This window comes from Nipponia nippon, unplaced genomic scaffold (assembly GCF_047370975.1).
Source record: "Nipponia nippon isolate SJK-2023a ecotype South Korea unplaced genomic scaffold, ASM4737097v1 scaffold_5, whole genome shotgun sequence".
Taxonomy (NCBI): domain Eukaryota; kingdom Metazoa; phylum Chordata; class Aves; order Pelecaniformes; family Threskiornithidae; genus Nipponia; species Nipponia nippon.
The window spans coordinates 73,852,920-74,123,671 of record NW_028262369.1 but is presented as its reverse complement, the minus strand read 5'-3'; the positions used below and the strand labels follow the sequence as shown (position 1 = coordinate 74,123,671).

General features: G+C 39.1%; 1 protein-coding gene and 1 long non-coding RNA gene across 7 annotated transcripts; both read right to left on the bottom strand.

Moving 5' to 3' along the window:
* Nucleotides 1-14,764: 14,764 nt before the first annotated feature.
* On the bottom strand, nt 14,765-48,516 carry CWC22 (CWC22 spliceosome associated protein). 5 transcript variants are annotated; one of them, XM_087733096.1, is made up of 20 exons: nt 48,378-48,516; nt 47,678-47,789; nt 45,175-45,242; nt 44,227-44,346; nt 43,846-44,103; nt 43,223-43,351; nt 40,765-40,933; nt 40,330-40,383; nt 39,267-39,402; nt 38,973-39,179; nt 38,790-38,852; nt 38,347-38,439; nt 36,984-37,065; nt 35,654-35,714; nt 22,696-22,773; nt 21,393-21,545; nt 20,334-20,461; nt 19,250-19,351; nt 18,961-19,157; nt 14,765-15,613 (listed from the first exon to the last, which is right to left on the bottom strand). In XM_087733096.1, exons 2-20 carry the CDS (start codon nt 47,702-47,704, stop codon nt 15,003-15,005), a joined length of 2,736 nt encoding a protein of 911 aa, XP_087589222.1. In that variant the 5' UTR covers nt 47,705-47,789; nt 48,378-48,516; the 3' UTR covers nt 14,765-15,002. The 5 variants fall into 5 exon arrangements, with proteins under 5 accessions (XP_087589222.1, XP_087589224.1, XP_087589223.1 ...); XM_087733098.1 differs by having other exon boundaries at nt 43,846-44,100; XM_087733097.1 differs by having other exon boundaries at nt 48,374-48,476.
* A 13,805-nt stretch (nt 48,517-62,321) lies between these two features.
* Nucleotides 62,322-254,196, bottom strand: LOC148052328 (uncharacterized). Of its 2 annotated transcripts, none has more exons than XR_015699007.1 (4): nt 254,112-254,196; nt 113,743-113,894; nt 111,646-111,836; nt 62,322-62,910 (listed from the first exon to the last, which is right to left on the bottom strand). It is a non-coding gene; the product is annotated as an uncharacterized LOC148052328 (long non-coding RNA). The 2 variants fall into 2 exon arrangements; XR_015699008.1 differs by lacking the exon at nt 62,322-62,910 and adding an exon at nt 87,551-87,676.
* Nucleotides 254,197-270,752: the final 16,556 nt, after the last annotated feature.

Sequence of the window (270,752 nt, the reverse complement as noted above, 5' to 3'; positions counted from 1 at the left end):
TCTTCGTATGGGTGTAGACATAGCTATTAGGTGCTTTATGCTGGTATTGCAGCATATTCCAGTATAGGAAGGCTATGGAAGTACATTATTATACCAGGATATATGTATATACATCAGCTCTACCGATATAAAGATCCACACTAGAAGTTTGTACCAGCATTACCTGTGTTATTGGACACTGTGTGCCATATTAACATTTCTGAAAATTTATAAGTATTTGACTACTGGTTTGTTGGTTTGTTTCTTCTCCCGCCAGCAAACAGACTGCATATCAAGACTTCTCTCTCATATTGAAAATTTTCCTTTTCCATACTAAGCCTTCTTTTTCTGTCAAAAGATAACTGTTTCAGAAAAATGCAGGACAAAACCCAAACCTAACTTAAATAGTTACATCCATACAAAATCTGAATGGAAACCAGGTCTAAGGATATTTAAAGGACAAGCTGCAGCTGTGCTTGTTTAATTTCAGCAGAAATGTGAGAAATTGCATCAATAGGGTGGATGTCTCTTAGACACACTGAATGAGTCATATGAAGCAGTCTACAGGGCACAGTAATTGGACACCTGCAAGAGCATGCTTGTGCCGTAAGAACAGCACAGAATGAGAAACAAAAGGTGACCAAGAACAAGATTTAGCTTATTCTGATTTCCTACTTTCATAGGTTTTTTATGCCTGCATACATATATTCACTTGAGTTCCAGCAAGTTACTTCTGCTTAACCAGTTGGAGGGATGGATATACTATGTGGACATACCATTTTTAAAACACACAGGGATTTCATGCATAGTGTCGAGACTGGATTATACTATTGGCTAAAGAGTAATATTGTGATTACTGAATTTTAGTTGGCAGATAATACAGTACAATAACTTTGGGAAACTTAAGATCTGTTCCTCATTTTAAAGATTAATTTCAATACGCAGCCTCGTAATTGTATTGTATATTTTAAAAAAAACCCAACACACTGTATAATTAACTAGCTGCTTATTAAACATACAACCCAACAGCCTTACAAAATTATACCCCTACAATTACTGTATTTGCCACTGAGTCCCACAACAATTTTTAAATAATGAATCTTTCCTTAGATTGTTTGTATGGATCCTGTACATGAAGATTTTAGGAGGAGAATAATTCTGATAGAATAGAAATTATATCAACACTTCAATTCTACATCTGATTTTCTCAGGGTTTATAACTCAGCTGAAAAAATAGTTGTTTTTTTTCCCCAGCAGATTTTCATTCATTCATTTACTTGCTCATTCTGTAGAAAAAAGACAGCAATAGATACAGCTTAATTATATACTAAACAGATCAAAAGCTGCCTCCATATGATTACGCAGTTCCAAAAAAAGAACAGTCACCAAAATAGGATCCACCAAACCAAATTACATCTGATGTAACCACAGAGAAGCAAATCAAAACCCATGTGCAAGGTAAAATCTGCGTTGCTGTGGGATCTGCCTTCTCTCTAAGAGGAGGCTTAGCATGTACAAAAAAAGCATAGCTTCAGCACTGTCAAAACAAAAAAGCAGAATGGGAAGCTCTCAGATCTCAGATCTCAGAAGCAAATTGCTTAGACTACAGTTGCAAAAAAAAGCTGCACCTAATCTTGTACTGGTGCATTTCTTACCACACTGAGCTCCTCGGAGAGCAATGACGTTGCTGGAGCAGAGGGAAGGTGATCTCTGTGAAACCCTTCCCATCACCGTGCCAGACACGGGGCTGAGGCACGCTTGTGGTCCGGGATCTCTGCAGGGCATGCAGGCCTGAGGTGCTGGTTTGTAACATGTGCCAGGCACCGTGCTTCCTCAGAACTAGTGAAAAATATATCACGATGTTTCTATTTCATGAAGCCTCTGTTGGCTGTAGAACAAATCTCTCTCCTGGGTGTTATGAGTACCAGTGACAGGCTGTAAGGAAATACAGCAGCGGTCCCAGGGATAATGGTAAGGCGCGGGGATCTCTGGGGGCTTTTCAAAGCCTATTATAGGTTTTGGAGAATGTGCAAATTTTGGTACCAGATTTACTGCCTGTGCCAGAAAGGGGAAACAAATTCCCCCTGAGCTCCTACCGTGTCCATTTGATGGAAGCTCCAAGGGGAACACTAATGAATGTTCTGCTTTCCACATGGGTAAGAGAATGCTTCAGTGCACAGATACACATTTATCTACAAACAAACAAATGCAGTTTATATATTAGGGAGGTTTTATCAAAGTTGGTCCACCCTGTAATGATGCTGAGAAATGACTTGAATGAAATCTGAATAACTTAAGGTAAATGAGCTATTAACCTATAGGATATTTCACCAAATGATTCATGTGCACTTACTCTTTCCCTCTTCCCTCTTACTTCACCGTAAAGGTGAAATGAATGAGTAAGTTGATCAGGACATCGGCAATCGTGGCTGCAGCAGTGTTCAGCAAAAATGAAAAACAACCTTCCTTACACTAAACAATCTAGATATATTAAAACAGTAGGATTTTTTTTTACATTTGCACAACGTGGGCAAATAGGAAAGAATCAAGCAAGACACTGGATAGTCTCACTTTCTTATAACAAGAAATCCCTATTGGAAACAGCCATAAAAATGAATGAATTAATTCTGGGATCAGACTGAGACGAAGACAAAGTGATGCTCTGCTCAGATCTACACCTACACAAAGTCCCTGTGTCTCACAATTTTTAGCTCATTAGGGACAACTTTTTATATTTCTTTTCCCAGTAGGCACAGGAGATTGGCTCTTTTGAAAATATGTGACAGTCTGGCAACTGCATGGCACAGACAGGCAGTTGACAGGCATATATGACATGATTGTCTCTACTGCCAGCCATCATCCCACAAAACTGTACAACCTCCACCGATTCCCTTTGGAGCTTAAAATCTTCACGACAGCAAACGTAGCAGGGAGACGGGCTCCCCCTAAGAGCCTGCATTCATTCTTTCTTCACAGTAGAACGAGGAATACTAGACGGGCAAGAAAAAAACCCTATTTTCTCAGGAGCTCTTTGCAGCTGCAGCTTGGTCGCTGCCTGTTGGCAGCACTTGTTGTGTGGGCTGGCAGGGCAGCGTCGTCCCTTCTGGCCAAAGGTCAGAGTCGTACCTCGCTCTCAGCTGATTAAAGCAATCGGAGTTTCTGTGTGAACCTTGCACCAGGTAGTCCCTCCTGATTGAATAATACAGGTCTTTAACAAAAAGTCTGCTCACCCACCCCACCCCCCACCCCCCGAATTTTGCTATGACAAAAAATATTTCAATCCTTTTTTCTCTGCCCTATCTACTTCTAAAAGTAAAACTGGTATCAACTGGGGGATCTCCTCCCCTCTCCTCTTGAAATCAGGCTGTATTTTGGGGGGTGGTGGTGGATATCTGTCTCTTGCAATGATGAACGTGTTTCCTGATTTCTACCCCAAATACACCAATGACATCTGAAAGTTACATATGCAGTATTTTGCTGTTTCATGTTGTAAACTACAGCCCTGTTTAAGACAAATCATTAAGATTAGGACCTAGAAATAGTATAAAGCAGGATGAGAGAATTTGCTTACAACTCTGTATGGAGAAGAGAGTGAGAAATCTGCAGAACAGACTGGGAAGACGCAGCCAGCCCTGGCTGTCCAGCTCTGGGCTCCTCTGGCAGCAACCGTGTGCATGAGGAGCACGTGGGTAACCTAAATAGAGCACGTTGTATGCAATGTTGTCTACAATAAGGGAGTTTATAGCCCAGGAGGTTGTCTCCTGTTCCTGTATGAGCTTGTATCAGTCAACTCGGGGGTTCCCGCATGCTCTCCTCAGGGCTGCATCAGGTAGGAGCCGAGGAGGACCCAGTGCCATGGACCACCGCTCCAGCACCAGGCTGTTTCTGGGTTGCATCGCCCTCCCTCCCAGCAGTCTGCTTCACTCAGCTGCCAGCCAGTCCCCTCGTCCTGCCATCGGTACAGCTGGCTGGAGGGCACGGAGAAGGGCCTGGTCAAGCACTTAGCAATACAGAAAGGCAGAGGGCAAGCAAAGGAGATGTGGCAGTGCTGTCCTCGGCCTTGCACTGAAGCCTTTTTGCATGTGACATTCTCCCTGTGCTGCGTGCCAGGCTGCTGCATCCCTGCATCTGGGGTAACACATGGCCTGACAGTGGGTTAATAAACCCAGAGGGACTGTGTTCACGCTTCCTCCTGCTTCTGTCACCTGCTGTAGCAAGTCAGGGACACAGCAGCTCTGTAATGTCTACTTGTGATTGAACTAAGCAGTTCAAGGGATTAAAATGGGCTTCAATAAGTAAAGTATTTTATTTCACTGCTTTTTTTGGTCCTTGGCATGAAACAAATTAAACTCTAGCTGTTCCTGAAGTAGTTTCAGAGAAAGCTGCTCAACCACCTGGAGCCACAACAAGGGAGAGGATTTTTCACACCCAGTCTCTTTATCTTATTCATTTAAATACCTTTCCCTTTAAAGACCTTTTTAAAATGTATTTGAACTTGAAGTCCTTGAATTATCCCCTTGGAAAGATTTTAATCTTTTCTTCAACCATTTAATCCTTTAATTCAAGTTGTCAGTTGTATAAATTGTATCAAAGGTCTTTAGGGGAATGATTGACCTCATTTTTAGTTATATGATAAATATTTGGTAAAAATTAAAAGTATTAACTTAGATGTAATTAAAATTATAGGAACTACCAAAAGATATAGGAGGGAACCTAGCTGGAATAATCTCATTCATCTGGACTTTCAAAAAGCCTTTAACGAGTCCTGCACAAGAGGCTATTAAAGAAACCAACTAGTTGTGAGGTAAGAGATCAGGGATTTGAAACATGGTGCTAGAATATAAAGCATACAAAGACATGGTCAATATCCTGTATAGGTTAACAGTGAAACAGTCCCAAACCCATGTTCTAGCACTGTGTAGGACTGCTGGCTATCATTCAGCTTACTTGGAACAAAAGTGATAGGAAGGTAAAGAACTTGAATTAGTTGAAAGGACAGCACAATGACAGCTGAAAGTCATTGTTGACAAGAACATGGTAATGGATATTGGAGGAAATCTTGTGAATTATTCATACAAGTTTGGTGTGCCACTTGTAGAAGAAAGATCAGAGCATCACTGTGAACAACTCAACCTCCCCGATCAACATTCTGTGCCTGTCAAAAAGCAAACACACAGACTGTTCCAAAGCATAAGGAAAAGCAAAAAAATAATATGGAAAATACAACGTCATTTTGAAAATTAGTGGTATGGTCCTGTCAACTGGGATGCTGTGTTTGACAGCCCCAGAGTACAGCATAGAATCACAGAGGACAGAGCGAGAGAGAAAGGAGAGGGAATAAAAATGATTATAGGCTGTGAAGGCTTTCCTTCTGAAGTGAAACTCTGAAGACGTGTTTACAGAAAAGATGAACAGAAAAGCACTTAGCCCTGGACATTGGCAATAATGAATATTATATGGAAGAGAAAATGAGCACTTCTTACTCTATCTCATAACAGGAGAGACATTCGGTGAAAATGAAAACAACACATTTAAAACAGATTACAGCTTTTTTCTTTTAATGTTGTAGACAATTCCATAATAATAGTCTGCAAGATTTGTGGCGTCTTCTTCTGAAACACTGACTGATAAGGAACTAAATATTTCACATGTAACTCAGAACAATCAGGTGGAGCAGAAAGCTTATTAAGAAAATAAAAGGGGCCTTCTGGAGATATGAGGTCCCCCCCCTTTAATTTCTTTTTATAAAAAGATTGTAATGGTCTTCACAGAAAAAGGAGAGACTGGAGTTATTAGGAACAAGGAAGAAGCTGGAGTTAAAGCTAACACTAGGGTTAAAGTGCAAATTAAACCTGTCATTCAAAATGAGAATTTCACAGACTGATGACAACTGCCATGCAACTAACCTTGAAACTCACTCTCTCTTGAGTGGAGTACGATATACAGATCATTAAAACAATTGGTCTTCACGCTATATTTTCTTTATAAACTACAGTGAAACTGCAATTATGGAAATAAAGCCTTCCTATAAATACCGTGAAACAAAGGAAGTTTTTGATTATATATGCACCCAAAATGAGGTAGACCTCGAGTCTTGGGTAGAAACCCTGAGCACTAAACCCAGTCATTGCTCCTTACCACATTGGTAACGACAGCCACGCAGCCCACAGGACGCGCCACCCATCTTCCCCCGGTGTGCTGAGGCAGGGCCTCATCTTGACACGCGTACTGTTCTAGCTAAGCTTGAACTTCAGTTACTCCTGGAAAGGAAAGTATAATTGCCTGTATATGAAACATCAGAATGTGACACCAACATATACACTAACAACGCTGGTATCTGTAATCCCACCTTTTGAAGTGCCTGTCATTAGGTACTATAAAAAAAAACAACAAACACATTTTTCCACTTTTGTGGCATTATATTACACCATATATCACCACAGAACCTCAGTTAGTGTACCACGTACAATTATTTTTTTCCCCGCCCGATTTCACAACATCAAGATATGAATATTTTGTACTGTTTAACAGGGTATAGATGAAAAATAATGTTTGGGGAGTTATTCAGGTAGTACAGTGATAAAGCTCATCACTCAGAGTATAAATAGCTGAAATTTATTCCAATGAACTATATTAATTCACACATACAACTAATCTTAAGCTCTTATGTACAAAGAGAATGGAAATAGAAGACTTTGTATGCGAGTGTATGTGTATATATGCGTGGAACACTGAAATACACTTTTCCAACATGTCTGCACCTCTGTAAATAGAGAGCTAAAAATGAAATGGGAGGAAAGAATTACTTTGCAAAATGAAACAAACAAACGGACTCCACGTGCATAGGGATGAATTTAGCCTGAGGTTCCACAAGGAGCATGGAGGCTGCGTCCTTCTCTGCCATGGGCATAGCAACGAACCCATCCTCACGGTTTCTCCTCAAGCCATAATCACATGAACATACTCAGCAAGAGTGGAGGAAATGATGGGCTGTGAAGCACTTGTGGATGACATCTCCAAGAATTCCCGTTTCAAACAGGTACAGTGATCAGAACAGGCTGATGCACCATCTCTCTTCTACAAAGAGGTATAACAAGGGGTTTTTTTTCTGTGCAGAAGAGAGGAAGGAACAAAGCTGCAAAGGGACTTTTTTTTTTCCAAATGCATATTTTCAGTTTCTCATTTCAATCACTGATCAAGGCAGTCACTTGGCTTCAATTTTTTTCTTAAGCACTTTTGTGTTCCACCTCTGGTGACTCATAACAAAGTGCATAGCACAAGAAGAAGGGGGCCCTGTGAATCTAATCAAAGAACGAGAGCCTACGGACCAGACATCCAACCTCAAGGCCTGAACAAAGGAAGCATATTCATTAGAAGTCTGTGCCCCATTCCAGGTAGTCATCACTTAAGTATTCCTTCCTCATAGGAAGCCACAAAGGCTGTCTGCACCCCTAGCATTATATGATCTCATGTATCAACTTTTCAATTGGCTATTTCAGCCCCTAAATTCACACAACTTTCTGTTCACCGTGGAAGTCCCCTGACACTTAAGTCTGTTAACACAGGTTAACAGACAGAGGAGATCCAGAGAAGGCCTCATGAAACTCTATCGACTACTTAAGCCTGCTTCTCAAGGTGTACATATACACACCAGATTTAAAAATGGCATCTCATGCCCCAAAAGGGAACAGAAAGAGGTGACCACCTCTTCCTTTTTGAGGGGCACATGGGAGGCGGGAAGGGAAGGGCAGTTGTGCATTTCCTTGAAGAAGTGTGTTTAGCACACCCAGCAGTGAGGGGTGATGGTAAGAGAGGGTGGATGGCATTCTCACCAAGACTGAAACAGCAAAATAAAGGGCTGCTGTCAGTCACCTAAGTGGGACCAATCAAGAATCGGTGTAATCTTTCTCCCTTCAGTGCCACTTGTCCACCTTATTTTTCCAGGGGAATTTTCAAGTTCTTTGACTATTCGGGCACTTCTCTTTATTACCAAATGAAAAATTGGGACACTTCACAATTTCACATGAGACATCCACCTATGACTGAGAACCAGGAAGAAGATGAAGGAGGAAAGCAGGAAAGTATTTGCAAAAGCTAACCTTGGTGGGATGAAGCTATTCCCTCTGGACTCTGCAGCCAAGAGAGCCTCTTTCAGGTCATTGCACACTGCAGAGGTTTTCTTCGCCTATGACCCACAAAGCAGCCACGGCAGGTTAGACTCACAGGGCTCAAGCCAGCCATTGTGAAAACCTCTGTGCGTATGAACAGCTGACCAGACCTACCATTTGCCTTGCTTGAAACATTACTGGAGCAACGATCACCAAAATGGACATCAATGTAACATGCCCAGCTCTGAACTTGCATGGTGAGGGATGACAGGGAGGGGACTATCGGATGCATCTTCCTCTTAATAGCATTGCCCAGGTATAGGGGATGGGTAAATTGGCTGACCAGTGGACACCTCTCTCCATGAGCTCCTGCATGAGCCTTTACAAAGGACTCAGGCTGATTACACGGGCTGCCAGTAAGAAGATACCAACTCTTAGCATTCCCTACAGGCACACACAAGGCTATGGGATCCAACCCTATGCTATATGTTGACCCCTCTTTACTTTTTTCTGCTGTTACTAGTACCACTACAGCTCCTCTGAGAGAATTCACAAGACCCTTCAACTGCCTCTTGATCTAAATTCAGAAACCTGTAAAACTCTATCAATGCTTCTTCCTAGCAAAGGTGGTGCAAAATGAAGGCAATCGGAATGAAACATTTACAAACATAAGACTGATCAACCTCATCAAATTTGCAATTGTCCTGTAACTCGCTATTCCAAGGTAAGGAGAAGGCAAGAAGCATGCTCCACGCTTGTTCTTTATGGTATGAGTGCGCGCACACTGCTCCTTTAGCCAAGCTATCCTTTAAAGATCATTTTTTGATGCATTATGCAAGTAATATGTAGTAAATTTTTGATGTGTATTTTTGGCATTATACTTTTCTAAATGGCTAACACTGCATGTGATAAAAAACAAAGTTCAGAAGTGCTAGGAAAAAAAATGGAAAAACTGTAAGTAGAGCAAGAGAAAATAAGGAAAAGCCTAATGAGAGTAAGAATACTGAGCAATGCAAATATGGTCAATACAGGAGCAGTATCTGTAACCAACCAGATGGAAGGTCTTCTTCCTCTCCCTTTTAAATCAATGGGCATCTCTCCAGTTAGCTTAAACTATTAGTCCAGAGCAAAAACGGATGCTGAAGATTTCCAGTCTCTATGAGATGGAGTGGGCTTATCCATGGGGACTTGAAAATGTAAGGAATCTTCTTAAAGTTAAACCAAATTTTAGGTAAGTTAGTGACAAAGGCATTTTTACACAGCTTTTTATTACACAAAAAGCCCAGAATCTGAAATTGCACAAGAGATTTCACAGCTGTGATGGAGGCATGAAGTACCTCCAAAAGCAATAGGTAAGCAACTGAAAAGAAGCAAGGGCCCCAGCAATTTTAAAGGGTGAACGCACATTTCAGTGAAGTAATTAAGGAGAAATGCCAGTCAACAAGCTAAAACCAATTAGCATTGCACCTACGCACCCGTGCCGGAACAGCTTTGACCTCACTGCCTTACCTGCCATGAGCACCCTGTCACTGAAGACGAACCCTCTTGTTTCTTGGAGCTTGGCATCCTCTCCCATGCCCTTGCTCTGTCCCCCACCCCCTTCTTTTAAGAAATGTTGCAGCTTATTTGCTCCCTCAGGAAAATTTTTGGTCCCCACTTTATTTTACAAAATAATGGGAAAAGATAACTCAAAATGGACATAGCTTAAAGAGAGTCAAAATGTGACAGTTTATTTTCTTAATGGACTTGTCTGTTTTATGGGTTAACAAACCATTTTCCCAACAACACTAAGGTTTTAAGTTGCACCCCTCCCTTCTTTTTTTTTTTTTGAAGTTAGAAGCAAATGCTTGATGATAGTCATGAGGAGTAGACAAGAAAAGAAAATCCCTGACTCGTCTCAGCCAAATTATAGACTTGCTTGAGGAAAGCATATAAAAAGCTGAACATCTCTGAAGTGACCTCAAGTCTTTCCAATGTATAAAGTAATATTTTGCTCATGCTGCTTTTAAACTAGAAATATGTTTTATGTAGAGTTTTAATTAAAATACCCCTTTATTCTGCATTTTGACTTCACAATTTCTTTAAAAAATATTGTGACTAATAAAAAAGCTTTTTAAAAAATCCTAACTTATATAATTGAAAATAAATTGAAGGACAAGCTTCCCTGCTCTTTGAATGTTATTAGAGAAACTGGAGTCAATTCTCTCTGCTAGCATAATAATAGACTCTTGCTTTTTTAGATTCTCCAAGAAAATTAGCCTTATGGTTCAGCACATTTCCTCAACAGTGGAAGATAATGCAAAGTAGTTTAAGAATAGTGAATGAAGATGAGCTAGTGTCTTCTTTTATATTCATAAAACTGTACAAATTTAATGACAGGGAGGCACTTAAATGGCTACTGGAGCTTGAATTGTCCACCCTAGCTCATGTGTTTTTTGGTGGCCGACATGTGCTAAGCTATTGTAGACTACAGCCTGCATTCAAAAGTTAAGAAGAGTTATGTTACTGGAGCCTTAAGTAAATTAAAGAACACCATACTCCTAGGTTAAAATCATGTACCATCTAAATCTCATTAGTACTAGTAATTTTCAAAATGGAATTTGATTTTCAATATGTACATGATCTGTTTGTAAAATTCATTCAACCTGAGCAACGCAAACAGAAAAATATTTTTGTAGTCAAGTTCTCATTCCCATGCAGAACCATGGAGATGAACTATCTAGAATTTGAAGACTGCAATACTGCTTAAATAGCAGCTAAAACGGCTTTAGAAATTGTGATCTGTTAATGACAATTTAACGTATCTTTAACAAAGAAAGTGAATAGTTTTGTCCCAAAATGTATCCAACTGCTCTCATGCTATGAGGTCATATTTTGATGATTTATGTAACAAGATGTCCTGAACAGTGGTAGTTTTTTTTTTCCCAAAAAAACATTCTTTAGACTTGAGAATATGAATAATCAAGCTTCACAGACCTTGCTCCAAATAAAATAATAGCTAGAGAACAGAATTACAGATCTTGCAAATACCACAAACACTTCAGTCAAGGCTTATTCCTACATAGACGGTGAATGCACCGGGTGAGTCAGCAGCTCCTCTCTACGCCACCTAATGCCACCACTGTCGGGAAACTCAAACTCAGCCAGGGAGCCCTAGCAAAAGGGATGCAGTCTCTCTGACTGTGTCTATGGACTTGGCTATTACAACCACTTTTGAAAAGTAAATTTCAAGCATACAAGATCAAAACAGATCATCACAAATGCCTCCCCAAACATCTTTTTGTTGGTGCCAGCCGAGACCCAGCTGAGGCTGTTCCCCGTGACAGGCGAAGGCGGTTAGTACGTACAGCCCTGCCTAACAGAACTCGTACCTGAGCGCCGACCAGCACGCGGGACTGTGGGAGCCAGCCCAAGAAGCTGACGACAGTTCTATGTTCAAACACACCGTGAAGAGCAAGGCCCAGATGCCCAACACCACATCGCTATGAACACCCTCACTCATAACACACTTTTAAGTCCAACGATAGAGGTTGCTAGTTACAGGTTACAGTTACAATAAACAGCACGCTTCTCTGACATAACATTTTCACTCTTCTGAGTCAAGAGCATTTGTGATTAAAACTTGCAGTTCAGTAAGACCAAAGCAGCTTAGTATTTATTTTATCTGAGAGGCAGCCAAGCCATTAACTGAACACGGCCCAGAGGTACCTACATTGGGTGACTTCTGACAGCAGAGGTCTATTAAACAAAGCCATAACCAGACCCAATTGCAAAAAGCTAAGGCTACGCTGTTTCAGTCACGCTTTTCAGTAACTAGGGTTAACAACTGAGCAAAATAGTGAAGAATGTCATAGAACCTCCACTTCTTGAAGTCTTTCAGTCAAAACCGCTATTCAACACACAACCTAGAGCTCCAGTATTCAGTATAGACCAGACGCGTGGGTCACTTCATGACTGTGCATGGTCTACAATGAGCTGTTACTGCTGAGGAAAGCAAGCCTGGGACCACTCAGCTCTACGGCAATTGAGAGGATGGACTGAAAACAAACCAACCCCCAAAGCTCTTATGTCACTGTCCAACTCCTGGAATACCCTCATTTTGAATACTGCATAGTATTTTGACTTCTTTCCCCTTATAAAGAATATAGTAAAATAAATAAATAAATAAAGGGCAGGAGGGCTGATCAGGGCCATAGGGCAGCCACACACAAGGAGAGATTACAGGCGAATTTTAACTGCTGGAAAAGAAATGGCAAAGAATATCCAGGTTTAGGTCTATGAAATCACACACAAGACGGCAAGCAGGAAACACCACCACACCGTTATTCAGAAAACATAGCAGAAAGCAGCAAATGAAAGTGATCAGGCAGAAGCTGTAAGAGAAACATACTTTTATACATATTGTAGAGTAAAACACTGGAAGTCCTGGCACAGGATGCTGCAGAGTTTCCCCCAAAATGAGTTAACGAATTAGGCCGCTTAATGGGCGAGGCCTTATTCAGAGATGCACACAGTGCCTCTGGCTCAGTAAGTCCTGAAGCAACAGCCTGCTAAAAACTGGGAATGCAGCCGGTGTTACTGACCGCTGCCAGCACTGGCTCTGGGCTGGAGACACTTCTGGGGTGCCCCAGCGCAGCCGTTCTTCAGAGCACGCCTCTGGCAACATGCACGCATGGGAAATACTGCTCGTTGCCTTACTGCTTTTAGCTAACACTAACCTGCTTATAGTAGTAATGGTAAAAATAACAGCTATTTTTAATATGTCATTTATTAAATATTTATTCATATTTCTGGAAAAAAAAAAAACCACAAAACCACCGAGAAATTGTAAATGCAGCTAAGACCCCAGCTCAAGTCCTAATCTCACCCTCTCCCTTTTTTCACCATCAAAGAGCACAATACGTTTATCAGCTAGTATGAAATAACACAAAAAACTGGAGATTTTTAAGCTGACATTTCCTGATCAGCATGTCTGAGATCAAATGCTTTATTTTTTAATAAATGTTTTATGTGTTTGCATTTATTGTTTTAATATATTTCCATTTATTAAAGATGTAATTAACAAGCTTTGTAACTTGAACAGAATATCTCAAAAGTTATGGGTTAATACAATTTATGCTATGAAACCCATAACATAGTAAGGGGAGTATTACTCTAGATAAATTAAGTAAGTTTGTACAAATAAACCGTTATGAAGCACAGATCATTTTCAATAATGTTTGTAGAGAGCTATCAAAGAAGCATAACAATTACCGGCAGGATTCTTTTCAGAAAGCATTCTTTCAAATTAAGTCTTCCTGGAATTAACACACACTGCCAAAATGCACAAAGCATTTTGAAAGTGAGAAGTGCATTGGACAAAAAACCACCACAGTTTAAACAACAGACATCTCATGATGCCACTAAAGCATTTTTAGCTCTGTGGTATAACAAGATAGAAACCTGATTTTTTTTTTTCCTCTGCAATATGAATTTATTTTCCATGCAAATGTGTTTGACTGAAAATGTTCTATTACATGAAAGTTTGCAGTACTAAATTCTGTTAAATACAGAAAAAAAAATTTAAAAATGTGACATTTTTCTTAGAAAAATGTTGTGACAAGATTTAGGCAAAACTGATCTATTTCCTTAGGAATTGTTCTATTTTCTGTTACAAAACAGCTCAAATATGTTTTCTCTGCTTTATGCAAGATAAAATATGATTTACACATGAAATGTGGAAGTTGTCATATGCCCAGCAATTGTGTTCATTTCACAAAGTAAAAAAAATGTAGTCTGATGGCATCAACAATTGCTTAATATACATCTATTCCCTCTGTCTCTCCTACTGACCATGACCACACTACTTCCTATTTCGCGTTGAAAGACTTTCAGAATTTTCCTTAGTTACTAATGAGATTTAGAGTCTTAACCAGATGATTTTGATTCATTACTCATACAATGAATGTTGAGCTAGTTGCTTCAAATGACTCCAGGTAGAACAATTTATAAAATAAACTGCTATGGCAACTTTTTTTTTTTTCTTTAACTTTGCTTCCAATAAACTCGAGCACTTCAAGCCACGTAGTTTAAAATGTCTACAAATATTTGAAACGCCTCTTATTTTGACTTCTTATTTTCTATATACTGGGAAAGATGTTCCTTAAACACCTCTTCTGTAGGGCTACAGTTGAAGTCTGACTTCAAAATTAAATTCATAGTTAAAAAAAAGAAAACAAACAACTTCTTTTCCCTGCCTCTAAGATCACAAGTGTAACTAGGCTCAGGATGTTACAATATTAAAAAACATTGTGAAAAGTAACAGAACAAGTTGACACACTTTCAAATGTGACATTTAAAACAGCAATATTCCTTTTCCAATTTTTAACTCTTGAAGAAAAAAAAAAAAAAAATCAACTGAAGTATTTCCTGAAAATTTGATCAACTTGCTTTCATGTTTGCAAAGCTGAAAGAATATACAGCTACAGAATGCCTGAAGTGCTTGTCCTGATGTTCGAAAATTTTTATAAAGCCTTCTCATGTAACATTCACATTGTAATCTGAAATTTTTACATTTATCACCCTAGCCTCAGTATCTGATTTTCAACTAACAAGCAAAGTTAAAAAGCAATGTTTTTTAGACTATAAAGTTACAATTACAAATACCTGAAACTAAGTGACAAAAACACCCATTTCGCTGAGATCTTAACAGTTTTATTCACAAAATAAACAGCTTCGTCTTTCCAAAGGAGGAAAGACTCAATGCAATAGTTATAAAAAAGTGGTACTGAAAATTTGAAAAAGTCTGATAAAATTTACAAATGCAAACTATCATTTTGTACAAAATCTTTTTTTTAAAGAAAGTTCAGTAATAGATTTTAAAATACAGTTTTAACAGCTCAGAAATGCACATTTATTTCAAACTCTGGCTAGGTATTATTTTCGTCTGTGTGGGGAATTCTCCCTTCGTCTGTCCGGGGAATTCTCCCTTCGTCTGTCCTCGTTCTTTCTGGATTCTCTGTACTGGTCAGAATAACGGTTGTACTTCTCTCTGTGCTTCTCTGAACCATTTCTGTATCGGTCTTCTTGTTCATCCTCTCTCGGACTTGAATTATTATGGCCTCTCTCTCTGGATTTTGATCTTTCTCTTTTTCTACTGCGATGTCCATTATCTTTGCTCCAGTGTCTGTAATCTTCATCATCAGACAAAGAAGCTCTTCTCTCTGCTTTCTTCGGTTTTGAATTACTGTGTTTATTTTCTAGATCCTTACTTCTTTCACGGTTCCTATCCCTTCCACTATGGTAACTGTCTCTGCCATTGGACTCATCTCTGTGATGATATTTTGATAAGTCATCTCTCCTGTGTGATTCTCTCAAATTTCGGTGATTTCTTTCTGATTTGCTCTCAGTATCACTTCTTTCCTCTCGCTGCCTCCTTCCCATTTTCTTTTCAAGTGATTTCCTTTTCCTTTCTTGTTTTTTCCTGGAAACTTTATCAGATGCTCTATTTTTCTTTTGCATTCTCTTTCTTTTGGCTTTAGGAACATCTGAAATTATAAGAAATGATGGGAATAAGGTTGCATTTTAGTTCATTATGCCTAACTTGTTAAACTACACAGAAAGTTCTAGAGAGTTATTTTTCTGTCAGAAAACTTTTGTGGGTACGTATCCGGACAAAAGTTTCACAATAATGAGCTTTGATTTTATTGCTCCCCCTGGCCCCCAATGGAGCGTTTCACGCAATGGGGGAAAAGTCCTCCATTCTTTAATCGAGCAGGTACTGATTCTTTTTAAATGTCTGTCTGCGTTACAGGCTTTTTATTTCACATAAAGAGAAATTCTCCATAAAAGTGTGAGCTGGCTATCTATTAAGCCCAAGCCTACGCTCCATTCTCCCTCTAAGCTTCAATATTTCTCAGTAACTCCACTGTTATTAACAAAAGAACCTCACATTAACAAAAAGCAAGGTCACAACACATCATCCCAAAACCTTAAGAGCGTACAAGTAAGAAATTAGGGAGTAGCCTTCTGCATTTCACCCCATTTACAATGCCTGTACAGGTACTAACAACATGATGCATCTCAAACCAAAAAGAAACTTCTTCCTCAACTTACAAAAAAACCCAAACGTGAACTTGTATGCAAAACATTACTAAGCAGTCATATCACTGTTAAAACAGAGAAACTCACTAAACGGGAATCTGACATAAGATCTGCAAATCTGTCGATCCAAGAATTTTTTGGTTATGTAAGATATGCTTTCATATTTGAAAAGATTTGAAATTCTGTGTACTGACAAAACTCCAACAACCTTGCTTCCCCCCTCCACCCCCAGTTAATTGCTTAAGAGGGAACAGCTCAAATTTGTACAGATGTGGCTGCCACTCACGAGTATCCATCAGCACGGCTTTTATCCCTTAGCTATCTGCAAGTGATGCCTGACTTTTGAGAACCTCCACCCATCATTATCCTCTTGCTGACTTGATACAAAAGGACCAGGTATAGGCTGTAAAGTCATGTATCAAAGCACTCTCACAAGTATTTTTTTTTTTCAGAAAGATCACCTTTCCCAGACCATCCAGTCTCTTTAAATCATTTACTTTTCCAATTACTTCCTTGAAAAGCTTATCAGTCAATGGAAATTAAAAACAGCAGACGGGGAAAAATCTCCAACACTATCCTGTGAGGAAACAGAGGCATGCTGAAATGGCTTTAGATAGTGGTACCGCAGCAACATAAAAGTGGCCCTCTCGCTCATTTTCAGGAGAAATAGTGGCAGGTTTGTCAACAATTTAAGATTAAAAATATTGTATTTCTAAATACACAGTAGTGCTCATATCTCAGTGGAAGAGGCCTTACTCTTCCTGTTCTTTATAAGGAACCTCTAGATTTCCCTCAACAGTATTGATCAGTAAACACTGAAGTTACAGCCATTTAGAATAACCATTAATTTACCTTATTGTATGAACTATAGCATCATCAGGTAACTGTTTCTAATCACTTTTTGAAAACACCAGCCATAAACTGATTTAATAGTACATCAAATATCTGAGTTCTACAGCAGCTGGCTAGCCTCATGTCTGAACTAAGGCTTCCTGGCATCCTGATAAAATGTGATGATGGATCACTTGAGATAGATTTTAATACATTAAGTTTTTTAAACAGTATTTTCCCTTTTAGTTTACATCCACCAGAATGCAGAAAAAGATCTGAGAAAGTAAATACAAAAGAAGAAGCTGCTTTGATAACAGACAGATTTTTATCCTCCGCTGATCCTGTTTTGGTTGGAATGACCTCTCCAGAGCAGTGCTGAGCTAGCTGGTGAAGTTCCACACACTAACTGTCAGTAAGACAGTAATCTCTAATTTAGCACTATGCTCAATTTCTAATCAGCAGTTTTTCTATTTTCTTTTATATACTGCACTGTTAAAATGCTGAAATACTGTAGCACATTCCTCTGAAAAATGCGTTTCAATTCTACCAAGTTATTTTAAAGATTTAAAGAGCTGCAAAGACAGGAAGACTTGGAGTTATAACCAGTAAGGGACCTCAACCATGTTTACCATTAAAGAATATAGTTATAGTTATTAGTGTTCTGGCCACTGTATTTAAGTACACAAGAACCAGAAAAAAAAAAAAGGGAAACCATGCTGCAAAGATATCAAAATCAAAGTTTTAATGAATGTGTTCCTGAACGGAGAAAGGACAAGTAGTAAAAGGGAAGGTCCTAAACTTACAAAAATAAAGTGTTCATACTAGCAGACTGCAGACTCAGTTGGTTTGTCACTAAGGACTTACCACTCTGGTTCCTATCAAGCAGCTCAGCAGAGCTGCAGCTGTCTATGCGGGAGCCATCTGGCTCTTTGCTGAACTAACGCCTCCTCTGACCCTGTTTAACTGTGCCCTCCTCTAGTGCTTTGTCGTCATAAATGCGATTAATGCAATGACAAATCAGACTTTGTACAGTAAGATTGCAATGGAGAACAAAAATGCATTTCCAAAACATGAGCAGTTCACACTGCTTTTATTTTATTAACGAACATTTTCATTTCAAAGGCACGTAATAAATCAAATTAACTTTGAATCAGCAAGCTTCTGTACTATAGAAAGTCATCCTGTGTTATCATCTGCTCATGTTATATACGATGGGGGAGACGGCACACACTAACTCATACTAGCATGTACTTTATATATTACGCAATGTTTATGACACTTCATGTCAAATAGAAGGTTCTACATTGGCAGGATGGTATAAGATGCTAAACACTAATTATAATGCATAAAACTACAAAATACTAAGTTGTCAGCAGAAGTTAATTCTTCCTTGGAGATTTCTCTACAGACAAGAACCTTCACTATATCACCACACAAACTCTTCCTGAGGAAGAAGAATTAGAAATGGAGACTCAGAAGGAGAATAATCCAGCTAGAACTAAACAATGTCATTTCTGACCCATGAAGAGGCACATACTTACAGGGAAGGACACAAGTAGTATTAAGCTCACCCAATCAAGCCAAGCAAGAAAGAGTTGTAGACATTAGTCTGTACAGTTCACCAGTAAGTGTCCCACAGAGATATTAACAGGGAATGACCCTAATTCCTCCATCCTCCACTAAACTGAAGTGATACTGTGCAACAGGTATCAACCTACAAAGCAATGTTCCTCAGATATTTAAGTCCTGAAAACTGGAACTCAGTTTTTCTAAATTCTAAAGTAAATTTCCATGAGCAATATTTAGTATTTTAAAACTTACAAGTTTAAAAAAATTTAATAGCTTTTAAAGCAGAGAAACTGACACTGTCCTCAAAACAAGTATACATGGAAATAGAAATGAATAGGTGTATAGAAGTAAATAAAAGACAAATAAATAGTTATAGCTAGTGTTTAGGTACCTGAGTCACTGCTGTTGCCACTGCTAGATGAGGAGTCACTGCTGCTGGATGACTCTGAGCTACTACTGCTGCTGTCAGAATCAGAATCTGAGGAAGAGTCTGTCTCTGAAGATGAAGAGGAATCTGACGACTCAACATCTTGTTTCTGTGTCATTATCATCTTTGGTGCATTTTTAAGATGCTCCCGTAATTCATCCCTAATTAAAAAAAAATATTTATTTTTTTTTTTTTTTACAGGGAAGAAGGGAGGGAAGAAAAGTAAAAATCAGATCAGAAAAGTGTTCCTCACGTTAGTCCTCCGAGGCCAATAGAAGTGAAGAAATTGATGGCAAAGCGAGTGTTTCTTGGGTTATCCCGAGGCAACAATCCCTCAAAGAAAGGCTGCAATGTTCTGATGAAAACAAACATCTAAATTAAATACCATGCCAGCTTAGCACTAATTCTCATTGACATTAATAAACTGAAAAAGAAACTGTATGGATCTCCATAGGACAGCAGAAGTTTTACCTTCATGCATTTTTCAACACTTTAATTGTTTATACCTGTGATGTATCTGATCAAAATGCTATTTAAAAACTTGCTCTTTTATGAAAACATAAGCTTCTTCACACACAGAAGAATTACATACATACTGTCAGATTATGACAACAAGAAATCCTGATTTTGTGAAGCCCTGAAGAGACCTGTGAAATTGCAGTAGCCTGTGATACCAAAAGGATAATACTTGTTGACCAAGAAGTTCAAAGATCTAGGTACCTATGCTGAAATCCCAAACAGGGCCCTAAGTATAGTTTCAAGTTTAAGTTTACATGAGCTAAAGCATCTACTGAATTCTTCATCATACACAGAAGAAATCCCAACTTACAGGAAATAGCTCAAGCAACTGAAAGGAACATTGCCAGAACGCAATGCGTTACATTACATACAGGCTTAAAAGAATGTGTTATTTACACTATACTTAAGGATAAGCACCTAATCCTAGGAAAACTACAATTAATAGTTATGTGGTTTTTTTCTAAGTTTTGTCAGAAAAAGAAGCTACAGGAACATTTATTACAGAGCTATATAGCTGACAAAACAAAAATAGACTTGACCTTGGAAAATTCTTATACAAGCTGAACTGTCATTGGGGAAAAAATATAAGATACATCTTGCAAATAGTCATGCACATACTCGAACCCAAATTGATGGTAACACACTCAGCTTAATGGGACTCTTTGCAATGACTAAACCTAAACATGAACTTATTCTTGAAGTACTGCAGCTACAGAACTGCAGTCTTAGTTGAACCTGAAAACGGAGTTCTTGTCTGTACGTTTTCAGATAAAGAAACTAATTAAATTTACAGTTTTGAAAATAAAATTTCAACTTACTCATCTTTTAATCTTGCATTTAGATTAGGAAGTCCCATATATTCACTGAGTTCCTGAAAGAATATTTTGACAAAAATTCTACTGGAAGATGTGGTAGTTTCTTCACTCAGTATTATACATTCAAGGACCTGAAAATATTTAGAAAAATATTTAGAAAAACACCCTTAAATTTAAACATACATTATTTCATTTATCTTAAAAACCTTTGTCCTCCTGAAATAACTAATAAAGACTGATTTTTTTTTTTTCCAAGAATGTAAACCTTGTAATTCCTAGTCAAGACTTTCTTGCTCAAAAATTCTTTTCTACCACCTGGGACCAGTTTCTGATCATATTTATACTAGTAGTTCTTTATGGATTTATTTTATCCAGGAAAGCTTGACAAAAGAAAATTAGGTGTGTGAACTTCTGCGTAGTTAAAGATTTGGGACTCAAGTTCTAAAGAGGTGAAATATTTGGACTGACTTGTGTGTGCCTGAAGAATGACAGACTAGGCTGTGAAACAGAATAAAACAGTAGGAAAAGAGAGGTAACCATGATAAAATAATATAACATTAAAAATGAAGAAATACATATCTCAGAATGCAAGATCACCTTTATTTATTTGGCACTTAAATCACGAAATGGCAGTATTTTTAAATTTCTTATAATTATATAAAACTTTTAATTCAATATATAAAGATAATTTTAAAAGGTTTCTTTAGGCTTGTTTTCTAGAGACTGTTCTGCTATTTACATTGCTGATTTAAAGTTTAAAATTCTAAAAAAGTACACTTTAATCAACCAATTCCATCTGGGCTCCACAAAATAACAGCTTAAATCAACTACTTAGGAATGAGGGAGGGAGGATGACGATGCACAGGGGGCAGAAAGAGGAGATGGAGCAACACAGAATTGTTCAACAGTGTCTGAGAGATACTTAAAATAATCATTTGCTACAAATGCAAGTAGTACCAAATCATAGAATAAATACTAAAACTAGTGTATTATATATTATTTCTGAATACTGGAGACTAATTATTGAAAAAGAAATCTAGGACAATAGCCTTTTTTACTTACACTCCAGGGAATTGAATCAGTGTACAGTAGATGAGCAAACATCTTGGCAACATTCCTCAGTTTGTTCGTTTCCAAACGATGAATGGTATCATATTGTTCTTTGAAAATAGCTTCAAAGGATTCCATATATTCTTTTTTTAACATGCAGAAACGCTGAGACAACATTGTGTAATTTAAACAACCAGATTAAACAAAATATTAAACATGCAAATAACCTACATGTAAGTGGCCTAATGGTGCAGATATTTACTGCAAGATTTTCCTTTTAAATAACACTTGGAGGAGAAGAAAATACCTTCAAATGGATACATTTTATTGCTTTCAGCAGTTTGTCAGAACAAGAAGCTCATCTGCATTGCAAATTAGTAATTATCAATTTTGAACTACAGCACATTATCCAACAATTTATTTTACTTCAGTACATCCAGTGTTTTCACCTGATATAACCCCATCAACTGTAACTTTTTTCATGATGTCATTGAGAGACTATTTAGAGAGGCAGCAGGGAACACAGAGGTAAGATTTTGGACATAAACATGCCAAAGAACATGGAAATTAACATTCATATTCTACTGAACATGTAGATTCATATGGCTAGTGCTTCGTAACTATCAGCATTAAGTATTTTCTCAAATACTGGATAAAACATACAAATGGGAAAAACCACTCGCTTTCAGCCTAACTTGCTCCCTTGAGAAGACGAATATTTTATCTTAACTAGTCAGACCTGTCAACATCCCTGTAGATGGGGAAAACTTAACTAAGAAATAACTGCAAGTAAATTAGCAATTAGTTACACAAAAACAAAGAGCCAGCTGTTAACTGAAAAACACACAAAAAACCCCACCCACAACCCCAGGACAGTAAGTATTCAGTCTTGTGCTCTAAAGAAAACCTACTAAGCAGCTTTAAACAAAGTGGTAAAAGACAGGAGCCCCCAAAATTAATCTTCAGCACTGTAAAAAAGGATATTTTTCTGGTAATTCATAATATTTTTACCTCTTTTTAGTACCATTCCTTTGCTACCGTTTTATTTTTCTACCATAATGAGAAGAGGGAGGCAAAAAAATCAACAATATAAAGAGAAAATGAATTCTCTCATTCTGCATTCACAGTGCTTACTACAATCAAAGTGTTAATTCAATCAACTAATACAACCAATCAACTAATGTAACCATTTTCAGAATGACAAAGAGACTATTAGTTTTACTTACCCATTAAAATTTAAGTTTGATACACAAAAAATAGAGTAAACCAATGAAATTATCTACCATAAAGTGTAAAATCTGAAAACAGAACTCACCCCTGCCAGTAACCCAAAGAACTTCTCATATGTTCTTTGCTGAGCACAGCAGTCCAGTATCATATTGCAGAGTTCTTTCTAGTTTAAGCAACAAAAAAAAAATTCTCCAGGTGAATTCACCATAGCAGCAAAAAACCATCATTACTAAGTACCAAAATATTGAAGAAAGCCTTACATGGATGTGAGCTTTGAAACAAGAGCATTTACATAAAACTTCATTAGCAACAACAGTATTTTCCCAATTTCTCATGTTTTAGAAATTACCTGGGGCATGAATATGAACTTTTGCCATTCAAATTTCCTCTTCGCTTAAGCTAGAATTTATGAGTTAACACACTGTACATCTCACTAAAAAACATCAAAACTAATTTACAAACTGACCTTACCACAGTGCAAAAAAGGAGATATGAGATAGAAAGGGAAAGTTTATTGTTTGGTTTGTTTTTTGGCTTTTGTTTTCGTTTTTTAAATAGCACCAATCCCTGCATTTATAGAAAATTCTTTGCAACTTCCAAATGTCAAAATGGCACATAGACAAGCCATTTGGAAACTCAATTACAACGTGCATGCTTAGCAGCATATTTCCAAAATCAGAAGTATCTGTCAATTTTGGTATATACTAATATTTTTAATTATTCAGCCATAATTTTCACCACAAGCTCTGCTTACAATAAACAAGCAGAAGGAAGTGTTTCACTGCAATTGCTTCACCAGAGACGCCTGAGGATGATGTTCAGAAAGACTAAACTCAGCCTGGGGAGGCTGATCTGCCTAGACTTCCTCTGTAACTAGGAGAATTATAGAGGAGGAACTTCTCTAAAAAAGCTGGTTTAGGCTCATGTTGTGAATTGCCCTCTAGAAGAGCATCTCTCCTTCTTGGCCAGGAAGGAGCAGAGGAAGCCTAGCTAGATTAGTTTCCCAAAACTTTTGTGCATTCCCCATCACCGGCAGCTTGCCTTCCATTTTTCCCCATCTCCATGGTGGACATGGACATAAGCACCAGCTACGGCAGTCCCACAGAAGATATTCTCCTTCCATTGATACCAACTATCTAGAACAGTCAGACCCAGTCATTTTGGAATACACGTTGTCTGCTCCCTTTCTCCTTGTTCCCCAATACCATCACCCCAAGATAATTATCAAATCACTCGCTGGCAGTTGCCACCTCCTATTCTTTCACACACCAAACCAAGAACCAGAAGGAAACACACACGGGTGGATTCTGCTTTCTACCTCGCCTCTAGGACCAGAGCCCTTCACTGGCTGAGAGCAGCAATCTTGGCAAGCAAGCATACACGAGTTTAAAAACAAACTTATTCCTCTGACCTACTACTATGTAAATTACAGACTGTAATACAGCTATGAACTGGTTTAGCGCACGTTTTGAAACATTAATTAAGGCAAGTGAGGCAAACACTTTATATAAATTAAGACCGTGAAATAAACGGCACTTAAACAGGACTGCAGTTTTTCCCATTAACTTTTTTTTTTTATTATTTTCTCCTAAGATCAACTTCATAGCATAAACCAATTTATGACATTCCCAAGTAGGTTTTCGGCTGTCAGTCATGTATCTTTCACGATTAGTTTAATTTCTCTTTAAACTAATAACAACACTCCCATAAAAAATTGGATAATTTCAAGCATTTTGTCCTCTTAATATCTTAAACCAGTTTCTTGTAACATATACCAGATTTCATACTCTCCCACTTGTGCCATTCTTCCAAGCACATATTCTGAAAAGAAACATTTTGCCCATCACAAAAACTCAAAATAAAGCACCAACCATGCTGAACAAGAAAAAAATACCCCCTCCAAATATCGAGGCAATAACGTACGAAACAACCTTATAGATTTGTTTAAAGGCATTCCTTTCAACGCTGTCACACTGTGTTAGTGTGATGTATTAAAATGCATATTAACTTTTTACATTATCCTGTTTTACAGTAATGCTGCAGTTAATCAGTTTTTAAACAATAAAAAGGGTAAAGTGCTGATGCCACTGCTAATAAAGTCAGCAAGACTTGAAAAACAAATTACTTTTCTTCCTCATCTTAAATGCAATTACAACATTGGTATCCCCTGTGGTTTACAGTGATTAAATATTTTAACATTTTAATTAAATATTACAATGATTTCTAGGAGGGTACCTTGAATAATCACACACATGAAAATAGATTTGCCCACAAAGACATTCTTGCTAGTGTTATCAAAACAACTTGAGGTTACGTCTAGAGTAACTGTCTTCCAGATTAAAAATTAACAAACTTTATTTAATTATTTTTTGAGAGATGTGACACGTTCACATAGCAATTTTAACTTCATTTATAGCTTTAAAGGTTACTTAACTCATTTCTTTACTCCCAATGATAACACTTCTGATGATGTTTATGGCAGGAAGACCCTCTGTTTTTTAGTCCCTCACTTACTTTAAAGAATGCAATGAATTTGTTTCCCAGTTTTACAGGCAATTCACACACCGTGCTGTTCAACAGTTTCCAGACAATGCTCAACAAGTGACTATTCAGCTTTGTTAATAAAGTATGTACAGCTATCCAATCATGAAGTAAAACGCTTTGAACGTATCTGACATCCCATACAGATGGTGAATGATCTTTTGTAAAGATCTTTAATTCATTGTTGTATCATGGAAAAAAATGGCACTTCCCAAAACCACTAAGAGAGAAAAGAAGGAGAAAGCTCCCCCTAAATACACTGCTTTTCTTACAGTTCACCCTAAACATTTCCTACTAGCTCTTACCCAAACAGGATAATGGTTTAGACAGACCCTGGCTCAACCTAACATGGCAAGTATAATGATACACTTAAAGATGCTAAAGGGTAAACTAGGAAACGACAGAAAAATCAGACTCGCTTTTTTCCCCAGCTTTACCATTTTAAAAAACAAGCACACCCTGCCCACTCTATATTCTCTCCGCTTCACACAAAGGCTATGTTCACTGCAGATAGCAGAGCTAAAGCAACTCAGCTTTCTCACTCCCTTCTGATCATGGGTTCCTTTTTACAGTTACTACATTTTTTTTTTCCATTTCTTCTTCCCTTATTTTTTGCTATTTCTGTTCTTTAACATTTGCATTCAGCTAAGACTGCAATTTCGGAGCTGCCCCACAGGTTGCCTCCAAGAGGAGGTCTCACTCTCCCCACCCTAGCTGGAAGCAATGTAATTTCCACCTCCTCTCCCTTGCCAGCCATGCAGCTCTGTTCCATCCATTGCATACATAAGCTGAAGCAATCATGAGATATCCCCACCCTGTCAGCTAATGTAGCTTCTTAAAACACAAAACTATCAATCCCAGCACTTGGTTTCTCAAATCATACAAGGAACTATAGAAACTGATTTGCTGGAAGCGAACCTGCTAAAGGACATCGTTTGGTTTAAATCAACGTGAAACTGGAATTATGTGAAATTAGTACCTTGCATTTTATACATTTGCACTGCTTTTACAGATGCTACATTTTTCCTTTTTCCTCTCAGCTGAAGTGTATTTTACTTCCACTTACTACCTTAAAGCTCTCTCTACTGCTGCATATTTTCATGTGTGTAACCATCACATGTGCCTATTTTTTCCAGCATCTCTCCTCTTTCTCTTCTTCATTTGTCAAATTACCACTTAGAGCTAGGGCTGGCAAAGCCATGGAAGGCGTTTCAGTAGCAGGCCTCTTGGCAAACTACATGCAGTGCTTTTGACAGCTATTATACTGTCTCCAGGTCTGTCCTGTGTTTGGTCAGGTAATGATCTTTCTCAACTTTTATTGTCCCTTTATTTACCATTTTTTACCTCACCTTGTTTTATGTTTAGAGCAATGTAAACTTAAAGCTGAATATGGTTATCAAAAATCTTGCACAAATCAGACCTACATGTTACACAGGAATCATTAACTGGATGTAAGGGTAGATACATTCTTAATCATGCTGCTACAAGTCTGCAACACACACACAAGTCTGGTGAAATAATAAATTAAAGCCTCACAGTATCTGCTTCCCTTCCACCTGAAGGCTACACATGCAAAACTTAATTTTAAGTGATGCCACTGAGGTAATCCCAGTGGTTAAATGCATATATACATACACATTTGGAAGATCAAAGTCTAGTCAGAATTCTAGCTAATGCCTGTTATCAGTAACCCACAAATGTAGCATACTTCTGTATGTCTTCTATACCTTCATTTTGTAGACATCAACATTTACCACAACATACACAGAAAGGGCAATGAGCTTCCCAAGTACATAATGAAACTGGCTATTTTTACCTCATTAGTATCTTCAATGTCATAAAGATACGCAATTATAGAAAACTATTTTATGCTTACTGGAAATATTTTAACATAAATATCACACGCCACATTTATAAAGCACATGCAGCTTATTTTCCAAAAAATACAATTCAGCTTTAAGCACTCAACGTAGTTGAAGATTACTCTTAGATTTTTAAAAAAAATTATTTTCTGGTAGAAAAGATCAGTAAGAACTGAGGAATTTAAACTTATTGGAAGTTATGAGCATATGCTTAAAATAATCTTATCTAACAGATATCATGTATTTAAAGAAGTACTTTTTAAAACTTGTGTTTCTGGGACTTCATCCCATATAGGTATGATTTAGAAGACCTCTTTTAATCCATTACCAATTATTTCAAGTGATATTTTGAATAATCCATCTATAAGTTTAGATGGTATCTCCTGTCAAAGCTTAGCCCCGTTGTGTGATCCACAAGCCTATTAAGAGTAACCCTTCAGGTCATTAAAGAAATCTCAGGTCAGCCAAAGCAACTAGTTCATTCACACCTACCGAACTATTTAGAAACTGTTTTCAATTTTAAATATGTAATCTACATTGTTAACTGGAAAAAATGAAAGAGGGTAAACTAGTTCCACTAATTTCTTTCCGAATTTTAACTCAATATCCAGATTCTGTACCTATATGTGCATTTCCTGATGTTCTGTATCATCGGGGATTACATTGATGTCAATGGCATTGTATGTTACCCAAATTAAAGGCACCGAAGAAGCAAGACCTTGTCTATCAAAATTTTATATCTTAACTATAGAGTGTTCAGAAGCAAGGGGTTTTTTTGTTGTTGTTGGGGTTTGTTTTGTTTTTGATGTTGTAGTCCTCTGAGGCTCCTACATGTGTGAAAACCAGGTCAAAAATACAATGTAATTTGTAAAAACATTGATCAGTGTAAAATGGCCAGCCAGTAACATAATATAAACAAGTACAGAAATCAACAGTTTGACTTGAAAAATGTCAAAGCCAGATTTCTAGTGGGAGTATGGACCCACCTCAAACTCAAGGCTACTAAGAACACTAATAATTCCTTCCTTCCTTTCTTTGACACCTTTTGAAGACTCCCGAGGAATAGGCCTCAGATTGCTTTTCAACTTGTGATCTACACATCTCTAGCATCAAATATATTATTTCTATTCTAAAGATATAATTCACAAGCCATATAAGTTAACCTATGTATCTTATGTACTGAATAAACACCCCATAAACTGATGGACTGTCAAAAGTATTCCCAGGATCATACAGGTCATAGATAGCCAAACAGTTTAAGAAACTATGCCCTGTAGGTAGGGCTTAGTTACTGCACCTTGGATTAAGAAACAGCTGTAAGCACACCCAGTCCTTTTCAGCACAAAGGAAATCAGGCTGAGGGCCAGCTTCTTTCTAAAGTTTTGAAATATATTATAAATATTCAGGTATCGATGTTTTTAAAGATTTAAGAATTTTTCAAAATGATATATTAATTACATATTATGGTTTATATAATATATAATAAATTCTTGATTTACTGTTATTTATCATACTAAAACATCTGGAAACTAAGGTAACTATTGCCTTGAGCCGGGCTGATGTTCAGATGAGCAGTTTGAGAATAAGATCATTCTGATTTTCATGGAACTTGCAGATTTAAGGCAATGTATTTGAAAAGGAGGACAGTTAAATTTAATGAAAAATCTGAACTAAATGCTATGATAGTCCAGGCTAAAATAGTATATGGTTCAGAAAATCAGATGTATCCATGTCATTAGACTTATACTTCCAGACATTAACGACAACAAAAGAAGCACGGAAATAAAGGAAGTTTATGCATTAACAGAATTCCAATTAAACATACTTTAAACCTCAATGTCAGAGTTACTGCTATGCACTTTTTTTTTTTTTAATTGATAAATTATGAAAATTCAGACTGATTCAGCATTTCAGGCCCACAAAAAGCTCTGCTTCAAAAGACGGGAAATCTACTTGATTGACGATCACCTTTCACAGGCAGTAGCAAGTCTGTGAACTAATCACAGTGCAGTTGTGAAACGTACCAGTTGCAATGCCCTACAATAACAAATGAAACCAATGAATCTAAGAAATCATCAACTTGATCAGAACATAATTATCAGCTTTAGACCATCCCACTCTATACCAGTTTCCTGGACTACATTCTCACTGAACGTCAAGTCAAAATAAGTACTTCTGTTATCTTCAAGACTTGATGCATAAATAGCACAAGAGAGACATTGACACCCCACCCCTCCAACTAGGACTGTTTTGAGCAAGTGTGACACCATCCTGTAAAAATGAAAATGTGTCAAATGCATGCATAATTCTTTCAAGAAGGCTGTACCTACAATAACTTTTTTCAAGTAAGAAAAAAAAAATATCCTGTGACCCATTACTTTTGTCTGGGATAACTGCACTGAGGGGCAGATATTCTCATAGAACAGGCTCTAATTTAATTTAGCAAGTTCCAGGTATTACTGTATACAAGTTTAGTTCTCATTACAACCAAAAAAAGGAATAAAAGCCTAAAAGCCAATCTGTTATAGGCACATTTTCCAAGAGCAAGAACAATATATGGTTGGTTGTTCTTTTAGCTGGTCATCCCGGCCCTGTCCCTTGAGGGAGACTGGGCAACGAGGTAAGACATTTCCCTTTCTGCTCTCAACTTGAATGATGCTAAGAACCTTTTAAAATTAAGTATTCTGTGGGCCATAGCATCTTTCAAAAAAAAAAAAAAAAAGAAGAAAATCCATATTCCTCACATATGTTTTCTTAAAGAAGGATCAATTCTCTAGCTAAGTAGTTGTCACTCCTGTCTAGATTTGTATTACTGTGAGGATCCTCAACCCTCTCAACTAAAACCACCAGAAACCGAAATGTACTCCTCCAAGAACAGAGAAAACAACAATCTGTTAGGGGAAAGCATAAAGTAAAAAGCCTATTTCGGATATTTTAGTTGGGCTTGTTTGTTTGCTTTCCTCATAGTTCAGAAGCTAGAACAACTGGTAATACCATACTCCTCTAACTACATTTTTAATTTATTTAAATTTTCTTCTTTGGTAATGCATGGGATTAACGCAGCTTTAACACAGAAAATAACAGTACTTTTTAAAAAAGAGAAATAGCATGCTCTGCCAAAACTGAACATATGCCCAAAGAAGCAACTGTAAGGCTTGTTTAGAACAGCTGCTCACAGGCTGTAATACAGACTACAACAAAGCTTTTCAACTTTTGATCTGCAGGCTTCAGTTGGGTCCAAATAACACCAAGAAAAGCAAGCCTCCTCCTATTAAATTTCCAGCAAAAAGGCAGAATTTCAACTATCTGAATTTCTTTTTTCCTTAAAAAAAAAAATCAAAAATATACACGAGAATTAAATTGAGTATTTGACATACTTAAATACTACCACCTAATGCAGAATAACAGAACTAAGATACCAAAGTGAGTCAAATCAACAAAAAAAAGCAATAAACCCCTTTGTCAAAGCTTGAGAATCCAGATGGAAGAGTACAAGGGAACAAGAGAGTCCCAATGCACAGGAGATGCATACAACTGTCTTCGTATCTGAGTTACAGTAACAACATTCACAGATCCGAAATAAGGGAAGCAGAGGCATGCTAGGTTAGCAAGAGTCCACTTGGAACCTACTCCTCAAGTGGGGATGGATGTCAGCACAAGACATGAGTAAAATTTAGAAGCTTTTCGTACCTGGAGAAGAATTCAGAAAAGAGGTTAGAAACAAGGGGGGGGGGGGGGGATAAAAAAAAAAAAAATCAGGAACAGGAAGACAGCAATACCATTTAATCTGCTGAAGTCATAAGAAACAGAGTGACAGGAAAAACAAAATCAACTTGCACAGGCTTTTAGTAATAAATTTAGAAAAAACTCTCCTAATAGAACTGAGAAAATTTACAGGGCTTTTTGTTTGTTTGCTGTTTTTAAGAAACACAGTGGTAGAACAAGAGAGGATCTACAAAACATCATGCACAGCAGGATCCTGAAAATCTGTAATATGGAAGACAGCATGAAAAAGGATCAGGAAAAAAAACTGTGACAAAAAAGTTTCGAAATGGCTTCCAGACATTTATATTAAACAGGCAATGTAAAATCAGAGAAGTAACACTTCTGCTCATTTAAGGTAACTATGACATGCCAAAAAAGGATACAGACAGAAGAAACGTGAAAGGTTACAAAAAAAAAAAAAAAAAAAAAGGACAAAGAGAAACCAGAGAGCATATTGCTTACATCTATCAGATTAATAAAATACAGAAAGAAAGAGATACATTTAGAAGATTTAATTTTTAGTGACTACAGAAGGACCCTTTGACAAAGAAGACAACATTGAACATGCTGGAGTCATCTAAAAAAGGATTAAAAAGGGCGAGAAACAGAACAAGTGTAATCAGGAAGACAGTTTAAAGACAAGGTCCAGGTACAAGAAGGAGACATCGTATTTCCAGAATCCTGGAGCAAAAATAAATGCATGAGAAAGAGTCAAGGAAAAAAAAGAAAAACTGGAAAGCTGGAAACAAAAACTGAACTTGTGAACCTGGAAAAGAAAGCTGTGGAAAGAAAAGGTGTTTTCTAGAGAAAGAAAAATAGGACACTGTAGTAGGCAAACTTTTCACCCAAAAAAGGGGTGTGGAAAAAAAATAAAGGATAAGAAGATGGAAATAAGTGAGTATTTTGAGGAAGGAGAATATGCATTTAATATAAATTAAGAATTAAGTGCATGTAAATCAGATAGGAAATGGAAGATGGATGTTTCTGTTTAACAGCATCATTCACTTCCAAAAAAGCAGCATTTCAGTTCATGGCAAAATGAAAAATATGTTCTTCTCAAGTCAGAACACAATTTTAAGATAGTAAATCAAAAAGAAAGAGTGCCGACATTCCCCTCACCACCCGGTACTAAACTGCAATGCCAAAAAGCAGTATTACGTTGTTCTATTCCGTAGATGATCCATTTGAACATTAATCCTCTTTCCATGAATCAGAGCTGTGCGACAGATCCATTACTGGTATTAAGGATACAAACATTTGTGTCACACAGCAGACGCGATAATTATCGCGTAACATGACGCGATAATCTGATAATTCAACCACTGATAAAAACTGCTAAATAATTCCTGAACTTAGCGCTGCTAAATGACACCAAAAATCTCTGTACATAAAGATTTCCGGAACAATTAACCAGCAAGAAAGTTGTTAAGACTATATTAGTCTCAAAACCTTCGTTCACGTCTTGTCTTTAGGTTTTGAACATTTTTATCAGTTTTTAGATTATATTTAATTGACAATTCACTACTCAAAACCTGTGGAAAAGTCTTAATGACAAAACTAAAGAAAGCTGATTTTATTAAGTAAAGCCTTCCAGAAGGAAAACATGAAGTTACTGTAAAATTAGACTTAATTTGAGCAAAAATTCTTCAACAAGGATTTTAAGTTTCACCTGATTTTTAAGGAATAGAAACTACATTAAATGATACTTCAGTCAAACACCCTAGTACCTGCTTCTCATGATAACCACCATTCATAGCAGGAGCTGGCATAGAGAATGAGCACTTACCTACAAGGTCTTCACTGTAAGAAACAACTAACCATGACATTATCACCTCTCCTACGCTTGATCCTAATTGAAATTTTCTTACAAGCATAAACAAACTTTGAAGATTCACCCAAGAGTTCAGCAAACATTCCAGGAATTTCTCAAGATTGGTTAAAGCTTTGAATCATAAGGTGCAAAGAAATTATAAAGACACATCATCCTGCAATACACGTTGCTGAAGCTTTCAGTAAAACAGAGCCAAAAAAAAGTGCTTTATGGCTAAAAAAATAATCCTATGATTTCTTCTGATAATGAAGGCAGTGGGAATCAATTCACTAAAGGCTTCAATCAGAAGATATTAACTTGAAAGAATAAAAGGTGATTTCCCTTGTTTAGAAACTGGCAGTTAATTCAACCAGAAATTCCTGCTGAGTGCATTCAGGTTTTTATCCAAATGGACAGACTCAAGCTTCATAAATCCTTGAATAATTTTATTGTCTGTATCTCATTGTTCTTTCTGCTCTCACACTGATCAGGAAGCCTCGTTTTTTTCTTTTTGCCCCCATAAACACTCCTTAGGAGCTGTAAGTCTATACAACGAGCAAGTCAAAGCTCTCACGTCTTTGATTAAGGTGAGGTGAAAAGTAATGATTATTAGGGTAAAAAAGAAATCAGCACAAAGAAGATGCCTTATGATAAGAAGACACAGTTTTACAGCAGTTTTGAACCTTGAACTGTAGTAATTCCTACAACTAGTACTGAATCATAGGTTGATACTAATTTATTTTTGTCTCTTTAGATATATACTTGCACACACACACAAATGCCAAAAATAACACTTCTGCATTTATTTTAAGAGCATCTCATTCATAGCAATTACAGCTGAATCATAACTACATCACCTCAGCTGCTTCTTTTTTTAATAGGCTGGTGTGCTAACCAAAATAAACTAAGTACCACAAACTGTAACATTCAAATAATTAAATTCTTATTCATCTGAATGTTTTTCAAAGAATGCTATAAATTTTAATATTAAAAACTGTGGTGCTTCATGAATTTTACACATTTCCCAAAGCACAAAGTGACAGGAAAGAATCTGCTGGAATGAGATGTTAAGTAATACTGTCTAGAGACTTGAGTAGACAGCTAGTGGGATATCATATTTTGTCTCCTCCAATCATTTGTTTTCTCAAGAGACATGAAAGTCAGTGGAAACATTTCAGAGATTATAGAGCTGCTGATCACAAAGCTACTGTACTCTAAATTAGTTAGCATTGTATTTAATTGATTCCCAGCAGTTCCATATATATTCAATTTACCCATACTTAATCTTAAGTCTCAAAACTAGACCTGGGAGTTGCTCTAAGAGCTTTCCTACAAAATTAGGAGTAACAATTTCTGTGTTTGCAGCACAGCAGGAAAAAAACAAACATGCCTGCACATTTATTTTTGCATATAGTAACATTCATATATTTTTAATTTGTGATTGATAGGGGAAATATGAAGTTTCTCGAAGCTAAGACAGAAATAAAGCCCTTCACAGGACTATGTAATATAAAAATATTCATATTCAGTAAATTAGCACCCCATAAACTATATGAAAGCTAACACCTTAAATTCATCTGCATATGTCTGGTTATTTTTATTTGTGGGAAGCAAAGGATTCATAGAAAGCAAAATAAAATAACCTGACAGCAAATATTAAGTCAAATCTCAAAAATACCAAATAAAACAGTGAAATAAAATCTACTTTTTTTTAATGCACCTAAGATTCTGACTAATGGGTTGGGCTTTGGGTGTGGGTTTTTTTTTTTTTTTGTTCCCCCATTAAATTTATTTTTCTGAGTAGATCTTGCCCACAGAATAGTTAGTAGTTGACAGAGACTGCAATGGTATTAAATACCAACAGTGGAGTAGTTACCTAACGAGCAGTGTTACACAAGTTTTATTTCCGTTGTATGATCTAGCATGTGTATTCTAGATTGTTTTCTCTATTCTTTATAGCTAAATTGATTTGCTGGAAAATAGGATTTTTTTTTCTCTTTAGAATTCTTCAGGTTATGCTTCACTGAGAATCATAATCCTATGCATGCTTAGTATTGCATTTCACACACAGAATTAAAGAACTAGATAAGAAAATACACAACAATCATCTGAATTCTTAGTTTACTTCCACGTAAATTGCTTGGTAACAAAATAGTACAAGAACTGAAAAAATAATAGGCCAACCAATTTCTGATTACTAGATTAAATGAAGTTTTTAAAGAACACCTAACTGTAGCCCAGATCTCCACTTACTAGTTACTATTACACTAATAAGGTTACTTCTACACACAGTTTCAAGTAAAACAGAATAGTGATAATTAAAGCCACAAGAAAGTTAACAGCTCTCTCAAGTGCAACTCTCATGATAATAGGTTACAGCTGACTGAAAAGCTGTTTATATAATTAGATGGGTATTTACATTCTAGCAGTATCTAGGATAAGTACTAGCTGAAGGACAGTTTCCTTTATGTGAAAACATACCAATTGAATTGATCTTACACACAGTGTCTGAAGACAAAACAGATTTTGTCTGATGATCTCCAAGATTACAACTAAGCAATCATACTTACAACTGCTTTAATTCAATACACTATTATTCAAAGAGGACTGTGAATGCAACAAAACAACACATTCTTTTAGCACTATGCTAAATTTCAAGCCCCACTGACAAAGTCTAAAGCTGCCTGCAAATATGATCTTCAACTCCGAGTTCTTTCAGAGACAGCTCTGAGAATCACTGCCATGCTACACTACTTTTGACATAGGATAATTGTTTCAGCAGTCCAACCAACAAACCTTTTCAAACAGGTTATAAGCAAGCATTTGAACTGCTTGACAGAAAGGCGCAACTGCATAAGACAAATGTCTTATGAAATACGTGTTAGCCTATTTGCTCTAAAGGTTGTAAGACTCATTTTAAGGAACAGCAGCTCTGAGGAATCACTCTCATTCATCTGCTTGCTATACAAACTAGGTCCCACGAAAAGAGTAAGGATTTTAGATACTACCATAGTACTACTACTTAATAATGTTAATAACAAAGAAGCAGCAGCAGCAAGGCTTACAGTCTGACTTTCAGGAAAGTCCATCTTCAGCAATTTGTGAGCACATTCTTCAAAGTCTAAGCTGCAATAATAGACAAAATACTTCTCATTATCTGTGCAAAATATGCTAAAAACATTTCAGAATTATATTGATTGTTGATGCTGAAACTTCAACTGTTTTGAAATAAAGTATCTCATTAACATTCAGAAAGCTGTTTGTTTTGTTGGTTTTTTTGTTGTGGTGGTTTTCTTCAATGAACATTTTGTATTTCATGAATTTATATCTGAAAATTTATCCAAACTCATTACATTTGCAGACAATCAAAACAAGATGACTCAGGTCATTATTACTATTACATCATCTTACAAAACTTAGCAAAACACAAACACGCGAGCTCATTTTGCACATCCTGAAGAACACCAAAATGCAAGCACTGTATACAAGTTCCAAAACCAGTATATACCACACTCTCCTCTTTGCACTCACGTTCTTGCATACTGAAAGCCTTTAGTTACCAGTAAGTGCCTCCCCCCACCCAAGTATAAGATGAACAAACTTAATTAGGGCAAGAAAGTATTGAACAGTAGCTTTGAGAAATATAAGAGCCTCTCATACATCTCAGTATGGTACTAATCCGTATGTCTAATGATCAATACCACAACTACATTATCTCACTCCTCATGCAGGTTCAGGCCTGCAGAATATTATGGGCCATGCCTACTTTTAACAATGGAATTGAGCAGCATGCAACAGATTAATCTCTCCTTTCACCCAGGTGACACAGGAGTTATAGCACCATGTTCTGATTACTTGTGCCACGTACTGCAAGGGGATTTCATTCTCAAGATGTACACAAACACAGTACACTTCAGGGTTGGTATCTGCATACTTGTTTTCCAAACAATGCAGATGGCAACAGGCCTAAAGAGTACCACGCTGCAGAACTCCTTACTCACAGAAGTGGAGAAACTCTACAGCATCTCTACTTCAAGCGTGTCACACTTTTTTCAGAAATTCTTAAGATGCTGTATAATCTGAAGATCACTGACTTGTGTTCACTCAGAAGATTTTGATTACAGTAATCCTCATGGAAAAGTCCCAGTGCACTACTCAAACATTTTGAAATGAAAAGGATTTATCTTAGAATGAGAATTTGGGTACCCATTTGTCAAAACAGTCTGCTTTATACAATTAGGTCAGGCTCCATAAAGAACACTTCCCTGTTTGTTTGTTTGTTTGTTTGTTTTTTTTTAACTGCACACTAAAATATTATTTAAAAAGAAAGAGAATACCAGTTCACCCATTTCAAAAGAACAGCACTCATAGGTGTACAAATTATATTATATTTACCTTGACTGAATAGCAAGATAAATTGTACGACGGAAGGAGACCAGATTGATTTCTGTTTTGTCATGGACAGTAACTTTCTGACCTGGGAAAGAGAAACATGGTTTTGTAAAGAGTAAAACATTAAGGGAGATATATGTAATCTCTTAGAACAGCTCTATTTACTGTTTACTAAGTCTGTAGCACACTATATAGTACTTTTCCTAGAAATATTTAGGACTGTTTAGCAGGTTTATGGGGGGTTTTTTATTTATTTATTTTTACAGAGAAGAAAAAAAAAAAAAAATCAGTATATGCCCCATCTGTAACTAACAGGTAAATATTTAGAGAGACAGTTTTAAGAGGATAACTCCCCTTTCAAAGACCTTTCACATAACTTAGCCACTGCAACCTCTGGGTTCAACATTTCTTGTCTATATTATTAGCAAGGTATTTTCTGCATAATTTAACTACACAATGCTTTGTGTAGTCTCCCTGATTTTAACAGGAAATTCTTTGTTTCTGTCATACGTAGGATCTACATTACAGCATTCAGCAAAGTTCTCTTTTGTCCTGGATCAAGTGTATAAAAATCTGTTCTGAACCACAACCATTCTGGGAACACCTTCATTCATACAGTATTCACTATTCCTTCATTCTTTTAAAGTTTGGTAATAGCATATATGATGAAAAGTTAAGTGAATTCTCATACTTTTCATCAGCCTGGAAGCTCTGCTCATCTGTGAAATACTCCAGCAAACTGGTGAGGAAATCCATTCCTGGTATTCTACAAGAACAGGACTTGGCTGGCTTTTCAATTACTCACACAGTCTGCACAAACATTTCAGTTACGCTTATCCATCAATTTTTTTCCTGGGAATCAAATACATTCTTTGAAAACGTGTAAACACTGACTGCTTCCACTAAAGATCAAGAAAGGGGGTTGAACTGAACTAAGAAGTGAGATATAGAGGATGTAAATACAGTTGTAAGAAAACCCATTCTGATCTTGAAAGTGACTTAAAAATATGATAGAGCACTAGAAAGTGTCCAGAAAGGTTGTCTTTGCTAGTTTTTAAGGAAGCATTTTCACATTTGTTGTTTTTAAATGTCTTATGTTTGCAAGGCTTTTCTCACAGGAAATGGATATGGTCAAGAAGAATCGGGCAAAGATGCTTTTCATTTTCTGCCTGCGCTGAATGCTTCCTTTTAGACCATTACTTTTATACTATTTGCTAGTAAACAGTTAGATCTGAGAATAATTCAAGGTGAAAACATCCCTTAACATTTGAACATTCTTAGTTTTGCAAAATGTGTACCAAGTTAAGTTTTTGTTTCCTGTTTCATTTACAACCAATCACTAGTAAGGTGCCAGTCATACACTTACCATCTTCATCCTCCTCTTCATCATCTTCATCTTCCTCGCTACTTCCAGCCTCTTGATCTGCTTCAGATTCACTGTCACCTTCATCAAGAATTTCTGAAAGAGCAGTATCCCAGATTAAAGGAATACAGACCACAGTAGTTTTATTACCAAAAAAAAAAAAACTTGATCCAACACTTAAGAGTGAAAGGGTGTCCCAGGTGGAGAATGTGGCAGAGCCAAAAAAATAGGTATGTCATAACCAAATGAAAACATAGCTAGGGAAAAAATACTGAAGAAAATAGCAGGAATACATTGGAAAGGTCTATGATGAACTGAAAGACAGTTATCTGGGACACAAATATCACCCACTGTTAAAGGCTGGTAACAACAGCTGGATAAGTAAACATCCTATAAGTAAGTGCATAAATATTTCATATAAAATGTGTATACACACAGCCCCCTACCTTTCTTCAGCGTTTTGTATTTCTCTTCATTTTCCATAAAGTTGGGATCCATCTTGAAAACATCTTTAGAATAAAAGAGAATCTTTATTTAAAATACAGAATTAAGAAAACAATGAATATTTAATCTTAAATTTGTTTTCACGGGGAATGCAGTCATAGAATTATGTTCCGTTTCTAACTTACTAAGAACATCCTCTGGGTTGTAGTCATCTTCTAATGGCAACATATGAGTAAACTGATCCTCCTCTTCCACTAGATCTAACCCTTCTGGAATGATTGGATGATCCTTGAAGCCATCCTTCCGTACAGCAAACATAACTTCTATCATATACTGAACGCGCATATCGATTTTAGATTCATGCAGAATGTGTCGAAGACGGTCAAAGATTGCTTTGGAAAAAGACAGAGATGTAAATATGAAAAGGATTTACTAATACAAACACCAAAAAGACAAATGTTCTGGCTAATTATACTTACCATTAATACCCCTAGGAGACACTTCTGTTAATTTGAGCCCACTTTCTTTAATAAATCCAATTGCTACTTCAATACTGTCATCAGTAGGCCTTTCAAGAAGCAAAGTGAGCATTTCCAAACATAAAACCTCATGAGCCTATGGAAATAATATCAGTAAAGAATTAGAATGTACAATGTCACACTATTATTACAGTGATTTACTTGACAGAGCAGTCCAGCCTTTGAGGATGCCACAGCACACTTGTTTATCACACACAGAAGGCAACAGTAGTGGGACAAAGCTAATTAAGAGAAAGAAAAAAATTTCAAATACAATTTTACCACCTGTATTTACACCAACTTTGTAGTGACTGTGACTATGCTATTGAAATGAATAAGCAAGCAATGAAAAACATTTTGCCGTTAAGAAAAAAAATAGAATGCGTTCCCAAGAAGCAAGTAAAACAGCACTTACATTACAGAAACTAGTTCTAACCGCATTGTGTCTATAATTAGGTCTTCCAGGATCATACATATAAGCAAATGGCACATCTCAGATTAGTTTCCTCTTTACAAAATGCCGTATATTCCCAATGCATTCCTGACAAATTGCTTCTTGCCATTATTTAGATTGGAATGTCCTGATTTCTAACACATAAAGCGGCATAGAGCTGGATACAAATTTGATTTAGATGCAACTGAGTCTAGTTCTGCCTACACAGATGTTTAAGCCAGATGACAGTGTTGCAAGAAAACTCTGTTTAAGATCCATGGGACAGAGCCTCAGAAGCAGCTTGCTTTGCATCAAGATTTGCCTGAATACTAGCCAAAACATATTTATGAAGTCTGGGGAAGCTCTGGATTATAAGTGCAATGGTAAGCAATAATAACTGCATAGGCAATTACCAATGTCTTTTCTAAAAAGGTCCTAACAATTTACAGCAGGCATTAAAAGGAAGCCTGAACTCAGATTTTCAGTAACCCTTAGAACAGGGAGAGCATCTTCACTTAGGCTACTGCTGTCTTAAAAGTAAAGAAATAGCCATATATCGTTTGGATTGAGTAGAAACATGAAGTAACATACCACATTCTGATTCATCAAATGTGCAACAAACTTCGAAGATGTTAGACAGAGTTGCTGCAAAAGAAATAAAATAGGAAATTTTAACACATCTTATATGGAAGAAAAAATTTACTTACTAAGATTTGTGCATCTCACAATCAAATTAAGTCATGCAACTAACTATGCTGGGATACCGATAGTTGTTCACAATTAGGACTGCACACTTTCAAAAAAAAAAACCCACAAAACCAAACGAACTATCACAGTACCAACCCAGAACAGGTTGTCAAGCTTTCATAATACTCTAATACTACTATACTTAATATATTAATGATAGGTCCTGACCCACAGGTCTTGGTTGTGTTCTTTGAAGCATGTAATTTGAACACACTTGATACGAGGTCAACACAGCAGAATTACAAGTTTCAGCATGTTGCTTCTTCACATTTTACGTACCTTATCATTTCTGCGATAACCTTTGCGAAAATTTAGTATCAACCTCTTGAGAATTAATTCACCAATATTTGGAAACTTTGAATTGATAATTGCCACAAGAGCTGCATAAACATGAGTAAAAATCGGAGAGGCACTCTGAGCTTGCAAAATGGATCTAGACAGCAATCCCCTGTAAAAATACATAAGTTTAAGATTTTTCTGGTAATAAAACATTTAATATTTTTATTCAGTACATATCACATAAAATAGTATTGTACAGTTGGAATAGTAGAAGATACCAGACAGTCATTTTCAAACCATTGTTTATCATGCCACAAATGGAGTTTTGCAAGATGTGTTACCCAAATGTGTCTGAGCCAAGAAATTCTTAAACTGATACCTTACCTTTCATTAAATATTGTTCCTATTAGAACTACATTTGAAAATGATAAGCATGTAAAAAGTCTTCATCTTGTATCCTGCAATTATCCCTTTTTAACCCCAACACAGGCTCTTCTTAGCTTTGAAATTTGTACGATTGTGCTCTTTTCCTCAGTTGAAAAAACAAAATCCTGTTTGTGTCTGAAAAAATATCTGCTCTGCAACTATTTATGAAAAACACAGAATTGTGTTCCAGTATAACGATAACTTAAACAAGCAAAACAAACTTCTAAGAAATAAAAATTATATTTACATAAAAGGTCCCTAACAAAGATCTACCCAGGAATAACAAAACTGAATGTTCAGTAAAACCAGAATGGGCAAAGTAATGCTTTTCAATGCTTTTCTCAAAAGAAACTGCATATTTCAACATAATAATTATGTTTTGGAACCGAGAACTGATTATAAAAGACTACTACTTAGAGCCTAAATGAATGCAAACACAGGGCTCAAGAGATAATAGTTCTTTTATTGTACTAATGGTCTCGCATTTATATCAAGACTAAAATCTGAAAAGAATCTGAGACTTTTTCCCCTCTCAGTTTTGCTTTTTCTAATGCTATAGCACAGAGAATTTGACTGTTGCTGTATTACTCCATTACAAATGGGTGAGAGGAAAAAAAAATAAAGCAGCCCTCCAAACATGAATCTTCAAAGTGCACACTGATATCCAACTCTATCTTCTCTGTGGTCTATTGAAATCTTCCAAAAAACCTCCTACACGGTACTAAATACAAACTGCATAAGGACCTTATTCCTACTTACTTTGGAGTTGACAAATGGAATAGAACCCATTTCATACTAGTGCACAGAAACAGAGTATTTAATCTTGAAACTATTACTTACTTCTCACTTACAAACTGAAACTGGTCTAGTTCAGATCCCATTTACCCTTTAGTTAGAAAACTCAGAAGAGCACTTTACAGCTAGGTAAAAGTTCATGTCATTACTTTTATATGCACCTTTGTGCAAATCTGGAAGTCAAAATTAACTGTAAGAAGGGCAATGGTGACATTTTCTGTCTACATTGTTATGAAATTTATAAGCTCCTAAGCCACACACAAAAACTTCCACAGAGAAGTGTATTCTAAAAACATTCAACAAGCTCATTTTTAAACTAGAACATTACTGCTTGTATGAAAATTAAGTTTCTGGGACATGAGATGCAGGCAAGTAAAAAGCAGTTCTACAACAGACTGCTCGAGACTTCATTATTACTTTTAACAGAAATCACATTTGGGAACTACTTGCTCACTCTCTAGATTTTACTAAATTCTCTTCTGTTGTTTTTATGCTATTTGCAGGATTCTGATCATCCCATCAGGTATGACATACATGAAAGTAACGCCTTCCTTAGCTATAACCTCCTCAAATAACAGTGATCAAGTTGTGACAGAAGTGTTACTATCTGTTTGAAACGTAACAGAATTATTTCTGGATATTTTCTTCAGAGGGGTTTTTTTCTGGTGGTGTTTAGTTTTGTTTGTTTAAACAGTAGCCAGTCTAAGAAACCATACTCCTTCAGACTAGCGTATTTAACCTCTATTGACATCAAAATTAAAGCAAGGAAAGTCATCACGCAGTACTTGCACAGTCACCACGACTTAGTGCTGAGTTCAAACAGCATAGTAATCTTTTCTCCTCAACACAACAATAAACAGTCCAGCCAGATAACTGTAGTAAAACTTGTTTTGCTAAATACTGGCTACAAATATTATTTATCCCACAGGAAAAAAACGCAGAATACAAAAGTAAACATACAGAGACACCTGTAAATTTCAAGTCATTCAAGTAAAATGTGTAGGTAAAACCTTTAAGAAAAGGAAACATATACTATCCGTTGCACTCTTATTCCTCCAAGCATACAATCACTTCCCCAAGTAGGGGACTACTCTGCATAGGACACTATAGCCTAAGGTTAATTTTAAAATCCGACTAGCATCCATACACTACACATAGCACACATAGTGATGTACACATCAACAGAATACATACCAGCAGAAAAGCAAAATAATTGTTTTAAAATACTAAGACTTACCTTCCCCGAACAATATTTTCCTGAAGGAGCTCATGAATGATATTTTCTATATTAGAAACGTTCACTTTATTGACAAGACCATTGATTGACTTCTTCAAGGCTTCCCAACTCATCCTCTGATATGCCAAGCTGTTACAAAGGTATCACAAATTATTAATGCATAAATTTGAGGTAGCACTGAGTGAATTTATATATATATATATATACACACACACAAAAATGTGAATGTAAGTTGTAGTAAGTAAAATAAGTATGAAAATATTCACTGCATAAATATGAAGACTAGTTCATAATTACACATTTACCTACTAGGAACTCACTGAACCAACATGATATACCAAAATGTAATTCTCTGCAGATATGGTATAACCCAGTATGTTCAGTTTTCTAAGATATTAAAAAAAAAATCCCTGGTTATGTGCTGTATCCCACTTTTCCATTTACAGTTTGCAGGAGAAGCAGGTACAGTCATAATCTGATTCTCTTACCTTTCTTCTGATAAAAATATATCTTCAAAAGAATGATCACAGCCCTCAAAATGTATCCCATTTTCATCAACATTCACTAAAACCTTTACTGTTTTGCTTTTCAGTAAAAATTCTAATACATTACTTTTGACTCACCTATTTTTATCAGTGATTTGCTCTTGCATCATCCTGAGCTTGGCAGGTGGAATATATGCACCACCTGTGCGAGTAAGGATTGGATCCACTTCTTCTTTCTTCTTCTTTGAAGTGGTCTCATCATGAGCAAGTGAGCTCTGGACTGTCGACCTCTCTGGACTCCTACGATCAGGTGATGAATATCTTCTCTGGTTCCTTCGATCAGATTCTCTCTCCTCCCATTTCTCATGGTGTCTCTCTCTCCCCCTTTCCATCCTTCTTAAAAAAAAAAAAAAAAGAACAAACAACAATAAAATACCCAAGGGTTCGTGAAAAGTTTTCACGTTTTATTCTTTAAAATGAGTGTTTTATTACTGATTAAAAAAAGAGCTTGATACTCACCTTCCTTCTGAAGTTCTGTCATCATAGTATTCCCTTCTTGAATATTCCTGATCATATCTGCTGTCATCAGAATATCTTCTCTTTCTGGGAGATGGAGACCTGTCACGCTCCATATCCCTACTGGCAACCCAAGACACAAAATTCTTAGTAGTAGGCTTAGAAAAGCAATGCTATTAATATCTACTTGCAATATAATGTTACCTATATACTAACTGTTCCACTTCTGCTACCTGAGTTTCAATGTACACATCATTCAAACAGAAGATGCCCCTTTTATCATAATTTGTTGTCAGTAAAAAAATAATCAAAAATCAAGAGAAGCGCTGTAAAAGGAAGCTCCTCCTAGAACTTAAAATTAAACACGAAATGGTAATAACATCAAATACCAAAGGCAAATTCAGCACCATGCATTTCTTGGAACATACACATTCATTTGTTTCATCTACTTTTACCTGTGTAGCATGAAACAGAATAGACGTTATGAGAAAAAAATGATATTGTGTTTAGTATAAGAGGTTTTATTCCAATTAAAATGTAAAAAGAAAAGTAAACTGGTAACAGCTCATCTCATGCCTTGGTAGATGGCACTTCAAATTATATTTCTCCACCTCCTGCTGGCATCAATAATCTTGCTCTAAAATGACAATGGTGGTATCAGGAATATGCGAGTCCAAGCAAAAAGCTGGCATCTAATTGCCATTTTCAAGTCCCATGACAATTTAACTGAAAGCTAAGGATTTTTTTAAAAGATTTAGTTTTAGTAACAAATCTATTTAATTACTGCTATATTGACGTTCAAGTATTTTATTAAACCTACACTTATTTTTCACTGCTCAGTTATGGTAATATATAAAAAGAAACAGAACCTGATTTTTTTTTTTTAATTATTTAACTCACTATGTGAGGTATATATACAGAATTGTAGGGTATAAAAATCAATCGCTCTACCTGTCCTCTGGAGACAAACTTCTTTGGCGAGAACTGTAGTTTTCCTTCCTTTCATAGCTGGAACCATGCTTTGAGAAAACAGAAAGAAAAATCAAGCTCCAAGATTATATGTTAATTACTATGAGCACATATATCTTGACATCAAAGCATTCCATGTCTTTCGTTCCCTACTTCTTCACAAGAAGTAAAGGTCATCAAATAAAGCTAATGGCAGTCAGTTATGACAAGGAGAGCTCATTCTAAATAACAAGAAGTTAAACAGCTGGACTCCCTGCTACAGGATCCTGCAGATGCCAAATGCCTACATGGGTTCAAGAGACTGGACAAACACTGAAGAAATATTCACATGAGTTACCAAAGAAATTATCTGGCTTGGGAAGCTGCAAATAGGGAGAGACTGGGAGAGTATGTGGGTGAGTACTTTTACGGTTGCCTCGTTCCTAAACTTTTGAAGGCATCTGCTATCGATTACTGCTGAAGACTAGAATAGATGGACCTTCGGTGTGCCTTTCCTGCTTCCTTCTTCCATACGCCATTTTACACTTCGTTACATCACATGCAATACCATTAATAGAATTCTACCACTTCTTATTTGAAGAGTGTCTTTCCTCTATCCTAAAGATCCCCTTTACTGCATAATTTTTCCTTACCTTCCTCCTTTTTACTAACCATGATTTATTTCCACGAGTCATTCCTAGCTTCATATAGTATAAACATCTACGTCACGCTGTTCCACTTGACAGATCCTGGAAGTAAATTTAGTTCTAGATTTTTGAAATATATGTTTGTAGTATTATTTAAGTGCTAAACACTTAAATGTGTTGTAAAGTGATAAACACAGCAAATATTGTGGTCTGAACCATGACACACAGAATTATGGCATCATACACAAAAATTGGAGTATGACAGCATCTACAGCACACATGGAAAGACATTGACCTCATAGAGATGTTTCAAAACTACTTTGGTACAGCTAAGAAGCAGTTTTTATGACTTCTATACTTTCATTGTAAGGGTCCTCTCTTCCCTTAAAATATTATCTATGATTTTACAGAACCGCAATCTTATGTTATCAGCCAGTGATCATGTATGCATCACTACAAAAGAACATCCCTCTGACAGTTTAATTCCAGAGTAACATTATCTTTGATGGCAAAGCTAGCACAAGAAATTCCTGTATTTTTACCATGGTTCTTCCCCTTTCAATACTCATTTGTGGGACTATACCATATAGCAGATCACTGAAATAATTCAAGGTTAAAAAAAGTCCTGAAGTTGTTGATTTTTTTTCCCCAAAATAAGATAATGCAAGACTGTATCCTAAGCTTCCAAGAAACTGGTAATAAAAATCTTTGAAAAACACAGACTAGTTACTGTATTTGAATAATATTTAGCAGATGGGAAGAGGTGGGTCTTTTTAGGATGACCCGTGCTCATGAGTTCTAGATCACCTGCCTTTGCCCAAGCAGACCCAAAAAGACAAGTGTTCACGGAAATAAAACAATGTTACAGACGCCTCTGTATTGGGCAGCTCTCATGTCTCCTTGCAAAAGGACCTATGTTTGCTGAAGAACTTGTCACCCTCAGCTCTTCATGAACAGGCTTTCTGCCACAAGTTAGTCTTCTTCCTTGTCCACTTTGATCAAAATTATTAACAGAAAGTGTCCAAACAGTATGCTTTTGCTAACTGGCTTATTTTGACAGACGAGGGAGCACTATGATAACCACCAGATTGGGAAGACATGAGAAGATATCAAACTATCCTTCAAGCATCCCTATTAAAAACTGCTTCAGTGAGAAAAGCTGGAACCAAAAGAGTGAAGAAGCCTACACAAGGTTGAACTCTAGAAACATAGCCAGAGAAATACCATAGAATTGGGACAGCATACCAGAAGAGTATTGCTCTGCTAACCTATCCCAAATTTAGTGTACTTCACAAATGTGACACTTCTAAACCATCATTTTAGGAGAGTAATTTTAAACCAAATTTTTTTTTCTTGCATTCCTAAAAATCATTCCCATTCATTCAGAAATGTAGCACACAGCTTTTAAAAGGGAAAGCTTTAATTTCCACAGTAAAAAATACAGTTGCCACATTAACTGCTACTTCCTGCCTCTTTATCTTTCATTTTAACATCACTGTTAACTTTTCAACGGTTCTTTTCTCCATTGCTCCACATGCTTAAGTTCTTTGTGGAGTCATCATTCATTCAGTCACTTTTCACCAATTACTTTATCATTATATGCTAATAATGTTCAGAACTTTCATTGTTAGGACAACAAGCATTAGAAACAACAGTAATTCCCTGACTTCATAGCAATCTTTCTCTTATAAACAGCTGCTGTCAATTATGGATATTGTTTGTTTTACATTCAGGAAGCTTTATTTAACACATCATCAATTGCAAACCTCATCACTAGTAATAAGGGAATAATCAAACGCCACAATTTATTTTTAAGAACACTTACATTTACCCCACAATTTAGATTTAAGAACACTTACATTTACTTGTGTCACCCTGCTCTTCATCTTGACTTCCTACTTTTTATTAAGTTCTGAGCACACAGCAATTAGACAATCCAAGGTGGACTTCAGCATATGAAAAACATTTCATCTGCAACAAACAGAAGGCAATCAAAAACTTTCTACTGCACACGGTGCAGGAACCTGCGCTTTTAATTTGTTCTTTAAAGCTATGCTTGCATAACTCCTTAAAACAAAATCAAACAAACAGCCCCCCCCCCCAACCTAGTCAGATCTCTTAAGGTTACACAGCAGCTGCCGTAGGAAATAAAGGCTGTAAAACGGCAGCTTGGAGTTCACCAGCACCACCGCCGCGGCCACCCGGCACAGCCAGCCGCCAGACCCGGCGGCCAGGCCGCGGCAGGGGATGCCGAGGCCCTGCTCACAGGCCCAGCCACAGGGCGCCCGGCCCCAGGGCGCCCGGCCCCGGCCGGCCACTGAGCTCTCCGCGGGGCTGCGTTACCGCCCGGCCCGCGTCCCCCCGCCCGCTGCTGAGCCGCGGCCTCAGAGGGGAGGCCGCGACCACCCCCAACCCGCGGGCGGGCCCGGCCGGCGAACGGCGCCCGGGGGCTCCCGCCGCTCCCGGGGGGAAGGCGGGAAGGGGGGCAGGGTGACCCGCCGCCCTGCCCGCGGGAGGGCTGTCACCAACCGCCCGCGGCCCACCGAGCTCCGCACCTACCGCCCGCCGCCGCGCACGGTCGGAAACAGCGTCACTTCCGGCGGAACGCGGCGCACAATGAGCGCGCTGAGCTCAGGCCCCGGTCAGCGTCAAAGTTCGGCGAGCGCACGTAAGCGGCTACAGCCCTGGGAGCAGCGCGGGGGAAGCGCGCGGTTCCGGCCGCCCGGGCACCGCTGCACGACGGGAAACGTAGTTCTGCGGCGGCGGCGCTCCCGGCGCCCATCTTGTGGGTCCGGCTGCCGCCTTGCCTGCTCCTTTCAGTTCAGCCTGCGCTTCTCTAGTGCTGGCTTCTTCCGAGGTGAAGGCATCTCAGAAAAAACAACCCCATTGCTACCAAATGTACAAGGTTCCTGTCAGAAATATCGGTAATAGCAAACAAGCACTCAACTCACTTCCGTTAGGGAAGAGGAGCTGTCCAAAGTCTTCCATCAGCTCTAAAACTGAGTGAATTTACCGAGTGAATTTAGTACACCTGCCCCTTGAATAACACCTGCAGCACACACTCCTGTCACTTACACATGAGCTGCTGGTTAAACCTTACTTGAAATATGTCCAGGACATACCTAATACATTACACCATGTTGAGAGGTACAATGCTGTCAGGATACCTGCTTATTAGGAGGGTTTTTTTGGCCTCTCAAAGTTGAAAGTAAATGACCACCACCGGTTCACGCTAACAGAGGACCTGTGGCTTATTATAGGCACAAATTTGTTTGCATTGTAGAAAGTAATTAAATGCATAGGGACGAAAAAAAAAAAAAGGAAAATGCTATGTAAGGTCTTAAAATGCTTACGGTTCATTTTCAGGTCTTCTGAGATAATGAAAATAAACTCTTAGAGGACGCAGCAGGTCAGGATCAGAAAGGCATTAACTCAGCCGAGAGCCAGATGGTTTCTGCAGGGACACCTGTAACCGAGCCGTGCGGTACCACGGCTGCGCTGCAGACCGCCAGCATCCACGTGCAAGTCCCTGCGCGTGCACAGGTAGCGGGACACACTATTTACTGAGGGGAAGAAGGTGGCAGCGAGGTGGGAGCAATGCTGGAAAACCGCTACTCACAATTTCCCCTTTCAAACAGAAGGGAGAAACACATCAACAGCAGAGTAATTTTGATGAGCCATAGTGTACAGTGTCCTTATGCTGACTCACAGCCAAAAGTATGGTGTTATCTGCTAATGCGTTCCTCCCACAGCTGACATTTGTTCAACTATGATATTCATAGACCAATCCACAAGATTGTTTCCCAGAAGCAGCAGGTATTTGCTGCTCGAAGGACCGGGGGGTGAAAGCATGTCATTTTACGTGTCTTATTCCTGTTCCCCCTTCCCCTCCTGTGAGAACTGCACCCTCAATCATGCGCTTTGGTCATGGCTGTGGAAAAACAGCTCCTTTACTTTCTTCCAACTAGGTAGCTGTCAAGAGGGAGGTGTCTTCCCCAGTCCTGCAGAGTCCTTGCCCTGTCTCAATCTCCTGGGGCAGCCCAGGTGGCCAGGTCTCGGGCCCAGAAACTGGGGGACTCCTGGTTATGCCTAGGGTTGTGTAGCCTTCCTCTGCCACATGTTTTGCAGCCGTGATGCACTGCCTTGTTCCTCCAGGTTGGTGAGCCAATCTGAATAAGTTTTTAGTGACCGCAGTCCTAAAACCTACAAAGCTCAGGTCCTCCTTAGCATTTTCTAAAGCAAGAACGGACCAAATAGCCAAACCGCTCACTTCAGGTGCAGAATGACTAAGAGAAGCATAAAGACTTAATCTCCTCTTTGTATTGTGATGCTGGCCAGTCTCACACGCCAGACAACAACAGTATGGGGAAACACTATGCATGGGGAAAAAAAGTAGAGATGCATTATCTCCTGAAACAATAGGAAAATGTTATGTTATGAAGATGTTGCAGAAAACCAGCTAATTCAATATACCACAAAGTATGGAATAAACAGTGAAATCAAAATGGTGAACTAAAGAAAGAAAAATGGAGATGTTTTATTATAAAAAACCACTAAATTTTGAAATTCATGACTCAAAGTTCTGTAAGAAAACTCATGTAAAGTAAAGTCCTATTCAGTGCTTATTTTTGAGGAAAATCCCTTCAATACAGAGTTATTGGAAATCTTCCATTGACTTATTCTATAATATTTATTGCTTAGGTTACAAATTTTAAGCTCCACACTTTTTTTGGAAAACATAGTTCTCAGTATCTTCTTGCTGCTTTCTAAAAATTATTTACTGTCAGGAATCCCAGAATTTTGTTCTTGTTCACAACAGCTCACGCTTACATGCAGTTGCTGGAATAGCTAACATTTTTAAAATGACCTTTCAGGACACTGATTTGCTTCCTTTATTATTCAGCAGCCTCATTCTTCTGTTAGCGCTTGATGTATACCCATGTGAGTCAGTTCTCATTGTGGGAATGACACAAGGCTTCTGCTTTTGGAGGATTAAGATGTTGATTAAAAAAAGGTAGTTGCTGAAAGGATGGGGATATTTGTTACTCTTAGTAACAAGGAAGCTTTAATTTGTACATGCTCTGAAAGATTTGTCATTGCTTAAACACATGCGTATAGAGCACTAGATGAGAGTATTAAAAATTTAGTTGTGCTTACATGTTTAACGCTTCACATTTTATTCATTCTCATCAATATGGAAATACAGCATTTGTTTTGTGAGAATTCTCTTGGGACAAGGCTATTTGTACTGAAACAAAATGTTTTTAAATCCCAGGGATGCAAACCACCTCCTCATTGCGCCCTGTGGATTGCTTTGCAAAATCAAGACTACAATATCCTCTGTATCCAATTCTTGCTTGAGGTGAAGTGTGGGGCTGGCGAATTTGCAGAGCTGGGGCCTAACAGCTGTGATCTTGTAAACAGCATGGGCTTAGCATGATGACTTTGACTGGGGCCTTATTGCTTAACTGCTTATGGATTTTTTTTAATTTTGATTATTTCGATATTTATTATGTTTGACTTGCGTATTTTCTAAGGGTAAAGGATAGGCTTAGTTATATACTTTGCAAGTGTTACCATAATTATGCTTCACTTTAAATAGGCCTTTATTCTACCACCAGGTTCTGTCATGCAGATGATTACCAGTGACATTAGGACATTACATCACATAACCAGATGTTCTGAAATGCTATAATTTAAAAGAACCGTTCCTCTCCACCATTTATGCTTACATTGAGTATATATTAGTAAATATGAGTCTGGGATTTTTTTGATTCAAATATAGGAAAATGTTTTAATCATGGTAACTTTCATGCAGTCATACTATATAGTTAAAATTCAGATCCAGCAGTTCATTCTGCAAAGGTAGATGGATGACATTAAGAGTCTATTGTCACCTGTGCTTCGTGAAGAAAAACTAGTTTTCATAAACACATCTAGTTTTCTTGGTTGGCTTACAAAATCTGTAAAGGAGAGAATAGATGAAGTACATAATCAAATAATTTTTTTGACAGATTATTATGAAACCACAATATTTGTTTTGATTCTGCTGTCATCTGTTCTTAGCATTCCTAAAACAATGCTGCCTCTCAGTTTTCTTTTGGACATGCACATCTCTGTTTTAGTAGGGTTACTAGTAGTAATGAGAGTCATATTAAAATGCAGATACATCTCCTGTTAGTATAAAAAGAGGGGAGTTTGACTCAAACTCATGTCTAGGAGGTTATTTACTACAGTTTTAGAGCCTACAATCCAAATTCCTGATCATTTCCAGAGATACTTTTTCCTGATTTGCAAAGCATATACTTTCCTGCAACATCAGTGCCCTTCATTTCCTCCCTCCTTCTTTACTTGTCACTCGCTTTCCCACTGCAGCACTTCATACTGCCTGCCTGCCCTTTGCTTTTTCTCTTGTAAACTTCCAATTAAGAACAGCTTCTGAGGAGCAGTTCTGGTTTCTGTTCTCTGAAGGTGTGATTCTTGGGGACACAGGGTGTTCGGCACTGCTTGTACTGCTTTCTGAGGAATGCTGCTTATTGCCTGCCATGAGAGATTGCAGGTCTTATGGAGGGAATTCCTAGATCCTAAACCTGCTCTTACGACAAGGAATGAAATGTGTGCCCCAACTCTACAAAGACTTCCAGTTTACCACTCGTGGAAGAACTTTACTCTCATATTGTACTTATCAGGTTATCTGGAGCTGGATTTTTTTTGTTGTTGTTTTGGGTTTTTTATTAGGTAGGTAAAAGACTAATTTTATTCTATTAGACTATATAATTTCAATAATAGAAACTGTTGATGAAGGAATAAATACATTTCTAAGATTACATGTGAGTTAGGGTCCTTCGTGGGTACTTCAGTGTCTAAGCTAACTTGAAAGGGCAATCACTTGGCTATGCACCTTGCCCCGAGAGCTCTTGAAGCATTCAGAGCCCATTTTTTCTTTCAGTGCTGAAACAACCAAACACTGTCAGCACTCCTTTCTCTTTAGGTCAGATGACTTGTAGTTTTTGTAGCTACTCTTTCATTTAACTGCTTCACGCAGGCAGAAGAAGGACACAAGACAAAGAATCTTGTGTACTTGTCTGGTTTTGTTCAAAGAGGAATCCAGCTTCCTGCTTTATAATGGCTTGTTTCTCATACTTGCTCAGGGAAACGACTTGCCTTTTCCCTTGCTTCTTCCCTAAATATTCTTAAGTTACGTATTCCTCTGATCCTTAATGATACCACATTCCTGGCTGTGGGAATGGAATAGCTTGTTTTCTCCTTGACCATATAATTTCCGTTCAGGACTCCTGAGTTGTTTTTCCAGTTTTGCCAATGACTTGCTGTGATACATCATTGGGCTAATTCCTAATCTTCCTTGCTATTCGGAGAACGCAGAAAACACAGCTTCCAGTGGTGAGCTGGGGGTTTTGAGATCTAGTTTATATTTGACCACAGCTTTTGTGGGTTTTTTCTTTTGTGGATGAAACTATATGAATGCAAAGCAATTAATATTTTTAGATTTTTTAAAAAAAATATTTTCTGGCAATGTTAATTTTGAAAACTATCAACTGAATTTAAGAAAACTTTCTCAAGGTTGGAAAATGCTACAAGTTTTTTTTTCTTTCTTTCATTGTCTGTGTTCTTAAATCAACTTATTTATTCTTTACTCAACATTATAGTACTTCTGTTTTGTCACATCATGTAACACAACTGTAACACTGCTTTCATTGCAACAAGGATTACAGGCTTAAATCCTCAGTGCTCAACAAAAAAATCCCAACATAGTGAGTAGGGGACATTCATGATTTGACAAAGACAGGCTAAGTCTGGTTAATCTGGTGCAGCAGTTTAAGACTTAGCCACCGTGATTTAAACTGTCTGCCCTGCTCTTCTGTCCAAGACTATGACCCCACAGAAGAGTGAGAGAAAGGGAGCATCAGCCCATGACTGAGATGACTGCGTATGCTATGCACCATTTTAACTCAAAACCACTTTGGTTTAAACTAAGATACCAGTCTTTGCTCTCAAGCACTTCAAGTGTTTAAAAAATGAGCACAAACCTGTTCTCAAGCTTTTCCAAAGGCCAGTAGTGCTATCGTAAAATTGTGCATCATACCCAATAAAAATTCTGCACTCCAGAGATAATAGCTATTTTTACTTACAAAGTCATAAAAGTCAACTCATTTATTTTGCAATACTAAGAAGAATAATCGATAAAGCAAGAAATCCCTAATCAAAATAAACACAGGGATAGGATATGTTAAGTAATAATAATTGGGAAAAGTACCTGAATTCTTTTCTGCTTATAACTAAGTTTTAGCTACAGAATTTAATTTCTTTGGCTTTCAAAATGATTTGCAACTGTGGCACTTACATAGGAGACTGAAACCAGCATGTATCTGGATAGTTATACAGATTCTGACAATATGAATTGTTAAATGCTTTCACTAGATATTCCGTGAACCCACTGCAAATACAACATCGCCTGCCCATGAACTCTCCATGGTTTCCCATTCTGCTGTGAAAGTAATCTTTTTCCTGACTCACACTGTGTAAACAGGTGTCATCAGATAAAAAGGCATATGGCATCAATGTGGCAGCAGCATCTCACGAGAAGGACATCCTGTGGCTGATGGCGAATGTACCATCACTCAGGCTGTCCCTCCAAACGCCCTGGGAGAGAGCAAACACGGACAGCTGAGCATTCCCCTCAGAGGGAGCCTGAGGACAGGGATGGGAAATAAGCAGTCTGCTTCGAGGTGCCTTCACCAGGAGACAACTGATTACCTCTGAGAAAAGAGTGTATGTTTTGGAAGCAGCTGAATAACATAGGGTGACATAAATTACACTCTTCAGTTTCTCTGCTTAAATGGGGAAAGCAGAGCAGGGGCTGGGAAGGTGGGATTCATTGAACAAGACAGCGAAAGGGCAGTTTAATACTGAAAAGAAGCAGTGAAGTGAGGTTTTCCCATTCTCTTTTCTTAAGTTAATGCTTTTACTATTGGATTATGGAGTGAAGCTCCCTTCTGCTCATTTCTTCTCTGGTCTGCTTTTCTTGCAGTGCCTTTTCTGCAGTGTGTCACCCTTACATTTTATTCCACATCAGGGTGAATGGAGAATACCTTCAGTTTTATAGTGGGTCTAGTCTTGTTGTTTGGTGATGTGCTTTAAGAGATGTAAGCTTTAATTCTATGTGGGTAAAAAGATATGCATGTCCAAAGCCCGCACTTCCCAAGAGAATGCTTTAAGGAGTAGGCAGCAGTGCAGGTTGAATACCTCAGACCAGCCTTTTTGAATCTACTACACTCATGATCCCAAACGTGCAGAGTCTGAAGTAGAGCCGTGACTCTGGTTTCTGACTTCTAAAGAGTAGAAGGAATTCAGGCGCATCTTCTTGCTTGGTGTGTCTTGCACAGCTTCTTGCTCAGCATGTGGGCCGCCTTCATTGCCTGGGAAGCGCTCAGCTCTCTGTGGTTGTGGTGGATGAAGCATCTAACTGTAGCAATCCTAATCATCCTGCAGGCGTCATGCAGGTAGTCTGTAAGTGTAAGAGATGGCTAGGATCTCTTCTCTCCATCTCAGTCTGAAGTAAATTCTTGCAATTGGAATGGAGCATGATTATGGATTCTGGGGAAAAAAAAAAAAACAACAAAAAAACCAAAGACAAAACCACACAAGAAATAAACAAGCAAAAAAAAGCCCCAAAGAAATGTATACTCAATCATCAGTCCTACATGTATGCACAAGTAACCCCAGTGACCTTTCAGAGCTGCCCCCACATGCAAAGAACAGGTCCCCAGGTAACAGCACCTTCACCCAGTGGAACCAGTCAGAGCACAGCAGGACTGTGTTCAACCCTGTACTGAAACTTGACCCTCCCAGTTCCAGTAAAATGCATAAAGACAACAGTAACTCATGACCATTATTAAACAAACACATACTGGAAGAAACTGCATGAGAGTGCTCTAACTAGAGCTCTTTGGAGATTACCTTCATGTGGGTTTATGTGTATTTCTGAGTTATCTCAGGGCATGTCTACTGCACAGTCCAAGTGGAGTGGAGATACACGAGCTAAGTTAACTCTAAATGAGCTAGTTCTGTTACCAGAAACTATATAGCCACACTAAATAGAAATCTGTGCTGTCTGATATGCCTTGTTTCATTAGGTTGACACAGTGCTATGGATGGGCTAGCAGGATCACATTGCTTCTGGTACCTGAATTAACTCATGTCAAGTAGCTTTATCTATATTTAGGACAGTGATAATCAACATAGAGTGCTTCTCCTTTTTTTAAGTGAGCACAATGATAGATCAGACCTTATAATACAATAACACCCAATTCATACAAAATTAAATCAACATGAGAAGTTCTGCCTTCAGATAAGGAAAATTTAAAATATAAATTTCTACATACTGAAAATGCTGAAAGCAGTGACAATTCAACTGAGACTAATAGCAATTAAACCAAACATAATTATAATCTTTGAAGCCTGCACAAAAGGAGAAAGGATAATGTGTCCAACAAATTCATATTCATCAGCTTAATGTTGTGCATGAATACTCCATTAGTAAGCCACAGGAAACATAGTTTTAGTTATGTTGTTTTCCCATGACAGTTTTTGTCATTGTGCTTGAAATGATACAAGTTAAAAATCATCCCCATGCTGCGCTCCCTGGACTGGCACCCCTCCTGGCATAAGCAGCTGTAGCTCCATCAACTCCCAGTCTTCTGCAAATGATCAGTAAAGGGTTGTATCTAGCTCAGTGAATGTACCTAATACTACTGGAAAAGCAACCATAGCTGCTCCAATACCTTATTCTGGTACCTGATTCTTTGCAGTTAATATTGCGTCATTAATTAATCACAGAATGATGGATTGGAGACTGGTTTCCCTGCCTGCTTTATTAGGAGTAGGGCATTTATACACAACTAATCCCCATTCCAGTTAATCAGTGTGACCTTTAGCATGCTGTAGAATTACAATTTTGTGCAAGGCTCAAACTGTATTTCCAGATAGCTGTTACAATGCACCAGCCATAGGATATTGCTCCACACCTCAGCTGACACAAGAAATGGCATCCTCTTGTGGTTTCAGGATGAGGTCAGTTAAGTGAGCTGAGCCTAGCCAGCAAAGGAGGTCTGAAACAACAAAACTGAACTTGTTCGGAAGCGGAGTGGGACATGGCCGTGCAATCCCTTCTGCTACTTTTGTTGTGGCAGCAGTAATCTCTGCTACGGGCTGTTAAGAAGCAACATGTGTGAGCGAGAGAGAAAGAAAGAAGGAAGCTCTTACATCACATATATACCGCTGTTTCAGAGGGATCTGCTATCTATGCTGTGAAGTTCCATCACTGTTACATTTTAATAAATGCTAGAAGATCATGGGTTTACCATATTAACTCATTTTAGTACCACAGATGGGTGAGATTTGTGACACTCCATCACAAATTTTATTTTTTCCGAGAAAACGCCAGCAGACTCCTAGCTTGTTTGGAAACCTCATCAAAGCAAAGCTATCCCCATGAGCTCAGTGGGTAGGGATGATCATATGTGGAATTTCCACACAATTTTCACTGTGTGAAAACACATCACATATGTTTACTATTATTTTTAATGACAGTCTCTCAGCTGCTTCTCATAGTAGTCAAAAATCTGCTCAGCTCCTGTTTAAAGCAGGTTCCTAGTCTGTATGCTAGGGTTTCCTTTCTTTTAATTTTGTGGCGATGCTGTTCTTTGACCAGCTTCTAGGACTGGAAACAATTCCTGTCCCTTCAGGCACTTTCTACTCTCAAAGTAATACATAGAGTAAGCATATTATTCAGAAAAGGAGGGCACAGCAAATGCAGATCAGCATAAAAACAATATCTTTTTTTTTTACTCTCAGGTTTTTCTCATTAATGTTGTTGATGTTTGTTTGTTTGCTTGAAGTCATTCCTATGTAGTGGTGTGGGTTGAAGCCAGAGGTAGTGCTGTAGGTACAGGTCACTCTGGTCTGCATGAACTGGTATTCTCCTGTCCTTAGTTTCACTTCGTAGTTATATGCTGCAGAAGAATGCTGGTTCTTTTCCACAGGGATGAGATTTCATCAACCCAAGGTGTTACTCTACAGCCAGACCCCTGAAGTTAGAATAAGTCTGTCTAAAATTTTGAGGCTATACCATGGATTGAACTGTGTCACCATTTGGCAGCCTTAGCTTATTTAGCAACTAAAATTTTTTTTTTTTTTTTTTTTTTTAGCAACTAAACCCCTTTCAATTCTGTTTTTGTTTCGTTGTCCTGATATTTTGTTTAGCCTCTATAAAGTATTTTTATATCTTCTGGCCTTTAAAGAAAAAAAAAAAATCTCCGCTGTTCTGCAGAGCTGGGACAGCAGAGCCCCCTCGTGGGGACACAACGTTCAGTGCCAGAAGGTGGGTTTGTGCCCAGAAACCGTGGGACAGGGTATGATGAATGCACTTTTATGCTGGCCTACCTGCATTAAACTTGTGTTTGTATAGCATAATGCGCTGGTTAGTGGTGTGGGAGGTTGCGTCCACATTCTTTGCTAAGTGTGCAAAGCTTATGTGATGTAATCCTTCTCTTACTGAAATCTTGATATATAATTTTTGCTCAAATTTTACTTTTTAAATAGAAAGGGAACATAACTGTAAAGATACCGGAAACAAGAATATTCCATCCATGCTGGAAATTCCACCTAAATTTTGTCCCGTATTAAGGACCAATGAATTAATCGTTACACGCTTCTAAAAATGTGGCTACATGGTTAGACCATTCTTCAACTTTGCTTTTCCAAGCTAGAAATGGAAAATATGCATTCTTCCCAACAGTTAAAACAAACAGTTTTAAAAAAAAATAGTCCCCTATTCCTTCTGTCACTTATCTGCAGTATTTTTATGATTGTTTCATTGTTTGGCAGAAGCAGCCACACAAGCCTTTAACTAAAGGACAAGTTAGCGTAACTATTTCTCTGCTACTGAACTGGCATTTGGAGGTTGTGTTCATCTTTCATCTCTTCGGCAATGCAGGGTGAAAAGTACTGTCTGACTGGAGCTAGTGACTGCTTGCAATGAATCTCATGTGAGATTAAAGCATAAATGCATCAGGGTAGATGGTATATCATAATGTACTGGAAAGGACCTGAATATATATAGTTTGCCTTTTGTTTAGTGGACCTGAAGTATTAAAAACCTGTGTATCCATTACTTCTTCTGAATTTCTTCAGTTTCTTGATAAATCTTATGGTCCTGATGTCATGACAGAACATCCAGATATTGGCAGGACATTGAGCACCCCTTGGAGCTCCTGGATCTTGCAGCATATCCAGCTATGTGAGTTCATCTCAACAGAGATTTAAAAACTTAGAAGGTTGTTTGAAAACATTTTCTTCAGAGTTTAAACACAGTAACAATGCTGGGAAGACCCACTGAAGTCTTTCATAAAGAACTTTGTTATATACAGAACAGTAACATAATTGAAAAAATAAAGGCAGGAGAGTATAGTAACAAGAAAAGTAACAATTAAATTCTAAACTTAAGCATATTTGTATTAAAATATATAATTCCTCTATAACAGCCAACTAGTGTTGCAGTAAGTATTAGCTTTTGTACAAAATGTGATGCCAAATATTCTTTTATTGGAAGTGATACATTTTAGTTATATTAAAGAGCAGCTCTTCACTATGAGAGATCAACATTTGTGTTCAGGGTGAAAGGGATCCAAGGATCTTCCCTGACTTGTGATTGTAGCTGGTCTAAATCCTCGCTGTCTCCTGTCTCTCATTTTAATCTTTTTAATCATAGTTCATATCATAGCAATTGTTCCTTAGTCCTACCCAGAAGACTCTGAGTTTTTTTCTGGATCAAAGCTTCTCCTGGTGGTGTGAAATGGAAGAGTTAGCAGTTCAATCTAGAAAAGAAGATATTTCAGTCAATAGAGATGCACTAAATAGATAAAAACAATGACTTTGGAGTGACAGTGACAGCATGTATGTAATACAATATGGTTTTAAACAAAATATAGAGTTTCTGTCATGTTTAAAAATGTACATATTTAAAAAACAATTTCATAGGAATTGGCAAAATGACATGTTCAAAATAACAAAAACGAATGCCAAAATGTTGATGCTCCTTTGATAGTTTTACCAGTTGTAGTGGGGTTTTGCACACTGTATATTCAACAGTAAGAGCTCTTGGCCTTTGTCCACTTCACCTGGAGACAGATCTAAGATCTGTTAACATTTTTTTCCCTTTAAATTACTATGGTATATTGTCTAAAATTTTACTGAGAGCAGTGTTATCCAGAAGTCACCATAGCAAGCATAGAAATGCGTTCATCATGTCATGAAATGCTACATTTGTTAATTATCTTAGTGCTATAGCAGACCTTCAAATTAATAGCTATTGCAAACTATAGGCAAACAGTAGGTTCCTGACTTAATTAACTGTGACTCTGTGTGATGTGATTTGTATCTCGGTGTTGCTTGTGCTAAAAATGGGCACTGGTTTTCCTATGGCATATGGCTGTATTTCTCCAAAGGGCTGTGATATAGCAACGTTAGGATCTAGAATACTTTACTGTTATTTGACGATTTAGTTATCGTTATGGCCTGCAGATCAGAAGATCTGCAAGCACCAGGGCACAGCTAATGGAGTAATGCCAAACTAATTGCATTATTGTTTTGATGAAGACCTCCTATAAATAACAAACAAAAAACTATTAATAGGAATACCAGAACAGATTTGCTGTATGGTCTAAATAGAAACAGACTGTATGATGACATGGGTGGGATCTTCTGAAGGGCAGAATCGCACTGCACTCAAGGAAGAGATTTCTTATTTTCCCCTGCAATGTTAAATTCTAATCGCAAGCACCGCCTCCTTCCTTCACCACTGTGGCCGTGCACAGTTCCTCTCAGCTACCCAGGGTAGGAAAATTCAGCTGCTCAGCTGCTACTATGGTTATACTTCTTTGCTGTTCTATTACTGGTGAAGGATCTACTTCATGAAACTTCTGGGGACACCAGGACTGCAGTTGAACACTGACAAAAAACTGTCTGCTTCCCAGGAGTCCTTCTGGGCTGATAGATTTCATCATTGCTGTGGGGAGGATCACGGAAAATGATGACACTGTTCTCTTTTGAAAGCACAAAGCAATCATGAAGAGTGCTCACAAAAAACCTGTCTGGATACAGGTGGCCCTCTCTATCAGTCACCTCTGCATCCCGCTTAACAGGAGGCGTTCCAGCATACCAACACATACTTCAATTTTTTCCAAATGTGTAAGATTTGAGATTTTTTTTTCAAAATATGCAGTTGTGAATGTCCCATCCTTTTTGATCATGGTGAAAATACTTCTACGTTTTCAGGCATAAAATGCAGCATGAAAGCATACACAAAAATAGTAATTTTCTTTAACATTTTGCTACAGAATATGTGGTAAAGTCCATATCAGAAAATGTCATGTATAATAAGTAACATGCAATTAACAAATAATTATATCAATATTTAGAGTCACACCCTGTTTTAATACCTGATGAATATTAATATTTTTTGGTTTTTAATGGGCTTTCTCCTCAAACGTTAAATTTGAAGTGAGGCAGTATACTCATCTTATGGTTGGTAACTGTACTTTCTATTTTGAGTTGAGTCCTTACGGTCTTTGCAAAGTACCAAATGTTCCTATTTCCTATGAGAAGGGTTTCCAAATAAGCCTTTGGCAATATTTCTGAACAAAGTGGGACCGCTGTAGAAATAAACTGGCTTTGCGTCTCAAATCTCCATGGGGCTTATGAGGCAAAATGACTTCAGCAGTGAAAGTAGGTTAAAGCAAGGACAGACAGCCTCCTCAATTAACAGAGCTGAAAATAAGCACAAATACTCATGCCATTCAGTACACTTAAGATTCAGTAGTCCTAAAAAAGAACACAGGTCAAAAAGAATAAAATTACTAAGATTTAAAAAAACATGTTCCTTAAGTCTTACTTGGACGAGGCGTCCTGCAGATCTACTATGACTCAGCTTTAAACTGGGTTTACTTTATAGATATAAATTAAAAAATCTCATTTGATATAATCTTAAAATTTGGAGGTAGTCTGTTTTTGAACATGAACGTTTCCTGAAAACCTGATTTGATTTTCTTTTTGGTGTGTATTCCTGCCAGTATGCATTAGTAAGTGTTGGAGGGTTTGGGTTTTTGTTGTGCTTTTACTAAGCATCAGATCATAGGTAATGTGCTTGTATAAGAATTAATAGGAGAAGGTGTCTCTTGTTAATCAATTCTATTTAGAATTTCTTCTTCAGGCACAGATTTTCTTGGAATTAAAATGTATTCCTATTTTTTCCCTACCTAATCAAATAGCTGTTGTTATTTTCTACCATACCAATTGTTAGCAACAATATGGATTTTTTCCCCACCTCCTACCTATAGCTATAATGAGCCGTTACTTCTGGAAATCCTTTTGCAAGTTCCCTAATATATTGTTCCATTGCTTCTCAGCTCCAGTTACGAATTACCTTGAATGTAGTTAACTCGGTTTTGACACTGAGGAGTTTTCATAGCTCCAAAAATTTAGTGATAATGCTTCTGTCACTTATGTCTCATTTTCTCTAGTATCACTGTGTATCATTGTGGGAAATTAAATTCTGAGAACAGAAGCATCTCGTTTTTCTCAGCTTTTCTTCCTTCTTTTTGTAATGGAACGGTGCCCCCAAGAGCTTTTATTTAGGAAGGGGCAGTTTAAGAAAATTAAGTCAAGTAACTATTGACCAGTATATTAATCTCTAAACATAAAAATTCTGCCAAGCATTGCAACGAGAGATGTTGATTTGAAGGACAGTCAAAAGACAGTTTATTTTGGTTTTCTGATTTTATGCCCAATAATATAAAGATAACTAAATGACTGAATTCTTCTAATATTTCCAGTATGGAGACCTCTGCCTGCATGGAGACATCTTTGCTGGCATTCTGAATGCAGGGAGGACGCACTGTCTGCCGAGGCTGCAGAGCATCGCTTCTTGGCGAGTTTCTTTATTGCTGGGCTGGTTTTGTCCTTTGCCGGTTGACATCAGGACAGCTGGCAGCAGTCCAGGAGGCAGCGGGAAGCACTGGTTGGTTGTTTGTGTGTGGATAAGCAGAGAAGAAAGATGGCATGAAGTGAAGAAGAACAAAGAGAGAGTAAACAAGGAACAGCTTTAGCTACAGCAGAGTCATAAAAATACAAATAACAAGCCTATTAGGCATTTTTCCTAAAATACATGAAATACACATGAAAATAATCATGACTAGCCTCTAAATCTTATAGAGGCAGATTTTTATAATAATCTGAAATGATACAATTTTTTAGCATTTTGAAGTGTTAAGAGTCATCACAACTTTTTCCAAGTAATACACAACAGTTGATTGACAGCATCATGAAAAACTGAGGAATCATCATCACAGCATCTAGTAAATTCATCATCCTCAAAGGAGGAATTTTTTAAACCAAAATTTGGAAATGAAAACATGACAGTTTATCTGTCAATGAGCATCTACATTCAGAGAAAGCATGAGGGAGAAGGGACGGGTAAGAGAGAGAAAGAGGGCTTGAAAACAGGAAAGGATGCCACTTGGGAAAAAAAATCCCTTCATTAATCTTTACATTCAGTGTAGAATTGAATTTAATGTATTATTAGCACCACAGAGCACAAGAAGAGTCATAAGCAAAAAAGAAAAGAAAAGGGTGGGGTTTGTAGACAATTAATCGCTGGCATCAGTCTGCAAACTAGTTTTTTAAGTGTATTTAATTATAATCCAAAGCTGTCTGCAGATTACCTACCATATACAGACAGGGAAATCTGGACTGCAGATCTTCCCAGAAAAGGTGATTCTCAGTCTAATCTGGCTGCTTGATAGTATATTAATGTAGTTATCTATGTATCCTCATTTTAGCTGGGATAGAGTTAATTTTCTTCTTAGTAGCTAGTATAATGCTGTGTTTTGGATTTAGGATGAGAATAATGTTGATAACACACTGATGTTTTGGTTGTTGCTGAGTACTGTTTATACTAGTCAAGGACTTTTCAGCTTCCCATGCTCTGCCAGGTGCACAAGGAGCTGGGAGGGAGCAGAGCCAGGACAGCTGACCCAGACTGGCCAAAGGGCTATTCCATACCGTATGACATCATGCTCAGTATATAAGCTGGGGGAAGAAGGAAGCGGGAGACGTTCGGAGCGATGGTGTTTGTCTTCCCAAGTACCGGTTAGATGTGATGGAGCCCTGCTTTCCTGGGGATGGCTGAACACCTGCCTGCCGATGGGAAATAATGAATGAATTCCTTGTTTTACTTTGCTTATGTGCGCGGCTTTTGCTTTACCTATTAAACTGTCTTTATCTCAGCCCATGAGTTTTTCTCACTTTTACTCTTCTGATTCTCTCCCCCATCCCACCGGGGGGGGGGCATGAGCGAGCGGCTGTGTGGGGCTTAGTTGCCCACTGGGGTTAAACCACGACACTATGGAAAAGTAGTCATTTTTACGGTTAAGTAAAAGGATGTACATCAGAGTGATGCTACAAATTTGTGCATGGGCACTAAACCTTTAGCTGTGATTAGCTTATGGAGAGAAAGGGACTGGGGATTGTGGCTGACAGGCTGAGGTTGTGTTTGTGAGAGGAACAGCCAGGAGAAGCGAGCATGGCCCTTCATTTCTCCGTAATGGTCAGTCTCCTCTTGGGGTAACAGACCTTACTGGAAAAGAAAGCAAGAAAAAGATGCCCATCAATGAGCTCCACACCAATAAAAACTATTTCAAAATAATTTAAAATGAAAGCTAAGAGCATCTGCCTTACACAGCAGTTACCCTATACAGCAGTAACAAATTAAAATTCCTGAAACGGAAAGGAAGAACTCCCTGTCCTGGCAGAGTTTCCCCGTCAGGCCCACATAGCACAGTCACTGACAGGTGAGCTTTGCAGCATGCTGTGATGTTTAGCAATACAGGCTATTTCACACCAAAACTGAGGAGCTAGCAGTGTGTAAGTGCAAGGCTATCAAAGTCACACGGTCACGCACTTCAGCTGATTTTCCACTGCCCAGCTGAGGCATCTTCTGGCTTCAGCAGGGTCCTCTGCCACCTGCTGAGCTGGTGACCCCCCGGCTTTGCTCACTCTCTCTTACTCACTGCTGGTTCAAGATAGCTGCCTCCTCCAAACCCAAAATTTGTTCCCTTCCAATATTTCTCACACCACCCTGGTGCCCTAATATTGTCTAACCTTGAAAAACATCTACCACAAACAGAATTTTGGGTAGTTCTATGTCTTCCTCTCCATCCCATTGCATGGGTTGGCCATAAGTTGACATTTAGAAATGAAACTAGAAAACATACAGATGCAAATAATTGCTTTAAATAATTTTCAATAACCTGTCACAGGAACAGCACAGGACTTCATCTACCACAGAGGTAGGAAGTTTAAATAGTAGGCATGGGCTCCCAAAATAGCCCGATAATAGCTCTCTTTAGCAGAGTGATCCAGTTTTCTCAGGTATATCTCTGTTTAAACAACAGATGATTTCCAGCCAGGTCCTAGGCCACCAGGAGCTTTAGAGGTCAAAGCCAGCACTCTGAACTCTACCTGGACACAATACAGAGCATTTCAGACTGATAAATTAAGTGTAAAAGGCTTGTGATGTGATAAGATCTGTGCCAGAGCGGTAATGCAGTAAGCTAGATGATGTTGTTCAGATCAAGCATGCAGCTGGCCAGATGTGGTTATTTCTGAGTTGTACAGATCTGTGTGAATGAAGATAAGTATGAGAAAGAGAAAGTACTATAAAACACACATACAAGAAATAAATCATAGCATTCCTAGGTACTCCCAAGTTCCAAAGAATAGAACGATGCTCTCGGTCATGGGAGAAGCACCAGAATTAAGCTTAACCCTGTTTGTGACAGGTAGCTTTATTCTCTGCATAGGAGATGCCGCTTCCCTCAGCTTCATTACACATTGACTAAATATTTTTACATGGAAATTATAAACTCATTTTGGGTGGCAGAGTGTGTCCATTCTTTATCTCACTGAGTTAAAAAAATTAATTATTCCTTGTTGTATTAGAATTACAACTAATTAGATTCCCTAATAATAATAAATGTGCTGTAATTTATCTGTCAAATGCATCTATGTAAACAATCTTTTAAAGGCTGTACTGGCTTCTTAAATAAATGTGAATAAAGATCTACTCTCTTAATCACTACTTCATGGATCTTCATAGCTTTGACACCACACATCTAGGTTTTCCAGTCTGTTTGCATCACAGCACATACCTTAAGGGTGGAAGAATAAATTCTACTCGGAGAAAATTAAAGAAGTACTCTTTTAATTTTTAGGTGCCTTGTGATAGTTACAGACACTTCAGAGCAAGTCGCTTGTGTTTTGTGCGTGATATAAGCACAGGGATGTTGTGGTACAGCTAATCAGCATGCCTTTTCACTAGGCATTCTGTGCATTATTTGCAACTCAGTGGATTTGTTTTGTTCTGATTAATAATCTGACAAATTTCTGAGCTTTAGGAAATATTTCACTATCTAACATTCATAGATATAAAAATAACTTGATGCATTTATTTTCTAGCATTCCAAATTCAGCATTTGCCTTTATCTGGAAGTTTGTTCTTTTTAACATTAACCCAGTCGAATATGAAACGTGAACAGGTGTATTAACGAGTATGACATTTTGTTTAGTTAGCAAATAGTTCTGCTGCTCTTGAAATTTCTTGCCCTTGACAGTTGTAGTCAACATTTGCCAACTTGAGTTGGCAATACCAAAATGTGATCCCACACAGCAAGTCACTTGCTGGTAGAGCAGTGATCTGCAAGCACATATGTAGTGTTACTCCCGCTTGAAACTATAGCATGCCAGCTTTGCTTTTGTTATTTAGTTGGAGTGTGTGTGTGTGTGAGAGGATGTCTGCTTTTTTTTTTCTTTTTTAAGGAATATTTGTAACTAATTTCCCCATCCATAGAAGTAATTTCTACTTCAAATTAGAAGGAATTTCAATTGCAAAAGCAGGCACTAATTTTTCCCTTTCTTGATTTGATTTCTATGTGACAGTAAACTTGCCAAAGACAAAATGTTGTGCAAGAAAAGGAGATAATGGATGGTTTTATAACTGGGGTGGAGTGAATTTTACAAAATATGGAAGGAAGGTGACCTCTGCTCAGAAGCCTCCCCGCTCATTAGCAGATGGCTGTGGTTTAATGATTCCTCTGTGGTGCAAAGAAGGACTCAAATTAGACGTTGTGTGAAGCTGTCATTACTCTCTGTGTTTCTCTGTATAGTTCCAGCTTAAAGCATGTTGTTCCTTTCATAGCAGCCCCTCAGATTACTGTATCTCATCCTTTCCACATCAAAGTGCTGTCAGCCCTTTTATAGTATAAAAAAGAATGCAGAGATAATTTTACAATACATTCTCTTCAAACAGCATTGACTTGCACACTTGCAACGTTTCTTTTTATTCTGGGATTTGCAAAAGAAGATGCACTAAAATGAGTAGCATCTTATAACGAAACAAAACCAAGAACAGAAATATCTATTCAAAATTGGACTAAAGCACCTCTGCAGGGATGGTGGGGATTTTAGAATGTCAATTCTTCTCAAGTGCTGTCTGAATTATATTTCCGTCAGCTAGTAAGAACCATGGTGAGTGTGGAAAACATGTCCATACTTTGAAAAGCATGGATCGTCTCTTTTTATTTACTAGCTGAAAAAATATGGTACCTTAAAAAGTCTTCACTGAAATATATAGTAAGTCAGATCCCACTCCCAACATCAAAGGCATAGCCTCAGTGAGTAACCAGTGCGTAGAGAGCTGGGCTTGCTGTGTTGACCTTATTGCTTTATGACAAAGTTAAAAAAAAAAAAATACAGGAAGGAAAAGAGTGAAAGGCAGCAGAAAGACAGAACTTTGTAGGACTGGCTTTAACTTTGTAGGACTGGCTTTAACTTTGTAGGACTTTTGTTACATCCACTCTGCCAAGAAATGTGCTTTCTTCTTAGATGCTTATTATGCAGCTATGCATATATAATCTGTAAATGTTTCACATTGTATTTTCTAGCCACGTTTGTCATTTGCCAGCATCTATATAAAAGGTTGTAACAGAACTGAGTAATGATAGGACGGGGAACAGAAATGTGAAAAGCTGATAGATGAACTTCAGAAGGGAAGGCAGCCTGTGTGTTGGCAAGCAGACAAGCAATTTGATGTGGTTCATCTGCCCCGTCTCCTGTTGCGGGTATTCTCAACAGCTGGGATTGGAGTGATATGATGTAGGACTTTGCCTCTTTCCCCTGGTCGAAGGAGAAAGGTCTTGGATCTTACTATGTCATTGGTGCTGAACTGTGCTTACTACAGTCAGTCTTTCCAAAACAAATAACATACTTAGGTTTTCTGATATTCTTCCTGCTGTTTTCTACATAGGCAAGTAATAACGTAACAAGCTCTGGAGTTTCAGGTGGATGTGCTGTACCATTCTCAGGAAGACCTGGGGTTCTCTGCCATGCAATGGCAGTTAAAGGCAATGCCACAGAGAGGAAGAATTCTGGACCGGACAGACCTACATACTGCCACAGAAGGGATAAAGCTTGGTCAGCAGGCAGGAACTGCATGTTTTTTTCACAGAGAAATTCTAGAATTTTGGGTTTATCTCAAATTTCAAGGAATTCAGATTTTTTTTACAACAGGAAATAGAACTACAAATCAATAAATAATTACCAAAGTGTTGCATTTCATTTTCAAGGTTATAATACAATATTCAAAGAATTTTTTTCAAAGTAAAAAGGAAAGCATTACTGTGAAGTGAGTGTGTTGACATGAAAGCATAAAGTTCAATGAGAGAAAGAGAAGAGCGAATATTTGGATAACTCATTTTTTTGAGCTTGATGGAAAAAACAGTTTGAAATCATGGGAATGAAAGTTTAGATCTATATATAGTATGTTTGTCAGATCCATCTCTATCGAAATATTGTTCACCTTTGTCTCAGAATTAGATTTGCACTCAAAACTATTTCTTCCTTCCTCAGTCATCTTTTGCTCCTTTATCTTATTAGCATATGACTGTCAGTAGTGTGTCCTTGGCTCTTCATGAACACAAAAGGACAAATACTTAATAATAATGTTTCATCTTACACAGAGGTCACAAACTGATCTTGGTTACATCAGTGTAAATCTGGAGAAACTCAGCTGAGCTCAATGGACTTACTCAGGCCTGAAATCAATTATTACTCTGGTGTAAGTGAGATGGAGCCCAGCTCATCCGCCCAGTTCTGGCATTGAGATGCAAATGGGAACCGCGGGGAACAGCAGAGCATTGCCCAGGCATCTCAGAGGGAGCCCTGGCCGCGCAGTGCTCCCTGGCACTACTCGTGCAGAACAGGCGAGCAACAATGCCGGGGCGTGCCTGGGTGCTGCATCCCGTGTAGCTACAAGGCCAAGGAGCAAACAGGGAGAGATTCAATAGAAGTTGGTAATTGTTACGCAGCCATGCAAGAACAGAAACAAAATGCAGCTTAAATACTCCTCCCCCAGCCCAGCCCCCATGATTATGCTTCCAACAACCACAGTGGTAGCCGTGGTGCCCGTTTTTCCATTTCAGTCTCTGGCATCTGTGGGCACTGGCGCTGAAGCAGACCCCAGCAGGATGCCTGGAAGGCAGTGCTGTGCCAGGTTAGTGATGGGCTACATCAGTTTAGATAAACTGATGCTTCCTGACACCCACCCTGTGAGAGCCACCTTGTAGGGCAGGCTGCAAACACACACCACAATGCCCCTGTCCATCTCCTTCCTGTGCTCTACCTCCTACCACCAACCAACAAGCAATTAAGAACATGAAGTAATATATTGTACCAGTTTAAAAATTACACTTCCCACCCAGTGTGTGTCATTACATCACTTTTGACACAGAGAATTTAACTCAAAGTTGCACATATCTCCTATCAGTGGCTGAGTCTCAGTTGTTCTCGCAGAAGTACTCCAGTAGCACAGCGGGATACTCCGGGGGGCAGGGATCTGCAGAGGCTCTTGAAACCCCTTCCCCAGGGAGCCTGCTCCCCAACTTGCATTAGCTTTAATAAAAGGCAGAGGCGCTTAAGTTTGTTTCTTTTGCTATATCAGTATTCTCCCATATAGTGACTATTACTCGATATAAGACAAAATAACACTGAAATAGATTTTATCCTTGGTGATATTTATTCAGTAGTGATTTGCTCCTCCGGTAGCTGATGTAAGTAAATGTGAAGAGCAGAAATATTGATTAGGAAGCTAATTCTGAAAGCAAAGAATAACATCAAATTTAACAAGCAAACTAATCCTCCATTTCTTTTTGTTCATTTTTTATTGCAATTATTTAGTGCTGTTGACCTTTCTCCATTTGTTATGCCACAATTAGCAAATCTGGGAAAAATATAAATACACAAAACCTTGATAAACCCCTTGATCTATGACAAGCAAAGGATAAAGCCTCATTTGGAAGGGATCAACAATAAACATTAAGGAATTGCTTGATTTTTCTGAAGTTTGCCCTTTTTTTAATTCAAGTGTACAAAATATTAACTCAATTTTGCAGTAAGTTTGAACTAGCTTAGCTTATTCTTTGAAAATGAAGGAATTCCATCATGGACCATATTTTCTTCACTGGATTTGCCACTTTATTTTGAAAAATCTCTGCAACAGGGAAACTTTCTTGTTCCTCATTTAACTCCCTACTGCAATCTCCATGTGACTTTAGAAGCTGTTGTCATACCTACGATATCAATATGCTGCTATTAAAACTGAGGGTGGTCATGTTCATCCATAGCGCTTCTAGACAACCTGGAACATATATCTATGTTCTGCCCACTAGTTACATAAAAAATATTCATCGTAAATGCAAAAGGAAAGCTGCCAGCTCCTTTATTATCACCTCTTCATTAAGCTCTTGCAGTTAAAAGATTTAATATGCAGTATAAAGATACCAAACTAAACCCAGTGTTTCAGGCACATCCTGTTTTCATGAGAATTACGTACCTTTGCCAAATACAGGCCCCAGAGCTGACAAGAATCAGGATAACAAATGATTGCCTCTGCTCCAGCCCAAGGTCCTTGAAAGATCCAGAGGGGTCCCTGGTCAAAGGCTGAGGAGAGCACGGATTTGCCACTCTACTTGGCTAAAGCCCCAGACGTAAGAAGGAAGATCATTACTAGACCCTCTGAGAACTGAAAGGTGGTTGGGGCTAATAGATCAAAACAAAGAAATTTTCTTCACATCAGTATTACAGAATGAAATTACATGAATTAGTAAAAAAAAAAACATACTGAGGACACTGAAGATAGATAGAAAGTGTTATGTTTCTAGTTATAGGGTGCAAAAGGCTGCGTCACAGCCATGCCTGCAGTAGATGTTGTCACACTGGGGGCCATATGCTTTTAAGTTTCTCAGGAATTAATGAAGTCCTGACTCTGCTTCCCCCAACCTCCCCCACAGGTCAGCCAAATTACAGGGTGTGCTGCCCTGGCATGCTCTCTCACAGTGGTGACACTTTGAAAATCAACTCTAAATACATCTTCTCACAGGGAACACATAATCATTCTACCGACAAGTATCAAGACAGACTCTGCACAGCAACTTTGAGATGCAAATATCCTAACTGTGACTAGTGAGCTAATCAGACTGCGCAGGAGGCATACAAGTGGAATTCCAGTTTTATATATGGGCACACACTAAACAATTTTTAGGCATTGTGATCTAGCTAACCTCCTTTCTGCAGAGTTTTAATCCATCAATCACCTACCAGACCTATAGCATTTATTTTCTCTTGCTAGCCGCAAATCTGAGATGGTCCTGATATGTGTCGGTCAAACTTCTAGTAATATCGTTCATCATCCTTGCCACTGAGTGTATTGACTGTACACGGAATTAAGTGATAGGCTGATTAGTTATTTATCTGAGGGCTCTTGTAGTGGCCAGAAAAAAGAAATAAGGACTGCATTTAGGGCCTTAGCCGTCCTAAGCTGCCGAGTCACCTCATTTTCTGTAGACTTCAGTGAGGAATGGGGGACAAAAGCCCCTCATGGAAGGGTGTCTTTGGGGAGGAGCGTTATCTCACGACAACCAGCAAAGCTATGCTGGCAGTGGGGACAGCTACTGTGCTCACTGTACATCTGATATTGCTCAAGTGACATTACTCAGAATATTACATAGTGCTGGTATGTCGGAGTAGAAGGGCATTGCTGTCACCAAATTCTGCACTTGTACTTACTGGAATAAAAGCCATAATAGAATATATATATATATTTAAATTCCTTTCCTCTGTTACTAGGGTGATTAGTCTTAAAAGGTACCATAATAAACACAATGAGTAATAATTATTCCATGTCAAAACAAACAAACAAACCCCTTGCTCTAGTTCCCTTGAAATGTCAAGCAATTCCGACTGGAACGGGCACTATCTTCTATGAACAGTGAATTGTTATGATGAAGGTGGAGAGTGCTTTATAGAAATAAAACAAATGAATTAAGAAGAAAACCAACACTGATATGATAGGCTTGCTTTACTTAAATTAGTTGCTATGAGAAATCACTGAAAAAAGAGGATTTTACCAGTTTTTTTAAACTGGAGTATGCTCACGGTGTTAAAAGGGTGAACGTATAAAAGCAGCGAATTGTAGAATCTTTAATGTTGACCTTCTTTTGATAACTTAGCTTTGGCATAGCCTCTGCTTTTAAATGAGAGCACTCAGTTTGTAGTGCTGGCTTAAATTCCACTGTATGGCTAGCGAGCTTCAGCAGGTTTAGTGCTTCTCTACTTTAGACGCTAGCATTTGTATGTTTTTTTCCTCCCCAAAGAAGTAAATTATTTATACAGCACCAACCTTTTTTAACTTAGCTTCTGACAGGCTGGGACTTTTCCAATCTCAGTTGAAACTGTCTAAATAATTTATCAAGTATTCTTCCAAAGTACAATGAATTCTGAAACCTAAGAAATGTTAAATGAGATTCTTTGCCCTTTCAGTGTGAGTGGGTTACTGAGGTTAAGCTAGTATTTTCTTTGAACTTTTCTCAGTCCCTGTTTTCTCCCATTGTACAGATTCCCCTTTTTCTCTCCTACTGTCTATCTATTCATTTTCATGACATTTTCTATTTATCAGACTTTTCCTTTGTGTTTTTGTATCTCTTGCTAACTCTTCCCTTGCTGATGTCTTCCTATACCTTTTATTCTTAGTTAGAGTAAGACAGCTTTCCCTTTGGATGGTCCTCCAGATAGAGGAACCACTGATTTCTGTGTCCCAAGCTGTACAGGCAGTATCAGTCCAGTCAATGTCCTCAGCGCCGGATTTTTCAGTCCAGCCTCAAATTTAACTGAACCTTCTCCCATCCTCTTAAAGAAAACAGTGATGAACAGTCCTAAGATCTTTGGTAAAGATGAGCACAAAGAAGTTTGCATAGAACTGCAAACAACCTGTAAGCTTGCAAGGACATATTTCCAGGTCAGGTATCTGACACCCCCGCCCCCCCATTTCTGTCTGGTCAAAATTTCCTCAAAGATAGACTTTTCTATAGAACTTGGATAATTTTGTCTCAAAGTACCAGTATAAAAAGTTTATAAAACCACAAAAAAACCACCAAAACAAAACCAAAATAACTGGGATTATAAACAGAAAGAAACAAAACAAAACAAAACAAAAACCCAACAAACCAACCCAAAATGACTTGGGCTATTCCAAATTTTTCAGCAGGTATTTTAACCCTTTTAAAGTTTTGTCCAATGTTTCAGGTGGCTTCCTTTACCTGAACCAGTTCATCCAGTTCTACTCACAAAAGAACTTCCAGTTTTCTTTTCAGAAGGAAAAAATAATGAAGTAGCACCCCACGGATTTTTATTTAGACTCAGCAATTCAGTATTGTGTCCTTTATAAATTAATGATATCAGGAACTATGCTTCAAGACGTCTGAAGTAGTATCACAGTTGAAAACAGCAGCAGAAACATAGACTAGCAGCTGAGTTTCTGTTAACTCTGCTGTATTGTAACTGTTTAAACTGAACATTACTCCTTTCAGGAAGCTTTTTAATTTTAAGGTTTTAAATCAAGTCACAAGTAACTAAAGGGAACAACAACCACAGCTACTGAGAGACAGCAAGGTCTAGTAGATAACCATTACTGAGCCACAAAAGCTGACTTCGGAGAAGTTGACCTGCGTGAGTCCCCCTTGTCAGAGAGGAAATAGTGCCCAGGCATGACCTTGTAGGAAACACTCAGTAAGAAAAGGCAGTAGGTACACGGGTAACCCAGTAACTACAGAATGGAATAACCCCTATTTTCTTTGTCTCCTTCATTTCGTTATGATGTCATACAGCATTTTTCAGAGGTCTTGAAAGGCAACTTCTTCCCCCCACTGCCTCTTCATCTTAACTTTTTGTTGCTGTCATAGTCACAATAAATACCTTACCTAAACTGAACATAAATTGACCAACGCTCACTACAATCAATCTCCTGCCACCGTCTGCTGTCCTAAACCCACAAACTGTGGGCTCCACTGTTTGGCCCCACTTTTTCTTGAACAATAACAGTAGGATAGGAATCAGAAATGAAAAAAAAAAAAACCCACAACAAAAAAAGGGGATGCAGACAACAAACTAACTAGCAGGTAAGCGCCTTATAATTATTCTTTGTGAATTACAGGTATATTAAAAAGTTTTTATGTTATGCTTGCTGAATTTTGCCATTTTCTGACATACATTGAATTCCTTTTCTGAAGGTTTCCTTACAGAAAACTACATTCTAGCTCTAAGTCTTAAAAAAAGAGATTTGTTGCATCATAACCTTGGGTTATTATTTCACCATATATAGTAAAAAAATCAGTCAAGAATAAAGCTTTGATCTTAATTTGGGGAGTAACAGTTTTTCCAACGTACAGCTACCATGATATTACTAAAAATACTTTAAAACTGTATGCGTGAAGATCTGTTATGAGATATGCAAGTTTGCATCATTTAATGATATCTATTTGTGGATAATAATTTTTTAAAAGTCTACAAAATTTTAATTTCACTCCAATACTCTAGTTTCCCTTTTGTATTTGATAACACTGTAAAATATAATTATGAAGAAAGCTTTGTTTGTCACTTAATAGCTATCCCTGGTACAGTATTTTTGTTTCTACAAAACAGTATACTTTGATCCTAAGAAATAGTAAAGCTGTGTTCATTAATTCCGACTACCCAGTAGATGGTGCTCCAAGTACAAAAACACACACTTCAACATGTTCATGAATTTATGTGTGAATTACTTAAACACATTACGTGTTCATTAATTTACAGCTCTTACGTGTTCATAAAGATTGATGATATGGAGGCACAGTGGTCTACGAAAAATTCAAAAAACAGTGGCTCTTCTATTCAAAAGTTTTGGAAGCTGTTGGCTGGATATTTCCCCTCGTATGCCTATGGCTATAGCACATCATTTAACTTCAGTATGAATGGGTTTGGTCACTTGTGGTACAACGGACATGCTAACCGCGTTATTTTTTTTTTTTTTTTGCTTGGAGCTTGTGCATAATCTTGTTAAATGCCAAAATTTACTGTGCTCCACCCCAGCAACGTGTAGTAATAGCTAACTAGATATTAAAATACACCATGTATTATATACAAACACGCACACTCAGACAGATTCACAAACTGGAATACACAGATACACGCTATTAGATAACTATGCATTCACCTGACACCTCACTCACAGATATCTTTATATAAAATCTAGTAAAGTACCATAAAGGAATTAGTCATGACAATGCTTTCCTTGTAAAGTGTCCTCCGTGTGCAACATTTCTTTATAAAAGATGTAAGCTGAAGTTATGAATACAGAACTGCATTGGAGAACTTGATCTGTTTGCAGTGCCAATTATGCATAATTACTTCAGCGCTGTAATTGTTTATTTTGTATCATCTATTTTAAAAAATTACTATTTTAAAAAATGACATTTTGATCTTTCCTCATTTAAAATGGCTGAAATGCTTATTGCCAAAACACAATATGCAAAAAGAAAAAAAATCTCTAGCAAAATCTCAACCAGAAAGGTTACTGTTCTAAGCAAACAAAGCTGGGCTTAAAAATGTTCTATGTATTCTAACATATAGTTGCCTCTGAGTGCCTTATCAGCAACATAGCATGCTGTTCAATTTGTGTGGAAAAACTTTTAGATTAGGGTGAAGTGGGCACACATGCAACAGTGTTAACTTGTTTGAAGATGCCTCGTGTTTGCATCAGTGGCAAACCTGACAGACACAAATTCTTTCAAATCCATGAATAGTAAGTCTGAAATGTGTACTATATGTACTATATGTACTATACTGATGTTTGCAGCAGAACATTGATGCGCAAGATCATTACTTGCTACTTTTATTTTCATTGGTTGATAATGTTAAAATATTTCATGTATACGTTTATCTCAGTCTTTGAGCGTAGGTATTTTAGCATGGCAATAACAGCTTTAATAGGAGCAGACTTGGTCATCCTGCTGTGACAGACTAGTGAATAATGCTCTTTTAATCTTTCATGTATTGCCTTTCTAACTCTTTAAAATACATTCAGCTACAGACACAAAAGATATTGAAGCTCTGTTTAATAAACAATTTAACAGGATTCTGATCTTCATTAATAAATTAAAGAATATATTTACTTATATGAATGCCTGACCTGAATGTCTAAATTTCTTTTTTGCTTCTATATTTACTTGCTAAAAAAATCCCTTAATCTTCTGGCTTGAGATAACTTTTATTAGGATTGTCACTAGTGATATGTTTTATGGATTTATACAAAGATTTTTCTTTCCTGTGTTTTTCTGCCAATGACATAGTAACTATTTTTTCTACCATCAATTTTTAATTAAAAAAAGTCCTTGTTGCTTGGTAAAACAATACTAAGGGTACTTAAGAAATGAGGTACCAATACACTTTTATTTCCTGAAAAGTACCAGAAAGAAAGAAAGAAAGAAAGAAAACCCGTTTGAACCTTTAAGCAATTGTTGTATGCTGTTTACAACACCCTGCTTCTGCCCAAAGAATGGAGACTTGTGTCAACATATGACTACACTGACTGCAGTGGTTTCAGGGCACAAGGGAAGGGCTCACAAGAATCAATGCTTCCAGTTACAGGAAAACATAAATCAGGACCTGTGCTTCCCCATTACTACAAATAATGAGATTTTAAAAATTATAATATTTCATTTTTTAATGTTTTATAGTTCTAGAGCCTTTTGGCTTCAGATTTTCAAGATTTCTGGAACAATCATGATAGATAATTGTTTTTTCAATTCAAAAATAAATCCACACTTCTAGTTCTCTTAGCTACACTGGCAGACTTCTCCTGTGTGCTCAGCTATGTCAGCAGAAAAATGCTGTCTTTGCTTATGTGTGTCAGGAATGTGGTGCAGCTATACCAGCCAAAAAATTCCTTCTGTCAGCATGTCTTGAATCTGTACTAGGGCCTCTGCCAGCCGGGCTAGTCTGGCATAGCTGCAGAGGCAATAAAGACAAGCCTTCACAGTCATGTGAACTGAGGACCTACATTGCCAGAGCGCAATTTAACCTTTGAACAACCTAAGTGATAAACAATGATCAGCAACTCCAACATATGCTTAAACCTGAATTCCTATCCTAAGGATAAAATCTAAGAGTTTTGTCCTGAGGTGTGTTACAGCTTCCCTGCAACGTTAGCTCTGCACACGTGACGCTCTGGCATCGCAGAAACTGCCTGGTACCATCCATGCCAAAGTCCAGCCGTTTTCGCAGCGCAAAGGCATGGATTTACAGCTGGCTGTCTTACAGCTTTCAATGGCTCTCAGACTTCCCAGTCCTAGGAAAGCTTCTTCTCTTAACTCCTATTTCTGTCTTGCCCAGCATGGGAACAATACATTTTGTTAACAACTGCTCTGGTTTTCTACCAACCTGTGTCTATCAGGTATCATGACATCTTAAGTGCAGGGTGGAGGGCGGGTCTCAGACTCTGTCCCTGTTTGAATGGTAAGAAAGTGCAGCCAAATTACAGCAAAGAGAATGAAAAATAGAGTGAAAGAAGAAAGAAAGAAATTAGGAGGACTATGGCCCAGGTAGAACTGTGAATGCCAAAATTAACATGCCTATCTCCCATGCTTATTTAGAATGTATTTTGAGAAAAGCCCATTTCAAACTCTGGCTGAGACAAAACTGAGATTAAGTCTATCCCTCATTCTGTCTCACTTGTTTAAACGTAAAGCGTTCTCAAGCTGCTGTATAATTTTTTTTTTCCGTATACAAAAAAAGAGTGAAAAGCATCACCTAAGCTATGACATTGAATGAAGACTACAGCAGAAGCATGCTCCTAGGCACTTTGGGTGGGAGAGGGTGCAAAGAAGAGGGTTAGCAAAGAGCGCAATGCCTTTTGGTTTGGTCAGTATCTCGGAGATCTGTGTTCTGAAGAGAATAGAGAGGAGAGAAAGGAGAGCAAACGGCATTATCCCAGCTGTAAAAAAAGCTTTACTCAGAGCACCTTTTGAATTAAGGTGAGCAACAATTTTCTACGTTTCTGCACAACTCTTACCCATTCTGTTTATATGGTATCTTAAAATGAAGGATCAGAATAAAATATTTGAAGTTGAATTGAGCAGACAGACATTTTTTTAAACTGAAATACAACTAGTATCAAGAATACAGTCTTTGCATAAAATGAAAGAAAATACAGAGAACTGAGATTCTAACTATTTTTTTTTTAATTCCTTTTGAATAAGTTCCCCCATCCTTCAGCAAGAAAAGGCAGAGAAGGGTAGAAGTGTTTGAAAGTCAAAATACTACTTTGCACATCTCTAATGTTTTCCATTCTAGGATCTCTAGTGCTTTACAAGCTTAACGTGATTAACTTTATGCTCAGTAAGCAGTTCTACCCATAAAAATAGGTAGGTCTTTACAGGATTAGGGCCTCAATTTGTCCTTAAAGTGGTGAGCAGTGAATATCACTTACTGCTTTAACAGACAAAGCTGTATAAATAACAGATACTGTGATTTGCCTGAAGATCTGTCAAAATGAAAATTGTATTAGATTAACCTGAAACAAAACAAAAAAGTGCTCATATTTGCAGCAAGCTGCAAGTAAAGGAAAGCAGAAAGTAAAAAAAAAAACAAACCCATAATGAAACATTTCCTTTGATTAAAAAAATGAAACATTTCTTTCTTAAAGCTCTTGAAACATCATTCTTTAGAATAAAATGGAAATTATTTAAAATTACCAGTTAGAATTGAAATAATAACTCTTTTAGTATGTCAAACTGAAACATCTACTTTTCTTTGTACGCAGCATGACAATTTTCACATCATAAAAAACATTCTTTGGTAGGAAGTGTTTTCTGGTCTCTATGTTATGAAAGGTTAAGTAGAGCTTTTGACCCATGGCTGTTTATGGTAAAGCATCCTTTCTGAAAGGCTTCTGAGGATTTTCTGAGGGCAGCTGAACCCGGCTTTTCTGTGTCCTGTGGCCCTTGGCATGAAGGCCTGCCTCATGGCCTTTGGGCAAAGAAGGCAACTTTGGGCAAAGAAATACCATGTACGGCCTTGACACATAGAATCATAGAATAGTTTAGGTTGGAAAAGACCTTTAAGATCATGAAGTCCAACTGCTACCTAGCGCTGCCAAGTCCACCACTAAACCATGTCCCTTAGCACCGCATCTACATGTCTTTTAAATTCCTCCAGGGATGGGGACTCAACCACTTCCCTGGGCAGCCTGTTCCAATGCTTGACAACCCTTTTGGTGAAGACATTTTTCCTAATATCCAGGCTAAACCTCCCCTGGTGCAACTTGAGGCCATTTCCTCTTGTCCTATTGCTTGTTACTTGGGAGAAGAGACCGACCCCCAGCTCGCTACAGCCTCCTTTCAGGTAGGTGTAACTACCTCATGCAACCTCATGCAATTGGCCTCGGCCCATTGATCCAGCTTGTCCAGATCCCTCTGTAGGGCCTTCCTAGCCTCCCGCAGATCAACACTCCCACCCAACTTGGTGTTGTCTGCAAACTTACTGAGGGTGCACTTGATCCCCTCGCCCAGGTCATTGATAAAGATATTAAACAGAACTGGCCCCAATACTGAGCCCTGGGGAACACTACTTGTGACCAGCCACTGACTGGATTTAACTCCATTCACACAACTCTTTGGGCCTGGTCATCCAGCCAGTTTTTTACACAGAGAAGCATATGCCCATCCAAGCCACGAGCAGCCAGCTTCTCCAGGAGAATGCTGTGCAAAATGGGTGTCAAAGGCTTTACTGAAGTCCAGGTAGACCAAATCCACAGCCTTCCCCTCATCCACCAAGTGGGTCACCTTGTCATAGAAGATCAGGTCAGTCAAGCAAGACCTGCCTTTCATAAACCCATGCTGACTGGGCCCGATCCCCTGGTTGTCCTGTATGTGCTGCATATATGTGTGCCTCCAACGACCAACATACAAACAGTTGTGGTCACGAGAGATCATTTGCACCACTGTCGTTTCCCCCCATCGCCTCATCAAGAGAGCAGAGGGGCTTGGCGCACTAGCTCTGATTAACGCAGTGATGCGCGCTGGGCCCAGCTGTCTGTCCTGGCAAAGCCCCTGGCGGTGTGTGAGCGCAGGAGCAGGAAGGGACGGGGCGCCCCAGCAGAAACCCCGCAGTAACGCCTCAGGGGCCTTGAGGGGACGCGGAGGGACACGGCCACAGGGCCGCGCTGCAGCCGCCATCTCCCTCCGCCGGGCAGGCGGCGGGCAGCGCGGGCCCCTCCCCACAAGATGGCAGCAGGCGGCGCGGAAAGGCCTGGCAGCACGGCGCGGGCGCAGAGCCTCTCCGGGGTGTCACTGCACTTAAGCCCTCTGCTCCCGTCCTCCGCCCGCCTCCCCGGGCCGCCAGGTCCCCGCCCCAGCGCCGATCCCGGCCCGCGGCAGGGCGGTGCCCAGACCTGGTCTGACAGGAGCCCGGGTCAGGGCGCGCCTGCCCCCGCCGGGACGTGGAAAGGTGTGGAGCAAACGAGGCAGTGGTACAGCTCCTTCTACCCAAAGAAAGCATTAATTACGGCATAGCTGGCTTGCTCGTGAGCCCTCAGCAGAACTGCCGTTTGGCCTTACCAAGGAGGGTGTTTTAAGAGTGCGGCCTTACACAGCTATTGCCCGAATACTGGAGAACAAAGGAAAGACCAGCCAGCAATGGGGATGGCCCACTTATGGCATGGCCTGTCAGAGGCACGCATCAATTTTGCACCACTAAGACTACCTGCTCCTCCAGGTCGGCAGCCACAGCAGCCTGAAGTGGTCTGACTTCTGGATACCATAGGCCCAGTCTACCCCTTCTGCCCATTCCAGCCCGTCCCTTCTTCCCCCATTTCTGCCTCTTTTCACATTTCTTGCTATGCTCTTTCTGCGCACAGATCCCAGAGAAAATTACTCGGGTTTTTCTTTTGGTTGTTGTATTAGTTGGGGAAAGATCTAGGACTCTGAAAAACTTGCTCATCATTTTCTAATAAAAGGCAGCTTAGAGGATGATAAGCAGCAGCAGAACTATCTGCATGGAAAAGGACTGAGGAGTCAAACAGCGAGAGAGCTGCTGTTGGGGACTTCGAGAGGGTTTCGGCAGCTGTGTACAGAAACCAGGGTTTGGGGCTGAGAAAATCTGAAAAGTTTCCTGAGGTCGCCTGCTAGCTCGATGGAAGAACAGATTACAAAAATAGTTTTTCAAAGAAGTCATACAAAATATATATATATATAAAAATGATTATTTTTCATCTTAAAACTATTTAAAATTTAATGTGAAATTATATGCGTAGCAAGCATGTGCTAAGACTTACACTTAGTATAATTTACTGCTAAACAAAACCATGTTTAATTAATAAGAACCCTACTCATTCTAATGAGTTGAAGTATATTACTTTTTAAATTACATGCAGAATCACTGAAACATTTTTAGATTTTCACGTTATCTCAGTCATTTTATTAACAACATGTATAATGTGCTACTGACTAAATAAATTTTCTATATCTATCTCTATAACAGAGCAGATGATGGGTTCTGTTTACTTTTGAAGCTGTAAGTATTTTCAGGATGCAGAAAAGCTTTTGGCCAAATGACTTTGTGCTGCAGTTCAGCAGGAACAGAGAGAATATGTACTTCTTTTCCAAATAAGTCATTCGTAGTAATGAAATCAATTTTGAGTTGAAAAGAACAGCCTATTTTGGTATTTTAAAATCCATGAATAGACACAGCAAGTGAGATGAACTCAGCTAATTTCAGAAACGTGAAGGTCCCCAGCACAGGTTTTTGAGAGCATTTGCAAACAGATGTCTCTTGTGTTTTTCAAGACTACCTACAGGTCACCTTGTATCCATGGATTTCTTTGGAAGCAGGCACCTGATTGCCAGGGCGGTTCTGAAAATCTCATTACACCTCTACTGCAGATTTGGCATCCTAAAATCTGGCTGACAGTGATGAGAAACAAGCTTCCAATTCATTAAGTGTAATTGATATTAATATATAATAATACTAATATTACTACTACTAATAATAATCTGTTTTAATAAATTATGCTATTGGATACATAAGAAAAAAGGGGGTTACTAATAGCATATTTTTTAAATCTCAATTTGCACATCTTTTGCCCTGTAATTGTACATTCAGCTTGATACAAATTAAAAAAAAAAAACCCTCTCATCTACTAAAATTGAAGATGTAATGAACTGTTTTCTAATGCAAGTTAAGGTTTCTACCGTACAATTTGAATAAATATATGTTAAACTTTCTGCTTAAATAAACACGTATATGAACAGTACGTAGTAAGAAATATCCAGCTGGAGTAAAGGCTACGTGCAGTTGCAATTCTGAATGATTATGCACACCAGTAAGAACAAACATTGTTAGAATAACAATGAAAAGTGCAAATGCAAACCAAGATTAAAGGCAGTTATTCAAATCAAGGTTCCATGATGCAGATCTGTGATTTATATCACTTTGATTTACATGTCAATCCATCGTGCTTACAGTATTTTCCTCCAATGCAATTAAGCTCACACATTGGAGACCATATAGTTGTATTGAGCTGCAAAGATATCTTTCTAATCTCTCTGATTCCATTTTACTCATCTGTTAAGAGAGAATAAAAACTTTTGTCTTTTATGGGTGAAGGTACCATGCAAATGCAAATGATATTATACAAAATGGTAATTGAAATGGTAAAGGAGCAAAGGGTTTTAATAAAATGACAATTCAAGACACATGCCAAGTGTCCCTGTGTGAATGTTGACTGAAATGAGGAAAGTTAAGAGTGAATTTTAAGTGCCCATAGAAAAATGCATTGAATGTTAAGAGTAAATTAAGAAGTGCACAGGCCGAGGGACAGAGCTGCCTCAGAAATGGATAAAGAAAGAACTGAAATATTCCTTTGAGGATTTGGGACAAAGGATCTCTCAGGCCTTGATAACAGTGCAAAGCAGGTTGGGGAATAGGCTGTGGGGAACACAAGCGTAGTGACACTTCAAAAGACCCAAGAACTTGAAAAAGTTGAAAATGCAGTTAGCGACAGATTTGGATCTGAAGAGGGAAAAAAGCAATAGTGAGCACAGCTGGATATAAACTTTGATGTTGAATGACACAAGGTTTAAGAAGAATTAGGGCCTTTAGAAGAAACTGTCATTGGAAATTCCGAGGGCTGACTCCAGGGCAGAGTGAGGGCCAAGTTCTCCTCTATGCTCCCCAGCCCAAAGCTGCTGCTGGCAGCTTGCTCTAGGAGAGGCTGGTCCAGGTGAGCCTGACACATGGCACCGCGCAGTTGCTCACAGCTTCTGGGATGCGCCCACTCTGAGGTGTCTAAATGAAGTGAACAGCAAAGATAAAGGAACCGGCGATGGTCTCCCAAGTGCACAAGAACCCGCTTTGAGATACTACTGCTGACCCTTTCGCAAAGTTTGCTTGCCAGGCAGAGCTTTTCAGACTAGTTTAAGGGTAAATGGTATGGGAAGGATGTACAGATACTGATACACAGAATGATAGGTAAGGTGCCAACCCTCTGGACAGGGCATGAAAACTATCCTGTTTTCAGGAGCACTAGAGCTGTGGCAGTAGTCTTTCAAATTTAACTCAAAATGGCAGAAAAGTGGTACATGAGTATGTTGTTAGGAGGAGAAGAAAGAACTGTGACAAGATAACTGAAAAAAAAGAAGGGTGTAGTCTGGCCATTCTCATAGTGGCATGGGCATCCACACTAGCAACATAAGGCTTATCACTGCACACAAAAGGTACTGCTGAAAAAATTATATACAAATTCTGCCTTTTAAGGAACTTTTTTGTTTTTTTTTTTTCCAAAACATGCATGGGAGTATGTGAGTGGGGCAAAAGAACACGATGGGGGGAATCTGGGACTCGCTAATGGATACTCTCTCAAAAATGGCAGAAAAGAAATAATATCCAGCATTACCTTGCTAATGTGAGAGCTGAGGAGGTAAGCAGGAGAATCTCACCTTCTTCTGGGAGGAGGAGTTCTTTCACTGAGACTATTTACTCATGCCAGGGTATGGACAGCTTACTGACCTTGAGGAGAATTGTGTCTCTGTGAGAAGGTAGACCTTTGAAGTGAGTAAGCAGCCACATACTGCTGCTGGCATCTAGACTCTCCCAGTTGCTCTGCTCCAGAATTCACACCTCAAAGTGGAACAACAACCAGTACAAGAGAAGGGACCATCCCTGTAACTCCTGCTGTCTCTCCAGAGACTGCCTCAGATAGTTAAGTCAACAGTAACCAAGGGTTTCAGTGTCAAAGGACATTTTCTCTGACAGCCCAATCAATCAAGTCAATCCCTCCTCTACTCCATGCCTTTTTCCCCCCCTTCTTTTGAATTCTCACAATTGCCACTGCTAATGGAGCATCACTGGTAAAGACAACAGCTGAGAAAACACCAGTACTGAAGTTTTTACAGTGCCCAGTTTAAAAAAGGTCAGGTCCTTTGAACTGAAAAAAAAAAAAAAAAATCAATTATTTTAATGGGTTCCAACTGAGGAAACTATAGGACACTAAGATGTACTCTGCCTAAGATAAATCTGTCTTCTCATTTTTCATCATTTTACTGTCTGCTCAACTGGTTGGCAGTTATGATGCTGACAGTTTAATCCTAATTTCTAAATCAGTGTCAACAACTATTTCTTTCTCTGGAAATGATACAGAAAGACCATAAACGATGTAGAGCACGATGCCAAACAAGCCCTTCCCTTTTGGCACACCGGGAGAAGGAAAAAAAAAAACAACAACCAAAAAAAACCCAAGAAAAGATATCCACAGCCATTCCTTCTTCCTAGGAAACAGCAAACCAAACATAGTAAAAGAAGTATTTTCCCAGGTGGCGTCGGCAGTTATGACTATCAGAAGATGCGACCGCATTACATTTGATCCCTTTGCTCATTTAAGTTACAGATAGTCGTGCTTCTAAAAATTAAACTAGCAAACTAAAGAAATCCTAGTGGATCAATGATTCTGTGTTTTTCCTGAATCAAAATAGATGATCACTACAGAAGAGAGGTACTAACTTTAATTTGAAATCAAATTAAATTGACCTTTATCAGGGGAAGAGGGATAATACAGAGCACGTCACAATTTTTTACATAGAAACGGAGTAGGTTCAGTGCACTTTTATTTGAAAAGCAGTTGCTAATGTTTCTAAGATCTTAACAGCTCCCAGGGATGTATGAATTCGCTAACTTAAGCAATGATTTCTGGATCAAATGTATACAGAGAATGACTCACTTGCTGTACGTCTTTTGGGTATGGGGTTTTGGTTGTATAGGGCTGTACTGTGACTTTGGCATGAGCCTGAACGTGTGAATGAGGTAGCTCGCTTTATGCTGCTGCATCAAATGCAGCTTGGGAAGTAAAACTGCACCTTGTCACAACCCACTTCTTGTTGCAGGTACCATATCTTGTACCAGCCTGCCCCAGTGGAATGGATCCCTTTCAGCTCATGTCATTTTTATCCTGTATTGCTGTGTGATAGCATAAAAAAACCTTCTTAATTTCAGTATGGATCTTGTGAAGCTTATTAAAAATAGATGCTCATCAACAAAGGCTTGCTTCTGAGTCTTTCTGAAAAGAAATGCTGCCCATTATTTACCTAGGAAGCCTTATTGTGAAATCCCCGTCAACGCCTCTTCCCAATTAGCTTGTGCTACCCTGTCCTGAAGCCTGTACTGGAAAGTGCACAATATCCCACTGGAATCAGGGCAATCCTGTTGCCTTCAATGTATAGCATGTTCTCAGCATCTCACAGGATGTGGTCTTCAGGCTCCAGTTCACAAACACATGTGCTTAACTTAAGCATGCGAGTAGTCCCATTAATGCTGAAGTACTTAAAATTAACCATGTATGTAATTGCTTGCAGGGCTGGTTCCTTAATTAGCTACACTCATCCTTTAATCCTCCCTATCTTTTAACCTCTGTACTGTTACATGCCTCAGTTTCTTTAATCAGATAATCAACATTAGGGAAGTTATTATTTACTGCTTCTGCTTCAAGACTTGAACTAAAAAAAAGATGGACCCTGTGTAAAGACTTATTATTAAACATGGTAAAAAGAAAATACAATAGCATAAAAAGATGGTTGCAATTTTGAAGAACATCGTAATTTTCCTTTTGGTAGTTCAATGACTTCTCACATGTCCTGAAGCCATGCATGGATTTCTTGATGAGATTTTTCCCTAAGTTTAAAAATTGCACATTCTTTGTGTGATAAACTTCCAGATTTAAATAAAGTCCTATTATACTGTCAAAGCAGCAAATCAAAACCAAAAGGCAGCAACACAAAGATACCAGAATGGCCACATTGAAGCAAAACCCACCAACAACGAAAAGCCAGCAAAAAAAAAAAATACAATTAAGTTCTAGAAACACAAAATAGTATGGGGAAGGGGGGGAAGCTCTGGCAAAAGTAGTTTTGAAGAGGCCATTTTCCAATTAATGTTTTTCATTAAAAGTGTCTGCTAGTTGCACTTGGATATGCTGGTTGCACTGCCTGCCTTCTGCCAATCTCCCCTTATCAAGTCTACGGCTGCCAGGAGGGCAGGAAAGCACATTTACAGTCGTCAGGTTTCATTGCCTTTTCTACTCCCTTGACCTATTTTTTTTTCCTAATCTTTAAATTTTTTCTTTTTCTTAGTTCAGCACATTAGCATTCCTCCAAATTTTTAATTATTCTCTCTGGTAATTCCCTGGAGCCCTCTGCTTGAACTTTCTTTCTCTACTTGCTTTACTTCTAAGTAATGAGCACCTATACTGTACTTTACCGGAGGTCTAACTCCCTGTAGTTTTCTTTACTTCATCTGTATGCTGCAAGCTGTCCCTTTTGGAGAGTTGCCTTGCTGTTTGACAACACTGGGAGTCTATTCTTCCTCAGATGATTTCCCTGTCAGGTTCACTACTACTGAAAACAGGACTACTGACAGCATACGTTTTGAATCCAGCCATGAAAATCGCTTCGTGATAATCTTTACCAAATGCTGCATTACATGGTACTACATTTGCTGCTGGGCTGGGGATTCTTCTCTCTGTTTGTATATCTGCTTTTATGACCATATTATTTTGAACATTTCATTTCATGCCTAGTTCTGAAGAAGGAATAAAATATCACAGTAAAGCATAAGATGCTTACCTAAAAAGGGGATGCTAGCCTATTCAATTTTCTTACAGTATTACTCACTTAATATAGCGAATAAGCCCAAGGTCCAATACGATTCCTTCATAATGTACACTGAACTGTATCACTTTCTTCCTCAAGCTGGTTTGCCATTGAGCCAGACGTACTCTACCCATCTTCTCATTACTATGATCAATCTTCTCCCTGCTGATCAGAATTTAATCCTATTAAATCACTAGGCCTGCAGTAAATACGTATCATACACATGCATGCTTGCCACAGCAGATTACTATAACTGCCTTTATTTTTGGAACATGCTCTCGAGGCTCCCCCAGGCTAATCCGTACAGTCCTGCTGCATGGCTGCAGCAAGCTGGGAGCAGCACAGCCCTCCCACGGAGGGGAAGCAGAGCACAGGGACCGCATGGAGGGCACAGAGCCCCCCAGTCTGTGCTCCAGGAGTGCAAAGTTTGAGAATAGCTGGCAGGCAGGACAGAGCAAATGGCATGGACATCAAGGGCCTGCTTTCCACCTTATACAGCTGCTCATGGCTGGGCTGGCAGCTGGGAGAAATCAACACCTATGGTCTGTGCAGGCTTCTATATATCCTGATACAGTCCAGTTTTCCCAATTTTATTGAGATTTTTGATTATTTGCCCTAAACCAGTAATAGAGTGATAAAGGTCTTTACTAGAGGAGAAGCGTTCCAAGTCATTTAGTAATTTATAGCTGCCAGTGTTTCAACTAGTTTGGGTCACTAGAGGGTGCAGATTAGCCTCTTCAGTCTCAGTCTGGACATTTGTCTTGTGACATATAGACCCAGCCAGCCTCCTGATTTACAATATTAAGTGCTTCAGAGAGGAGGCATCAATTACTCATTTTGAGTCAGTTTGCACGTGTCCAGTTTTCCTTTTACAAGCACACGCTACCAGGGTGCTATGTTATGTAGAGTAAGGTATTTCATGACTGTTCTTGCCATATAAAAGAAAAGATTTTGTCAGTATAACTATTAAACAGAATAGCAACATGAGAAGTTAGGTATGGCTTATTTAGTCTTTTCATAGTCTGAAAGTAGCACATTCAAATTACGTCACTTATTTTAAAAATAGAGAATCCAGCCCGAAGAGATTTTTAGCCTGCAATTGAGCTTTTTTTTCAGATAAGATGTACAGAGTTTCCAGTAGATTCTTATTCCTTTCTGCCTGTGGCTTGCCAAACTATTTCCCCATTTTACTGCTTCTGATAACACAGTTTTATAATTTAATGGTCTCTAAACTTTTTAGGATTAACAAAGTGGCAAAGACGTAACAGATTACATTTGAATTAAAGTGTCAGTGACTTCTACATTTGCATACATAAATACCTGCAACCTAAATGGTATCTTCTAAGCTATAAATACAAGTTGCTAATGTTTTTCACATTTTATATAAAAAACGTGATCATTATATCTGAACCTGTTTTTTTATTTTATGTGGCAGTAGTTTTAGATTACATTTCATCTAGCTGTTGTAATGAACAACTTGGATTTACAAATATTCTTGCCAAGGAACTAGTACTTTGGAATATAATGAGGATGAGAAAACCTTCCTTGTTCTCTATGCAGGCTAGACTCTTAATGAGAGATAATGGTGATGAACTGTAAAGCAGAATGGTCCAGCAATGTTCTTCTGAAAGATAATCATCTAATCATCGCAGGAGCTGCACACGACAGCATCCTGAAACCCCTTGCTGAAAAAAAGCATCTATCCAGAGCCTAATTAACAAAAAGTTATGCATTTAAGACTACTTAAGAAAGTTGAGATCAGTCAATCAAGAGTGTATGTTGAAGTTCACATGGTCATTAGTGGTTCTATTGAAGATCTAAGCTATTGCAGCAAAGAAGCAGAAAGAGTGTTTATAAACTTTGGTAGAAGGAAGCAGATGTGATTTTTGTATGTTATATACAGCTGGATTCACTTGCTGGACCATAGGCTTATCAATAAATACTATTTAAATTAAAATCTTTGACTCTGCCCACAGTCATTTTGCTATTTAACTTGTGAAAGTGAAATTTCTTTTATGAAATAGTCAGGAGTTACGGTGTGAATTTAATTCTTGATAGTACTCAAATCTACCATGCTGCGCAGGACAGAATGTCATAAAATGTTATTAACAACATGAAAAATAACGCCCCAAGCAGGTTATTCAACTGCCAGAAGTACATATAACAGCATAATTGTGGCAGTGTAGACAGCGTCTGGATGCCAATTTGTCTGTTATTATTTTTATGTCTACAGTCTCCACTACGGATCACAAGGTCTGTTCCATAGCAGAAGTGGGCTGGCAACTAAGAAAGCTGAAACAGGTCCAACAACCTGTTAGGAAATGGGGCTGCAGATAAGCAAAGCCACTGACTCTTAGTCACTCTCTGTCAGAAATAGAGAGATCTGAGTAGGGAAAGAGGCTATAGTAGAGACAGAAGTATTAAAATAAAAACATCATCTTTTTATACTCTGAAAAATAATATTCTTACTGTGATAGGGAGCTGCTAGCACAAAAGGGGAAAGTAGGAGCAGCAGTGTTTTCATCTTTTCCCAAAGACGCCCAAAAAAGTTGATGTATTTGATATCAGGATCTAAATTCATAGACTTCATTAATTATAAAAATTTCACATGCTCTCCAACAGCAAAATGCACGTTTAAGAAATTCTAGTTCAAAGTTTGTGCCTGACCTGTTATATGACCTCAAATAATTTAACCATAAAAAAAACCAAAACGAGTGGAGCACTAGAGAGAGGACATCTGAGGACAGGATGACATGAAGGGGAGACTCAGTGTAGACGCAGGGCCTCAGGAGGTGGGAGAAGTCCCTGGTTCCAGGCAGAGCTCGCACACTGGTGTGTGCTCTGCAGAAGCAATACCCACATGGGAACTCTGCTTTTGGCCCATTGCGGGCAGTGCCAAGTGGATAAGCTCTGCCAAATCAGTGCTTGGCTCTGCACAACCACGTAAGGTGTCACTGCAAAGGTGACTGTGATAAAAACACCATGAGGTGGCTCTGAATGGCGTCTCATGAGCACGTGCAAGCAGGACAAGGGCAGTGCTAGTAAGAGGCTGAATCAAGTAACAAGCAAAACATTATTAATTTTCTCAGACATTATTAATTAATTAAATTTTAACATTTAAATTAATTAAACATTTTTAATTTTCTCCCCTCAAAAAATGAGGAACCTCCTACTCTAGAGTTGCAGACAGGGTTGTGACTGGCCTCCATTCTCTGCTGAGAGTTGGAAGAACGTAAAACCCACTGACAGCAAAACAGTGACTATGCAGCAGGGAGACGCCACGGGAGCTGCAACAGTAGCTTCTAAATAGATGTATTTCAAGAACTGATACTGTATGGATTATTTACACGAGGATGCTGTGCAGAGAAATTTATGGTGGAAATTTAAAGCACACTTAAATCCCCATGTGGACATCTCATAGTCAATATTTGAAAGTGGAGCACAATATGAGGCAGAAGGAAATAAGACTCTACTTTTCTTCAGCTGTGGAATTCTGCACAGAGCAATTGCGCTAGCATTGATTCTATTGTGTGTCAAACAGAGCTTAGGAGAGAGGTGGTTTAATCAAATCTTAGTTCTAGTTCAGTAGTCCATGCCCAGGAAAAAAACAACCACAAAAAAACCCAACATCATGTACAAAAATATCATCATTAGATGAAAAGACTTGAATCAAAATTCCTAGTCTAAGATAGGCATTAAAATCATGTTCTTTCCCTCATGAGTTAGGAACATACATTGCAATATCATGCTATTTTCAAATCTGTTAATATACTACATATTCTCTGAAAAGTAAATATAAAACTTTTTTTTCAAAGTTACCTTTATAAGCAAAGACGGTTCATTTCCTTAAGGAAGACTTTTTTTGGTATCTTGCCTATATTTCTTGTTATGGTGTAAACGAAAAAAAAAGATCACTGCATTTTTCTTTCTTTTTCATTCTTCTTTTGTCTTTCATTTTTTTCTTGTATTGTTCTTGCCATTTTCTGAACATAAATGTCTAGATCAGTGAAGAGATCCTTGACCCTCTGCTAATCATTAGCATTTTGAGACAGATTCAAGTCAATGACCTATGGATTAAAAGCACTATAGCCAGTTACCAGCCTGCCAGGATAGTTTGCCCTAGTGTTAAGTGTCGTTTAGCAAAGAGGTCCTCTAGTTTGTGATCTTCTACCTTTATTGTTTAAAAAGGAATTAATCCTAAAATAATTAATGCCAGTTTATATTGTTATCATGTGTCTGTAGTCTTCTGTCCACACTAGCTATAAATATAATGGGATTCACTCTTTTCTGTCCTTAATGGTTCAATCCCTGTAATTGTAATTCATGGTCAAGATATCTGTCAACACATTGCTCCTTTTGCTGGTTGATAGTTCATACAAGAATGGAAGCTCTCTGACAAGCAGCACTTGTCTTTTTAATAATTCAAGATATTAAATAAATAAAATGGAGTATGTACCTGCTGCCTTATTTTCTTTACACTCGCTCATCCCTCTCATACACATTTCACGATAAAAGCTGTAGGTTAAGAGACACTGATTTGTCATCACCACAGAAAGTGAAGTTGCAACCAGGGAAAACTTTGTTTTTCTAACTTACTGTTTCCCTACGAGAGGAAAGACAACTTCAAGCCACTGTCACTATGAGTGTGACAATTGCTTAAGTTAACCAAGATGCATACATAAAGGCAATGTATTTATACTGTTTGTGCTTTTAAACAATTATAACGAAATTCTAATCCCTTCATATGGAATGAAGTTCAACACAGTATTTTTTAGAATATTAATTATTTTGACTTTTTTTTTTTAATAAAAATCTCTACTTCCTGTATGTTATTTCTATTGTTTTATTTTCTTTAACTTTTCAATTGAGATACCTTACTATATAAAGTTCAGGCCTAGGTGTTAAGCACAGCGAAGTTGGAAATTTGACTGCTACGTCCGTGACGATGTTGTAACTGTTCTGCTATGGTCCCCATCACAGAAGTATTGTGATTACTCAAAATGTACCTACAAAGTGTAGTTTGAAACAGAAAACTACTTTTTGCTGTTACAGAGGTGGGAAACTGACCCCCAGGGATGAAATCCAGATCGTCAAGAGCTGCTTAAAGATCTTCATACCACCAAGTTGATTGCAATGTTGTGTGGCCACTTTGAGCCTCTGACCTGGCAGAGTTGTCCAGTGCCATAGATGGAATCTTTAGTGCAGAAATGATCATGAATGTGAACCTTTCATGCTCTAGTCCCTAAGCATGAAGACATCTTTCCATTTAATTTTTTAATATCTACTTTGAATGTTGTTTTTCAAGGAGCATATATTTGAATAATCAAACATAGTTATTTTTATCAAGAGGGAGTCTGAAATGTGAGAATTCACTGTTCTGTACTTTTCCCCCAAGCAATCTGTGGAAAGGCAATAGCTGTATTTCACAGATAACGTGGCCATTAGCAGCTCAGTCTGCTTCTTCTGACCAGCGGTATTATGTCACACGTGGTTTTGACATCAGAATTGAAAGCAGCAGGTATCCACTTTAATTCATTTTTCCCTTACTATTTCAGACATGTTCTATCTGGTTAGATAATATATGTTGCAACTTATCAAAAAGCAACAATGATTTTGATAACTGAAGAATGGTTTTAAAAAAAAAAACCAAAAACCAAACAATTAGCAACATAGGTAAGAGCCAGACCTGGTGTGCATGGGGGGATGGGGAGGGGTGTGCAGAAATTCAGATGACAATCTTCCTTGCGTACAGCCTCTTCCAGCCTGAGGGTTTTCAGAGCATGTTCAGAGTTACAGCAGAAGCATTACTCAATTACCACACTGCGATGTGGATGATTTCAGTGGCATAAATGGGTTCAGCTGGTCAAAATGCTAGCATGGCCTTATCATCCTATGATATGAGGCAATTAAATGAGGTTTGAGGTTCTGAGTAAAGAGATATCAATCTGCTGATTTCCATGGCAAACCACCACTGTTAGCGATCATTCTAGCCTGTTACATAAGATCACGCTAGTTTTTTTTCAGATGGTGTTGAAGATAACAGCTCTTTTGGAGAGATGACAAAATGAAACACCCGCAAAGAGAGAAGAGCAAAACAGCACTGGCAGAAGCAGCAGCTCACGTCTCAGGCTCTGACTTGCGGACCGTAGGCTAGAGAAGGAAGGCACTTCCCATTGCCTTCGCGGTCCCTCTAGATACAGCAAACGCCTTCTGGTCTGAAACTGAAGTTGCTTTTTTTGCTGACAGGTTCACAGCACCATGGGCAAGAGTCACAGATGACAGTAAAAGGGGTGATGTTTGGTTTCCTTTGATACACATCTCCTCAGTCCAGCAAGGCCCCGGTGGCACTGATGAGTGCAGGAGACGGCTGGATGGGACATCCATGATGATAAAAGAATGTTTCTTTTGCTCCATCTGCACTTTTAGCACTGATATCAAATTATATAGTCCTCAGGGCAATAGCTGAATAAATCTCACCTTTTTGTTGACTAATTTCTGACATACCATTTTTAGTCTCCAGGCTCCTGTCTTTGCCTTCTTCAAAGGGCTTTATTCTGTCTAGCTTTTTATGTAATGTGCACAACTAGATTCTTAGCTCCTGCTTGAAGACTTGGAGACTATTGCTTTTGAGAGCCTTGAAAGATGGTGTGTTTCCCATTTCTGGAGCTGCTTGTACCCAGATCTCCAAATGAGCCCGCACAGGCTTACCTGTGAATCAGGCCCTAAGCTGTCTTCACCTTAATGTGCTACCTTTTGTGATCAGCAAAGTAAACTAATGAAGCTGCTATTTTGAAAGCTTAAGGGTTTTGCTAAAGACTAGGGACTTTGGACTCATTAGGAAGGCTTTAGGAAGAAGTGAAGCACCCACATGCAAACCCGTCCACTCCTCTGCAGCCTGACGCTGGAAGTACGTAAACTAAGCATGCCTGGAATTTCGCTTCTGTGTCCTAAATTGCTGCAGTCTGAGCAGACATAAGCTTAAGTGCTCCTCAGCTAAACAGGATGTGGAAGTTAGGCGGAGGTATGCCCTCAGTGCTCTGAGGGAAGCGGCGGGGCGGGAAAGGTGGTTGTCTTTGGATCTCGGAGAGGGACTGTGAGGCTAAACAAGGTAATGTGCCATTATAGCTTGTATCCCTGGGGTATTCCTCTGAACAGCGTTCTGGGTCAACTGTGTTTCAAGGACTAATCTAAGACATGCCTGTAGTCTTTGAAGTAGGGACCAAACCTCTGTGCTCCTTGAACCCCTGTGCAAGGGCCCTTCGCCCAGCAGGAAGGGGAGTTATGCTGCTGCTTCCGTAACTTACATGCTCACATGCATTCTCACTGTCTCAGCAAATTTTCCTTCTGTAGCCCAATTTAATTAGCCCAATTTAATCTAATCCCTACTTTAAAGCCCGCACAAAATTCCTTGGGGATGCAAAGATGAAGCCTGCAAAACCTCTGCATAGGTATTGCCAGCAGCATGCCCATGACTTTGTGGGTTTGCACCACGCAGCATCATTAGCACTTAGACTGCAAGTTGCTTGGGCTAAAGACCCTGTCAGTGACTAGGGTTTGTCAATTAGTGTGCACAGCTATGGCAGTTGAATGAATCATAATGCAGTATCAGACTGCCATGTGGCATCACTGGGCTACCATGTCAGGCAAAACATTTTGTATCACAAAACAAATTAAATAAAGTGAAAAGCAGACCTTGGCATATTTAAGGAAAAGAATGTTTTTACTCCTGCTGTAAAAGAAGGAAGAAAAAAAAAAAGAGATTGATTGCCCAAGTGTGCACATATTATAAAGCTGTCATTTACAGGAATGAAGCAAAAATAAACTCCTTTGCTACTACTGACATAGTCTAATAACCTGCATTGCTTGATGTAGAATCTGCACAGAGCTAATGACTTCAGGTCTTGCTGACCCTGTATGGCTCAGTTCCCAGAGTCCTACTGAGCATATAGGGAAAATAGCCAGGTTTTGTACAAACACAAATGTTTGCTTGAGCTGAGCTGAGGACCAATACAGTCTAACCATCATCTTGGGAAAGGAAGTTTTGTTGCCAAGTAAAAATTTAATCTGGAAGCTGAGAGTCAGTAAGAAATAGAGTTGTTTCCTTAGACAGTCCTTCTCTGCTATGAAAATGACATCCATGTTAAGAGGAGCAGATTGTAAAAAATTGTACTATGATGATATCTAAATACCTCCTAAAAAAAGATTTATGATTTTGGTCTACTCCTGAAGGGAATTTGCAGAACTGCAGGACCACTGGCACTGATGTGGGGATTGCAGACAGCACAAATCAGGCTCTAAATAACGGACCAAAAAGAGGAGCCTCAAAAGCTACTTTTTATTGCTCTTTGGGGAATAGTGCAGACTATTATAAAATACTGCAGGTTGTGAAGCTCCAATAGCATCGTGTAGTTTAAAGAAAAAAAGCCTCAAGGAAGACGGGGAAAGCTCAGTGGCAGCGAGCTGGGTAGAGCTACACCTCTGTACAGTAGGAGGCAGTGGTACATGGGGCAGGGATGGCGGGACACCCTGGACATGGCCACGTCCCAGCCTTAAGCAGCGTTCAGCACCCTGCACCTCAACCTTGTACAACATAATGTAAACTTGCAATGTCCGAGTGATTCAGATAGTCCCTTGCAATCCTACATTCTTCTCAAAATAAAGCAAAGTTAACTATATGACCTGGTTAAACAAGAGCAATCATGGGATGATGATATTCAGATATATTCAGTTGGTTGCCAATGTTTATCTGAGCATGATCACACCAGGAACCATCTCTGTTCCTTGTGTCGAAAGGGGAAGGCATCATCAGCATAAAACAGCCTTTGTTAATTCAAACTGTATTATAAAATGCAAGACAGACCTATCCCCAATCAAAGCTCTACAGCATGCTTATTTATAGCTTCTGGGGTCTTTTCCCAATTGATTTTTGGTTGGAAAAAAGCAACAAAAATACAAGATCGAATATGACCAAATAAAAATTGAATAAAAATTAAATACCAGATCAAATATAAATTAAAACACAGCACAGAAGAGTCATTTATTTTCACCTGAAACTTAAACAGGCCAATAGCAGTGAATGCTTGGCTATCTCCAAGCAAACCAAAAGCTTGCTTGCCAGACTCGCTCTCTGGTGACCAGCTCTTTGCAGCTACATGCAAGATTCAGTAAGAAAACAGATGGTACACTGGAGCTTTGCTTCATGAAGAATAATAGATGAGTAGATAGAGCCTCTCAATCTCAGTGTGGCACACAGGGTGATCAGAATCCTAATCACAACCACGCTGTGATAAAAGACTCTGGATGAAGAATGTATTAAGGTGGTTTGGTCTGTTTTATCAATAAAAGTAGTAGTAAGATATATTTCTTATGATTCTTTAAGCAGAAGACGACTCACAGGAGTGATACATACTGCTTATGAAGCAGTGTGAAGAGGGATAAATCACACTGTCCATTTAATGGTTGTGTGTTTGCTGCTTCTGTGTTATCAGCAAGATTATTCCCTGCATTCTAGCAAAATGGATAAGACTATATTAAAAAAATACAGACCAAAATTCTCCTTCTGGCATCTTTTGTCCCCTTACTGTGAAGGCTGGCACAGGTTAGAAAACAAATCATTTGCTTTATGTTGTACTGTTTTGTTATTATGATACATTATAGACTAATGCAGGATTCTGTCATCTAGAAATATTTGAGCAAGATTTCCATATTTGAAAAACAATTTCATGTCAAGAAGGTAATAACAAGTGAAATAACATCAATATAACTAGAATATTAGGACAGCCTAAAAGTAATGATATTGCAGCCTAAGGTATTAGAAGGAAATAGCTTAAATTATTCAGCAAGTAAACTGATGTCATGTGGTCAATGCACTACATGTTTCACATATCCCAATTAGAATTAATGTAATAATAAAGATTGATTATTAAGTAATAAACACTGGCCAAACAAATTACTGTAAACATAAGTCAAATCTGCTAGGACAGCATATCTCTCTCCCTCTGGTTTCCAGACCAGACCTTGACACAAAGCAGAACAAAACAAGCAATTCTTCACAAATGTTTTCTGACTTCTTTGTCCATCTTGCAAATATAGATCAAACTATCTCAGAAGATGTCACTGAAAAATTTGTGTATGCTATTTTCTCAGTGTTACTGTCCAAGATGTGATAATAATAGAAAAAAAATTTCTTTGGGCTTACCTATATGAGACTGCACCACAGTTACCTATGCTGGTTATAATGAAACATGATAAACTATACAGGGAAGCCGCGCATTTTTCTTTGTATTACAGCACCAAATTCATTCGGTAAAAGCAGACTCATTGATGGACTTCTAGGTTTTTTACTGAAAGTAAATGATGATTTATGCTACAGAGATTTTAATACTGAATTGAGCCCCTTCACAAATGGCGATTCATCCAGTGTGACAAACTGCAAGGCCTTGCAGCTTTCATGGAAGCAATTCCCGCCGTCTTGTCTCTCAGATGGTGTCAACTGGTACAAAGTTGTGCCACAATACAGTTAGCAGCAGAGAATCTGTCCTAACAGCTTCCTTCTAATTTATAGGAAATAGTGCGTTTTTATCCTCATATACAAGCTCATCTTGCCCACAGGTATAAAAATGAAGCTGAATCTTGGATCCATGGGCTAATACCAAAAGGATTTATCAGCTAAAACAAGACCCTTCATCCCACAGCCTTCAGACTGTGGGATGGGATTCAATCTCATTCATATGCAAGCACTGACAGAACACCTATGAACCACCTGCGTAAGCCCTTTCAAGTCTTTCATATTTTTTTCGCCTCTTCGGAGTGAGTAATTCCCATTAAACAGAGCTTCTGGCATGGCGCTATTGCCAATCTGCTCTCAGACATTGTTCATCCATTGCTTCATATTGTGCAAACCTTCAGGCTGCATAAAGTTATAAGTCCATTGTTATCACTAAGAAACAACCAAGGAAATGGAAACAGAAGAACATCTACCTCATGGTGGACAGCACTGCTATGAAAGGGCAGGTCCATGTTGCTGGTGTGGATCAAAAGACAGTGAAATACAGCATATATGGACAAAACTCTCTTTTTTTTGCATTAACACTTGGTATTAGATCATACAAAGAATTCCATTTAAAGTATTCAAGACCTATTACAAAATTAACAATGGAATACATAATTGATTAGAAGGTAGATATAGCCATGCAAGACAAAGTACCATAGAGAGTACATTCCCCACTTCAGGATGTTAAAGATGAAAAAATGGAAGTCTTTGTTCCAGATTTACCTTATTACAAACGTCTGTCCACATTGTATATTGCTCTGGTCAGCACGTGTAAGAAATACTCAATGAAATAGGAGTCCATTTGGCCTTTTCAAATAAAGCTTACCTCCAAAGTATTCTCAGAAGTCATTGGTAAAGATGACAGGCTTGAAAGACACTACCTGTTGTTTCTAAATGTTCAAATAGCAAATAAATACGAGACCACTGCTTGATGCCCTATATACTTTACAATTCATGACCACTTAGTAGAGAACTTAACTGAGATATAGCGCTTTTGAGACACTTGTTCAAACACACGTTGCTCTCACCAAACCTCTCTCCTCTCTGTCTCTGGGCATACTGTGCAGTTCTACCCTCCATCAGATTTATATGCAGTATACTCCTAGATCTTGAGATAAACTAACAGGCGTCTGAAAGAGACCCCAAATGAAATATTCATGAACTGTCATAACATTCATTACCATTTTATGATTCTCTTTACTTGGTCGAACAACAACGCTTTCTAGCACTCTATTAAATCAGCTAGCAAACTTTATAAATCACCAGCTAAACTACATGAATCTGTCACTTCTTAATGTACTGTCTGGGCTCCAAAAACACTTGAGCACATGGCAAAGTCATACCACTTATATTACCCTCTTTGCTGTCATTCTTCAACATTGATTTTTCTGGGTAAACTCTTACCGTATTAGGAATTTACCATCCTTTTACGATTGAGTTTGAGTTTAGTAGATAGATAAGTGAAAGAAACAGGTAAAATCTAACAGATATTTATTTTTGCAATAATGAAAATATACTTAGCTTATCTGGAAAAAAAATAATACAAATGTGCATGGACTCACCAACTAAAATAAACACTTTTTTGCTGAGCTATAGTGAATAGACTTTCAGATCCGGCTAAAGCTTTGCAAGGCTGCTAGTGCTGGACTGAAAGCTAACTCAGGCTGCTGGAAGATGATGCTAAATCCTAGTGAAGGAAAGTGGAAGTGACTGGAATTGCTGAGAATACAGATGACTTAAAGAATAATTAGACCTGTCCATTTCCATTAACATTGTCACCTCTTGTTTCAGGGCCTTCTGGGCAGAGATCTTCCTGGCTGTCTGTAGTACACTTTTTCCACCTATCTCTGCAGGATAGTAATAGCTCTCATACCAACTTTTATCAATGACTTGCTGCCCAGGATCAACGTGGTCCTTTTATCTGTTGTTTTTGCTGGAATCAACACCGCACACCTCATCGTCTTCCTGTTTTTTTCCCTGGTTACACTGGGTTTTGCTTAGCCTGTCTCTCCATGTTGCTTGCTAAAATCCAGAATCTACGTAGTTCTTAGTCATGACAAATTTTAAGCAATTCTGTCATGGCTGACTTTGGCCACATCAGCCTAGTCAAATAATGTAACTGAGAAAAAAACCTGTAAGTTACTGAATTAAAAAAAAAAAAAAGAAAATCTGCATCTAAACTGAAATAAAACTATCAACTACCTCCCAAATGTATTGGCTGTAATTACACCTGACACTTGCAATACTTTCAGCAGTATCTGTTCTGTTGATAATGTTCTACAAGGTCACAGTTACAATAAATTTTGTGTTCTGAAACTGAACTTTCTGTATCTGAACCTTTGGCTTCTTTTCTACTATGCACCCGGTCTTACTGATTTGTGTGACTTTTGCCCCTGAAGCTACGGAAGCCTAAGCGTATTTTGAAGCCAATTCCTTTCCTCTAAGGAGCGGGTAGATAACCTAGAAATTATGTACACACAAGGTTAGCCAGTCATCTATTCCTGTGCTTGAAGTTAAGTGCTAGTTTAAGTGCTTTGCCAGGTTAGAGAAACAGAGCCACAGGGTTCAGGGCCCCTGACATCAGCAGGAGACATTTACAGAGGCAGAATAACCTTTGGATTAGGCCAAGAGTATTTATAACCATTACAAGAACATTCAACATGTCTATATATTTATGTATCCATTTAAAAATTTATACCAAAGGCAGAAAATTTCAGAGTAGACTGTAAAATTTTGGTAGATTTATTTAAAGTTATTTAAAGTTATAAAAGCTTTTAATTGTTAGTACAGAACCTTTGTGCTAAGTGATATGAAGTATAATTTTGAATTTCAAGTTCAGAAAAGAAGAAGCACCACAGAGAAAATGTTTATTTTGGACCTGTTGACATACTACCTTTTTCTTTAAAAAAGATGAAATTAAGTCTTTTCATTAGTGCTTCAAGTTTTGTGCTTCTTTCTTGTCAGTAACACATAGCAGACCAGAGATTTGGCTTTAGAGTTGATTTTGAACAATCTGCAAGAAACTCCAGACCTCATTTAATAAAAAGCAGCTAAGTCCAGTCTGGCATCCTAGTTCTGGCTTCATTGAGAGCAATGGCAATACTCTCGCTATCTTAAATAGGGGCACGTTTTATTTTTGACGATTAAATGGTATCACAAAAACTTCTAACATCTTTCTTTTTTTTTATAAACACTTCTCTGTAGAGCATGTTTCCAAAAGATGCACATACAAAACTGAAAGAGCTTTCCCTGGGTCAGGTCTGAGCTTCTTTTGAAGGAGCCTGTAGCTTACATTAGAGATGTAGTAAGTAACAAGAAACATGTATCTACTGCCAACTGAACTCTAGATGTTCAACTTTTTAACTTGGGAGGAACATTTGCGTTGCAGATACGTTTCCAAATACAATTTATTATACCTTATGGCAACAGAACTGAGTGTTGCTGAAGTTAGCAGAGCAATATGGCAAAGACACTAAACCAACAAAGCATCACAAGGTGGAAATGATTGCAAATTTTCCACTGGAATTTTTTTCCCGAGGAGAATTGGTTTTGATTAATCAAACTTTTCTACAGAGGATAAGCTTTTTCCTCAAAAAATTTCAGCTTATGAAATCTTTCTTTTTAAAAAGTTTCTTTAAAAAAAATAAAAAAACAAAACCCAAAAACCCAAAACTTTTCATCATGAAACCTAATTTTCCTGCTCCTATGCTTATTTTATTTCACTAACATCAAACTTGGTAGCACATTATGCAAATAGTATCCTGTGCATGTATTTGACAGAAGACAGCAATTTTGTTGCACTTTATGAGTAAGGGAGAATAAAACCCAACATGAGAATTAACAGATGAAGTTTATTGTTTTAAATAAACTTGAAGACCACTGCTTTTCAGTTCAAGATATTTTGTGCTAACATTCTAATTTATTATTGAAGCTATGGATGTGACAGCTTTATAAACTGTCAAAGATTCCAACGCAGATAATTCATTACGGGTCAAAAGTTGGTTTAGTGTAAATTGTCACATTCCATAGGCTCCAGCTGAAATTTAATGCAGTGATATCAAAATTCTCTGATGCACAATACAACACGTCATAACGGTACCAAAATTATCCTGGTTTCCAAATAACTGCTGTTTTGCTTTAGGCATTTAATTGTTTTGTAACAATTTGTAACATTATTACTTTGCTTCCTGAAGCGATGACCAAATTTGCTGAGGGCTCGCTTTTTCAATTCTGGGTCACAAAAAACCCCCAAAACCAAACAACAATAATTTAGAAGATTTGCTTATAGGTTTCCATCAGACATAACAACAGCTTGGAAGTTACTTTTGTTAAGGATGGAACATCTCAGTGACAGTATCTCACACCAATTTGTATTGTTAAAATAAAATATTTATATTCTAGATGGAGAAGGTGAGATTCAGGTACTCAAATGTGTTTGTCTAGTGACATTTGAGACATCCTAGGGTATCAGTGATATCCATGCAGGACTGGCAATGGGATGCAGTACACAGGAGAGATCCAAGTTGCTCTGAGGCAGCAAGTAAGGCTAGACAGGATACCCAAGCCGTCTAAAATGGCATTGGGTGCCTGTTTTTTGGGTATCTGCATTGTTTCTATAAAGCATATAACATTATATCTTTAATCCTCCCAGTCGCTGGGTAGTTGGACAAACACTTTCTACTGAATTATAAGAGAAGGAGCTATAAAGTCCATGTTTTGCTTCTGGTAGACATATCTTGACATAGGCAGGTTGGTTATGGACCTTGTCCAGACACCTAATAATATAAGATAATATCATGCTCGCACACTAACAAATCAAAACATAGAGTGCCTTACTTGGGTAAAGTCACAGGGGAGCAATGCACATGAAAGTAACAGGATTGTATGCCATGTCTGAAGTAACTATTTTTACTTAATCCTGTGAAGCTCTGTCTAGGGAAATTTGTCTCTCTGCTTGAACCCTTGGGAGAAAAGCAGCATTATTCCCATCTGAATTTAGTTTATCTAATTTTACCAGAAAATCTAGTTAGCAAAGCCCCCTGAAATCCTTTTCCTGTCAGTGGAGGCAGGTGCTCTGAATTCCCTTCTGAAGGAGCCCAAGTTAAGCTTTACTTAATTGCTTTCTGGAAGGCTTACATTTAGGGATGAGATCTCAAGGTCAGGTAATCTAATATCATTCTTGATGATGAAGCAACAAAAACTTTAGGGTTTTTTTTGTGGCTACAGCAAGGATTTTCAAGTCTGCTTTGGTGCCCTAGCTACTTTATTACCCACTGCATCTTTCATCTCCTATGAGAAAAGCTGTTTTATAAAAGTGCACGTTCTTCACATGACATTAGGGAGACTGCCTTACATCAGACTGCCACACATCAGACTGCCACAGCAGCAGAACAAAATATAAGGGTCTAGACTCTGCTTTCAGTTTTATCAGCTTGGATTTTGAGTCACCAGTGGATACAATGAAATTATACAACGTATGTATTATGATAATTGGCTGTAATTATAGTGCTTAGAGATAACTGGATGAAGAATTACTTGAAATATAGTAGTATAATCAATAGACAGTAAGTAGGAAAACAATTAGATAACCTTTTAGGAAAAGCTTTTTAAAAAACAAAACAAAACAAAACCCCAAACCAACAGAATTTACTTAAGAGTTTTGGTTTTATGGAATCCTGGCTTAAGAATATGGTCAGCTTTTTTTAAATAGACGCTCTAGGACTCCAACATGGCAGATTTGTATCACAACTATGCCTAGATGGAAAGGTGAGAGAGAGATAACTCTGAAAGATGAAAATAATGAATTCTTCCTTGACCATTGTCTAACAAAAAAATTTCACTTAGTAAAATTAATTGTAAACATTTGTTTGATAAGAACTTTGATGTACATGGGCAAGATGGACAGCATAAGGCTAGCTGAACCTCATGAGACCTTTATACTGCTCTACTTGGGCACGGTCACAGATAAGCCTTTGCAATTTACACTTACAACACTGGTTCCTAAGGCTCATTTTGCAGGCTAGATTTTGCTAGTGCCCAGAGGGATGTTCTCCTGGCTCTAGGCCCATCCTCTCTGACTTCTAGTCATGATCCATTAGCCAGATAAAAGGAAACTCAGGAGAAGAGAGAAGGGAAGAAGGGAAGGCCATAAAAAGAAAGGGAGCTGGCCTAAATCCAGACAGCATGTTCTCAAAGGCTTCTTTAGGGTGGCTTTGAGATCACTCCAGTGCCAGCCATAAGTACTATTAGACCTTCAGCAAGACCGAGATTCTGACCCACGGTTTGATCTGTTTTGCTTAGCAAATCTCTCTGTTCAGATTTTCAGCATGGGATATGTCTATCTCCAGCTTCAGATGTCTGAATACCTTCCAAACCAGCAACATCAGAGAACAACTTCCCTCAAAGTTCCAAAATAAAAGCTACAAAAATAGGGGTCAGATTGCTACCAACACTGGGCTGGGAAATTAAAGGGGTGCCATTCTCTGATCACCCATGGCATTACATTAATTGATACTTTTCAGGATCAATCAGGTCTGCTCCAAAATCACTACATAATAGCAATGTTTTTATAATATTATTCAATTAATACAGATATTTTAAACATTGTTATTTAACATACCTCCAGATACCTCAAACTATCAAATCAATATCCAACTTATGGGCTTCAGCTTCCCTCCTACAAACTTTCATGAAGTGACAACATGGTGTAACACCATTCCGGTGTCACTTCTCCAGATTAAATAACCACAAAAATTCTTGGAATCCTAAGAAAATAATTTTGGTCTTTGATGAGACACTTGGCGAGAGGGCACTCGATTCATAAGAGTCGTTCTTAGTTGGCAATGCTCCAGGGAGCAGAGGAGCAGTTGTTAACAGTAGCCATCCTTCCCTCACAACTGAATCGCCTCCGCTGCGAATTCAAGGCTGCATTGCCCAGGCTGCAACTGCCCGTGTTCACTTCGCTGTCATCCCCTGCCATCCTTATGTTCTTGTCCTCAGAATTTCCAGCGCCTATTCACTGCTTTAGCTGGTGTGTTTTTCCATCTGTATTTCATCCCTTTTTTTTCCAAATTAAAAAAACAAACAAACCAGCTTTTGTGAGCATTTCAGTTTTTCTCCACTCTTTGTATCAAATATTTTAGATTGCTAAAATAGCTGTTAGAAAAATCTTTTTAAAGTTAAACATACTGTGAATAACAAAGTTAATTTTAAGACATTAACTTAGACTCAGATCTCATATTGGAAGACAGCCCTTTAGTTAGTGCAGCAGCGCAAAGGAAACCTAGGAGTCCCCCGTATATGAAAGATGCTACAAGTATGTTTCTAAATATCATTTGATCTGTTTCCCAGAGTTACAATATTCATTTTTCTCCTCTTACTTCCTAGTTTTTCTTTATATGCTAGAGATTTAGCTGAAGGCAAGAAGCATAAGTTACAAATAATATTTTCAGATGTTAAAAAATAGCTGAGTAGGTAGGTAAACAAGTTTGCAGCACATTTTCAATTCTTTGTTTTCTTTCTCCCCCTACAATTCAGAAGCTCCATTAATCTTAAAGTATGCTGATTTTTTATTTCCTAAAAAAACCTTGTGTAAGCCATTTACAAATTCATAAGCCTCAAATGTGCATAAATTGGTGACCATAACAACTTGCAATAGCTGAGATCTAACATCAGAAAATTAAATAGATTGAACTTGGACTAAGTCCCTCAAGTTCTATATATCACAAAGCGATGCAACATAATTTGCCATAATCTTTACAACAGTAAATATCAAGGGAATGGAAACATGACTCTCGTTTTACTCCACGTGACTAGACTTAACTTCTTAGCATGGTGATTTTGGTCATTTCAAGAATTTGGGCAGTAATAAGGTTCTTGTACATTAACTAGCTAGAATTAGTCTCCAGATACATGCAGCAAAGGAGTTATTTGTCAGGAGTTGAGTCCCAAGAGATGTTGAACATTCTGGATCCAATTCAACAGAGTATTTAAGCACATATTATTTCACTTTAAGCATGGGAGCAAATCCTTTACTTAGGCTATAGTTCTCAGTGCCTTGAACTAAATTCTGTTTTCCTAAATTTGTAAGCAATATAACCAGTGAACAAAACTCAAAGAATCAGATGATGCAAGTCAAGCCATAAAGAATGAACAACAATGAAGACTACTTATTTCAGCAAGCCTGTTTCCTTTTAGCTTACAGCCTCTCTGCTTTGCAACTGTCATCTTATATCCATGTTTTCTCCATCACAGCTAGTTAATTCCTAAAATACAGTACACAGCAATATTAATTTCCTGAACAGCTCTCCTCCTTGAATGAGGCAGATGTGCTTCAGTTCTATACTGGCTGTCAGCTTCAGTTATTCTGGAGCCAGCCAAATTCTCACTACAATCACAGCTGTCATGCTAGCTGACTTGGTGAGAGCAGGCTTGGTCTGTGAGAGGACATACGTATCCCTGCATTCTCCCCCCCTTTACTAAGGATCCAAAACAAATTCTGCTGTAAAAAACTGTTTAAACCAAAACTTAAAGAATTGTTGCAGAGCCAGTTATTTTTGTTGAGCATGGTTTTGGGGTAAATAGTGGCCTCAGCACATCTTTGTTTTGAAGATTTCAATATATTGAGGTCCTAATGAAAAGAATAGGCTTAACTGCTACCCCTCATCAGAAGAGCTCTAGGAAGCAGGATTTACTAGCCTAGGAACAGCAACATTTTAATGCAAATAGCATCTGAACTGAAGCAGGTTTTAATTCTGGTGGCTGAGATTAAATTGATGCATCGCCACCTGTATCATTCCTGAGTAGGATACCTCTAGTAAACTTGAAAAAGGTGACTCAGGTATTTGTACAGCTGTGTTCAGTTTTTCAGGTCAGTAAGACATCCTGTTTTGCAGAACTGTTAGTGTCCATCCTGTTCTTGTTCTCAAAAATTTTAACGAGCAATTAAAAAAAAAATTAAAAAATCCACACCAAAGTGAAAGTTTGGCTTCTCAAGCACAGAAATATCTGGCACCTGGCTGATACACTGGAATTTGGAGTGCTTCAGTCCCCCTGTGAACACAATGTCTATTTGATGTCCAACAGAGGAAAGAAGAGTACAATATTCATTAGCATATTTTAGTCTTTTCATAACCAAACGAATGCACATAAGCCTGCTAAAGAGGGTTTGGTGGGGTTTTTTTTGTTTGTTTTGGGTTTTGGGGGGGAGGGGGTTGTTTTGGTTTTTGTTTGTTTGTTTGTTTGTTTTTCACATAAAACGCTAGAATACACGTTGGGTATTTATTCTGTTGCCTCCCATTTGATGAATGCTGGCCTGTGACTTTGGTTGAAAAAATTAAGAGAGAGAGACTCCAATAATCTGTATTTAAAGAGTAACTGAATTAGATATTTTCTCAAAACTACAGATTCCAGCAATAGTTTTTTCATTGCTTCTAGCCTATACAAGGACAAGTTTGTTCAGTTAGTTTCTGGCTATGATCCAGTCAGATGATTAGATGCTTGAATGAACTCTGAGAAATATTTTTACAGTGTTAAAAATTTTAGCATAATCACTTGGGGAAAAAATATTCCATTTTGATTCTTGGCTACAGTACTTATCTTAAATTGCTTAGTCACGTGAAAGTATAATTTCACTAGCTGGCAGATATCCTTTTGAAATTTCACTTGCAACATGCTTTAGCTTACCAGCTCTGACCCTCATGTAAGGTCATCTACACAACTGTTTAAATAAAAATATACCCCATGATAACTCACAGTATGCTCCAATCATGCAGAAGTGTGAGTGAACAGCTTATTGATTGTAGTGTCTGACATGACCTGCCTATAATTAAGAAATCAATAACGTGGATTCTTCTCCTCTCTTCTCCACCACCCGCCTTTCCCTCAAATTCTAAAAATATCTCTGTGTTCAAACACTGCTGATGTTGGAATCCCATCCCAGTTTTGCCACACAAGCATTTCTCTAATACTTAAATAATTTCACACATTCTACTTTGGTCCCAAGGTCTGGATGGTGGTTGTAGAACGAATGTGTTAAATAGTACAGAAATAACGTTTAAAAGAGACCTTAAAACAAGGTAAGGATATAGCAGAATTTGGCTGATATTAAAATCATAACTGACATAAGACGACGATCCTCAGCTGACAACACTGATCAAACTATTGATGCCTCATCATTTCACTCAGTTGACAAAATAGCTACAGAGCACGATCTCCTCCCATCCTGCCTAATCCCTTCCTGCTATGTTGCCACACGGCAGGGAAGTCTTAGCCCTTTGCAAGATGCTATTTTTGAACTTTAGCACCATTATACCTAATTGACATTTCCCAGTTAGCTTCTCACTAGGTACTACCGGTTTCTTTCAGTAGATTTACAGAACGTTATGGGGCTTGAAAACATTTGAGGTTATTGCTGAAGAGGGAAACAGGGCATGCAGACAAACTAATGGAAGAAATCAAATATTTAAATAACATATGTAAAAGACTTCAGGCATCTTACGTGGCATCTCAGAAAAGAGTCAATTATGGGGCACAGAAAGAATCTAATAATAACCAAAGTAGGCCAAATGCAAACACTGTCATCCTGGCAAAAATTTGAAAGAAGCTATACAAATAGCAGTGAAGGAAGACAAATATGCACACTCCGAGCATGCATACCCCAGAGTACCCTTACTGAATCACGTTATGAGAATATGATCTACCAAAGCTCAGGGAATTCTGAATTCAGATACAGCTACATTTCACCTGAAAACCCTGCCAAACCCAAGCTACTTTGCACTCCAAAACTGCCACAAACAAACTCAGAAAAATATCACGGCAAGTACTTTTGTACTTGATTCTTTATAATGGCTAAAAAGGGAACAACACACAATGTTGCATCATTTCCACTAGGCTTAAAATGCAGAGGTAGCAGCTAAAAGCAGTGGGAACAGTAATCAGAAGAGAATAATGCTGCAAAAAGCACAAAGCAAGGATCCGAGTTTCAGCAAGTGTTCAAAAATACAGTTTGCTCCCTTGCAGCTTCACGTACTGAGGGTTTTGCATGCATATTAAGGTACTGACAAAATAGCAGTGTATTCCAAGACAAAACACAAGCATAAGAACCCTCAGTGAGGCACATTAGGAGTTATTCAGTGAATGCTGAAAAACAGGGTTGTCAAAAGGATTTTTTTTTTAGCATAAGCTTTTTTAAAATAAACATACATTTTAAAAACCAACATTTTCAGAAAAAATCTAGTTCTAGTACAAGTGTAAAAGTTCATCCTTCATTTAAAGCACTGTTCACTAGCCTACAAGTCTTTTAAGCACTGTATAAATTACCACATCGGTGTAAGTGGATATAATTTGCTTTCCTAAAAGAGGTCAACATATTAAATGTCAGGCAACACATTTGTACCATTCTGGGCTTTTGTGATTAAAAATCAGTGACTCTGGGAATTGTTTTCCATGGACTCAGTTGTTTTCCATGTAAGGCTTCCCAAAAACTATCTTTTGGGATGAAAGTTTATTTATACTTTAACTAGCTTTCACTATCATGCTGTCACTTTTAGCCTGAGGTGCCTGGGATGGGGTTTGGAGGGCTCTGGCACACGCCCAGGCAGTGATGCTCTCCCTTGCTCTCCAAGGGACATTCCAGGGCTTAAACACACCATTTCACAGAACTCTAAGGTTTATGTGCTGCGGGTTTGCAATTTAACACATAGGACACACACATTACCCTTCGGAAAGGTTTCCATGCTTTTTCTCAGAAGTAAAGAGAACTTTAATATTCTCAGGGAGTCAGTGTGGTAAATTGGATCAATTCAGTGATATAATTTATAACACGAGACTACCCTCAGCATTTTTGAAGCACAGCTAAGGGGGAAACTTGGGATTGGAAATGAGATGCCGTTTTGGGAGCAGGAAAGGGATGCGAGAATTTAAAGTGGGTAAAAAGCATACAGTCATAGCTGCTCTCCTCACAACCCAGACAAAACCAGGAAAATATATCCCCGTTTCCTCCTTACTTTGCACTAATCTTCAGAGTCGGTAAAGCAATACAGAACACTTCTCTTCCAACGCTTCTTTTTTTTTTTTTTTACCAGGGAGTCTCTTTACTTGCTCCAGATTTGTTTCCTCTGATCAGCAATACTGTGGCTAACCTTCATAGTCCTGCTGCAAAGTATCCCTTCCCTTCTTCTCCCTACATTTTCATATAGTTAAAAGAATTAACTTATCCTCTCAGAAATCATTAGCATTTAAAAATAAAAGTACATTTGTTCTCTGTTATGGGTTTATCTGTTAATCTTACCCGCAAAGTAGTAGAAATATTCAGTTCCCTCTGCTTCTGCCTCTCAGTGCTTTCCACAATGAGTGAAAATATGGTTTAATTATCCTAGATTGGAAAATACAGCTCTGCACCACAGCCTTACTACGAACTGAAGTATTGAATGCCACAGCAATCTGATTAAATTGTATTGTAGAGACCTCAAACCATGCTATATTCTAATCCCAGGACTAGGTTTGCTTTTTTTCTTATTTAAAATAAACTTTGATAATACTCAATTTCTCACTTCATGCCAAATCTTGCAATAGTCAAAATAAGTCCCAATCTGACTGCTGTAAACATTTCAAAGTACAGCATACCACAGCCCCTCCCTCCTGTTCCACCACTTACATTTGGCTGATGCTTTCCAACATGTGGAAACATTCTCTTTCAAACACACTTCTCATCTTCCAGTGAAAGCCTTGCCTAGACCAGATGCTTTGGTCCTCTTTTGCATTTATTTAATTGGCTGCCATTTAACATGAAATCATTAACACATGATGACAAATGCAAATCTACCCCCTTTGCAATCATTTCTTTCAAGACACAAATGCTTGTGCCTCATCCTGGCTTGCCTTAAAACAAGTAGAGACTAGAAACAACTATTTGTTTCCTGGAATAAATTTTTAGGGAAGGTGTAAATTTGCATTCACTGCCATTAATTAGATCAAGCTAATTGGCAATTAACTCCACTTAAAAAGGAAACGAATACGCAGTCTAAGCAAATCCTAGTCTGTGTATGTGTGTGCTTAAGAAACTAAAGTTAACTGCTACAAGTGCATTTCATCAGGTAGAAGAAGAGTGAAGCATCACTTAAAGAACTAAACTGGGACAGAACAAAAAAGCATATCAGAAGCACTAGTTGCTGTATTTCTCCTTGTGAGGGTGTATATGGCTGTTTTTCCACTGTTTTAACACCCTCTGTAACGAAGAAGGGCTGGCACTTGAGGCCCTACAAAAGAAGTGAGTTCTGAAGCAGTGCTTTCAAGGAAGAAAGTATCAGCCAAGATGAGATAAATGAGTATTTTTCTCAGCAGTAAGGCCAACTTAAGCATCCCCTATGCCCTTCTTACCCCATGCTCTTCTCTCTACTGCTGATACCACAGCTGGTGTGGCTGCATGGTAAATCAAATCAGGGCAGTGATCCCATTTAGGAAAATTGCTTAAAACAACAATAACCCTTACAGGTACCATTGTAAAGGAAGGACTTAGATGAAGAGACTAGAATGCATTATGAATTACCTTTTCCCCCTAAAGACAGATATTGGAAATCCTTACCATGAGGGAGGCTTCAGTCTGTGCCGTGGCTATCCAGACCCACAGGCAGGACCCACATCGGGGAGCTGGCAAGGCAGTCCTGGTGTGGAGCTGTATGAAGCACAGCAGCAGCTGTCAGGCAGCCATCCGGGAGCCGCAAGGAGAAGTGAGCTGAGCTTCAGCATCCCCCGTTTCTGCCTTTTCCAGCTGAACTGCAGTGACAGAGCACCGAGCAGAAAGAGGGATTTTTTTCCCCGTTGCATAAGGAAGCAGTCAGACCTTGCTGTTCTTATATTTTGTCTCCAGCTCAGCTGACTAAGATGTACAAGTCAGGAACTAACATCTTTCTTATCAATTTTCCAATCATTTTTTATAGGTGCTGTAAACTACATTGAAACTATGCCTTCTCAGTTCACTGTGGTGGGCTGAGAGCCTGCAACAGAGCTCAGTCCATCTTATGTAGCCAATTTCAAATATTTGCTACATAAAATTATTAACTGATAATACTTATTTAATGTCTTCATGTAGCAACAGTAGATTATACCATCCTACTACATACTTATTAACAGTCCAGAGGATCCTTTAGTCATTAATGACACAGAATGTTTGGATACTGCCGCAGTGTTGCTTGAATGACTCTTTCTTTAAAAGCTGTATTATATCAGAGATTTGTTTCAATTTACATTACCACTGATGGTCTCTTTTCAGCCTTTACACAGAATTCCAATTAATGTCAAAGAAGAGTAATCACACATGAAATAAGTAGAGAATATACCCCTTAAAATTTAATGTGTACACGAGATACTCTTATTAACTATGGTCTTACTTAATTTTTATACTAGAACATTAACTATAATTTGCAGAATAAGGAGTTTCTGAGTTCCCGCCCCAAAGAAAATGAGGCACTGCTGTTCATGCTAGCGTAGCCTTGCTGAGCTCAGAAATGGTACTGGAGGCTGTGGAGAAAATGATGCACCGAATTTTCCAAAACAACTTTAAAAAAACTCTCAAAGCATCTCACACTAAACCAACACATGAGATTGAATTTAGTTGCCATGAAAGCTGGTAGGATATAGTCTAAACCAACAAAATACTACACCTAGACAATGAACTAGTCAATTGGAAATTGAGGTGGAGGATTCACTGTCTGTGAAGGAGGAGAAGGGCTGAGCAGAATAGAAGCAAGAATATTGACAGGCCAGTAGAAAAGCTTCATAAAAGGTAAATTTTTTTGACTGTAATGGGATGAGCAGGAAAAAAGAAACAACAGCAGAAGTAATATATGAAAGTATGATGGCAATGCAGCTTCCAAGCAGTAAAACGTGATGTAATTTGACTGAGATAGTTTACGTTACATCTTTTCAGTTGATGACAAAAAAAAAACCCAAAATGACCTGCTGCACCCAAAAATGCACCACTTCCCTGGAGCACTACTGAACTGAGGCTAAGTTTAAAGTCCTCCAAAGTTTCGCCTTCTTATAGCTGCTTATTGCACCAACTTAACTGCTTTGCCCTCTGTTGAAGGTTTTGGCACTTTTCTTACAGGTACAGTGAAGGACTACATGCAAAAATCTCAGCACTGAAGAATGCAGCACCCAAAGCCATGCTCTCATCACCTGCGCTCAGCAGCGTCAGCTGAATCAAAGCCTCAGTAAGCCAACGCAAGTACAAAAGTGGCCGGGGACAAGATGTTACAGGAAGAGGACGGCACTGAAAGGCAAAAATCTGTCAAGGATCATTGATTTATACTGGGGAGAAACAAAAGCAAAACAGATAACCTGCCACAGCTCTTTCCTGGCTTGTTCTCTTATCTGCATTTGGCCTTCAAACAAAATTTGCGCACCCCTCAAGAGTACTTCTAGTACAGAATCAGTAATAGTGGGATGAAGCGCAGCATCCGAGAGTTATTTAAGTTATTTAAGTGCTTACTTGAACTCATCTAAATCTAGTACACGCTACTTGAGCATTTCATTTTTTCCTATGTGGTTTCCAAGTTAAAGTGTTGTAAAAGCATAGGTAGTAGCCTACATAGGCTGCATAATTAGGGAGAAAATATAGTTCGGAGAGAACTGTGCTGGTTTCTAGAAACACTGAGTCCTTAAAAAAAAGGTAACAAACCTTACTAGTGTTGCCTTTAGAAGCTTCAGCTTTTCAGTGAGCAAACTGGAGTGTTTAATGAAATCCAGTCCTTGTAGGAAGGAGTTGCTGGCCACTTCAGTTTTGTTAGATTCAACATCAGCAAGCAGTGACTCGGTCAAGGACTACTATAGCTAGAAAAAAAAAAAAAAAGGGTGTCTACTGAAATTGAAAGAAATGCATTAGGCTTGATAGACGAACAGTCAGTACTTCATGACTATAAGTGTAACTTAAAAACAAAAAACGCCACAGAAAATACTTGGAAAAGGACTTGGGAAAAGAAGCATCAGGGAAACAGTGCAGAAACACAAAGTGATTCCTGTGTAGCAGACCTGGCCCTGCTCAGTGCTAATAAGGTACCATTTCTAGAGCTTATGCTCCACCTCCATCACATGGGCAGTCTGATATGAACAAGCAGTAGACCTGCATGTGTCATAAACACCCATGGGAAAAATCTGAAGATGGATAGTGCAAGAGGGGTATTGGCACACATGGCAACAGCAGCCATTCATAACAGAGAAAAAAGAAAATGTCAACATATCCCCATCCATAAATTCCAACTCTAAAAGGGAGCTCTCAGTAATGTCAGGAATACTCTTGAAGGTTACACAAATCATGCTTCTCAAAATGAGGAGAAAGAAAGTATTGGCAGGGATTCCCAAATGCATTGTGGGCTGGTCAAATTAAATAGAAGAGCGGTATGATTAATGACACAGAAGAAATTGATATTAAAGTAGCAAATTTGTCAGAAGTATAAGGATTCCCAGAGAAAAGTGCCAATCATACCATCTCAACTAGTCACAAGTGACATTCGCCAGAGTGAAAATGGACAGGTTTTGGTTGAGGAAATTGTGATCGTATGACTTACAGTGGACTATGTCACCGGTCTTCCAGTAGGCATTGTGCCCATGGCTGTGCCATGGAAATGCATGATGAGCACCAGCTCAGAAACAGCAAATTCCTGCAATGTGCTTGCATTAGTAACTTTCATCCTGAGACCTCCAGCCAGCTTTCTTCCAGTTGGTGAGTTAAATGAATAAGCAGAGAGTATATAGGAAAAAAATTACCTTAAAATGGAAGGACACAAACCAAGTTTCCACAAAAGAGCCATATGTTGCACCATGCAGCAACTGTAATGGGCACAGCAAGCCCCCACTCAGCTGACAGCTACAGTAGGAGAGAGGATGGTTAGGGGAATAGGTAGGGAGCAAGAGACCATGGAAGAAGAAACAGCCATAATATTGCAAATGAAAACAATCCCAAACGTAGTACGTTGATAGAGTGAAAATGTGCCTACAGGAGCTGAAGCAGTCAAGACACGGTAATCATCTTTCACATACTCTGGTCACATACGAAGGCAAAAGTAACATGAAAAACACCAGGCATCCTCCCAAAATATCCCAGAACACAGATGCACATACACAGAAAATAACTTGTAAACTCATCACGTTATTGACTAAGACTGAACAACCTCACTTCTAATGCCTCACACGCTTGCCTACAGAAAAGCACATCAGGAAAAGTTGCAGACTCCACCCAGTTCTTGTTGGGCCATGGTAAGCTTGTGTTTGAAGTAGCATAAGTGGTTCAGTCAGTTATGATGTTTGTTCAAGTTTTCAGCTAAATTTAATGGTGTTTCATTTTAGGCCTAGTTAGACGCAGATCTGAAGAAGGGAAATTATGCAGCAGAACAAGTGCTGGCAGTCCACGCTGCCTGTACACTTGGCACGTGGGCAGCAAGAATATCCTTTAATGCCCTGAGTGCTGGTAAGGCTGTCTGGAAGTTTCTTCTTTGTTTCTACATGTAGTTTTTGTTCTTTAAAGGTTTATCTTGATATAGTCTTGCTCATCTAGATTGTATTCAATGGCCACATCTACATGAAACGCTAGCTGTTGGCATGCCTTTGGCATGCCACTGATACATTATGTATTCTCGTAAAACCTGGCAAGAAAGATACCAGGAGAGGAATGTAAAGCATATTGCTTTGCTGGAGAGCACTAAGCAACGGTATTACACGCTTTGAAAGTACAGTGGATGCACAGTCCTCACTGCCTCGCACAGGTGCAACTTTAGTAATAGAGATTCATCATTTGACATGGATAGAAGAATGCTTATTTTATATTTAAAGAACAAGCACAGAAACCTGCATAGCATACTGAGAGCAAAATGTGCCTTCTGGAGCAGCCAGTCGTGGAAGACCACAGGCAGTGTGTGCCAGTGAAATAAGCCTCTTGGGACTGAATCTTACTTAATCGTGCAGTGGGTTTAAAGGATGTGGGACCAGTTCTCTCCTGGCTGGATGTGAGCATCATCCACTGAGATCAATGCCATTACATGCATCTTGCAGGGCAAGAGTTGATCTGTTTGTATGCGATTTGAGAACACTTGCAAAAAACACTAACAGCATAAGAGAGCTCTCAGTTATCCTCTGAAGACTAGGCTGTCTGCCAAGAAAACAGCACATTAGACAGACACATCAATAATTCCCATCATCTATCCATCAAAAAAAGATATTCCATTTACCTTAAAATGCATCATATGTGGATTTTACCATACTGAAAAGGGCAACACTTGTAGGTCTCTGAACTATCATAATATAACAGGATTGGTTCCCCTTAGTGCTGCTCAGAAGGAGCTACTGCCTGAAGAATTTATATTAATTCAGTGAATTCCATCCCTTCCTTGACAGGAGTAGGCTATTTAGTCATAAATTGGCTAAACTCTATGGCTATAACTGATCAAATGAGGTGTGCCCGTACATAATGTTTAACCAGAAAATTTAACTAAAGAAATAAAATTTGAACATCAGCCAATAAAAGCGAATGGAAAAGTGGCAGCGATGGTCTCAGCAGCAAAGCTATTCCCAGCACTGGGTGCAGGACAAGCATTTCAGAATGTAAAATTAGGTGAGTCGAATTTCAAGCTGGCAATTTCAATATACCTTTTAGAAGGTTAAATTTAAACTGAATGCTGTTGAACATGCTATTTGAATGTCATTTGCTCTTTTGCCACTAAGTATTTCAAAGGTCTTACACAGCTATCTCAACTGGGAAACAGGCCAGCTACGTTCTGTGTCGCATTTTGCCTCTTACTAGGTCATTTTGGCTAACACCGTGTTTTCAGCTGACTCTGCCTGTGTTTCTCTATCTGAAGAAAGGCAAACAATTCTTCCCTACATCTGAAAAACATTTTGATCCATACAGAAAAAAAAGTATTTTAGTTTGGTGTGCTGTTGTTTGCCTAGGATTGGAGTTAAAAAAGTTGTAAAAGAAAAAATAAATCCCCCCTCCAACCCTCACTATGAAACTTCCAGGAATTTTACATCTAAATACTGACTTAGATCATCTGGAAATTTACAACATGTAAGGAGGATAAATAACTTAAAAGTGAAGATATGTCTGGACATACACTGCTGTAAAGAAAGACTAATGAAAGAGTTTCTAGATAGCCTGTCTGACTGTAATTCAGTTATTGAACTTGAACCAGATGCAGATATTGCCAGATCAAACCCTAGTCTTGGCAAAAGAAAAAAAGACTAATCTAGATTTTGGAATAGCCTGATTTACTTCTGGGCTGACCAGTTTTGTTGTCAGTGATTATTTGCCACAGTACTGACATTTTAATGGGAAGAAATCACTCATCTGTGCATGCATGGATCAGTTTGGGCCTGAGCAGTACCAACCAGTAGATAAGACACACCTGTAACAGCTCCAACGCCACCAGGAGTTGGGGTCCTCGAGCCATCGGAGATACTGTGTGTATTCAACATGTGCTATGTACAGTCATAATTTTATTTTTATCCCTTTGAGAAACATAACTTGAAAATTCCCAGTAGTTTGGTATAAGTGCAAGTGATGAAAAAATTGTATGTGAAATATACTTACGGGAATAGAGATTAGGGAAGAGAGAAGGATGGGAAGGGGGATGAGGGGTTCAGAACTTGGGCAAGTAAGGACGGGCAGGAAAAAATAATTAGATGTGTCAGTACCAGGGGTTTGCATCCCCCGGTCTGGTCCTGCCGTGCAAAAGCTGGAGTCTGTGAGGAACACACCTCTCCGAACGGGGAGCAGAGAGCAGGTTTTCCACCCCAAGCTATTCCTCTTCCTTCAGCCACCACCCGCTTTCCCAAGTTACATGCTATATAGGTCATCATACCCCCATTACTTGTCTTTAAAGAACATACAGCCTTGACAGGTAACTCACCTGTAAGGCAGGAGAGCACAGGGTCACTGTAACACTGTCTACAGCCAACACAGGCCTTCGTCTGCCCTGCAGCTCCTCCTCCTCCTCCTCCTCCTCCTCCTCCCACTGGGCTCTCTCCTTCCCAAGCTTTTGAGGGATGTCCTTCTATATTCCTCTGGTAGGCCACTGGCTCTGCCTCCCTCCACCTGGGATTCCCAGTGAGGTTGGGCAATTAGCATTTGTCCCTCAGGCTGATTATCTACTCAGACCTCCTGGCCAACTCTCAAAATAAGCCCAAATGCCTGCACAATACTTGGGTAACAAAGCCTGCAGCCACTCGAGGAACAAAAACAAAAGGGAAGAGATAGAGCAAGTCATAGCTACGGTAAGGAGAATTTCTGAAAGCTTGACCCATCACACCCACTGTAAGGTGGTGGTTTTTAATGTCCTGTGGGAAGAAATGCAGTTACTAGAGCCAGCAGCACAGCAAGTGTTTTCTCTGTAGGATATTTTGAGTCATTACATGTTACTAAAGACATATTTGTCCTTGGAAGGTTTAAACGCAAACCTTTACGGAAACTGGTATGTGGGGCTCAGTGAGGTAATAAGTGATGTGAAAGAGCCAAATATTAGATTCCAAGCACTGTTACTATGATTGAAATTTCACATTACCTAGAGGATAAAGCAAAATTCAGTAGCTTGTTCTGAAACAGTGTACACAAAAAAGATTTCCTCATTTTATCAGAGCTGTTTGAGATTTGTTTGAAGCTAGCATGCAGCAGAGGATCATTTCCTAATAATACATTCTCTTTGGATGGTTCAAACATTTACCATAAGCAAAATGAAACAGGATTTCAAAATAAGCTGCTGCTTCCTTGACTTTACCCTGGCAAGGTCCAACACAGGGACACAGGTGGATGATTTGCAGTTAAATCAATGGCCAAAACTTGACTTGCTAGCTTCCCCAGGAGGCTATGCTATCCTCTGTGGCTTGTGAGACTGATAGTGGTACTAGAGCAAGCAACAGTTGTCTGTCAAGACGACAAGGGCTTGAGTGATCAAGGTGAGAGAAAGGCTAAGGAGGCAGAGAAGTATTTTCTTCTTTCTTGCTCCTGGCAAAGGACGAAACCAAACGTTGTTCTTCTGGGCTAAATGAGATGTAGAGGTAACAGAAAATGTTGTCTACAAAAATCACCAACCAAGACACAATATTTCTCTTGGTTTCAGAGAAAATAGGACAAGTAGAAACATCTGCTATCACCTAGCAATGCCTCTCTTGCAGAAAAAAAGATAACTGGGGCTAGGCTTATGGCATTTGCCCATACTGCCCCATGGGAAACCCCTGCTTGGGCACACCAAAGGCTTTTTACAGCATCCACTGCGCAATGCAGATCTCTGGGTGAAGGACAGTGATTCTTTCTGGAGAAGGACACATCATGTTCTTGCATTAGAGTGAACATTCAGTTTATTGCAGATGGATCATAACAGAGTCCTGATGCCATCTCTAACCTGGGCATACTGCCATGCCGCAAGTTCATTCCAGTGATGTAGTGAGATGGCTTTGCTCCTCTTAGTTTCAAGTCTCTTTGGAGACAGTCCAGGCAGGCTTTCCCTACTTTGTGACAGCTCTTGGCTAGCTTCTTCTGGACTCAGCAGTTTATTTCCAAATTTCCCACACTCCTGGTCTCTCTCCTCTGATTCAGGTCTACTCAAACCATGTGAAAAACCCGAGGAATCCCAGCCCTTCTTCAAGCCTGGAGTCTGACCTCCAGATAGTGAGCATCCACACCTTGCTTCATTTTTTCCCAGCCTCTCAGATGCCCTCTCAGTAGGAAGACTGAGGTGTTATTACACTCCCTCCCTTTGCCTCCCGCTGTCAATGGCGCAGGGAGGGCCTCTGCTGAGCATCACATGCAGCTCCTCAAAAGCAGATTTAGAGCAGAATTCCACCCCACAACAGAAGTAATCAGAGGAAAGCCCAGATAGCATCTCCTAAATACGTAACACTCTCCCTCCTAAGGAGCAGGTCTTCACACCCTCTCTGACTGAAGACAGCGGCATATGTTGTGTTACACAGATAGCCCAGAAGTTGTGCAAATCCAGATGATTATTTCTGATGCTTTTAGATGCTGGCTAACAGTTCTAAATATTTGTCTGCTGTTGGTAATCATCCAGGTTTGTGAATTATTCAGAAAATATTCAATTAGCAAGAAATTAATTGTGTTTTTAATTGCCCACTCTTCTGTGATGATATATAGTATAAGCATAGTTCAGATGAACATAAATGCAGAAGATTATGCATGCAGAGTTGGAAGCCTTCCCTGAAAAGCTTTTTTCCAAGTCCTGACTGAAGCTAGCAAAATAAAATGAAAGATAATTATGGGAACTGGGGAGAAAACAACTGCACTTTTAAAGTCATGTATGGGACTGGATTCAAACTCAGGTCTGACACAGGACCTGCACCAGCTATAATCATCCAACCAGTCTCTCAGCACCAGGTTCAGCATGTTCAACCCAAACCATCCTTTTCTCCAGCGTTTCCTGTCAGGCAGGCATTTCTGAAGCCTCAAGTCAGCTGACAGAAAATGCTTGACATGAGGATAAAGGATGGACGCAGGTCATCTGAACACAACACTTGGTATCTTCAGGATACTTTGGCATTAGACATAGATTAGCTTGCTGTGGTTCAGGACAAGGGAATGAAGACTTGCAGGACAGGAGCTAAAGCACTTGGCTGAGACAGGGTCCAACTGAGGTGCTGAGCTGCCCTTCTGTACCACAGGCATGCCAGCTTGGCTCCTTGGGCCCTTTTGCTGATGCACTCTTGGCTAGGTGTTTCCAACAGCTTTGGGACTATCTCACCTCCTCAGCGTGCCAGAAACTCCATTTCTCAGCCTTTGAGGCAGAGGATACCTCCTGTGATGTTTTATGGACACTTCAAGTGGAGGTGGTTGAAAAGACAGATATATCTTCCTGGAGAACTATGGAGAAGCTTATGCTGTTTTCAGTAAGGAGTCCATTAAGGATTGGTCACTTCTCGATTTTGCACAGAGCAGCGTGTGCTTTTAAAATAATAGCAACTGTCTGTAGCCTGCCTATGACTGGAGTCAACCTAAAAACAGATGAAGCAAAGAGCATGCTGGCAATCCATGCCATGGGCAGAGCTTTAACGCCCACCTCTGCAATGCACGTCTTGCCAGTAGTGCTCCCAGTATTGAACCTTGCATTTTGTTGGGGCACCATTTTTTTTGTTCATCAAACCCTTACCAATAGATGCCTTCACTATTGATGGATACATCTAGTAAATGCACACTCAATACATTCAGTGATATACCAGTGTAAAACAATGTGCCTATCACGGGAAGTTCCATACGGGGTTTGAACAAGCGGTAGATTTGCCGCTGAGCGCAGATTTAAAGTTGCCAGACTGGTTCAGTATAATGAAGGTAGCTGCCTGCTCCATTTCAGAAAACAATGACACATTGTCATCCAGTGCAAGATAAACTGAGCACTCTGAACTAAGGTCTTGACAGGTAAAATGCCTTTGATTTCGCCTTTAATTCAGCAAGCTCACAACATTACTGGATTCTCTGTATTAATAATAAATACATACTGAAGCTCATGTCAGTGGCAGAGTTTCAATTCTAACCTGATAACAACATACCTCTGTGAACAGCACGTCTGGGAAAAGCAAGACACTATTCACAGTGTAGCCAAACACACAGTCAGGAAACGTGACAGCTGTTTAACAATACGTGGAAATAAAATGATGGTAATAAAATTAGTAATTAGATTTATAAACTCCTTTCTTATTTTCAGCACTATTTGTTCAGTCAAAGAAATCCAGTTCAATTTTTTCCCCAGTAAAAGATCTGAAAAAATAGGATCCTGAAGAACTTGTTCGGACCTCAGAGCTCTTTAGGACAGGAACTGTTGCATATATTTAAATGATGTATCCTAGGCATATATACGATTGCTTCAAATAACAAGCAGACCACGTTCTACTTGCCCATATTGCCATCCTGCAGAGGCCAGGTACACATGCCCTTCCCTCCGGCACAGGCTCAGGACTGTGACCCTGGGGTCCGGGTTTCAGATCTGCTGGGGGAGTGAGCTGGCACGTGCCCCAGCACAAAGCACTGGTCTGTAGGTTTGCACAGTGATGAGCACAAGGCAGCCTGAGTCCTCAGCCGGAAGCGTTAGGAATTACCATGAGAAAAACAACGATAAGCAAAATGTGATGCGGAAATCACCTCACATCTTAAATGCCAGTCTGAGGGTTAACATTGCCCTCCTCCGAGAGAGAGAAAAAGCTTGCCTTTCAGTTTGTTTAATGAAAGGCAGCTTAATTTCTTTATTTTAAAAAGAAACAAAGTTGTCTTTCATTAACAGCCTAAGTTGAAGACCGATAAATACTATGGTATTTTTCAGACCAGATCCATTTATTTCAACAGATCTTTAGAAAATGGAAAATTTACTTGTAGGTTTTAACTGGTATAAGCGGGTACACAACACCAGCTGCAGCTGTGAAGTAAATAAGCCATAGCCATAATTAAGATGTTATACATTATGCAATTACTGTGGCTTAGTTTGCTGTTTATATCCACTCAGAGTGACCTGAATTGGATCAAACAGATTTGAACCTATATATGACAGCCCAAGTTGGCCCTTTTTTGTTAATGCAAATTTGAACTTCAAGACCTCTGAATTGATTTTCCTAGAAGAAAGCTTAAGAACTGTATTTGAAGGCTGTTGAAAGCATACATTGGGCTTTTACATAAAAAGAATGCATTTGAATCTATATTTAACAAATCACTGAATATTAGTTGCATTGAATTCAGTCTCTTGGCCACAGTAACATTAATTTAATCCTCATCTCTTATCTCAGTTGCAGAGCAGTTCTGTATTTACTGTACTGTATTTAGTCTGAGGGATCATTAACTCCATTAACAGCAACAATCTAGAGATTTTTCTAATTTACAGTTTCTCCATTGATCATTATTTTCTCAATGCCACAAATGATTATGAATCTGAGTGGTGCCACACCACTGGAGCCTTCATTGACTTCAGCAAGAGTTGCAGCTGGTCTGCAAATTACGGCCTTTTAGCGTTATGTTTGTGGCAGAGTGGCAAAGCCATGAAGTGAGGCCTGGTCGTGTGACATTGTGCTGATTTTGAATTCAGGAGACTATTTTCTTGGAAATCTCAGAAAATAATTTGATCTCTCTTCCACATCTTATCAAACTCTTTCTCTGAACCTAACCTGTCCTCTAAACAAGGACTCTAAATTACTCTAGTTACAGGGAATAGTACAAGTATATTGCATGTTGCCACAGAGGATTCTCTAAACATTGTAATACTAAATAGATCTATAAAGCTGATGTCAACAGACCAAGTTATGATAGTCAGACATGGTATTAACATTTCTGGGAATAGGTGGTTTACTTGATAAAACTGTATCTTGCTTTTATTTTAGTATTTTTATTGCTATTCAGTTTTGCAAGTATTCAGTGGCACCTAGCCTTTGTCTCAACACCTTCAGTCATATAAATTGAGGTATTGATTTCTTCAAATAACCTAATGGTCTTGTTGAATTACTGGCAGACTATGCTGCACTTGGTCTGGTTATAAGCACCCATTTAATCACACCTTTAAGACACTTAACAGAACATAAGGATGGTTACCAATCTTCTTTGAAAGTCCTAAAAGCCACCACCATCACCAGCATCAAATGAGCAGTCCAACATATAGGTGTTTCATATTAAAAACAGATTTGATGGTGGAAGCTTGGTGGAGACAGCTCAACGTGAATCTGTTTAAAAAAAGATTAATTAAAACCCAATATATAACAATAGCCAAACAGAAAACTGACATAAAAATCAGACACTGCTAGTGCATACATAATACTTGGAGGTAATATAGAGTCCCGAGATCAGGTCAACAATACCTTACAAAGAATAAATGTCTGTGACTGAAGCACAAATATCAAGAGTGTGACCTCTCTCCATTAGAACATGAAGAATACCACTAAGAACTTGGCAAGAAATTTTGGACTGATCTCACATACTATAGCTAGACCTGTAGAAGGGAAACAGCTAATCTGATGTCATCGATGTTCTCATCCATATTACTAAGATAAAGATAAAAGCTGTTCAACTACCACTACTAAACGCTAAGCCAATAATCACTGCGGTATTACGTTCTCCTCCCAACACGAACGTGAAAGATTTGTTGTAAGTGACATGACACCATAAGTCTCTGTGTAGATCTTCATCACAGTATTAGCTTGGGAGCAGCCCTAAGAGCATACAGGCACTCATGAGTCCTAGTACCAAATCCATGAAGCACTGATATGGGTACAGTTATTTGATTATCCCTCTGGTACAGCTTTACAGCATGAGTACTTATATTCATGTGAAGCCTATTCCTGTGCATATGTGCTCAGACGCTCAAGAATGCTAACAAAGACATAGATCTTTAACAAAAAAAGGATTATATTTAATTTGTCTTTTTTTTCCTGACCAGTTCAGCTCTTGTTTTGGTATCTTAAGTAAGCTGCACTTAAAAAAAGAGCCTCACTGCAAAATGAGCCCATCTTTTTTTCCCAAGATTCAGCCACCTTGTTTTTCTTAATAGACATGATGAAAATTTTTCATTAATGTATTATGAAGTACTGTATTTACACTAAATTACACCAAGTACATAAAAAACATTGAACACTTCAGAGTATTTCTGTCAGCTCTAAGACTGGTATTATTCACAACAATAATTTTGCTAACCACACCAGCCAAATAATGACTAAGATAGTTATTGTCTCTAAACAAAATTTTGAAAAAGGCGTTTGAATGCCTTTCCAAAGATACTAGGTACTTGGAAACTTAGAGAAGGAGTGACTTGAAATCATGGTGGAAAACCTGATGCAGTATTCTGATTAAATGATATACGAAAATAATAACTGGAAGAACACAAGTTGACAGTTCCTAAGTCCAGAAGTGAACATCAACTGCATTTATTTAAAAGATCCATTCAAGGCAAGTATGCGCAAAATACAAAGGGTGTCGAGTTTGATGGAATAAATAGCTAATATTTTTTTCCACTTTTCACTAACAGAGAAGGCAGATGACATTTTAATGGTGTAATCAAGACCCTGATTGCCGTTGGTGACAGAATATGCCATGAGATCAGAATGGATATGATGGATAGGAGCACTTGTATTGAATTTGTGCATTCTATGTTTCTGCTTGAAGTAGCGCATGTTTTGGGGTTGTTTTTTTTTTTTTTTTCTGCTGACAATAGTCCTTTCAACTCTGCATCTTTTTAATAAAGCAGCAAAGGGTGCGATGGAAGCCTGTGAAGACAGGAGTACTGTGCTCAAAGTTTAGTGTAACTACCGTTTTCATGTTGGTCTTAAAAGTTAGTTTCACTAGCAGGGAATATGCAAGTGTTTAACTATTTGCAAGAAGAATTTAGGGCTGATAGCCCTGTACTAAGAATCACAACTAAACACTGAATCACTCTGACATATTTCTTACAGTTTTAATGCTTGCTCTCTCTCACTATCAGCAGAGAAGTTTCCAGGACTGCGTTTTCAGATTTGTGATTTCAGAGGTCTTTGTGTAGCAATTTCTGCATTGGCATGTGGTCATATTTCCTCTTACACATTTTCCTTATGGTTTGTTGTTGGGGTTTGTTTGTTTGTTTGGGTTTTTTTTTTAAAGTATAGAGTTGCAGCACCCTAGACCATTTCTTCTCCTTACTGGAACATTTACCCTTGGTGTATTTGGAAGGAAGGTCTTCAATATATACAACCTTGTCCTATATCCTTGGCATGCTCATGTCTCATAATTAGAAGAAGAAATTTGGGTGGATAATGAACAGGTGGTGGGGCTCTCAGTCCTAACTACTTAGCCAAGCAATTACAGAATCACAAAAGTTCAAAAGGTACACAAGGAAGTGTCATAATCAGAAATGTAAATGAACCATGATACTCGTAAGCAGCTAATTAACGGCCTAATAAATCCCTGTAGCAATGGATTAATACCATTAGAACTCTGGAAAAGAAGGAGAAACAATTTTTTCATTGACATGGAAAAAATGCTTTCAAGGATACCTTGTGAGTCAGACCAGTGCTCAAATTTAGAAAATTATCTGACACCCCCCTCCAGAAGTACAAATTGTACCCTAAAAATAACTTTGAGCATTACTAAAGAATAAGCTAGTGGAAGAAGTGTTCTTCAGGAACAAAGAAGAAGCATTACCTCTCATTTTCAGGAGTTCACATCTTTTTCCATGTATATGTGGTCACCCCTGACTTTATGCTTTTCGGCTATGTAAGAGTTGGATTTCCTTCTGACTCAGAGCAGTCTTCGAGCTAATTATATAAGGAGGCCTCCTTGCTATCAAGTCCGCATTGCCTGTGAAGACCCACTGGGTGAGCCAAGTGCCGTTTCCCTGTGGGTGGCAGCAGTGCCTGCCGGCCGCGCTGGCACTGGGGATGAGTCAGGCCTCTGTGGACTCAACTAGATAACATGCTATTTTATCATAGCACAGCTGCCAATATCATATTGTGCAACATTACTGCAATTTAAAAGTAATCAATACCTGCAATTCTGTTATTTATAGAAACTCATTTAACTACAATGTACTTAAGGGAAGAGTGAGAGGCTAGTAAATGCCTCTTAAAAGAGACAAATTGTTCTATACTAGAAAAAGAAAGGACAGGACAATCCAACACCCCTTTCTTACTTTTTTAGTTTTAGATGCTGTAACTGAGTAATGTGGTAAAAACATTTGGTTTGGTCTGCATCCCTCCATACCAGACCAGCTGTGCAGGGTGAGACAAGACCCCTGCATCATCCTGGTCACCCTGCAGGTCTTTGAGGGATGGTAGAAGTTTTTGGATCTGCAGGCTCTCTCCTTAGCTGCATTTGCTCAGAAGTGGCTGTTAGTAATATGTTTTACCACCTCAGCAATTTATTCCAATATAGCTTATTGGCTATATTGGCTGTTTCCCTGACCAGCTGTTTTCACACCAACCATTTTGTAATCAGATCAAATTACTCTTCCATGAGCCAAATCTATACAGCATAATTTTTTCCTCCAACTTCAAAACGAAACCTTTAAACTCAAGTACTCAGTTTCTACTTACCATCTTCACTGAACAATAATTGTGTGAGCTCAAGAGTCTTTTTTGTAACAATTTTATATTAGTTATTATATTTTAATTTATATTATATTATAATATTTTGCATCTAAAAACATCACTACAGTCAGATACCAGAGAAAAAGAAACAGTCTAAATTATTTTCTTCTTTCATAATTTAAGAAGGGAAAACCCTTAAAAATTGTGAGCAGACCTTTATCCAAAGGTAACAATCTTTGTAAAGGAGCTTATGTCATTGGGGCAGGGAAGAGGGAGTGAGTTTCACACTTACGTGTGACTGCTTTTGAAACTGAGGGTGTCAACTGATATTTCCATAAAACTAAATACAATCCCTCATTGGGCAAACTGAATAGACAAAGATTTCTGTTCCTTTACTCTATTATTTGCACTGGAATAAAACTTAAAGCCTTCCAAGAAGCAGCCAAGGTGCAGGGAGAGATGGGTGGAGATGGAGGACAAATACATCAGGCCAATGATATTAATTAGGGCTTCAGTCCTTCACTAGCGATGTGCACGTTTTAAGCTCTTCACTTGAAGTGCCTTAAAATCAAGATGTACAGTGGATATCTTACAAGTGCTGGCTGGTCATGAGCTACGATGTCATTCACTTGCAGGTCATAGTTTTAAATGCTGCCAAGATTACCACTGACCAACTGATGAAAACATTGTGCCCAGGGTCAAGTGCTGGAGAATGGTCCAGCACAGCACAGGGTTACGGCAGAGCCGTCAGTGCCGGTGCAAAGCTGAGGGGCCTGTGACCCCAGGGTCCAGGGAACGGGGACAGCATCCTTCACAGGCAGCGTCCTCACCAGCCACAGTGACCTGACCTGCTGCAACCCGCACTGTACCCATTCCAGAGAAGGTTATAGGGCTGCCATTACCAGTACAATGCACAGGTCTTTTCTCCACAGGTGACTCAGCCATATTGAGTTTGGTTGTTTATTTTTTAATTAACATAGTCCTTAGAATTCACCAGGTGCCTTCATTTGTATTTAGATCTGAAGAAGTGCTGCTTTCCTCACTAAGGCAATTGCCTTTCTCTATCAAAGACCTTTGCTTCCTGCTATAACAGATTTTAAAGTAGGGAGAAGCAGGACTTTAGCTCAGCAGGTGTGGAGGGCACTATACAGGTGCAATGAATAAACAAAGAGTTAGAAGGTTTTTGTCAGCCTAAAGTACTTCCTAGGTTTAGTCTTGCTAAAATTATAATAGTTGTAGCAATGACTGAGGCTTCCCTTTGAAAACCTACAATTTTAAACAGCTGTGGCTCCCAAACCATGACAGGTACCAGCCTGTATACATCTACATTTATGCCCTTGAGTTTGTGTTTCTCTTTGTCTGTAAAAACAGTGGATCAAATTTGCCCTTTGGGTAATTCCCCTGATTGAAACACCCCTTATTTCCTCTGAGCAGCAGCACGTAGAAGCAGAGTTGACTGCGTAGTCTGTGACATGCTCTCAGTGTGCTCAGTTCTGATTAAAATTAGTAGTTGCAAAGCTATTAAGGTATCTGAATCTGATCAGTTATAATTAGAACAAAACTGTCAGAGTAACAAAGCAACATGAAAATGTGCTGTTCCTTTAGAGAGGAAGCAACTGCAGAAAAGCCACTTTGCAGATATAGCATTTTGCATAGCTAATAAATCTGATTAACTTTCCAGGTCACTCTGCGTTTGCAGGATGGCTTGAGTTCAGAGATAAACAAGCTCTGGAATTTCCTTTTTGTGACAGGTCCCACTTGCAGAAAGTATTTCCAAGCAGAACTGCAAGAAGAATAGGACATTTTGAGCTCTCCAAAACACCGTAACATTATTATTTTCATTTTTTTAATAATACATTTCAGCACTCCTGAAACCTTGATGATATATTGTCGTGAAACAGGCTACTCTGAGTCAGCTTAAATTTAAGGATTTTTTTCATAGTAAAGCACTACTTTCAGGGAGTTGTAATTTGTTAAAATGTCTGTCCCTGGTTCTGCTTTCTTTGACGAGCCAAGGACTCCTTGTCAGAATATGCATCCCACTGAAGGTACTGTTAATAATTGATTACAGCTCATTGGCCAAACAAAATCAGTGAGAAATATTGTTATTTATTAAAGCTTTGAAAGCACTGTTATTATAGAATATTTTGTTAAGAAATATTAAAATAGTCTGATTTTAAAAAATATTTATCTGGACCAATAATCAGTGCTGCTCACATAGTTTACCAAGAGAATCTGTCACCCTTAAATGGCATGTTTTTTAAAAAGCATTTGTGCATTTAAATACAATGAAACAGTCTCTTATCCCATGCTAAACTCAATTACATATGGATGAGCAACTGCACAGAACATTTTTAGAAGGAAACCTAAATCTGTGTTGTGCAATCAGATGTAGCTCTCCATGGCCTTTTCTTTATTGGGGTGAATGGGAGCACTGTTTACAGCAATGGAGATACAAAAATAGAGCTTAATATTTTGAGTCAGTTTTAACATAGTTTTGGTTGGGAAAAACAGATTTTTTTTTATCATGAGTACATTTTTCTGTTTTTCAAATGACACTTGTGACATCTTTGCATATTCAGAGATTTAAAAAAATGGAAAACCAAGTGTATCAGCATCATCCCACAGGGGACAATCCCATTCCACTCTTTCCTATTCAAGGATTTTTATTCACACTTTCCTCATCATTGTTTCTTCTGAGGGATATGAGGCAAAACTATGTACTTTCAAAGCATGAGACACCTGAAAGTGCAGCTGTGCCCTTACTGATGAGCGCAGCAACTTGTCACCAGCAGGTCTTCTCTTCACTGTCTAGTGAACAAACCACTTGCAAGCAGAGAAAAGCCAAGAAAGGGTAACTCTTCTTTGCCCATGACTAATTTCATTGCAGAATGAGAGGTTCTGTTATCCAGGAGCTCCCAGCAACAGACTGGCTGATACACCAAGTCAAAAAATAAATGGAGGAAGCATTAAAATGACATCTTTGGTTTCAACAGCACAACACCAAAACCTTGCCCTGCCAGGTCGTGATGTAGCAGGGGCCAGTTTTTGACAGTGACTACCCCAGCCCTGCCTCCTAGCTCCACACGGCACTAACCTACGGGCTTCCCGTGGGGCATCTGCTCCCTGTGCCAGCTGAAGTGTTCAGCTGCCTTGACCAAGAGCTCTTGCAAATCTTCCTAGTGTGTCTGGTAATATGAGCACCAAAATGAAAGCCAGGAAAGCTCAAGTCTTAATTCCAGACCTAGCATTCACTTGCCATGTCTAATTATATGTTGCATTAAGTATTCATGAAGAAAAAAAATCCATAAGTGATTAACTGTAATAAAAGAGATTTAACAGTCTGTCCACAGTTCAAGCTGCGCACCAGATATGCAAAGCTTGCACTGTGGTTGTGACTCTGGTCATCGCGATGTGCCCCAGTGTCCCAGTTACCCTCTTCTTACCTTGGCTGAGAGCTGGTATGAAATGTGTTCTTTTTTCCTTGTGTACGACGCTATGCTCTGCCTGTATGGTGGGTTTTAGAAACCCATTATGCTGTACATGGGTTTCCCAGGCAACACTTGCAATACAGGCTTCAGTATCTGACTTGTGTTTACAAACCACAGAAATCTCCCATTACTACAGTTGTTCACTCTAGCACTTTAGTTTTCAAACTTTTGTAAGAGTGAAGGTTATGTATCATTTAGTAGGGGGAGAAACTAAGGCAGCTGGTGATAGATCTGCTCTGGTACGTGGTTATTGCACAAGCTACCATGCCGTGCTGTCTCCTTGTGGTTTTTTTTTTTGTTTGTTTGTCAATGGAAAATGCAAGAGTGATTTGGAAAAGTTTCATCACCTGCATTTGCATATTCATAACTTAAAAGAGAATTAACATGTAAGTAAAAAAACAAAGGCATCAAAATAAAAGCATTAAAAAAGAAAATAATACTTGATCACACATTCTTACGTATTTTTAAGCAAAAGAAAGGAAATAAAACTTCATTTTAAACTCGCCCTCTTTATGACATCTCTAGTATTGAAATAAAGAGGGAAAGAGAGCCTGAAATCTGGCATGCAAATCAGAGTTCAGTAAGGAGAAAGACCTTCTAGTTCTATAGCAAGTACACAAAAACCTGAAAGCAGTACACAGCACGTGCTCATCATTCATGTGTGCTTCGCTTCCTTGCTAAATTGGCGCTGGACACAAGGTCTCACCAGGAGGACAGGGCACAATATGACCGTGAGCCGTGGCTCTGCCCCAGGTGCCAGGTCCCCTTGTAGGCGGCTGGCTCTGCCCCAGCCCTTCTGCAGGGATCTCCCTCCCTAGCAGAGCGGTAACTCCTTGCCGCCTCAATCAGAGAAGGAGGTTGGGGTCCGTACACCTCAGGAGACACAGAAATTACTTCTCCAACTCTTTTTCCTCTCTCTCTTTTGGAATAGTCCTAGTCTTACAGCAAGATTGATTTTATCCATTTAGAAGAGCACAAACATCGAAGAAACAGCAGCTTTTATAAAGGACCAAAACAAAGCTAATTTAAACTTTTTCTTAAAAGCAGTCCTGAAGGACCCAAGACAGGAAAATTAATGGAAGAAGATGCAGTTTAAGTTACCAAAAGCATTGGCAGGCAGCCGCTTAATCTCAGAATTGTCATGTCAACTTAAACCCTTCCCCTGGCAGGGATTCAATTCTTTTCATCTCTCCTGAGAGCTTGAAAAGGTCAGAGAGAGGACATTACCCTGTGTTCACATGCAGGCTTGATTACCTTTCTAGAAAGCCATCTACGCTTGAGGCTTCAGCTAGCAATTCAAGAATGGGAAGAGCCAGGTAATCTAACTGGGACGGACACCATTCAGTTGTTGCTAGCACTGCACGCCCATGACAGGCAGCCGTAATCCTCACTGGGTCCTCAGCTGGTGCGAGGCACCCACGGGACCCTGTGGAGCCGCCTCGGCTGACAAGGCCACCTGTAATCGTTTTAAGCTTTTCCAATTGTATTCAGTTCACATCCCTGTATAATAGGGTCTGGAGCATGTTTTACCCTGCTGATACCCTGGAAATGCTTTCCCTGGCATGGGGAAAGAGGGAGTTTTGCTCTTGGATCCTGCAGTTTGTGTTTGGTTTCCCCGTTTCTGTATCTGGTGAAACAGGCCTATCTCCACCTTAAAGATTAGAAGGGAACAGAAGAGATATCTGATGCATATCTGTTCACCTGCATATCCTACAAAGTGTACAAATAACCTACACCTTTCCCAGATCAGATGCATTGCAGGCCACTGCTATCGCCGTGCAGCAAAACTACACTCAGAACCACAGCAGAAAAAAACCCCCTCTCTTCTACACGTAATGGTGATCTATGCATTTACAACCTCAAGGCCTTATTATTAAAATTCCTTATATTTAGAAATGGCGCCACGGGCATGGAAAACCTCCAGCTGGGATGAAACACGGGAGCCATCTGCTCAGCAGCAAGGGCTGCAGCAGGCTGGTCAAGGAGGGCTTCCTTCTCCCCACTGCTCCCTCCATGCCTAGCTCAGGTTTCTGCCCAGCCCTCCACGGGGACAGGGATGGGGACTGTACCTGCAAATCGATACCCGTCAGACCATAGAAACTGTGGATCCATACAATAAGATTTAGTTATTGCCCAGTCATTTTTTCACGTGCAGGAAAACATGCACGCGTACATGGGTCCGTATTCACAGAAAGAATTTGTAGCATAACCCAGAACAAAAAATCTGGAAGTCACGTTGCTAACTGTGCTTCCCTGAGATGCAAAGGAATGGAGGACGAAGTAACATGCACTGAAGCCAGGCTGCAGCCCACGGAGAGGTGCTGAGGAGAGGCTGAGCAGGGCCAGGCCCTGGGGACACACATGCGTTCTGCATCCCCCACATAACTGTCCGCCTCTTCCCTTGCTCTCCTGGCCTCAGAAGCACACCAGAAAATGTTACTCCCAATACCAACACATCACAGGGCAGTCAATGGGAAACGCAGGAGAGCCCGCACCCTGCCTTAGTTCATTTTTCCAAAGATACTGGCTACACACTCCTCCCTCCGCTAACTTTCCAGGGAGCATTTTTGCTCTTAGTTATCTGCAACACCTTCTAGGACCTGCCAGGACTACCAAAAATCCTCTCTAAGCACTTGGTAAAGGTTTCTGCTCTGCACCCATGAGCATGCCAAAGCTGGCCTTGGCTTTTTTCACCACACTTCCAGAGGAGAGAGCCGCCTCTTCGGAGCTGCCACTCACCATCCATCTTGTGGCTTCTGAACAATGACTGAAAGGACATTTTGTCCCCAAACTACTTTCCCATCATGGCTTCTAGTCAGTCTAATAAATTTTCATGGTCACTTTATTTGAGAAATTCAGCAAGAGGATACTGCCTTTTATTTTTTTGAAGTCAGCTGTGTCATACACTTTCTAGTTTTCAGGAAGTTTAAATATTCAAATGAAGGATTAGGAATTACTCTACCCTTGTTCCTATCTGAAAGGTTTATAAAAGTTTAACGTAAATAAATTTCTGTGACATACACTCATGATTTCATGCTTTTAAAAGTATCATGTTTCTTAATGCTTTCTAATAATTCAATGTATCTGTAAATACCTAAGTCATCAGCTATATTATTCATTACACTGACCCCACATGGACATGATTGCCAAAAATGGGGGTAGGCAGTTGAGCCTTCTGCCAGAAAACCACACACATCCGTAGATACAGCTAAAAAAGAACAGTTTTATATTAGGGTATTTTTACTTTAGAGGTAATACAGGTTGATTTGCTACATTCTTTCAAGCAATCATGAACGTTTTTGTTCATTCTTTTTCCCCTAGGTATTCCTACTTTATGAAATTCACAATACAGTATAAGAGTGTTTATTTTTACAAAGCATAAATCTTCCTCTTTTCTCTCCTAAACTGCCATTTCTAGTTGCTGAATAAAATTATGATCCCCTGTATCATACTCTGTATATTACAAAGACAAACTTTGTAAGACAAGTATCAGTGTAAACATGCACATTTTAAGAAAGTTTAGACTTTGAACTGAAAGAATCAAAATTAAAACTGCAAACTCATCCTGATTTTTGGCCATATTTTGAAAGAAGACAGTGAGGGAAAAATCTACACTTTAAACAGTCGCTTTGTTGTGCCTGATATTGAAATCCTGTGGACTTTCATAAAAGGTGCAGAAATATCACAAACAGAGAAGTAGCGAATGGAAGACGGAAGCACCAATCTACAAAATGACTCGTAAAGAATACACTGCGGGAACTGTTTGCAGTATTTCACTGATGGAGCAAAAAAGAAATGCGGCAGAAAACATAACTGAACAACCCCACTTATTGTTTTCAGACAGATTTATTTCCATCTGAACTCCTTGGGACTTTCCTAAAATTACTTCTCAAAGCCTGCAAGCTCTAGAGTTACTGCAGAAAGGATTGGAAAGCACATTTGGCTCATAAAGAAACCAAAGAATCTCTTTGAGGATCTCTGTAATAAGTGACTCACAACCACAAACTGCCTGGACTACATGCTAAGTCTGTATCTTGAAACAGATCATTTATTGGGAAAATTTTGTCCTGAATTTATCTAGATCTGTTTTAACAAAATATACCAAGATACCACCTCTGGCTGCAACCATGCTCCATGTGTAGCATTCCCTAGTAACCTGGCACTGTTTTTTTATTCTGAAATCATGGCTGTGGTCATTCATGAACCTAAAACTCCGTAATCTTGGTGGATTATCCTGAGAAAGTTAGCTGAAGATTTTCAAATTCATTTTCTGCACAAGGCTGTAAGAAAATTATTTGAATGCATTCAGGTATCCAAGAGTGAACTGAGCTTGTGAGGCTCTGATTTCTGTACATTCAGAGATCTAAACATAAGATAAAGTAGTGGTACAAATCACTATTTAAATGTGCATTTATAGCTCTGCTAAACACAATAAAGAACTCCCAGCAGACAGTATTTTTATTTGTGTGTGGGTGTACTGCAGCTCTGCATTTCATTCTTTAAGCGGCACTTAGCAATATTTATTTATTTATCTGGTTATTCGAGTCTTATATAACACATATAGTTTTACTTCTAGATACAATGTCAAATTTGGAATACCAATACCATAAATCCTTTTTCAAAAACCATAAAATTTGCACTATAAAAATCAAGTATATCAAATTAAAGTCCTGCCACATTGTTTCAGATTTTCAGGGAATACTGTATGACAGCTCCTGTCAGGCTTTCAGCTCTATCATAGCAAATGGCTGTAAATTCACAGTGTCTACAGACACGGTGTCTGCAGCGAATCTTGGCCAGCCCCCATGTGGTGCAGTGGTGACTGGCCACGTGCCTGCCTGGGGCACGACACAAACTATGCCCTTCACCAGGTGTGGACAGTGGCCCACAAGGTGATCCCGGTATTTCAGCCATGTGGCAGCAGAATATGATTTATCCTTGAGCCCAGTCCTAATGGCATCTAAGTAAAAAAACCTTATATTTCCCCCATACGTGACCCAAGCTATACCAGTAGTTGAGGTTGCAACTATAACCCCACACTGAGAAAGTGTGATGCAGAGTAAGACATCCCAAGAACAGAAAGCATTTAAGGGCATTTTTCCCTATCCATCTTACTCGTTGAAGAGCGTGTGTAGTGCTTTAGCTCCGATGGGGAGAGCCGCTTTGAATTGAACTTCCTCGTAGTCCCTGCTCCCCTTATGTTTGCTTCACATAGCAGTGTCCAAGTACACAAATTGGATTCCTTCAGAATAAAACAAAGCTGGAAGATACCCTCCAGCAGTGCATCTACAGTACTCCCATCAGTAACAGAGATTCATCACACAGGACCTGTCCAGAGCAGTCCAAATAAAACCACGAAAATGCGTAACAAGGATGTCAGGTCTTCAGCAGCAACTGTTCTGCTCTGCAGATCTGCTCTTCCTGATCTGCACTGCTGACTGACTTACAAGCCTAACCTGCATGGTTTCAAAACACATGGGCATTTTCCTACTGAATGCTTGCCAGGCAGAGTATGACTGAGTATGTGTTTCTTATCACATAAACCACCAAGACTAATCCCTTTGTGTCATGGACATTTGTTACATCTTCTGTTCAGCATCATATGAGTTTCTTGAACAAAGTCCATCATTTAGATGTTGGCTAGTGCACATGCTTATTTTAAAAGGAGTTTTTAATCCACTGATGTTTAAAAGATTTATTGGTTTAATTATTAGTTTATTTTCTGTTTTATTACTACCCTTTGATGTTACTGGTTATTACAAAGCTTCTATAAAGGCTGTTAATTACTCATGCCATTCAGAGATCTAGCGAAGTATGATTTAAGGCAGCACATACATTGCTTGATGAAGAGGAGATCGTAAATTCTTTTTCACTCATTAAAGAGAACATTTTACAGAACAATTTCATAAAGGTGAAATGAATAACAAGTCTGCGTTGGGACTGTCTGAAGGAACATAAAGCCGAGGAAAGGAGGAAGGTGAATTTTCCAAGCACCACTATCTGATGGCTATGGAGGAATATCTGGGTAAGAACACTACAAGATGCTTTGGCAGTTGAGCACCCCTGTCGGAGGCTGAGGTCTAGTATGCTGAAAGAGCGACACTCAAGTAACTTTCAAATGAACTTCATATTCTCACTGTAAGAAGGCAGAGAATGGTGTCCAACCTCCATCCTCAGCAGGAGAATTACTGTTGCACACTGTGTGGAGTTACATCTCTTTCAGAAGAAAGGTGGCAAGTAATAGGGAGTGTTCCTGAGGCCCTGCAAACTGGAAAAATGCATCGTTTGTGCCAAGGAGAAAGATTAAAAAGCTTATCATACATCCAGTTACAGTACCTTCTAATGCTGAATGCTGCTTGCTAAGTTACTAGCTTTCTCTTGTGAGAAAATCAATAGTATACAATGATCATCACACCACTATAAGAAGATCCAGTATCACCATGTGCCAAAATTTGGAAATGTTGATTTTCACTGGCTTCTAAACAGATGAAAAGTAGACAGCAGCTATAAGCATGTACAGATTTAAAATATTATTTCAAAATCTGCCTATGAGTTTTGGAAAAGGTATTACATCTCAGTGGAAGAACTAATAAAAAGCTTTTTTGATGTGCTAACGTAATGCAGACTGACACTGGAAACTTGAGAGCCAAGTGTCAGGCTCTCAAATGAAAGAGGTCAAATTTAAGAAGCTGAGTAAATGTGAAAGACTGAAAACAGTGGGAGTCACAGGCTTTCAGCAGCTCTCTAAAGCAGACTCTTAATATTTAGAAACTGAACTGAAAACTTAGTATTAGTCCAGATGTTAAAGATAAAAAGCATTACAATGCTCAGTCCATCCAATTCCAAATCTATTCCAAAGTCTATGCGCCTTCACAAATCCACTACAAATACTGCCTTCAGCTCTTGGCAGTAAAACAGCACCACAGAGTCCAACTCTGAAAAAAATGAAATCTCTCATATCCCTTAACACAGACCAAAAGGAAGACTGTGCATCTCGGTGCTACCAGATTATCAGGGTTGGTGCTGACAAAGTTGCTAACTCCTTAGAAAAAAATTATTCAGGGTACACCCTATTCTTGCAACTCCATCTCATAATCTGAAGATGTTCTCACTGACACAACCCCACCGGGATTGCACTGAGAGCAACTCTCTCAGCTCCAGATTCATTTAGATTGTCATAAACTAAAAGCAGCACTTCACAACTACTCAGATTAAGAACTGGCCAAACCAGTTCAGCACGCTGTGACTACACACTCCACATAATGAGCAACTTTGTCATCTTCGCTTCTGGGTGGACTGAAATACGGCTTGCATAGAGTGAATATGCTCTAGTGGTTCAGTATAGGGAAGATACGGGTGTGTGTTTACAGACCTGGTTTAATTCAAATGCTGGGAATCCTAGAGTCATCGTAACACTGAGTCAGCTTTTAGCCTTTCCTGTTGCTGGTGGGTGCAACCACTGGATTCCTAAAATTAGATGACAATGCAAGAGGAAGAAGTACTCAACTCATTTGCATTGCATTTCTCAAAAAGCTTATTTCATACTAGACACTATCACCTCTGACACAGTATCTCTATGACGGGCTTTGACCCAAAGCTCTACCCTTACTGTTTTACTTGGTGTCAGTGTGTTGACAGTAGGTAGCAGTATTCAGCACCCCTTTTTACAGGCTATTGGAATGAAACTCTGCTTCGATTTCAGCTGACATGCAGAAAGCAGCTCCAGAGCTATCAGCTTGTCGGACATTGATTCTTGAATGTCAGTCAATACATACAAACTTAATTCAGAAACGACCAAGATACTGCTTCTTGCATCCAAACACTGTTTAAACCCATTAGATTTGCCTGCTATTCCCTTTGATGGAAATCAAATTGCTCCCACTCTCACATAGAGTCTGAAGGTCATACTTCACCTTTAGAAAAGCATGCAATCTGTATTTTAAAAGTTCCACAGTGTATTTTATGGAACATAGCTGGTTTTGTTTTCAATTACATTCCATACTAAGAAATCAGTATTACTTAATTTCTGCAGATTTTGGGGTTTTTTTTTTGCTATAATATTAAATTATCTGTTACCTGAGGGATTTTCCATTTGGTAGACTGACGTAAAATCCTGATACACAAATCCTGTAAGACTACCAAATGCTATTGATACACATCATCAGACCTAGAGTTACTCAAGTGGTTACCAGCTATACAATGAGTTGCTATTCAGGATGCTACCTAAGCTGGAAAGTTGTACCATGCTTGTTGTTGAGCCCTGGAGGAGAGGCTGCCATCTCCTCCACCCTTGACTCGCACAATCTCTACTGTTTACCCTTGCGAGAGAAGAGAGAAATCAGATTCTCACTGGAGTCTCACTTAGTGACATCCTAAGATAAAACAGCCACAGCCCAGCTCACAAGCAAAAAGTCTTTATTCACAGTTTGCAGAAAGACAAGGGAACAGAAACAAAAAGATGTTACACTGCAAGCGCCTGAGGGGGAGACAAGGGAACAACCTCCTAGCACGTTCCTGCTTTTGGGCTACAAAACACATGTAGATTTTCATGTGATCCTTTGCATGGCAGGAAAGCTGTACCTCTCTCATGACCTAAAGCCATCTCTGTCTTTCCCTGTCAGTGCTGTGACTGTGACATATGGTGACACTATGGAATATCCCCAGGAAACACCTCTACACGCTGATTTCCTTGCTTTTGACGCAAATTCTTCAAAAAAGGTAGTTCACATTAGCTCATCCTGACCTTGGTAGTCAGAGACTTTGTATAAATGCACTCTCTCTTCTTTCTTGATAAAAACATACTGATATGATTGTCCTGCCTTGATCTTATTCCTCACTTCACATCAGCATGTGGTCCCTCTGAATCAGTGTATTCATGTTGTCTGAACCACTTGGCCAAAAAAACTATCTTGAACAGATTTTAATCAATTTATTTATAAAGAACGATCATTAAAACTGAGTGGAGCTTGGGCGGATGAGCGGGCAGGAGGGGTCAATGGGGTTGTGAGGAAGCTCTGGTTGGGAGGGTTCTGCGCATTTTAGGAACTGTGTGAAGCTTTAGAGATCAGATACATGGGGATGCATCTCCCTTAACCCATCCTTTCTCTACCAACCCGTGGGGGGCAAGATCCCACAGATACAGCACCAAGCAGTGACCCTCACCCATGAAGGTCTCATCATCCCTCACGCCCTGAGCTATTACTGCCATTACTGGTATTCCAGTGCCTCCTGTGGCTGGCTGTGCACAAAGCTGGGTCTCCACCTCCTTAGGGTGCAACGATATTCAAGGCAGGTTGAAGTCAGAAATCTTCCTCTTTCTGGACATAGACCAAAACATGACATGTTAAACTTGATCACTGATAAAGCCTCAAAAAGAAGGCGTCTGTCAAACAGGAGCTTGGAAATTTCTAGCTGATTTAGGTACCTATAGGAAAATACATATTCTAAAAATAAGATTATTCTAAACCTGCTTTTTTTTTTGTTAAGAATGTTTATCTAAATATTAATACATTTCTTTAATGGATCTCATAAATGTGAATGCATCTTTGCTGAGATGGGCAATAAAAATATTGTTTTGTGGCATTCTCCTCATTTTTGAACTTGAAGTCATTTTATTGTGAACGAATAAAACTTTGGTCATGTGGGGTTTTAAAGTAAAGCAGGACTTAAAGTTTGTATGTCGTTATAATCACGGTATCTTTGTCTTGATGTATGTATTACTTATATTCTGCCCTATATTTGTATCTGTGAGTAAATAGCTGGGGTTTTGTGTCTGTAAAAAATAACTTAGCCTCCAAAATAGGTAAAGATTTTAAATATAGAAATAAGGCCAAAAGTACCCTCATCAAATTAAAACACTTTCAGAGCTCTTGCCTAATTGAGTGCCAATTAGGACAAATTTGCCTGTAGTAATGTCCTAGCTGAATCAACAAACATCATTAACTACAAACAATTTCCAAATCTGTTCCATTTTCCCAGGCCCAATGTGTTCTTCCAGCGTAGCTGAAGAGCATGATTTCCCCTAATCACAATGGATTAACATAAGCATAGGTTTAGACTGCATCATTTAACAATCAGTTTATTAAAGATGTATCTCTTCTGCCATGGAAATGAAAGCCATTACCAACTCCTGTGTTAATTTTGCAACAGATCACAGTGGAGATCCCTATAACCCGTTAGTGTAATGGGGGATTTCCAGTGTTCCTCTTTCCACTCTACAAGTCAGTAAGAACATATCACTTCTTGTTAAATAGACCACCAAAGGATTTTGATAGCTGCAAGCTACAACTGCTTTTATTTGTTTATTTAGAATGATGCAGGAACCAGTGCTAAAGATTAGTCACATTAATATTGATGATAACGTGTGAAGAAAAGGCATGTATTTGGTCTACAGCCACAGATGGCTACATTTATTTGTCAAAGCTGCAGAGCACAATTAAACAAAGATGTGGCTGTTGTAACTAGCAAAATGCAAAAATACCAGGAGTTTTTATCAAAGAAATCAGCATACGTGAAGTCAAATTCAGATGACAAGGTGAGGGCATGCGAGAAGCTACAAAGCACGAGCGGTCGTGCTTTCCAGTCTCACAGAAGCAGAAATGCAGACATACAAAGCAACCAAATCCCATCAGCTGCACTTGTTGTCTTCTGCTTAAATTACCAAACCATTGAACACTGCTGCAAAGATCCTATTTACAGGTTCAGTGCCTGCTTTCAGACTGTGCCTTGCACAGATCATATTATGTTGGCTAAAAGAAGACAAAAAAAAAAAAAAAATAGTACAAAAAGCAACTTTCTGTGCCAGGGTTACCCGAGCTGCCGACCCCATATGCATTGGAAAGAAGCAGGTGTTAGACCACATAGTCTCAGATTTACTCTTACTCCATGTGCTTGGTGATTTTCCCTCCACAGGTGGTTAACAGTGTTTTGGAACAAAATGCCTCCTTTCTCCTCTTCTAATATTATACCCACAGAAAATTGCTTATAAAATAAATGGGTGTACATTTAATGCTGTAATGTGATAGTACATGGCTGAAAAATTAGAGTCACAGTCAACTGCCTGAACTCTGGAAAAACAACGTGATGGACAAACTTAGCTGTTGGGGCTACAGAAGAGAAGAGTGGAGAGGGATGGGATGATAGTCAATAGGCATGTGAAAGGTAGTTGCAAAAAAGGAGGAAATGATCAGGTCTTGATGCTTGTGGTGACTTCAGAAGTAATCAGAAACATGAATTATTCAGGTTAGCTTTTGGGAAAACCATTGTCAAGATAAAAGAAGTCATGCACTGGGATGCTGTCTGGTGACAGTCTCTAATACTAGATGTACTAAGACAAAATGTGATATAAGTGTCTTGATTAGACTTTGGCCAAAGGGATGTATTGCATGGGTAACTTTAGCTTATGATGGAAAATGAATACCAACAAAAAGTCACTGCTTTAAACCACTAGGAAATCCAAGCCATTTGAAGAAAAAGAACCAGCCAATCTCCTGAAATCAATATAATGAAATTCAGTGTGAGACACTGACCCTTGGTTGATACAGCAGTTTGGCACAGCTGTACAGGGCAAACCAAAAAGTAGATGGGTTTGATTAACAGAGAACAGAGGAAGAAGAGCATGTCGCACTGCAGAGAATTTTCACTGGAAACAGAGGACCAACAGCACCAGACAGCTTTTGAAACATTTCTGATAGGCACCAGAGTAAAGGCTTCATTTTCTCATCAACTCCTCCAGACCAGTTGCAGTAGTTTATGATGCTTGTGCTTATCTTAGAAAGCAATATCAACATATCAGACTGAATTCTTGCACCATACCCCCAGGTCTGTCACTAACAATTCTGAAAGATGACAGTAAAAGTCTTTGTGGTGAGTTCATTAGTTTCATGGTGCTCTGGAAATGTGAAGTGCAGTACAAATACTGAATATGAGTGAATAAGTCGAAATCCTGGGAAAGGACCACAAGGAGGAAAGAATACAATTTATAATAAAAGGGAAGCCCTACACATACTAAGAAAGAAGAAATATGACTGATGGCACAGGAGTGAGCTAAGAAGATCATTCTACTCTTCCCTCCCCTAAAATGGCAAGCTGGGGGAGGTACACTCTGAGTTAGTCATCTTCTGGCCAGTAAAGGCCCCTAAAGCCCTTTGAGAAACAGCCATAGCAGTCCTTTCCCTGAGAAGTCTTGCACACAAAGAGCTGAACACTCAAACGGGCAAGAAAGGCGCAGTATGAGGCAATATTTTTGTTTCACTTTCACAAGTAAACTTAACTTTTCACAGGCCTAGCAAGTCTGGGCTCAGGGGCTAATATAAATAACCCAACAAGTTCAGCACAAGTCAGAGAGATGCTAGCTGCTGGAGGGCTGCATGGCAGAAGGCTTACTGCGAAAGGGTCAGGGATGTGTGATTTACAGGGAATTCGCTTAAAAGCACAGAAGGCAAGTGAGAAAACTTCATTGGTTCTCCATCGCTTGTGCTCGGTACTCTCTTTCTCTGGCTTGGTGACTTCAAGCTGATTCTTTTGAGGTGTATATGCCAGTCAGCAAAGCACTAAGGACAAATCTTAAAAGCATCTGAAAAGCAGTAAGACTACCGAAACCAGTGGAAACCACAGCAGAAGACAATCTTACCAGTGTGACAGAGCAGCCATCCTGGAGGTTGCAGAGGCTCACGATTTTACAGTGGAAGCCGTCAACCAGGAAGATTGCAAGACTTAGCCAGGCAGGGAATCGTGCTAAGGGACTCTGGCATGCACAGAGGCTTCTGTTTTGTGTTGAACACAGAAGCAAAATAAAACCTGCAAGAAGCATGAGACAAGACATTTTTTGGCTTCAAAGAGGTATAGGTTTCTTTTAACTCCTGGCGCTAGGCTCTGAAACAACAGGTAAAACTGCAACCACAGGAACTTCTGAGAAATAATGCCTGCGGGCAAGTCCCTCAGAACTGTCATCCTCCCCTACCCCCCGAGCCTGTGGAAGAGAGGAATCTCTCAGCATGAGATAAGAGTCAGCAAATTAAAACGCTCTCATGGACCAAAGGAAAATAAAGCAAAGTCTACCATGGGACTCGCATTAAGCCTTTTTTTCCTCTTGTTATCAGAGGAACTAGCTTGAATATCTATAGTGATTATAATTGTTATCCTACCATGTAGAAAGAAAAGCTTTTGCAGTGAAATCATAGCCTAAGCCACTTAGTGATTAGCAGCTCAAAAACGGCACTTTCAACTCCATCCAGATATTCAATGGCATCACTGCAACGTGTCTTGTAATTGACCCAGACCATCTTATAAGAACACATAATTAAGATTGAAAGTGTTTCCTTAAAAAAGCACAATGAAGTCCAGGAACAAATCCGTTGCAGGGCTAATGGGACTGTAACCTTCATTCTTCCAATTAACACCACTCTATTGCAATACATAGACTCCTGCATCCCTGATACTGTCCTGTGGGCAGTCTCTGCATTCAGGTCAGGGCTAGGTCTCTCCCTGCACTGGCCAAATCTCAGGGTGAAGGCATATATAGTAATCACCAGATCCACACCTAACAAAATAAACCAAGGGAATAATTAAAAAACCTATTTAGAAAAAGTTTATTAATAACCTCACTGCAAAGTGGCCTTTAGGGATATGAAACAGAATGATTGCACTGTGAAATCAAAGAGGCGATATTGATTTACATGTGGGTTCATTTTTTAGAATTTAATTTTAATTTCTTAAATCAGTTGCATCCTCTCTGTTGTGCTAGATCCAATAAACAATTAATTGTGATCAGATGTTTATTATTGTTACTCATGAGGCTTGAATACTGGGACACATCAAGATATATGTATCAAACTCACTTTTGGTTGCGTACTTCAGCTGGCACTGCACCAGCTCTCTAGGGTAGCTCAATGTATCATTACACTCTTAGTATCCCAGGGAGGTTTTAATTGTAATAATTTAACTTACCTACTCAAGCCAGAAACAGCAGTGAAATAATGATTTTTCTGATCAAAATCAAAAATGGAAGTGTATTTTGCTATCATTCTGCTCTTTTTCTGTGTTACTAGAAAGATATAGATTATCTTTATTTTCACATCTGGAATTTACTGTAATAGAAAATCCTAATAAATTGTTCTCCTTGCTGCCAAAGAAAGCATCATATAATTAGTACTGCAGTTGTTGCCGATTTTAGGACCATGCAGGCATGAGAGAGAAGGTAAAGATAAAAGAGTGTGTTTTCAGATTATATCTGAGAAAACAAGAGTAATCGTCATATAAATGAGTGTATTTTTCTCAGTTGTCGGAGTTACAAGTCCCCATGTGTTAACAAATGGAAAACAACACATTCATTGCAGCCAATCTAAAATAATCCCAGTGTGAAGAAAGCCAGTAGCAGACCTGCCAAGACATGCCGTGTCTCAGTGTGACCACGCAGACTTCATTGGTCACAAGCGGAGAAGAGTGCACGATTACATTTAAATGATGATAGAGCTGCCAGCATTGCTATACCTGGGAATCGCAGTTTATAGTACAAAATACCAGAATATCACACCTGCACGTTGACAGGTAGGTGTTCACTTGAATGTTTGAAAGCTTATGAAGCTAAATCATTAAGCTGCTGGAAAAACGGTGCATGTCTTGAGTATTGACATATCTAATAGCTTTTCTACCATTTCTCTCTCTCTCGAATTCAGAGTAATTTGAAAAATTATGCGTCTTCTCTTGATCTTTAATATACTGATTTGTCCCATAATCTCATCACACTTGTATTTGTTGATTGAGGAAGCTCAATGGTATGAATTAAATGGTAATTGCTCACAGAACAGGACTTGCTAGAGAAAGTTTTCAGCTCGTTGAAATGCACAGATCTGTATCCCAGGAGTGTCTTACTAGAAACATCTTCGTTACGTTCATGGCTTAACTGTGTCTTACACTTTCCCAGTTAATAAGATTTCATAACCCCTGAGGTTTACGTGCAAGCAAGATTTGTCAGTAAGGTTTGAATTCAGAATACTCAAGAAAAGTAACTACTTTGGCTAATAAATCCCTCAAGTAACAATTAGTGTTATCAATGTTCTATACATAGTTTATGATTCCAGTAAAATTGCCAAATGTCTTTTTATACATTCAGCCAGACAACACTTGTAACATTTAATTCCTAGGTACACGGAAATTTACCCTGCCTACTGAAAATGCAACCGTGTTTTTTGCCAATTAAGGCTGTGTCCCTCACAGGAGTGACCAGTGCTCCTTGCTACCACACTGACAGTGCCGCAAGGCTGTCACCAAGTCAAACCCCCAAGGCTCATCCCAAGACACTAAAGCGGGCAGCAAACTGTTCCAGATGCAGACCCAGGAGAAAAAAAAAGGAAAAAAGGAAGAAAGGAAAAGCAGACCTTTTACATATTTTATTGCTTCTCTATATACTGCGTTCTAGGCTTCTTTATACTGCCTCTGAGACTGTCACTAATACTGTGACCAATCAGCTCAATTAGGGAAAGACTGACTTCACTTCTCCTCTTGTCTGAGGACAGCAGGTTTGCACAGGATGTAACAGAAGCCAACAGTACACCTGTCATACAGGTGTCAGTTAGGATATGGGGTTTTTTTGAAGTCTGATTATCCACCAGCTAAGTAGAACACTGCTCAGAAAGCCATAAAATGAAAGAACCTGATTTAAACCTATTTTGTCTTTATGTCCACACATCATACAGATTTATTCCATTTAACAGTTTCCTTCGTGGTTGTGTGAACTGAAATATTTCCTGGTGCACTGTGAACCTTAGACCTGAAGTTTGGAGTTGGTACAGACTCCATTCTGGCATTTATGAATATTTGAACTCGAGCAAGGTAAAGTGGTAAAGACATCTTATACATCTGTCTGCAAATCCAGATTTTCATGTTTTTCCTGGATGGTAACTCAAATACCTCCAGCAGAATCAGTAATGCAGTATTAAGAGTAGAATCACAGAATAGTCTGGGTTGGAAAGGACCTTTAAAGGTCTTCTCGTTCCAACACCCCTGCCGTGGGCAGGGACATCTTTCGCTATATCAGGTTGCTCAAAGCCCCATCTGACCTGGGGCTTTGAACAACTTGATCTGAGTTCGGAATTAGTAACAGAAAAATACACCATCCGAAACTTCTCTGTAGTAGACTCTACAGCCCTTTGCTTAGACTAGAATTTATCAGAATGTGTCATAGCTTGAGTGAAACATTTTAGAAACTACTCAGTCAAGAACTGAGATAGTTTTAGTTTATATTAAAGCAATACTATCAAGGAAAAACCGCATGAGGTTTTTGCTCCTGTGTTTGCAGCATTTCCTCCTTGTGCCTCACTCAGTTTGAATAGTGAACCTAGACTATTTGCTTTTCTATTTCACCTTTACTTTCAGTGATTTTTCCTTATTTTTTTCTTTTTCTTTTTTTTTGGGGGGGGGGAAGGTGTCCTTTTCCACTTAGCAGCGTGACACCAGGAGTCCAAAATTCTGGGAGACTGTTTAAACCAAAGACAAGTGCGCTAACCCTCTCAGTAGTAAAAGCATTTCTATTCAGGTTAGGTTTTTTGGTTGGTTGGTTTGTTTTTAAACCCTGCTTTTTCTTGAAAAAATCCTACCCATCTGTGGCTTAAATTGATTGACACTCCTCTGAAAATTGTCATTTATGACAGTGTAGCAGATGAGCCAATTGATATCCTTCAGGTTTTCGGGGTTTTACTCCAATATCACGGTTGTATGCACCTCTTAACTAACTTCAGCTTTATAAAAACTCCCAGTGACACAGTTTAAGACATACTAGATGCACCTGAAGGGGGAAAATAAACAAACAAAAGAAGCTGTCATACAATATTCTGAATGCCAGTTTCGTAGACTTAGCAGCAGATTCTTGTTTATCAGCTAAGGATCGCAATGCCACTTTTGTTATTAGCCCTATTTTAGAGATAATAAAAATGAGCAAAATAAAATGAAACCAAATAACTAGTAAATCATTTTTTCTCCTATTTGTATTAATTTATATATATTGACCAAACAGATACAGTGCAGAATAGATTTTGAAGACAAAAATGAAATTCCTGAACATTCAGACCTTTGAGTCTACTGTACGTTATCTTTTGAGGCATCTCATTCCCAGATAAGAAAACAGACCTGGATCTCTTGGGCAGGAAAAACACAAGCAAAGTACAATTGGTTCTTTAACTAAAAACACACATTGCTCCAGGTTTCTAGATATCTTTTGTCCATGTCTCTTGAGAGCCAATAAGTATTTGTGGAACAGCATTGCATTCATTTGCTTAACTTGTAATTGAAAATATATTTTGGAGATTTATAGTGTGATCTTTGGAACTTCAGCTGGCCTCCTGGTATGCAAATGGAAGTGTAACATACTTCATGTAGCAGCCAAATCTGTCACTAAAAGAAGCTCTGCTGTATCCTGACTGTTGTTCAACAGCAACAGAAAAGGATGATGACATCTGCTCTCCTCACTGGTACTTTTTTGCAGGGTTACTTTTTAAAATCCTTTCTCCCCCAGTAATCCATGAAAATGTGAGTCAGAGGCAAATTTTAAAATATGCAGATTTTTGACTCTGGAAAGAGTTAAGATGAGAATAGAGAGATACTTCTCTGTGCCCCATAGCCATTTCTGCCCTCCAGCTCCACGCTGAGGATGCCACCCCCACAACTAACTAAAGGTCTGTTCATACTAATGTTTCTCTCTTCCTGTCCTTGTTTCACTTTCATGGCCTCAGTTATCACTTTGGTCATCACTATTCAATCTGCGAACACTTGGCCTAAAAAAGAAATCAATTGACTATTTTCCATCCCTTAGTCCTGAAGTATCGTAGTGGCACCCATCCTCCAACAAGTCTTGATAATTCAGCATTTTTCCATGTAGGCATAGTTTGGGAATTAGTTACTTATTGAGATGTGGGATGTGACACCTCAGGCAAAATATTGTACAAGGACCAGACAGAAACATCCTTGAAAACAAATTCAGGACTCATTGGCTTCAGCTGTCACATAAAGGAGACTTTCTCACAAGCTCACCTAGTTTTCAAATAAGTATATTGGCTTACTCAGCCTCTCAATAGTGTCACACAGGAGAGCTCACGTGAGCAGACATGATGTGTGTTTTGCTTAAAGGAAGATCTGAAAAAAATGCTTTAAAGGAAATAAATTCTAATTAGCAGATCTGGGATGAACAAAATTGTAAGACTTCCTTTTCCCACGTTTCCTTCAGTTAAAAAAAAGCCAAACAAAAAAAAAAAACCAGAAAACTACTAAAAAAATATATATGAACAATATATTAAATACACATTTTTTTATATAGGTTGCTTTTACCACTGAAGACTGCAAGAATTCAGCATGACTGTGGAAGATGTTTTGACCCTATTTCTTTAAAGGTTTTCTTACGTGTCTGCAAATCTTTTGAATCACAAACTTGCATTACAAACCATTTATATGGTCTCAGCAGAAGAGAATTTTACATTTTTTAAAACTCCAATTCTGACTAGACTATAATGAAACAGAGTACGTTGAAGTAACCTTCTCGTTACTGTGCTTCTGGAAGTTGCAAATATGTTCCTTTTTGTAAGACATTATGCTACTAATGATATGTGTCCTTTATGCACAGATGCACTTTTATATTTCCTCAGAAAAATTCTATGTCCCTTCTGAAAATTTCCCACAGATTTGTAACATACACTGTAATTGCTCTGTGGAGCATTAGCAGTAGCCTGACAGACTGTGATGGCACTGATGAAACCCTTAAAATATATTGGCTTAATAATCTTTGGATTTGAGAGATAGTCAAATAATGTAACAATATTGCTAACAGTCATCCTAGGAATTTGGACTAAGAAAAAAAATTATTTGGTGAAATAAGTATTGTCTATTTGTGATGTTGACTTTTTAAATTAAGTTGTTTTTTCATTCTGTGCTCAGAAGCCACTATCAGTTATTTATGTACCTGCGATGATAATTATATATGCATATACATATTTTAAACATTAATATAAAAGCATTAAGAAAAAAAAAAAGAAAATATGCAGATTCCAGCTATAGTCAGGTCATTCTCAAAGGTAGCCATTTTCCAGGATGTATGTAATTATAAAGAACGTACTGACACTGAGAGAAATAGGCCAAAATTCTCTATAAGTAAAATACAGTCTCATTTCTTCTTATCAATTCTGGATGAAGTGGATCCCAAAAACTGACTGAGATGCCATCAAACGTTTACATTTTTTTAAATGGTAATTGTAATGTTCAATTAACTGCAAATCTCTTTTTAATATTTCCAAAATGTCTTGCACTAAAAGATTACATTAAAACATTCTTAAACCACAAATTTAGTAGGTTTTTTTCCCTTGGAAATATTATTTAAATAATAGTAAAAAGTCCTCTTTAGTATAAAAACAGAGAATTTCATACCAGGTCTGAACCAACCTTTTCTTTTTGAATCAAACTCCATAAATACACTTTTCGGTAAATTTATTTTAGTTTGACACTTGGGGTTTTTGCCACCTTTTCCAAATGCAGAAACTACTGACCTGACTCAAAAGGCTTGAAAGTCAAAGACAGAGTTGTTTTCTGAGTTAGTTTGTTCAAGGTGCAGCCAGATAGCAAAAGGGTAAGACTCTGTATAAGCTGCTGAGATACTGAAGCAACCCACTGTTTCAGGAGATAAACTTTTTAAATTTACAAAAATTTTCTTAAGGGACCATTGAAATAAGCATAAACCCCACGAGCTAATAACCACAACGTCCCGAACATATATATTTTAAAAAGATGCTACTAGCTAACTTCGCAAATCAGTTTTTATTTCTCTTATGGACTAGTCTTTCCTATTAGTGATTACATTTAGCAACAACAACATGACACTGTGTCCAGTGTAGGAAACTGTGTAATTGGGTGGAAAGTATTGATAATGAAACCTTATGCCAATTAGGCAGATACAGCGCAGAACTTACTGGGTCAGCAAAATATGTTCAGGAACATCTCAAGGACACTTGGCACCCTGAAGCACACATGCATAGTCTCATACATACAGGAATTTCCTCCCTCACAAAAATGTAGCCTTTCTAATGAAATGAAAGACAACTTTGAATTAACAATAGATTAAATCTAAATATCAAAGAAATTAATGAAATGGCAATATCAAGATTTCTATAATCTTATTTGTTCAAGTTGCATACAAAGAAATATTTTCTATTTATACTTTATTAAATATCCATCTAAATAATCTGGTTATGGTAAAAACATGCCATAGAACACAAAAGATAACAAAATGTAGCTTTTGGAAAGTCAATGAGTGCATTTCTTAACTTTTTAATTTTGACATCAATCTTTTAATATTTCATGAAATTTAATATCATTTAATCTTCTTGAAAGAAAGAGAAAAACCAAAACCATTAAAGATTGGTTAGCATCTAAACTTTCTTAATTTGGAACTATTTTGCATTAGTAGCTCAGGATGATGGGTTTAATACACAGAGATTTTAGAAATTCGTAACACTCTTTTGTAATAATATCACAAATTTTCAAACAACACCTCCGAGCATCAGTTTGAAATCTTCCCGTAGCCATATTTATATCATATCCAGAACTGCGCTATTAATAGCCATACTTCAGTACTAAGCAAGCTTCAGACATTTAATAGTAGTGTGAAAAATATACGCTTTCAGTTTCCTGAAGCTAACTTCTGTCAAAAACTCCCCTCAAGGAGTAAGTCTGACCCAGCAAAACCCAAACCTTTGACAGACCTTCAAGCAAAACGATTCTCTCTCCAATAAAATTATAATTTCTCAAACACTACATCGGAGAGACCAAACTTTCTGATCATAAATCACCTTCAAAAATCACATTGTGAAGAGCTAGAAACTTGTCATACAACATGCCATATGTGTTGGAAAAGTGAAGGGAAGAGGAGAGGCTGAGAGACGCTCACAGGTGAGCTGTGACAGTGATTTCCTGGGGGACTACTAATACCAATGAGGGATGACACCACCAGGACGTGCTGGTGACTCCGTGGTGAACTGGTGATACTGGCTTCGGAATGCCCTCCAGCCTCTCTGTCTGCCATGGATGCTGTGCTCTGGATTGGATGGAAGACTGCATTACTCCTAGGAGAGCACAGCCTTACAATAAGTTACATAATATGGTCATAGCATGTGAGCTCCATGACTGGTGTATGACCGGCGAGTGGCTCTAGGAGCTGCAGGTTGGCCACTGCTGCCTGTGGCAGCTACCGAGCTTGTCTACATCAAACTGGAAGGGTCATTGTGAACCTTTGTATAGCCTTTTTTTCGCTTATGCTGATAGAGAAATTGTCTCTAGAATATTTCTTACTGAACTGAAATGGTAAACGCCTCTGAACATGATTTTGAAGTGCTTCTGGAGTTACCTCTGCACCAAAAAACATCAGCATGTAGCACTGATAGCAACATTTGTATTCTTGGTCAGAACGGCATGCGGGAGTGCAGACTGCAGAAAGTATCAGCCCCAACTTGCTTCCCCTCTTCTCTCCTGGCATGCATTCAAGCCTGGGAACCCTACTGTATGTATTTGACCTATCAAAATACTTTAATAAAAGCAAATTATAAAGGTTGTTCCATTCCCACACAGTTCTGCTGAACTCCAAATGTTGAGGGCACAGCTGTTTGCTACCGCATGTCCCTGCTGGAGATCCTCCCCACCAAAAAGGCTATAGATGACACACAGCTGCTAGCCCCCCCAAACTGGAAAGCTGTGAGAAGGGCCTGCAGCCAGCCAGGGGGATGGCAACAGCTAACCCAACTAGATACGATGGTGCAGAGGCGAGGGCGGCTCTGGGACAAACCAAAGTTTCATCTCTAGCTCACTTAGATAAGACTCAAAGTTAGGCAGGGATGAAGTCTAGATGGGTTGGTCTGGGGCACAGACCACTTCCATGCCTTTTGATCAAGGTAGAGTCAGTATTTACCAATAATTTGTGCTTAGCCAGCATCTGAGATGCAACAATATTTTCCTGTACTCAGAACATAACTGTAGTAGCAAGTCTGAGAAGTCAAGTTATATCTATGAGGTACTGCAGACTCAAATAACTGTTATTTTGACAGACTGGCCCAGATTCTCATCTCATTTCTTGAGAAAAATGCTGTATTATTTCATAAAAGAACTCCCGCAATACCCATTTAAGTCAAAGTAAGATCATAATGCGGACTTGCAGTCAAGGATGATCAAAACTTCTCTCTCAAAAAATTCTGGGTTATGTGTTCATCTTGAGAAATGTGCCAGTGTTGGGGTCAAAATTTCAAAGTTCGCAGTTTGCGAGGGAGTATTTATTTCTTTATTCTTGATGTACTAACAGAATTAAAACTCAGCTTTCGACATTTTCAAAGGTGGAATAAATTTATTTTATTTCTGCCTTTACAACATAAAGGAATGGGTGCAATGCTATCAAACTGTAAGTGTATGCAGTGAGAGCAATACTAGCCTGTGCTTTTCCTGGTGACTTTCAACTGATTGAGGAATTGGGTCAGAAGAAACGTGTCTCTCTCCTCTGTATCCGAGAGAAAAGAGGTGTGATAACTAATATTGCTCCAAATTCCTTCAACCATTTAAATCTTCAACTCTTTCGAATTTTGATAAGAATTATGTGCACACAGCAGTAATAAGTAGAAGTCTGCATTAGATTTCCATTAGCTGTAATTATCTCATAAAACCTAGAATCTCACTAAGATAGATACTCTTTCATATCACAAATGAGCAAACCTGGGAAGGCTCAGAAGTTCATGATGCTTAACCCACCCCAGAGATGGTCTCATACTAGAGGCACAAACATTGGAAAAAACATTGAGTTTTGCTCACGTAGGACTGAGCTATTAAACTGAAAAACTGGGCTACAAGTCTTCCAGGAACAGACTACTAGAAAGTGATGTTTTTGTTATTTTCTGCCGGGCCAGGAGTACTACAAAGAATAAGACGAATAAGCAGAAATAGTACAAAACCACAAGGACCGGCTGGTCTTTGAACATTGCACACAGGTGCACAGGAGGAGACAACAGTGCAGTCTGTACCTTGCGGGGGGAAGGCCAGCCAAAATGGAATACGGTAGCCTGGATTCCAGTGTGCGTTTTGCATGAGACTGAGGTTTCCTTGTGTATCCAGAACAGCTTTATCCATCTATTCTTTACCTAAAAATTGAGCAAATTCTGATTGCCATGTTCTATGTGGGAAGTCAATAACAGCTCTGCAAGCATTTTCTAAGATGACATGCTGTGTATTGCATAGCTCAGTTCTCATGAAACATTTGTAAGCTATTGACAGAAAATACATCTTGAGAAAATATCCAGGTTCCTTCAAAAGAAAACAGAACAATTTCACTTCTACTCTGTGACCGCCATTGTTAGAATATCGTGTGCCAAGTTTGGCAGCTACCAGTTCGTTGCTAATGTTTACGGTACTAAAAGCCAGATCTGCTACTACTAGTGGTCAGCAGCAGGGTTTCCAAGGTCCGCAAGATCCATATTTTAAGTCTTGATGGCAAAAGATAAAACTAAGACTACAAACGTTATGTCAGAAAAGCAACAGAGCTAAAGAAAGAGAACAAATCTTTTCTTTTTTAAAAATCTTTCCTTAAAACAAGTTGAGCTCATGTATCAAGAATTTTTTACAATCGTAACAAATGCCATATGGTTAGCTAATATCTGACGTGCACTAACATTTTAGCACTATCATTTATGCTTTGCAGTATACTTTAAGCAGGTGATTTGATCCACCCTAGTTTTTATTTGTCCTACTTGTGACTGTATTTTTTTCATCAATTAATAAGCCTTGCACACATTTGTACCGTCCTAAGGATGAGTCCTAGCATATCTGATCTTGTTCTGTCAGAAGCCTAAGTCAAAGTAGCAAATAAACATGAACTTGTCTCTAGCTGTTTATCCTTTCTGTACAGAAGCTGTACCTCTGGCTTCTGCTGTCCCTGGAGCATGCGACGCAGCCTGTCACTTGGCCTGGTATTTGCTGGCGTGACTGTTTTCCTAATTCCCCACTGCAGAGCTGGGATCAGCAAACAGGGGAACGCCCTGAGCGCCCTGGAGCTGTGACCTCTGAGAGGGGACATCGCAATGAGCTCCTCTCCTATCAACTGGAGCGTTTCTGCCCCTGGGTCCCGAATTAGTTGTAAGACCTCCCTGCACACCATGGTGCCCTACTGCCTCACGTTACAAACTTGCGAGGCAGTCAGGCTTGTCTGAAAACTCCCAATTTTTTGGAAATCCAGTCTGAGACCAGATTAGTGACAGCACAATCTCCTAAAGGGAGCAGCAGAAACTCAGTATGGACTACAGCTAGGATGGCCCCAGCTGGAAATCTTGTCCGGAATACTTGATATGTATAAAGTACACGATCTCATGGCCAGGGACGTTAATCCCCGTCTGTCAGGACGAAGCAGTGCCTGCTATCAAGTTGGCTGGCCTCGTGCCCCAGCGCACAGGTGCCCAGCAGTAACAAGTTTGTGGCCAGCCTGCAAAACACAGCAAGCAGCATTGCTTCTGCAGGAAGTTCTGCTTGCATGCCAGCGCTGAAAAACCAGCCAGAGAGAACCTAAGATAAAGTAAATAGTACAGGAGATAGTGTAAATTCTTCATTCGCAGAAAAGTTAGACAATGGTTGTGGGTTCTTAAACCTAAAAAAGGATGGCAAGTACTGGCTTTTACTAAGAAACACCAGCTTTTATTTAAATACACACACCAGCGACCTGTGAAATGGGTTAGGGACAAAACCACATCTGGCCGCAGGCAATCCCCGAGTTTGCCCTTGTGTGCCTGGGCTGTCAGCAGGGGCTGCATGTGCACCCTTCCTCTGCTCCAGCAGAACAGCACACCAAAGCAGACTCGTTAGCAACATCAGTGGGACAACTACATACGTGCCTGCCACTTTTGGGGAGTTCAAGCACTAATGTTAGTAACACCATCAGTACATCACTTCTTCAGAGCTGGTTCTCCCTATGGTTTGAAGATACCCTAATTGGGACCAATTTTATGGCAACATTACCTTACTAATTATTAATTTATTTCCCTAAAGTTTCTTTACCTGTCAGAAACTAACCATGTCATTATTCCCGACCTGTAAAAATATCTATATTTTAATGATTGTAGGGCCAGATTACAGTGAAATGATTTTTGTCTAGTCTAGAGCACTGAAACAATGGTGGTGTTTTACAATGAAATCCATTCTGCTACAAATAAAGCAGGTATTAAAAAAAAACCCAGTGTCTCAGATTTTCTGCCAGTAACTGACCATCTCTGCTAAATTGTGTAGTACAGACTTTAACGTTCCTCTCTACACATGCAGGTTATTCCTTTTGGGCTGTGTTCTTAGAGCCAGTCTATCATGGGACCACATCCAGGGTCTACGATTTCAAGTTAGTGATTGTATGATTACCTGCATGAACTTACAAGAATTACTTCATCTTTCCCAGTGGCTTTTTTTTTATTATTTTTTTTCTCCCCACTTCCCATTTATTAGAGATTGTGAATATAACATATAAGCAAGGTGTTTCTCTTAGCCTTGTTTTAACTCTTCCACAACTATGTTTACTATGGATCCCCATGGCAATTTGTTTTGTAAATACACATTTCTGTTGAGCACCAGAATGTTTCCTATGACTTAGTATCCTGTATACCAAGGTAGCACAGAAATAGCCTTGTTCCTGAAATCTCAGGATTAGCTCTTGCTGAAACACGTGCCGTGTTTTGAGCTCAGGGTGCTAAATATCTCTTTTAAGATGTTGACAAAGTAGGAGTATTAACAGGGACAAACCTTCCTTTAAAGTCCTGCCTGTTTTCACAGGTGCTTTCCTGCAAAAGTAACTATTTTTCCCCCTTCCATGAAATTTCCTGATCTTTGTTTTAACACCTCTCCAGAGCTTTGAGGGTCACAGGACCACACTATTGAGCTTCCCCACAATAATTCTAGGAATAGCTCCAAGATATGAATCATTATCTCCTGCCTTGATCATCAGATGCTTATACAGCCTGTGTTATGCCCCATCTGGATAACTCTAATTCATACATTGGGGGGCCTTCCTGCTATTTCCCTGGAGCTGCCTGTAGCTTGTGCACAACTCTGTTGCCAATACAGTAACCAGAGCCAAAATCTCAGTATGAACTCGGCGCTGAAAGAGGTTCATTGCCTTGTAATGAAGTAGAGGATCCAGTTCTAAGTCTCATGCGGTGTTGCCTTCCCACATACACAAAAGCTGGTTTGTTCACGTTCCCTATGGCTTTTCCATCACTCTAGGTGAGGAAATGCAGGCTCCTTTACTGGTCAGAGCTACAAAACAGATATTATTATTCCTTGTTGCTGTTTCCCAAACTTATTGTCTAGCCTTGTTAATACTGCCTGAACACCTATGCCTTACTGTTCCACAACGTGGGTCTGATTTCAGCCTTATGCTTCATGGAGCACTGATTTATTCAGGCGCAGGGGGCTACAAGAGGGCAGGAACACATGCTCCTTCATGCTATAGGACACCTGTTTGCCCTCGCCTGCCAAATAACATTTTGTTCATGGACACTTCTGGTTGCCACCAAGACAGATTGAATTACAGCAGGTGCCTGGGAAACCCAGGAACTTTTTGAGGATAGAAGTCTATGTAACAGGAAAGCACTTATTGTGTTTGAAGCCAGCTTATACTTGGAAGACTGGTGGGGACAAAATGAGCCACAAGGAAAGGAGCCTAATGAAGCCTGTGAAAGAAACATTCCCACAGGAGCTGAGCCACCAGCTGCATCCAACTAGATGGAAATAGGATATCAGATGCCTTTTCTGCTTGGGAGAAGGCTGAAATGAAGTTTCCATCTCTGAACATGGGGAATAAAGCAATGTTGTGGCAACAGACGCTCTATGGGTTGGTGAGAAGCAGGCGTGGTGGATATGTGGCTGGTGCTGCACTGCCATGTCCTGTGCTTGTCCACCAGCACCAGCTGGTGGTGCTCTTAGCAGTGTTTTGATGCATCTAAAAATGTATAGAAAATATAGATTTCCTAATTCTCACAAACACTACACTCAAATACCAGCAGGTTCCTTCAAAAGATAACTGGTTCAGACCACTGCCCGAAAACCCACTGTCACAAAAAAACCAAAACATCCCAAATTCCCCAAATGTTATTGATACCAGTTGTAGCTCTCCTCTAGATCTACAAAAAAGCTGTAACAGATGCCATCTACCATGGGAAGTAGAAGTAGCATTCCCAGGCAGGACTTAAATATCAGGGGAACGACATCCAGCAAGGTGCAGACTGCTTTCATGAAGGCTGCTTTGAGACAGCATAATTTACACAATGGGGACCATGCTGATGGTAAGGGCCTGCTTGATAAACAAAATGCATTCACAAAATAGTCGAGACATATACAGCAATCAAAGGGAATTAACCCAGAACCTTAGAAGAATGATAATCTTTTGAATGCTAATGAGGATCTAAAAGACCTATGACGAATGATAAACCAGTATAGTTACCATATACTGTGAACAATCATTTAAAAAGTGGTAAAGTGGCAGGTGGGACAAGCAATCTTATTTTTGATTTTTAGAAATGTTTTAGTATATGACCAAAATATATATGTTGGTACATATCAGGACTGTAAAAAAAAAAAAGAAAAAACAAACCAAAAAACCCCCCAAAACTTCAGATGTAAGCTGCAAAATGATAATTGTTTAAACCAGATACATAATTAATAATTCTACTTTTTCTAGGGCATATCAAAATCTCATTGTTACACTCTCTGTGGATCTCAGAAGCTGAGGAAACTTCTTCCTTGAAAATTTCAGTTTTGCCAAAATAAATCCTTCTTCTTATTAAAAGTTTTGTCTTAACTTTATTTCTTCATTTTTGGTAATTTTAAAATAGAAAAGTACCTTTAAAAAAACTCCAACCCTCTATTTTATAAGGGATTATTCTGTGCTTTCTCCTAACATCCATTATCGAAGGCCAAGAAAATACAGTATAAAAAAATAAATTTTCAAAACAGTTCCACAACGATTTCATAGCAGGTCTTTTTTTCCCCCCAGTATGTTACTCTTGGCAATTTTGAAATCCAAGTTAGTCACCTTTCTAAAATATAAACGTTAATATGTGAGTAATCTCATGAGAGCATCAATGAAGCCACTGGTGTGAGTAAAGCTCATGACATGCCTACATGTTCGCAGGATGGGGGACCTGGCTGCCTTTTGCTGCATCTGCACCCTGGTTTGCTGCTGTACAGCTCTTCAGAAACATGGCACCGTATCTGCTGACTTGGTTGGAAGTGCCGTGCACGTGCCATTTATTTTTAGCAGAGTATCAAAGTTTGTGGTCTGAATCAGAAGTGCAGAGCTTGTTTAGCTCCCATTGGCCTTGGCTGGGGCTACGAAGCACACAGCAGCACTTCAGAAGAATCAGGCTCCTTGTTTAGTTTCTCTTTAAACTGGTACTGTACAACCTGGGTAAATTATGTGGCTCCTGTTAAATCTCAGCATGGAAGAACTACGTGCACCTAGGACTCACATGCTCTAATAAAGGAAAAGATGTAACATATAAAAAAAACCTTCATGGGACAGTTTACAGCATGCAGTGGTTTTTAACTGTCATATAGAATTTAATAGGCAATTATACCACAGAATAAGATGTTAAAATACATTTTAAAACACTGATAAAAATAACATTTTTGTGAAATTATACAACCCTGAAGAATAGTAGAACCTGATTTAAATGCGTACATGAAATTTTAAAGGGACTTCCATGTGCCAAGGAAAATAATAATAGAAAACACGTGCAAAGCACTTTATGGAAGAGGTTAAACTGAATTTACAGAAGTGACTGAATTTAAGGAACAAGAGCTAGATAACTTAATATGAATGTAGGTAGATGGTGAATTTCTCCCATGAAGATGGCAAATTATCTTTTAGCTAATAATATATAGTATTCAGTAGTAACAGATAATAATAATAATTATCCTTATCTGTAGCAGTAGATAATAATAATAATTATCTATGATTATCTATTACTAATGACCTATTTGACCTTTGGGGTTTTGTTGATTGCAATAGCTTTTTTTACTCAGATATCTTTAATATCTGCTTCAACCACCCAAAATGTTATAGCCTGGATGTAGTGATTTTCTTTTAGTTATTAATAAATCTTCTGGCCTTCCTCAAATTTTAATAGCAATCATAATAATGGAATTGGAACTTAATGAAATGGCAATTTGGGGCTTAGTATTTTTTTTGCGAAATGAGCCTTTCTTGTCCATTAGCTTTAAAGAGGAGAAACAAGGGCAGAGTTTTTAGCTGGGCTTTAATGCCACATTATTTTTAAATAGTGATTTTTTTTTTTTAAGATCCAAGAAGAAAAATCCCTTAAATCTTTAGGGAAATGGGCTTAAGCCAAGGTACTTCAAGTGATATCAGCCTTGAAGTAATAGAAACTTTCCTGATAGCCTGAGATTAGAAGGGACAAAAGAGCAGAGCCTGTTCTCAAGTTGGGAAGAATACGAGGCAGGAGAGATAAGTACTTATTCATTACACAAGAGGCAGCACTTAATATGATTTTTGGAAATCAGAGAAGGCCTTGAGAATCCCTAGTTACTGACTAAATTACTTAGGAAGATGATGTTTCTTCAATACGTAATTAGAAAAAACAGAAGGAGAGAGAGCTTGAGTGGATATTCAAACTAAAGGTATGATTTGTTAACCAAAACACCCAGTTATTTCAGTGATGGACAAAGAAGAAATGTGAAAGTCTATAGCCATAAAATATAGAGAAATGTTTAGTGTCTCTCCAAGACAAAGCTTGATTATGGTAGGGCCCTGTATGCAGAAGCCTTACAACATGAGCCTCAAGGTCAAAGCAGCTACCACTGTACCAGTTTCAGATACTTAACTGAAATGCCACAGTCTCTGCTTCATCAACTGCTTAAATGAATTTTAAGAAGCAGTTCATCAGTAACACCAATTTTTTTTTTCTCTAACAAGCATATTACAATCAGCTGTCCACCTTGCCTCAACAGAAGTGGAAACACTAAGTATGTCACTCATAGCTGTGCTTCCTAAGGAAACATACAAACTTATTTTAACCCCTGAATTTATTTATATTTATGGAGGTGAATGCAGGAAGCTTTCAGGAACTGGTGGCCACTTACAGACATCATTCTAAGATCTGCATGATATTTCTGTAATGGAAGTTTCTCTCAGAGGTTTGAGGAGCTGAGACACTGAAGCTGTTCTGTTATGCACTAACAGAAGTCCTGCTACAGTTTTATATCTTTCCAAAACCCTTCCTATAAAATTCTGGAGGAAGTTTTGGGGGTTTTGGTTTTTTGGTTTTGTTTATTTAAATGCCTAGCAAATATCTGAGAGTGACATTTGGTTTAAAAATTAAATTGAAAAACTTGCAAAAAAGAAGTGATTTTTTTTACATCATTGGATGGTCACAAATCAAGAGAGGAGCTAACTGGGCTTGAGTTCTAGACTCAAGTTACATGACTTAGAGTTAATAATAGTTTGCACTTACTAGCAAAGGCTGAGCCCAAATCCATAGGGGCTGTGATGCACAGGTGTAGAATTTCCCTCCTCGTCTACCAGGCAGGCCCACTGCACCCTGCCAGGCCTCATTTGCAGGAGAAAGCAGATGGTGTTTGCAGTGCTGCATTCCAGCTAGGATTCTGCCAGGGGAGGGCAGCTTTAATTTTTGTCCCCTTTTCACCATGACAGCTGCCCCAACCTGGCTCTCATCTCTTGCTTTTTGTGGCAGTGTAAGTTAGAGGTGGATTACAGGGCAGCGATGTTGACTCATGGTGCTACAGTAGTTCTTTGGGTAAGCACAGAATTATGCTTGCAAAGCTAGGAACTAAGCATAGAAGACGCAAGAGAGGTGATTTATTATTCATTTGAAAACCAAACCAAAACAACCAACCAAAACCAAAAGATAAAGCAATGTGAGATCAGGAGAGCTTGACAACTTGCTCACTCAAATTAGTGTCATCCTCAGTGTTGGGGCCAAAATCAGCTACCTTGTGAGCCATCCTGGCTGGCCCCAGAATGCCTCCCCTTGGAAGAAACTTAACCTCTCTAGGTTTCTGAGACAGTTTCCTAACGTACAGAAGAGAGGTAATACTGTTGCCCTATGTATAGCTATAAATGCATTATAACCAGTGTATGCGATAAAAATAATTTCCCTGATTTAGAGAGGCAGAAACTGAGAAAGAGAAGTGATATATATTTCCTTTGCAGATCTCCTAACATGTATTTGGCGAGTATGCTGGAGTGAGCACAGCCTGCCTGCAAGAGATTGCATGGGAGTTTGACTCCAGCCGTTCCAGCACTCTGTGAATAGACTTAACGTCGCAGGTTGGATAACTAGAGAATTGTGTTGCTGTTCACTTTAAAGCATATCCCTTTGTCACCCATCACTTCAAGAACTACTTATTTCACGAAATGAGCTTTTCTAGTGTCAATCCTTCCAGCTAAACAAAAAAGGAGATGAAAAAAGGAGCAAATGATGTGGAGTGAAATACACTATTCTTCAAGCTCAAGAGGTGAATTGGTATCCAGCTAGGACTGAAGCAGCCCTTAACAATAATACCTGATAGTTCTCATTACACTGCAAATGAAAGTGTTTCACGAGGATCACTTGAAAGGCTCAAGTTAAGATATATTGTTAGCATTTTTCTATTTGGAAGACCAGTGGGATAAGAAACAGATTAAACTACCAGAACCCATTAAAGGGACTAAATTTCACAAACACGAATGAGCTGGATGAGCCAAAATAACCTCTGTCTGTCCTGTTTTCCCATACTCAGAGACCAAACAGTTCTTTCATTCTGAATTACATTTGTTTAGGCAAGAAGAAAACACCCTAGAGCACAGACCCCGCAGGAGAGCCCTGGGCGTGTTTCCACACAGCACAGGCGGCCCCAGATCTGCTTCTCCGCAGGGCGCCCATCCCAGAAAGGGAGCTCCCGGGGTGCTGAGCCTCAGCCGGGACGGTGCTCAGGTTTCAGGAAGGTGTCGAGGAGCATAGCAGGGCCAGAGCAAGAGTGGCCCTTTGAGCGTGGGAGGCAGCAGGCAGGGGCTCTGCCCTCCTTTCTGCACCTACTGACCTCCCACATAAGAGGTTTGGGATTGCGCAGGGGTTTCTGCAATGATCCCCAAGAGAAGAAGAGTAGATGCAAGTGCTGAAGACCTTACTACAACTTTAGAGATTTTTTTTTTCTTTTTGTAATTTCTTGACCAGTTTCTTTTCTCTTTTGATGTGGTTTTACATGTTTTACCTAGGACACCAGAACAGCCTGCACTGCCTCCCTCGTGGCTGCCAATGAGCAGGAAGGCAAAGAAATAGTAAGAGAATCTGTTTTGCAGATCTAACAGGCCTTTGGAGCTTAGTGAGCAGATTACTGGATGCTGTCTGCAGGGAACCTTCTTAACAAGTCCTTCACAAAATACAATCTATAGACTAAAGAGTTCAAGCTCTCACTGAGTTTAATTTGCATGAAATCAGGCTCTCCTGGCTTGCAGAAGGAACTTACAACTTCTTTCTCCCCCATCCCCTCCACCCTCCCAACACCAGAACATCAATATAAAGAGACATTTCTGTGTGTTGCCCTTCTAAGCACCCTCAGCCTGGACTGCACTCGTGAGTAGAAAGAGAGCTGGAATTCATTTGGCCTTTGGACTCATTCCCAGCTGGAGCTGTAGTATCAGCAAACACCCTGAGAGCACTTCAACCATCAGCTGTGACCCAACACCACCAATCCTATTAATTTTAAGGAAGCACATACAGCTTTAGAACTACTTTGAAAGCACCCTTTTTGTAAAATAAATTAAACTTACTGGGAGATACCAAAAAAGCATTGGTTTGCAGGAGCCAAGTGTTAAGGAAACAGAAACGGTTTTAATGGAACAAAAAACCCTACTGAAACACTTAATTTGACATTGCTTCAAATTGTTTTAACATGAATCATCTAGGCATTTGTGAAAAACAAACAGATCTCTCTTTTTCTTTTAAACTAAACAGTTTAAAAAGAGCAAACTAGCTTAATGTCATTTGATTTATTGCCTGAATAGAAACTAAGCAGGAAGAATAATTAATCCTCTTTGCCAAACAGAACATATGAAATCTTAATTCTTTAAATGGCATTTATTGCTGAAAGAAAAGTGTTTTGGTGCTTCTAAATGAAAGGAGAAGCACAGAGATGACATTTTTGCATTTTATACCATACTTAACAGCATCAGCTCATGGCTTAGAGATTACTACCTCTGTGTTTGCTTTGAATTAAAATCTCAGTAAAAGCTCAAGCTTCAGTCTTTTGGGAATGCCAGTGACATTATGCAGAAGATAGAGGGTAAGGGAGGCTGCCTGGTAGCTGTCTCGGGGATGATAAAACAGGGATCTTCACGGAGAAAACAGGAGCTTCAGGAAACATCACCATGAGGTAATAACAGATGTGCTAGATCTTTCTCCAAGAGGATCTGGAGGAAATTTAATGCCTCTCCTTCTAGATAATAGCATTTAAAATGAACCAATGTTTATTTTATTATTTAAATGGCCTTATTATGGCTGTAGCAAAAAAGTTGTTTGACAACCCATTTCACACAGTAAGTGGCTGAAGCCCTGCTTTGGCAGGCGGTCAGTCATTGCTGAATAGGGGCTCCTGAGGTGGTCTTAGAAATACTAAGGACAATTTCTGCCTCTAGGGCAGGACTCACCCTGTTTTTCCCATTCAGGAAAGCATGTGCTGAAAGGAGCAGCCACTGGCTTGGCGGCTGAGCTCACTGCACCAGGCGGTCTCTAGGGAACAGCAGCCCTTTCATCCTGCTGTCTTGCTCAATGTCTCTTTCTTCTGTTACAAGTAATGGAGTGGCTGAAACACTTTTAATAATTATGAGTTTATCTGAATAGTAAGTGCTTCACAGCAGCGGAAGCCAGGTCAGGCCACACCTGGCCTTCTGCCTGGAACAAAGAGATGGGTACCTGGTCAAGGTGGACTCCATGACACAAAGTATAAAGGGACAATAGTTGTCCTCCAGCTCGAGAAGGAAGGGAATGAAATCAGCACCCTGCATTACCACATCTAGCACATTTAACTCAGCATTAGTACTGCCAGGACTTGGAAAAGATAAGAGCAGCTTTAGCCGAGGTGGTGGCTTTTATTTCCCTGTTTACTCCTTTTAAACTTGATCATAGTTGCAAGGCTGAAGCATATCCAAGGATATGAGTAGCTGAAGTCTTCTTAGAATCAAATGTAGGATTCTCAAGTGACTTCAGCATTTTAAAAAACGTTATCCTCTGCTTTGCAGCTCTACTCATATAAAGAATAGGATATAACAAGGATAACTTCATCCCTGTAAGTCACAATCCTCTTAGGATAGATCCATCTTTTTCTTGATGCAGACTTATCCAATTTCAAAGCTCAGATCTTTTATCACTCACGCAGTATCTGCGAGACTTTGATAAGGTAAATGAAAAATTCTGTAATACATAGTAATCAATATTTTCCAGAAATACATACATTGACTAAAATGCTTACTGAGTGGAAGAGGATGCTGTAACACACCTAGGGCAGCCAACATTGGACTTTGGGGTGAGCACCTCTGCATTCTGGTTTGGCTGCCTGTTGAAGGCATGCAAAGTGGCCCCAGCGGCAGCTGTGCCGCTGAGCTCCCCAGCACGCCTGGCTCCCCGCTCAGGCTGCAGAGTACGCTCTCCTGTGCAGAGAAACGATTTCCTGCTACAGAGGCAAACGCGCAGCCAGAGACTGCACTTCCACGCTTTCACATCAGCGGCTTGCTTTTCTCCCATGTCATTTTTTTTGCTCCCCGTTTCGGGTTCATATGCAATACCTTTGCTTGCAAAGCAAATGATAGTTGGGGGAAGTTAATATATGGGGAAACTTAGTTATTGGGAACAGTGTTTATAGTCAGGCATACAGATCCACCTCCATAGGGTTTTTATTCTGGTAGGGAAAAAAGACATAACTTTTTTTATTTTCTATTTTGCCTCTAAAACAAGCATTTCTTTTTCTACTTGAGAAGAAAAAAAAACCTCTTGCTATTACTCATTTTCTACTAAATTTTGTAATTCCTCTGCATTATGCTCTATCAATATGTATAACACCTTACTCTGGAAGCAGTCCTGTTGAAATCTGCTTTGCTAGGGGAACCATATTTTGAGTAAGTCTCTGAAGGACTTTTAGAAATCTGCAATTCTTTGAGAATGGAACATGTACAAGTTTATTTGCTCTGCTGTTCACTATATAGCTCCCATTGCCTAATTCAGGCATGAGTCAATATGTATGCAACAAAACACATGCTTTCATTTACCAGTAATTATTCACCAGATCAACAAATGAGACCTACTTGGATGAAATAGTTCTACTTAATGTTTAAGTCTACTATTAAGTTAAAACCTGCATACTCATGTTATGCTTTGAATAGGGATATTAGGCAATGTTTTCTTTTGAACAGCTGATTTGACTTTTTGTGTTCACCTACTTGTTGGGCCATCCACAAGGCTAACAAGCAAGATTCATCAACTTGGGAGCTCTGGAGAACCCCATAAAAGGTGCTCATAAAGTGCCCTCAGGCAGCAGGTTCCCTTGGAGAGAGGGAAAGCAAAAAAAAAAAAAAAAGCAGCGCTCTCAACTAGGACAACAGTATACAGGTCTAGCCTTTTTAAAGGACAACTTTTGACATATGTGGAAAACAGTCAGTGTGATGTCAAACTGCCAAGAAACTGCAGCCTGAGCAGCCTCATATGGAAACTGTAGAGTGAATTCGCATATCAATCATGATTTACTGTTTGCAACCCCTTCACTTCATTTTTCCTTCCTGACTATTCAAACATTCTTCTCTACTCTTCTTGTTTATTAGGTGCTTGCTGAGAAGTGAAAGCATCAGCTATTATTGGTGCAGTTACTAACCCCTTTTATATGCTACATGGGTCAAAGACACTTACAGGAATGAAGTTGCAAATGCCACATTCCTAGAAGACTTTTAAAAGTCTTGAAAAAACCCACTGATGAAATCCAAAACTCCACACCTCAAACAAATAAAAATATAGAAGTGTCATGTAACTTATTCACATGAACGCATACTTATAACAAATAGGACAAGAAACTTCAAGGCATTTTGTGCTTAAATACCATCTACTCTTCACTACAAAGTAATACTGTACTTCACAGGCATTTCAACATCAAAAAAGTCACAGAAAGACAAAAAATAGTTGAAATATAAAATTAAAAATATAGAACAAGTTCAGCGTAGAATAACTGGGTAAGAAGCCTCTGACCGCTCAAGAACGCACTTAGATGAGAAGTCAGCAACAGTTTAAACACAAGATTTTATGTAGACATTTATCATCATTTTCTCTGCCTAGCAGCAAAGCTTGTCAGCCTGTTCAGACTGTCATTATCATTGTCATCCACGCTGTACTACACTGATGGTAATTAACCAGTACCTGCCCTAGGTTTTTAGTTACTCAGTGATCTTAAAGCACACTTAGCTCATGAATCTTGTATTTAAAACCTTTCCAGACATCAGAGTACACCTTAGCAATTTTGCCATGAACATTTAATAACCTGCTCATTGCTGGCTGTACACAAATGCAAAACCTGGCCTCATTCGTTAAAAACAGACAGGGTCTTTTGCATAGGTCTCAATAAACTTCGGGCTGTCCCTTCACCTCCCGGAAAGCAGCATCTTGTTCTGCTTTCCACGCCTCCTACAGTCACTGGCCACGCTGAGCAGGTGGCAGCAGAGCCCCCACACTGGTACCACCTCCATCCCCCCAGCCACAGTGCCTTTCTGATGGCAATAACGGGGACATGACCCGGCACTGGGACTGAGCTGCCCAGGAGGGCACGGGGAAGGCCCCAGCAGCGCTGGCTTGGGGAAGGAGCACGTTATGTCTGCATGCGAACGCAGGGAGAACTCAGCAAAAGAAACCAAAAATCACCTTGCTTTTCTTGTCTGGCTTTGCCTGAAGTGATAACCTCCCTCTGAAGTGCCGTTTCTCAGGACTAGACCCTACCTGGTTATTTTAGGTGAAAGGAGGCAGCAATGAGTAGGCTGGTTTTGTTTACTCTGTACTAATTTTTTTTCTTTAATTATACTACTACTATCATCATCATTTAGGCAATCTGAGCCAGGCAGTAATTACATAATATTAAAAAACCCTAAATATTTTAAATCCTGTTAATCACCCTTCTCCTCCTGACTACAGCTTTTATTCCAACAGGGTGGCTGCTGGGAAAAAAGTAAACATGCTCCACTGAGACAAGTTTATGATGCCATTTCTAACTAGCTGATTACCTTACTGTGTGACTAATGCATCTAAATGGAAGTCCCTAATTTTGTTTCCGCCTCACTAGTTCATCTCAGTGTATTAGGCAACAGGAAGCAAAAAAGCATGATAAAATTATAAGTATATATTTCAGTTCACTGTGAAATACAAGGACAAATGGTAAGTGGCACTTGATTGGTAGATATTCCTCTAAGTCTCTCTTCTGCAGGTATTAAAAATGTGCCTTATTTATAAAATAAGAATGATATTGCTAAAAAACTAAAGAAAATCTTAAGCATATCATTCGTTCCTTGTAAACTAACACATTTTTGTTCATTATTATTTAGTGAATTCTGTTGATTTCATGCTCTTTGGATTAATAGGGCCTCTAAAAGCATTCACTAAAGATGTCACACTTGCAGGTTGCTGTACAGCATATAAATAAGGTGTATATATTGTATGGCATATACAGTCTTTATTTTCTTTCATGGACCCTAAGAAAGTTTTCCAAGGTTCCCACATTGAAAACCATTACATCAATTCAAAGGCAGATTTTTCAAGCTGGTTAAAAATGAATTTACACATTGAACTTAAATCCAAACTCTTCTTTCAGGCTCTGATTTTAGGTTCAGACCTGGGTTTAAGGCTGAGTTGCATTAATTCTGACTAGGCCTCTTCTCAGCTTGAGGTTGAGCATGCCTTGAAGGAGAACCTACATTCAAATACCAGTGATGAAACTTCTGTTTATAAATACAAATGATCACAGTACATATACTCAACTTCCTCATCTCAGCTTCAAGACTGCAGATTTCTTGTGTTTCAGGAAGTCTTAAACAGCAGCATTAGCGTAAAGAATTTCCTCTGCCATCTTAAAGTTAATTTCTTTTTGCTGAAATAAGGCCCTAAGGGGAAAGGTCTATGCAACTGATGTCCCCTGTGCCCCTTTGCTTTTTGTCCAGGTAGCTTCTTCCCTAAAGAGTTTACACACCACTATTTTTATGCACAAACGACGACAGCAAGTGACTCTGTGGGACAGGATGCACTAGGGGCATTTTGGTCAGGAGCTGGGGGGACCTGAGATGGGGAAAACTTGTGTGTTAAGAACATTTCTGTACAGTTCTAGGTTTAGCATTACACGTTATATACATACAGGTACTCCAACATATATCACGAGGACCCACCACTTTCTTTCCAATGGCTAGTGTGCATTCCATAGGAACAATGACTAAAATGTCATCATTTCTTACTATGCAGAAGAAAGGAAATACATAATTAAAAGCTACATATCACTCCGAGAATACTGTCTGCTGTTTCCCCAAATCATGGTTGGCTTCAAGAAAATGACAATGTCACAGAAAAAAAATCAGTAATTTAAAATATTGCAATTTAAATAACAATTAAAGAGAGGAAATTTACTATTCTAATTCAAAACATTTTAATATTTTTCAGAAACACGTCAATGACATTCAGTATATGCACAAGATCATTTTGTTGAGAAAATCTGGTTTTGGAAATTTCCAGTTTCACCCACTAAAACCATACTAAAATTAGGATCAGAGAAATATATTTTAGTTACAGTAGAGCTTTGAAAGAATATACATATATATATATATCAAGGTTTGTTATTGTAAGGCACAGTAGGACTCAGCTCCTCAGCTGTTTAGAGCACAGCTTCTGCTCTGTGAAGAGAGACTTTAAATGAAGTGGACACTAATGATTTTATGGTGACGAAACCAAATTCCATCTTTTCTTTCTCAGTGCCATTGTTATGAGATGCTTGGTATGACATGTAACTTAGCAAAGAGAAGAAAAGGAGGGCAGAGAAGCAAGGGTTTGACCTCCCGCCCCGTGGGACTTTGGGATTTGCTGCAGGCCCATACCACCAAGATCTTCTAAATGGATGCATTAACTTTAGGGCTGACTATACCTCTCTCTCCATCCTCTAACCACTGGATCTTTGGTACCAAGCTTTCTTAGAGCACCAGTTCTTCCTTCTCTAGGTAAAATGCCTTCCAGCATCATTACCTGTGCAGCCTTCCAATTTATACCATAATACAGCTGAGATCCCTGCCCAAAAAAAAAAAGACTTGGGCATATGGTGTATATGCCACATTGTATAAGTAATAATTGTGTAAGGACAACTAAAGTTAGCTGGGTCTTGAAGTAAGTTTGTGCACTTAACATCTGTTACACTTTATCCTCCCTTTTGTACTTTCAGAAGATGGAGCAAGCAGTCTCAAATAGGGTGACTTCTACCTTTAACTACACAGCAAATAAATAAAATGAGCTGCCACCCAGTATAAGTAGCATAGAAGAGGGGCCCTTAGAAGAAACTCTCAGTCAGTCTGCTCCAGGTGGTATGTAGGGGCTGACCTGGGTGACCTGCAGCAGAATCTAGTCTTAAGCTTCACAGAAGTTGTTTTTTATTACCAATATGGGATGTCAGCATAGATGTAGCTGAACCTGTCCTGTAAATTATTTTGCCAAAAAGAAAGACAAAAGGCAAGCCACATGTGGTGCCACTTCAGCGGCTGACACCAGTTTTCAACAGGGGATTATTTTGTAGGATACATTAGCCCTAAGGGCCAGGTTTTCAAAGGAACTTGCACCCAGCAGCTCCAGCTGAGGCACTCGGAGCCAGTATCTGCAAGCATGCTGAACCTGCATTCACACTGAGTCCTGATGCTGAGAGGTATCCAGCACCCACAGCCCTGATGAATTTCCAGGGGTTCGAGAGCATTCTGAATTAACATCAAGCTTACTGTCAGCTCTTCTCTCTCCTGCCTCCCTCCTGTTTTATTACCAACAGTAATCCCATTCTGGGAATCCTAAATCATGTTACATGATTTTCTCTGTCCTATTATCAGTTTCCCTTTGTGGGAATAGCTGGCAAGTGCCAAATTTATTCTGTACAAATTGTTTTAAGGGAAGACTGATGTTCTTCAATCTTTCCTTAAATTGAACATTGTATCTTGCTGGTGAGGACTGCCTATCAGAGGCGTTTGACTTGCCACGCTCCTTCCCTGCGCAGAGAATTAGATTGATGCTCCATATTATGGAATAGATGTTCTGAACAGCTGGGAACACAGCTCACAGCCACTTAGTGCATTTCTTCATTTTTAATATCTCTTCTGTTACCCTTTAACAAACTGCAGCCCAGTTACTCTAGAGGGTAACTAGAGTAACTCTAGAGGGTAACTAGAGTAACCAGTTACTATAGAGGGCAGGTAAAGGGTTGACCCTCTCACACTGCTTCATCAATCACGATCAATACTGTTGTTTGCACTAAATATAGCTTAAAAGACAGCGTGTACTCTGCAAGGGGAGGAGAGCAGGACAGATACCCAGTCATACCACAGCATTTACCACAAGAAACATCAATTACAAGGCAGTGAATGAGAGTACAATCATACTATTTGTCATGACTACTCTAAATATTACTGGACTACAAAATGAGTGAAAAAATGTTTTGCTTTCTTAAATTCCTTTTTCGTCCCCTCATTTCCTCCGCCTTCCCTCTCACACATGTGCACGCACATGTCCGCACACACATACAGCTTTCCTCTTGAAGCTTGCCAATTGCCACAGATTCATCTTTCTAAGTACATAATTCAATCCACTGAGCATTACGCTGTGGTAATGCTGATGAGCTCTTAATTCTTCTGTATTTATTGCAGCAAATTTATCACTGACCTTAATGAATCTTCCATTATGACAAAAATGTCAGTGCCAAATCTCTTAAGAAGGTCTGGCATAGTGGTTTTAAAAGGTCAATGTGTTATTTTTCTTTAAATAGGTCATTTAAAAAATAGGCACTTACATTTAAAAAGACAAGATTACACAAAAAAAAAAATATCACTGACTCATCTGTTCGGGTCCTGACAGATTAACACTGTTACTTAACTAATGCTCAGAAAGCACATGGGAAAAATTTTTTTAAAAGCTCTGCTTTCATGTGCTGCTGGCAGTCATCAAGAGCCATGTGGTCACGTCTTCATGTTCATGAGGACCCACCGCTCCTGAGACTGTGATCCAGAAGCAGAAAATGGGGTGAGGAGATAGGGCAGGTGTAGGGAGAAGCGTGGCAGGATTTGAGTCTGCCCAAGGGCAGCACAGAGCCCTCTGCCTTTGGCTGCCAACAGCTGTCAGCAAAGCTGATCAAGAAGCTCATACTTTATTTTAAAAATAGTTTTACTGAGTTACTGCTATTTGCTACAAGTGAAATTATTTACTTATAAGATGCACAGCAGTAATAGTAACTACATTACACCCTGCAGTGGTTGAAAACTCTCAGGGGGCTGAACAAAGGCAGACAACACCATTGCTCTGGTTTTATGGGTAGAGAAGGTGAGACAGAGGATAAAAGTAATTCCTAGGGCGAAATGGCAGGTGAGTGGCTGAGGAAAGGAAAACCAACTTTCATGTTAACTGGATTATACTGCCTTTGCTGCACTTGCGCAGTGTAAATATCAGGAGAAAACCAAGCTTTTGGAATGAAGTATGTGTTCGCTGGAAAGGTTAACCACCCCGAAGAAGGGCTTGAGAGTAGGCACTAGTAGAAAAACCTTACCATGGTACATGAAAAACCCCACACTGCAAACGTACATCCTTTTATAAATCGGTCTCTAAGGGAAACACTGCCACAACAGAGGACTAGAGTCCAGGGCTTGGCTCAAAGTCAAATTCAGGTTCCCAAAAACAAATGGAGCCACAACAGTTCTGTCTACAGCTGGCTGCAAGAGCTATCTCCAGAATTACAGATACCCATTTTCTTAATAAACCCAAATCTGGCCTTCCCCCATTCTGTCCCAGAGCTGTCTAAAACCAAAACACTCCTTCCAACAAACCAACCTACAGCCTGAGTGAATTATGAGGGGGAGAAATCAACACTGTTATCTGCTTGTGGAACAATAATTATCCCTTGTACACTACTCCAGAAGCAATGCCGTTATCAAAAGCATCACGCCTGTAAAATAACACTTCTGGGAATGGTGCCAGACTAGGGGATCATGGCTTTCACTCGGTTTGTGAAAAATAAATCAGCCTAGGTGTTTGTTCTGCTGCTGTCTTCCCTAACAGGAACCAGGTCCTCGGCTCACCCATGCCAAGCAGACCTGTGGCGAGATCAAACCTAGAGGAGTCCTCATCCCCAAGGTCAATTAAGACATTACATGCCTGATGTTGCTGAGAAGCATGGGTTTCTTGGGGACACTGGGACAAGCAGTTGTTGGTAACAGACTAAAGGATCACAAACTTCCTCTGCCTCCAAATCCAGCAGTGCAGGGAAAGGGACGCCACCTTTAGCTTGTTGGACTGGGAGCTCTTACTGAGCAGCGAAAGCCCACAAGCCCTGGTGACAAACCTACACAGAGATGAGCAGACATATTAGGAGATAGTTATAGAGGCTAGCACAAGGACTCAAAGTGATGGTAACATAAGAAAGTACTGTATCTTCAACAGTTTCTCTAGGAAATTGGTGGTCCTGGGAATTCACTGTTTCCTTTCCCACATTGGCCGCTTCCCTCGGGACAGATGTCTGCCAATGAGCTGAGCTGACTCGACACAAGAGAGCTTGGGGGTGGGAGGCTGCCCAAAGGCTCCGCCAGCACAGGAAAAAAAAAATTTAAAAAAAAAATTCATCTGACATACGCACGTCTGGGTTCTGCTCATTACCTACAACAGATAGAACTTCAGGAAGAGGCAATACACATCCAGGAGAACTACACTTGTAATTTGGATTACGTGGGATATAATCAGATTGCCACTGGTTTTGAGCTTGTTGAGCTCATTTCTGACATACTGTAATTCTGAAACTAAGTTGTTGTATCAGCCGGTAAGTGACAAGTTCAGTGCTAATCTATAAAAATTACAGCCTCCTTACTGCTCAGCTCATTAAACTGACTCTGTCTCCCGGCCACTCATTCATCTTCATAATCATCCCCCATTCAGCTACTAACCTCCTCTGTGTGTGCAGTTTACAGTACATCAGGAAGATAAAGTGGACTGATATTTGCTTCTAAAGAGCAGTGGCTTTTAATTTTTACACACACTTTAAGTACAAAGATAAATAAGATAATTCAATATCACATTTTCAGCTCAAACATTAGAAAAACAAGAATGTATTTGGATTTTTATAGCAACATTAACTTGGCTGCGTGCAGCATTTTTTATTCCCATTTTTTCTAAATGTGGTTATGTTTACATAGCACTGCTGAAACATCCGCATCTGAAATAATGTGTGAAACAGCACACCACTCTTGCACTGTCCTGCCAGAGAAACAATGGGAGAAGCATGTGTAAGACAAGATAAAATTATGAGCTTGGGTTGGTATCTGTGAAACAACGTGCATGCAGACAAGAGCGCTGGTGCCAGCATGCGTACAAGAACCTCCACTATGCCCCACAGAGCATGCCAGTGCTGCTCCTCCAACCCCAGCGCTCTGCCAGGGGTGCCAGGGCAGCCTTCTAATGAGCACTGCAGGAGCTGTACCTCACAGCACACCTGAAAGAAAAAAACGTGGCTGCTCCAAAAGTGTCTTTTGGCTCTGGCTGGAAGGGGCAATGGACCATGCACAAGAGATGTGGACTACAGAAAGTGCTAGTCTTGCAGAGGGCAAGGAGCAGTCACCCCAGGGGCAGGGGTTGTTGCCTCAGCCGCCTGGCTGCCTGCATGATTACTGATTGTTTTGACCCCTGTGCTTTATAAATCCAGCTGTTGTAATAGATTTACAGATTCTATGGGTAGAAGAGACCATATGATAATGTGGGCTGAGCAATATTTAACAAATTCTAGGGTTTCTGCATCAAACTGGTGCAACAACATACAGAAGAATATACAAAAAACGTGTGCAATATCAGATTACATACAAATTATGAAATATTAATTCTAATTTTATATTTAGCCCTATGTCACTGCCCCAGTTATCTCTGCAGCAGCTCCAAACCTGAAGTAGAGGTGCCTGCACTGAGTTTTTTGCTTCAGCAAGAGGCTGAAGGAAAGAGCGCTGCTCCTTCATCCCCACAAAGTGCAGAGCAGAGAGGTGATGGCTCAAGCACAGACACCCACGTGTCCTCCTTGGAAGTGTATGGGCTGTTTGGGACAAGGGATGCTGCACTGCTGTGGGTGAAGTGGCTCATGTCTCCTGGAAGCCATAGCCTACAACAGCCTTTACTCCGGGGTAAAGCCAGACAATGGTGTGGATCAGAGCAGCTCAATGATGGTTTAGAAAGGTAAGAAAAAGAAAACCGCTGCCTCTTTCCTAGTGTGACAGCCAGTAATTTGATGGTGCTCCAGCACATATGAGTATTCTGAGAACTTCCAACAGTACCATCCAAGTCTAGCATACAGCAGACAACTTCTGACTTTGTCACCTTTTCTTCTGGACTACCAGAAAATAGCATGTCTGATTGGTTCAGATGCTCCAAGAAAGGTGAATTTAAGGGATTATTTTATAGTTTGGCCTTAAAAGGTAAATTTCAAAGTCAAAGGCACTGCTTTCTGGTGAATTACATTAATCAAATTGTATATATTTACAGAGAAGAAACTGAATATTAAACTTGCTCTCTAAGTGACAACCTTTCTTTCTAACACTGGTATTTACCATACTGCAAAGAGCGCATCTGCATTGGTAATGGAGCAGAAATGAAGGCCAGGAAATACAGTTTTTTCAATGCATTTCAGCCAGACTGAACACAAAAGAGCTTATTGTCTGTGCATTTCAATTTTGGAGAAACTCAAGGTACAAGCTGTATAAACTGGGTGCTTTACCAATGTCAAGACATACCATTTTTAGTTTGAGCACAGGAAAATTGTAAGTTTTTCTTTCAATAATGCAGCATATTTACAGAAAATAAACACACAAGTATCTAAAGTTATGAGATTTGCTATGTTCTCTCTTCTGTCATATTTAAAGTTAAAATAGATAAAAAGCAAGTAAGGTTTGCAGGCAACACATACAGGCATATACAAAAGGGCACACAAAATACCTATACATCTATATGGGCATACACACCACAGCAGATCCAGTTGCAGGATACGGCCTTAATGAAACAGAAAGGGAACATCACAAGAAACAGCAGCTGAGCAGTAACATTTAATGTGTTCACTAATTCCAGTTTCCCTAGTCATCGCCACAGTGAACACTTTTCTAGTGGGGAATAAAACTCTCTCAGCCTCACTGATGCACGTTAAGGAGCAGGCTCCACAGGGAATACAAAAAGCAAGGGTGCAGCCACTGGAGAGACTGCAGGGCAGGTGCTGAGGAAAGGCAGAGGGAGAAAGAAAGCACCAGTGCACTGCTGTGGCTACAGAGGGATGGATACACAGGCCCAGGCTGATTCCTGCCCTGCCTGACCTGAACTCCTTGGCTCATACTTCAGCACAAGCATTACGGAGATCATGGCGCATTTGGAGACATTATATTAAGGAAAAAAAAAAAGATTAAAGTATGAAATGAAATTTGGCGTTATGGCAGGGAACCCCAGAATAAGATACTAGGTTTAGAAAATTGTGATTTTATTCAAAATACCCATTAAAAGTTGGCCTTGTATTTTTTAGAATGCTAATTTAAAAAGCCCTGCTGTCATACCCCTGATGTTTGCTTATAAGTCACGCTTTTTTTAAATTGTCTGCTTTTAAACTTAAAGTTCTCTGTGCATATTGCAAATTATATTGCAAAATTTTTAAATTTAAAAGTTTTTCCCTTTTTATAAGGGATGAAACAACTGTCTTTGAAAAAATTGCCCTGAAAGCTGTGCAGAGGAAAGGGGAGGAGGGAGCACAACATAGCATTTCCCAGAACTGCCGCTGTCCAGGGGGTAAGAGCAGCCACCGGCTGCAGCACCAGACTCTGGCCATGCTCTGCTTCCTCCCAGCTCACGCAGCTCCAACACCTCAATCGAGCTGCTCCCATTATTTCAGATTACAGCATAATTTATTAGCTTTATTCCATGTGGAACATGACTGATAATCAGAAGAACAATCATGGAAAAATGCGCTTTGTGGATCTGTTTCTAGAGCTTATCCCCTACTAGATTTAATGCTCCTTTAGACTAGACAAGGAATTTGGTGAGGGCATTCACAGTCTCCCCTCAGATGAAGTCCCTGCTCTTTGAAAAGCGGTATGGCAGCCTGACCTGCTTTTTCTAGCCCACCTTGACTCCCGATTCCCTGACAGTAACAGTGATGAGGAAGGCACTTCTGAGGTTTAATTAATCAAGCCAAGTGTCTCTTTTCTGCTCCTATTCAAAGGTTTTGGCCATCAAGTGTGATCTTGTCAGAAAACCAATAGTTAATTACTTACTCCAAGTACACTGAATGTATTCAATTCACTTTTCCTTCTTTGATTAAGTCAGTCTGTGGGCTTCAAATAAACATTAGGCAAAACGCCTCTTTGAAATGCATCCCATTCTTGCTTTATGTCCTTTGCTTTGCCAAACACAGAGCTGTTTTCCCCACAGAGCCATTGTCCCAGCATCCTGCATGATGAGAACCGTTAAAAGCAATAGGGCTTGTCCTGCTTTCGAGCTCAGAGCCTGTGTGCACACTGAATGCAATCCACGTTACGAGCTGTAAAGTATCTTAACTGGCTTTGCCATACTCTGAAATATAATGAGTCAAAGAAAAGCTCAGGAATCAATACACTCATCCCCAGCCCAGGCTGACAGCTAGCACTGATGGGGAACACACTTCTCCATCCCATTCAGCCTACAATGATCTCGCTAACTGGGCCAAGCTGGTCCCTCGTCCCAGCGCTCTCAGCTCCTCATGCATCCATCTAAGAGTGACACTTGGAAGGAACGCATGAAGCACACTTAGCAGCACATGCTGCTATAATGCAAAAATGCAAAAAGCCTAAAAATAAAGAAAAAATTCAGTCCTAAGAGAAATACAGTGGAGTCAACGGTAATTCCATGGATTTCACTCTACGGACATTAGTTCACTTTGAAAAGCAAGCAACAGGGCTATTCCTGGAGTGCAGTCACTCAAGGGATTGAGAGAGTACTTGCTAAAGCATCTTGAACATGTATCAGCCTCTACTCCTCTCAGAAAATAAAACATTCTGAAATAGTCCCTGCATTTCACAGTTGTGCTTGTGTTTATAGACTATAAAATCTTTTACATGACCATTCACACTATGGCATTTCCAGTTTACATTTGGTCCTAAATTTACAAACACACTTAGTATTGAAAACAAATCAGCATTAGAGCTACATACTGGTGCTTTAAATTACACAAAATCAAAGTAAGAAAACCTGAAAAGGTATTATACTCAGGTTTTAAAAACAAGAAGAAAAAATTATTTTTTTCAGAGGCAGTAATTTTTAATTTAAAATTAAAATACTTTCATGTAGTTATGAATTATTAGTATAGTCAATAATTACTTTAAAATCACTTGGAACTGATAACTAAAAGGTGTTACAGCTCATTTTAAGTTTGTGCAAAGGCAGTCTTAAATGTGCTGTTGAAGCAGTAGTTTTTTGAGCAGTGTAACAGTTACTCTGTTCTGTTACTATTCTTGAAGCCTTATTGGTAGATTTAGAGTTATTTTTAGAATTTTAAAAATTTACTAAGCCTGTTTCTCTTTACAATACAGAGTTTATAACAGAGATCCCATCTCTAATAAAAGTCATGCATTATGAAAACTTCTTGTGGTGCCAGGGGAGCCTGATGCCACAGTACCTCAGATCACCAAGACTTGAGGTTACAGGATCTGGTGGGGTCACCCAGGACTGCTGAAAGGTTTGTACAAGCCAAGCCCCTTTTTCTGCCCAAATCACACTTGGCTGCCTGCTGTAAGCAACCCCCTTCCCTGTTCTGCCTTAGGAGACACATTGCAGAGAAAAGAAGAAAAGGGAAAAAAGTCTCTTTTCATCTGGCCTATTTTCAAACACAGCTGTGTTACCTTAATGCTAGAATTATTCAAGTCAGAGGAGACTTTGAATCTCTTTCTCATGCAAAGTTAGGGCTCTCTAAACTCCCATGAAACAGCATATCTGTGTGCATGCATGTGTAGAATGACAGAACTCAAATATCACCATAAAAATCCAATTTATTTTGAAGAAGAATCCCTTAGTATGGAGGTGCTCCTTACAGCCTCTACCTTCTGGAAGGAAGCATTTTTTGCAATATTTCACACCCCATCCTTGCTCAAACTGAAGCCACCCTACAACCCAGATGGCACCCACCAGCTCCAGGAGGAACGGGGTTTGCTGCCAGGGCTTTGCCAGCACCGCCAGCTGATGGAGAGCATGGTAGGAATTGTTCAAACCTCTGTCCCTTGGGACACGGAAGAGGAAAAGCTACTGCTCTGATAACATGCTGGTCTTAGAGCAATGTAATAGCTTTGGCAAACGTTTCTTTGGGAGTAATAATTGCAGATTCATCTACACTAGAACTTTTTAAGTAACCTGCTTTCTTCTGCTAAATTGCTCATGTTTTGGGTTTGTTTTTTTTTTTTAAGAAAAAAAAAAAAGGAAAAAAATTCAAAACCTTCCTGACATTGAAATATGAACTTTTCAACACCAAGTAACTTGTTTTGGTGTTTCCTTTGATTTTTTTTTAATTTATAAAAATCTTTAAATTGCTTAAATCCAAAAGCATTAAATTATTTTTACTTTTGATTTGCTGATAGTTTTCAAAAACAGGAAAACTGATTTTGTTTTAAGTCACGCTTGGTCATTTTCCATACAATTCTTTCGAACTGCCAGCAAACCAAGCAGTTAGATATCCACAGGCCTTCTGGATACCCACAACCAACTTTGATGCACTCAGATTTTTTACTAGGTGCATCCTGAAGTGGAGAAGGAGTCACTCTGTCAAAGAGGACATACTATATTTGAACTCTTTTCTTCATGGTGTGAGAATCAGTCCCATACCACAGCGGGGCTGAGCAGCAGCCACCCTTGCAGTTCCCACTTCTAGAGTCACTGGGATCCCAGCTGCACCGCTGGTACATATTAATCAAACATTACATTACAGTTTTACTTGTTGAAGCCTTATTGTTTCCTGTTCTTAGCCTCCTACGGGTACAACTGAAACTAAGTGCTTCGTAAATGTAAAAGACGACACGGCTCCCTTCTGTGCAGAGACTATAGTCTAATAAAGAAGCAGTACAAAACGGAGAGAGCGAGCAAAAGTTTTACTGTTCCTGTCAAATAAAAATATCTTAAGTTGCAATGACATAATAATGATAAATACTGTTATCAGATATGAAATTTAAGGATGTGGTAATATTCTTTTTATATAAAATCATAAAAAATTAGTAGTGCCTCTACCTTCTAGAAGCCTCTATAGACATAGCCATTTTTACCTCAAATATACAATACTCAGAAGTTTTTATTTTGAGTACCACTTGTGAGTAAAAAAGCAAGCTTTTTAATTATTATTTTATATTATGAAGTTACATACTCAACTTCTGCATGGTCACTAAAGAGTTTTTAACTACTGAAATGTTTACTTTGATAATCAAGTTTTCTACATAATGTTGGAATAGGATTTGAATATGTTTCTAATTCTGTGAGATAAGATAGAAAAGAGAGTGTAACAGGAAAACATGACAAATTACATGTTTTAAATGTCAAGAACAGTCTCTTCTTCAATATATACTAGCATATACAGCACAAAGATAAATCTATTTATTATGCTCTTCCCTTTCTGCTTCCTCCAGCTAATACCAAATACTGCTCTTCTGGCCTGACTGCTACCACTAAGCACCAGCAGAACAGTACCAAGGACCTGTATAATTTTGAATCTTGTCCCCACTGCCAAGCTCAAGGAACTTAGCAATTTCAGAAGGTAAAATTCCTTTATAGATGCCTTGTTTCCCCCCACATCCTATCCTGTGGCATATGCTGCAAAGGATCATTGCTATCCATAGAGAAGTTCTGCACTCAAAAACAGAATGGCTCTTTTTTGTAAACAGCCTTAATTTTTGCAAAACCATGTAAAGGCTTAAAAGTAGAAAAAACAACATGGCAAAAGAAGCAGCAGTCAAAAGACTGCCCCAAAAATGCTCATATTTTCTTTAGTTTTCCGTATGCTGTAGCTGCTGCTGCTAATCTGTGTGCAGTGCCACCCAAAAGCCATGAACATCATTTATATTCTAATATAGGTGCCTATTATCAGGAGACAAAAATTGATCTTCTACACTGTATAGGGCATATATTACAGCAAAGTTAAACCTTTTAGAGAGCTCATTTTATTCTGAATGAAGTAACTACGCCTACTAGTAAGAGGATTCAGTTTTACTATTGCAGGACAAACACTAACCAGGTTCTTGCAGAAACACATCAAGGCTGTATGTACACACACCAGACCTTCTGTGAGCCTCACCTGAGAACACACACAATCAGCACCAAGAGTTAATTGCTCTCCGTACTCCTAGCTTCTCCTTGGCATGGGCCGGGGAGGATAACCCAGTATCTGCTCTGTGGAAATGAGTCCTTCAGCTGTCCAGGAACTGTGACTGCAGGAAATGGTTAGAGAGTTGCTTTCACACCCGCTCCCTTCTCCAAGATCCCACCTCTGCCTCCTGGTTACTGACAGTGGAAATTATCTTATAGAAAGTCAATGAGTTTGCTCAGAGTTAGGTGAAAAGAAACTCTAAAGACTGAAAATCTAGTTTTCATCAAAAGGAAACTCTTCGTACAATTGTCATCCAGCGGAAACAAACCCTTGACACTGTCATCCATCACGCCTGTCTTACTTCCACACACATACCACAGGGAGTATGTGCTGGTTTTTGTTTCATACCTTAGTCTTACAAAGCTAGAAATGCACAGAAGAAACATAACATGTAAACATGGAAGAAAAGTAACATCAGCTTTGCTGATGAGCATAAAGGAAGCCTCTAGAGAGGAAGGATGATCTTCAGCTCAAGAGGCTGGGCTACGCATCAGGAGTGCCAAACTATTTAAGTCTGTTGAATGCATTTCACGTAATAGTTTTGCAGGAAAAAATAATTCATAAGTTTGCTTAAAAAGAAACATATCACCATGATAGGATTATATGAAGAATAAAGTCACCTTATTAATTGAGATAAGGTCTTACTAAAAATTATCAAGAAGGTTTGTGAAAACAAATAAACATTGAATTAAAACAATCTGAATGGGGCTGCGTCAGTAATCAATTTGCTAGTGTGGAGCACGATTTGAAAAAAAAAATCGACAGACAGTTTAGATGGAACCAAAAGGAAATGTTTTCATTTTTTTTCTTGACAAACAAAAATAAATTGTTTCCATTTTGGGTCATATCATTCACCCCACCCCCTCAAGGAAAATACGACATGGATACATGAGGGGGGTGAAGATCCCATTTTTACTGAATAGACAGTGACCAAAAGCACCATCCAGTATGGAGTGACCTGGATTCAAGGAGAGCCTCTCCCTTATAGGACTTGCACTCACCTCCTCCCTTAGCAGGAGAGGCCACAAGCACTGGGACACCCTGCTCTTCCACTCTGGTCCAATGAATATTTCAGTATTTTGCTTTTTTTTGTCTCTTGAATCAGACTGTCACAAGCAAGTCCTCTAACCGTCATGTTATGGGGTTGTTTTCTATCCCCCTAAATAATTAACTGCCCCTGCAACATGAAAGGAAATCAACAGGAAACACAGCAATCCCAGGCCTTGCTACATTTGCCTGCTGTGCCAAAGCCACGTTACTCACTGACCCAATACTGACCTATGCAAACAGGCTTTATCTTTCCAAGATACTATGACACCATTAGGAAAAAAACCCAATCCTTCCATCCCAGTTCATGTGTTAAAGAGGCAATTTGCACCGAGAAGCATTTGCTGATGCGTGGTTGTGCAAAACCATAGAAATTTCCCTACAAAAAAAACAGTAAATGGAGAATTGAGTCAATTTATACACAACAGCATATCGGAGACTATTCAAGTTCAGAGGGGCTGTAAGGCTATTGAGTATCCTGAACAAAGTATGAAGAAGGCTGTCAGAGATGAAAATTCTGTGGTGATACCCTGGTATAATCCATCCAATTCTGCAAGAATGTGCAGCCCTTCAGGCAATACATAGTGTTTGCCCCATTTTTATATTTGTATGTCTGATTTAAATGACAAACCAAGGAAAACCCCTACATAGCACATGGCCAGACAACACCATAATGAGCCCAGCACTGCAGGGGCCTAGCTGTTATAGGAGATGGGGCTTTTTCCATAGACTTCAGCTGGCCTCGTACTTGATTACAGAGATTGAGAAGCAAAACCCTGCTCCAAAACATATAGAACCTTCCAGTTTGCCTCATGCTCCCACTTTTCGCTCCCTCTCCCGGCCCTCACCACAAACTGAAGAGGCTGCAGAGCCTCTTCCACATTTGGCCCCAATAGATTTCTACAGTTTAACCCCATTACCTGGTATGTGGTCAGGAGTCTGGCTTGAGGTGTGATAGAGGAATTGCTGCCCATGAACCTCAAAAAGCAGTAATTCCCTGTTGTAGAGGGCTATTCCCACTGTTTTTTCTTTTAAAATTAACTGTAACACTTGTTAACATATAGTGTAGCACTTTTGTAGTATTTATATTTCCTGCTCTTTAAGAGGCAACATGACTTTTTTCTAACAGTATAAAGGGTACAATATTCCCAGCCTTTTACCTAAGTGCGTGTTGAAATTTTTACGCTAATAGAAAGAACTTTTCATTTTGCTACTCTCCTTTTTTGTCAAAATAAACAATGCTTCTAGCTGAAAAGTGAATAACTGTTTCCAAGAGTCTGTCAGGTTTTTTTGCACAAGCACTGAGTACAAAGCCATTCATACTTCTCCTGTGGCTCTCTGGGACTGCTCTTCACATGACAGTGCTTAAAGTACAGCGGATAAACTCAAGGTGTGAGAATGAACAGGGGAATCCAAACGTTTCCCAGTGCGGGGCACTGCAGATCAACTCGCACGTTCTGACATACGAGTGTGTTCACAAAAATCAGAGTACTGGTGGTTACCCTCTATCAATGCGATTCCTTACATTGGTGGTGTATGCACCTACTTTTGGATCTTATGTAAGAAACCCCAAATCTCCTCCTGGAACCATAGGAGTTAGCAACCAAAGAACTATCAAAGACAGGATTTTCTTGGAGCCTGATACAGCAGGCACAAGGTTTGTACATTGCTTGAGTATCAATTGGTGAAGCTGTGTAAGGGAACAATGTGCCCGTGATCATATAGGACAGAGAAGAAACACAAAAACAGCCAAAGCAGATTAACCAAACCAACTCATCCCCTAAAAATAAACTGAAATTCCTCTCCAAACATTCCCCACCACCACCAAAAGAAAGGAAAAACAAAACAGAAAACCCACACAGAGGCAGAGTAGTCATGGTAGCATTATCTGATTAAAAAAAAAAGGATTTATGTTAACGTGGTCACTACAAGAGGCTTGAAATGGTTAGCAAATGAAGAGCCTCCTATTGTTGATTTCTACTATGCTAAAAAAAAAATAAGAGTTTTTACACAATTGCCTTTTGATCCTTTGTGAATAAATGGAATTTAATCAAAGGGATACTTGATGCACCAAAACCTTTCTTTCAGCTCAGAGCAAGGGTTGGAGCAAGCTCACATCTGTCCCAAATACACTGTATAAACATTTCTACTATCCAAGAGATGTCAGGTCTCTGCAGGTTTCTAATGCAAAGGTGAATAATACAATTTTTATCTTGTTTTTAAAATCACAAAGTAGTTTGGCTCTTAAGGAAGCTTTCATTTCTGATTTCTCCCTCCACCCCCCACAGTCAAGAAACTCTTTGTTCTGCAACAGTCTGCATTTCAGTTACAAAAGGAAAAAGGGTCTGAGAAACATCCTTCCTGTCTCAGACAGTAATATGTGGCAAAACCACACAATCCCTAAATCAGAGAGCCCAGTTCAGAAGCTTGAACTGATAGTAGAGGGCAATGATAAAGCTGAAGAGGCTTCAGAGTTACAACATACAAAAAACCAAACCAACCCCCACTGAAAAGGTCACATTAAGTGGTAACAGCACTTTTCATCACATCCCAACATCAGTAAGGGCTCCTGGCAGCAAACACAAGTTACCCTGCTGCCCAGGCCTGACCTCATTATTGTCCCCATTATGCATCACAGTCAACTGGATTCCCAGATCCCTCTGTGGCTCATTACTTCCCATGAAAGGTCCTCTCTGTGGATATCCACCAGTCACTCAAAGTCAGCCTTTCCTGGCTGGAGCTGGAAAACTATGTCCCTTGAGCCCAAAGTACCATCACATCTCAAACTCTGACTGGCTGAAGCCAGAATTACTTTGGTTGTGGAGGCTCCTATGGACTCAATATCCTCAACCAGCAGCAGCACTTTCCTAGAGTTTGGTTTGAGTTTCACTCTTCAGACTGCTGTACCTATAGTGATGTCCCAGCATACCCTGCAGGATTACTTCTGGAGTAACAAGTCTGATGAGTGATCTAAGCAACCCTAAACTTGGTTTATTTTTATATCTGACACAAACTTTTACTTCTGAACAAAAGTCATGTTAAGCAGAATGACCTGATGTGTTTTCTTTAAAATATATTTCAATTTGATATGTATATACTAGTGACTATAAGAAACGTTTAAAACTGAATGTCTGTTATTTTATGACTAAGCAGCACAAATTGAAAAAGACAGTGAACTATATTATTTCACCTTTGTTCAACCTCACTTAATTTACCTTTTACATTTTAAGCATGTTTTCCCAGCCCGCAAAAGCAAGCTACTTCCACTCTTTGCTAGAGTTAACCTATATCTACTATTATGCCACTTTTAGGTGCTTATACATAGATAAACATATGATTTGCCCTGGATTCAACACTCCAGGGTTTTCTGAATGATCCTACCTTCTGTACCTTTCATTTGATGGGAGAGATATACATTATAAGGGCAATATAAGTAACCTGAGGTGATTTAAGAGGAAAAAAATACCCTTTGTTATGGCATTTGGCTTTAGCCACAAGTTATAGATGAAATTGAGAGGGGCTCAGAGCTAGATATTTTGATTTAATCCATGAGTTAATAAGGGCATCAGTGAGAGGTTTATGGCCTTGATTCTTATATCTACTAATTCTGAAATCTGTATCACTAGCTTTATTACAGCAAGAGCAGTTGTACATCTGGTTCTAACCACCTTCAAAAATTATGGGTTTGGATACCTTTATACATGACCATCTATTTTTATTCACAGCAAAATTTAATCAGAGACCAAAGAGACAAAGCAACACTTTTATGCCAATAGCAGCAGTCGACATTAAAAACATTTTAAAAGTAATTTGATAATCATTTTTGTCAAGTTGAAATTTATGAATAAGGGATCAACCACTACAAGAAATCTGTGAAAACATCTGTAAACAGCTTTTTTTTAACTGAAGTAGATACCTATATGTTTCCATTTTTCTTAGAAAAGTATAGAATATATTTACACTATTAAAAGTTAAGAAGCATTTGCTTTACAGGACTGATTACTTAATCATTAGAAACTAGTCTAAAAATAAAGTAATGCTTACATTAATATATTATCAGAGATGGCACTACCACTGCTATCTTTCTATGCCAGTTCCTTTTGGGCAAGTAAAAGATTTCTGCATTAAAGGATCATACACACTTTGTAAAGGTGTTACTCTATCAAGAGGGTTTGTGTCAGGTCTTTTCTCCCTATCTTAAAGGAAGTACTGAACCATGTAGCAGTTCATATTAGGAGTGATAAATAAGGAGCAGAAGAATCATAATAAGCATCTTTGTATTTTTAAAACAATTATGCAAAAATTAAGTAATTTACATTTGGTGCACTTTTAAAAATGCTAATAAAACCTGTGGTATCCCGATTTTTTTCCCCCACAGTAAGTCAATCTGCCATTGCATTGCAGTCTTAACGAAAGCCTGTTGAATTTTACTCTGTACTGATGAAATATAAAAAGCCGCAAGGATAAAACAGGTCTTAAATATCCATGTATATTGACATGTATTTTATGTACAGCTGTATCTTACATCCATTTATCCAGGTATCCACTGCTATATGATGGGAGGAGGGTTATTTTTTACTTCTACCCATTGTGGGATTTTGCCATCAAAATTAATAGCAAGGATAGTTTTATCACAGCTACTGCACCCACAGATGCTCTATTAATGTTGTGACTAATTTCTAATTTTTTTTTTTTTTTTTAATCACACAGGATACTGACAGATGGCACGGGGGGAAATTTAGCATTATGGGAGGGGGTGGCTATGAATAATGACAAAGAAAGATATAAAGCACTTGCATATCAATATTTTGCCAGCTTTGTTTCTACCAAATGATAAAGAAATAATGTTTTGTCTGTAACCTCCAGCAACAGCTGAGACAATGTTTGTTTTCCTTCTTATTTTGAAAGGAAACTTCTATTATTGTCCTTTATTAAAACATGCTAAAGCCATGTGAAAAAAAGAAGATATACAGCTCCATTTTCATTTAGTGCAGTGGCAGCCAACAGAGGGAGGTTGCCAGCACATGGGGTCAGAGTGTCACTGTATGCAAGGGATGAAAACTTTGAGTTTCCCACCACGATCACATCCCTGAAAGGTTTGGTTTCCTGTCTTCCACTGTCAACCCAATATGAGAACCACAAGCCTGCAGTTAGCATGGGATGAGGCAAACTCTCTCATCAGCACTAATTAATCCAGCTGTAGGATCTTAAGACATGTCTTAAGACACCACTCACACTATAATTAATTTTCTATGATTCACTTGCTGGGCAACTACCATTTTTGTACTTTGAATATGTGAACAATGCATGGGCCAAACACCATCATTAAAAGCATTTACTGACATGAGAACAGGCACATCTCTACCCCAGGAGGCTTGCTGCAGCTCAACAGCCCAAGGATGTAAATGCAAGATTGCAATTTCCAAAGTTAACTAAACAACACCTACAAGCTGCATGAAGTCTGTAGTCAAATACACACTGTCCCAATTACCTCTACATTACCCCCTACAAGGCCACCCCTTCATAAGACTTGCACAGAGTTACTTAAAGTTTTGCATGAATTTCAGTAATGTTGCTTCCTCTACTACTAAATCTGCAAAAGATGCACATGGCTGGTTACCAAGTAATGGGCAGCAGGTCTGTGTGCTGCTCAGGTACCAATCTAACCTGTACCAGGCAGAACAGTTCTACTCAACAAGACATAGCATACACTGCATTTCTGCTGGCTTTATACTTTTATGCTGGTTTTATGCTAGATCTTTTGGAAAGTTTGAGTAAGTCGTGTTAATGATATCTGATCTAGTATAAGGTCTGCTGGGATAAAGTGACCACTAAAAATATTGAGGTAATATTGCCCCCACTGGCTTTTAAAGCATCAGATATAAAAGGGTGGACATGCAGACTTCAGGGCTTCCTCCTGTCCGGCAGAGGTAATTAGATTCTCATCCTATAGGATAACATCTGTTTCACACTATAGCCACACCAGCCTCCATACTCCTGCCATTTCCTGCAGCTTTTTTTGATAAGCCCCCATTTAAAATTGGATAGTTGAAGCTCAATTCTGTATCTCTTCTTTCCACTGGAAGCAGAATCCGGCCATAGAGTACCTGTAACACTGCTCTCACCAGCTGTGAACACAAGTGGAGTTTCCCATATATAATTTTTATTTTCTCAGTTGCTAAGTAATAAGACTTAAATTCTCTTCTCTGATCATCATACAGGTTCCCCTTGAAGTCTATTCTACAATATCTGCTTGTATTAATCTCCAATTGATGTCAATAGGGGTGCTGTACTCACAGGGAGAGCAGAATAACTTTGAAGGAATGTGTTATGCGTTCAAAGAAAAAAATTAACCCTTGAGTGTTACACTTACAATCTTCTGCTTAACCACAGCTGCTATACATTTTTGTGTGTGTTTGAAAACAATTTTTTTTTTTAATCTTAAAATGCTGCAGGGAAATTAAAAAGGCATTCATAGGAGAAGGTGAAAATTAGATAAACAGGAAAAATGATACATGCCATTACATGGTTTATTCCTTTTTTTCTACATGACCTGCCTGTATTGTCACAGAATTATGTTCTGCTCTAATCCATTGAGTACATGAGCCCGAGTTCAACTCCAGTTTGCTATGTTACATACAGGCCTACTAGATATAAAATAGGGGTCATTATGCAGAAACCTGAACTCAGTGATCACAGTAGCTTCCAGTTTCATACTGTGGCGTGATTGATTGGTGGTAGCAAGAAGGATGCTGGTAAGGAGCATATTCCCTTAAACTGTTTTTTACTGCAACTGATGAACAAAGCAGACCGCAAACTAGTGCGCGTCAACTACAACAGAATATCAAAGTTAAACAGATATTATGTAATGATTCCTTCAGGTGTCAAAGTTGTCCTATAACAAACAGAAAAAGGACATTAAAAACACTGGGCATTACCATCCAGAAAGACAGCTGATTATTTTAGTTTGTTCCCTCCTTCCAACAAACCCATGCTCACCCTTGGTTGACTGGAAAGCCAGCTGATTGCCTGTGGCCCAAATCCTGACGTGAACAGAATAAGTAGTTTAGAAATTCTCCGAAGCCATTTGACCTTTTGGGCATGCCTTGGACAAAACAGCACTAATACTCCACATTCAGCCACATTAGAGCATTCTTGTGTCAGATATGATAGCAGATAAAGTCAAGTTTATTTATCTAAATTAAAGCAATCCTATAGGAAGCTTGGGTGAAAGGCTTGAGGACACAAGAGGGTGGATGTGAAGAGGTCAGTCTGCACTCCCACCCAGCAGGCAGTGGGAATCCCAAACCCAAACCAATGCATCCAGGAGGAAAGCAGCAGCTTTACCCGGCGCATGGCTCACGGAAGAGCACTGTGGCCACAATCTATAGCCACAGGGCGAGCAGCAGTGCCTCGAACAGAGCAAAGGGGTTTGCATCACTCATCCCCTGTATGGTGTGTACAACTAGGACCAGCTGATCACAGCAGCAGTATTATGGGATAACATTGTCAAGAAAGCCTGACTGGACAGCTGGTCTTATTACAGTCCTAAGGCAATTTCTCTGTAGTTTCAAGGAGATTGATATACTTCTTCAGTGAACAATAAAGCTGCTTCCTCAAAGTAATTCAGTGCTCCACCTAGCACCGAGGCAGCAGTAATATCCTACAAATATAAACAGGGCTTTGCCACTAAGAATAACAGTATAAGCATTCAGCAGGTACTGGAACAGGTTGGGGGGCAGCATTTTTTCAGCAGCAAGTGGAAAAAAGCCCAACACATTTTGACAACACAGAAAAGCAGCAAAGTAACATTTTATATTGCTTATACTGTTGCCTCCAAGTAATTATATAAAAAAATTAAAACCAACTAGCAAGGCTCAGATAGAGGGGGAGGAGAGACCAAAGATTAAAAGTCACTAATCAATCTATGTAGAGTTTGAATTAATTAGAAACTAATCCTATGCAGATTAAAAAAAAAAAAAAAAGAGAAAGATAGATAAAAACTACGAGCAAAACGAATAATAAAAAGCACTATGAAAATCAATCCCTTTTCCATAAAAGCTAGCCATCCTAATTCATTTCCTGTACAGATTTATTACAAGTCTAATTTAAATTGCATAAGTAACTGCTTAATCTTCCACAGGAATTCCCTGTCTCATGCTTTCCTTTTCTTGCTCCTGTTGATCTTTTCATATATGAAATAAAACTCTCCTAGGGGAAAGGTGGGAAGAGGAAACTCAAATGCCTGTCTTACAGGGACGCAATCTATAAGCACTATCCTGTTTGAAGCAGTTGGGAAGTATTTCAAAGGAAATCCCTGCTTGACTAGAAAATGTCAATGGCAAGAGCCCCACGATCTTTTGCAAGGGCAGGTTTTCACACCTGGGAACTAAAGAATTTGGAGGAAGTCAACTTTGAGGACACAATATAGGACATCCATTTCTTTGACACTTTTGTTGCTCTGACACATCAGTTAAGTTTAGCTAGAAATATGGAGTACAACTTGCACCTTGGTGAATGTAAAACAAAACTGTGCACACTGTGGAGCAGAAGAGAACAGACCTGCTGCTGGGCAGCACTGTGTGCCTCCAGGCAGGACACCCGAGTCTGTGCCTTATCCTGCGTGGCTGCATCCCTCACAGCCACACTGGCAGTGCCCACGACAGCCCTGAGACCAGGGCACAGACATGTGGTCTATAGCATGGGTACCCTACAACCCTCTAGCAGTTTATCCTGCTTCCTCTCCTTTTTCAAAGCAGTATTTCCACCAAAACACGTCCGTTTTAACACACTGCCCACTGTCTGGTGAGGGCTGAATTGTACCATGGTTCTGCCATCAGGAGGTTATTGCCTGCCAGGTGCTGTGGCACGTACTGGTGAGCCTGCCCCTCAGCTCAGGATCAACAAGCAAGACAGATCCCTACTGTACCTTCAAAATAACCACACGTGTTACACCAGCAATGGGTTCAGCTCATTTCACCTCTCAGTGCTTGTGCCAAAGGGAACGCGTGTCTCAGCTCAACTTTTATAATCACTGATATGTGAATGTTGACTGACAATTTTTTTCCTAATTAGATATATTTCTATTGTCTTTTCCACAAATAAACAGCAATATAAACCTAAGATTTTTTTCCAGGGCAAGAACACACCTTGCTGTTCACACACTTGCATTTCCTTCAACTCTTCAGTGTCAAGGGAGGCAGCTAGCAGCAATGCCAAAGCCTCTACCCGACTCAAAACACTGAACACGTTTTTAAATATGACTTAAATAAAGCTTTTTACATACCAATGAAAACCTTAGCTGGATTAAATATCCTGAGTCAAGAGCGGGCTTGATTTGACCAAAGGCCTTGCAAAGGGAGTGAAACACTGCAGTAAGCCAAGCTCATGTCTTCTGAGAACCAGGATGGGGACAGAGTAAGTGAAGGAAAGAAGCATTTGCTAAAGCCTCCAGGGTTAGGGAAGAGAAACCACAGCATCATCCACCCCAGAGTTTGCTTTGTTCTGTGTGCGAGGCATGATATGAGGTTTGGTGCCCAGCAGGGAATCACCAGCTCCTGGTTTTTACAGAGCTGGGTCAATATCAGTTGGCGACCTTAAATGGTTTTCCTCAGTACCTTCTTCTCACAAATGTACAATAATGAAGCAGATCTTAACATTCAAGAAATCCATCACTTAGGTTGAACTACTCTCCATTTCTGTTGATCTGGTGGGAAATGTTACAGAACTATTATCAAATAAAGTCACAGCTGAAATCAGAATAATAAAATTAGTGAGTTAATAATGATATAATTATGCCAGTGTTAAACTGCAAAGCAAATATAGCCAATAATTAAGTCACAAGTCTAAAGCAACAAGCCATCCTTTTCTAACCATCCAAAATCCAGAGACTGGAGAAGATAGCTTTTTTAAAAAAAAAAAAAAAACAAACAAACAACTAAAACACACCAAAAAGCCCTAAAAGATTAATGAAAAAGTACAAATAAGATCTCTCCTAGAGGAGTGAAATGCATTTAGCTGGTTAAGGACACAGATGTCCATTTTGGTTCTAAATATCAGCTTGGGCCAACTTGCACAGGACAAATGCAAAGTGTCATTCATAATGAGGTTCCAGGAAGCAAAACGCATTTTTTTAATACCAATTGGATCTTCTTCTCTAGGTTCACTGTTGTTATGGAGACTCAGATTTCTTTTCCCCATTGAACTCCACCCTAAGCACAAAGCAAAGGTGTTAATAAGCTGTTATGCTTCTAAATTTTGAGCATAGTGACAGTTTGGACAGATAGGACTAACCGAGACAGACAAGATAATAATTTCCTCAGTTATTTTCAGCACAGTTTCTTAACAACCTCGCCAGCAACAATACCATCATTCATGAAAACATGCTCTCAGCATGCTGGAAATGAATTTTAGTAGTTGGTGACAGTCTGAGGCATCTCTTATTGAGGAGGATGAACAAGGAAACAGCTGCATGTCTCAAGTGTGAAAATCACTACGGCTTTTTTAAAAATCTCAAGTGCGTGTTTGGACAGATTCTGTCATGCACACAGACCAGTAAATTGCTGGGATATACCAAGTTTTTGCTTACTCTCTCTAAGGGTATGTTCAGAATGACCCAGAGAAGAATCAACTTTTTTTTTTTTTTTTTTTTTTTTTTTTAAGTTTTCCGAAATCATTTTTCCTTCCACAGAGTGAATAGTGCCCAACAATCCAACACAAAGCTATAAACTCCCTGTACACTCACAGCAGACTTGCTGCTCAAGTAGGCAATTAACATTTAGGATGTAGACAGACAAATCTGGCTACTAATTAGCACACTTGCAAGGCATACAATCTGCAGCATAGTTATATCACAGGATTGGCCATTTGCCACTCTTCTTCACATTTTTAGTGCAATTGTATTTTCCTTCTTGTCCAGTAATACCATTTGTAAGTTTCCCTCAAGTGTTGGGTTGTGTGTGAGCAGACCCTAGCACCTCCTCAGACACATTCTGATAGTCAAGAGCTGAACAAATTCATCACTGAATATTAAACCACCTAACAAACTTGGTAGATTTTCTCTCCTGACTCCTTCTAGTCCTCTAGTAGAAGAGTGTCCTCCAGGGAAGGACCAAGAGGCCTTAAACTAGAGTCCTGTTCTGAATTACCCTCCAACTTTATTGACTAGAGAGGGACTCCAGTCTATGTTTATGTAACATGAAGTTCCTCCTTTGCCCATCACAAATGCAGTCTCCTCCACATGCAGATTTCGCATTGAAATAATTAAATCTGCAAAGGTTTAAGCTAAGATAATATATCGCCAGTTTTCTGGCCCGCATAAAACAACTGCTCTGATTGCACGTGACTAGTCCACTCACTGACCTACCCTGAAGTTTAGTGCCATTTATGAGAAAAAAGATAATGAGGTTTTTTGGTAGTGGTTGTATAAAAAAAACTAATAGAATTTAAATCTAAAACTAAAATATTTTTTCTTTATAAAAAAGTCTTTTACTAGTTTTATCTGACATGGTTCAACTAAAATTTTTAACAAAGGTGCGTAAAAGTAATTCACCCCTTTGGGCTGTCAAAAATGACTCATTTCAGATAAAATAAGAATCAGTAGCACTATAATAATGCACTAATTTGAATTACATATATCTGCCATTAGGAGTGTATCTAAGCATTTCACAGTCATCGATGTGTTTTCTGTACATCAACCTATACTTGACACATTTAACCTCATAAAGAGCAAATGCTAATTATTTAAGCCACCAGTAAGCAAAATCCTGCTTCTTCCTTGCCCCTCTATAGACACCAGTTGCCATACTGTACAGGACCAGGTAACGCTTGCTGTTAAAATAGAAAAGGGCATTTTGTTTGCAATGGACAATTTCAATTTACTGCTGTTTGGATTTATATTCCACATAGCTCTCCCTTAAAATCTCTGTGAGGTTTCAGCCAATTGCTTGTAAAATTTCTTTTCCTGCCAAAGGCTGAAACCTGAGTTGCTTAAGTTTACTCATGCTGAGCAACTATGAAGGTGTCAAGGAGTAAAAAAAAAAAAAAAAAACCAACTTCGGTTATTTCCACAGGCAAGTTGCTTCACACTTTGACAGTAAATTGAATTGTCATGCGCATCCTTTGGCTAGTAGGACAAAAAGAAAGGAGTTTATGGCTTTAGTTTGCTGAGCATTGCTTAAAGAAAATCTCTCTCTGTTGTTACTTGATATGAAGGACAAAGGTTGCAAAAAGAGGGTGAAGATGTATGTATTAAGAAGTGGCCAACACTGTTGTTGGTGACTGCCATGAAAGCCTTCAGACCCTTTCAGAAACTGAGAAGTAATTTGAAGACTACATAGGCTCTAAAGCAAAATAATTCTTCAGCAGCTCTCTAATTTATCACAGTTGGTGATTTTACTTCACATATAATTAATGATTTTAAAGGATGAATGTTTTTTGTAAGCAGCAATAACTAAATATGAAAAACATTAACTACTTCCTACATGCATGCCCTTTTTATATCCAAAACATTAAATTGTTCTCATTGAAAAATAACTTTTCCCTCCTTATCAAAAAGGCCCCACAAAAAGTCCAAAGAACCCATTTTTCTATCTCTACTGAAGATGTTGTCACATCATTACAGTAGCAGAGTTTTAACTACTTCTAGTGTCCTTGCATCCAGATCTATAGTGCTGTTTCATCAGAAGGGAGAACCAAATAGGCACCAGATGTGAGTGTGCTTCATTGTTGTATGACTCACAGGGTAATCTAGTTCTGTTATTACTCAATGAATTTTAAAAAAAAAAAATATTTGAGAGCACAGAGTTTCAATTGCCTGAAGTAGGTAAGACTATGGATGACTTTGGTGAGCTGTTTTGGGTTTTTTCTTCATATCCCTTTGCATATCCTGGAAAAAAACTCAAAACCAAACCAAATCCCATCCCCTTTTCTATAGTTTGAAATAAAACATGCCTGGAGACCAGGTCACCCACCTGACAGTCTGCATTTCATAGTTGGTGCCTGTTGTGCTACCTGCTCTACCCTTCAGCTACATAACCAAGTATTTATTGGTACTGCAGCTTGCCAAGGTCTGAACTCTGCAGAGCAATCATGTAAGGAGGGGTCAGGGAGAGAATGGGAGAATTTGTCAACTGAACATTTTGGGCTGTCAACCCTTTGTCAAGTGCTAAGACACAGTAGCTACAGGAGAAACACATACTCATATTTGAGGAGCTCAGTCATTTTTTAGTTTCACAGCTCATCTATTTTTCTAATAAGAAAACTTCATCTTCCTCTGGTACCAGTACTTTAAAATGCAATAATAAACAACTATATGTATTTTGAATCACTTATAAATGAATCTATGGGAAAAATAAAATTATTTTTCACTGACAAAACTAAGTTTGTGAAAATATGGGAGTGTTTTCAACTACAGATTGTGTGTCTGCTGCTACAAAGGTTACAGGCCTGATTCCATCACCCTTTCTTGCACTGCAATGCAAAGAAACATTGGAAAAAAATTTTCAACTTGCATATTTCCATGGTGTGTTATGGCTTTGCATAGAGCTGACAGCACGCGGCAGCCAAAGGTCTCTCCTGGAGTCACACGTGATTAAGATATGCCAGAAAGGCAGAAAAATACAGCTTTATATTATTACAGTAATCAAAAAAATAAATCACGAAATATTAGGTTCTAATGTAACTTGCAGTTTACTGGTTGACAATGAGGAGTAATTTAAGACTTACAATATGTTCATTTATTCTGGTCTCAGCTCTATACAGAGCGCCTTATCACTTTAAGAGAGGCCTGTTCCCTGCTAAATCATATTATTTCTGTTACTTAGGGAATTACAATATTCATACAGTTTATACACATGTAATACAATGGGATTTGCATAATATGAAAGGCATTAGTGCTTTGATTAGCAGAAGAACCTGCACAACCTCTCAAGTATTAGTTTCTTGTTATTCTTTTAACCCAAGCATTTCCATCTCACATGTTAAAGCTCCCAATGAACAGCCAAGTTTTATCCAGGCTACAGCCACAGAAGTTACCCCTGCTTAAGACTCTGTTAATCCCAGAAAGCCAGCGTGTGAGGACATGAGATCATCTTGACTCACAGGAGACACCACACACTGTCAATTCTGCTGCCAGGACAGAAACATCAAAGATGTGGTGCTTTACACACTCCTCAACCGGCTAAGCAGGGAAGGAAGGAAGGAAGAGATTAAGTGTTTGCTTTTCCTGAACATTGCACAAAGAGCAATGCTACATACTTTCGTGAAAACAGACACATCCTTCAAATGCTAGTGCCTTAAATCCTGAATGATATTGTCAATGAGAGAACATTTTCACCCATGTGAAAAGTCCTTCAATGATAGTTTTTCTGTAAACACCCTTATCTTGTGAAAAATGGACTTCCACTGCAGTCAGTCCACCAGCTGCCTAAGCTGCCTGTGGTGGTAAGGACAACACAGCAACTTCCAACACCAAAGCTCCCTTTTTCTGTCTCTAAAGATACTCCAGCTGAAGGAAACACTTCAGTAGCGTTGTAGCATTTGGGCTCACCTCTTCTGGCAGGCAATTCAGGGCTATGTGCTTATGTTGGAGAAGAGTAATATACACAGTTACATTTCAGAGTGAAAAGCACTGAAGTTTCCCTCACTAGCACTCACATTTGGTGCACAGGAAGGGGCTACTCATGCAAAACACTCTGCTCATCAGCTCAAAGACTTTGAGCTTGAACCCTGTAGAGTCACATTTAGAATGACTTAAAAATCCTTTAACATGGATTCACAGGGAGAGGTAGTATGCTGTTTTATGCATGGATATAACTGTAAAAATAAAGTAGGCTATCTTCTAGGAACACAAACCCCACTTTATAGCCCTGAACACAGGTTTCTCCAGATCAGCATTTGAAAAGCTCCTGAAAACAAAACAAAAACCAAGTAGTACTCCTCAAACATCCCAAAACAGAGTAAAGGGTTCAGTTCCTGCTTCCTTTTGCTCAATGTCCTGTTAATTGATCACAGGTTGGAAGAACGGAACCCATCACTTAGCTTCCCATTTAAAAAAAAAGGAAAGAAAAAATAAGATAAGTTCTCCATTATAGCACAAATCTCCTTTCTCAAGAATTTTTGTTGCCAGGTTTTGACAGAACAATTTATAACAGTTTTTGGTGTTATAAATTGGATCAGAAGGAAAGAAAATAGCATCTAATACCTGTAAGCTAGCAAACTAGTTTGGCTACTTGCATGTTCAGGTTGGTTTGTTGCAGTGCAACAAACAGTGGAGTTTTGTATCCTGCTGGACTATGTACCTCTCTACAGCAATTTTACTTAAAAAATCATTTTGAGATCAGTATGAAACCCTGCTGTGCTCCTACAGGTGTGGTACTATAAGGCTAAAAGCATTTCTGCAGGGGCAGGTGCCCCTACTCCCCCCGCCCTGTTTCTGACCCCAGCTATGCAGAGACTCCTGGAGACCAGGAAGAGCATGCAGGGACCTCTGCAGAACACACACCACTTCCCAAGCAAGGCAGTCGAGACTGCCACTGCACCAGGCAGCCAAGGATATTACAGAATATTTAGGACAAAGCCGATTGCCTTATCTACTTTACTACAAGCTGTTTGATTCACTAACATCTATAAGTGAAGAAGAAAACATGCGTCTCCATGGCAAAAACAAAGAAATTTATCTTATAAGGCTTTTGTGATTCAAAATCTATTACAATATTTAAATAATGTTATGATCGGCTTTCTATGAAACTATTATTAGGTTAATATTATGATTTCACTTTGTCAGTTCAACAAAATTACGTATTGATGCCTTGTTTTTCCACAGCAGCTTACCCTGCTGTGTTTATTTTGCTTGGCAACTGGATTTTGACTTTTAAATAAGTGTGCAAGTTGGAAAGAATGAATTCCATTAAGTAATCTTTTATAAATAAACAAAAGGGAACACAAAAAAGTATTTTTCTGATGTCTTGAGATTCTCTGAAGTTGCAGTAAGCTCTTCAAAAGGCAGACAGATAATAACATCATCTCAGTGAAACTTAATACTAAAAATGGAAAGAGAAAAAGGAATGTAAATTTTAAATCTCTACTTTCCCCAATGCAGTAAGACAACATTAATACTTATTTTCCTGGTCCAAACATCAGGTAGTCACAACAGAATTACAATTTACTGCAACAAATTTATGTGTGAAAAAAGAAAAGTCAGGTGCTCCTGTTTTACAGTGAAGAGATACACACTTTCTGAAACCGACGCTTTACACAGTACCTGTGTTCACCTGACAGTACATTTGTATTAACACTGTAAACAACCATTAACCGATAGGTTTAGTATTCTCTCTCTCTCTCTTCTGGAAAGACTCATTAAGGCTCTGCTAGGGGGCGGGGGCGGAGGTGCAGAATCTTTAGGTGACATGGTTTTGTCATAGAGGCAATTTCTTAATCCTTTGCATTCTGAGCAAGTGGTTTTATTTAAGACCTTTTTGATGGTTGTATTTAGGACAGCCAGTTGAAGATGATAAAAAGTCCATAAATCAGATCATGTGTTTTTCCTTCAAAATTTCATTACCTTTGTAGGACCAGAACCTGCCACTTGCATTTCCAAGTATGTAACTTGCATCATGAGCAGTCTTATTGATATCATTAGTCTCATTTGCTTGACAGGGTAAGAAAATGAGTATATGACATGGCAGATTCTATTTTTTAGGACCACAAATTTTATTTGTAATTGCTTTTACAACAAAACCATCTCAGAAACACCAGTTCCTGCTTCCAAAATAATGGACACCACTTTACAAGCACTGTAGCTTAATACTTAAGAAAAAGTACCAACAAATCTTTTAGTCCCACTAAAATACCACTGCACTAGATTCCTTGCTGTATTAAAACCACTTTAGAAGGTAGTTGCTTAGCTTGTCATCCTGTCTACTGGATCATATTTCTTTCTCTTCTAGAGAAAGGGACAAGTAGCATTAAAATAATGTTACATGGGGGGAAGGCTATAGAACATATTGCAAATGTTATTGAGTAAAGAATGCAAAAGAGGGCTGGGGGAAACAAATGCATCCCAATCAGCAGACTCATAACTCAACGTCATTTGACTCACTTTTACTTGTAAAAATTCGTCATTATGTTTCTATACATTTAATTGACTTTTTGTAATATCTGACTAATTTTTTTTTTTTATTGTTCTTGGTTTGCTGCTTTATTGCGTATATCTGCCAGGGTAACAGCAGCAAGGAGCATGTCCTGACATCTCCTCTTAACTACCAGCAAGGCCATTTCTCTAGCATCACCATTCATGCACTAGTCCATTCAGAAATTCAACATACAGAAGGTACAGCTGAATGTACAGTTAGGAATAATTTAGTAAGATTTTTCTCTGCAAAATTACTACTGAAATCATATGTTTATTAAAATGTATTTTACAGTTGTCAAATTACATGTAAGGAGATTAAATACACTTAAAGATTGCATTGCAATGACTTACAGTGTATAAATTGTCTATTTTAATGTACTCAACAAAAGGAAGAAGGGTTACATTATAACACAGCACTGCATTCATCATGGGGCAAACCCTTTCAGGATAGTGATTGTTCAGACTGTGCCTGAGCTGAACAGCCTAGCAGTTTCCCAGTCTGTTGGGCATAAACCCCCCTGCTGCCACTATGCAAACATATCTGAAGAGAGAAGAGTCTCTTTTCCAAGAGAATTAGAACACACAGAAAACCACCCAGGAATCTCTTCTGCTCCTAACATTAATGAGGAAACAAATGCACGAGAGAAAAAATACAGACCTAGTGGGCCAAATCTGCCCAGAGCGCCAACAAATGCCATGAGCATGTACCAATGAAAGACAACGTGTAGTATCTGAAAAACAAATTATTCTGAGATGTTCAACTTGTTGGCAGCACAGAACAGCAACCGATTAATTTGTTACCCAAAAATTCCTCTGAGTATGAGAAATCCTCACATTTGTGAAGAAATCCATCCTTTGTCAGAAACTTCTCTCAAGTTTTTTAGAAACTTAGTAAAAAAGGAAACAAATGGTAATAACTTATTAATTTAATTGCTGATGTCTATTAGAGGAAACTCAAAAAGAAACATGCTGCTTTATCCCCAGATCCAAAACCCACCAGCATGTTTGGTAAATACCTTGACTCTGCTAAGAGAAGGAGCTCCCCGCTTCCAGCTGGCCAAGGACAAGGCCATCTCCTGGCCCAAAGAGGATTCACAGCTCTGGATCCACATAATGCTGATTTTTTCCCTGGGTCTAGACCACTGTTGCAGGTGAGTTATGATTTCCAGCACTGCTGCCAACAGCCAACCTGTCTTGATTTATTACAAGAGGCTATTTAAACGGAAAGCTAGTGTGCTAAAAGGCAGAAATATACAAGGTGTAAAGGGCTTCGGCTTTGTCAGAGCTGATTTTCCACATGGAGGCAAGGCTGGGTTACAAAAACAAGCTCAACTGACAGGATAGTTCAAGTGTCAATTAAGCTAGGACATCAAACAATTTATTTGTTGGTTATTAAGCTACTCAGACATGACAAATAGATATTTGCTAGTAAAATCAGGTCATGGTTTTAAAGGATCTCTGTTACAATTACCAGGGTGGAGGAAAACAAAGACTGAAAGTTACAATTATGGGAAAATCAGGATTTAAAGCAAATAGAGCTGAAATAAAGATACATGTACTGAGGTCAATTGCTGTATAACCCTATTATTATAAAAGACATGAACTGGATCTGGACTTAGAGTTAAGAAGAGAGCCTTGTCTCAGGCCTAACTGTTAGTTAGCATTTTCTCCAAAACATTTTTATATCACCTTTTGCAGAATGTGATATTACTTACAGATCCTTTTACTTGGTATATACCTGTTAGTTATCAATTTGTAATGTACCCTAAAATGTCATTATTGCTGATAAAAATATTTTAAAATTTCTAATAAAGTCTTAATTTATCTATTAATTTATATATAAAAACGTAATTTGGAGAAGACTGAATTTTTGAGGATGTTTTCTATTAGATTTCCTTTCTCCTCTATATCAAACCCTATTACTTCAAGGTGGGCACATCTGTTATTAGTTTAACTAACATTCACAAAAGTTCACAGCAGTCATATGCCTAAATGTATGCTTTCAGTTGGAAGCGGCCTTGTCTCAGCTTAAGGCAGGTCCTTGGTGAACATGGTTTATTTTTGTATCTTTCATTAACAGAGCTCTGGTTGCAGAGATATCCTTGCCTGGACAGACTCTGACTCACTAGAAATGTCACTACAGACAGGTAGAGGCCCCAGGCAGAGATCAAGGTCCTGTTATCTTCAGCATTTCATAATCATACACTAAAGGATCACTACTCTTACAAGAAACAAAAAAAATCTTCAGGAATGAAAGGGCACAACAGATGGATGAAATGAGGAAAGAGGAGGCGGAGAAGAAAGGCAGTCAAAGTGGCAGTAAAATAATTTCCCACTTAGATTGAAGTCATGCAAAATTGAAGTTGACAACTGTTTCAGACTTTTTGACTAATTTATTTAGTTGCTCAGACAATACAACCATTCCCTTTTCCTCCCACTTGTTTTGGGGAGGAGAAGGAAGGATGTGGTATTTACTCCTTTCCCAACTAGTTTGATATCTTTTTCCCCCATCCTTCTCTTTGTAGAGGTATTAAGACCCAGTAAAATGTCAGAGTTCCCTCCTACACAGAGTCTCTTTCCTCCAGGCACTCTTCTGCCTCTATTTTCTTCAGAACCCTAAATTCACCTTTCTAAAGAGATGTTTTTATGGTAGTTTTAAACCAATCTAAGGCCAAACTGCTGGGAGAAGAGAGTGTTATCCTTTCCTCACCCCTGCCTTGGCAGCTCATAGTTGCTGAATCAGCAAACTGACCCAACTCAACCAGGTGAAAGCTGCTGCCAATGCAAAAGGGATGAGAGCACCTTTGGAGGCAGATGTGTGACTACCCCTTTACAGCAGAGCAGCATTGACTTACATCTCTTTAAGCCAGCCATGAAAGTACATCCTGCTCCTTTCTCTTCCTTGGTCCTTAACATCAAGGTTTCAAAACCACCCCCTGCCTAAACACCCTTGTGATGGTGGTCTTTTCATTCTCTCTCATTACAGTAGTCTGCTTCACCATCAATTTTGTTCTGTCCACAAGCTCTCTGCATGTTGTTCTTTAGTTCTTGCAGTACTGTTGCCTCCCAAAGTCCTAGCACAATCAGGGCAGGAGGCAAACTCATTAATGAATGTTTAATGAAAGGTAGGGAGTCGATTAGTTTATGACTGATGCAATACTGAAGGGGAGCCAGAGAAAGGAAGGTGAACAGAAACTGGGAGCACTGGCAGCACAGCAAGCTCCAAAAGTGGTTTTAGCAGGAGAACTGACAATGGGTATAATCGAGAACAACTCTGCTGGTGTTGGGGGCAAAGAAGGATGTTTAAGGAATGGAAATGTGAAACAGGATGAACATGGAGGAGTGTCCGGGTCTTAGAAATGTTGTGCAGGAGAGTGCTGGTGGGGCGAGGACACACAGGGCCACAGAGACAACACAGAAGGGACAGAGCAAAGGGTTATTGCTCTCCACAGTACAAGACAGAGGAAGGGAAGTTGCATGGAAGAAGGAAAAGTCTCAGTTTACCCATACTGTGGTTGAGTTCACAGGAACATAGGGATTCATTTTAGTCTTTGTCTAACAAGTATCTGGGACAGCCTGCTAGAAGGAGTTCTGAACTGTTTTTGCCAAGGGGAAGGTATCCCTCCTGCTCCGATCCTTCATGAGTGCCTTCAGTAAGCAGAAGAGCTGCCCCTCTGCCCAGGGTAACAAACCTGCAATCATTAGGTAAAACTCATACCACATCATCCTGCTCCCTGACTGCACAATCCCCTTCATCCTGATTAAAGTGCAGTCCTGCTGGAGGAATACAAGCAGCCACCAAACCTATTTTTATCTCTGTCAAGCACAGCTCCAAGAACCATTACCACATAGGGTTACCATTTCCTATCCCACAAGCTTCCGGAACAACCTATTTCAGGTCAAAACATTGTTTCACTAAAATCAAATAATTTCCTTCATAATGCAGATCTTCATACTTATTACATGACAGAATACATTCAAAGTTTAAAGTCAGCATGATATGTTACAGCAAAAAGCTCTGTTTCAAGAAGGCAAAGAAAAATGCTTTCTGTAATGGGTTTTAAAAAATTGTAAGAAATCAGGCATCCCCTTCACCCCCCCCATTACTTCTATTCTTCCTTCCAGAAAGTCCCCTAATAGCAAAATCTCTTGGTTCTGACCCTTCCTCTCCAACACCTTCTGCAGGCTTGTCCCTACTTCAAAAACTATAACACTACAAATAAAACAGCAGATCCTTTGCCTTATTTGCAGTTACAAGTGTTCTGGGTTCGCTGATGCAGTACTTATTTGAGTATTAAAAATACTCACTTATGTCAATTCAGATTTTTTTAAGTAATGACCAGATATAGAATAAGTATTTAGAATAATTACCTCTGAATCCTGGTCACCTTCCTGTGAAAATGGCAACTTTTCTGCTCAGCAAAAAATTCGGCAGTCCTCACTTGAAGTATCAGACTGCATCTGTCAGCCTGCAAGGGAGCAGAGCTGCTGATAATCTCTGACAACAGAGCACAGCCACTTCAGTCAAAAGAGGGTCTACCAATTTCTTGGTCAAAATCTTCATGTGTGGTAGAAGAAAGTTTAATTCTGCAAAGCAGAACAAGGAATGGTAACAAAGACCTCACACTTAATCACCAATGAATTAGGGTACTAAGTTCCAGGCATAATTTTCAGTTTTCTTTTTCATGATGAGTACTGTTAAGCAGCTAGATTAATTGTGGTAGATTCTCCATTGCCTCCAGTTATTAAATTAAGATACAGTTCAGTTCAAACTAGAATTTACCTGCTGAAGTTTCATGGTTTGTATGTGATAACGGATCCTTCCGGCCTTATACGTTATTAATCATATTGTTGGAGCTGCTCTTTGCTATCAGGTCCTGTCACCATTGCTTCTAAGCAAAGATAATAGCTTCTATTTTCCACTAGCTGACACAATGTGCCAAGTTTATCTCTGTGTATTCCTACTGAAAACTAAGATTTACAGCTAGCACAAATTGAGACAGCGTAGCCTGTAATACTGCATCTCATGGTGGCTCTGAATAGCTAGTTTTTTGTCAGTTTGGTAAGCTAAAATCTATTGTGCAGTTGACAGCTTCAGTGAAAACTCTATTCTAGTATGTTGCATATATGTTAGTGGACCATCATGATGTTTCTGTAAGTTATATGTTGTTAGTAAGATTAATGCCACAGTAATATAAATTTACATTAGTGACAAATAGGAACTGAAATGACTATCTCTACCACTTCGGTTAAGAGATCTGCAAAAAAGAAATGTTATAGATACAACACATCAACCACCACCAACAGGCAGAAATTCAGATGTAAACCACTTCAGTAAAGCAAAAGGTCATTTTGCATTCTGTTCTGTGCATTGCTGTTACTAAAAACTGATAGTACATATTATGGGATCAGAGAAGAGTTTTCTGATGCAAGATTCAGGGAAAATGGGTAGGAATATGGAGGGAACTGACTCACCCAGTGAGGATGCCCACTGTCTGTTACCACCTCCAGTGTAAGATTTTAATTAGCATTGAAATGCATTAGATTTATCCCTATGTCTCCTTTAGAGCATCTATAGCACAAGTCATGTCACATTATCATAGCAATTGTTTAAAAAAATAGTCTGGGTATGAAATCATTACTTAGTTTGTGCATTCACATCCCTAGAACAATATAGTCCTAACCCTTCTTAAAATAGCCAAAAGCATAAAAGAAACAGGACCATTAACTACAGACATATATTTCAAGCAGGAAACATTGCTTTAGGTCAAAGGATGAGGTCTACCACTAAAGCTGCTCAAATCTTTCCATACTAATAATCTTTTTAATTGCCTGACCATCCCAAACTTAATTTTTGAATGCAGTTGCCCATACTGCTCTCTGCTGAGCCCAATTATTTTTCCTTCTGAAGTTTGTGCCAAAACAGCTCCACTGCCTCAATAGTAAGAAGTAGTGAAGATGGAAAAGCCAGTGTACTTTGCCTCCTTTCTTGACACCAGAGCAGTGCAGAGAAGGAAAAGGAAGGGCAGAGAAGGACATTAGTCAAGCACAGAAAAACAAGAAATAGGAAGTGAGGAAAGATGCCTCAGACAGCTTGGCAGAGAAATAGGTCTGGAGAGAATGACAGGCACCATGGAAAAATACAGATGTTTTGGCAAAGGACATGGGAGAAAGCCACAGAAAAAGGGTACAGATAGGTACTGGGAGCTGAAGGAACAGGAGCAGATATAAGCAATGAGGAAGTCACGGTGGCAGAAGCAAAAAGCCTACTGAAGCCTGCACAGCTACACAATTGTAAATTAAATGAGGAGCCCCAACTTCCATTACTCCTTTCTCACAAAGCAATTTTGTTCTTTTTTTTAGTACCCAATTCCTGTAATCGAGTTACTCCATTAACTCAAATTGTACAGGTCTGCACTGCAAATCTTGATAGTGGTTTCTTCTTAGAAGTGAATCCTTCATACATAGAATTTCTTAAAAATGTATAATTTCAGAAGCTCTATCCAGAAGCATACAAGTCTAGCATATTTTTAAAAAGCCAACAGCAAGCAAGAAAACATTGCATGAGGCAGAGGCAAGCTGTATCTCCACAGCTGGGTTGGTGCATATGCCCAAGCACAGCACCATGCTGACAGCGCTGCTTCTGTAACAGGGTTTATTGGGTCCCAGCTCATTATCCAGGCACTGCATTAACCCACCAGGAGCAGACCCCTGAGACCAAACCACTCCTAACTCCCTTTGACAGTCCTTTAATCTTTAACAGCCCTTCATGTTTTCTCTGCACCAACTACACCTGCAGACACCAAATAACACCAATACCTAGAGAGTGATTTGCAGAAGTGACAAGTATTCATGCACTCACCTTATGATTAAAAAAAAAGCTTTTCCTAACATATGAAGCATTTTAAAAATAAGATCTCTTCCAAACTGAGCCCTCAACGTCAGATAAGTTTCTGGTATTAACTTTGCACCTCGTAGCCTCATGTATGAAATGTGGTTAGTATCTTTATCTAATCACACACATTTTTCTCTCATACACACACCATCTCCCATAATAGATCCGATTTAAGGATGAATTCATTAATACTTGTCACAATACCACAATTGATGACAGTGCCATACAGAAGTCTAGGCATACATTAACTTTTTTTTTATTGTAGGGTTGAAATAGCAAGTAGTTAATAATGCATGTGACCACACACTGAAAGATGAAAAAAATATCTTTCACAGCAAGTATGGAATAAGGTAGAAATAAGGAGAGGAGAGGAGAAGAAAATAATGGAAAGAAAAGAATATACTAGGATACCATGTTAGGGTTTCATAACCCTCTTGAACCCCGAAATTTTTTTAATTTTTCTGTATTTCTCATTCTAGTCTTTAACAGGTTTTTAAGAAGGGGGTTAGTAATTTGTTTCTTAGATGTCATGTAGCATTTAATACATTCTGTAAAACTACTACATCGGAAATCTATCTAGAAATTTGAAAATCTTTTAGCATGAGTGATGTCTTGTATTTCACTTAAGTACTGGGAGAATACTCCCTGTGAGAACTGGCACAATTTCAATATTTTTCATGAGGACTATTATACCAATAATATTGTTTTCCTATTAAGTCTATTGCAGCATTTCATATTGATAAACTTTAAGATAGAGAAAGAAAAAATCTGCTTTAAAAGCACTGATAGCAATGAAATTACATGAGAACAAGGCTGAAAATGTAAGGTACACATCTGAAGGTATTTAGTAAAGCATTATTAAATCTGTGTCACTAAAACTAAAATCTTTGGCAAAAACATCACTTCGTATCTACCCTCAATATTCTTCTTGTTTCAACATGAGCTCCTCCAAAATGTTTATATGCTAGATACTACTGTTCAGACTTATTCTGCAAAAAGAGAGAAAACTATGAATACCCACACCATAACAAGTTCATAAAATGGCTCTGTACTGACAGAAAACCCATTTCTGCTATCCTGCAAATAACTCAAATTATGAAATCATTTATTATTTCAGCTGCAAGCAGGGAGCATGCTAAGATGCATTTATAATAGAATGGGAAAAGGCATACACTGAGTAATATTTAAGTGCAATTAAATTTCATGTCAATAATAAATTATGTACCATTGTAAACCCAGTGCTTTATATAAATATCACTGATGACTAAGTTAGAACGCATTTGCGTTTTATGTATATTACAGCAAGGAAGATATAACAGTTCTAGGACATTTTCTCTATTGAAGTCAAGGGTAAAATCGAGAACCCATGTGAACGGCGGCTCTTGATGTTTCGCTTATTAGAACTGAAGCTCTGCTATTTTTGTTTTGCAAGCCAGTGCTTGAGACTAGAGCATATGTTGCTTACCTTCTTCTAAGCTATAAAATTTTAGCCCAGATGCGTTTGAGTACACACAGCAAAGAAGATGAAAGTATTTGCTGTGATCATCTCTGGCTTTACACATGTGTGGATAGCAGAGTCACATACACAAAAAAAAACTTAGAAGAGAGGTTTCCAGAAACCAGTGAGGAGGCTACATCATTGACTGGGGGCCAGGGAGCAAGTGCCATTGAGGACAGGTGCCATTTTCATCTCTTCAAAACTTCAGCCCAGGAGTAGAGCTTGAGTGAAAGACATACAGCAGAGGTGAGTTGGAGAAAGCTCACATTAGAAGTAGAAGACACTATGGCAGAGAAAAGGTGATTGCCAGGACTGGCTCCTGAACTTACAACCTGTTACTCAGCACAGTGATTTTGTGAACCATGAGGAAGCACTGGAAGAAGAAATTTTGACACTGAAGTTACCTGGTTTAGGGAGTTGCTCTTGTAACCTAGATTATGCAGATTTTGAAATTGAGATACTATTTTTGTTAATGAGCAACTAAACAAAATTACCTGACATGAGATACAGCTCTTGGGAAATCCAGCACTACTAATAGCACTTACTGACTCACATCTGTAGTAGTTTGTAATAGTTTGACTTTAGAAAGGACTTTTAAGGGACCTTTTGAGAGTGGACTAATTGCTAAGGAGAACGGATAGACTAAAAATGATACAAAAAAGCAGCATTAAATTATTCAACAGCTACATCCTACATACTCCCACAGTGCAATATAATCCTGATTTAGCTGTGTTCCCATGGGTTGCCTCAATATATATATTCTGAAGTTTATAAATATGCTGTGAAATATATTATTTCCAAGAAGTTAAGAATTAGAAGCTGCCAGCAATTGCACATCCTGGGTCTGACAACCTCTTTAGAGGTCAGTGAGATCCCAGTCTAGACTCTCATCCCTTCCGTCCTCCTGGCTCACAGTGTTTGTGCTGGACAGAAAGCCTGCAAAGCGGGTCTTTTTTTTTTTTTTTTTAAATTAAGCATTCATACTATGTCTTAGTGTAGGAAAGTCTAGAAGTATTTAGGATCTCAGACTTTGTAGCCTGAAAGTTACTTCCCCATTGTAAGCCTTAGATAACAGGACAGAAAGAGCATTTGAGGCTACGGATGCAGACATAGCTTTATCAGAGGTTTATTTAATGCCCAGAACAGTGAGATAGCTCACCCATCAGCAGAGCTGAGAAGATGTGGGCAAGAACATATGCTCCATCATCTCAAATAGATGATCAACTTGCCTTTTGATTTCCTACCACGCTGCCAGCAGTCATGTTTTCTCAGGCAGAGCATGGCTCAAAGCTCTCAAGGAAGCAATTTTATCCACACTCTTCCCTGAAAGGGCCAGTGCCTTAAAGGCATAATTAAGTCCTAAGTACATAATATTTAGTGACATTTAGTGAAGCATGTCATCTATGGCAAACTGCCATTGCAGAAGAAACAGCAAACAGACAAATGTATTTGCATTGTTTTCAGTTGGCTTGTAATTTTTTGTAATTGTATTGTCAGCAAATGCAGAACAAAGTATTAGATGAAATAAGCTGGTTACCAAACTAATTATATTGATGCAGTGAAAAGAACTAATACATTTTATAGTAAACAGTATTTGGTGACAAAAATAATCTTTAAAGCTACACAAAATGCTTTATTTCTGCTGCCAACACCTGTATAGTTTGCACTGTTCACAAGTACAGAGCTTGACAAAGAAAACAGTTGTTACAAATTTGGAGCAACACCAGTGTCCTGCTCAGCTTTGGATAAAACAGACCTTCCCTCAGCCCCGACTGGCCTTGCACACCCCTTCCCTCCACAAATTTACTCTAAAGAATCAACTTTTCACTTCTCCTTAAAACAGCAGCAGATGGGCATTACTGGGCAAAAATGGACAAAAGAAATGTGAACACCTTGGCTTGCAATCTCCTTGCTCCCATGTTACACCATAGCAGCTGACAGGAATACTTGGTCATAATCTCCAGCAAGAGGGGGAAACTTAAACTCAGAAAATAAAAATACTGAGAGCAGAATGTAGCAGAACTTAACGTTTTAATTTAAATGTTCTCCAATTCAGAGACAGTGAAAGAGACCATGGAAACTGTCAAAAAAAGACATCATATTTAACAAGAAAATTCTGTTCAGGAAATAGATATTCCCCATTAGATTACATGAATAATAGCGTCTCCTTTTTTCTTCTCCCCCATTTTCAAATGAAATCGAACAGCTTTTAGTGAAATTGTTTCCAGCTAAACACCATAACCTGCCCCTAACCCTTTAAGTCAGCCCTACTACACCCAAGAGCCTACCTGGTGAAGAGGAGTTAGCTGCTTTGGCTGCACATGCAACTACCTACAGTGGTTTCAAAATTACTGCCTGAGCCATCAGTCCTGTCCCTTTGCTTTAATTGCTGGAGAACATAGCTTTCAATTAAGATGCTAGACTTTGTAATGGATACACTACAGCATGGGCTATATCGCTGTCTGCTAACTTCACTAAGACAAAAATAACCTTCAGTAAGGTGGGGAGCAACATCATAAATTGGCAAAGCAAGATTCATCAGATCTCATCTGTTAAAGCAAAAGTCTTCTGCATTTAGTAATGAGAACATCTTGTTTCTAAACACAAATATTTGCCAAGCATTTTAAGTAATACACTTCTTTGAAAGAGCACAAAACCAGTATTTCATCTCAATGACAGCAACCTCCAGCCTTACTGTGCAAGACATCCTCTGCAACATCAAGTTTATCTAAACTGAGCTAACATGAATGTAAAAGTTATGCTTAATTTTATAATCCAAGGAAATTCACCATAGTCATAGCTCTGACAAATTCTGCTCGCCACGTTATGTAGGATGAGGACAATCTCATTGGTCCAGAGGCCAGGCTGGAGAGGCCAAACGTATGAACCCCACAATTTTGCAGCTGTATTTATTGTGCAGTTAGTAGATGTTGCACTCCTTCTCCTTTGTGGCATGTGATTATTTAGAGTCTTTAAAATTGCACAAAAGGTTTCATCCACAAGAATTAGTACAGTGTCTTTAGCTGGCTTTAAAATGCTGAATTTTGCTTTTATTTATTAAAAAAGACAGTGGTAACTGTTAAACTGATGAACTAAATTCAACTACCTTAGTCCAGCTGGATGTACTGGATGTTAAGACACTGTCTTTCAGGCTTCTGGTTCACCTGTAGTGGCCAAACACTGACAGTAGTATGAGGCCCAATGCTAGTCTGACTTCTCTGCATTTTATTTTTTTATACTAAGCATAAAAACACCATAATGGAAAAAAGATTGAACTTGTTTTTCAAGAGTATGTTTGCTGGCTTAATCATTGAGATATCATTTTCCTCTCAGAATTAAGAGTTGGCAGTCTAGAAAATAACAAGCAAAGAGGATCTTATAGCACAAGTAGTAAATACAATTCTTCCACCTGTGCCAAACTGAAGATCATAAATATTTTTTATTGGAGGATTTTTGTGGGTTTTTTAAATGTTTGAAAAACCCTTTTCTTTTAAGTGAGCTTTACCTTTGAGATCTGGTCTAAAAATGCTTCATTTACTCTACCAAAGTCACAACGTTATTACAATATCTTCCATTGTTCCCCTCCACCCCGAGAAAAGTAATTTTAATAGTGTTTGGCACTTTGAGCCACACTTTTCATTTTTGTCTGAAAGTGACCAAAGACCAGAAGAAATTGAGAGAAGTGCTCCAGCTGTTAAAAAACACTTTCCATTCTTCAACATACCTGCAACAGAGCTCAGGAAAAAAAAATATTTAACATTGCATTACATGCTGCAGGCAGCTGCTAATTTGCAGTAAGAACAAATTTCAGCACTAACTATGCAGTTATTGACATTCACCTCATCAGAGAAACAAAAAGACTTCTTATAAGTGGTTAACTACCTGCCACAGCTCACACTTTGAATACAGAATATATGCAGGCAACTGCTGCCCATCCATCTGGAGGCAGAAATCAATGAGGAGCCATTAAGATAAAGATGTATTTGTGGCCATATCAGGAAAGGACGCAGGAGCTGCAGCTCTGGACTGAGCATTTAGAGCCAGGGGGTTTTAGCTCTACAGGTACTTATACAGCATCCTCAGATTTGCACAGGTGGGGGCTGCCCATGGCCCTGCTATGGCACAGCAGCCCACGCTTCCATCTCTGCCAGTGAAAGGATGGCTGACACCATCCAAGGTCTACATCTAGTGCTGCAGCCAACTTCACCTTTGTGCCTTCACATCCCAAGAATCAGCACCTTCGCTGTGGAAAAGGCACTCGGAAGACATTATCTCAGTTGCAGGAAAGTGTGGAAAGGAAAATGCATTGTGAAAGAGCACCTGAGTGATGATAACAAGGAGGCTTGGAGTGATTTTCCAGACAGTTTAAGTGCTAAGCTGCACAAAGCCACTGTAAAGAAAAAGCAGCCCAAATGCTCAGATTTCAGTTTTCCTTATCAAAGTGTGCGCTTAGCACTACAGAATCTTACTAGGAAGAGTTTTGTGGCTCGCTAGCCTGCGTGTTACCAACATACCACAAGCTCATATTTCAGTGCAGTATTAATGCACCTGTGAGCATCATGAAGTACGGAAATTGTTATTTCACTGCTTGAGTGCTGTTCACAACAGCATCTGGGAGTGCCTAAAAACCTCAAGGGCTGTGGACCATAAGTAAGATGCACAAAAAAAAGAGCATGTTTTACAAGTAGGACAAAATGCTATAAAAATACCAGCTTAGCAGTGGCTGACTTCTTAATACTGTGTAACAGCTTTTTGTAACTAGTAACTATATTTTCAATCTAAGCAAGTTTGCTTTTAGATAAGAGTGGAACTATATAGCACAAGTACAAAGAGCAAAGACTTAGAGCATATGATTTGTTCCTTCTGCATAATGAGCAGTGTTCTCTGTTTCACAAAGTGACAGTGCTTTGGATACAACAGGCTACTGGAATTTAAAGCTATAAAATCACAGGAAAAAATTAGAACCACTTTGTGCCTAAAATAAATATCTAACTTGTTGCATTAAAGACCAACCCAAACCAGCAAACATCATTTTGAAATAAAGCTCTTGCTTAGGGCACATAAATGGATGGAAAACAGATGCTGGAAGAGGTTTTAAGCAGCAGGCTTGAACCTTATTTTAAGAAGTATTGGATAAAAGTATGTATCTTTTTGCTACTTCAATGATCAAGCATCTAACCTGGTTCAGGTATGGGGTGCAAAGCTCCTCTTGGGTGGCCTTGCAGCCTGTGCTCCAACACAGCCTGCAAAAGTGGGGGGGAACTGAACAGAACACCTTGGTTTGACTGCTTCTGTTCGACACAGACATCTGTCCCCTTCTGGCAAAAGATCAAACAGAAAAAGTCTCAAATTTCATTTACAATGGGAAACAGCATGTTTATCACTTCTCTGCTCCGCTTTGCAATCGCAAGTCACAAGAAGTGTTGTTTTATTGTACTCTGAGGAAGCGCTTGAGTCTTGATTCTCTGTGCTCCAGCTGCAAGGCAGGCAGAAAACCCACTGAATCCCAGTCAACCCCATCCGACAGTGAAAGGTCTTTTCTAATCCTTCAATGCAGTACGTAGCACTCCAAGGCATTGCAGGAGTGCTTCCAACTGTCGACATCTACTGAAAGGGAAGGAACAACTCGAAAGGAAAAGTTGGGGAAGACTGGGGCATGAAAGACAGTCCTCCTTCAGCTAAGGGGCCAAAGTCCACATAACAGGTAACTCCAGTAATGCTCCTCCACCGCCCTGCCACTGGGAGCACAGCGCTCCCCTTTTTGCCCCAGGCAGCTGTCATCGCAGTTCCTGCAACACAATAAGGCAGCATTTCTTCTTCGAGAAAAGCAGCTCCCCCACCCATCTCAGCAAGTAGTACATACACAATTAAAATGAAAATTTACAACTTACTCACTGAATGGGCCCCACACAACTTGGTGTTTGGCCAAACAAGCCTCTGGACCCCACCACCAGCATTCCCATTTTGTTTGCCGTGTGGCTGTGTAAGGGAGGGATGCAGCTGCCTCTCAGAACTGACCCAACCAGATGATGTCAACTCCCAACTCACTGCTGATGCCTTTACTTCAAAGTTTTACAGTGAACATTTGGATTCTCTTGCTATCTCTCTCCCTTTACCTTCTGGGATTCCAAAGCCTCACAATTCATCGCTAGAAAGATACCATTTATATGAAATCTCTTTAGCGCACCGTCTATTTCATACTCCGTTTAAATAGCAAGTTCTCTGGGAACAGCAACTATCTCTTATTCCACATTTCTGTATTGGCAGCACAACAGGCCTCACACTTGCTGGATCACGAGGCATCACTATTTTAACATAGCAGTGAAACTAACATCAACAGGAGTTTTGCCACAAACCTCAGTTAAAGGATTTTATTCCTACTGTTCAAAAAAAAAAAATGGACAGACAACAATTCCTGCCTTTCACATACAGCTTCCAAACCCAGAGGGCAATTATTTCATTTATTACCCTTAGTCCTATCCAGGATAGAGGAGATGCTGCTAAATTGCTTATTGGAATTAGTGCATGCCAGTGAATTAGACACAGTGAATGCTGTAGCCTGTTTGATTCCCGTTTAATAGCTTTGGATGATACCATTTGGTATTAATTCCCTTCTCTTGTTGTTTTATGTATTTTGTCACAGTTGGCATTTAATTCTGTTGTACTCAACCTCATAGTTCAATACAAATGAAAAAGTCAGTGATGCTGAAAACATTGGTCTAATATTTTAATGGTTCAGGATATCTTCGCATTTTTCTTCCATCTTTGCACTGCACAATTATCTCTGCAGTATTTATTATTTCCAGTGACTCAAAGTGCTTGAATTACTAAATCTTGTTCTAACCTTCCGCTTTTGTACCTTGAAGTACTTTCCTCCTTCCTGATGCAATCCGGAACTCAAAAGGTCAGCTATGCATATTATATTGCAAGGCTTCTGGTATTTCCTTCCTTTGAAGGTGTAGGTTAAAAGAAAACAAAAACCTAAGCCACAATGGCAGTTCAAATACAGAACTTTCCATTTACTTTCCCTTAGCTCACATGGCTTGCAAGACTGCAAGAAGCACAGCCAACACCTTTAAAACAAACCTTTAAAACCTTTAAAAGCAAGAGATAGGCAGGCCAGTTTGCAGGTGCCACAAACTAAAGCCTTCCATGGTATTTTGCTAACAGCAATCTTCCTTTGCCACACAAAATCTTTAATCTTCACCTAACATTCAGCCACAGTGCAAGCAAGAATAGCATTTCTCTGCTATTTGAGTCTGAATGGCATTATATACTCGCATTATAATATAACAATACTAGTCCTTTGTATTTTAGTTATACGGGGGCAACAAAGCAGTAGGGAAGTGAATCTTCTGAAGAGTAGTCAGTGCATATAAGCACTACAGCATAATGGTTTTTAAACAGTTTCCATCATCTTCCTCTCCCCCTCCCTCCCCAGTCAATAACTTGATTATGGAATAATCTCCAGTCTTTCAGGGCTCATACCTCTATCATTAGTTAGAGCACTAGGAAAAGACTTACTCCAGTTTTAGCCAAGCTTCCAGGGAAAACCAAAAATTCCAGCATAAGTCATGCTGAGTTCAGTGACAGTTTACCAGAAACTGACCTATAAAAACACTATTTGTAACTCAACTTGGCACATTCTGAACTATTTTCTTTGCTTCTCATGCCTAAGCAGCCTGCCATGCCCAGGCAGCTTTCTTCAGCACCGCGCACAACTGCAAATACTCCACTAAGCTTCCTTACACCCTTATGATGCTCCTGCAGCTGGTGGGACAACCATAGCTAAGTCAGTGAGGAGATGCACATAAGAAGGATGTTTAAGACTTACTCCTTGAATAAATGGTTTGCAGGTTCACCCAAACCTTCTGCCTCATTCTGTAAGACACAGGTGTGCTATCTACCTGTGACCATTTGAAGCCAAGAGACCTACGTCAAAGATACTCCAGAAGGGCACCATGTTGTTACTGGATCAGAGGATCATCGGCAGGGTAGACTTCTGAGAAGGAAGGTCAGCCTCGCTTGCTGCTCAAAGCAAGTGCATTTTAGTGAAGAATGCATTTGTGCCCAGCACTAACTGACAGAAGGGTAATCCTCTGAGTGCCAGTAGATTCATCCTATTTTTTAAATCAAATATATTGTCCAAACCCTTTACTCGTATCTAAGCTAGAAAACCCTGTCTCATTTCAAAATTTTAGAGTACATCTTCCTAATTTTCAGTATGTCTTAAACACACACATTTATATCAAAGTTACATTCTTGGGATTGCCCCCCAATTCAATGTCAAAACTGATTAACATTCATTGCCACCTAATCTGTTATATTTGTCTGTAGTAAGGTCCTGAACCCTGGAAGGAAGATAGGTTACTCTGAGAATTTGTTAATGCCACTGGCATATTTTGATTCTCCCCTTGCCCCCTTCAGTGGTCTACTTAAGATTTTTATCTTCTGTACTGTAGTAATTTGGTTTGGGTTTGTTGTTTGGTTGGTTGATTGGTTTTTTTGTTGGTTTTTTTGTTTTCTTTTTTCCTGAAATGCATTTTAGTGTCTCTGTGTTATAATCCTCATTTAAAGGATGTAGACACAAATACTTAAGGAAATTGGAAACATGGAAACATCTCCAGCTCATTCCTGTCAATCAGTAATTTTCTATTTTCTGTATAATTTTGAATTATCAGAATGAGAACATTGTTTTTCACTAGAGGATGAACTTTAAAGTTAAATAACCATTTCCTCACACTGAACAGAGCTGAAAGCAGGAGCATCTGACCATTTAAGGTAATAGTTTTAAAACTTATATAACCTCTGGAAGCACCTATTGCCATCCTACTTACAAATCCATGCTCCCTATATATTATTTGAAGCCCTTCATTGATGCTAGTCAAAAGACTTCAGCCACATTTAATGAGTTTCACAGTTGAAGCCAAGAGCTTCAACTATACAACCCTCTTTCATTCTACTTAATTTCCAGAGACCTTTCATTGGCCACACAACATCTGGTGCCATAGGCTAACTTAAGAGAAGTATTGCTTTTTTAAGCTTCTTTAAAACACAAAATTTGTCACTCAGAAAAGGCACAGATAGACACTAAGATGTATCAGGTCACTTCTACAAGCAGCCACCCGTACAGAAACACGGCTACCAGCAGCCTGCAGCACAGCCATTGTTTTCCTTGCAATTTTGGCCATTGCACCCTTCACTATGCTACACATCTGGAAGAAAAACAGAATTTTGCCATATATATTTTCTTCTTTTTCCTTGTTTAAATACAGTGATGACCAATTCATCTTTGAATTCAACCAGCCAGTGGTTAGCTTTTCATCATATGCATTTAGAAGCTTCTGGAGATTGTCAGTCCATACCTCTAACATGTTTAGCTGCCCCTGATGGCTTTGTGCATGGTCAAGTATTTCAATGCTGCTGTTAAATATCCTCTTCCTCAAAGCAAGCTAAAATTTTGGTATGTAGGGTGAAGCCCTGAATGCAAGTACTTCAGGTTAAGTAAATGAGCTCTAACCTTGGGGAAAACAATACTACTAGACTGACCAGAAGTGACATTTGTGCTTTGACTTACACGCAATGCATTATCTCCTTTACTGGCTCATGTAAATAGCTACCTGCAGAATTGGTAAACTGTAAAATAACACCTCAGTTGACTTTGTCAGTTTTCACAAGTAGACTCCCAATTTGACTTTTTCTGAGCAAATAGATTTGACGCTGCTGATTTAAAGCCTCATTGTTAGGAATTCAGGAGGAAATCTGTCTACTATGGAAAATGTTACACTCAAAATTTGTTTCTTTTTAATCTCAAAGTGCCTTTGCAAGCTAACCAGTTGTCTAGGCTATTTCAGAGCATGTTGTTGTTTTTATTGCTAGATATTCAGTTACACCAACATGACGACTTGAAGTAGAGGCAAGCGAGGATACACAAGGCATCCCATCAGGTTGTTGCAGGCACACACATCTGGTTCACCTAACCTGTAATTGGCAACATATAGGAGATTCAGGTATTCAGTAAAAACATTGCAACTCTATGCTTTCCAATGCTTGGAAGACTTAATTACTCCTTAAAGATTTTAGCATAGATGCAACACCATAGTCTTTCACTCCTGCTGCTTTCTTGAACACACATCCTGCTATTCACTACTGGCTTCTCATCCTCCCCTCTCCCCCTACTCGGTTTTGAGATGAGAGTCATAGTCCCTCATACCTTTACTAGGTGGCATTTCATACCCTGTTGGGAACAAAGCCTAGAGCTTGGCCGTGCCCAAGAGATCCAGGCTCAAATAACCATTTAGCTTTCTAAAGAACGGTTATCATCATGTGTGTCTTTCCCCCACACCATCTTAGAAGTCAAATGGGGTAGATTCCAGTATTTTAAGTTTTACACCCACAGGAGTACTACAAGGAAAGCAAAAAAATTTCTTTAAAGTAGACTTCAAGCCCAGGAGTTTTCAGTCCAAAACTCAGTTTTCAGAAGTGCTGAGAACAGCAGACTGAAAAGAAATCATCTGGTGTAATGTTAAGTCAAACACAAGCTATGAACACAACAATTACTGTTTCTTGGGAAAAAAGATTATGTATGTTCATGTTTTGTCCATCCAGATGGCAGGTCCTGTTTAGCTTTCAAGGTTCCATACAATGAAGCTATTTTTAAATTATAAGCCACTGATCATTACTTGATTGCCTATTACCATGTAAATGAATTAGGAAAACAACACTAAGCATTTAATAAAACATAAAATAGATTAGCAATTAAATGCACAATTGTTCTATTGACTTGTTTTCAGCAAGCTTTCTCAAGAGTTTTTAAAAATAAGTGTATAACACTGGTGTTTACAGTATTAATTTTGCTTTTTAAAAACAGGATAATATTTCATTATTTAATTATATTGGAACCTGAAATTTATCATTAACACTATAAAAATTTAAAGAGTCAAATGGATCAAATGCAGAACCTTGTGTTTATATTTGAATAGTCAAAACCTGGAAGAGTACTGCTCATTACATTTACCAGTAACTATAATATGTAGTTATGAGAGGAGCAAGTACCATCAGTCCTCACAAGGATTGCACAAGTAGACTAAATCTGTAAAACGTGCAATGCTTTTCTTTAACTTCCATTAAAAAGTAAATGCAGCATATAAAGGGATTCTGTAATATGCTTCTCATCTCGTATTATTAAAAACATTAAACCATTGAGGAAGTTTAAGGCTTATATTTTTACTGTGCAGAGTAAATGAGCCTACACATGCCTCTGGTATCCCATAAATTCACTATATAAAACCTTTAAAGGTTGAAACCAGGTGTTCAAATCTGAAAGAATTACATACAGCAATATCAGTTAGATATATTCACTCTAATACATAAAGTGCCTTAAAAATAATATTTTATAATCCCTGTGTTATACTAGTAGTTATTTTCCACACTTGTCTATCTGTTCAGTGCTTGTAAGTGCCATGTAACCATTTTTTACTTAAAAAGGAGGGGAGAATCCTTATTTTATTAGTTATGATTTTCAACGTATTGGTTCACTTAGTTGCATAATTCTGTTTGTACAACTATGGTTTAAACCTAAGGGTACCAACTCGCCAAAAAAGCATGCACTGAATAAATCCCACTGTCACTGCTTAATTACTTGATCATACTTGATAAGTATTTGAGGGCAGGTAGAAGCCTGAACTCCCTCATGCACTTTTCCCTCTGTCCAATTTTTTCTTATGCCACTGTCATGGGCTGTGGTAGCAAACCATGGATAACATCACTAAACATGCCAGCTGTTACAGGGACCTTCCTACTTTTATTTTTTCAGCTGCCTTTACCTATTTATTACCGTTATGTAGGGAAGGAAAATATGCGTGTATCTTAACAACCATGCTAAATAAAATACACAGGGGCAATGAAAAAAAATCTTGGTTTAAATTTTGGTCCCACTGGAGGCAGGAGCAGGACTTTCACTTGCTGCAAGGTCAGGTTGTTACCACATTATCCTTGTTCCCACTATACAAGAGCAGATGTCAATAGGTTTGCATGATTCACAGGACAAGCCACAGCAGGGACACGAGCAGAATGACAGTGCCATATCTGCCTCAAGTAAATACAAAGAAGGGAAAGGGAAAACATCTGGGCAAGAAGCATTTGTTCCACATGATCAGCAGAAGGTCTCTGCAAGGGGAGGAAAGGGGCAGGACATGGTTTATCACATGGAGGAGGAGAAATTGCAAAGTATAAGCAAGCTACACTGCTTACCATACTATTTGCCTACCAAACCATAGGAAGTGCTGAACTGGGGCAGTTAATTAGCCATCCATCAGACAAAGCTCCCTCTTTCTCCTGTGCAGTCATAGGCAGTAGCTAGCGTGCACACACACATTTAGCAGACCAGCCTCGCTGAGGAGCTACCAGCACCCTTCCCACGCCCTGGGAGCACATGCTGAGTGCAGCTCCTCACTGCCCACTCCTGCTGGACAGTGGATAGAAAAATAAGGGCTGGTCCTCTTTTTCTAAAGGTTAGCCAGCCTCATACACACTCCCAAGCAAAGATCCTCCTTCAAGTTTCTGTCTCAGATATCTGGGTGGAAATGACTCAGCAGAGGGCATATTACACCATATTTAGGTGCTCTTGGCTCACTTTAGCTGTTGATGTAAAGAATACAGGAAACACCAGCTCATGTATCAGTCATTACCATATGACCAGACCCCTCCTAACCTGCTAACACAAACTGCCTTTAGTATACTCATCTGTATGGTTAGAGTACAAGAAGTTTTCTCTAGATTTTTTTTGTTGTCTGCTTCTTAAGTAAAATACAGGTACAGTGTTTCTTTGCTAAGTTGCACGCTACCATATTTGAGCAAGAGTACTATTACTCATGCTTATGTCACCAAGGTCTGAGATAACCCTTTCATTTCCACAAAAACATTTACATCTGTCATGGGAAAGTACCATATGCCACTGAAATCACCACCACTTCTGGCTTTCACTTCAGCACAGCAAGAAAGATGAATTCAACACTGAATCTTTGACACTTGCAACCACGCTAAATTCAACCAGATACTCTTGCTCCTTCCCTTTTCCTCTAGTAACCACATCTGCGATTTTACATCTCAGATCCATCCTCAGGACATTATAGCCACGTGAAGTCCCTCCCAGCTTCCAGTTGATGCTGGGCAAACAAGAGCAACTTCTCCAGATTCCCCAACATGGTGGGATCCTGCTTCCCACTGCAACAGTGACACTCAGTTAAACACATTTACTGGGGATAGGGAAACTACGTTACAGGGCAGTACAAGGTATTTCTCTGTGGTCATGTAATTTCGCTTCAGCTTATATTTAGCATACCAGGGCAACTCAATATTACCAAAGAGCAAATAACAGAATATATTGTCCCTAAGCTGAGGGCATTCATAACCATCTTTCAGTAAAGCACCTTTTACTGGAACAAAACAGACAGTTGAGCAATTCCCACTTGCAAAGTGTGAGACAAAAAGGAATGATGAAAACCAAGGTAAAGAACTTGTCTAGGCATTATGCATTATAGTTTATTGAAACAATTAGACAACCTACACACATTTGGAAATGTATAGATAATTTAGAAATGAGTAAAACATGAAAAGAAAAGTTTCATAAATAAAATATAAAATAAAAACAAAGTGTGGTTAGCCTGACTATTACAATTCCTGTTTAACCAATTAGAAAAATATGAAAATAAGTTTCAAACAAAATTAATTTGAAAAACAGAAAAAAGATGTTTAAGGAGGAGAGAGATATCTAAACAGGGATCCACGCTATTATATGTTACCCTTGGACCATGGCTTAAACCTAATTTAGAGTCCTCCCTTCCTATAGGGCTCCTAGCATTACTAGAAAAGCAAATTAGGAAGCCTCTCTCTCTTACGAGTCTATGGAATAAGATGTCCATAATACCCAACTGTTCCAACACATTTAAACTAATGGGATTATTTATCATTGATTTTGAGTGAATAGTGAACAAGCAGGTTTAAAAAGTAAGCCTTGCTGGACAAACCCAAACACCATTTCAGTAAACTTCTAATGTGTCTTACAATACCTAACAGAAAAATGAATTTTCTTTTAATTTGAAATCATCACATTATATTTTATAAACACTGAAGAGAGATGATTCAGTCAACAGTAGAAAAGTAATCTCCCTTTCCTCTATTCTAGATTTTTTTTTCTTTTCTCCCATGGTAGATGAGAGAATAAATACCTTTTAGAGGGTAGGTGTTTGAGACCAATCTTATCTTTTATCCCCAGTCACAGCACATGAGGGTACATTACCTTTTTCTTTTAGCTGCAAAGGATTTCTTGCTACAAGGACATGGTCACTGCTGTTCATAGGAGGAATTATTATCAAAGGAATAACACGTAATGATTATAAAGCGTGAACATGCAGGCTTGGGCTATCAACATTTGTCCTTGCTCTTAAATTTGTCTTTGTTAATAATAAAATAAATTATCTGAATTTATTCATAATAAAGAAAATCTTCCCCACAGGAGAAGAATCAAGATGGTTGGTTTCTTCTTTTTATTCTGCTAGCACAATAGAAACCCTCTTTTTCCACTGGGCTATTTACTAATTATGAGCAATTAATCATTAGTCTGAGAGTTTATACTATGGGATTCTGAAATAGTATAATTAGGAAAAACTGAGCATAACATTTAATTGTTTGGATATATCTTTCTGCACTTGCCAATGTCCTCCATAGTTGCTTAGTTTTGAATTGGATGCAATCCAAAGACAGGAGCAACAGCAACTAATGCCAGGCTCAGGTCAGGTCCAATTTCTTTTTAAAGATGTTGGATAATCATATTTTATTCCAAATCAAAAAATATGTTTAAGCTGGAACAGAACCAGAATGACAGTCTGGGAGAGCTATTTCACAGTTTAAGAACCCTATTCATCAATAAATGATGAAGAAACACTTAAAAAGGGGATTTTTGGCACCACATGAAGTGGTTAGAACAGAGCACAATGAACATTTGTTGAATAAGTTTACATTATCATGACTTCAATCAATGTGGGGTATTTAGCATGCCCTTAAAAATACAGGACTCAAGAGGAATAGCAGCGATTAGCGAGGTGAATCTCAGAAGGTTTGGAAGTTCAGATTAGATAAGCATCCTGAGACTGACTGCTTAAGAGTAATCAGTCAGACCCAAAACACATGCATGAGGCGAACCTGTTACAAGTCATTCAGCAATAGCATTTTTCAGAATGCAATTGAGCTGCAAGTTTTTCTTCCAGTGGCTCAGCAGCATGAAATGGGCTGAACAGGACACCAAAGTCCTACCTATGAGGAAAGCATTCTTGTTGCCCTTGTATTGTACCCACCTAGGATCAGGAAATAAAGCAAGATAAGTGCACAGCATTTCAGAAATTACACCACAATCCTATTTTAGGAGGTTCAGCTCCCTCATCAAAACATGGCACCTTCTCAGACAAGCACATTAAGTTATATAAAGAAAAAAACATACAAAATAAGCTGTAACATGATTTCAGTTCACCAGATGGTGGTATTAAGGTACTGCAAACAGCACTAAAACAGTGTTTGAGCAATGTTTATTGTTTGCCCCAATATGTTTCTTTAAAAGCACTGGATGTATCAGGAATACAAAGCGCTCCATCTCTTGCTCCTTTATTAAAAATAATTTTCCAAAATCTGCTGCATATGGCAGGAATCATCAGCTTTTAAGGCAGCATGCCATACAGCATTCCTAAATTAGAGGTTAACTGGAGCAAAATCCCATTGAACCTAGGGGATACTCCCTCAGGGAGAGAAGATGCTTCCAGTCCTGTTTTTGGGGGCACCTCTCTCTGACCAGATACTGTGGCTCCAGCCAAAACTCCTGTGCAGGCCTTTCCGTGTTCCATTCAGTCTCCTCATAACCCACCCTTGGGAAACACATGCTGGTCTGCACGACACCCCACAGACGGAGAGTTTTACATGTTAACTCCATGTCTTGTCTTTTGTGTTATTATTCTACTCAATATACATATATATTCATATCTTACATTGTATGTAGTATACTGCCTAGGTACGAAATGAAGGATCTATTTGGAAGTTACATAACAGAAGAAGCTTCTTTGCTACTCTGTAACAGTGTTTACTCCCATATAGGCTTATAATTTGAGTTATGCAAGACTGAATCAGACTCCATTCTGTAAAAGAAAATGTTCCTGAGATGGAAAAGCAAAAAAAAAAAAAAAAAAAAAGATATTTGAGAAGGTACTGAGACCTGGGAAGCCTCATCTACTTTCAGGCTTCCTATAACTTCCTATTAAACCTATAGGATTAATCTCTCTCTAAATCCACTCATAATGCAAGAACAACCCTCTCTCTTCCCCCCTCAAAAAAACCCCAGAAAACACATACACATCAATCAACGACTGTACCAGACACTGAGCTAGGAGAGCCACCTAAATACCAAATACAGCAATGAAGACTTCTTTCAAAAGCATTGAAAGTTTCGATTACTGTGAGCACAGCACAAAGAAGAGCATGTGTTCCCTGGCACAAGTCTTGATGACATCTCAATCTAATGCACTGCTAACTGGTAGTTACCGAATCCCAGGGGAGAGTACTTAATCTTTCAAGTCTAGGTCTTAATTGCTAAACCATGTGGGGCAGCAAACTTAGCAGCATCAGCACAATGTATTGTACCAATAAAAAACCAGTAAGAGGAGACTCATTTTATAAGTGAACCAGAGGAAAAAAAAAACCCAAACCCAGAAACTGATCACTAGGGAGGACAGTCAGACAGAAGAGAAAAAAATATTATGGTATCATTTGTATTTCATATCACATAAACATGTAACTGTTTAGCAATTACTCAGCAATTGCCAGACAAAGGCAGGCTTTATGTTTTCTTGAAGAAAACAGTGTAATTATGCCAAGTTGCCCGAGACGCTACAGTAGCTTGTAAGGATTGGGCTTTATAATAATGAATCATCGCAGAGGATAGCACTAATCAGCCATAATACCAAACATAAAAGTTATTATTCATGCAGTCCTTACACTTATTATTGTATCAATAGATTGCCTACATAGTTTCCGTACTATCATTAAAAAACTGTGTGTGTATACACATACTTATGCACTCAGCCCACCAGGTCTTCTGACTGGATCTGGTTCACAATTAACTTTTTTTCCTCAAGCTTACCAGATCTTCATCAGGAAAGAATACAGCCACAGACTATTAAAAATATAGGTCTTTAGCCTTTGAAAGCCCAAGATCTGAAAGAGGCAGGCAGACACAAAGGCATTTTTCAAAGGACTAAGAGCTGGATTGGGCTCTAGTCTAGAAAGTACAAAGGCTGCATATATTATATAAGATTGCTCTCATTACAGAAGGCACCATAAATCTTGAAGAAGTACAGATAACTACAGAGAATCAAAGGACTGAAGAGAAGGAATTCCTGCTAATGTACTGGTACTCTGAAGAGTGACTTTGTTTAAAGGGCAAAGCCACATTCCATCATCTCCAAATCTCAACAGCGCAGTCAAAATTGCTCCCAGAGCAGGAAAGCAGTTCTATTTACTGCTCTTTCAAGCTCCCCAAGAAACTTGAAATTCAAGCTGGTTCTGACTTGCAAAAATCTCTATAAGTATGGATAAAAAGCACATAAAGTCATACCACGTTTATGCACCTTTTAGTCCTGCGGTCTTGGGAACCGCACAGAGCATGGGACAAGGCAAGGATTTGAAGAGGATACTGAGCAGCTGGCCTTCGTTCAGACCAGATCACCACTATTGACACCTGGGCCACAAGACCCAGTATATACTTTTTCATACCTGGGTCAGATTCACAGGGCTGACAGGTGTATGTAACACCTTACTGTTTAAAATAACATAGGAGACTGCAAGCCTGCAAACATTCAGTGATCAGAAACACCGAGTAACATGATGCCACTTCTAGGTAGTCACTTTAAAATACAAAATCCACAGTTTAAGTGTTCTTTTATTCTTTCTTCATCTGAGCTCAGTGAAGTTTGGCATGGCTGGCTGTAAACACTCACTAATGTTTCCACATAATAGAAAGATAGTAGATAAGACTACGCATAAAGTGTTAGTGTTTGCAGTTTTATGTTAACCTCTTGAATGGCACTTTCTTAAACTGGGCATGCTGCATAATCCTCTACCTTTGATCTAGACTTAACAACCACTTTAAAAGAAAGGATTCTGTTTTATGTTTTACGATGTGCAAGGCTGATTATAGTAGGCTATGAATTGTTAGGTGTCTGTCCTCAGTTATATGCTCAAACGTTTAAACATTGAGACAGATTTTTGAACTCTTCCATAAGTAGTTCACGTTAATAAATCCAGATGAAAGCCCCAGCTTTCTCTATCACATAGGATGATTACACAGTGTCTGAGTTTGTATGAACTAATAAGACATACATTTCTGAAATATTAACCATTATTCCATCATGTTCTGGAATTTTAAGGGTATTTCAGTCTCCCCGTTCAATTGCGTGAGGGCTGATAAAGTCCTGCTTTGCATGCATTTATCTACTCACGTGCCTTGCACTAACTACAAAAGGAAGCCTTCAGTTTCTGAGAAAGACTGCACAGATCTTTTTACACCATCCAGCTCTAGCTCATCGTCAGGGCTAAAACAGCCCATCACAACTGGGACAGGCTGCGTGCTCGCTCACAGTCTGAGCCTGCGCTGCCTGCAGATGACAGCAGTGTCCAGCAAGTTACAGAACAGTGTCCTGTGGGATCCTGTCACCTACAGCAAATCACAAGAGAGACACCTGGAGAGATTTGCTTCAGAGCGCTATATACTACTTTCCTATAAGGAATTAAAACTGCCCAGAACAGCTGAAATTTTTTTCTCCTGATCTACTGTTTCAGCAGCACTACAGTGCTTCATGTAACATCACCTTTATGTGTTTCAATCCAATCCATCATTCTGAACAGTTAGTGTTTATAGGAGTGACATACTTTGGGACAAGCATCTTCTTAATTCATGTGCACATATTCCCGTAGCACAGCAACACTCCTGCACTGAATCATGTTATTTTAGGTCCATGAAGATTAATTGGTTACTGTTCTTATGCCATTTCGCATGCCCAGTTTAACTCTGGGGGTTTTGTGACAGTGCTGAACCTATGCAATAACAAAATTCAAAGATGGGTAGTGGCTTAATGTTCCATTGTCTGAGTCAGACTGTTTGATAGGCTTACTTTTTAAAGTAAGAAATAGTTTGGATTCAGTCCAAGGTGAAAAAAGCACCAGTTTAAGAAATGAACAAATATTAACTGTCTGAAAACAGAAGCAAAAATAAGAACAGCCCACAGTATTTTAGGTATCTCTTGGGTCTCCTCCACTCCCAACTCCTGGCATTCAAAGGAACAAAGTAGTCTGAAAATTTAAGTCAATGACTTACGCACTAAAAAGCCTTTTCTCTCAAATTCTGTTTACCCAGATGTGCCTAGCTGATGGTTTCTACTGTTGAGCACATGCTATCAAACTTGTATTTTGAGAAACAAAGCAAACAAAATATCATATCAAATATTATAAGGTAACAAGTGTGGGACAGAAAACATTTTTTTGCTCCAGGAAGCATAACTAAGGACATATGAGGGAGCAAGATACTCAAAAATAATTGTAGAACTTTTTTTAAAGAGACAACCAGACAGCTCAAGGAGAGTGCAGGAATAGGGGAATCTACTATTTACACTTTTTATGACTGAATGTTTACAGTAACTTTCTCCAAGAGGGCAATAAAGGTTAATCTCCCATTTTAACTATCTTTTGCACAGCATCTATTTCTATTAGAAAGATTGTGGAAGACTGATGTTATTTATAGCGCGCATGTATTAAATGACAAATGGATTAATGGGTTAATGGAAAGTAATTGAAAATTTCTTGCAGTCAGGCCAGGTTCTTTTGCTTATACTCTTGTAGTGGGATTCTTGTACCTCTCTCCCCCCTTTGGGAAGGCTTTCCAAAGGCACAGGTTACTGAGATTGCTATGCATGCATTGTATCTGCAATACTATAACTTATTCTTGCAGCCCATCAGCCATATTCCAGGAGCTGCTATGCACAGGTGCCAGGTTGACTCTGCATCTTACCTTCATTGCAGGACTCCAGCTAAGGCTGATTTCTCTAGCATATAGAGCCAAACTAGAACCTTTTTACATCTCTTACAGGTGAGGAATAACTCCCTCAGTAATCTCACTGAGCAAGACTAGATCTTGTAAGTCTCATTTATGAAACCTTCCTCCCTGATGGCTTGAAAGTGTTATTTTTGTCTGCTACCCAATCCAATTAAGCTAATAAGGCAATGGGTTAGGAATGATTTGCCAAACTATAGAAAACTGCTCTGTACTTCTTAGCCAAGTTTTCTTACTGCTGAATGTTGTTGCTTCAAAGGAGAAAAATGACCACTGTTAGGAAACCGTACCTTCTGCCTTGCAGAAGAGACACATGCAGAGGAACTCAGACCAAAAGTGTGAAGACACAGGGCCAAGATACTCACAGCAGCCCAGTGCAACCCTCTCACAACCAACCCTGAAGCTGGTCATGGCCAAAAGTAACTATCTGCAAACAGGTCAGCTGCATTCATCAGGAGGGATGTAGGCTTACAGCAGCAGGGAGATTACGCAAAACAGCTTCGCAGTGCTGTGAAGATATATCAGAGGACCAGTGATCTCATGAGGTGGAGACAGAGAAGGAGAGACCCCCTATATACAATTAAAAGCAAAATTTTTAAAAAGTATTTTCAGAGAAACAGAAACAGCTTATTTCAGTACTGTGTTACATAAACTACATCTATCACAACTGAGGAAGGTTTTTGCCAGAGGGACTGTCAACAGCCAGGTGGCAGATGGACATGATGTCTAGGATTAATGACAGGTAGCAAAGTATCACATTTTGTGGCAGGGAACATGAGGGATGGAGATGCAAAGGACAATAAGGATTTCAGAATTAAGCAGACATGGTGTTCCTTCTCATGACAGGATAAAAGACTTGATGAGAGGGGAGGTAAGTTTATGCAGTAGAGTTAAAAATCAAGTGAGAAATCTACATATTGCAGGTGTACTGGGGCAGTGCCAGGACCCAGAGTTAAGACTATGTGGGCATGTACTTTGACTTGCTTGTTCCTGCTTTTCATGTCTATGCACCTGCAATTTGATCATACACATCAAAAAGCAGGAAAGCCAGCCTTACAAATCTCTCAGTTTTGACCTCTTAACTATTTGGCCAAATAGAGATGGGGGGAGCTTAGGGACCTTAGCAACATAAGGAGGATGAGCTTCTGTTTGCAGAACACACTGGGTAGCAGATAAAAAAATAAATCTTTCTACTATCACTGAACAGGGTTTCACCAATTATTTGTATTTATCCCTTGGCAATATACTTAAAATGCACCAGGTGGGATGAGCTAGAGGGAAACAGGTTTTCTTTATTTGGCAGATTCATGCAAGGTCTCACAAATAACATTTTATTGAAAGGAGAAAAGCATTTTGTTTCTGTCCACATCTCTGGAACCAGCCAGCAGAAGAGCAACTGGAAAGAGCAGCCACCATTTTGGAAAGCAAACAGGCTCCAAGTACACTATGGTAAGATAAAAAAAAAATCCTAGTACATGAGTAATATGAAGGTGTGCAGATGAGATGTAGAGAAGACACATGGTGCCTCCTTGTAGTGAAGTGGTGCATGTGACTTACTGGAAGCAAGGGTACATGGAAGCACAAGCACAAGGCCCTTCAGCATAGAGTAGCTTCAGTAAATAGTAATTGTGGTAGGACAACCAAAGGCTGAGGGAGAATCAAATTCAGATTGTGATATCAGTGAAAACTTCATGCCAACAGAAAATGATTAATTGTTCATATCTGCAGATACAAACATCATTGTTTTTTCCCCAAACAACAAAAAAGTGATCAAATGGAAATAAGCTGTCAAAACTACACCCACAAAGACAATTTCAAGGACAAACTGCATCTAGAATACTTATGCACTTGCTGCAAGGGAAAAAAATAATCGCACTTCAGACTGCCTTTTTTATTTTTATATATACACATACATCCATATATGCACACACACACTAATTATAGATGAACATAGGCTAAATTTTTCTTGGTTTGAAATGTGGAATTCAGCTGAGGTCCCTCTCCCCACAGCCGATTCACCAGCCCTTAACTAATGAGCCCCTACCCACTATAAGCCTGATCAAGCTCTGAAATAAGGCATTGTACAGCATTTTTGCAGTGCCAGGATAAGGGGTGAGTTCCAGAGAGGAGCATAGAAAGCCAGAAAGGGGCTTCTCTTTCTTAGGAAAGAGGAGCTAGGAGTTAAGAACAAACAGAAGATGAACAGGGAACTTGCTGGAAAGATAAACCTGCCAAGAAAATCCCCAGGCATTACAGAAAACTGGTGACATTAATCTGGTTCATCTATTCTTTCCCTACATCTCCAGCAATGGAGTTCTGGAAACGACGAGCTCACAGCAGCCCTGGTATTTGAAGTGTATAATTTTTCATTCAGCATAGCTTACATATTTTCAGACTAGAATAATCTGTCAGTATTTCCTTGGGACAAAGGCAAGAACATCCCAATACAAATTCTATTCCTTTATACAAAGCTATTTCGGTAAGAATTATGCTGAAAGGATGAGAAAAACAAGCAGTTTTAGTAAGAAATAGTCAAAGTTGTTTTGTTTTTTTTATTTTTTTTTTAATTTATACAAACATTTGCACGGCCCAGAGCAACACAAAAAAGCTAAAGACTGTCACATGCATGGCACACCCACTCTTCTTTTGTGGGCTTGGCATCAACTCCTGTTTTATTTCATACCTCAGTCCCAACTCAGAGAGCATAGGCACTAGCAAGAACCACCCCACCATGCTGGTGGGTAGCCAGGAGACCCCTGGGGTTAGGGGGTGCTGCGGCAGGCTCAGGAGCAGGGGACCCTGCCTCAGGGACCCCTCCCTACCTCCGCCTGTTTTACCAGGTTCTGCCCATCTGCAAGTGCTGAGCTTCCCCTGCTGAGACACACACACACTGTTGTGAATTAACTTTAAAAAACAAAAAAACCACAACATTGCTTGCAGTAAGCACTATAACAGCAGCAGGAAGGCTCTGTTAAATGTACTGATATAACACCAGCTCCAGAACAAAAAGCAGCAGCAAACAATATATGCTGCTCACCAAAACAGCACTACTTTGAGCTAGGTTTTTTTTTTTTCCAGAAGAGATTTGTTCTGCATGTCAGAAAAATCAAAAGGCCTTTTCTCATTGCATTGCTTCCTCAAATACAGGGTGTATATTAAGTTGGAAGACCTATATTGGTTAGTGATACAGAAATTGCCTCATGGACCACAGACCGTCTCACATAAAGCTTTCAAGTACCACTTATTTAAATAACATTACTCCCTAGAAAGAAAAATACTGATCAAGGAGCATAATATATCATTTCTGGCCTGGGGAGTGCACAATCTTATTTACTGTATGTCAAAATTAGCAAAAATGTTTACCAGAACTTTATAGCCTCATACATAAAAGTGCAAAATGAAGTTCTGCTTGGAAAAGCAGCCCTGGAGAAATGGTGTATCATTGAGTTCATTCTTTATTGTAACTCCATCTTTCTTTTTCTCAATTTAGAAAAAAAAAAATCATGTAACAAGTGATTGAGGTGTAGATTTTCCAGCCTCCAGACTTGTAAAATTACAATAAGATCTTCCCTTCCCACCCTTACAATATGTTCATACAGAGGGCAATATGCTAACACAGGTTTTTAAAAATGAAAAGATTGTCCTTCTTAAGCTCTACAAACAGTGCCATGAACAAAATCAGGAACAAATTCTTTTTGAAAGAGGAGCTTTTTTGCTATCATATTTCAGCCATGAGAAATCCTGTAAGAACTCCATAAAGGCATAATCCACACAACTGGATTCGAAGCTTCCGCTATTTGCCAGCCTATCTCCAAGACAGATGGAAAGGCTGCAGAAGAGGAGGAGCCCAGGACAATAACACTAGTGCTCACCAGCTCTCATGAACTTCTTTCTAGGGACCAGATACAGCAGAGCAAAACAAGAAAACACACAGCATATATTAGGGAGGTCATTTAGGACTGGCAGAAATAGCACAGTAAGTATCATCGTGTAGCCACTAAGCTACCAGTGCAGCCTGGGGATTGTAGGTACCATCATGCTTGCTAAGAAGGCGTTTACATAAACTGCTATTTTCTGTGCTAGCTCCAGTCTGAGCACAATTCAAGTACACTTGAATACAGAGCACTCTGCAGTAGTCCACCCCTCAGATTGAAAAAAAAAAAGTATTTAAACATCAAGGATCAAATCTGTGAAGAGTAAGACTCTTTCTGATGATGGGACTTGGGGTCTTCATCTGCAGAAGAGTTTTGGAGCTCCCAAGCCTGAAAGAGCCAGAAGCACCAAGGGACTCTGGAAACCTCTAGAGACAAGAGACCAGAGCACCCCTGGATTTTTCTCCAGCCTTCAGCAGAACCAAGCTTTTACTTCTATAAAATACGGCAACAGTTTTTGCTTACCAGCATATTCTTATTAAACAATCTCATTTACCTGTCCAGCTATATTTGTGTAAAACAGACTATTATAATTGTTCTAGCCACTTGACCAAAAAAAAAAAAACCAACTTGTTTTATGCAAGGCTGTAAACCAGGGATCAATGAGCATTCTGTGTGTGTAGAGCAAGTAGACCAACACTGGTGGCATGTCAGCAACCAAAGACCTCCAAAACTTTTCTTTACAGCATCAGAATCACCTTAGCATTTCTTCACCCAGTGTTAGCAGCTGCTTTTCATGTATTATTTCCCCTGATTTCTAAAAATATGCTCAGAAAAACACAGAGCACCGACCGTCTTCTACAAGTTGTGACCCAAGCTGAAATCGTCTCATCCCCACAAGGTGTTGAAAGAATCATTAGAGCACATCTCCAGAAAGAAACATCAAGCTGTTCCTACTGAAGAGGACAGCTCACAGCAAAGTCTGTCTTCAACTTACAACAGCACAAGATAATCCACTTTCATATCCTAAATCAACATATTACAAATTAGTCCCAATGCACTTCACTGTCTGGAGAAAGCGAAGATGGTCACTATGCCTCAGGTTGACACCCCAGAAAAACCCACTGATTAACAGGGTTTAAACACATTAACTGGGTTGGAAAAGTGTTAGACAAAGGTGGCGTTTTCGGTCACATTATTAACAAGAATTAGCTTAATGTCTTTCCTTTCTTTTCGAGCCCAAATGAAGTTTAGGAAGTTTGGCTACTGAAGTCAGTAGACTCAGTACAAATATGTTGGTGTACCAGAGACAAATCAGAACAGCTGCAACTTTGAGCTTCATCTTACATTATAACCAACATCGATCAGGTAATATTGTTCAATCCACATACTGAAATATAGTCTGAATTAACTTGAAGCAGTAATGCACACTGAATATATTCATAGTGAGAAAACACTGGGTAACACTGGACTGAAGGTTTCAGCAGGTCAGCTGTAATGAAGCAGTTCAGCTGTCATATTCCCTATTTTTGACCTATACTCCCAGTATATTTTAGAGCATATTAAACTCTGGTGAGGCATTTTAATTGAGAAAATTAATCTGTTCTTACAGCATTAGAAAGGTTGAATGCTTCACAACAATTCAGTTTGCCATGCAATAATATTCTAATCAATTTTTTCTTATCTCAGCTCTGCATAAGGTTTGTACCCCTAATAGTATTCAGTTTACTAATATGTGAATGGTACTTCCTTCTCCTTCCCTTACCAGCCAGGGAAATATCTTAATTTCTAAGATGATGCTTCTTTTCCCCCACTGTTTTATATATATATCTATCTCACACATATGGTTTCCCTTTGTTTCACTTTCCAAATATACCTCATTTGCACATGTAAATATTTGAAGGACCTGAAATATCATCCGACAGATCCAAGATGTTGATGTTCCTGTTTAAACTTTTTTAAACTAAAAGTATTTCTTTTATTATCAGTGCATTAAGACCTCTGCAAATAGGCTTCTTTAAGACCTAAAAATATTGAGGGTTAGTGCCTCTGCAAGTGTAAATCAGAATATTTCCTTTGATAAATCTGTGTTAGTTAACAACAGCCAGGATTCAGTCCCAACTGGATTGTCTCTAAAGTAGATAAAAGTAGCACTGAACTCTGAGGCATGAGCAAGTACCAAAGAGATTTCAAGGACTGACTGCTTGTGTTTCCCCAAAGTTGACTTCAATCTGAATTTATCCACTATACTTTAAAGAGCTTTCTTTTTTCAAGCATAGTAAGCAATTGACTAACTTGCTTGAAAAAATTGCACGTGGAATAGTCCAATGGATACAATTCTGTTTTGCAAAGGTATCAAGGATCAGTAATTATATGTTCTTACTCTGAAGCATATAGGATACTTGATACAAAAGTGAACACAGCTCTGAGCAGTCATTTTAAAGAAAAAAAAAAGAACCTGTCAACTAAACATCATAATCCTGTGGCATCTGTTCATAAAGTTAAATGCTCCTGAGAACTGACTGAAGCTTTTGTTACACTACAAGATAAGATCTTGGCAGATAAAGCTGCTGCAAATATTCAAGATGATCTTATGCATGTGCTGGATCACATAACAGGTTAAGGCACTTCCTCCCCTTAATGAGTCGGTGCCTCTTTCTGTAACTAACACACTTGTTTTTTATTTTAGGCTGCGTGGGAAACACTTTTGCATTGCGAAGTCCTTCAATACTGTCCTTCACCAGAGGTTAGGATAATGTTTAGTTACTTGCTCAGTAAATAATGACCAAGAACCTGCATTTTTCTTGCTGGTGGGGAAAGGCACAATGTTACTGAGTATTTTCTCTGCCAGCTGTGTTCCAGCTACCTCATAACTTAACAAGAAACAGAACAAATTAAAAGGCATGTGTCCTACTCATAAAAAGCCTGTCACATGCAGTCTGTGCACACAGTCCCATGCATGAACTGACAGCGTGAGCTAAGCTCCCAGCCCTCAAACTCCTCTGATTCAGGCCAGAGGCCAGACATAGCACTGTGCCCAGGCAGCACCTCTGCTGCTCCCATCGTGATCATAACTGTGGCTTCAACAAAAACTCAAATTGCTTCTGGCTCAGACGTAACAACAAACAACTAACCTTATCTTTGCAAGGCAATGTATACAAAAGCACAATACAAGACTACAGGAAAATAATTTTTATTTTTTGTAGACAACTGAAATAGGATTCAAGACAATGAAAGATACAGTCTTTCATCTTTTCACCATCTCACTTTGTGAGCAACAGCCTAGCTCAATTATTTGCAGATGATATAAAGGCTACTGCTGAAGGACTACAGATAAGTTATTATCAAAAACATCACCCAAAGATATACAACACCTGTTAGGTTTGCCACAAGGCTAATTCTTAGTATCCTCTATTTACCAGGGGAAATATTTCAAATAATTATACAATTACAGAAAGCTGCATGGAGGAGTTCAGTATGGATTATTCCACTTAAATTCACACTCTCCATTGCTTTCTAGGGTCTCTTAGATTGCCCAGTACAATTATATAGTTCAAGACAAGCAAACCACCTTTTTATTAAACTGTAATAGAAATGAAGTGGCAAATTTCATAGACACAACATATTAGCCAGAATTCATACAATCCTGATGACAATTTAGGGAATTATCCTGTTTTTCTTTTTGCCTCCTATTTGCTTGATAGCTTCATGCTTTCAAGGATTTGGTTTTTTTTTGTTTTTGTTTTTTTTCCTCCTTGGGTGTGTGTTTGTGTGTGCGCTGAAGAATACTACGCTATTTACATAATTTTGGCCATTGACTTCAATGAGAATAAGGTTAGAACCAATAACGCATGTTATCATAAATGCAGCTCGCCAACTGTAACTAGCTAATTCTTACCACACTGCTGTGAAGGTGCGATTAGTGATGCTATTATCCTCACTTTACACTGCAGAAAGGATTGTAACACAGAGGCTGAGTGACTGCCGAGGGCCTCAGAGGGAGGCAATGTTTGTACAAGAAAATAGACTAAGAAAGAAGCTCTTGGCTCAAAGGGCAAAAAGCACTTTTCATTACTCTGAAAGGAAGATAAAAGCAAGCTTTAGCTAAGAACACCCTTGTCAGATGTTTAGGTGGAAAATTAAGATAGGACAAAGAAGCAATAAAGTAATCTCTTTAATCGTTTAGATATAGCTAACTTTTTTAGCATACCAAAAGGTATCTGTGCTCACATGGCTAAACACAATAATGTGGTGAGAACAACTTCCTCTATACACATTCACATTTAATCTGCTGAAAACATGAAGGAGAGATCTACACACAAAGTTTAGGCAAGTTTTGAACATTTTGGAAACTTAAGTACCTGTACATGAGCTATGTTGCTCATTTATATTTAGATACATTCTTGGCTATGAATCCCCACAGAAAAGATACATAGCAATAAGCATCAGTGCCACACAAATCATGGGAAGAAAGAAGTTTGTACTGTGTTACCATCTATTCTCATTTCTTTGAGTACATTGTTGAAAAATTGTATTGCTTTAACTAGGCTAGTTTCTCTTCTCTTTGCTGTAAGTATCTGAGCAAAACTTTCCTCCTATGTGCAGAGTTAAACATGAGATTAGTTATATTTATCAAGGCTGCATGACTATTCAACACTTGAAAAGATGGATTACAGCAGCATGGATAGTTTATCCCAGAAATTTTGCTCCAGTAAATCAGTGTCGAATTAATACAGTCCCAGGGCAGAAAGCCATAGAAATTAACACAAAAAGACTCCTTTGATAGGCCTGATACCAAGGCAAGTAAAATCAAAGGCTGAAAATTACACTCACATGCCTCAGTGTGTAAAAGCAGAGGAAAAACTATTTTGTCTGAATATAAGAAAAATCAGTGAGCTGCTAAGTTTTATGATCATTTCTAGGAATGATGCCATAGGTAAAGTCCACAGGGTTCTGAGATGAAACTAAAAAAAACCACTGAAAATTAGCATTTCTCTTTATTGTCCACTTCTCTCTATACAGGTTTCTTTTGCCTGCCAATAAGCTGAATCATGTAACATCCTCTTCCAAAGTATGGCCTTTGCACAGCTAATAGGAGCTGCCCCACTAGCTTAAGTGGAAGCAGTTGTAGGATTCAGAGGATGCCATCTGACCAAAATTGAAAGATCAGTGCAAGACTGACTGATAGGTCAGAGCTACCTACTCCAAACCAAATTAATATCCTCTCTGCAAAGGAGCTAAAATACCACTACAGTGTACTCAAGAATCTGTAAAAACACAAGGAGGGCAGTAAGGGGATAGATATTTAAGTCTTCCAGAGGGCAGGAGCAGATTTGCTGTAGCTGCACCACTGGGAGAAGAGGGGATTCTGCAGTAAATTAACCATTCACACATGTATAAACTACACTGCTGTTGAGCTGCAGGGTTTAGGGGCCTTTTGAAAAAAACAGATTAACAGCAAATTAGACATACAATTAATTTGGCCCCATACAGATCTCTGGTATGAGCCCTCCATATTTAGTGAAACAGAACGAGTGTCTGAAAGCTAACCAATAAAAAGTTGACTTTATGTGGTTTTCATCATATGGATTTCACCATCCAAGTAACACATAGAAAGTATATTCTTGGCATCATGTACAACATGGCCCTTCTCTTTCTCAGAAGGAAAAAAAAAATCTTGCCTTAGCCTGGGGGTAAACTCAAAGACAGGAAAAAAAAAAATCAGTATCAATTTCAATGGCATGTCAATTAATAGGTAGCAAGGACAAGGGTGAAGGGATGTGCAAAATAGCCAGGGGAAGTATGAAGTGCCCAAAATTTTAAAAAGGTTTTCAGACCAGAGCAAGCATACCTTGTTCCTTTGAGCAAGCTATAAATAAGCTCATGTTAGTGGCTCTCCAATTGCACAGCTTAAAGAGCTCAAGATAGAAAGCACGGTCAGGCAACTAAATTTTTTGCATGATATAGACCTCTTGCTTATACGACAAAGAAAGCTGAAACACCTTCCCGAAAATGGGGAGTAAGAGGCAAAGACAGGGCCTGAACTGTTAAGTGTTCAAATCAAGGGCAATGCTACTGGAAATGATTCTCGCTTCTAGAAATATAAACCCAAATTAGCAAAGAATTTATGTTAAAGCAGATTTGCTGATATCTAAGCCTATTGCCTGTCTATGCAGAGCTGGGATGTATGCATCACAAAGACCAACCTGGTGTTTTATAGGCAGGTTTATTTGCTCTTACAGCTTCAGCCGCTGAGCTTTTTAAATTGGTAAAAATCAGATTATAATCAATATAAAAATAACAATCATAAGAAAAATGTCTATCCTGAATTATTATGGCATAAGATCTATAATGCATCATATAAAATGAGATTTTTTTTTTTCCTTTCTTTTTATTGCTCAAGCATTAGTTTCCATCTCAGGGACTGGCCTATACAGAGGACTGGTAATGAAATACAGATTGGCAATGGAAAAGCAGCTTTTCATCAGCAGGCTACCAGCTAACTCCTGTCCCATCAGGACAGATCCTCCTTGGCCTTCTGCAGCCAGCAGGCCAGCTGTCCTGCTCCACTTCTTACCGGATGCATTTCTGTATCAGAAAAATTAAACACTGCCTGGAATGGAAACAGCCCTGGGCTGGCATGCAGAACTGCCCTCTCACAGCCTTCTGGCAGGCCTGAAGACCCAGGCGTAACACAGGATGACCGCAACAGTATTGTCACCTTGCTGGCTTATAAAAAAAAAAACAGGCAATGAGCTTCAGCTGCACTACTGGATTTTGCAATACTCCATTCAGTTACAGAGCACTTCTGGGGAAGTTTTGAGAAACCACTGCCTGTCTTTAAGCTAGGTTACTTTGCTGCTCGGCATGTTTCCTTGCTCTTTTTGATAATCATACCAATACTGTTTGGCACTTGGATTGCTCTGCCTTGTGCAGACTCATGTTGAGATTACACTCAACACTTTTCTGGGAGGCTGAAGTCTACAACTCCAGAGTGGCTGCATAGACCAGCTGCTTGCCAGAAGCAGAAACCTTGGAAAGCTAAGTAGGGAATGTAATTTAATACCCATTCCTTTGACTAGAAGAACACTTTGACCCAAGATATGAAGCAGCAATTACTGAAGTGCACTTACAAAACTGTGGGAAGGAACTCTACTGTAATAATGAGGAACAATATTCTCCAAACTGGGTACGTGCGATGCATCATTCAAATGAGCTCTCATACTGAGCACAGGCAAACAGAGTCAGAGACATAATGCACTCAAGGAAACACTTAATACCAGCCTTACAGAAGAAAGATTTCTAGTGAGAGAAAGGAGGCTTTTATATCTGGTGATGACTGGGCTTCCCAGGAACACTCTACCTTCACAGAAATAATGGCTCTGTCTGCATCTTCATATCCTGGACATGCTAGAGCTAGGCAGGTCTTGCCAGGTGCTGCATCTTTTATACTTTTATGATGCTTTAAAGCTTATTGCCAGTATTATTATATCAGCAAGTATTTATTGGTACTGCTGAGGTCATAAAATGCCAGGCAACAAAAGTCACACCTAATCTTCACCTTACAGTCACAGATTTGTTTTTAAGACAGCAGTGCAGATATCAAGAAAGGGAAAATTCCCATTCCTCCACAAGGCAATGGTAAAACTGTTGTGTACCTCAAGGTCTGGAAGGTAGCCTGCAGCATGAGAGATACATCAGCAACTTAGGAATTTGAGTGCTCCAGGCAAGATATATCACTTACCCATTGAAGCCAGGATTCGCATGCTGGACTGGATTATATAATGATGGAAAGAGAAAACGCTTTCTGGAGGAGAAATCTCAAACTTGAAACAGCCAGAAAAGTGCTCAGGGTACTCACCTCATACAGTTTGCTTCTCCAGGGCAAGACCAATTCCATTAGGGATTCTTTTCCTTTTCACGTGCTGCCCAGTAGTCAAGGAACAAGCTGGAATGGGAGAGGCATGGCATCTTCAGAAGATGCTTAGATTTCTCCAACTTGTTCCTGCAGTTTTGGGTGTGGTGGCAGCTTCCAGATGTTGGAAAAAAGCAACAGTGGAAGTAATCAAACCTAATTGTTTCTTTACTCAGGACAGCTATTGTTTGTGATGCTTTTCCTAACCTGAGCTACAGACTATACCAATCTTCAGGTTTAGGGTATAGAAAGTGCTTTTTAAAAAAAAATAGTGTGCTAAAGTTACAAAACTAACACATGAAACGACCTTCCACCCCGCAGCTAAGAAACTTAAGTTGAGGCTGTGGGACTATTTAAACCATGCCTGTCACAGCTTGGCAAGTTTCTGTGCCGTTAGTGGTTTGAGAAGGGTCCAGAGAGGCTGCCTGATCACCAGTCCTGGACACAGCCACACAGCAGGATGTCTCCACATCTGGCAGCACTTACTATTGCTCTCCTGCCTCTGGCAGGGAAAGGAGGAGGGAATGGGGATGGCATGCTGCCAGGGCTCTTTAGCTGGCCCAAGCTATGAAGAGGGCATGGCTTTCCATCTTCTTCACAGCCATCAGCTCCAGCTGAGAACTGCACTGGAACAGCTTTACTTGCTGGCTTAGCCCAAGTCTGTAATAGCTGTAGTTGACATCAGAGATTCATTTAGACACTTCATTTTGTTATCAATGCTTCCATGAGCACATCACTTAAACCAGCCAAAGGCAGCACACTTTTAAAAACCAAAGTTATTCAGAACAGGAAAAACCCCAAACCAAAACATCTAAATCCAGAAGAATTTTAATTTGTTAAGAGCCTGATAAGCAAATCATGACAAAAGAAGTGTATAGCTCTGTCACCTCAGAATTCAGCTTTTCTTGCTATCCCAGGATGCAAAGAGCTTGACCTAGAGGATCCTGTCAATTTTCCCATTTATCTATGCAGAAGAAAAAAAGACTAATGCTCATCACAATAAGGCAGCTGAAGAACTTCTGGGTTTTTTAACACTTTCTCCAATGGAAAACTCTTTCTGGAAAAAAAAAGGACTTTGTGGGGAAAAAAATTGTGTGGGCAGGGGGATAAGGGTGGATGACTCCTAGCTTGCTCAAGGTAAAAAGCTCTCTCACTCTAGAGAAATAATTCTGAGTGACACAATATCCTGGGATAGTGCAGTAGTAGAGACAGCAATGATTTATAGTAGTTGAGAAAGAGGAAGAGAGGGTGGCAGCAAGAACTAGTCAGCATAGTTGTGATTTTACCACTCAGATTTTCTACTTTTCCACACCTGGGCTGGTCTCTCTCCAACAAGAGATCAAAGTAAAATTACTTCTGATCTGTGCTCTTATAGAGGTTTTTTTGGACCAATCTACTAATCAATAATAAAACAGGCCTCAGCATCCACAAGGTCTTTCAGGGTGCACCTGAAAATAAATATTAAGCAAGAAACCCTACAAAGGCCCGCTAATTAATTTATTCAGACCCTGCCTGTAAAGTCCTAAGGTCCTAAGATTAAGTTAAATACTTTTTTCAGAAGTAGCATTCATTAACTCCGTGAGTGTATTTTACATCTTTTATATCCGATGAGATCACTTCTTGGTTTCCTCTGCTCCAAAGCACACAGAACTCAGGCCAGACTCTGTCCTCATTTAAAACCAAACTGTCCCACTGGTTTCAGATAGGGGTATCGCCCAGGTCAGAACTGGCTCTACTCCTGTATTTCCTGAATGAGAAAGATGCGATCTCATCAGGGCATTAAAGATCCTCTATAGGATGAGTAGTCATGCACAGAACAGTCTGTACCTGTCAAACACAAAGCCAGCACACATGAATTGAACCACACCCTAAAAGAGTTCTCACAGAAATGGCAACATTTAATTTCCAGTGAAAATGAAAGTAAACGTAAGTGGCACGATAGCCTATTACTGTTTTAAGACAAGTGTCATTTGATAATTTTTGCTGATGTTGAGGCAAATTTTTTTGTTCCCAAGAAGTACTGGACACACCCAGTTTGTGCCATGATGCCAACCAAGGAGATTTAGCACATGCTGGGTTTAACTTCTCCATTCAGACCTTAATTCTTCACTCTTGACAGGATTTCTAAGAACTGCTTTAGCACCAGCTTTAGTGGGTTTTAGTAAAGAGATGCTTATAAACTGTAATTAAACCCCCTCAATCTGGAGCTGTGAAAACCAGGTGTGGAAATACATACTTCAAAAGCAAAGCATAAATACTGTGCCCCATTTTATACTGCACACTAAGCTTCCAGTTAGTAACAATTCACCATGGCTAAGTGCTTCTCCAAGGAACTTCAAAGATTACGAGGAAATGTAATACAAAACAGTAACTAAGTTATCAAGATTGTATGATTGTATGAAAACAAACTTTACATGCTTTGCTACTTCTAATGGCTCTTTTGTCCATGCAAAGGATTTTCTTTGCCTGGGAGATCCAAGTAACCTGTAACATTTAGCAAAAAGGTGTGAGGCAGCCTAAGAGACAGAACTGATCTCACAGTCATGTAATCTGAAGCCATAAAACAGCTATTTGGTGAAGCTTGTGCAGAGATGAACACAGCCTCCGAGAATAATCTAACAGCGATAACGTGTACTATAGTGAATGAGCACAATTTGAAACCAATTAGCATTATGACAGTTCTGGTAAGTATATTGTGCAAACACCTATAATATCGCAGAGTATTGCTTTAAACAAGGAGAAGGAAAGAGGTAAATAAAGCTGTCTTGTTTTGCGCACATAGCCAATGAGACGTAACCTCAGAAGCTCAGCAGAAGTAGATGGTACAGCTTTCTTATTTTCAAGTAATTTCCAACTGAGCTTTGTGCCAAAGAGGTCCATCCCATGGTTTCTTTTTTGTCCCCAGAGCTGCTTAACAACTCCCCATCCTATTTGGAATTAATCAGTCTTGCACTGAACATAGTGATCAAAGAAGTGTTTTGGTCTCCAAAAAATCCACATTTTAAATTGAATAGTGCAGAAAAAAAATATATGTACCACAAGACTGAAAGAGATATTCTGTACTACATTTTCAAAGGAGAGCTCTGACTTTCTACCTCATTTGGTAAATACATAGTTATAAGAGTTGAAAAACCTTTTATGGTCCACAAAGAGGATACTAATGACCAGAAACTAAAGAGTTATCTGTAAAACCTACAATGTATTGGAGAACTGAATTCAACCCACGCTGAAGAGTACTTGGATTTTATTTAAAATAGGTAGAGAATAAAACACTCTGAATTATGTACAATTCAGTTCACATATATATTGCAGAATGCACTGAAAGCCTCCTGCCAGCTGCTACAGGGATCCAACATAAAGCCAGATCGAGGACCTGTGGTGCCTGCCTCGGAGCAAGAGCTTTAATACATCTCCACTCAAAGGCGTAGAGACTGAACAAGAGAATGTTTCACATTGTAATTCAGAAGGTGGTAGCAATACTTTTGCAAAGCATATAGAAAGGAAAACTCTTTGCATTGCTTCTGAATATTTCTTGAAGCATTTTAAGACATTTTGTGAAGATTTTCAGTTTAATTTTACATAAAGCAAGCCCCCCCAACTGTGAGTAAACAAACAGTGCCTTTTATTTTCTGTTCCTGCAGCCAACTGCTTTACCTAGTAACTTTTCAAAACACCCAGCTTCAGAGTAAGGTAATGTTAGATTTTTCTTTTTTTTTTTTTTTTAGCTTTTCCTAAACATTTGAACTTGAAAGTTAGTTCAGCTACCAAAAATTAAATGCACCTAGTACAGCCATTTCAAAATTTTGCAGTAAGTAGTGTTTGTAAGGCCTTATTTCAACAATTTCACAAGTAAATTTTTCTGCCAGAAAGGATCAGATTTAATTCTGCTATATAGACAGAAAGTTAATATAACATTCAGAGGCAAACAAGTCAGTCATTGTAAAAGAGAAAGTCATATAGAGCAATAACACAAAATAACCCTTTCAATGGAGGGTTACAATTTTGCAACTCATTAGTCTTTCAAAAATAAAAATTAAAGAAAAATATTAAATCCTGTAACAGCTGAATCAAACCCAGTATTTAAATGGGGAAAAACCTTCAGTTTTGGCTTACCCAAGCCCTTCTTAAATGAGATAAAACTCCTTAAATAAGTATGGCTATTTTTTGCTTCAGATAATGCTGAATCAGATTTGTTGTCGACTGTATTTCAGTCAGCTGAGAGCTAAATTGCATTTATTCCATCTAAATGGAACACAGGACTTGACTACATTCCTTTCTGCATATCAAGTGTCATGCACTGTTAGTCTCATAAGACACTGTTAGTCTCAGAGCAACACTGATCGATGTATATTTTTCCCCCCAAAAGGAAGAGAGTGTACAAATGGGAAGCTGCAGAAAGGACAGCTTAGAGTCAGGGTCAGAGCACACATGTTTTCACACACATGCGGAGGATACAAAGGTCTCTCTGCATAGCTCTTGGCTCTGTGCAGATTAATTCTCACTCTCAGCCAGACTACAGATGTACATTAATGCTTTCGTTGCTGTACCCATAAGCATCAGTATGGAGGGTCATTATGCCTAATCCCATATGCCAGCCAGAGTTTAGCACTGTTATTTGTCAGATATGCTGGGTTAGCACCATTCTGTTTATTCAACCACATTATAATAAGTGAGATCTTCAGTTGATTGGACATTTATTTTGGACTCACCATATCTCATGTGTCTAAACGAATACAGACTAATTACCAAAGCCATTAAAGCTACACAAACACTTTGGAGTATTTGTGTTGTCACATGGGATTGCTTTTAACTGCATTTTTAAGCAGCAGAGCAGGTGATTTCCAGGTGTATCAGATTTTGGGATGGCAGCTCCCCATGACCACCTTTTCACCTTCCAGTGGGAAGCTCTTATTTCTACCCACAAGCAGTGCATCCAGCAAGACAAACAAGATGCCTGGGACCTTGCATGCAACCTTGGGGCTAATACCAGGGTTTTTTTTAAATTGCTCTTCGTGTCATATTTGGCTAGCAAGAATGCCTGTAATAATTTTACTCTGCTTCTTTAATGTGATATCCTACTCACAGTGGTATGCAGTTAAACACTAGTAATAATATTTCTAGACAGAGATAAGAAACAGACTTTTATTGCAATTTTGTGGTTTCCTTTCTCAGCTTCCATCTTTCCACATCCCACTTTGTTTCCATGGCTTTTCCCCACTTCCACCAGTAGGCAACCTTGTAAATAACACAGATGCTCAAGTGGCCCTCCTCCTTCCCTCTGCACTGACCTTTCTGCAATATCACGTACAAGGCAGCCAGGCTACGGATTTGTCATGCTGCCACACCACACCAGGAACTGCTGTGGGGACTGAAACTGAAAATCCAATTCAGACTTAAAGGCATTTAAGATACAAAAGAACTGGTACAGAGCTTTCACTTTTATTTGGCCTGACTTTTCCACCCCTGAGTCCTCAGACAAATTCTGACAGCACTGACCTATTTCAATAGCTACTTTTACCTTGCACTTGACTGTGTCACTCTTCACCACAGGCTCACAAACTGATCTACAATTCCCTTTTTCTCCTAATAGTTAGACAGTAGCAGGTTGTCCATACATCTCCTCAACAAGGCAGGAAATTCTATAGGTTGACATAAAGGCAGGGGTATCCACACTGAACACCTTCCCATTTTAAGCTTCTTTCTCTCTACAGAGGGTCTGTGTTTGTCCCTACTATTTTAGCAGGTCTAACCCATCAAGTTTCTCAATGTGGTGCACTGTTATAGCTTTGTCAGTTAAAAGTACGAATGCATTTTATACACAGTAATCCTCATAACTCCTCTGTAACATGGGAAAATGTTATTCACGCTCATGTTATTTATACTCAGAAAAATAACTACTCTAACACAACACTACACAAACCTGATAAGAACAAAGCCCAATTACTATAACAGGACAACATGTTCAGAACTTGAGAGCAAGGCTGATAAGCAGCCGGATAACAGACTAATGAGTAAAATGCCTGTAGTCTATTAAATGGCTAATGAAGGTATCCAAGACACCTGTAGCATTTTATAGAGGAAAATATAAAAAGGTCCAAATATGGCATTTAAAGAATACACTGTAAACTCATGGTGTACTCATTTGTCCACTTAGAGTATGGATAAACAAATTAGCAGAAAAATATCTTTTTATCATACAAGTCTCAGCTGGTTATATAGAATAATATATATATAAAGGAAATTAGTAACCACATCCTGAATAAACAAGTAGACCTGCATAGTGAGGCAAGGCTGAGCCTTGGGAAAGAAAGTGTGGAAAGACTCTGGAGCAGCAGCTGTGGCCATAAGCAGGCATCTCCTCCCAGAATTGTATTTGTAAGTGCCACTGGCCCTGCAAATACTTAATCGAGAGGGAGACAGAGAGCCTGGAGAAAATAACCAATATTAGCACTACAGCTGCTTTGATTTCTCAGCAGGACTGATTTGGGCATGAGCGTAGTGCAGAGAGTAGCAAGATAAACATGGACCAAAGCTGAGACATGTACATCACACAAAACTAGTGACCATAAATAGCAGCTGTAGCACCACTTACTGATATTAGTAATATTATCCACCTTAAGCAATAAATATCCTAACGGTTATCAAGTCTGCAACTATCAACTTCTAGCCTGAAACAGTGTTTCTCTACTTAACAGTGATAACTGTGTTCATTTCTTCCTGCTTGTTAAGCAAACAACTAGCAGTGGTGGACAAAAAGTCATCATGACAAACCTTACAAAAGGCCTTGTGATAAATGGCAACAGTTAAGGCCACCAGCAAAATAACTCTAGATGTAGTGATGTTTTCTAGCTCCCCCCATCCAGTTTGCTCCTGAGATCTGTTGTAAAATATCTGTCTCACATCAATAGATATGAGAAAAGATGAGCTGTGGTTTTTCCCTAAAACAAGGCAGAGTACACAGTAGGCAAAGGCACCAGAGGAGGACCCAACTATGCTTGCCTTTCCCTATGTTTCCTGTGTGACCTTGGACACATCAATTAATTTGTGCGACTCTCAGTTTCTCCTCTGCAACAACGGAAATGACTACTCAGGAGCATTGTAGAATCCATTAACTCTTGCAGACTATCAAATACTAAACTGAATCAGCAACAAGTACATAAGACAAAGGCGGCTGTCATGCTAACATACATATGGCAGGGCCTGTTGCAACAGGACAAGGGGTAACGGTTTTAAACTAAGAGGGTAGATTTAGACTAGATAGAAGGAAGAAATTTTTTAAAATTAGGGTGGTGAAACACTGGAACAGGTTTGGCCCCCCGCCAAGATATAAAGATAATCTGCTACTGTTTTAGCACCAGGAAAAGGAAACTCAATTTAACAGGCAGTAGTTTAATACCTTGAAAGAGCTCAAAAAGACTTCCCAATAATCAAGCCTTGATTAGGGTTTAGTAACCCAATGCTTTGATCTGAATAGGGTAAATGGAAAATGAGGCTCCTACATGCTGGCCTTGACATTAACTTGTTCTCCCTTTCAAAGGTCTGCATTTAGGCCTCAAATACTCAGAAAGATGATTATATTTTGTAACAGAAATATGTCGAGTACTGCAATTTTAAACGCACCAAGTTGAAGTTCCCATGCCTATCGACATTACATGTGAAGATGGTTTGTTTAGTAAGACAACAGCTGCTGCAAGAAGAGAGGGAAGTCACACCAGGGTTTGCTTACTTTGCAGCATGTTCTTCTCCACCCTCTGGCAGCCTCCAGGCTTTGCCTGTGACAGCATGGCACAACCCACAGTCCCCACAGGAATGGGGACTCCCGTGTTCCCACTTCCACGAGAGCAATAGGGGCTGCTCACACAAAGCTGCTCTTGGAGCTACAGCCAAAATCCTGGCTCCACTAGAGTCAATGGGAAATGTGCTATTGACCCCCCCGAGGCTAAGTTTCATCCCTTGCTGAGGCTATGAAGTGTAAACAGCCTTGACTGATTTCCAGCACCACACTGATATTGGCAGGCTGCAGGAACATGCACATATTCAGCGTCCTGTGTCACTCAAACTACATGAATTCACCCTGTTCTTTCAGAACAATTTCCAGAAACAGGATGATATTTTTAGGTTCTATTTCATGTTGAAAAATACTTTAAAATAAAATCTGATTTTACATTTATTATTCATGCGTTGTTTCATGACATAGGTCAGTGATAACATTTAATACAACACATCATTGTACCAAGTCACATCACAAGCTTTATAATCATAATGACATGTCAGATTAAGACACACCTGAAATATTCTATTTTTAAAAGCTTTAAGGGTGGCTGCTGCTACTTAGTACTCCTTGAAACTTCTTACCTTTTCTAGATCAAAATATTTCCTTTTTACCCTGTAATGAGACACATCGTTATTTTCCAGATCAAAGTATTAAACTCTATTTTATAAACAGAAGAGCAGCTGCTTTCAATAGCTTTGAGCTTCTAGTATTAAATTAAAACAGACCTTTTTGACTATGGGGCCTGTCAGGGACTACAATTACTCAGTACCTAACCAGAAATAATGCAAAAACTATATACAGCAGCTATATATAAGCACAGTACATTTTAAAATTACAGTGGTCTATTAGTCAATTTGAAGTTTCAAATGCCTTCTAAAATACTTAATTTCAGGAAGCATCCTAATATAATTTTTTGTTTACATATGGAAAGAAACCATAACAAGATGTTGGAACTTCTAATATAACAAGTTATCCATGTTAACCAGCTCCAGGTCTGAGCCGAGATACTGAGAAGTGGAAGAAGCTGAAAGGATCCAGTTTATAAGAAAATGATACTTCAATTTTTTATTTAATAACCTGGAATTGGTCACAGTAGTTGTTCATCATTTTCCCTCTGCAGCAGAGAAGTTGCTACAAGTCTTGGGTTTCTACATGACTCTGCTCTTCTAACACTTTAAGGTTTGGAATTTTTTATTATTATCCAAGAACAAACTTTTAATATCAGATTTTTGCATAATGATCCTGCATCCATTAGCAGGGACATCTTACAGAAGAGAGTCAGAGAACAGCGTGGTGCCCAGCAGAGACCAGGAATACCTGTGCAGACCATAGCCATGCTCTGGCCACTAAGAAATTTTCCCCAAGCAAAGGAGTTTCCAGAGCAAATAAGCTGCTTACTCCACCTACGTTTTCTGCCACTGCAGGGTGCCATTTCCTTTTCATAACACAGCTCATCATTCTCAATACCATATGCCATTCTGTAACCATTCAGCTTACCATCCGAGATACTGGCGTAAGATGTACTCACACAGAGTTTCATTGTCATGCAGCCTAAACACCTCCGCCCTGGTGTGCCAGGAAACCAGCTCCCTTGGGAAGGGGAGTTTGACAAAATACCAAAGTCCTAGTTCCTTTGCCCACCATGGGCTGCAACTCCTCTTGGGTTTCTTTTGACTGCTCCCACAGTACCAAGATGAAGATAAATAATTCCTAACTTGTAAACCTAGCTACTTGAAGCCTTGTACATCCATTTTGAATAAGTGGAAGAGCACAAGCCATCTCCTGGCCTCCAAAGAAGCAGAACACTTTGTACAGAGTGAAGAAATCATTCAGTCTAAATAACGAGAAGTCATTATGTTTTTGTGGGCAAGATGATGCATACAGAGGAAACAGCACTGAAGTTCAAGTATATGCAAGAGGGCGTGGTTTCAGCTGGAGCTGGGGCTTCTCTCATTGTTTGAGAGGACCCAGAAAAAGGAAGATTCAAGGAAGAGGGGAGAAAGCAGAGCAGCATGCACAAGAGGAAGATGCAGTAGAACATTTGGAGAAGGAGTGGGTTCAAAGTTGAAGCAGAACTGGCCCCTTCCTTTGGGCTTGGAAAGACAAGCATTCCCACATACATCACCCACCCGCAGTCACCAGTGCCCACACAGAGGACAGCCCTGCCATGGGTCAGCCAGGGGGAAACCCTGCGCTCCCACTGCCCAGCCCCAGGGGACAGCAGCTGCACTGCTCCCAAATACACTCTAAGCACTCTCACAGTGACCTCCATGCCACCTAGCCAGCAGTAAATCCTCATCAGCATTTACTCTGATGAATTAAGGGATTACTTCACTAGAACTGCCCGAAATAAATACCCTGGAGACAACTTCTTTAATAGTTTACTAAATGAACAAGCCCAGTTTAGTTGATGCAACCCTAAGAGCTGCAGGAGATGAAGTAGCAGCCTCCTGTTGCCCTCTGTCCACTTACCCCTAGCCCAGGCCAGAGCAAGCATCAGCTTCCTCCTGCACCACATCTCGGGTCCTCAGCCAGATCCCTCGCCTGCCTTCCCACTACAGGCAGCACCCAGCTTTTGAGCACCAGGAGTTCCCTTCCGCTTTAGCCAACATCAGCCACAAGAGCCAGGCTGCATGTACCTTTGTGTTAGTCCACTAAGGGCTGAACCCATAACCCTTGATTAGTGCGAGCAACCCTGCACAAGCTTTAATTTATGACAGCAGCCAGACAGCCCAGACCCCAGGGGAACGGCAAAGTGTGTGAGCAGGCATGGACAAAGTTGGACTCTCACTGTCCAACTGCTTCTATGAATAAGCAACAAATTTACATGGTTGCTCTTCCAAAGATAACCCTCTTCCCTAAATAAATCCCTTGTTCCTCGATTCCAGAATAAATCTAAACACTGTCCCAACTTGCAAGACTGTAGCATACTAACTCTTACAGTACATTTGCAGGGTATACACACACATATAGAGAAAAAAAGCTCAAGAAATATGCGATAGCAGCTGCACACAGCTAACCAGGCAGCACAAGCACAGCAGGAGGGAGGCAGGGCATGTGGAGGCATTGGAAAACATATGGAAATAGCACTGAGTTAGTCCAACCTGTCACCATAACACAGGGCTGCATGTCCTGCTCCAGGTTCTACTGCACAGGGGGAATTTTAAGACCAGGTTAGCTCAATTTGTCATGGAGTTAACTAGTTCTCCTAGCAGGGCCATGCACATCTGTCACTCCACACTCTGGAGGTACTGCCAACTTTAGGAATTATTATCTATTTTAATCTAAGCTTAAAGCTCATTTGGAATTTTTTTTTTTTACATCCAAAACAACATCACACATAGCCTGAAAAAGTTCTAAGCATTAATTTTTCTTTAAATCAAGCACAGCTTACACCCAAGTGCTCCCAGAATGCCAGCTGAAAGCTGCACCAAGCCAACATCAAGACTGCAGAAATTCAGCACCAATGCATTATACAGATTCAGCACTTCATAAATTCCACAATTTGTGTCACATTCAAGCAACAAGGAAGAGGAGCACAGTAGGTACACATTACAAATTTGCTTTGTAAGGGGAAAAAAAAAAGTCTAGCCACCTTCTTGTTAGTTTTTTTCCACCTGAAATGCACTTGTCCAGAAAGAGCAACCAATGCACCCAGTGGAGATACCTCAGCTGGGAATTCCATTATAATTCAATTATGAGTAATTCCCTGTCCTTTCAATCAAGGTTTTCTCCATTTCAAGACATAAGCTTCAGATCAGAACAAAGTAACTCAAGTGACCACTCAATACCAGTCAAATACCTTAAGACATTCACAGATACTTACAGAAATTCCAAGAAGAGAGAGGAATGCTTTTCCCAAGGGGTTTTCCTCATTGTTAACCATGGAGACCTCTGCATCATTGGCCTCATCTCTCCACCCTTGCCTGGGAGGCCAGCAGCTCTATGCTCATGCTCACCACAGGTGCACCTAAAGTTATACCTCCAAGTTCAAATTAAGGCTACTTAATCCATCATTAACAGAAATACACAACAGGCATGCAAACCTCCCAGCTGCTGTAGTTCAACATAGAAAGGCTGAAACTTGCTGTTTGAGCTTATGCCAGGAACCAAGGAAATGTCCAGGCCCTCTAGAGAGTCCATTTCAGCTCCTTCAGACAAGTGATCAAGCCCTTGCTAAGTTCCATGCCAGCTGTTACTAACTATAACCATCAACCCACACACAGCCACATGAACCACCAACCAAAGCCCAATGGTAACACAAGCAGAAGCCCAAGCACTCTCTCCCAGTATTAGGCAAGTGGATTTGTAGAGCCTTAAAAAAAAAACCAGAGGAACTCACTTGACTTTAGTGGTCCCCTCATATACGCACACACACACAAATATAAATAAATATAAAAATTTTGGCTATTCCACTTCTTTCCACAATCACCAGGACCTGTGTTACAGTAAGGAACTTTTGGAATCCAGGATAATAAAACCAAAAGTTTAACACCATGACTACAGATATTTTTTCTGCAGCTGCAGTCTTTTTTTGGTAATCGCTCTTGGGCTGTTCCTGTGATGTATCTTCTAACCTGGTCTTCATATGAATTTAAGTAAAATAAAAAAATATCCCCAACTCTTTAGGGTAGGAGGAGGAAACATTACCCCTCACTTAGAAGGCTTCCACACAGACCACATGGAAGCAAAAGCTGAGAGGAGCCCATTTCATCTACTTTGTTGGCAGTCTTGAAATGAGAGGAGTTTGGGAATCTGCTGCTAACAGCCCAGTTCACAACCATTTGCTGTCCCCCTTGACAAGCAGCAGGCAGTAGCTACAAACATCTTCTGTGGGATCTTGGAGAGTTCAGTAAGGGTTATGTATCTGTATTTTCATCACTTTTCATGAAGTACTTTAAGTGTAATAATGAAATTGGCCAGAGACTATTAAATACTGACTGAAGTGACAGCTCCACTATATTATTACAGTGTTTGCACAGCAATCATTCTGCAGGTTAAGTTATTTTAGGATGAGTGGTGTTTAAATTAAATATAGTCCCCTGTGTTCTTGTTTCATTTAGTCAACCACAGACTGCATATGCCTGAACATTACGCAGAGTCAGTAAGTTTTGTCATTTCTGATTTGTTTGTCTTGTTTTTACCCCTTATTATTCCTTCTGCCAGGCAAGATGAGGAATTTGAAAAAATCCTGCTGCAATTCTTCACAGGCTTTCAAAGCATGAACCACCACAGACCATGAATGATGCTAACTTAGTGAATACCAGGCTGAAGTAATTTAACCCAACTAACACATAAACTCTGCACACCATCTTAACCACTGGCACTAGGCTTCAACCAAAGAAAATCTGAATCCAAGTTTCCAACTTGTTTTCTACAAAAATTGGTAGCACTTTGAATCAAAGTGAATCAAGACAGAAAATCCCAGGTCTGTTCTATTCAGATCTTTCTCTACAAGCAGAGATAATAGAGCTATTGTATTTAAGGTAGAAAGAACAGCTTCAGTCTTTGTTATGCTGTTAATATGGTTGGACACAATTGTTTACCTATTTAAAGTATTTTTCTGGTATTACCTTCTTCAGACAGTTTATGCCATTAATCAGATTTAACTAATTGCTTTCCTGGAAAGTGAGCACACTGCAGTACTCGTAATCTAGCTACTTCTTACCAGGGAACTATTTCAAGTTATAGTAGTTTATACTCCACTTTCCCCAGTGGCTTGAAAACCCCTAGCAAACATTAGCATTGTATCCATTATTAATACTTGAGTACATTTTAATAAACGCTACATACATATGCATATAAGTACATGCTCCTGCATCGGCCTTTGAACTGCTTGTAGTAAGATGTTTCCCAGAGCATTTACTGTTCCTGCTATGCCACCAAGTGCATTTATTGTTAGCTGAGAGTCAGCCTGACTTGTAGGACTAGAAAGAGTAAAGAGAACAGCGTTGCAAGGCTGTAGGGAAACTGAGCTGGAAAATAAAACAGTGAGTTAGATGGAGGCCTGCAGGATGGCCCCTTCCCCAGGGCACTACCAGAGAAGGAGCAGAGCCCACAGTGGGTGCAGAAGTCACATTCAGTCACAGGGTTTATTTCAATTTTAACATGAAATAGTTGCACTCAGAATGGGGTGGATAAGATAGAGAGAAGCAGCAGGACACTTAATAATCATTTTTATGACCTTGAGAACTAGTAACAAGACAAGACCCCACACAAACAGTAAAAAGGAAAAAACCCTCTCCCTGACATCTAAAGATATGCCAGCAGTGCAGGGACCAGGGCATTCAACTCAGCAAACTTCAAATTAGTTAATCCCCAGTACAAGTAGCAGTCTTTCAGACACTACAGACCACAACCAAAAAGCCTGACCCACACTCAGCTCAATGCTTCCATATTCATACATGTATAAGAAACCAAACCAGCAAATTTAAAACCAAGCACTTCAAAAGACATTTGCTTAGGAAACACTTGTGGTATCTTAATGCACTTCAGTCCCTACCTCTTCTCTTAAAAGTTACTCATCTTCCAGAGCCCAGCAGCCTCAGCAACACAAAACCTCAATAATTTACCTCCCAGTCCTGCGGAAATGGGTCTACGCAAAGCTGACAACAGCCCACATGCTCCCATGAGCTCCTGTACTGCAGCCAAACTCACAGCCCCAGACACAAGGAAAAACCCTATCTTGGCCAGCCCCCTCCCAAATCAAGCAGCCTCCAGCACAGCACTCATTGCAAACAGCTGAGAGGCAATGACACCCCAAACAGCTCCAGCTGTGAACCCAGGGCCAAGTCCCACCAAAGGCAGGCACATAGCCCACACCTGAAGTACATCAATGTAATGGGGACATATCTTAACTATCAGACAACTGAGAACGAGAGAACTGCAAGTAAACACTAGGTCAAAATCCTGTGTTATAAGTTTACTAAGGGAATAGTTTTAAAACCTATTCTGATAAGGTTTTTTTTTGCGTTTGTTTCAAACTTAAGCGTGTGGGTTTGGATAACAGGACACGTGGGATATTGTCGCTGGAATGTACAGGTCTTTAAAGCGTGAAAGGGGCATGTGGATGTTCCCTGAAGGGCAGAAGGGAGTGAGTAAGAGGCAGCCCAGGGAGTGCCTGGGGAGGGATACCAAATGCAGTCAAGAAGCTGAGAGGTTTGTGGCATCTGAATACATGTTAAAACACCTATTCCATGAAAAAGGCCAGTCCTCCAACTCAACACAATTAACAGACTTTTACTCACCATCTTTTCTAAACGTTGAACCATGGAAAGCTGGGCTTCAGGCAATTAGGGAAGAGGGACGTGAAATGATCTAAACAGCTACCTCACATTTAGCTGAATTCGTATTTGCAGAATACTAAAGCCTTTGGACAGCATCTTTAGAAGAGATTTGTTTTCTGGATGCCCAACCTAACACCTTAGACTGATCCTGCAGTTCTGAACAGACAAGTTCATCACTTCTAAAGCTAGACTTCTTTTAGCTGTCATAAGCTGGACATCCCAAATCCCCAAACAATTGAAAATCTCAACACATGACACGTGTTCCTGGAGTTCGCTGGGCTACAAACACTCAGTCTTGCAGTAGGACCCTCAACTGAGTGTTGTTTAACTCATGCATAGGTATTTGCAGGGTCAGGGGCCTGAGCGATAAAGAACTCATGGGATATACTACAATAAAAACTGGAACTAGCAAATTCTTGCTTGAGTAGTATTTATGAAGATTTATTGTAAGTATATGTAAACATTAAATGATAAGTGTTGTAAAATATCAGATTGTTACATGCTTTAGCTGCTCTGTATGAAAACATTTTACCTAAGATAGCTTTTAAAGTAGTCCATGAATATCCATGCTTTGCCATCTGCTTTCGAATTGAATGATCCCTCGAAAGCAGCACCATAAATATTTCCACAAATGAGTGATCTGTTCACATTATATCCACTAATGCTATCTTATGGCAGAGCAAAGAAATAACTCAGATGTCACATCACTGCACACAGCAACAATAAGGTGCACTCTGACTGGGTTTTAGCACATTACTAAGAACGGCATCACTGGTTGTCTCTGAGGATCTAACCTGGCTTTTTAGAGACATATTTCTTGACAGCGTGTCAAGAAAGGCTGGAGATGCACATTGAAGAAAGAATACCTTTAGCATCTCATTTTTTTTACAGATGATGAATTCTAATCTGGGTTAACTCTGAAAAAGATCTGAACAAAAGGATGAATAGGAAGTAGCAAAAGAGGATTTATAAAGGTGGTTTTATAAAATGAAGTCTTAAAGGGAGAATATGCAAAAGAAAATTTTTATGCATCGATTAAACAATCTGCTAGTCTAGTCAGTATTTTAAAATATAAGAAATTAATTTTCCATGTTTGTACAATTGTTAGCTATTTCAAAATGCTCTCATCAGCTTCTTGGGCGACAATGAGAATTGTACCAGCCAAGCAAATGCACACACAGGGTTCGCTGAAGTTCATCAGCTGAGGAAAACGGTTCCTCGTCAATGTTCATAAACTCCAGGTCCCTGCTTGATCTTCCCAGCAAAGTGTTCAGGCCGAAAAAGGGCCTTTGGCATAGGGGATTCCTCTAGATTTATTTTCTGTCCAGCATTGGGCAGATCAGTGGGTCCAGAGGCGAGGGGTGCTGAGCAGTGTGGGGAGCATGCCCACCCTCCCTTGCAGCTCCTGCTCTCCAAAGTCCCACTGCCATTCAGGCTTGATGAAATCAGCAGCTTTGCCCTAGGAATGGGCTGGCTCGGGTGCCTACACAGAGGCAAGGAGAGCTTAAAATAGAGCTTGTCTCTGAGGCGGCAAGGCTGGGGAGGCTTTCCAAGGCTCTGTACCAGCCGAGTGCTGTGGTGCTTGCTGAATCTGCCTGACGTCTGCTGCTCCCCGGTGGGAAGCTCTGTGGACACCCCTCTGTTGTTCCTTTTCTTTTATTTTAAAGTAATCAGTGAAGAAAACCACAGGGTGGGTGAGTGATGTCAAATGCTTAAAGGCAGCTGAACAAAACCAGTCTGGTCTACACTTGACACCCTATCACTTACTGAGTTTTTATTTCAAAAATGAATGAAGCAAACCACTGCTTTAATAAGGCTCTTTTGTTTGTCAGAAATAAAACATGAAGCAGTCAGAGCCACAAGTGGGGAAATTATCAAGGAAGATGAGTTAAAGTGCAGTTAATGCAGTTTTTCTTATCGATGCCGTTCTTGTGACAGATGGCCTGGTCTTCCTGCCCTCCTAACAGGAAAGAAATGGCCCTGCGGGAGGAAAGTAAACAAAATTTCAAATAGATCTATTGTTTCAGCAGACAGGAGAGACACCATACATTCAAGCAGCTAACTGCATTGGCTGACTAACCTCAAAGCTGGTCTTTCATAAGAGGATAGACCTTTTCCTCTATGCTGCTTCTTGAGAGTATCCTCTAGTGCTAGCCATGCCTGGGAATTAGGAAGCTGACTTTAACATCACAGCATCCAATGTTATATCTAATTTTGCCCCTGGGTTAACTGGTAACATCAAGGATATTACCTATTGGCTAATAGGAAAAATGAGGCATGGTGGTAGAAATAACAATACTCATACGACGGCACAAAGATCTATAGGTTCTAAAAAAATTAAGAATACCAGATGTTACTGTTCTTTCCAGTTGCCATGCAACCACAGCTACCCTGCTATGCTTCACCTTCCTAATCTCCTTAACAGCTAACTCTAAAACAAGTACAATTAATTCCCCAATGAACAAGACAGGACATCACCCAGTCCTGTGGTTACAGAAATACTTTGACTGTTAGTATATAAACACTAAACAGACACAGCACCAGCACACAGCACGGCACCGAGCTGCGGTTTTGTAAGACTAACACAAGTCATTGTTGCAAACTATGATCTTTCCTGTAGTACAGGTTTTTACAACTCCTAACAGGTATTTCTTACGCTGCTTAGGAGACAGTCCCTGCCAGTCCTCTGGTGATCCAGGCAGCCTCTTACCCTAGAAACCCAGATAGAAATGAGTGTGCTGTGCTTCAGCTGAGCAGCACGTACAGGCATTAGGACACGTAGACTATTAACAGTTTACTCACTATGCCCACTTATGCCCTCTGACAATAACTATATGAATAATGTTTATATTTTCTCTTTTATGAGCAACATCTCAGAAGATCTGCTTTGTTGTGGTTTTTAAACAAATAGCTCCTGGACGATACGTATGAAAACACAATCATCAGAGCTGTGCTAAATCAGATCACTTCCATTATCAATAAAATGGATGGTGAACAGTGCCTTTTGCTTCTAACAAATATTTGTGTATATTTGTATATTTATGGAAAGTAATAAACACTCAAAAATCCTTTTTATTCTGAAGTGGGTCTCATTTACACCAGGCATAGACCCATGCTACTAACATTTCTACCTAGCTTCCTGACCACAGTACAGAGCTGGTGAGCAGCCATAGAAACGATTGGAATTAGCACTGAATATGAAGGTGTTCCCAGAGTTTCTGATTTAGCAATGAAGATTTTATTGTAATGACTATAGATTGTACAAGTGACATGCCAGCTTTGTGCAATGCCTTATTTCACAATATGGAAAAAAAAATACGTGAAAGAGGAAAAAAGCTGTTCCATTTCATTTCCTGGGAATTCAAGCTCCAGGGAGCGGCATGTATTTGCATATAAGCACTGCAGGAACAATAATGAAGACATTTAGTATTTCGATAATTATGGCTTTCTGATATTTTTAAAGGTGTTTTTAAATGATAAATACTTCAGTTAAGCACATGATACATATGCTCTCAGGCATTTACAAATGGTGATAATTCTCCATTCATCTGCTGTAGAAAATATTGCATTGGAAAGGGTGGGCAGACACACTTGGCTGTGAAATAGGGTTGTATTAAAACCTTTCTTTTTCAGACCTCCTGTGACTGTCCTGCTCCCTCTCAAAACTTCTCATGGGTGGGTTGCTACTCCTGCCTTCAGCCCGCTGCCAGGAGTCACCACATCCCTTCAACGTAATCAAACTTCCCAGGCTGAGCTGTCTACTTTTGATATAGCGACCTCGACAATGTGGTCAAAACCAGGAAAGAGTTAAACAGCTAGGTGTGCCAAGGCCAAGACTTCAGAATAAAATTATATGTTGGCTATAGTACCAAAGGCAGACCGATGCCTGGGACCCTGCTTCCAAAGATCTCCAAAGATTTCCGATGCATGGTTTGGAAATGCAGCACTGTGGCCAGCTGTTCTGATGGATGAAGATGAGAGCAGGACTGACTGGTTACTCCCAAAAGATACCAATAAGTGGACAGTTAAGTACCCATTCTCCTGTCAGTTTGGGGCTTTTAAGGAGGAGGCTGATAGGAAGCAAGTTAGCCTGGGCATGGGCTGCTAAAAAAGAATTTTAGCAGTCTGACAGGGAGCAGTGTTTGATCTAGGCTGTGTGTAAGTCAAATAGATCTTACCCTTGGCTTCATGGCACAAGTATGTACTTGTCCAAATTATGCTTTCATGAGTTCATCAGGTTTTTAGGATTTGCCAGTCTTCATGCACTGTTACTCAAAGAAAAGTTCACAGAAAAAAAAATCACATGCTGGCTGCATAAAAAGGTTTGCGTAGCTGTGCTCTAAAGCCAACTCACGTTTCAAAGTCAGAAATGATCGTGTTAGGCTATAACTTGTCATAGCAGCAAGCACTGGTGCCATGATTTCCCATTTACTGTTTCTCAGCCACATGGAAATGCACAAAATTTTTCAGTGTCGTACAAACTAATACACAAATCAGTTCAAATGAGATTTTAACGTTCTGATTATATACTTAGATTATTAATTGTTAGTCCAGCCCTCCTTATATTTTGCCCTTTTCTCATTATCTTGTTTTTGCAGTAGACGTTAAGGGAGAAAGACAGACAAACCTGAATGGTACTGTAGCCAGAGGGGCATTTAAAATATTGCTCTGCACCTGGGAAACAGGTTTAATTACTGCCGCTGTCAAAATGTTTTAATGTAAACAGGTTTCCTGATGGATCACATTTCCTTTCTGTGAACTATCATTCCCCAAACACAATCCACTTTATGGTAGGGCTTAAAATGCAGGTATCATAAATTAGAGCAATGAAGCTTTTATGATTAAAGATGCTTCATCTGCTTTTAATGCCTCAAATTATAGAAACTATAACAAGCCTTCACATTAAAATTTAAATAGGATTAAGAATCTGAAACTCTATAAAGGAGGCCTAATTCTTTCTGAGGTAGTGCAGAGCTTAGCACAGACATAGGAGGGAGGCAGCTCCTAGTTCCTCTCTTTCGGACAGGTTGGAATTGGTCTAGTTGTTGGCATATATTAAAAAGGGACCAAGACTGCCCTAACCTGTATACTGGAGACAGTCTTTGATGTACCAAGGGAATAATGTGACTGCCTCAGCCATGCTTTCTCTGTCGTATAATGCTGCTCCCTCTGGAGACCTTCCTAAAAGGCACCACAGAGCCAGAAAGCATGCTCTCTGCCTGCGCTTACTGCTCTATTCCTCAGGGGTACTTTGGGTCCTTTAAAATAGGCAACATACTCCTGTATATCTATTCCAAAAGAGGATTCACCACAAAAATGCCTGCACATGAATTGAGAGATGATTCTGATTACCCTGTTCTATTTGATTTATGTAATCATCTTATCCTATTCACATTACTCCTGGTAATAACTTCTGAGAGCATGTTTCACATTAAGCAGTGTTTGTCAAAAGCAGATTTAAAATCTGTAATTAAAACATTTGCTTCCACAACATATTTATATTCTGCTCATCCATTCAAGATACAGAAACATGGATCTTACTTGACCAGGCACCAATAGGCAAGGAAGCTCAGCTTTCAGATGTGCATATTACCTCAGAATTAAAAAAAAAAAAAAAAAAGAAAAAAGTAAAATAAATGAAATTATTTCACGTAGGTGGTACATGAAAGAGGAACCTCAATTCATCTTATAAATTATTCATTGCGAATTATTCACTTGACTCATATAGAGATAAAGAAGGTGCTTTTTTATACTATAAAATCTACTCAGACTTAAAACCTCTATTAATATGAAGTAATGCGTGATTATAGTTGGAGATGTACTTTTAAATCATCTTTGTGAAATCTTAGTTTGACTGAAGACACTTACTAAGTACGCACTCTCTTCCTTGATACAAGTAGTCACATGGAAAGTGTGCAAGTGAAATGCAGAAATCAAGAAAAACCAAACGGCACCTGACTTTGTAGATCACAAGTTCCCTCATTCTTTTGGGGGATGAAGCAAATAAGAAAAGTCCAAAACACTCTAAGGGCATTCCTCAAGATTTCTGATCTGTGTTGTGGGACCACAGCCTTCTCTGAATGTACCACAGCTGACTTTTCAAACTGTTTGTATTTTTTTCTAATACTTACCAGTTCACACTCAAAAGATCCTTTTGCTAAATTATGGAACGTCAAAGCCCTGATCCTCCCAGCCTTTAACGACATTAACAACGGTACTGCGAACATTCCTACTGATTTATTGCCATAGTTCAGATGAGTGAAATTACATGTACACCTGCATGTTAGTAGCCTTAGAAACACAGGAAGAAAACTCTTAGTTAATCAAGGCCGGTCTTCCAACACTGAAACACTACTGTAAATAAATGCCCTACAGAGTTCCGTATTTGAAACAGTGCTTTTATGAGTGGAAAGCTCTTCCAGAATCTCACTACTAAGAGAGTTAGGAACATTTTCCCCTAATTTCTGTTCTACGTTCATTCATGTTTGTACCACTTTGTCCTGCTTCAGCATGTTAGGATTAAGACCTAACTTGAAGATGCTCCAAGTTTGATTAATACCTCACTTTCTTATCTGAGATCCAACATAACACATCTCACACTTGACTAAACACCCCTGTATCACATGAAGTCATCTTCAGTAACTACCGTTCTTTGCTGATCAAACATAACTGTGCTAAATGAGAGAAACTGAAGTATCATGCAGATCCAGAAACCTGTTCACACGTAACAGCATGGACTACAAAGCTGTAATAACTGCACGTAACCTCTATACTATACACACTAACTAGTTTCCATGGTGATCTCATATTTCAGAGCAAATACTAATACTAGGCAAACTGGCTAGCTGGTGAAGATGTCTAGATGGTGGTATGGTACTGGACATTATGACCTTTCTCTGGCGACAACAGCAGTAAATCCCTCCAGACTTACAAGATCAGCGTCATATTTGGTCTTTCTCAGGAAACTCGGGGCTCACCATCTCAGCAGTCAGAAATCAATGTCATACTTTAACTTCCCTCTCTCCAGCGAACACAGATGTCGATGTAACATTGCTGGGCATGTTATGGGCTCGACTTGGGCCAGTTCACTAGAACACCTCGAGCTAGCCCTGGCAGCTAACTTCTGATTACACCACACCATGCACAATATTGACCATGGTCTGTTGCCAGACTTTTGTGCTAGCAGAGTCCACATTTCCTTTAGAAATAGAGGCTTTAAATCCAAATTTTTCATGAATGAAGGGGAAAAGGAAAGCAAGTGCATTTTACCATTTAAAATCAAAGCTGTGTGTGCAATAAACTTTAAAAAATGGTGGTTAAATTGAGATGCCAGAGTTATCTAAAATCACACAGTGTCATTCAAATTCATATGTTTTTTTCTGTGTATTTGTTAAGATGGCTGGTTTATTTGTTTTAAGCAGGGTCTTTTCCATTGTTGCTCCTTTTAACTGGTGAGATTAAGGCCAGTATGAACTTTAGCCATTTGGGGTCAGGCTTCATTCCAGTAGTAAGATTGTCACTAAGAAAAAGATTGATAAATTGATGCAAAAGAAACCTGACATGCACAAAGTTGTGCCCAGACTCCCTCAATAGGATGGCAGATATTTCATTCAGTTCCCTGGATTCTGTTTGCTGATTTAGAGTGATACAGATTTTGTTCTGAAGATACTTTTTTACCTCAACTTGCGAATAACTGCAAGATAGAAAACTATATCTTTTGTATAATTCCTTAATATTAATAGGTTCGAATTTCATCCAGAGAACTTAGACCACTGGTCATTTTCAAGGAAACAGTATAAATCAGTAAGATAATAATCATTAAGTTGTGATGCTATTGTATTAATTTATTACCTCACCCAACTAGTAGAAACATAGTTCAAAATCAGAAACTCACCAGAGAGTTTCTATTTTGAGCCCTAACCAGATGACCAAATGCCTTTAAACAATACTTTGGCTTAAAAGTATGTTTTTGGATATAGACATGGTAATTAGAATTTTTAATTATAATGCAGATTCTTAGCATCATTTATCTCACCTCACCTTTTGCTTTCTGTCAAGAAATCCCCCTCTTCTTCCCTTTCAGATGTATTTCTATGAATTGCATGTCTTTTATGTTTTACTTCTACCTTTAAACTTTTAATCCCAAGTATTCAATGCATTTGCAGAGGATTCTTCCTTCAATAGGCACATATTAGAGACAGGCCTAGGCTGCAAAGTTTGCATCTGTACCTTCATTTTCTTTACAGGTATTAGGAAAATAATCAATAATCTGTGTGATTTTGGAGAAAATTTAATGCCAAGTAAGAAGACAATTGAAATCACATTTTTTTCTTCTGGGAAGAGATTTCCTGAAAGTTTCCACTCTGGAAGATCCAAAATGCAGCTATGAGATCCACAGCTGACCGTCTCCCTGTCCAAACAAAGCAATGCAGAAAGCGGGAAGTTCTGTGCCTCTGCTCCTTCCCTGCAGCTAAGCAGCCATCCTGCTCCTTCTAAAAGCAATCAAAAGGGATTTGGACATTGCTAGAGGACAGGCCATAGAGCTGTCATCACAAAATTAAAACACAGAAAATAAATGTAGAACAATCTGAGAAAGTCTAGCCTTGAAAAATAAGCTTTAACCCTTCAGTTAATTAATTCTGAGGAAAATTGCTGATCAAATCTTGTTTTTAACCTTGCTGTCAGGTGGTGAATCTGCCTGTTTTTCTGAAGTGGGTGTTGGCTGATAGCAACATCTTATCTTAGGCATACATCTCCAAAGACTTCTGTATTTTAAAAGAAGGCTTACATTCGGAAGGGACAGGAGGTCTTTTGAAATTACTGTACAATGCATATATTCAAGCTTATTTGTAAGATTTTGACGTGTGTGTGCCCAGCAATGTGCCTCTCGTGAAAGGTGTTTTATCACCGAAGCAAACATTTGAATGTCCTTTTCAGAAATATAAAAAACTGCTATAAAGCTTTTTCTAGAACAAATTATTTAATGAATACCAAGCAAAGTCATTCTTTTTGTGCTCTTCAACCAAAACTTCTATTGGAATATTGGTTAGCAAGCACTTATTACTTAAAAGAAGGATAATTACTTTTGCTGCTGTGAGAGGGACTGGATACTTATATCTAGAAAACAGCTATTGCAACTACTTTCTAAAATGCTTCGTAATTACACAGCAGGACTGCACACTGCAGAGTTGTTTCCATGCTAAACATCAGTTTGAACATGCTCAAATTTTACAGGAGTGAAAGTGAGTATGCATTTTTCTCTAGAGGACTGTGTTGTGGGAACAGTCGTGTTACAAATCTGACACATATATTCATATACTCTGGGTGCCTTCCGGAAACTGACCCTGTATCCTAGGTTTGAAATTTATTATATATTAATTACAGCTTTGTGTTTACATACAGAATAGCAGGCTATCTGGTACCTAAATTTTAGTCAAGAAAAATCTTCAGGGAATGTGAAACACTGACTTTGGCAGTTCCTTTACCAGGACACAGAAATGCAACAAAACATGTGCAGGTTAATCTGCATTTGAGACGTGGTGCTTGACAACATGGTTTAGTGGTGGACTTGGCAGTGCTAGGTTAACAATTGGACTCAATGATCTTAAGGGTCTTTTCCAACCTTAATGATTCTATGATTCTATGTTGGATTGACTGTCAAGTGTCCATGATGCTTACCCAATTACTATTTTGTGTAAGGGAAGAATAGAATAGAATAGAATAGAATAGAATAGAATAGAATAGAATAGAATAGAATAGAACAGAACAACAGTGCAAAAATATTGCACAAAATCCAAAGTTAGCAACTTTTTTACAGCTAAAAAGGAGTCTTGGGAAGACCTTTCTACCAATTTTATAAGGAAATACAGAAAACTAAAGCAATGTGTGGATTAGTTAAGCCTGTGTATTATTGCTAAGTGGGGACATTTTATTTATGCTTCTATAGCCCCTTGTTGAGGACAGAAGCTTTACAAAGGGGCTTCATATTAACAGTTACTATTGACAGAAAGCAAACCTTGTCAACTCCCGCCTTATCAAAGAAAATTTCAGTCCTGAACACAGAAACTGTATTAAAGAGTTAAGTTCCATCTCCTGTGAGCTGGTTGTCTGCGGGTCATCTGCAAATGTCCCCTGAGACGCTGTGCACCTTGGATTGTGCTACAGGGGACCAGAAGCTTTAATTCATGTTTTATAATACTGGTCACAGTACCTGTCTTTTGAATCCTTCTCTGTACCGTCTTCCTCTGTGAAACCCCAAGAGTCAATTTTTTCCAATATGTGGGTCAGGGTGGACACAGAACCAGTGCAGAAATGATGGCTGACCACAGTAAACTAGATACGCACCATACTCATGGAGTGAACACAGGCTGAGGACTTCAAGGACTCACAGCCTTTTAGCCACTGGTTCCTACCATTGCTACGACACCCCAATGTCTTGAAGCAACTAGCTGGCACAGACTCCTCTGGCTGTAACTGTAAAAAAGGAGTGCTGCTCAATAATAGAAACTTAGAGCACCATATACGAATTCCAGAACAGATATTTTTATAACCTAACTTAGTACAGAAGCCAGATTTCTTGTATTTTTAGTGAGTGCTGAATTTGACCCTTTCTATGGTCCTTGCTGTCAAACAGCAGTATGGTTAAAACACCATTACAAAACCCAGTTATCCATCCCCATCATATTTGTTGCATTACTACCACCTACCTACCCTACCAGTTAAGCTTAGGAAGTCGTTTACAGAATAAACCTAATAAAAAAATGCCAGAAGTTGTATAAAAGATTAAAACTTATTTGTTGTTGTAAAAATACAGCATTTGAAAGGATATTTCTCTGAATGACTGCTGAAAATCCATTATCTGTAACGTGTGCAGCAGCAAATTCACATTCATGCTCATCATAGCATTAGGGGCCTGAGAAGAATCTATTCAGTTCAGTGACCTATTATCCATGCTATTTGATTAGATGCAGACGACGCTTTTTTATTTGGATTAAACTCAGCTTAAAACATTTTTAAGATTTCTTTACCCTTTTAAGGAAAATATGAAAGATATATTGTATCACAGTTGTTTATCATCCTAAAATGGCATATTATGAATCATTCAAGATGAATTGCAAACAAAAAAATCTGTTCACTAGACATGAAGGGAATCAGCACTTAAGAATTAGAACTGTGAAATAATGGAACTTGCAAAGTACTTTAACACCTGAAACAGAAACATTAAGGGCCACAGTTCTGAGACACAGCAGCACCTGAAAATACAGAAAAGCACCTTGTGGAATTTCAAAAGTTTCCACGCATGCATTCAACCCATGTTTCTGTCAGTATGAATGTCGTGCTGGACGCATCTGTCTGCATCTTTATGTTTCGGTCCCCCTATTCCTTTTTTTCTGACATAATATATCTGCTTAGAAATAGCCAATATAGAAAACAGGGCAACTTCTTACACCCTCTTACTGTGCGGTTTCTGCAGTTTCTTCGTGAAGTCACTGGTCTGCCTGGACCTGAGCAGGCTCAGCCACGGGCTGCTCTGAAGGAGCAGAGGGCCAGCTGTGCACAGCACTCTCCGTTTGGCAGCGTTATTTGCTCAGCTGTGTACAGCAGCAGCTCGTCCTCTGACAGCCTGCAGCTCTGCAAGTTTTGTTGACTGTGGCTGCAAGGAAAAAAATCACCCCAAACAGTGACTGTTTTGGCTGCAGTCATTGGAAGGAGCTCATTTAGTCCTCTGCTCTCTCCCAGTGAGACTGGTAACATGCACCTTAGGAAGGTACTGTCCCTATACAATGGATGTAGGCTTATTAGTATTTATTACGCTGAATACAGAATACGGTTTTGTTGGCAGCATGCTATATTGAATATGGATGAACTGCAATGTTATCAATGAAGGTGCCTTCAGTGCTGACTGCTTTCCATTGCATAAGATAAGACCATTCACAGTTAAAAGCTGTTTCTTCAGCTCTCTTTGGGGGCCAGAATTATGGAGGCATTTATGCACCCACTAAAATCAAATGAGAATTATGTGTAAAATTTTTTCACAGTCAGGCTATTAATGACTCCGGTGCTCACAAGAAGTCTACTTTATTTTATATTTAGTGCTTTATGGCAGTATATAACAATAAGATAAGATTTGCACCACTCAGACTTTCTGTTTTTTAAGGCACAGTCCTCAAGCCATACAACCCATAGATAAATCTGTCAGTGGCTGGGAGCATACTCAAGGAGGGATTAATAAGGGAAGAAAGAAAAACAAGTTGCAAAGGGATTTAAGGGAGGAGAATCTCAACAGGAATACAGAACCATAGACACTCTTTTAAAATTTCCTTTCAAAATGTTAATAAAGGATATTAAGTACAGAAGTGCTCTAAGGAAACAAGGCAGGTGCAAATATTAAGAACAAAGCAGCAGCTAACCTTCAGGTTTTGGATTAACACGTGTTACAATTCAACAAAGCCTGTGAAAGCCCATCAACTCCAATCTCTATTCCTTGCCTTTCTCCAGGTCCACATAGCGTAGGACAATTTAATACTCAGGCTAAGAGGCTTAAGTATTGGCTTTTACACAATGTTACTGCTTTTCTGTCATCAGGGCTACAGCTATGACTATTGTTACTCCTGGTGAAGAAATACAAGTTCAGATTTTGCTGAGTGCTTTGAAGTACTTAGGCAGATAATGCAGACAATTAAACCAAAAAGTAATCATCAGTTTCTCCCAGGGAATGTAACAGAAAAATCTAATAAAATTGAGGAAAGGGAAACATTTTATAAACAGATTAAATAAGATTTGGTGGATATGACAGAAGAATGGACTGATAAAGCAGAAAGTCAGAAACGAGAACTATAGGATATCTTTGTTCAATTAAAAAACAATTTCTGATGGGAACATAGGCAGTACTGGAATAGAATTATTCTTAATTTTCCCCAAAGAGAAGAAGAAACATTTTTAATGAAAAGTAAGTTCAGGCAAGAAAATAGCAACATTATCTTTACTGATGGCATTTAATGCTTTTTGCAACTAAATTTCAAAGCACTGTTTAGAAAGAGTTCATCACTATCATCTTCATTTTATAGACATGTAGACTGAGATACATGATCAGAACAAGTAGATTACAAAAAAATGTATCCAAGAAATTGCCAACACTGAAGAACAGATTGTGGAACCAGCAGGCAAATGGATATGAAGAAGAGAGAGAGTGCACACGCAAGCCATACTAAGCAGCCCACGTGGTTGCTATTCATCTATTATCCTCCGTACATATAATGAACTCTCATTGAGCAAAAAGTTAGCCATACAAATCTGTATCTGTTTCTCTTATTACACATAATTATTTTCCTTTATTTGATAAAGCAGATTTAAATTACTGCTGCATTGTCAGATTATGTTTCTCTGGCCTATTCTATCAAATGCATTGGCTAAATCTGTGTCAGGCGACAATTTTGCCTGCTTGGATTTAATGTATCTGTCAGACATATAGGCCATTTCACCAGTGCATTCGTAAGTATGTAACACCATTTCAAATTCCCAAATAGCTGTCAAGTGCACAAAAGATATCTTTTCAGTTCAGCAAACTTGCTACCATCACTTCTGCTCTTTGTTTATTATGCAAACCCAACAGCATTCAGTATTTTTGTACAGTTGATAATTGCTAATTATGGAAGGAAAAGTTATCTGATTGTCAACCATGGAATCAAATGAATTGAAAATATTTCATCAAGCATTTAACAAAAGTGTAGGAAAAAGACCAACTAAAAATAACAATGAACATGTTCTTTGCATTGAAAGATCATTGGCAGAAGTAAATCGCACAAAATTCAGATCCTTATTGCTTAATCATCTCACATTTCATTAGCCACAGCTGCCAATTGTCTTGTGCAATGTGAATTGCTTTTCATAACCCAAGAAAAAAAAAGAAAAAAGAAGGAAAAAAAATGTTTCTTAGGCTGGAAATTGGTTTCACTAAGATGCAGTGTTGGAATGCAAATATTCATTTCTGAATTAATTCATGACAGAGGGCTTGGCCAACCTGAGCTAATCACACCCCTGGGGTCCTCTAATCCTCTAAAGCTGATTATCTCATGATTGTCACACCCACTGGGAGTTCCCTTTGTCATTAGCAAATTCAAACTGTAGTTTAAAAAAAAAAATACTTGTTTTGATGCTAAGGTTGGGTAGTGAATAGCAGCTCCAGCTCTAATCCTTTGGCTGACTGACAGGAGGAAATGCACTCTAGTATGTCTCATTGCTCCCTCAGAATTATTAGGATTCAGAGAGAACCAACAGCTAGCAAGTCAGGTGGCAAGATTATATACTGATAATACAACTTTGTCCCTCCAAACTTAAAGCAGATGCCATTAATAAATACATGCAATTCTCTTTTTTTCTATTCTTTGTTTAGTGTGTCTGCTATGATGGCAAATTGGCATCAAGTCATGAAGCAATTTGTGCAACATAAATTGCAAATATGTTGTACAACACACGTTTCATGATGTCCTCTTCAAAATCTGTCTTCTACCAAGACTGCAGAAGCTGCAGGAGGAGCAGAGAAGTTCACAGCATGCGTGTGAAACAACTGGTAGTGAACAGGTGGCACCCATCTCCAGCAGGTACTTCTTAACACTGTTTACTACATTATATCAATAGAGAACTAAAGTCAAAGTTTAAAGCCCACTGCTGGGGCTATTACAGAAGCAAGCCCTGTAAAATGCAGTTTTCACATTCAGCCACATTGTGTAGAAATTCTCCATGTGAGATAATTTTCATTTATTGAATATGAGTTTTGTGTGCTGTGAAACTTGTGTTGTGCAAACACTATAAAATTTGAATTTGTGTCAGCTGGAAAATTTTGCAGGAAAGCTTGCACCGAGGGTATGCTTTGAATTATTCATCACAGTTGTTGTTGAATTTGCATTGTTTGTTACCAGCATTTCCAAGCTGCTGAAATTTACTTGATACGTTAGCTGTCTAACCACTGCATTTAAGTGTACCCTAGTGTCTTTCCACTTCCTAATTCAAACGCTACTTGTCTGTCATCTGAACTGTTTAAATTTCTAATAATGACTCTGTATTTGTGAGGATTTTTTTGTCTCTTTTTTTTGTTTTAAATAAAAAAAATAATTGCAGGTGGGCAGACGTGTGTGTGCACGTGCAGGCATAGGATGTGCAAGAACATAAAATCTATTAACTTTTGCAGCTGGTATATGAGAAAATTGCTGGTACTTGTTTGATGTTCTTGGAAATACTAGTGTGACGTGCTCTCATGTCATTTATTTTGAATCCATCCATACATTAAGGTTTCACTCAGCTGTAGAGTGTCCAATCTATATTACAATATGCAGCTTGTCTTGCTCAGTGAAATTCATAGTAATCCTCCGAAGTTTGTATTACGAGATTTAAACGCTTTCTGCATGAAAGCTTTTAAGATGCAATGTAATGAGTACCTTGTGAAAACATGTAATGTGATGTGGAATGTACATAACCTGGCTCTTAATGTTCCAGTAACGTACAGAAGTGGGAGATCTGCTGTAAAAGCTTAATCATGCGTGGTTCGCAATTAATTTTGCATGAAACTTGAAACTTATGCTACTAAATTTGTGTTCTTTCTTGAATGGGCTGAGAAATTTTTATCAGGTTAAGTTAAAATGTATTAAACTTCGCATATTGAAAATCTGTTCTCTGTCTATTGTGAAGTTGGTACTGCACGCATGCTGCTATTCATGTGAATATTTGCACTTCCCTCAGGTGTGCTGTAGGGACTGTATTAAATGCTCCAAATTATACATGCGTGCTGACAAATCTGAGCTACACAATGAGAAATTTGCCCTGAGTTTACCATAAGCGTACCACTTATCTCTCCCACAAGATATTCACAACGTGTATTCTATAAAATTTTCATTGTAAACAGGAGACCAGATTTTACCAAAGCAAAGGAAG

Bases quoted from the DNA above. Each gene is read 5' to 3' on its own strand.
- CWC22 (XM_087733096.1), bottom strand. From the start codon at position 47,704: ATGAAGAGCAGGGTGACACAAGTAAAT. The intron at 37,066-38,346 runs GTAAGTGTATGA...TCTCTTTCCCAG, and splicing joins TGAAGAGGAGGATGAAGATG to GTCAGAAAGTTACTGTCCAT. The intron at 15,614-18,960 runs GTACCTAAACAC...TTATAATTTCAG, and splicing joins TGGCAACAGCAGTGACTCAG to ATGTTCCTAAAGCCAAAAGA.